The sequence below is a fragment of the Hippoglossus hippoglossus genome, chromosome 6 (genome assembly GCF_009819705.1).
Source record: "Hippoglossus hippoglossus isolate fHipHip1 chromosome 6, fHipHip1.pri, whole genome shotgun sequence".
NCBI lineage: Eukaryota > Metazoa > Chordata > Actinopteri > Pleuronectiformes > Pleuronectidae > Hippoglossus > Hippoglossus hippoglossus.
The window spans coordinates 23,887,810-24,133,464 of record NC_047156.1 but is presented as its reverse complement, the minus strand read 5'-3'; the positions used below and the strand labels follow the sequence as shown (position 1 = coordinate 24,133,464).

General features: G+C 40.6%; 5 protein-coding genes, 1 long non-coding RNA gene and 2 other non-coding genes across 12 annotated transcripts; 3 read left to right on the top strand and 5 right to left on the bottom strand.

Annotated features, from left to right (window-relative positions):
- Positions 1-10,212: 10,212 nt before the first annotated feature.
- Positions 10,213-24,566, top strand: LOC117763445 (peroxisomal succinyl-coenzyme A thioesterase-like). Of its 4 annotated transcripts, none has more exons than XM_034588566.1 (11): positions 10,213-10,288; positions 12,382-12,592; positions 12,732-12,831; positions 12,914-13,104; positions 14,194-14,363; positions 16,176-16,295; positions 17,397-17,479; positions 21,235-21,328; positions 22,948-23,028; positions 23,726-23,867; positions 23,950-24,566. In XM_034588566.1, the coding sequence occupies exons 2-11, from the start codon at positions 12,397-12,399 to the stop codon at positions 24,084-24,086; spliced, it is 1,314 nt and encodes a 437-aa protein (XP_034444457.1). In that variant the 5' UTR covers positions 10,213-10,288; positions 12,382-12,396; the 3' UTR covers positions 24,087-24,566. The 4 variants fall into 4 exon arrangements, with proteins under 4 accessions (XP_034444457.1, XP_034444459.1, XP_034444460.1 ...); XM_034588568.1 differs by having other exon boundaries at positions 10,214-10,259; positions 12,378-12,592; XM_034588569.1 differs by having other exon boundaries at positions 10,271-10,472.
- A 7,506-nt stretch (positions 24,567-32,072) lies between these two features.
- LOC117763236 (peroxisomal succinyl-coenzyme A thioesterase-like) lies at positions 32,073-45,938 on the bottom strand. Its single transcript, XM_034588196.1, has 11 exons — positions 45,846-45,938; positions 41,583-41,790; positions 41,381-41,480; positions 41,102-41,292; positions 39,849-40,018; positions 38,220-38,339; positions 37,021-37,103; positions 34,542-34,635; positions 33,549-33,629; positions 32,792-32,933; positions 32,073-32,709 (listed from the first exon to the last, which is right to left on the bottom strand). The coding sequence occupies exons 1-11, from the start codon at positions 45,936-45,938 to the stop codon at positions 32,558-32,560; spliced, it is 1,434 nt and encodes a 477-aa protein (XP_034444087.1). The 3' UTR covers positions 32,073-32,557.
- Positions 45,939-53,553: 7,615 nt separating this feature from the next.
- On the bottom strand, positions 53,554-63,094 carry LOC117763235 (peroxisomal succinyl-coenzyme A thioesterase-like). The gene is made up of 10 exons (XM_034588195.1): positions 62,902-63,094; positions 62,701-62,800; positions 62,422-62,612; positions 60,978-61,156; positions 58,809-58,928; positions 57,767-57,849; positions 57,368-57,461; positions 56,775-56,855; positions 53,776-53,917; positions 53,554-53,690 (listed from the first exon to the last, which is right to left on the bottom strand). The coding sequence occupies exons 1-10, from the start codon at positions 63,092-63,094 to the stop codon at positions 53,554-53,556; spliced, it is 1,320 nt and encodes a 439-aa protein (XP_034444086.1).
- A 9,418-nt stretch (positions 63,095-72,512) lies between these two features.
- LOC117763446 lies at positions 72,513-73,371 on the bottom strand. The gene is made up of 4 exons (XR_004614166.1): positions 73,178-73,371; positions 72,977-73,006; positions 72,698-72,751; positions 72,513-72,600 (listed from the first exon to the last, which is right to left on the bottom strand). It is a non-coding gene; the product is annotated as an uncharacterized LOC117763446 (long non-coding RNA).
- On the bottom strand, positions 72,821-72,893 carry LOC117763918. Its single transcript, XR_004614272.1, has one exon. It is a non-coding gene; the product is annotated as a small nucleolar RNA SNORD47 (small nucleolar RNA).
- On the bottom strand, positions 73,075-73,141 carry LOC117763926. The gene has a single exon (XR_004614279.1). It is a non-coding gene; the product is annotated as a small nucleolar RNA SNORD78 (small nucleolar RNA).
- A 13,778-nt stretch (positions 73,372-87,149) lies between the features above and the next one.
- LOC117763072 (peroxisomal succinyl-coenzyme A thioesterase-like) lies at positions 87,150-101,603 on the top strand. The gene is made up of 10 exons (XM_034587938.1): positions 87,150-87,345; positions 88,065-88,164; positions 88,256-88,446; positions 90,775-90,938; positions 92,670-92,789; positions 93,140-93,222; positions 93,606-93,699; positions 98,461-98,541; positions 100,055-100,196; positions 101,467-101,603. Exons 1-10 carry the CDS (start codon positions 87,150-87,152, stop codon positions 101,601-101,603), a joined length of 1,308 nt encoding a protein of 435 aa, XP_034443829.1.
- Positions 101,604-104,438: 2,835 nt separating this feature from the next.
- Positions 104,439-242,127, top strand: grm8b (glutamate receptor, metabotropic 8b). 2 transcript variants are annotated; one of them, XM_034588738.1, is made up of 12 exons: positions 104,439-105,125; positions 110,513-110,556; positions 110,742-111,329; positions 150,194-150,410; positions 180,972-181,107; positions 183,474-183,628; positions 183,738-183,875; positions 204,525-204,725; positions 218,841-218,980; positions 220,214-221,149; positions 239,109-239,355; positions 241,583-242,127. In XM_034588738.1, exons 3-12 carry the CDS (start codon positions 110,796-110,798, stop codon positions 241,630-241,632), a joined length of 2,754 nt encoding a protein of 917 aa, XP_034444629.1. In that variant the 5' UTR covers positions 104,439-105,125; positions 110,513-110,556; positions 110,742-110,795; the 3' UTR covers positions 241,633-242,127. The 2 variants fall into 2 exon arrangements, with proteins under 2 accessions (XP_034444629.1, XP_034444628.1); XM_034588737.1 differs by having other exon boundaries at positions 104,440-105,200; positions 110,513-111,329.
- Positions 242,128-245,655: the final 3,528 nt, after the last annotated feature.

Here is a 245,655-nt window from a genome sequence, read left to right as displayed (position 1 = left end):
ACAGGGACAATGATGGTCTCCTTGAAACATGCGGGGACTACAGACTGGAGCAGTGACAGGTTGAAAATGTCTGTGAAAACATCTGCCAGCTGATCTGCACACACCTGAGGACTTTGAGCTGACACTCAGATGTTTGCAGAGATTCAGATACTTTATATATTGGAAGGCTAAGCTGTTTGCCTACATTAGAATCAGTTCATATGACTCTTGTTGTTGTTCCTCAATGACCAACACCCACAATTAACATGTATTAGGTTGTTTTCAAGTTTAACACATGAACAGTTGTGGATAATATTATTATTGTAAATGTCAATGTAATAACAGACCCCAACCTTGCACATACATTTGATATATTCAAACTTTCATTTGACAAATTAAAGTTTCATTTGATATATACAAAGTTTATTCCAGATATATATTTATACATATATATTATATATATAAAGATTTTTTGCTGCTGCCACCATTGTTGATGTTGTTATGGTTATTTAAGTTATTGATGGTAATACCCTTATGTCACAGTTATTGCTGTTATTGGTGCTATTGTTGCCCTTACCACTTGTGGGTGTCCGCCATCTTGGATGTTGAAATTATTATTATTTAGATTATCATGATTAATATAGAAGTGGGCGAAAGTGGTTAACCTGAGTTCTATTTGATGTTGTGGTGATTGACTGAGACTTGTTTTTGCTGCTTAACTGCAGTACAGCACAGTGAGGTCGTCTGGGCTTATTTGAAGATGGCTGTGATGTGAGTGTGTTATGTTTGTATAGGTTGTCTACAACCTGTCTTTATTCGAGAGCTTGGTCTTTCAGTTTGAGAGCAGGACTTGTTGACGTTGTTACGCTTATTCCACGCTCTTGAATAAAGATAGGTACAAAAATCGTATGTTTATGTTGTATGTATGTATAAAAATAAATAAAAGAAAGATCTCTTTCTAGTGTTCTCTTTTTCACACATTGATCCTATCGCACTCTAGTGGCTGCAGGTAAACCTTTCATCAGTGACATGTGTAGGAAATTACTGGTACAACTCATAAATATAAATCAAACCTCCTATATATTTCACGATTATTGCTTGTTGTTAAGCTTTTAAATGGGTTTGCGTCACTTTGCTGTTGGATGGTCCAAGATCCAGGCACAAATATACACAGAGCATTTGCAGTGGCTGTTTTTCTGGAACAGAACAGTTTAGACACTAGAAATGTTACCACCTGATGACTCATCTCTTCTCACTGGACTTAATCTTAGTGAGAAGGCGCCGCATTGGCCTTATCTTTAATTGTGCTGAAATGCTTTTATTCTTATCATGTTTATAGTTTTATGGTATTTTTGACCAGTTTGAGTGCACTTTGATCAACTTGTTTTTTTATAATGAGCTATATCAATAAAAGTTGACTTGACCTGACTTTGGTGAACTGTATTTTCTTTTTTTTAATATTGTCCTATTATTGTTGTTCATCTGTTCAGTCAGATAGATTTAGTTATACTTTAGTTATACGCATGGTTTGATGTATTTATCTATGATTATTTTATCAGTCTGCTCAGTTCACGATGGACAGGAAACAATGTTGCGTGAGTCTGTCGGTCCAGCCGTCCAGAGGACAAATGGATGAGAAGTTCATTGTCCTCATCCAGAATGCCCCACCTGGTTTCAAGCTGACTGTCCACGCCTTCCACCAGTGTGAAGATAGAATCAAATCGGAGGCGTTTGGTCACTACACTGTGAAGAGTACGTTCTTCAAGACATAGACATAAAAATTATTTACAAATATTTGATGAAACAGAAACGTTACTAAATTGAGGGAATTGCATAAAGAGAATGAACATAAAAATAAATGTTTTTGTCACAATTTTTCCTTCCAGTTTCAGAGGATCTCAGTCTGGGTGGGACTTATTCTGGGGTTGAACCAATGGGTCTATTGTGGAGCCTCAGACCAGTTCAAGGCAGTAAAACTTGACTCAGGTACGCAACCAGGCCAGAACTACTTACATAATGCAAATCACAATCAGTTTTTGGTATCAAAGACTCTCCCATCATCTTTCAGGATGAGGAAGTTGAACGTCCAGACTCCCATGGAGGTCACAATCTCAGTGTACCAGGGTCACCAGACTGAGGGGTTTGTGGATCTAGTGTCGCTGGCCTCTGTGTTGGTGGAGCGCTGGTACATGGCGCCTGGCATCCGCAGGATCCCAATCACAGAGGGTGGACTCACTGCAACTCTTTTTCTGCCCCCAGGTAGTAACAGAGTAATATCTAGAGGGAGGGGTCCATGTAACTCAGAACAGCACCAAAGTCCAACTTCACACCAGCTGGTGATAAAATGTATTGGGTGGGCGCAGTGTTGGGGGGGGGGGATTATTCGGGATAAACGGGGTTTCGCTTCCTTGCAACAATGATGTTAAAACACCGCGGTAAATCGTAATCTGCGAGTGTGTATGTGTGTGTGTTTGTGTGTGCTCGTCTCTGTCCCTCCACATAAATGAGGCCCATTGGTCCTGGCTGTTCACACCGCTTGTTGTAACCCGTTCAATGTAGGGGTTCGGGGGTAAATGATGGTCTTCATCGCTTACCCCTCTCTTTCTCTCTCTGTCTGTCTGTTTGTGTGCTTGTAGTGGATGGGCAGATGGGGAAATCTCATCATGTGGGTGAAAAAAATCGTGGAAATTGAAACTCCAGGAGAAAAGCAGGGAAATTCAAAGTATGGGCTGCATATTTGATCATTTATATCGTATATTATATGTCATTTATATCGTTTATAATCGATTTTCAGTGTGTTTTCTGGCGCGATACGCTGGCGGCGAGCGAAAAAAATAGACCAGACGCCCAAACCACCGGTGCAGAGCGCGAGCCGCCCTCGGCGCTGCGCGGCGCATTGCAGCCGATGTGAACAGCACAATTGCGTAACATGGGGGGCGGAAAGGAGGCGCCCGGCTTTTCTTGGCGCTGCGCAGCGTGTAAAGTAAAGTAAAAGAACAGCGCCCGTTTTGTTGCCGCAATGCTTTACATTTAGTTGAATTACAGAGATTTTATTTTGAATTGTGTTGGGTCTGAAGATTGCATTGATTCCTCAACAGACCTCTTAAATAGCTGAAATGCTAATAAATGATTCAAACTTATATATAAAACCACACACATGAACAGTAATGAAGCAAATTCAGTTTCAACTAGGGCTACGTTGTAGCACTAACGGCCCGAGCACAGGCATTTTGAAGCCTGTTGCGGTTAGTGGAGAGAGCGATCAATAGGGCCTATTGATGTGTAAACTTGAACTAGAAAACTGGTAAACTGGGATCTGTCTCAGGCCAACCAGGAAGACAGGGTGTCTATTTGTTTGTGAGCTTTATCAGACACTTTCCTGAACTGCACACTGCCAAGAACATTAAAGATGATGATGTCAGTTTTATAAATCTCTTTATACCTCATGCACAGTTTCTGAATTGTTTCATTGTCTGCAATAGACTTACAACCTCAAAGACAAAAGAATAAAATGTATATATGATGTTAATCTTCCTGTTTATAATTCACATTTACTATATAGATAGAAACTCCAGAACCAACCATGATATACTGTGAGTATACTGAATCTATTACCACCAAACTAGAATAACCCACATGATAGTCTGACCAGGAAATATTCAATAGTCTTTCAAATGTAAACTTCAAATACTACATCTACTGAGTTATTTTAAATACAGCAGGTATATGGAGCCAACATATCCAGGTCAGCTTGGGCCTCACAGATCTTTGTCTTGTGGGTCTGTGTTGTGTTTGTGTGTTTGTGTTGAGGTGTTGCAGGATAAACAGCTGTGTCGGACAGGCAAACCAACGCAGTTTCCTGCTGACCCTCTTGGTGTTCGTGCTGACCTCTCTGTATGGGATCAGTTTGGTGCTTTGCAGCATCTGTCCTCGGCAGTATGTCATGACGGCTCTCTTCTACTGCCCCAGTGTCTACAGCCAGTCCAGGTACAGCACTCTATATATCATAAATACATGTTTATGTATCATATCTTCTGTCTCATCTCAACAACTACATCAGAAGTCCACATTGAAAAAGTTCACCAAAGTAATATAAACACAAAAATTTGCTTTACTTGTTGCTATTAGATAATAGGTATGATATGATGATATTAGTAGAATTTTGATACATTGATGTATTAGAGTCATCAGTATTTGATTGTGGGAAACAGTTAAAAGATTCTATTTGGACATTTTTGACTACTTATTTAAATGTAAACGTAAAGTAACGTAACTAACGCAAAGTTACGTAAGTTACGTAAAGTTACGTGATTTGCGTAAAGTTACGTAATTTGCGTAAAGTTAATGGAGCAGTGTGAGGGGAGAATGATGGATGGAGGAGAAAGGGAAAGAGGGAAGAGGGAAGTTGGGTGAGAGGTCGGAGTGAAGATGGTGATGAATGAAGAGAAGTGAGTAAAACATCTCAGCTCAGTCGGAGGCAGCGATCTGATTCTTGGTGAAGCAGTTTGCGTAACGTTCATCACTTATTCATTTGGATTTAATGGGTTTCAAATGAAGATTATATCCACTACAGTATGTTGGGAAAGCTGAGTCTGTGTGCTCCCTTAATGAGATTCCTTTTATCGATCCCTCAAACTAACAAAATGCTATAAATTCTATCAGTTAAACGTATGATTCTAATTGAATGAATGATATAGTTTCTTCAATAGTAAAATTAAATGTTAAAGGAAAAGAGTGATATTATAACTAATATTTTCCCTTTAATGTCAAACTGGCAAATGAAGATTTCACCCTCAGATACACGCACATGGCCACACCCAATTAATTCACATCACCGTAAGGGAATTGGAGAATGTGCTGAAGAAAATGGGAAATGTTGCGTGTAAAGAAAAGATTGAATGAGCTACAAACAAAGAAAAACATCAGGAAAACGAGGATGACGTTCAGTAGAATGCACCAAGGACAAATAGTCCTTTTCATTTTAATCAAACTGCACCAAATTAAAAACACTCACAGATATCACTCCCCTAAATATGAAAATTGAATGGGTTCTTCCCTGACGCATAACAAGTCCTTTCACCAAGAATCGTGGAAATCTGTCCTGTATTTTTTGTGTATTTTTGTTCATAAACAGACAAACCATCAGACACGGGTGACCACATACCTTTCTTGGCAGAGGTAAACATCAGGAAAACTAGAATGTACATTAGTAAATGCTTCAAGGCCAAACTGTTCTTTTAATATCTTCGAGGTTTACCAAATTGGTCACTTTCATGTATCAGTTCCCTGAATATCCCTGATTATTTTTCATCAAACCCATGAATTATTCACTGGGAAATTGGAGAAAATAATAAAAGAACAAACACCTTATGTGACAACGTTATAGAAAGTAACAAAATAATTCCTGGATCCACCCCAAAATTCAATAGGTTCTTTCTTGGCTTATGTCCCATTCCTTCCATGACCTTTGTCAAACAAACAACGAACATGGGCGGAAACATTACCTCCTTCGTTCAGTTAAGTAAAGAGTTTGTAAATAATCAATAGAATAAATAATAAATCAAGTAAATTGATTAGAAATGTGAAGAAAATCCTTGTCAGGGACCATATTGTCTACATCTCTATAATTTGATTAAGTTCAGTCAAATGAGTGTGTGTCTATAGCCACCTGGTGCCAAGAGCTCAGTCTGGATCATTCCTGCGATCACAGCAGCCTCGACGCATGTATATATATTATCAGTATATATACTGTATATTCATGTATATATGTAAATCAGTCAGTGATGTAAACCTCGATAGCAAGTGCATCCCTCAGCCTCTGAAACCTGGTGTCCAAGGTTACCGTTTCCCTGGTAACCAAGAAGCGGGATGCTGCTGTGAGAGTGCTGGGTGTAAAAGGAAAAAAGTTCGACTGGGGGAAGGAGGAGATGTGAGGGAGTTGACACAGACAAGTTTGGGTGAAAGAAGAATTTGACGGTGAAGATAGAAAAGAAAGACAGAGGCGGTGGGAAGACGCTGAGAGAGAAAGAACTGACGGGGGCGAGCTTAGGAAAAGAGAAATGAAGGAAGTGTAGTGATGGGATACGAGTCTGATATCAGTCAATAGGTCAGACGCAGTAACACAGAGTTGACGGGGGTCAGAGCCGCTTGACATCTTTCTCATGGCTGACATTACAGTCAGGAATTACTGATTACATGGTTTCATTTCATCATCCTGCTCCTGCCGACTCAGGGCTCCAGACTAATGTTTTTTACAAGCAGCCCATATACTCTTACTTAAAATATTAGGGGCACAAGCAGAAAATGTAGGGACACACCTTAAATCGACCTACAATGCAGTTATTAACATATTAACATTCCCCCCCCCCCCCATAAATAGACAACTAAAGTTTTTTCTACATTGGAATTTCTTTGTCAGTTTACACGGTGGAGATGATAGTGATTGCAGCAGCATTACAGCAGGTAGAAGAGTTACAAATCAGGAAGGCCGTGGTCAGATTCATGCTCAGTAATCATGTCGTTAAAGTTATTTTCATCAAAAGTAGGCAAGATTTAGTTAATGAGATATCTGAGACTCTGTACAGATTTCAAAATATGAATATTGTGGCTACTTTTATGAAGTTACCGGCACACAGAGGAATAAAGCGGAATGAAGGGGTGGATTTATTGGCTAAGCACTAAATCATGAAGAAGTCATGGACATTTAACTTGGCAAATCAGAAGGAAAAACAATAACCAAAGGAAACATTATTATACAATGGCAGCTTGGATGTAGCTCACACAGGGAGACATCTTTATGCAGTACAGCAGGAAGTGAGCACAGTGTGGACAGCTATGGGAGCAACAATGAGGAGAACATCTTGACCGGGCCGATAGGACAAACTGAACTCAGTAACACACTGCACGTAATAAACTGACATCCTACAGGATTATGTGATTACTGCCAAATCATCAGTTGGCATTTGTCTAGATCGTTGGGACTGGGAGGCTGCAGCAGTTGCTCGGGCGCGACCGCTCGCTCTCCCATGCCTGAGCTGGAATTTGTGTCAGCGCCACACAGCCAGCAGTGTGGAAGACTTCCGCAGTGTTCAGCTCTACTGTACCAGTGGCACAAACACACAGTTACGCCGGGTTACAGTAGTTACGCCGGGTTAACACCGGACGCGGAAGCGCCGCTGCGAGGCAGCGCAGCGGCGTTCTCAAGCGCGCAGCCGCCTGGCTGTTCACACGGGACGTGCATTTCTCCGCTGGTCAGCCCCATAGACTGTATATATAAGGTCAGCCCGCGATTCTGCTTTCTCCGCTTGTTGTTGTACCCGTTGAATGTCGGGGTTCGGGGGTAAATGATGGTCTTCATAGCCCCCCCCACCCCTCTCTTTCTCTCTCTGTCTGTCTGCTTGTGTGCTTGTAGTGGATGGGCAGAGGGGGACATTTAATTATGTGATTGGGAAAATTAAAACTCCAGGACAACAGAAGGGGAATACAAAGTATGGGATGCATATTTGATAATTTATATCATATAAAATATGTAATTTATATCGTTTAAAATCATGGGGGGAGAGGGGGGAGGGGGGAGCTGGCTCATTAGCATTTAAAGGAACAGGCACTCAAAACAGGTCACTCTGTGGAGGGCTGTTTTAGACAGGGTAAAAAGGGTGCTGTTTTATATGATCCTTGTGGTATTTTGACCAAAGTATGTTACAGACATTTCATTAAGACCCCAAGGAACCATATCAACTTGTGGTAAAATGGGCATGCTATGTCCACTTTAAAACAAAATACTTTTTTATCTTGGACTCATCATTTCTTTGTTTTCACAGCTCAGCACTTTGCTTCACGTGTGCGTGGTACAGCAGCATTGTAACAGGTGGACTGCTTTACCTCTTAGTGGTGCAAGTTAGAAATATCAGCTTCAACGTGACGGAGCGGGAGGCTCAGCTGGCTCTGAGGAACAAAACGGGCCAGAGCCGCCTGTGGGGACTCGTCATCGACACAGGAGAGTATTCTCATGGCTTCTGTCAGAACTGAGTTCCTCACCGTGACAGATGCTTCAGTCTCTCCTCACTCCAGCCTCACTGACTTGGTCTAGTTTCACTTTATACTTTATCCTGATCACAGACTGTTAATGCAGCATGTCTGAAGAACTTCATCTCTAGTATTTCCTTGGATTTATCAGCTGATGACTTCCAATGCTCACTGCATTCCACCCTCTTTAATATCAAACATCACAAACTGTCTTTAACTCGGAAATAAGTTGCAGGGGAATTATCAAGTGTTGGTAAGTGTTAACTGTTTCAAAAAGTACACACTACATGTTTGTTGAATTGTCTCTTTATGAAATGAAGCTGCAGGCACTGCCATGTTATTTTACATATGTCTGTACCTGCACAAATTTAACATATCATCTGCTGTCTGACTGATTTCTATTTTGACAACTCTGTTTGAAAATGAAATAGGAAAATAATAAAAAAACGTCTGTGTAGATGTCATCAGGCCGGGACTCTTGTCTTACATGTCTAGTTTGGACTCGATTGGACCAAATATGTCCGAGATACAGAACCTCGTGTTTTGATGGCGTGTAATCAAACTTTGACGCCACGGTCACACCGTGTGACAAAAAATCAATCTTTGAGGTAGTTTTCATCTCCATCTTGTTGTGATGACACGCATCTCCATATGAAGTTGATCTGATGAAAGCCCTGGGACAAGTACATCAAAGTAAAAATGTGGAAAATGGCCAATATGGCCACTAAAGTCAAAATGGCGGGCTTCCTGTTGCTTTTTTCCAATTGCACCTCTGACCTTTTTTGTTTGTCTGGTCATGATACACCTGGGCTACGATTTTTGTGAAGATCGGTGAAAGCTAACTGAGGGGCTTTTCCTTAGATGGCGCTGTTGAGCCATTTTTCCACGCCCATTTCAAATTACTCCAGAATACAATTACTTTTTGGGGTTTTGAATTCCCTGCAAACTTTGGTAACAATTTGAGCATGTCTAGGCCCCGAAAAAGCCCCAAAAGGGAAATACAAATCCTTCGAAATACAATAGGGCCTCCCACCGGAGGTGCTCGGGCCCTAATTAATGAAAAACATTGACTATAATATTGTTTATTGCAGATAAAGCAGGTAAGATGAACACCTGTCAGTTTTCTAACTTCACTCTTCACAATAGACTGCATCCAACAACATCCAGAATGCAAACTTTAAAAAGTGACAGTATAATGTAGTTTGCTGTTTTAGGAGGATTCACTAATGACAAGTAATAAATCTGAAGTAGGCTCAGTTCAGCTCTAAAGGACTTCATGCTGTTGTCTTCACTGTCAATCATGTCCATCTTTTGTAGAGAAAGCACAAAATCCTGGTCTTGTTTAACATAGTAGCCACAACATTTGGTTACATTTTTGAGGTGGCGCAGTTCGAGCAAACTCATCCACAGAAGAACGGCAAGTATGCATACTGGTTTTAATCATATATTTTGAGTGTGAGATGGATAGTCACACACTCGATTAATATTGCTATGTAGGTCAAAAATCTTCTGTGTGTGTGTGTGTGTGTGTGTGTGTGTGTGTGTGTGTGTGTGTGTGTGTGTGTGTGTGTGTGTGTGTCAATAAACCAACAAAAACTGGTTCAAAGGTTCCATTAACCTTTACTGAGTCACTCATTCACTCAGACTAGAGACTGCTCAGGTGTTGCATTTAATGCCGGGTCCCACTGGGTGGAACGGCTTACTTTTCATTTTGGCGTCCATGTTATCAGATTAGAGCGTCCACACTGCCTGCGTGAGCAGCGGGATTCAGCTGCTGTCAAGCAGCATGAGCTGTGCCTCTTCAAGGTCTCGCCTATTTTCCCAGGGTAACGTGCGCAGTTCACAGCAGAATAGACAGTGAAGTGTTAAATATCTCACAACATAAATATTTGCAACACTTCCTACAATCCTCTCCCCATTTTTATCCACTCACCCCAACCGGGGTGACCCACAATCTGAGTCTGGTTCTGTTAGAGGTTTCTTCCAGTTAATGAGGGAGTTTTTTCCCAAGTGCTGCTCATTGTGGGAACTGTTGGGTTTCTCTATACATTTTAATTGAATTGGATACATTTTATATTCATTCCTTCGTTGCCATGTATGTTGTGAAGAACTTTGTAACCTTGTTAAGACAAGTGCTATACAAACAATTAGTATTATTGTTATTATTACACCTTATTTTGAAAACCGGATGTTGTTGAGCGTGTTACCTCACGCTACAGTCCCAAAGTCCTCCGCAGTTTGAGGATCGCTGAGGTTCGAGTAAGACTCCGCCGCCTCTCTAGAGGTAAGACTTCACCGCAACTGTCGTCTTCTAATGGGGAACTAAGAAGAAGCACAGAATAAGGTTGCTGAGCTTCCTCTGCGCTGTTCCAGCGTATTTACCATTAATGTCGGGGCGGCTGGTCTGACCACGGGAAAGCGAATCACGGAGGAGCCACAGTCAACAACCATAGCAGCTGAAAGTACTGGTCTGTGTGCGTCTGGGCGGTGTTTGAAGACGTTTAGTTCGGACATCTACATCTGTGTGTGGCAACACTGGCAGCAGCACCCACTGAAGGAAGTGGGGACCAGTGTGTTGTCACTCTTCTCAACTACTACTTACGCAGTAGTAGTTTATGCATGTGACTCATTTTGAGGACTTTGAGCTCAGACACTCAGATGTGTGCAGTGATTCAGATACTTTATACATGAAGCCTATAAGCTGCTTGGCCACATTAGAATCCGTTTATATGACTCTACTGACCCACAGCACACAGCCAGTGGCAGATTTAGCAATTTGTTTGCATCCGTTGTTCGCCACCTTTTTTAATCCTTATTTATCTAAGAAAGACCTACTTGTAACTTCTTCCCCAAACAACAAAACATATTAATAGTTTAACAAATGCACTCACTTATTTTCATAAACAATATGATCTCTGTAAAATAAGAATGTACCATATTGTCCATTCACATGGAAGATCTGTCATCTATTACCTTGGTTTTCAGCAGGCTCTCTGATTGATGTTACCATTTCTCTTTGTCCCTGTTTTCTGTTTTTTTATTTTCATGACTTTCGCTAGTTCATTGTCATCTGTATGAACTGAACTTTGAACTTGTTCTTTTTAAGTGTGAACTGGCTCAATACTGCTTGTCAGTTTGTGTTTACCCCCCGGAATAGTCCATTGTAGTGGGGACTGAGGGGGGAGGGGGTTGCTGAGACACAAGTTACTCATAAGTTATAGGCATTCTGATGCCGTTTTGGCATATGGATTTTTAGAATGAAATGATTAATTAACAAAAGTCAAAATAATTATTTTAACCAAAAGTTTATTAGGTGTTTTATGGGGCCCCTGGTAGTTCGGGACCCAAAGCAATTGCTGACCTTTGCCAAATGGTTAAGTCCTTCTCTGCACACAGCTGAGGAAGGAGAGTTGCTGCTGTTGTTGTTGTTGTTTCTCGATGACCAACACCCACAATTAACATGTATTAGGTTGTTTTCAAGTTTAACACATGAACAGAAGGGGATAATGAATATTACTACAAATGTCAATGTAATAATGGACCATTTCCATGCACACTAACTCTAATTAAATCATGTCACGAACTAAACATGACACACACACAGAAACAATTATGTCATTGACCAACTTGATACATACACACTTGCATGCATAGAAGAAATGATGTTAACAACTTAAAGGACCAGTGTTTAAGATTTAGGTGAAAGGGATCTATTGGCACACTAGTGTGTGATGATCTAAATTATACAAATTGTTGTTTTTTTCACATTAGAATGGGCCCTTTATATTTAAATACCTTGCATTACACTGGGAGCGGGTCCCCTCTACAGAAGCCGCCATGTTTTTTACAGTCGTTCAAACTGCACAAACTAAACAGTTTGGAGTTTTTATAACAACTGAAGGCTACCACTGGTTCTCTTTCATGTTTAGAAGGGGAGGGTGAGGTGAGGGGTATTCACCTGCAACATGCAACTTCATCACTAGATGTCACTAAATTCTACACACTGAACCTTTAACTTGACACATTCACACACACACACACACACACACACACACACTTTTAAAGCTGGTGAAAATCAGGCGCAGACAAATTACAAGGACCTTGCAATGGCATCAGTGATCAATTCCCTGGTGAAATACTTTATTATTTTATTATTATTACTTTTAGTCAGAACATGCCACGTTGGCTTTATCTTTAATGTGCTGTAATTCTTTTATTATTTTCATGTTCATAGTTTTATTGAATTTTATACCTGTTTCTGCATTTGCTCAACTGTTTGTTGTACTGATTATATAAAAATTCTTTGACTTTGGGGAACAGACATATAGTTATACTTTACTCGTGTTTTGACGTATTTATCTGTGATTATTTTATCAGTCTGCTCAGTTCACGATGGAAAGGAAACAATGTTGCGTGAGTCTGTCGGTTCAGCCGTCCAGAGGACAAATGGATGAGAAGTTCATTGTCCTCATCCAGAATGCCCCACCTGGTTTCAAGCTGACTGTCCACGCCTTCCACCAGTGTGAAGATAGAATCAAATGGGAGGCGTTTGGTCACTACACTGCTGATGCCACTGGGACTGTGAACGGTACATGCTTCAAGACATAGACATAGAAAATGAGGGAAAATTATTTGAACGTGTCTGATGAAACATTTAATAAAATGCTGGAATTGCAAATAACGAATAAACATGAAAATTATAGTTTTTTCACACTCTTTACTTCCAGTTTCAGAGGATCTCAGTCTGGGTGGGACATATTCAGGGGTTGAACCAATGGGTCTATTGTGGAGCCTCATACCAGTTCCAGGCAGCAAACCTGGACTCAGGTACGCAAGCAGGCCAGAACTACTTACATAATGCCAATCACAATCAGTTATTGGTATCAAAGACTCTCCCATCTTCTTTCAGGATGAGGAAGTTGAACGTCCAGACTCCCATGGAGGTCACAATCTCAGTGTACCAGGGTCACCAGACTGAGGGGTTTGTGGATCTAGTGTCGCTGGCCTCTGTGTTGGTGGAGCGCTGGCACATGGCGCCTGGCATCCGCAGGATCCCAATCACAGAGGGTGGACTCACTGCAACTCTTTTTCTGCCCCCAGGTAGGATAAGATTATAGTCTGGTGGTGTGAGGGAGGTGTCTATGTAGCTAAGACTAGCATCACTTGCTGCAGTAGGGAACCAGTGTAGTGAAAGGAGAAGAGGAGATTCAGCTAAAGGAGCTGGCAGCTGCAGTGATGATCGAGGAGAATTACAGTTCATCATCCAGGGTCACGACTCAATTGTGCACTGTCTGATTTGACACCACCACAGCTGTCAATGGCAATAGACAGGTCCTACTTTCCCGCTTTTCCCCTTAAGTATTGTGAGTTCAGTTTAACTAGGATGTTTGCCTCCACCTGAGTGTCAGAGGAAGTCCTCAGCATAAGAGCACCTGTATTGAAGGAGAAGAGGAAGAGACCTAGGGCTGAGCATTATGGAACTGCTGTTATCCGGATGCATGGTTCAGACAGGTTCAAGTTAAGGTTCATAGTCAGGTTAAACAGAATGTTTTTCATCGCAGACCTCAGTGCAACAAAGAACAGACCTTCACTGTTTTCAGACATGAACTCCGGAGGATGTCCACTAAATGGGGTCCGGACATTAAAGCACTCGTACCCTTAAAGCAGCTTTAGGGTAAGAGTGAGCTTGCATACCCTAACTAAATCCAAAAAGCCCTTTTATGGTTGTATCCACTGACTAACATCCATATTACATTGTGTGCTCCTGCTGAAATAAGGTGTTGTGATGTATGGTGGGTGTAGATGTGTCTGATATTTACATAAATTATATCGTCGCTGATTTTGCAGACAATATTTTTCATCCTTAAATATGTCTTTGTTAATGTCTTATATGGTTTGTTTATGTTTGTAGGATATTTGTAGTTGTGACACATGGCAGTAATGACACAATGTTTAACCATTCATACTGAAAGATGCAGACAAACAAAATGTTTGTCCAATGCCTAACGGGGAGCATCAAAGTTCAGCTTCAATAAGTTGTGACTTACTTGCTGGTACTATTGCTCTAATCATATCAAAAGCCCTCAAAATACATACATCAAATATAGGCCAGAGAAGTAAGAACCTCATAAATGTATAAAGTCATTTTAATGTAAATTGACTCTTTTGGGTGTTTTGAATCATCTGAAGGACCTGGACCTTTCCCTGGTATCTTGGACCTGTGGGGGGGTGGAGGGAAGTTGGTGGAGTACCGCTCAGCGCTGTTGGCCTGCCATGGCTTTGCGTCCCTTGCTCTTGACTACCTGACAAATAAAGTCACCATTGAAACTGGGAATTTCGTGGACAACAAGTACTTTGAGGTAAACCTGAGTGTGTGAGTGTCCAAAAATAACGTTTACCCACTAATTGCACAAATGTCTCTGTCATTCTCTCTGTCTGCCTCTGTATGTGGAACACATATCTTCTAAATCATTCATCCAACCAGCTTCACACTTGGTATGTGTATTGTTAATGGCCCAGGGAAGAGCAGTGTCGAATTTGTTGTGCGATTTGGACACATGATATCTTCAGTATTAATAAAAATTGAATAAACATGTGACTTGCGCTCTGTAGCAGTATGTGGGGGCAGGGCAGTGTGTCTTCAGTCTGCGGACTGAGTTGAACATGTCTTCTTCTACGTCCTTGGACTTCTTTGCTATTCTCCTAAGGTGATTAGAACACCTTAGGCCAACGTTCTGTGATCGAATTTGTGGTCGTATCATCAGATCTGAGGCTGTGTGTTCTGGACACTCGGGTGAAGAGAGGAGCAAAGCTATTAAGAAATCACTAACTGCTGGTGAGTTGGATCAGATGACAGGGAAGGCTGCAAGACAGACCTGGAAAACTTAAAGGAATAGTTCACCAAAAATGAAAATTCACTCATTATCTACTCACCCCTACGCCGATGGAGGGGTGGGTGAAGTGTTTGAATCCACAAAACACTGCTGGAGTTTCAGGGGTAAACAGTGTAGCAGTGTAGAATCCAATACAACTGAAGATATTAAGGACTTATCTTCCACTTACACCGGGTTTTAAAACTTAAATGTCCGTTGATGTCCGTTCAAACACTTCACCCACCCCTCCATCGGCATAGGGGTGAGTAGATAATCAGTAAATTATCCTTTTTGATCCCTTGAAACATGTTATTTGGGTGCATCAGGAACAGCTGACAAAGGCCACTGTCAGTCAGGTCCTCAACTCCCACCTCCGGAAGACTTTTTTATGCATCCCAAAGGAGGTATCCTAGTGGGCATGCTCAGGGCCTCCATCCAGATCATTGGTGTTGTCAAGAAGGCTACCCAAGAACCTGCTAGTGGACACCAGCGGTGAAGGCCCTCCTGTATCAGCCAAGACCACAGAAGCAGCGGCTTGGGTGGGGGATGAGTGGGAGGAGTTCAGAGAGGCCATGGAGAAGGAATTTTGGTTGGCCTCAAGGAAATTCTGGCAAACCAGCTCAGGAGGGGAAAGCAGTGCTTGGCCCAGACCTTGTCAGGGAGGAGAACTGCTGACCCAGACCGGGGACATTGTGGGACATGAAACCCACATGTCCTTTCGGGATGAGGCAGATGTCAAGTAGTGCCCCGAAAAAAAGTTTTCAAAAACTCTTTTTCAGGGCACTACTTGAAAAGGTTTACAGGCTCCAATGTTCAATGTATGCATTAGTTTCTTTATTCTATTCATTGCTGCTGCAGCAAGGACTCGCAGCAGTGAACCATGCACTCTGTATACATTCACAAAAAACATAACCCACTAGAGGACAGAGAAAGACTGAAAAAGGAGGTCCAATTTCTCAATCCTAGGTTCCTCCCATATTAGGGCCCTGTTAACTTAGGGCCCCACCTTTCCTTTCATTATGATGGTACTGAAAAGGTCAAAATAACGAAAATGTAGCATGGTGCTCCAGCCTCTATTGCTTTTATTCTGATCATTAAAATCTGAGAATGATTGCTTAATGTCAGTGCATAAAGTATTGCATAAAGTCTTAACTGTTAACTATGTTAGCGGCCTGGCTTCATCAGCAGTTCATATTTTTGATTTTAATTTGTTCATCCATCATAAATTCTGTGATATGAGAATGTGATATGAGTTATAAGAAGCCATGCAAATTTTACAACTATGTTTCACTGCTGCAGACGGCCTACAATGTCCTGCAGCAGCATCCTCAGGTCCTTGGCAGCAGGATCGCCATGGTGGGACTTTCCTTAGGCTGCGCTATCACCTTCAAAATGGCTGTTTATTCTGACGTTTTTAAGGTAAGACAAGCAGTGTTTCATACAGAAGTAGATTTTATCTTTGACAGTAGACTGGTCAAGTGTTTTGCCGAGGTCTGCCTGCTTGCATGCTAGGATGGAGGATGGTTAAAAACTGGTCAAATACATGTTTGACAGTTGACCATCAGCAGCCTCAGAATATCCCCGACTATGACAGACAGGTCAATTTGTTTGTGTGAGAGAGAGAGAGAGCAGCAGTGTGGCAAAGAGTTCTACTTGACAATGAAGCAACGATGCAAATCACTTAGAGATCTTCATGGTATTATGAGAACATTCAGATCACTGTGAAACTAAGGCAAGATAAATTAGACTATGGTGTACAAATACTTTTGGGTCATTGTGAAACTGTCGTGTGTTAGTGCAGCAATGTACATGTACTTGCCTCATTATAACACTCTTAACATGTATGACCAGCGAACATTTCCCATTGGGCTAATGGTAAAAGACTGGATTTTTGGTATTAGCATAATAGTGTAGATACAAATGTCCGTGGAATTTTGATTGAGCCATGCTGAACATTTATAGCTAGTATGTGTTAACCTGTCCCATTAAATATTGGAACAGATCTGGAAGACTGGGTGTGGCAGTTGACCACGCCACGGGGCTGTCATCACAGCAGCCAGAGACAAACTATTCAGGTTTTCGCATCTTTTATTAAAACCAAAACACACACGTGAACAAACACAAATAAACTGACCTAAAGGGACTAGCTTTGCAGCTCAGTGTCTCTGAGTCTCTGAGTGTTCTCTGAGTGTTCCCCAGTTCTCCATGAGGCAGCTCAGTTGCTGCCTTTTAAGTGTGAGGATCGATCATTTAACAGCTCTCACCTGTGCTGATTGACCCTTGGGTGCCGGTGAAGGGGCTCTCCCAGCCCCCTCACCTCCACATTGGGCGAACTCAGAAATGTTTTTTTTTTTTCTTTCTTTAGCATGGCAAGATAAGGCTCTTTAGTGTCACTTATTGAAACTTGTTCTCAAAAGACTTCTGCCAAGGTTTTCTTTCTTAGCTGATCCTATGTAAATATTTACAAACACATATTTATATACCTATATAAATAATATGAATTATGTCTGTGTCTCCCAGCTCAGGTGTGCGGTGTGTATCAGTGGGAGTCATGTGCAGCCAGTTGGTGGATCTTTGGAACAAATTATGGATTTTTTTAAGGAGTAAGTTGTTGTCTGTGACTCAAAGGTTTCTGTTCAAGAATTCAACAATTACAGCCTCCCCAAACAAACAATGCTCCATCAGGAGACTGGCATTATATTAGGAAGAATGGCAAGGCCTTAGAAGAGTCATCTACTGCAATTAGTTTTTATTTTCTTACCAAATACTAACCATATTCAAAAAGAGATCAAGAATTAAAAAGGGTTGGTGATCCCAGCCAAAGGAAACAAAAGTTTGAGAAGTTACTGAGCCAGCCACGCAACTGGCCATCGCACCAAGCTCATCCCCTTAAATTAACAAAGGAAAAGGAAAACCGATTACTGAAGACCTCCACCAATTGTGTCCTTTTCTATTTAATACAATTCAATCCAATGTTATTTGTATGGAACCAAATCACAGTATCTCAAGAAACTTGTAAGTAAGGCTGAAGCTTTAGAATAATAGAGAGAAACCAGCCAGTTCCCACAATGAGCAAACACTTGAGACTGTGGGGAGAAAAAAATCCAGTTTACAAACCAGAGTCCAAACTATCTCAAAACACTCATTCTCCCAGTATTTAAGAACATAGGCTTGATCTACTAAAACTCTCTTAACATTTTAGCCCCCTGTCTTCAAAATCAACACCCCAGGCAAACTAAGCTTCTCCTCCAGTATCCCTCCAACACTGAGAGCTATACTTTTGTCTCAGTTGACTTTGGCTGAAGATATCGAGCCGAACTGGACAAAGGATGAGCAAATCATCTGCATATGCTGAAGAGTCAGTCCCCGAAGGTCAGATCTAAGTTTGTCTAATAAGATTCAAGATTAGGGCTGCACGATATTAGGAAAACATGCGATATTCAATATCATTGTTGAATATCGCGATGATTACATGATGCAATAAATAAACAAATGCTGAGGTATACAGTGTTAAAGTCTGTCTGCTTTGGTTTCACTGCTAACATAGACCTCATACAATAGGTGGTCTATGCAAACACTGAAAAAAAGAGAAGCATTATTTCCATTCCAAATTTCACCTGCTATGGATGCAGGGAGAGGTTTTTAGCTCTATTAGTAATTCACTGCTCCTCTGTGTCTCTATCATTCGCGCTGCGCCAACCGCATCAAGCCAAACCGAGCGCGCCCCGACATCTCCTCCTGCTTTCTGTGTGTGTGTGTGTGTGTGTGTGTGTGTGTGTGTGTGTGTGTGTGTGTGTGTGTGTGTGTGTGTGTGTGTGTGTGTGTGTGTGAGAGAGAGACGGCTGATGGATGCGTGCTCGCTGAAGAAAGATTTAACTCTATCACTCTTGTGTCTTCATCAAATTTAAGGATTTTAACAGAGTCACAATGTGAAATGCAGTCATTTGTGTACAGTGAATACAGGAGCGGTGATTGAACGCAACCCTGAGGGGACTGCCTGTGTTGTATACTGTAGAAATTCTAAGATCCAATGACATAAGGAATGATTAACACCTTACCTTAATTTATCAAAAGGTTTTGTAGGTAAAATGGTATTAAAAGCAGAGCTGTAGTCCACAAAGAGAACCTGTGCGTATGCGGGAGAGGCTTCTAAGTTCTGCAGGATGGAATGGAGAAAAAGTAAAGGATCTATTGGCAGAAATTGAATATAAGATAATCCTTGTGATTTTTTCACGAGTGTGTTTTATCTAAATTGTATGAATTGTTGTTTTTTACACAATTTTATATTTAAATACTTTATATTTACATCGGTAGCGGGTCCTCTCTACGGAGGCCACCATGTTTTTTTTACGGTAGCCCAGACTGGACAAACTAAACAGCCTTTGAGTTTTTATGACAACTGAAGGTTTCCGCAGGTTCTCTCTCATGTTTGAAAGTGGGATTCTGCTACAAAATGCAACTTTACCACTAGATGTCACTAAATTCTACACAGTCAACCGTTAAGAGACCTGTTGAAGAAATCAGTGAAGACTGTAGTGAGTTCATCTGCACAACATTTTAGTGTGACAGGATACAAAGTCAGAGCAGCAGGCTCCCTACCTTCATACTCGTCTATGACAAAGGGGGGAGTTAGGGAGCTGGCCATTAAGCTGGCCATTATGGGCTGTATCTTATTTGGCTGTTGTTGTTAATTTTTAAGCGACAATAGAATTCGTTGCGGCTGTCAGGCAGCTTGGGTTCATCATGACTGAGACTGTTTTTATAATTTGTGATCTGAAAACTGTCATTGGCCTTGAGTTTGTTTTCCAATTTGCACTTGTAGTCAGCTTTAGCTTTCCTGACAGCTCTCTCGAAATCATATTTGGACGATAATATTAAGGCTAGAAGGCTTCAAAAGAAAAAAACTGTACAACAATCCAGACACGGAGCCGCCTTTTGAATCTGAAAGGGAGCGTTCAAACTATCGCTAATCTTTAGCTGCTAAAGATTAGGGTAACCCTAACCCGGTTTTATATTGAGACCTATATAATGTGCTAAAGTTTAGCACATTATATAGGTCTCCATATAAAACCGTAATTTTAGCAATAAAACCAGAGCAACAACTAAATGCATCTAATGTGAGCCATAAAAACTCATGCTCAAACTCAATGCAATTTTAGGCCCAACAGTTTACTGATTTCTAAAAAGTCACAAAATGACAGCCAGTGCCTCCTCCTCTATATCCTGAGATTTAAAAAGGTCACTGTAAAACCTGACTTTTTGCTCACAGACTCCAGTCTGCTCAATCAGCTCCTGCCCAGAGTCAGACTTTGGATGTGAGTGATCCTCTTCTGTCCATTCTTAAGTTCCAGACCAAAGAAAAATTGTGAGGATAAAGGAATAAAGCAATCTACATTTAGCTGTCCAACAACAAAATAAATGCAAACCAAAGTATAATCCAAGTAAATTTTTGGAGGAATATCAAAACATGGTGTAAATTCAATAATAATAAATAAATAAATAAAACACCTTTTGAAAAAGGTATCTTAAAATAATGTGCTTAATTTGAGAAAAAAAAAAATTAAGTTTCCCCTTTCCTTCTTTTTTCTTAATATATAACTACATATATAAACAATCTTAACAAATATGAACAACTAAGCAGCTTTAACTTTCCTCTTTGTTCCTAATTTCTCTTGTTCAGTGAGAGAAGTGAACTCTACCTGGTGCTGCCAGGATTTACCACCGTAAAGGCGCAAAAAGCTGCCCAGGTTAAATTAACACTACCGTAATCGTGAGTAAAGGTGCACAAGTTCAAATAGAAATGCTCCGTAAAAATCTAATAACAGTTCTGGGTCTGTATAGAACGGCTTCTGGGTCCGGTCCGGACTGTGGGCTACCTATAGGTGACCTATGCTAGATGATAGTGGGCGTTTTTTTCAGCTTGCAATTATCAAAAATCGGATTACCTGTTTTGATATTTCTCCAAGTTTTTTTCCTTCAACAGAACCTTATTAAAATGTCAATAAGCACTGCAAGGTTTTAAGTTTTATAAAACCAGAACCTGCGACAAGTGAGTGATCAGAAAGAGGAATTATGTTTAAAACAGTTAAAACAATCACGTCTGGCAATAGACAGTCATTTATCTTTAGCATGTGTCCAAGTGTATTGTCTGTTTCTTATGGAAACCTCTCCACACGTCACACAACTCCTGAGCCTCCATTAGGTGCAGCAGGTGAGTGGCAGAGGTGTGAGTTTCTGCATGGCTCCTGTCTGACCTGCTGTTCTCTGTACAGTTAAAATTCCCACCATTTAATATATATTTGTCAATTGTTTCATTTAAAACATCTAAAAAACAAATCTCTCTTTTGGGTCCAATCAGAAACGCTTGGAAGACTCGTGTCACTGAGGAGAACCAGACGATCTTGCGAGACCTGCTGCTGCCCATTCCTGCCGACACCTCATTTAAAGCAGACGTGAGTTCCACCGGTGTCTCTGTCTGATTCCCTTGTTGTTGAGTTTTTTAATAGTTTTTTTTCATGTCAAAAATAATAAAAATAAATGTTCATTGGCAGTTGCAGTCAGCTGTAGTTGTAGTTCACAAGTTTGCATTATGTGCTTTCCCTCATGGAGTCATTTGTTTCGACCATACTCTGAAGAAGCAAAGTACTTTTGGTTAAATTTACATAGAAGATTACAAGATAAAGGGGGGGGGGGGGGACAGAAGCCTCTATCTTATTAATGTTTAGATTTCACAAATTTAGAAAATAAAACATTGACATGGAGAAAATAACATGACTGCCAATGAGGTTCAATAGACTAATAACATTTGTGTGATAAAAACAATAATAATGATTTTACCATCAAGATGTGTGTATGTGTTCACATGTGTGTGGGTGTGGTGTAAGGGGTGTATAGTTTTATACATCTATAATGGTTCTTAAATCAATAGTTAAAACAAAACATATCTCCATGATAAGAACGCAGGAAAAAATGGTCAAATGATATTTTAAGTAATTTTGTAACATTTGATTGGAGAACAGTTCTTTGCCACCTGTGAAAAGCTATTTTATGATTTGGCTCCCTTAAGTCTTTAAAAAACTAATCTCTTCAAGTAGGGGTGTGCGATATATATCGTCTAAGATAATATCTTAATTGTTGTTTTAACGATGTGCGAGCTCATGTTATGGAGATAATGATGATCTATGCGCCACGCAAATATATTTGGCTGATCAGATGGAGCCCTGCTGCTAAATGAACGACATTCAAATCATTGACGGGTCTCTGACTCGCCACAGTTGAAAAGTTGATTTGTTTGTCGCCACAATATCAACACTGATCATCACATAATGATCGATTCTTTTATCAATAAGAATAAGAGTTCTCTCTCTCTCTCTCACACACACACACATGCAGACACACATACTCATACTCACAAACAAACAGTGTGATCAGACACATCTGTAAACTCAGTCTGGGTAAAAACAACACACTTATTAACTTAGTAAAAGTATGGAGCTGGAGGAGGGGGCGGGGAGCGTCTCCATTTGGTTTGACGCAGTCGGAGCAGCGCACAGCGCGAATGATTGAGACACAGCGGAGCAGTAAATTACTGATAGCGCTGCTAAAGACTGTAAAAAAATTAAATTTCACGGTCCAAACATGTAAGAAAAGACCCACATTAACTCTGTAACTGGACTTAGTGGAGCTGTGTATGGCTCCCTGGTGTCTGCCCCGGACTTGGTGGCGCTGTGACCGGGCTGTGCGCCTTCTCCTGGCTGTGGAGCTGTCTGTGGTTTATAGCCAGGGACTGTTTATGTTTATTTATCGCAAGTTATATCGTCATCGCGATATTAAACAACGTTTTCGATACCGCATGTTTTCTTAATATCGCACACCAAATTCTGCAAGTGAGAAATCGAGGAGAAGACCTGAAGATCAATGAGTTTCATAAATGCTAACCCATTAATTTGCTTTATGTAAATTTTGAAGTTCTCAGGATTATTCCCTACAATTGCTGGTATCTTGAAAATACAAAACACATTTTAAAATGATGTCTCAAATTCAATACTTGCTACTGTTTGTCTCTGAGCAGGTGGGACGACTCCAGTGTCCTCTGTTGCTGGTTGTAGGTGAGGATGATCAGAACTGGCCAGCCTACGAGTCTGCCATGGACGTGAGTTTACTACGTTAACATTATGTCCTGTGTGAAGAAATGATGTAAGATTAAAGGACTGTAGTCAGGTTAGAAAGCAGGATGGAAGAAATTGGATAAATATTTTCAGGGATATACATATGGACGATATTCCAGCACGGTACAAACCAACCTGTGCTTTTGTCCTGATCCTGAAGCAGCAGCGTTGCTGACACATTTAACCTACCAAAATCCAACCTATTTCGCTACTTTCAGAGAAGAAATTTCTTACAAAATCAATTTCCAGAATTTACAGTCTCTAAGTGGCCTGGGAGCAGATTTGTGGTTGGAACTGTCAGACAAGAAGTGGTAGACTGTGCCAGCCTTATACAATGTAAGATCTTCCTGTTTTACAAATATATTTCCAGGCACATGTGATATGAAAACCATTGTGGACAATCACCTGCAAGCTTGCGCCATATGTTTTGGACTTATCACCATCTATCAGATCATTTAATAATGCTCTATTGCCTTTTTATTTTTCAATATATATATATATTTTTTTTTATTCAGCGGGAGGGTTAGGGTGTACACAAACAATGCAATGTTGCAAAACTCAAAAAAACATTTTCTAAAAAAGAAACCACTAATTTATCAATTACATTCAAGGATTCCCATTGATAAATGAAATCAAATGCATCCTGAAACCATCTGACAAATGTGAGATTTGTACTTCCAGATCCAGGAGATGATGGAGGGAGCAGGGAACAGCCACCTGCTGACTGTCCTGTCATACCCAAACACTGGTCACCTTATTGAACCTCCATTCACGCCGCACACCAGAGCCAGCAACTTTAAATCAGTCTCCTCACGTCATAAGTGTGGGTACACCTTCAGACTGAGAAACTGTGGATGATAAAAGATATCAACTGGTGTTTTAAGAGTTGCCTTTTGTCTTTACAGTAACAGCTTTGTGGGGCGGAGAGAAGGTGGCACACTCTCATGCTCAGGAAGACGCCTGGAGGAAGATGCTGCTCTTTCTGAGGGAGAATCTGTATGCTGGCAGAAACCCTGTTCTAACCTCTTTTTCCCACCTGTGATGAAGTTGATAACTAAAAGAAATGGAGTTGCTAAGTGAGATAAATTATTTCAGCCTGAGGTTATGGATGTAAAAATCCCTTTAATTGTTACCCAAAAACAATTTTATATGTCTCACAGCTGAAGCACATTTATGGCATGAAACCTTCTTGACTGAATCATCAGTACAAAAGATGAATAACCTTTAGAAAACACACTCATCAAGCGCTTTGTCAGGAATACTGATACACCTGCTTAATCATGCAGTTATCTCATCAGCCAGACAGCAGCCTGATGCGTAAAATCATTCACCCAGAGGTCAGAAGCTTTACTTAATGTTCACATCGTCACATTGTTCATTTATATGTGTTAAAACCAAGATTTGCATAGCACACTCAGACATAATCAAGTGAAACATATGCTCATTGATAACATGAGCGCCCTGTCGTGTGAAAGATGCACCACAACACTGGTAGCTGCAATTTTCCCATCCTGACATAACATCTGAGGAAGTAACAGCAGTTGGCTGCTTGCCAAAAACTTTGTTTAGTTGGACGTCTGAACACATCCACATCTCATTGTCAAGATGGCTGGCCAAGGGGGAGTAATGGGCTTAAAGCCTCATTTGTCTGTTATGATTTACCAATGTATGTTTTTTCTGAGAATTTTATTCAAGAAGTTTCACACTTTTTGGTTGATAAATAACTACAGAATACATTTGCTGTGGAGATCTGATTATGAAACTGTCATCCATCCTCTTTTAAATGTTATCTGACTGACATACTAATAAGTCATTACATTAATTCAATAATTAAATAACCGCTGCAAGTCTCATCAGCATCTTACTTACATTAACCTGCATTAACTATTTGTTCTTCACCTGCCAGAACCCTCATCTCCCCAATAAATATTTGCTTTATTATTCTTACTTTTGTCATCATTGCTGTACAATTTGTGTCAGTTTATTTTTCTTCTCAAAAATAAGAGCAAAAAAGATGTGACTTTCATTTTAGTTAATCAAAACTCTACTAAATACTCAGAGATGACAAGGGACTCTACATGCTAGTCCATGATGCACACAAGTAGATGTGCTGGGTCAACAGGTAGGTCACACATTAACAAACCCTTCCAGGGAAAGAAATCTTTAAAACAAATGTCTGCCCTCCGTTGGCTTCTTTCTCGTTTATTTTTTCTTTTCTTTCCTTATTGTCTGACTTTACGTTTGTTTTCCTGACGTATTGAATATCACTTCTCCAGCAGTCAGTCACTCACTTCGATTGCGTGCGGCCAGGACTAAACCATTCATTTGTGGTTGAGACAGGTAGGAAGCCTCCACTATTTGGATAAGAATTTCAGTCAATCTATTGATGCTTTCAGCAATTTTCATTAAGTACTTACAAATTAAATTAATACTATAAATTATTATTCTTTTTTCGTGTCTTCGAGGTGGTAGCTCCGCCTTTGTGGAACGCTCTTCCTGTTTCATTCAGATCATGTATATACTGTGTGTATATATATATATATATATATATATATATGTATATATATATATATATACATATATATATAGTTTATGCTAATACTGATAAGGTTATCGAGTATTTAGCTGCAAGTAATTATGGCTTTTTTTGCAATAGTCTCTTGATAGCTTTTTGTTGCATGTATATCTAACAATCATTTCCAAGTTACGTGCAGCTATTAACACAACACTTGAATGGTGTATTTGTACGTTGTAGCCAGTATATACATATGTTTATGTATATACTGTGTTGTTTAAATGGCATTCAGTAACTGTTATTATCTTTTGTATAATTTCAGTTTTACAGAAATCAAATTCATGAGAATGATGACCAAAGGTTTGGCCTCTTAGAGCCTGGTCATTTCTTTGTGTTTCAGTTGTATGAGTTTGTTTTCTGCTGCAGACGGCCTACAGAGTCCTGCAGCAGCATCCTCAGGTCCAAGGCAGCAGTATCGCCATGCTTGGCTTCTGCGTAGGCAACAGTGTCGTCTTGAGATTGGCTGCGTACTCCCAAATTGTGAAGGTAAGACAAGTGGAGATGAAACATATTTTCATCATGTTTTGATCTAGCTCAGCACCTTTGGGTGTGTCTCATCCATGGCAAGTCAGTCTGCTTTGCATGTACAAGGAAATCTATTAACATGTAAATATTGGAAAGAGGCATAAAGGAAAACGTGTGTCTTCATGTTGTGACAGCTTAATGTTACACTGTATGTATTCTTGGTCCTGGGGTGCCAGCCAGGGAGAACCCTGACAATAATTGATCTAAATTAAACTAAACTAAGCCAACACAAAGGAGGTATGAACAATAACCCACGTTACTCTCACACAACCTAAAAAGACCTATCAATAGAAAAGTTCCAACAACAAAAATAGCTGTCTTTCGGTCCCTAGCCATGACAAAACACCACAGGAGATGCACAGTTCTTGTCGATGAGTCAAGAAAAGAGAGGGAAAAAACGAGGTCAATGAGAGAAAAAACAGAAAAGAAACTTCAGGATATGTCCAAGGAAAACTAAAATATGGAAGAAACACAGATAATCCACAACAAAAAAAGGGAAATAATGATCGCACCAGTCAGTCAGTCAGTCAGTCAGTCAGTGTGTGAGTCAGCTCTACCTCCAACGATACCGGCAGTCAGCTGACTGTCAAGCGCTTACTTTTCTGCGGTTGGTATATGTCTCTCCGAGGTCCGGTTGCAGCGTCCCTTTAGCTGTAGTAGTCCCGAGGGATTCACTACCTCCACTTCACTACGTAAACCTCCCACCGATCAGGAGAACTGTTTCGCCAAACTTTTTTTCCCTCTCCTTCTCCGTACTTCCGCCTCTTCCCCTAGCGACTCATCCTCACCGAATCAAAAAGGCTTGATCTCCTACGTCACTATCAGGCGACCGCTAATAAACAAACAATTTCTGATTTCTGCTTGGTGATGATCACAATGTAATTGTTTAGTGTGTGTGTGTCTGTATGTCTTTGTCACAGCTCAGGTGTGTGGTGTGTATCAACGGGACTCATGTGCAACAAGTGGATGAATCATTGGACACATATTTGAGATTGTTGGAGATGTAAGTGGAAAACCTCTGAATAATTTTAATTAATATAATAATAAATGTATGTATATTACACTTTTCATCGCATCAAATGCAGCTCAAGGTCTTTATATGGAAAAGGTACTTAAAGTAGAACAACAGGGGCTTTAGAACTGAAAGTTATCAAAATAATAAAGGCTGCTAAAACATATAGAATAAGAGAGATCAGGAGATGGACAGACATGAATCAACCAGTAACTGAAGTGAGATGAGACCTTGTATGTTTATTGTTGTTTGTTTTTTTTCCTGTCAGAGATTTTAAGAAGACAACATTCAATGAGGACAAGAAGATGATAATGCGAACTATGTTACTGCCCATCCCCACTGACCCCTCACTCAAGGTGGACGTGAGTACCATCTATTCTTATCCTCTTTGTTTTACAGTTGCATAAATGTGTTTTTGGTGTCAAAAGCAAGTGTCTTTCTTTTCCCATTTTAGTGCCTCCAACAGCTGTGGCTGGAGGCATCATGTGTTTGGGTTAGGTTGTCCAATTCATTTTCTGTAGGGATAATTTAGCGATGTGATCCAGTTATTTCACTTGCAAGCTTTATCAAGATTGTAATCATTTATTTATTCAGACAAACATTTGTGTGATTGTATTTGAGTCACAACAATTCTCGGTTATTTGTCCTCACAGGTGGGTTGTGTAATGTGCTTCTGTGCTCACATTTCTTCAAAGACTGCGTAGAGGCATTAATTAATTTGATTCATAAATGTATTTCTAGTTCTTCTACAACAAAGTGAAGTATTTGTGGATAAATTCTCCCTGTAACGGTTATGGTGATTCAGAGGCTGCAGCAGGTGAAGCTGAAACGTTGCTGTGGTTTGTCTCCGGGCAGGTGGGACGACTCCAGTGTCCTCTGTTGCTAGTTGTAGGTGAAGACGATCAGGTTTGCACCGCCCAGGAGTCTGCAATGGACGTGAGTATCATGAAATGACAGCACCCAGTGTAAATCAACAGCTAGCAGGCTGAAAACTTTATTGATCACAGAGAGGAAACAGAATAGTTCATTGGATGTATGTAGTTAGCCAAGACAAATAATGTCACTTCGTCAGTCAGATGTGTGCTGCTCCTAAGGATGTGGTTCAGTGTGTTCAAGTTGTGTATTTTGTGTAATGACACCACTGTATGAAAGTCCTGAAGTACCCAAACACCGGTCACATGATCACCATTCCATATTTACCTCACACTCCATTCACTCTATTCCTTTCTTTTGCAGCAAGAGCCAAAGGTTGTACATGACTGAGAGTTATCTGACCTTATCAGGACATCAGACATTTTGCTTGAACGCTTTCTGTTGCGTCCTGTCTTTGCAGAATTGGCTCTGATGGGTGGAGAGATGGTGGCACATTGTCACGCTCAGGAAGACGCCTGGAGAAAGATACTGTTATTTCTGAGGAAGAATCTGTATGGTGACACTCACCCAGGTCCAACCCTATTGTCAGGCCTATAACCAAAGGTAACCAAATAAAAATGACCAACTACTATACTGTAGAGCTGAAAAATGGGAATTGGGAGTTTTGTCAGGACACCACTTGCGGTACATTCACACCAGATGCGAAGCCAAATTTTTTGCATAATGAGGTTATATAAAAGTCAATGCGAAGACTGGACTGAAATTTGTTTCAATTGTTCCAAGCAACACAAATGACATTAAGACGTCAAAGTTGCATCATTTGCTTCACCTGCTAGAGATGAAACATTTGAACCCAAGCAAAAGATTCACTTGATCGATTCCCGACGTCACTGACCTTCGGACTTTTCAGAAAGTGAGCAAGGAAGTTGGACTACCTGGTAAATCCTGAAAATATGTATTTGTTACTTGATTTAAGCTATTGGTTACATTCAAGAGTTCATGTTTAAATGTTTGTGTTTAGACGCGGCTGGAAGGGTCTCAGGGACATGTATCTGAAGGAGATGGAGAGAGAGAGTGACTCCTGTTCTCATGTGTTTCACCTGTGTCCCATTGCCCCTGCCTTCAGAGGTCGGATTGTTCTGTCAGAGTTTTGTGAGGCAGATGGACCCAGATGCAGAGTTTGAACTAAAGTCTTTTTAATAAACAGTCTTTAACAGAAAAATAAGAATAAACACAGGACTCTCAAAGTGTAAAACTGAAGAAACAAAAGCACAAAGAAAACACAGGAGGCTTACACAGGTGAGCAGGACTGGAGCTCAGGAGACATGGGATACAGAAACACAGGAGGACAAGACATAACGGCACTTAGACAACGACGATAGACAACAATCCGACAAGGACAAAGGAAAGCACAGAGGTTTAAATACAGACACAGGGAAGGCAGGGGCAATGGGACACAGGTGTAACACATGAGGACTGGTGCAGACAATCACAGACAGGAAGTAAAACTAGACACGAGACACAAGAACCCAGACTACAAAATAAAACAGGAAACAGAACCCGGAGTGTGAAACAAGAACCACAGGGATGTAAACAGAAAACACCTCTTCCAAAAGAGGTGGAACCCAAACCCTTACATTTCCTTGTGTTTAGGTTCGTGTTCAGTTGTTCCCTTTTTGGTTTCTTGCATGTGAGTTTTTGATTTTAGTTTCTTGTAGAATCCTGTTTTGCGTTTGTATTTCGTTCTTTTGTAGTGTTATTTTTTGCGTTACTTAAAGGACACTTTTTGTTATTTTACTGGCTTCTGCATTTTTGGGTCCATCTGCACACCTCTACCTGATACCAGTGTAATTGACCTAACTCCTGAAAAACTGAAATTGTAAACATAAAATATTGATCCAAAATGTAGAACACAAACACTACTTCATCTCAATTTGAAGTATAAACGCATTAAGACATTTAGAAAGGTTCTCCCTGATGCTGCGCTGTGCGGGTTGGCGAGAGGCCCTGGTTTATTGTCTAGACCGTCATTGGCCACCACTCCCTGGACTCCTCTGCTGTTCTGGCTCTCTTGATTCCGATGATGAACCTTTAAAGGATACTCACTGTTTTTAAATGGGGTTAGCTGTATTAATTTGCCTTCAATTCAATTTTTCTCCTTCATTCATGTAAATTGAAATGATCTTGCTTTGATATGTGTAGCTAATTTTGTTTGCATTTTGTTTTGTAATCTAGTTAGTTTTTTTTGCATTTTGGGAATTGGTTTCTTTTGTTATCTCATTTTCAATATTGATTTTCTTCAGCACCAGTTATGTCTAGCACTTTGGCCAGTTTCTAACTCTCTCTTCTCCTTGTCGGTCAGGTGCTCCGGGCCTAAGGAGGCAACCCAATCCCTGGTGGTGGTGTTTTCCTCCTGATCTCTTTTTTTGGAGGGCAGTGTCACAGGTGGTTAGTTTATGGACCCTTCCCTTTTGGGTTCCCTGCCACCATGGTAAGCCCCGGGCCTGTCCTCATTACCCTGCCAAAGTGCTACTTTGATGTCATTAGTGTAATTGATCCTAGTGTTTGACATTTTTAGTTTCTGTTGAATTGGTAATTATTGTTGTTAAATAGTTATTTCCCCCCCCCCCCCCCCCACACACACACACACACACACACACACACACACTACAATTGCTTTTATCAACAATGTTGGTGGGAAGATGTTTCGTCTTTTGGAAAAGATGATGTTGAAAATCAGGTATTTATGACACAAAAAACTTTGAATTACTACAATGTCGTCTTACTTTATTATTTCATGTAACACTGTGAATAAATGTGGTTAAAGTTAGTGTTAAGTTATCCCTTATGTTCGTTGTTGATGCTCATTTCAGAGACTAGGAGCAGTTGTGTAACCATCATGATTCAGCTGTCAGACTGGTTGTTATAATGGTATAATAATATAACAAGTGTGATAATTATGATGTAAAGAAGAAATTACGATAGCAGCACCAGTTAATATAATAACTTTTAACTTTGTTGAATGACCATCTTTAAATGTAAACAAATAAACTTGCTTGCTGCAGTTTGTGCTGTGATGCTCTGCTGTGCTCGTATTTACATTCATACAACAGGTGGGACTGTTTCTGCTGCCCTTTCTCCCCTCGCCTCTTCGAAGCAAGCGCAATGCATGATGGTTTATATTGCTGTCAGTGACCATCAGTTGTGCACTTCTTCTCAGGATGCATTGTGGGAAACAATGAGTGCACCATATAGGGTATGAAGTGTTTCAATAAACATTCGGACAGCACTATATAATGGCAAACTCACTATAGTGGACTATATATCGATGAATGAGGGATTTCGGACACAGCCTCTCTGTTTCTATCTCGGAAGATCATCTCGCCTAGTAAAGTCACCATAATTTGAATTTTCTTATTTTGTAGTGTGTAGTTTATTTTAAATGGCAAACATGTAATACAAAATACTTGGTAGGATTTAAATGTCGATTTTCATAAAAGTAGTAACTCAAGCACAACCCATCTAGGGCCCACATACACACGGTGACTGGGTAACCCCGGCACAGAAGAAAAATAAACTGACACAAATTGTACAGCAATGATGACAAAAGTAAGAATAATAAAGCAAATATTTATTGGGGAGATGAGGGTTCTGGCAGGTGAAGAACAAATAGTTAATGCAGGTTTACAGGAATAAGTAAGATGCTGATGAGACTTGCAGCGGTTATTTAATTATTGAATTAATGTAATGACTTATTAGTATGTCAGTCAGATAACATTTAAAAGAGGATGGATGACAGTTTCATAATCAGATCTCCACAGCAAATGTATTCTGTAGTTATTTATCAACCAAAAAGTGTGAAAATTCTTGAATAAAATTCTCAGAAAAATCCGAAGCAGGAAAAACATACATTGGTAAATCATAACAGACAAATGAGGCTTTAAGCCCATTACTCCCCCTTGGCCAGCCATCTTGACAATGAGATGTGGATGTGTTCAGACGTCCAACTAAACAAGGTTTTTGGCAAGCAGCCAACTGCTGTTACTTTCTCAGATGTTATGTCAGGATGGGAAAATTGCAGCTACCAGTGTTGTGGTGCATCTTTCACACGACAGGGCGCTCATGTTATCAATGAGCATATGTTTCACTTGATTATGTCTGAGTGTGCTATGCAAATCAACATGTGTTTTGGTTTTAACACATATAAATGAACAATGTGACGATGTGAACATTAAGTAAAGCTTCTGACCTCTGGGTGAATGATTTTACGCATCAGGCTGCTGTCTGGCTGATGAGATAACTGCATGATTAAGCAGGTGTATCAGTATTCCTGACAAAGTGCTTGATGAGTGTGTTTTCTAAAGGTTATTCATCTTTTGTACTGATGATTCAGTCAAGAAGGTTTCATGCCATAAATGTGCTTCAGCTGTGAGACATATAAAATTGTTTTTGGGTAACAATTAAAGGGATTTTTACATCCATAACCTCAGGCTGAAATAATTGTTCTCACTTAGCAACTCCATTTCTTTTAGTTAGCAACTTCATCACAGGTGGGAAAAGGGGTTAGAACCGGGTTTCTGCCAGCATACAGATTCTCCCTCAGAAAGAGCAGCATCTTCCTCCAGGCGTCTTCCTGAGCATGAGAGTGTGCCACCTTCTCTCCGCCCCACAAAGCTGTTACTGTAAAGACAAAAGGCAACTCTTAAAACACCAGTTGATATCTTTTATCATCCACAGTTTCTCAGTTTGAAGGTGTACCCACACTTATGACGTGAGGAGACTGATTTAAAGTTGCTGGCTCTGGTGTGCGGCGTGAATGGAGGTTCAATAAGGTGACCAGTGTTTGGGTATGACAGGACAGTCAGCAGGTGGCTGTTCCCTGCTCCCTCCATCATCTCCTGGATCTGGAAGTACAAATCTCACATTTGTAAGATGGTTTCAGGATGCATTTGATTTCATTTATCAATGGGAATCCTTGAATGTAATTGATAAATTAGTTTCTTTTTTTAGAAAATGTTTTTTTGAGTTTTGCAACATTGCATTGTTTGTGTACACCCTAACCCTCCCGCTGAATAACAAAATAACAAAATAACAAAATAACAAAACATATATAGAAAAATAAAAAGGCAATAAAGCATTATTAAATGAACTGACCTGGAAATATATTTGTAAAACAGTCAGATCTTACAGTAAGATCTTACATTGTATAAGGCTGGCACAGTCTACCACTTCTTGTCTGACAGTTCCAACCACAAATCTGCTCCCAGGCCACTTAGAGACTGTAAATTCTGGAAATTGATTTTGTAAGAAATTTCTTCTCTGAAAGTAGCGAAATAGCTGCTGCTTCAGGATCAGGACAAAAGCACAGGTTGGTTTGTACCGTGCTGGAATATCGTCCATATGTATATCCCTGAAAATATTTATCCAATTTCTTCCATCCTGCTTTCTAACCTGACTACAGTCCTTTAATCTTACATCATTTCTTCACACAGGACATAATGTTAACGTAGTAAACTCACGTCCATGGCAGACTCGTAGGCTGGCCAGTTCTGATCATCCTCACCTACAACCAGCAACAGAGGACACTGGAGTCGTCCCACCTGCTCAGAGACAAACAGTAGCAAGTATTGAATTTGAGACATCATTTTAAAATGTGTTTTGTATTTTCAAGATACCAGCAATTGTAGGGAATAATCCTGAGAACTTCAAAATTTACATAAAGCAAATTAATGGGTTAGCATTTATGAAACTCATTGATCTTCAGGTCTTCTCCTCGATTTCTCACTTGCAGAATTTGGTGTGCGATATTAAGAAAACATGCGGTATCGAAAACGTTGTTTAATCTTAGACGATATATATCGCACACCCCTACTTGAAGAGATTAGTTTTTTAAAGACTTAAGGGAGCCAAATCATAAAATACCTTTTCACAGGTGGCAAAGAACTGTTCTCCAATCAAATGTTACAAAATTACTTAAAATATCATTTGACCATTTTTTCCTGCGTTCTTATCATGGAGATATGTTTTGTTTTAACTATTGATTTAAGAACCATTATAGATGTATAAAACTATACACCCCTTACACCACACCCACACACATGTGAACACATACACACATCTTGATGGTAAAATCATTATTATTGTTTTTATCACACAAATGTTATTAGTCTATTGAACCTCATTGGCAGTCATGTTATTTTCTCCATGTCAATGTTTTATTTTCTAAATTTGTGAAATCTAAACATTAATAAGATAGAGGCTTCTGTCTCCCCCCCCCCTTTATCTTGTAATCTTCTATGTAAATTTAACCAAAAGTACTTTGCTTCTTTAGAGTATGGTCGAAACAAATGACTCCATGAGGGAAAGCACATAATGCAAACTTGTGAACTACAACTACAGCTGACTGCAACTGCCAATGAACATTTATTTTTGGTTTATTATTTTTGACATGAAAAAAACTATTAAAAAACTCAACAACAAGGGAATCAGACAGAGACACCGGTGGAACTCACGTCTGCTTTAAATGAGGTGTCGGCAGGAATGGGCAGCAGCAGGTCTCGGTAGATCGTCTGGTTCTCCTCAGTGACACGAGTCTTCCAAGCGTTTCTGATTGGACCCAAAAGAGAGATTTGTTTTTTAGATGTTTTAAATGAAACAATTGACAAATATATATTAAATGGTGGGAATTTTAACTGTACAGAGAACAGCAGGTCAGACAGGAGCCATGCAGAAACTCACACCTCTGCCACTCACCTGCTGCACCTAATGGAGGCTCAGGAGTTGTGTGACGTGTGGAGAGGTTTCCATAAGAAACAGACAATACACTTGGACACATGCTAAAGATAAATGACTGTCTATTGCCAGACGTGATTGTTTTAACTGTTTTAAACATAATTCCTCTTTCTGATCACTCACTTGTCGCAGGTTCTGGTTTTATAAAACTTAAAACCTAGCAGTGCTTATTGACATTTTAATAAGGCTCTGTTGAAGGAAAAAAACTTGGAGAAATATCAAAACAGGTAATCCGATTTTTGATAATTGCTCACTACAGTCTTCACTGATTTCTTCAACAGGTCTCTTTACGGTTGACTGTGTAGAATTTAGTGACATCTAGTGGTAAAGTTGCATTTTGTAGCAGAATCCCACTTTCAAACATGAGAGAGAACCTGCGGAAACCTTCAGTTGTCATAAAAACTCAAAGGCTGTTTAGTTTGTCCAGTCTGGGCTACCGTAAAAAAAACATGGTGGCCTCCGTAGAGAGGACCCGCTACCGATGTAAATATAAAGTATTTAAATATAAAATTGTGTAAAAAACAACAATTCATACAATTTAGATAAAACACACTCGTGAAAAAATCACAAGGATTATCTTATATTCAATTTCTGCCAATAGATCCTTTACTTTTTCTCCATTCCATCCTGCAGAACTTAGAAGCCTCTCCCGCATACGCACAGGTTCTCTTTGTGGACTACAGCTCTGCTTTTAATACCATTTTACCTACAAAACCTTTTGATAAATTAAGGTAAGGTGTTAATCATTCCTTATGTCATTGGATCTTAGAATTTCTACAGTATACAACACAGGCAGTCCCCTCAGGGTTGCGTTCAATCACCGCTCCTGTATTCACTGTACACAAATGACTGCATTTCACATTGTGACTCTGTTAAAATCCTTAAATTTGATGAAGACACAAGAGTGATAGAGTTAAATCTTTCTTCAGCAAGCACGCATCCATCAGCCGTCTCTCACACACACACACACACACACACACACACACACACACACACACACACACACACACACACACACACACACACACACACACAGAAAGCAGGAGGAGATGTCGGGGCGCGCTCGGTTTGGCTTGATGCGGTTGGCGCAGCGCGAATGATAGAGACACAGAGGAGCAGTGAATTACTAATAGAGCTAAAAACCTCTCCCTGCATCCATAGCAGGTGAAATTTGGAATGGAAATAATGCTTCTCTTTTTTTCAGTGTTTGCATAGACCACCTATTGTATGAGGTCTATGTTAGCAGTGAAACCAAAGCAGACAGACTTTAACACTGTATACCTCAGCATTTGTTTATTTATTGCATCATGTAATCATCGCGATATTCAACAATGATATTGAATATCGCATGTTTTCCTAATATCGTGCAGCCCTAATCTTGAATCTTATTAGACAAACTTAGATCTGACCTTCGGGGACTGACTCTTCAGCATATGCAGATGATTTGCTCATCCTTTGTCCAGTTCGGCTCGATATCTTCAGCCAAAGTCAACTGAGACAAAAGTATAGCTCTCAGTGTTGGAGGGATACTGGAGGAGAAGCTTAGTTTGCCTGGGGTGTTGATTTTGAAGACAGGGGGCTAAAATATTAAGAGAGTTTTAGTAGATCAAGCCTATGTTCTTAAATACTGGGAGAATGAGTGTTTTGAGATAGTTTGGACTCTGGTTTGTAAACTGGATTTTTTTTCTCCCCACAGTCTCAAGTGTTTGCTCATTGTGGGAACTGGCTGGTTTCTCTCTAATATTCTAAAGCCTCAGCCTTACGTTTCTTGAGATACTGTGATTTGGTTCCATACAAATAACATTGGATTGAATTGTATTAAATAGAAAAGGACACAATTGGTGGAGGTCTTCAGTAATCCAGTTATCGGTTTTCCTTTTCCTAACAGTTTGGCTTTTCCTTTGGTAATTTAAGGGGATGAGCTTGGTGCGATGGCCAGTTGCGTGGCTGGCTCAGTAACTTCTCAAACTTTTGTTTCCTTTGGCTGGGATCACCAACCCTTTTTAATTCTTGATCTCTTTTTGAATATGGTTAGTATTTGGTAAGAAAATAAAAACTAATTGCAGTAGATGACTCTTCTAAGGCCTTGCCATTCTTCCTAATATAATGCCAGTCTCCTGATGGAGCATTGTTTGTTTGGGGAGGCTGTAATTGTTGAATTCTTGAACAGAAACCTTTGAGTCACAGACAACAACTTACTCCTTAAAAAAATCCATAATTTGTTCCAAAGATCCACCAACTGGCTGCACATGACTCCCACTGATACACACCGCACACCTGAGCTGGGAGACACACAGACACAATTCATATTATTTATATATGTATATAAATATGTGTTTGTAAATATTTACATAGGATCAGCTAAGAAAGAAAACCTTGGCAGAAGTCTTTTGAGAACAAGTTTCAATAAGTGACCCTAAAGAGCCTTATCTTGCCATGCTAAAGAAAGAAAAAAAAAAAAACATTTCTGAGTTCGCCCAATGTGGAGGTGAGGGGGCTGGGAGAGCCCCTTCACCGGCACCCAAGGGTCAATCAGCACAGGTGAGAGCTGTTAAATGATCGATCCTCACACTTAAAAGGCAGCAACTGAGCTGCCTCATGGAGAACTGGGGAACACTCAGAGAACACTCAGAGACTCAGAGACACTGAGCTGCAAAGCTGCAAAGCTGCAAAGCTAGTCCCTTTAGGTCACTTTATTTGTGTTTGTTCACGTGTGTGTTTTGGTTTTAATAAAAGATGCGAAAACCTGGATAGTTTGTCTCTGGCTGCTGTGATGACAGCCCCATGGCGTGGCCAACTGCCACACCCAGTCTTCCAGATCTGTTCCAATATTTAATGGGACAGGTTAACACATACTAGCTATAAATGTTCAGCATGGCTCAATCAAAATTCCACGGACATTTGTATCTACACTATTATGCTAATACCAAAAATCCAGTCTTTTACCATTAGCCCAATGGGAAATGTTCGCTGGTCATACATGTTAAGAGTGTTATAATGAGGCAAGTACATGTACATTGCTGCACTAACACACGACAGTTTCACAATGACCCAAAAGTATTTGTACACCATAGTCTAATTTATCTTGCCTTAGTTTCACAGTGATCTGAATGTTCTCATAATACCATGAAGATCTCTAAGTGATTTGCATCGTTGCTTCATTGTCAAGTAGAACTCTTTTCCACACTGTTGCTCTCTCTCTCACACAAACAAATTGACCTGTCTGTCATAGTCGGGGATATTCTGAGGCTGCTGATGGTCAACTGTCAAACATGTATTTGACCAGTTTTTAACCATCCTCCATCCTAGCATGCAAGCAGGCAGACCTCGGCAAAACACTTGACCAGTCTACTGTCAAAGATAAAATCTACTTCTGTATGAAACACTGCTTGTCTTACCTTAAAAACGTCAGAATAAACAGCCATTTTGAAGGTGATAGTGCAGCCTAAGGAAAGTCCCACCATGGCGATCCTGCTGCCAAGGACCTGAGGATGCTGCTGCAGGACATTGTAGGCCGTCTGCAGCAGTAAAACATAGTTGTAAAATTTGCATGGCTTCTTATAACTCATATCACAATCTCATATCACAGAATTTATGATGGATGAACAAATTAAAATCAAAAATATGAACTGCTGATGAAGCCAGGCCGCTAACATAGTTAACAGTTAAGACTTTATGCAATACTTTATGCACTGACATTAAGCAATCATTCTCAGATTTTAATGATCAGAATAAAAGCAATAGAGGCTGGAGCACCATGCTACATTTTCGTTATTTTGACCTTTTCAGTACCATCATAATGAAAGGAAAGGTGGGGCCCTAAGTTAACAGGGCCCTAATATGGGAGGAACCTAGGATTGAGAAATTGAACCTCCTTTTTCAGTCTTTCTCTGTCCTCTAGTGCAGGGGTCCCCAACCCCCGGGCCGCGGACCGGTACCGGGCCGTGGGGCATTTGGTACCGGGCCGCACAGAAAGAATAAACAACTTACATTATTTCTGTTTTATTTATTATCTGATTCTGAACGGTGTTTTATTTTGAAAAATGACCAGATCCTCTCCGTTATGACTCATGCTTTACGCATGTCAAGACGCTTGTCTCGGTCACGTGACTTTTTCGCTAAACACAAACCCACACGGTAGCAAAAATGAGCAAAAAACAAACGTCTCTGGGAAGTTTTTTTGCGATGGGGAAAAGGCAAAGTGAGGAGACAGAGGAAGAGCCTAAGACATCCAAGGAAAAAAAAAGGTTCATTTAACAGACAATATCAAGGAGTCCTACTTGAAACATAGATTTATCGCCACAAGCGTCTTTACGCAGACGAATTATTCTAAACCGCTGCAGTTTATAACATTCATTGAGCTAATATGTACATTTCACAATCTGGGCTGTTTTACAGTGCATTCCATTATTGTTTACACCTGATTTTCGTGGTTGAATTTCATGATTTAAACTCCCTCATTCTCCGTCTGGTGACATTTACGCACCGAGCCTGCACACACTGTACATGCCAATGTGCATAATTCGTTTTGTTCATCTTTGGAGTCTGCAGTTATTATTTTATTATATCGTGATGCTGTTGTTAAGAAAGCTTTATATATTACTAATAATATATTGATAATATATTAATAAACTAATAATATATTAATATGCGTAAAGACGCTTCCTAAACCTCTCCAAAGCTCACAGAGGTGCAGCGTGTGCGTAATGGAGCTTTGGTATCCGTCCGTCTCCGTCTTGCTGGTAAGACGTGCACGGGCGTCATCTCGTTAATTCGTTTAATAATTATATTGTGATTCGTTCGAAATATTAATTATTATTAGTAGTAGTAGTAATTCGTGTCCACGCATTGTTAATACGTGGCCACGCAATAATTAATTTGAGGCCGCGTATTAGTGTGAAGCTGGTTGGATGAATGATTTAGAAGATATGTGTTCCACATACAGAGGCAGACAGAGAGAATGACAGAGACATTTGTGCAATTAGTGGGTAAACGTTATTTTTGGACACTCAGACACTCAGGTTTACCTCAAAGTACTTGTTGTCCACGAAATTCCCAGTTTCAATGGTGACTTTATTTGTCAGGTAGTCAAGAGCAAGGGACGCAAAGCCATGGCAGGCCAACAGCGCTGAGCGGTACTCCACCAACTTCCCTCCACCCCCCCACAGGTCCAAGATACCAGGGAAAGGTCCAGGTCCTTCAGATGATTCAAAACACCCAAAAGAGTCAATTTACATTAAAATGACTTTATACATTTATGAGGTTCTTACTTCTCTGGCCTATATTTGATGTATGTAATTTGAGGGCTTTTGATATGATTAGAGCAATAGTACCAGCAAGTAAGTCACAACTTATTGAAGCTGAACTTTGATGCTCCCCGTTAGGCATTGGACAAACATTTTGTTTGTCTGCATCTTTCAGTATGAATGGTTAAACATTGTGTCATTACTGCCATGTGTCACAACTACAAATATCCTACAAACATAAACAAACCATATAAGACATTAACAAAGACATATTTAAGGATGAAAAATATTGTCTGCAAAATCAGCGACGATATAATTTACGTAAATATCAGACACATCTACACCCACCATACATCACAACACCTTATTTCAGCAGGAGCACACAATGTAATATGGATGTTAGGCAGTGGATACAACCATAAAAGGGCTTTTGGGATTTAGTTAGGGTATGCAAGCTCACTCTTACCCTAAAGCTGCTTTAAGGGTACGAGTGCTTTAATGTCCGGACCCCATTTAGTGGACATCCTCCGGAGTTCATGTCTGAAAACAGTGAAGGTCTGTTCTTTGTTGCACTGAGGTCTGCGATGAAAAACATTCTGTTTAACCTGACTATGAACCTTAACTTGAACCTGTCTGAACCATGCATCCGGATAACAGCAGTTCCATAATGCTCAGCCCTAGGTCTCTTCCTCTTCTCCTTCAATACAGGTGCCCTTATGCTGAGGACTTCCTCTGACACTCAGGTGGAGGCAAACATCCTAGTAAAACTGAACTCACAATACTTAAGGGGAAAAGCGGGAAAGTAGGACCTGTCTATTGACAGCTGTGGTGGTGTCAAATCAGACAGTGCACAATTGAGTCGTGACCCTGGATGATGAACTGTAATTCTCCTCGATCATCACTGCAGCTGCCAGCTCCTTTAGCTGAATCTCCTCTTCTCCTTTCACTACACTGGTTCCCTACTGCAGCAAGTGATGCTAGTCTTAGCTACATAGACACCTCCCTCACACCACCAGACTATAATCTTATCCTACCTGGGGGCAGAAAAAGAGTTGCAGTGAGTCCACCCTCTGTGATTGGGATCCTGCGGATGCCAGGCGCCATGTGCCAGCGCTCCACCAACACAGAGGCCAGCGACACTAGATCCACAAACCCCTCAGTCTGGTGACCCTGGTACACTGAGATTGTGACCTCCATGGGAGTCTGGACATTCAACCTCCTGATCCTGAAAGAAGATGGGAGAGTCTTTGATACCAATAACAGATTCAGTACTGATTGGTATCATGTAAGTACTGCTGGCCAGGTTGGTGTACATTTGTCCAGGTTTGCTGCCTGGAACTGGTATGAGGCTCCACAATAGACCCATCGGTTCAACCCCTGAATATGTCCCACCCAGACTGAGATCCTCTGAAACTGGAAAGAAAAAAGTAGCAATTATTTCTCATATTTCCCATTTTAATTAAAAATGTGTTCTATATTCCTGAATTATCTTCATCTAGGTATTGAAATGTGTACCGTTCACAGTCCCAGTGGCATCAGCAGTGTAGTGACCGTACGCCTCCCACTTGTTTCCTTGTTCACACTGGTGAAAGGCGTGGACAGTCAACTTGAAACCAGGTAAGAGATTCTGGACCAGGACAATGAACTTCTGATCTATTAGTCCTCTGGACGGCTGGACCGACAGACTCACACATTGTTTTCTGTCCATCGTTAAGTGAGCAGACTGATAAAAAACAACAACATAAACATAAAGTATAAAAAGTAAAAGCATTAAATACAGATAGCTGCCTGCTGTGAATGTTTTAATGGGACACGTCCTATTAATTAAATCCTATGAATTATAACCTTGATTAATGTCAGAGCCCAGCAGGTCAATTGAAAATGTAAACATGTGAAATTTGTCTGCAAGCAAACATACAGTTGTTTTTATATAAGGAGAAAACACAGAGAGAGAACACACCTCGGAGCTGTTGTCTTCAGGTTTGTCTTCTGTCAGCTGATAAACTCGTCAAGGAGTCTGGAAACAAAAGTGAGACAGGACTCTACAACAGCTACATTTAAACCATCTGAGCTTCTGCCTCCTCCCACATAAACATTCCTCTGTTTGCAGAGCTGGCCCTTGCCTTCATGGAGCCCCTCACCGCCTTGTTGCAGCCAATATAACCAATGTGCTTCAATCAATCCAGGACTCTGCCCTCGAAAATAATAATAATAATAATGGTGGTGTAACCTAGGGTATTTTCTGTAGTTTATCCAGTTACAGACGTTCCTTTTGAAGCTATTCTTGGTTACGTAGCCTCCTAAGGTCCCTTAAATACATCACATGCAAACTATGGACAGGTGCTGCTAAGCTGCTGCTCACAGTTACACACATTAACACACTGCCACCAGCAGAGCGTATGGCTCAAACGTACACTACACTCACTGAGACATTTGCTTTGATACCAAAGGGAGGCAGGGAATTGCTTAATTTGCCCCTAATGAACATACAGGGAGGTGTGTCTCTGTCTGTTTGAGCCACTGAACCTCGAAAAAAATCGAGGGGGCATTGCACTCTGCAAACGCGGCTAATGCTTTGCCAACCAAAGCATGAAGATGGCGAAACAAAAGTCGAGAATGAAAGTCTGAAGGCAGTATAAACAAGGAGAGCTTCATATGGCAGTAACAGAGACAATTCGGCAGAGACCATAATAACGACACTGAAACGACAGGAAGTCTTTGTGTGGTATGTACAAACTATTATGACACCAAAGTAAAGGTTTATTTTTCGTCTTGTTTGCTGGTTTTCACTTCAATGTGATGCTTCATCATTTTTACCAGTATTAACATTAACATCAGAGCAACGCCTTATACTGTGTGAATGACAAATTCATTTACCGTGTTACATTCAAGAATAATGTGGACAATGTTGAAGTATTTTGTTGTATCATTTATTTTTTACGACTTCCCCCCTCTGAACTAGTAGCAGCAGGGGGTGTATTGTAAAGCCCGAGGCTGGCCAGTATGGTCATTAAGCATATTTACCAATGGTGCAAAATTATGTTTTTTCAGTTGCAGTCCCTGAGGGTGGAGTGTGTGTAGGTGGTGTGTGCGTGTTTGTCACCATCCACAAACCCTGAGGGTGGAGTGTGTGTAGGTGGTGTGTGCGTGTTTGTCACCATCCTTGATGTGTGTTGCACTCCTGCATGTGTGTGTTATGTGCATTCCACCGTCTCAGAAGGTATGTTTGGGCAGGGAGCGATGTGATGGAGATCATAGCTCTAGGTATGAAACGGTTCCTCGGTGTGTGGGTTGAGGATGTTAATGTCCTGATCACAATTTGTTTGTTTTTTTATTTCACCCTATCAGAGTGACGCAGATATTCACGAGTGCGCAGGGTGCTATTCACCACCATTGCAACAGCATTCACAGAATCACTCCCTCTTTGGAAATTTGTCTCCACAGTAATAGCACAGCGTTCGTTTAATTGTTGCTGCAATGCTTTATAAGGAGCTGAATTAGAGAGCATTTATTTTGCAAAGTTGGGAAGTTGGGTCTGAAGATTGTTTCCATTGTTTATCAGAGCTCTGAAATGACTGGCATTCAATACATGAAAAAATAACACTCGATCACTAAATCATTTAAACGTGTATACAACAAACAACACGTTTCGTGAAAAGCATCGACTATAAAATCTCCGTTCAGGATAAACCAAGTAGGATGAACACAAAGTTTTTCTAACTTCACTCTGGTCCATAGACTCCACACAACGTCCAGCACAAAAATAATAAAAAGTGAGGACTCACTAATGACAAGGAATAATTCTAAGCTCCAGAGCATCAACACAAGCCAAGAGAACAGAACATTCCAAACAAGCAAGTTTAGAATGGGCACTTTATAGTGTCATAAGACTTCCTCTAAACCCTTTAATTACTTTTGTTGCTGTTCATTTTAATGGGCTAAATGTGGAGTTTCACTGGCAGCAATATTGTTATCAAGGAGTATAAGAGCTGTATGTTACGTTTCGTTGTAGAACTGGACCTGAAAGCAGACACAGGAAGGGATTGGTTAGTGAGTGAAACAAGGGTCTCTTTAATGATGATGAGTGTCCAAAAGTAAGTCAAGCATTTTGTAGATTCCTTAATATTCTGGTCGAATAGAAGTGTCAGAACTCAACAACTCTGCACATTTCTGCAAAGGCAAATATTTTCACAACTTCATGAACTCCTGAGGCAGAGTACGACTGAGCAGACACTTGTTTGACGATAAAACACAAAAAGTTGCAACAGTCGGTGAAACATTATGTTTATCTACAAATCAATAGACTAAAACTATTATATATAAGATCTACATAAATTGGTCAGACATTTAAATCTTTATTTATGTTGTTTTTAACAACAGTTGTGGTTGGAGGCATTCATATTTGACAAAAACATTCAAATGGACACAAGGATGAACTGATTAGAGGTTAGATTAGTCATCATTAATGTGTTTGGAGAAGGCTATGGAGTTTTACGGCTGCATATAATGATTACTTATATATCAATTAACCTGCTTATCAATTAATCATGCCAGTGTTTGGTCTTAAAAATTGCAGACAGCAGTGAAGAATTACATTCATTCCAAAGCCCAAGGTAACGTCTTCAAATGTCTTGTTTTGTGAACAACCGTCCAAAAATGTATTTAATGTCTGTTGACTTTTAGTTGACTAATCATTTTACCTATAAAAGTGTTTAATAATTATTGTTGTCTTCACTATCAACCGTCTCACACGCACCACTCACGCAGCCAATGTTGCCTGGGCAGAAGTATACAAAATTGTTTTCACAGGAGGCCCAATGTTTTAACTCCAGGGTTTGAGAGGGTTCCCCAATGCTGAACTTAGATTAGGTTTGTTAGTTTTATTTTTTATTTGTACATAATTGTTCATCCATCAGAAGTTCTTTGATGTGTAACACAAAATATAATCAATTAGAACAACTGCTGCTTTAATGGTATGAGTTATGAGAATACATGCAAATTACAACTGTGTTTTACTGCTGCAGACGGCCTACAATGTCCTACAGCAGCATCCCCAGGTCCTTGGCAGCAGGATCGCTGTGGGAGGACTTTCCTGAGGCTTTGCTATCACCTTCAAAATGGCGGCTTATTCTGATGTGTTTAAGGTAAGACAAGCAGTGTTTCATACAGAAGTAGATTCTATCTGTGGCAGTAGCTGTGACACCCAAGTTGCAGGTAGACAGAGTGGTCAGGTGTGATGCCAAGGTCTGCCTGCTTGCATGGATGGTACAAATTTAAATGCATGTTTTGACAGTTGACCCAGGACCGGCCCTGGCAATGTTGGAGCCCTAGGCGAGATTTTACTGCATTGGTTAACGTATGTATCACGTCATGATAAATCAGCCTCTTGTGGCGCCCTCTCGGCATTTTGCGCCCTAGGCAACCGCCTATGTCGCCTATGCCAGGAGCAGCCCCTGAGTTGACCATCAGCAGGCCCAGGATTTCCCTGACTTGGAAATACAAGTTAATTACTTTGTGAGAGACAGAGATGGACAGGGAGAGAGAATAAAACAGTGGGGAAAAGAAGAAACTGGGCTTAAATTTAGTTAGACCTCTTTTATGTTATAAGAAAAGTAAAACAAAAATGATTAAGATCACTGTCAAACTGAGGCGTGACAAATTAGACTATGGTGTAAAAATACGTTTGGTACATTGTGAAACTGTCATGGGTCAGAGGACAGTAGGTCTCCTTTATGTGCTGCTGTTATTACAAACATTTATCTATAACCCTTGACTCACCCATGTGCTCACCTCATTCTGCTGAGCCTGATTTGTCACCAGCAACAAGACTGTTGCTGGTGACAAATGATGGTTGCCTGGTGTTTTAGGCATTAGTACGGTGGCCCTGAGAGCTCAAGGCAGTGCAACTGAAGAAAACACATGCAAATGGACAAAACACAAGCAAAGTAAGAAAACATCTTCATCAATTTCACAACACAAAACATTACAGAAACGCGCTGCAAATACAGAAACGCGCAGCAAACACAGAAAACAACAACGGAAGTGTTTCCAGAGGACAGCTAAAAGTGATGGACACTGCTGCCACAGGAGACACAAAAACGTCCAATACATCAAACAATTTCAGTTCCACACAGGGGTCGGCAACTCGCGGCTTTGGAGCCGCATGCATATTTTTCGCGAACGGTGAACGAATCAGTTTTCATATGATTAACGTGAACGTAACGATGAACGTGAGTTAACGTCACGTTCATTTTTTAAATCATCGTCGTATCAGGCCATCATGAAATACCAGGAGCGGGCGTATGTGTGTGTGTGTGTGTGTGTGTGCTCCCAAATAGCGCACACACACACTGGCCCCGGGGCTCCGCCCCCACTCACTCGCTCCGAGAGACGCACAGTGAGATCTGAGCTCGGAAGAGGGGGCAAAATTGCTCTTTTGATAGTAAAGGTTACCTACCCCTGCACAATATGGACAATACATTGCCTCACGAACAGGGGCTTACTTGTTAGCGCTGTTTATTCAGTTTAACAGGAAAAAAACGGCATGTCGGTAGCTCAGACCGTTGAGGAGTCATGATGCTCTAAAGACATGATATTTGAGATCGTATACGGCCCAGTGGGTCTCAGAGGGTTAACAGGATACATCTGCAGTAATAAAGTTTATTATTTATTAAAATAAACCAAAAACGTTTACAGTTTAGCAAATTTTCCAAGATCACTGACGGACACCGACTTTAACTACTCCAAACTGCGGCAGCAACAACAATCGGACGTGTCCATCACTTTTAGGAGTCCTCTGGAAACACTTCCGTTGTCGTTTTCTGTATTTGCAGCAGGTTTCTGTATTTGCTGCGCATTTCTGTAATGTGTTGTAAAATTGATGAAAATGTTTTCTTACTTTGCTTGTGTTTTGTCCACTTGCATGTGTTTTCTTAAGTTGCAGTGCGTTGAGCTCTCAGGGCCACTGTACATTAGTGTAACAGTGTATCTACAAATGTCATTGGGATATTGAAGGAGCCGTGCTGAACATTTTTACCTGGTTGGTGTTTCAATGTGAATCTGAGTGTAACCTGACCCAAGTACGAACTCATTACACTTTGAAGCGGATTAGTATAAATACATTTTTTTTTAAAGTTCTTTAACATGTCGAGATTAGGCTCTTATTGTCATGTATTGGGACTTGTTTTTTCATATCAAAATTCTGCCAAGGGTTTCATGTAAACTTGTATATATATATAATTATTATGTGTGTGTGCGTGTGTGTCCCAGCTCAGGTGTGTGGTGTGTATCAGTGGGAGTCATGTGCAGCCAGTTGATGGATCTTTGGAGCAAATAATAGATTTCTTTAATGAGTAAGTTGATCTGTTGTCTGTGACTTGTAGGTTACAGCCAAACAAACAATAGTTCAACTGGAGACTGGAACATATTAGGAAGGACGCCAAGTGCTATCACCAGCAATGATTTATCTATTTTCTTAACCAAATATTAACCTTTTTCAAAATGATATCAAGAATTTTGAAAGGGTTGCCTAAACTATCAAAGGTTTCGGAAGTTACTGAGAAAGCCACACAATGGGCCATTGCACGCAGCTAATCCCCCTAAATTACATAAAAGATATATTAAAATATACAGGAAACTGATAACTGGATTACTGAAGACCACCGACTCAAAATAAAAAAACAAACTAAAATACCAAACGCAAAACAATAAAACCAGAGAAAACTGCTGTTGGGCAATTGTGCCATTTTCTGTTCAATCCAAAGCAATTTTACTTATAACAAATATCTCAAGGAACTTCACATAGTAAGGTTAAGACCTTAGAATATTATCGGGCCACTTCCCACAATGAGCAAACACTTAGAGACTGTGAAGAGAAAAAATCCCTTTGAACAGGAAGACACCTCTAGAACTGGTTCAGGCTTGTCTTAGACCTGCTCTTAGCTATGCTGCTATAGGTCTAGAACGTCGGGGAACACATGACACACAGATCTTCTCTTCCCAGCTTCTCCTTCCTCTTCTCCCTCCTTATCACATCAAAGAAATTAATATCTCATCAATACATGTTACTGACTTGACTTCTTCCCCGGAGTCCCTTTGCCTTATCGTCTGCAGATCCAGGGTCGCGGCTGCAGCCACATCGTGGATTACGATGGTGGGCGGCCAGCTCTAGGAAGAGTCCTGGTGGTTCCAAACTTCTTCCATTGACGGATGATGGAGGCCACGGTGCTCATTGGGACCTTCAATGCTGCAGAAAGTTTTCTGTACCCTTCCCCAGATCTGTGCCTTGACACAATCCTGTCTCGGAGGTCTACAGACAATTCCTTGGACTTCATGGCTTGGTTTGTGCTCTGACATGCACTGTCAACTGTGGGACCTTATATAGACGGTGTGTGCCTTTACAAATCATGTCCATTCAACTGAATTTACCACAGGTGGAGTCCAATCAAGTTGTAGAAACATCTCAAGGATGATCAGTGGATACAGGATGCACCGGAGCTCAATTTTGAGTGTCATGGCAAAGGCTGTGAATACTTATGTACATGTGATTTTGTCGTTTTTTATTTTTAATAAATTAGCAAAAAATTCAAAAAAACTTTTTTCACTTTGTCATTATGGTTTATTGTGTGTCGGATTTTTAGGAAAAAGATGAATTTAATCCATTTTGGAATAAGGCTGTAACATAACAAAAGTGAAGCGCTGTGAATACTTTGCGGATGCACTGTATGTCTGTCCTTTAATTCAGTTCAGTTACAATAACAGCATTGAGAAAATACTAATTTATTCAAGGATTGCACATAAAAAATAAAATCAAACACATCATGGAATCATTTTTATTTTTCTATATATGTTTTGTTATTTTGTTATTTTGTTATTTTGTTATTCAGCGGGAGGGTTAGGGTGTACACAAACAATGCAATGTTGCAAAACTCAAAAAAAACATTTTCTAAAAAAAGAAACTAATTTATCAATTACATTCAAGGATTCCCATTGATAAATGAAATCAAATGCATCCTGAAACCATCTTACAAATATGAGATTTGTACTTCCAGATCCAGGAGATGATGGAGGGAGCAGGGAACAGCCACCTGCTGACTGTCCTGTCATACCCAAACACTGGTCACCTTATTGAACCTCCATTCACGCCGCACACCAGAGCCAGCAACTTTAAATCAGTCTCCTCACGTCATAAGTGTGGGTACACCTTCAAACTGAGAAACTGTGGATGATAAAAGATATCAACTGGTGTTTTAAGAGTTGCCTTTTGTCTTTACAGTAACAGCTTTGTGGGGCGGAGAGAAGGTGGCACACTCTCATGCTCAGGAAGACGCCTGGAGGAAGATGCTGCTCTTTCTGAGGGAGAATCTGTATGCTGGCAGAAACCCTGTTCTAACCCCTTTTCCCACCTGTGATGAAGTTGATAACTAAAAGAAATGGAGTTGCTAAGTGAGAAAAATTATTTCAGCCTGAGGTTATGGATGTAAAAATCCCTTTAATTGTTACCCAAAAACTATTTTATATGTCTCACAGCTGAAGCACATTCATGGCATGAAACCTTCTTGACTGAATCATCAGTACAAAAGATGAATAACCTTTAGAAAACACACTCATCAAGCACTTTGTCAGGAATACTGATACACCTGCTTAATCATGCAGTTATCTCATCAGCCAGACAGCAGCCTGATGCGTAAAATCATTCACCCAGAGGTCAGAAGCTTTACTTAATGTTCACATCGTCACATTGTTCATTTATGTGTTAAAACCAAAACACATGTTGATTTGCATAGCACACTCAGACATAATCAAGTGAAACATATGCTCATTGATAACATGAGCGCCCTGTCGTGTGAAAGATGCACCACAACACTGGTAGCTGCAATTTTCCCATCCTGACATAACATCTGAGAAAGTAACAGCAGTTGGCTGCTTGCCAAAAACTTTGTTTAGTTGGACGTCTGAACACATCCACATCTCATTGTCAAGATGGCTGGCCAAGGGGGAGTAATGGGCTTAAAGCCTCATTTGTCTGTTATGATTTACCAATGTATGTTTTTCCTGCTTCAGATTTTTTTGAGAATTTTATTCAAGAATTTTCACACTTTTTGGTTGATAAATAACTACAGAATACATTTGCTGTGGAGATCTGATTATGAAACTGTCATCCATCCTCTTTTAAATGTTATCTGACTGACATACTAATAAGTCATTACATTAATTCAATAATTAAATAACCGCTGCAAGTCTCATCAGCATCTTACTTATTCCTGTAAACCTGCATTAACTATTTGTTCTTCACCTGCCAGAACCCTCATCTCCCCAATAAATCTTTGCTTTATTATTCTTACTTTTGTCATCATTGCTGTACAATTTGTGTCAGTTTATTTTTCTTCTCAAAAATAAGAGCAAAAAAGATGTGACTTTCATTTTAGTTAATCAAAACTCTACTAAATACTCAGAGATGACAAGGGACTCTACATGCTAGTCCATGATGCACACAAGTAGATGTGCTGGAAGCAACATTTTTGATTTGGGACCCGTGAAAAGTGTGTAGTGTGTTAATTTATGTCCCTGTGCCGGGGTTACCCAGTCACCGTGTGTATGTGGGCCCTAGATGGGTTGTGCTTGAGTTACTACTTTTATGAAAATCAACATTTAAATCCTACCAAGTATTTTGTATTACATGTTTGCCATTTATAATAAACTACACACTACAAAATAAGAAAATTCAAATTATGGTGACTTTACTAGGCGAGATGATCTTCCGAGATAGAAACAGAGAGGCTGTGTCCGAAATCCCTCATTCATCGATATATAGTCCACTATAGTGAGTTTGCCATTATATAGTGCTGTCCGAATGTTTATTGAAACACTTTATACCCTATATGGTGCACTCATTGTTTCCCACAATGCATCTTGAGAAGAAGTGCACAACTGATGGTCACTGACAGCAATATAAACCATCATGCATTGCGCTTGCTTCGAAGAGGCGAGGGGAGAAAGGGCAGCAGAAACAGTCCCACCTGTTGTATGAATGTAAATACGAGCACAGCAGAGCATCACAGCACAAACTGCAGCAAGCAAGTTTATTTGTTTACATTTAAAGATGGTCATTCAACAAAGTTAAAAGTTATTATATTAACTGGTGCTGCTATCGTAATTTCTTCTTTACATCATAATTATCACACTTGTTATATTATTATCCCATTATAACAACCAGTCTGACAGCTGAATCATGATGGTTACACAACTGCTCCTAGTCTCTGAAATGAGCATCAACAACGAACATAAGGGATAACTTAACACTAACTTTAACCACATTTATTCACAGTGTTACATGAAATAATAAAGTAAGACTACATTGTAGTAATTCAAAGTTTTTTGTGTCATATATACCTGATTTTCAACATCATCTTTTCCAAAAGACGAAACATCTTCCCACCAACATTGTTGATAAAAGCAATTGTAGTGTGAGTGTGTGTGTGTGCTTGTGTGTGTGTGGGGGGGGACCTAGGTCACACAGGTTAGTCAACTACCACAGGTTTCAGGTTAAAAGGAAAATAACTATTTAACAACAATAATTACCAATTCAACAGAAACTAAAAATGTCAAACAATTATACTGGTATCAGGTAGAGGTGTGCAGATGGACCCAAAAATGCAGAAGCCAGTAAAATAACAAAAAGTGTCCTTTAAGTAACGCAAAAAATAACACTACAAAAGAACGAAATACAAATGCAAAACAGGATTCTACAAGAAACTAAAATCAAAAACTCACATGCAAGAAACCAAAAGGGGAACAACTGAACACGAACCTAAACACAAGGAAATGTAAGGGTTTGGGTTCCACCTCTTTTGGAAGAGGTGTTTTCTGTTTACATCCCTGTGTTTCTTGTTTCACACTCCGGGTTCTGTTTCCTGTTTTATTTTGTAGTCTGGGTTCTTGTGTCTCGTGTCTAGTTTTACTTCCTGTCTGTGATTGTCTGCACCAGTCCTCATGTGTTACACCTGTGTCCCATTGCCCCTGCCTTCCCTGTGTCTGTATTTAAGCCTCTGTGCTTTCCTTTGTCCTTGTCGGATTGTTGTCTATCGTCGTTGTCTAAGTGCCGTTATGTCTTGTCCTCCTGTGTTTCTGTATCCCATGTCTCCTGAGCTCCAGTCCTGTTCACCTGTGTAAGCCTCCTGTGTTTTCTTTGTGCTTTTGTTTCTTCAGTTTTACACTTTGAGAGTCCTGTGTTTATTCTTATTTTTCTGTTAAAGACTGTTTATTAAAAAGACTTTAGTTCAAACTCTGCATCTGGGTCCATCTGCCTCACAAAACTCTGACAGAACAATCCGACCTCTGAAGGCAGGGGCAATGGGACACAGGTGTAACACATGAGGACTGGTGCAGACAATCACAGACAGGAAGTAAAACTAGACACGAGACACAAGAACCCAGACTACAAAATAAAACAGGAAACAGAACCCGGAGTGTGAAACAAGAAAGACAGGGATGTAAACAGAAAACACCTCTTCCAAAAGAGGTGGAACCCAAACCCTTACAGGAAACACAGGTAAAAGTCAATAAACCAAAAACAATCAAAAATGTCCAACAAAACTACCAAAACTCTTCATCTCAGAGTTTAGAGTCATGACAACTGGATCATTTGGAATCTACTATTATTAATGTTTTTTATGGCCTGATAACAAGCCTGTTTCCATCCCTGCTTTGTAAAGTGCATCAAGATTCTCTATCCAGGCCATTCTTTTATCATTGAAGGATTCTGTATGTGCCCATAGCAATTTCCTATAATTGATTATTATATCACTTTCTTAATGCAGAGTACTGACATGACCAAATTCTCCAGTAAATTTGACTACTGTATATAAAAAAGTATTAATCTCCATGAAGATCTTAGGCCAGAGCCTGAATCCTTCTTTATGTCCCGCCCACAGTATAATTACTAAGTATAGTGAAACACAACCCACGAATATTTGCCTGTTCTCTTTCTGAAAAAGAGAACAGGAGTCACTCTCTCTCTCCATCTCCTTCAGATACATGTCCCTGAGACCCTTCCAGCCGCGTCTAAATACAAACATTTAAATATGAACTCTTGAATGTAACCAATAGCTTAAATCAAGTAACAAATACATATTTTCAGGATTTACCAGGTAGTCCAACTTCCTTGCTCACTTTCTGAAAAGTCCGAAGGTCAGTGACGTCGGGAATCGATCAAGTGAATCTTTTGCTTGGGTTCAAATGTTTCATCTCTAGCAGGTGAAGCAAATGATGCAACTTTGACGTCTTAATGTCATTTGTGTTGCTTGGAACAATTGAAACAAATTTCAGTCCAGTCTTCGCATTGACTTTTATATAACCTCATTATGCAAAAAATTAGGCTTTGCATCTGGTGTGAATGTACCGCAAGTGGTGTCCTGACAAAACTCCCAATTCCCATTTTTCAGCTCTACAGTATAGTAGTTGGTCATTTTTATTTGGTTACCTTTGGTTATAGGCCTGACAATAGGGTTGGACCTGGGTGAGTGTCACCATACAGATTCTTCCTCAGAAATAACAGTATCTTTCTCCAGGCGTCTTCCTGAGCGTGACAATGTGCCACCATCTCTCCACCCATCAGAGCCAATTCTGCAAAGACAGGACGCAACAGAAAGCGTTCAAGCAAAATGTCTGATGTCCTGATAAGGTCAGATAACTCTCAGTCATGTACAACCTTTGGCTCTTGCTGCAAAAGAAAGGAATAGAGTGAATGGAGTGTGAGGTAAATATGGAATGGTGATCATGTGACCGGTGTTTGGGTACTTCAGGACTTTCAGCAGGTGACTGTTACCCGCTCGCTCCATCATCTCCTTCATCTGGAAAACAGGCAGAAAAAATACACTGATGTCCTACTTGTCACTTGGTGTCATGGTGTTTTAAATTTATTTGAATGTGTTTTTTTAGTGCTGTTTTTGCTGCAGTCATTTCCCATCACGACATTTTTGGAAAAAAGTAAATAAGAATTCAGAAGCAAGTGATGTGAGCTGTCTCTTATTGTGGGAAGTTGAAAGTGTTGTATGAGGAGCATATAAACGTAGACACTAAAAAACTATAAAGGACAGAGTGAAACTTGATCTTAAAGGGGATTGAATGATGATGCAAGCAGCATTGAAGGGCCCTCACAACTTTGTGCCCGTTTGGAGGCGGTGCAGATGCAGTGCCATTATTGCGAAGGATGAAAGTTGGCCACTCTGCCATGGCACTATTTGGTAAAGACTCACATTTTTTAATTCTTAAACTTAAAAATGCGTTATGTTGCATCTCTAAATAGTGGTTTTAGTAGAGTTTATTATACTATATATATACATATATATATATATATATATATATACACACAGTATATACAATATACGCTTCCTGGTTAGAGAGAACATGTGTAAGTGAAAGCAAAAGGGATTCAACCAGCTGAGTAGAGAGTAGATGTAAGAATACAAGTTGGTTTTAAGGTTCTGCTGAATGAAATCTGTCCCAAGAGGATAAGGAGTGAGAAGTTGCAGCTCTGCCGATGATTTAATGTTGGCGTGCTTTATTCTGGTGAGTGTCTGATGAGTATTTGCCACGTGCTGCACTAGCTAACATAACTGGAGTCAATGTACTTTGAGTCTTGGAAATTTATGACTTTGCTTTGCGGTTATCTGAGTATGTGTTTTACACTGTGGTAAATTCTTGAAAAGATTTTTACCAAGGGAAAAAAAACAATGGGAGTACAACTTTACTCGCACAAACTAAAGCATAATTAAAGGAATTAAAGGAAAATGCTACTGATGCTGTGGCAGATCAGCATGCTAGGGCCAGAGTTTTATGTGTGTAGCAGCACGAGATAATTTAATCTATATTTCTCGTGGAGATACTGCTAATTCATTCATTTGGATCTTTTGAATATTTGATCCGGATCTGGTATTTTAATTTAGAAGAGTATAATCAAATATTCCCCTTCTTAATACAGTTTGGTTATATTTTGCACCTGATGACAATGTGAGTCAAAAGGACTGTTGGACAAATGGCTCATGGCCCTGAAACAGACTTGTGGAGATCGCCCAGCGGATGTGCAGAGGAGTGTTTCATCAACCTAGGGGACTGATCTACTTGACCTGTTCAACCCATCAGATAGATCTCACCATACTAAATCTAAGGGGGGGGGCATGTACCTGAGTAGATGTAAATTTGTTTTATTTTATTTGATCTTGATGAGCTACTTTCCAGGTGACATCACTTCACTCATGATGTAACTTGACTCTATGACTAAAGGCAGTCTGCAGGGCTGCTGACTATTACTACTGTAAAAAATTCAGTTATCAAGATAACATATTGATACATTTTGTACTTCATCTAGACCAGTGGTTCTCAACCTTTTTTCAGTGATGTACCCCCTGTGAAATATTTTTTCAGCCAAGTACCCCCTAACCAGCGCAAAGTATTTTTGGTTGAAAAAAAGATGGAATACACGGCGCTGTGCCATCAGTGTCGGATTTATTAAACACTTATATTTTATTGAATATTTATTAAATAACTATTTTTAAAGGATTTTTGAATGGATGCTAATTTTAAATATATATTTTTTAAATCTCACGTACCCCCTGGAGTACCTTCACGTACCCCCAGGGGTACTAGTACCCCCATTTGAGAACCACTGATCTAGACAGTATAGGGATGCCTGTAATTATTTTCATTCAAAGATGATGTATTTCCATTGACTGCAATAGGTGACATGATGATAAATTTCAAAACATTTTCCAAAATTCAGTTTTTGAGATAAAATTTTGAAATATTTCCCATGAGAGTTTTTTCTTTGATTTTTGTCAACATTGGGAATCTATTTAACAATAATGTCTGTCTATCTGTTTGCAGTAAAACATTTTGATGCACCATGGGCTCAAATTTTGATGAATAACAAATCGGGCGGGATCACATGTGGAGGACAGTCCGAGGACTGCAACAGAGAATTGGATTTTATAATTGTTGCTAACTCAGAAGAGGGTTTTTGCTCAGGGGCCTATGTTTTGGTAAAAATTGCAAAGTTCTAGCACTTGATTTGCTATGTATTTTCAAACCTTTAAACTTTTAAACCAGTTAAGGTCTTTTGGCATAGGACTGGACCTATGTGCTAAGTTTCTTCCTCTGAATAATAAGAAAAGACATCTTAAAAGAATAAGACAAAGAAAAAACTGAATGAATTTGCAAATTGATTACCATATATCTCAAGCTGTTGGTTTAAGGATGGTGTAGTGGTAACTATGCCCTGTGTTAAATAAATACCAGCTATATGTTCTACATAGTATGAGCAGATGTCATTGTGTTTTCATTTCTCTACTCCTTGAAAAGTACCTGAGATAAGTGCTTGTGCATACATCACCGCATAGTGTGCTGAAGAAGTGCTAACAACTGCTAATCCTGAGTATAACATGTGTGAGCTTATTTCTGAATAAGCATCTGAACCACAGAGGTAAATTAAGAAAACTAACATAGAGTGGTGTCATTACACAAAATACACAACTTGAACACACTGAACCACATCCTTAGGAGCAGCACACATCTGACTGACGAAGTGACATTATTTGTCTTGGCTAACTACATACATCCAATGAACTATTCTGTTTCCTCTCTGTGATCAATAAAGTTTTCAGCCTGCTAGCTGTTGATTTACACTGGGTGCTGTCATTTCATGATACTCACGTCCATTGCAGACTCCTGGGCGGGGCAAACCTGATCGTCTTCACCTACAACTAGCAACAGAGGACACTGGAGTCGTCCCACCTGCCCGGAGACAAACCACAGCAACGTTTCAGCTTCACCTGCTGCAGCCTCTGAATCACCATAACCGTTACAAGGAGAATTTATCCACAAATACTTCACTTTGTTGTAGAAGAACTAGAAATACATTTATGAATCAAATTAATTAATGCCTCTACGCAGTCTTTGAAGAAATGTGAGCACAGAAGCACATTACACAACCCACCTGTGAGGACAAATAACCGAGAATTGTTGTGACTCAAATACAAATCACACAAATGTTTGTCTGAATAAATAAATGATTACAATCTTGATAAAGCTTGCAAGTGAAATAACTGGATCACATCGCTAAATTATCCCTACAGAAAATGATTTATTAAATTAACGAGAATTGGACAACCTAACCCAAACACATGATGCCTCCAGCCACAGCTGTTGGAGGCACTAAAATGGGAAAAGAAAGACACTTGCTTTTGACACCAAAAACACATTTATGCAACTGTAAAACAAAGAGGATAAGAATAGATGGTACTCACGTCCACCTTGAGTGAGGGGTCAGTGGGGATGGGCAGTAACATAGTTCGCATTATCATCTTCTTGTCCTCATTGAATGTTGTCTTCTTAAAATCTCTGACAGGAAAAAAACAAAAAACAATAAACATACAAGGTCTCATCTCACTTCAGTTACTGGTTGATTCATGTCTGTCCATCTCCTGATCTCTCTTATTCTATATTCATTATTCTATATGTTTTAGATTGTATTGTTTTAGCAGCCTTTATTATTTTGATAACTTTCAGTTCTAAAGCCCCTGTTGTTCTACTTTAAGTACCTTTTCCATATAAAGACCTTGAGCTGCATTTGATGCGATGAAAAGTGTAATATACATACATTTATTATTATATTAATTAAAATTATTCAGAGGTTTTCCACTTACATCTCCAACAATCTCAAATATGTGTCCAATGATTCATCCACTTGTTGCACATGAGTCCCGTTGATACACACCACACACCTGAGCTGTGACAAAGACATACAGACACACACACACTAAACAATTACATTGTGATCATCACCAAGCAGAAATCAGAAATTGTTTGTTTATTAGCGGTCGCCTGATAGTGACGTAGGAGATCAAGCCTTTTTGATTCGGTGAGGATGAGTCGCTAGGGGAAGAGGCGGAAGTACGGAGAAGGAGAGGGAAAAAAAGTTTGGCGAAACAGTTCTCCTGATCGGTGGGAGGTTTACGTAGTGAAGTGGAGGTAGTGAATCCCTCGGGACTACTACGGCTAAAGGGACGCTGCAACCGGACCTCAGAGAGACATATACCAACCGCAGAAAAGTAAGCGCTTGACAGTCAGCTGACTGCCGGTATCGTTGGAGGTAGAGCTGACTCACACACTGACTGACTGACTGACTGACTGACTGGTGCGATCATTATTTCCCTTTTTTTGTTGTGGATTATCTGTGTTTCTTCCATATTTTAGTTTTCCTTGGACATATCCTGAAGTTTCTTTTCTGTTTTTTCTCTCATTGACCTAGTTTTTTTCCTCTCTTTTCTTGACTCATCGACAAGAACTGTGCATCTCCTGTGGTGTTTTGTCATGGCTAGGGACCGAAAGACAGCTATTTTTGTTGTTGGAACTTTTCTATTGATAGGTCTTTTTAGGTTGTGTGAGAGTAACGTGGGTTATTGTTCATACCTCCTTTGTGTTGGCTTAGTTTAGTTTAATTTAGATCAATTATTGTCAGGGTTCTCCCTGGCTGGCACCCCAGGACCAAGAATACATACAGTGTAACATTAAGCTGTCACAACATGAAGACACACGTTTTCCTTTATGCCTCTTTCCAATATTTACATGTTAATAGATTTCCTTGTACATGCAAAGCAGACTGACTTGCCATGGATGAGACACACCCAAAGGTGCTGAGCTAGATCAAAACATGATGAAAATATGTTTCATCTCCACTTGTCTTACCTTCACAATTTGGGAGTACGCAGCCAATCTCAAGACGACACTGTTGCCTATGCAGAAGCCAAGCATGGCGATACTGCTGCCTTGGACCTGAGGATGCTGCTGCAGGACTCTGTAGGCCGTCTGCAGCAGAAAACAAACTCATACAACTGAAACACAAAGAAATGACCAGGCTCTAAGAGGCCAAACCTTTGGTCATCATTCTCATGAATTTGATTTCTGTAAAACTGAAATTATACAAAAGATAATAACAGTTACTGAATGCCATTTAAACAACACAGTATATACATAAACATATGTAAATAATGGCTACAACATACAAATACACCATTCAAGTGTTGTGTTAATAGCTGCACGTAACTTGGAAATGATTGTTAGATATACATGCAACAAAAAGCTATCAAGAGACTATTGCAAAAAAAGCCATAATTACTTGCAGCTAAATACTATGCTAATACTCAGTATTAGCATAAACTATATATATATATATATATATATATATATATATATATATATATATATATATATATATATATACACACAGTATATACATGATCTGAATGAACCACAAAAAAATACTCCACATGACACTTGTGTGCTATCATAATTGTAAATGAGCGTAAAAACAATGCTTTGCGTTGCATGCACCTGTAAGACATGTCAATGTGCACATAGTGGAGAAAAATAAACTTTAGCCTCCGGACAATATCAACTATTATATAGGTGCAACTGCAATGGTTACTTTAAATGTTGCTGCAACAAGCAATTGTCAGATGGCTTTATCTACTTTTCTTGCATAAAGTTCCAGTGCCACACAGACAAGATTTCAGTATTTGAAGAAATCAGCCAGCTCAACACTTGCAGGTCATTTCAACCAGTTTGGAGCATTCCTGTGTGTGTGTGTGTGTGTGTGTGTGTGTGTGTGTGTGTGTGTGTGTGTGTGTGTGTGTGTGTGTGTGTGTGTGTGTGTGAGAAAGGGGACGAGTAGATGCTGAGTGGATATATGTACATGTCATGAATCAATATTGAGGTGGTGGCCACAAATAAATCAATGTATGTGAAACACTGAGAAGTGTAAAAATACAAGAATATGATCACATGAGTTTGAATGCATGAATGTGGTCTTTGTGATCGGATCACAAATGTGTCCCCAATGTATCTTTGATGCTGCATTTAAGACTATTTGGATGAGAGGTGAAGGCCAGTTGGCCTCAATTCAACTTTTGCTACATCATATATTGTTGGGACCTAGTATTTGTGAACTATAGTTGGGCCTATATGTGTAGCCAAAGCCTTCAACCACATGTTTCCTTTATTCTGAAGACAAAGGAGAGTTTCCAGAGCTCAGTCTCCCAGGGTGATTCAACTTCACACCTAGGTGTCAAAACTGCCTCTGGACACAACTGTCTACCACTATTGGTTACTGTGTGCCCCATGACCCACAAGGTTACCAGGCCAATATAAGCCCAGTTCCCTCTCTCTTCTCTGTGTGAAGTGTGTTTTGCCAACCTCTACACTGTTAATAACTCCATATCCTTCAACTAACTGGAAGGACAACCAGTTAATTTTCCTTTTTTCGACGTACCTTCTACTATCCATAAAATTATATTATGGCAAGACGCAGAAATCTCACAAAACTTTTCATATAACTAAGATGAAATACAAGGGGACACTACAGCACTGAATCATTTGTTATTACAAAACAGGTAAGATAAGACCCATGTAAGTCTTTTAAAGGTCTTGTACACATTATGGTCCCAGAACTGATATAATATCCATAGACTGTGGTATCACAGTTTGTCCCACCACTGCCTTTTGCAGCTGGCATACCACACAGCAGTTTTTTTATCATGGTATATTTCCGAATTTTTCTCCACTTACATATAAGTGTATATTACATATATTTCTTGAAAAGAACTCACAATTTCATCATACCTGCATCCTGCACATAGAGATTGTGAGCCATCAATTTTCATTCTTAATCCCAGAAAATAAGGCACATTTTCTACAGTTGACCACTTACCTTTGTAACATTAAAACAATTTTCACTGGACATGATCTTCATACATTTCAATAAAAACTATGAGTTGGAATGTCCTATATTCAAATATTCACACATACAAAAATATACTTGCATTTTCAAATTACATTTAGGATGCTCATCGGGTTTACCTCAAAGTGATCAAAATCAATGTCCACGATCTTCCCAGATTCCTTGATTAATAGAGGCGGCAGGTATTCAACAGTCATAGAGGCGAAGCCATGAGAAGCCAACATCGCTGAACGGAACTCTAGTCGCAACCCAGCTGTAAACCCCCACACGTCCAGGATGCCAGGAAAAGGTCCAGGTCCTGAGGAGTCAAAACACCAACCAGAAAATCTACATAAGCATGATTTGTCCTGTTTCCTGCTAATGTTTTTTAATCATGTATTCCCTCAGTACCAGCAGGTTGGGCCCACTAGTTAAAGTTACCAAACATCCTTGATTTTTCATCCACATCTTTAAGTGTGAGCAGTTGAACAAGTTGATTAATTACCTAAGACAACAACCTAACCAAAATAATAAAAAATAAATCCTTCTCAGACTACAACTTGAAACAGTGTCATTTACACCAGGTTTTTAGCCTGTAACTGCAGCTATCGCCAGTATTTGGGCGAGAGCATGGAGGCGCGAGCTTGGGCGGAGTGAACACTCAAACTTGAATGTGGCTCCGGGCTTCGGATATCAGAGGACATTTGGACTAAGAAGATGGTGTAAATGAAGCAGTTTCGAGTCAAATTGGAATGTCAGAGCTTTCGGACACTTGGATGACACCACACGAGCAGTATGGAGGCATGTTATGTTTTACGTTATGTGGAAGTGGTCCACATCAATTTCAACTGTATTGGATTTGGCTGCAATGCTGTTTACCCCTGAAACACTCAATCACTTCACCCACCCCTCCCACACTTTCCCTTCCATTCACCTTTCTACTTCATCCCTACCTTTATCCATCCTTACCCAGATTTCTTCATTCTTCTTCCGTCATCCCTTCACCCACATTCCTTCATTATCTTTCCCTCATTCCTAACCATATTCCTTCATCCTCCTACCATCCTCCCTTCATCGTCGTTGCATCATCCATATCCTCATCCCTGCATCCTTTTCCTCATCCATTTCCACATCAGTTCATCCACCTTCCCTCATCCCTTTATCATATTTCCCTCATCTCTGCCCACATCATCATGAGGCCTTCCTTTCTCCCTCATCCATTCTTATTGAGTTTGGAGCCTCTTGCATGTCTTGTTCGAGTTACTGTCTAGAGGGGCCCGTAGTAAGCTTGGCTGGAATGATGCCTGAGATACAACCCCGTCACCGAGTCTCCCCCTGCCGGTCCTCAGAGCAGCCTAAGAGATGCATCTTCACTTCAACCCCTTCCCTCACTGTCCTTTCATTTTTCCTCAACTTCTAATTGGTACTATCGTTTTCATGTCAAACCTTTGAATCACATGTTATAATGTAGTTCTTGCTAGTTGACACATGCTAATGTTATTGGTTACTGTTGCTCAGAATGTTCAATCTGACATAAATCCACAGGACACCTCCCTCCAGACTTTGACTTTCCGTTGGTCCTACCTGGGGGCAGGAAAAGAGTTGCAGTGAGTCCACCCTCTGTGATTGGGATCCTGCGGATGCCAGGCGCCATGTACCAGCGCTCCACCAACACAGAGGCCAGCAACACTTGATCCCCAAACCCCTCAGTCTGGTGACCCTGGTACACTGAGATTGTGACCTCCATGGGAGTCTGGACATTCAACCTCCTGATCCTGAAAGATGATGGGAGAGTCTTTGATACCAATAACTGATTCAGTACTGATTGGTATCATGTAAGTACTGCTGGCCAGGTTGGTGTACATTTGTCCAGGTTTGCTGCCTGGAACTGGTATGAGGCTCCACAATAGACCCATCGGTTCAACCCCTGAATATGTCCCACCCAGACAGGGATCCTCTGAAACTGGAAAGAAACAATTAGCAGCTATTTCTCATCTTTCCCATTTTAATTAAACATTTTTCTATATTCCTGAATTATCTTCATCTAGGTATTGAAATGTGTACCGTTCACAGTCCCAGTGGCATCAGCAGTGTAGTGACCGTACGCCTCCCACTTGTTTCCTTGTTCACACTGGTGAAAGGCGTGGACAGTCAACTTGAAACCAGGTAAGAGATTCTGGACCAGGACAATGAACTTCTGATCTATTAGTCCTCTGGACGGCTGGACCGACAGACTCACACATTGTTTTCTGTCCATCGTGAAGTGAGCAGACTGATAAAAAACAACATAAACATAAAGTATAAAAAGTAAAAGCATTAAATACAGATAGCTGCCTGCTGTGAATGTTTTAATGGGACACGTCCTATTAATTAAATCCTATGAATTATAACCTTGATTAATGTCAGAGCCCAGCAGGTCAATTGAAAATGTAAACATGTGAAACTTGTCTGCAAGCAAACATACAGTTGTTTTTATATAAGGAGAAAACACAGAGAGAGAACACACCTCGGAGCTGTTGTCTTCAGGTTTGTCTTCTGTCAGCTGATAAACTCGTCAAGGAGTCTGGAAACAAAAGTGAGACAGGACTCTACAACAGCTACATTTAAACCATCTGAGCTTCTGCCTCCTCCCACATAAACATTCCTCTGTTTGCAGAGCTGGCCCTTGCCTTCATGGAGCCCCTCACCGCCTTGTTGCAGCCAATATAACCAATGTGCTTCAATCAATCCAGGACTCTGCCCTCGAAAATAATAATAATAATAATGGTGGTGTAACCTAGGGTATTTTCTGTAGTTTATCCAGTTACAGACGTTCCTTTTGAAGCTATTCTTGGTTACGTAGCCTCCTAAGGTCCCTTAAATGCATCACATGCAAACTATGGACAGGTGCTGCTAAGCTGCTGCTCACAGTTACACACATTAACACACTGCCACCGCAGAGCGTATGGCTCAAACGTACACTACACTCACTGAGACATTTGCTTTGATACCAAAGGGAGGCAGGGAATTGCTTAATTTGCCCCTAATGAACATACAGGGAGGTGTGTCTCTGTCTGTTTGAGCCACTGAACCTCGAAAAAAATCGAGGGGGCATTGCACTCTGCAAACGCGGCTAATGCTTTGCCAACCAAAGCATGAAGATGGCGAAACAAAAGTCGAGAATGAAAGTCTGAAGGCAGTATAAACAAGGAGAGCTTCATATGGCAGTAACAGAGACAATTCGGCAGAGACCATAATAACGACACTGAAACGACAGGAAGTCTTTGTGTGGTATGTACAAACTATTATGACACCAAAGTAAAGGTTTATTTTTCGTCTTGTTTGCTGGTTTTCACTTCAATGTGATGCTTCATCATTTTTACCAGTATTAACATTAACATCAGAGCAACGCCTTATACTGTGTGAATGACAAATTCATTTACCGTGTTACATTCAAGAATAATGTGGACAATGTTGAAGTATTTTGTTGTATCATTTATTTTTTACGACTTCCCCCCTCTGAACTAGTAGCAGCAGGGGGTGTATTGTAAAGCCCGAGGCTGGCCAGTATGGTCATTAAGCATATTTACCAATGGTGCAAAATTATGTTTTTTCAGTTGCAGTCCCTGAGGGTGGAGTGTGTGTAGGTGGTGTGTGAATTAGAGAGCATTTATTTTGCAAAGTTGTGAAGTTGGGTCTGAAGATTGTTTCCATTGTTTATCAGAGCTCTGAAATGACTGGCATTCAATACATAAAAAAATAACACTTGATCACTAAATCATTTAAACGTGTATACAACAAACAACACGTTTCGTGAAAAGCATTGACTATAAAATCTCCGTTCAGGATAAACCAGGTAGGATGAACACAAAGTTTTTCTAACTTCACTCTGGTCCATAGACTCCACACAACGTCCAGCACAAAAATAATAAAAAGTGAGGACTCACTAATGACAAGGAATAATTCTAAGCTCCAGAGCATCAACACAAGCCAAGAGAACAGAACATTCCAAACAAGCAAGTTTAGAATGGGCACTTTATAGTGTCATAAGACTTCCTCTAAACCCTTTAATTACTTTTGTTGCTGTTCATTTTAATGGGCTAAATGTGGAGTTTCACTGGCAGCAATATTGTTATCAAGGAGTATAAGAGCTGTATGTTACGTTTCGTTGTAGAACTGGACCTGAAAGCAGACACAGGAAGGGATTGGTTAGTGAGTGAAACAAGGGTCATTTTAATCAAGCGCTGAGGCAGGCAATTTACAAGCTGGTGGCTGGTTGATGACTGAGCAGGTGATCCTGTGAGCGCAGATAGGCAGGCAGGTTGGCCAAGTGTGTGTACCACAGAAGTGACGGAACAACGATGAGTGGAGAGAAGACCGGGGTTCTTGTAGGGCTGCTGATGAGGTGATTGCGACCAGGTGTGGGACTCGCACCAGGTGCCAGGACTACCGAACTCACACACACACTCACACACACACACTCACACACACACACACTCACACAGGGGAGGAGGTGAAGAGAAGGGGAGCAGAGAGAAAAGGGAAAAGAGAGGAACGGCCTGAGCCCTGACACTGCAATCCTTTCTGGAATAAACTGACCCTTCCACTGCAATTCTGCCTCTGTGTATTCTTCATGAGAAATCTTCTTCAACACCTGCTGGGCCCTGACATTAATCAACGTTATTATTATATTATATTATTATAATTCATAATTCATAGGATTTAATTAATGGGACGTGTACCATTAAAACATTCGCAGCACACATCTATTTGTATTTAATGCTTTTTACCTTTTATACTTTATGTTTATTTTGTTGGATATAATTTGCTCATGTTGTATTTATCTCTGATTATTTTATCAGTCTGCTCAGTTCACGATGGACAGAAAGCAATGTGTGAGTCTGTCGGTCCAGCCGTCCAGAGGACTAAAGTACACGTGAGTACTACCAGTGTAAATTTTCATTAATCAACAGTTTGCTGTCAGTTCCAATCTGTTCTGTCAGTTGTAGCTGCAGGTAACAAGTTGTTTGCATGATGTCCTTTCACTCAGGGACTCTTATTTGTTTAGAGAATAAACACTGAAGAAGCAAAGTGTTCAGTATACATTTACATAGAAAATTACAAGATAAACTAGGGCTACGTTGTAGCACTGACGGGCCCGAGCACACGCACGTTGAAGCCTGTTGCGGTCGGTGGAGAGAGCGATCATTGAACAAGCGCACGTCTCCGCATTGCACGCGTTTTGCGCACTGCGGCAAGGACAAACGCTGCACTTCCTGCGTCCGTCAAGCGATGTCGATCCTTGCCTGCTAATTGCTCATTACGATCCACGCTATCAATTGCATATCACACTGTGAAAATTTTATGTAAATCGAATGATATTTGTAAAACAAAGCTTACTTCCTGTTGCCAGTAGGTGGCGCCATCACTATTATTACCTACAGACTAATATATCTCTTCAAGTAGGGGCTCTGATGTAGGGTGAGCAATTTTGTGTCAATTGGACAATGTTACAACAACTTAATTATCACACTGATCAGTAGGTGGCGCTATGACCCTGAACTAATATTAATATATGGATGTGTTCAGGTCAGGATTGTGATCATAGGTCAGTAGTTCGGAGCCGGTTGGATAATGCAGAGTGGATTTACAAAGTACTTCCTGTTTCATGGCGAATCAGTAGGTGGCGCTATGACACTGAGGAAATATTGACACAGAGCTGTTCAGGCTTGGACTATAATCATGTGACAGATGTTTGGTAGTGATAGGACAATGCACACTGGAGTTATGACAACATCGTGTCCTTTGGCGAAAGATGATCCTTCGCCGCACCTCAATGTTTACACGGTTTGAGGAAATGTCACAATTCTGACCATGGTCCAATGACTTCTCTCAGCTCATTTGAGCTGTATATTGTTAAGCAGCCAGGCGCAGTGCATCAAAGTATAAAACATGTCACTTCCTGTAGCCAGCAGGTGGCGCTGTGTTTTTAAGCCATGATTTCTATGTAGATGTCGTCAGGCCGGGACTCTTGTCTTACATGTCTAGTTTTGACTCGATTGGACCAAATATATCTGAGATACAGAACCTCGTGTTTTGATGGCGTGTAATCAAACTTTGAGGCAACGCCACGGTCACACCGTGTGACGAAAAATCGATCTTTGAGTTAGTTTTTATCTCCATCTTGTTTAGATGACACTCATCTCAATTTGAAGTTGATCTGATGAAAGCCCTGGGACAAGTACTTCGAAGTAAAAATGTGGAAAATGTGGAAAATGGCCACTAAAGTCAAAATGGCGGGCTTCCTGTTTGGTCTAGCATATCTATCTAAGAGACTTATTTGTTTGTTATGAAAAGACACATGTCCCCATCGATTTTTGTACATGTCGGCCAATCGTGGTGCCGGGGCTGCCGTTTAGGGGGCGCTAGTCAGTTATTTTGCCACGCCCATTCCTTAAGGTGGCGCAAGGTTTTGGTCATCGATTAAAAAGAGCAGATAAAACACAAATTAATATCTTGACAGTCCAGTTCGGTCTCCTTATTCAAGATTCAAGATTCAAGATTCAAGAGTTTATTGTCATATGCACAACGATAACATTAAGCAGTCGCTTGCAATGAAATGCTTGGGTCACAGGCTCTCTTATAACAATTCTCAATCAAAATTTAAAATTTAAAATAAAATATACATATCTAAAATATATATATACACCTAAAGAAAAAAAGAAAAACAATAGTGCAAGTGTGTGCAATAGTGCAAATATGCAATAGTGCAAATATGCTAAGGTGCAGAGTTATGACAGATTGGAGGAGTTTAAAAGTCTCATGGCCTGGGGGATGAAACTGTCTCTGAGCCTGGTGGTGCGGGCCCGGATGCTGCGGTACCGTCGGCCAGACGGCAGCAGGCAGAACAGTTTATGGCTGGGGTGATAGGGATCTTTAATGATCCGGTTGGCCTTCTTCCTACTGCTCATGTTTGTCTTCTTTGTCGAGGGGTTCCCATCCCTGTGGGATTGTGCCTCTTTCTCATCCTCATCCTGATTGGGCCCGTTTGCCCACTCGTGCCTTTTTGAATGGCTGCCAGTCGCTCACTCCTTCTGACCTGTGCTTGGGAGACTTCTGGTCTGTGATGTGGATAAGAAAATAATTTAATTCTTGATCTTAAAGCAGTGATTTGACATTTCTAAAAATGCACATTCTAAACTGCACTTGGCTGCAGATCCATAGTTAATGAGAGTTTTATCATTCTTCCCATTAAACTCTGAGCAAAAAACAAGAATATTTACCAAAATGTTGAACTGTTCTTCTACAATATAAAATGATCAAGACAGGAAGATATTTCAAACACTCACCTGTTGCCACGCTTTGCATTCATTTTTGAATGCTTCTCATTTGTCATCCCAGCAGGGCTGCGCTCCTTGGCTGGGCTGGCAGGGCTGCGCTCCTTGGCTGGGCTGGCAGGGCTGCGCTCCTTGGCTGGGCTGGCAGTGCTGCTGGAGGCGTCCTCCTTCAGGGACATTTGAAGGATCACCTGGTCTCCATGTCCTCCATCGTCAGAGCTTGGATCCTGACAGATGTCCATCAGATCCTTAGATGACTTCACACTGGAAGACAAATGAAACTGCTGAGCCAAACACCTTAATCACCTTATATCTCAGATATTTTTTACCCATGTCTATCAGCACAGACTTACACAGACCATCTAAGCACAAACTTACTAGAGGCTGTTTCTGAATGAACCCTGAAGGTGGCTCATCGTGATAAATGGATGCTGGAGCATTCTGCTGGGGGTAATTCTTCTGAACTGACTCATCATCAGCATCTGAGTCATTAGGTCCAAAAAGCACTGCAGGTCACAGTATTCTGCTTGGACGTCTTCTCCCCCGAGCGGATGAGTCCCCTTTAACAAGATGAGGAAAACCAACATTGTTACATGTCCTCGTGTTTGGATTATGAAAAGGTTGTGCTGTTATAAATTCATCCAGGCTGTTGATCACAAACGAGAATTTAAACTATTGACTGAAATGAAGAATTGTTTCATTGAGATAGTTTGCAGTGGATGGCACAGGGGAAAGAAACACAGACTGAAGGAAAGACACCATAATTAGTGAGCTAGTGGAGCCAGCTAAGTGGTTGTAAACTACTTTCTTACCATAAATCTGGCTTCCATCCAGCGTCTTGGCCAGAACGCATGAGGTAGGAAGTTTCCTTCATGCTCTGGATCTCTAATGGCAAACGCAACTTGCCTCAGCTGTGGAGAAAACACAACATTGTGAGAGTTAGTTAACTTCAAGTTTACATTGTTGATCATGTACATCAGGTGCACTTCTATTACTGAGACATATGGATGAAGTGTCTCTGATTTGTCTCATTAGTAAAATAGTAGAAATCAGTGAACTTCTACTGGAAACCCTCTCACTATAATAATCAAGTGTGTGGATTTAAAAATACACAAACATCACGGCAGAACTGTACGTGTTTGTTGTGATTTAAGTGCAGATACTGACCAATTCATTCTCATTAGAGCCTGGGAACAGTGGGCTGCCCATAGCCAGCTCAGCAGCAATACAGCCGAGAGACCATACATCGATGGCCCCGCTGAAAGGTTCTCTATACAGAACCTCAGGAGATCTTAGGATAAGAAACACAAACATATTACTGAGGTTTTAAAATGTACTAAACTCCTTGTTACTGTCAATATGTTACTGTCCGTTTCTGAGACATAAACCTGACATGCCAGCGTACAGGACTTGTCTAATTAATTACAGCAAACACAGCTGTCCCAGGTATACAGATGTGCTGTCAGTTACCTACCTGTACCCCACAGGCTGGATGACATCACCGATCTGTTCCTCAGGATCATCGAAGGCTAAACCAAAGTCAATGACTTTAACTTTGAGTGGCTTCCTGACATGATCCACCAACATGATGTTATCTGGCTTCAAATCGGCATGAATGATCCCTGCGCTGTTCAGAAATTCCAAGGATGTAGCCAGCTGAAATCATGAAAAACATAATAATAATCATGAGCTACAGAGTTATTTCCTCAACAACAACTATAACAGACACATTTTAGCGACCAAGTTTACCCTTCACCCTACAAAGCAGTCAGTGTAAGAGCTTGAGTTTAAAAAACAAACCTGCTGTAGAATGGGGCGGATCTGCTTCAGCTGAAGGTGTTGACCCGGGCTGATCTGCTTGAATTTCTGCAGATCCATATCCAGGTGCTCAAACACATGACAGTAATGTCCCTTGTAGGTGAATGACTCGTCGAATCTGACAATGTTGAACCTCTCTGAGTGGAGCGCCTTCATGGTTTGAAGGGTGACCTCCTCTTGCATGGCGCTGTCAATGTCTTCCATGCGTTTGATCATTTTTAATGCCACCGTTTCATCGGTGGTCACATTCCTGCATTGGATGACCACTCCATAGTAGCCACTGCCCAGGATTTTCTGTGCCTGATACTGTGTAGTGGGGGAGGGGATCAGGTCTCCTACAGTGATTTCTAACTCACTGTTTTGAGACATGGTGACAGAATAGTTCTCCTGTTGATTTTTCAGACTTGTCAGGAGAATAGAAAAGAAGGAAGTTAGACACAAAGCCACGTATGCTCTCACACAAACAGACAGTTCCCATGTATGTAGCAGAAATGTTTACAGCCAGTTCATCAACCTCAGTCGTTTTAATCTTGAAAATCAGCCAATACTAAAAGTACTGCTTCAATCAAAGATTCATTACAGGCCGATAAATATTTATCTCTTCTATTACTGTACTCCTAACACTATATCTACATATTTATTGTTCACGATTCAAAATCATGCCCACATTGTACACTAAGTAAGATATATAGAAGATAAAACTACTAATGACACATGAAAATATCTTTTCTCAACGTTTTACTCCCATCAAGCTCAAATTGTAACAACATTGTAATAACATACTTAATCTGCTTAATTCAACAAGTGTCAGCTGGAAAAAATTCAACTTACTCAACTAGGTTTGATCCAGGGAAGCTGATGTCCATTTCGGCAAAATGTTAAAATCTTTATAAACAAAGTGTTAATCTCTGTAATCACGCAAAGATTTTAGCCAAGTGCTCCTCACAATAGGTTAATGTGACTGAAGTGATGAAGCTGTGTGCCTATATACCTCTCACACGGCCTATATACCTCTCACACGGCCTATATACCTCTGACACGGCTTTGATGTCTAATTCGAATAAAGCCACACAATCAACGTCATGCCTTTGTAGTGATTTCTTTTCTTTTATGTGAATTTTCTTTTTCTTTTCTTTTAATCTTTGTCAACCATCGTGATTTAAACACTAGATGGCGCTAATGCACCTTGATGTCGGTTGCCACCCGCAAATAGACCACAAGGGTGGGCGAAGTGAAACACTGCTCAGCGAAATGACACATAAACACCTGCTGAAATACTAAAACTGCCTTAATGGTAGTTCTCACTCCTGTATGTTTTTTACTGGAACATATTTTTTAAGCTAATACACCCACACACATACAATCTTATCTCAGAAAATGTCTGTTAATCAATATGTGATTTTGTGTGTGTACAAATGTTTAGGTCTTTTCCAGTATAAACATTGACCTTGTCAGGACCAGTAGACCTGACGGGACCAAAGCTCAGTCCTGATGAGGCCAAACTTCATTTCTGTGTTCCTGGTTAAGGTTAAAGATCAGATGTGGATTGTTGTCAGGTTAAGGTAGAAGGATTACGTTAGGCTGTCCATTATGAATGGAAGTCAAGGTAAAGTCTGAAGCATAGCTCTGTATGTGTGTGCATGTCTATCTAGTTATAATGGCCCATCTTGGTTCAATTCATCATTGTGGGGTGGTTTTGCCTGGTCCTCACAGTCATTGGGTTGTTTGAGGGTTAAGACTTGATTTTAGAGTTAGAGGTAGATTTGGGCTATAAGTAGATTCAGGTTAGGTATTTAGTTGCAATGGTAAAGGTTAGAGAATGAATCATGTCAATGCGTGTCCTCAGAAGTCTAGAGACGAGCACGTGCTCAAGAAATGTAATTAAAAAAATTTAAAAAAGGGATCAGTTTGCCTACTGTCTTTATTTGACCTTGATTTAATGTTGGGTTCATTATGAGTAGCTGTTAGCTTGAAGAGTTTAAGAATCACGCATTTGTTCATGCTGTTGATTTCTTGCCATGTCAATTTTTATAATTGAAAGCTGGAACCTGAAAGTGCACATGAAAATTAAACAGAAAAACAAGGCCCATTCAATAGATGAGTTTAAGGCTTAGGTTGTAACTGATTAAAAACTAAGCACATTCAATATAAAAAAATAATCTCATTTCCCACACATCAGACAAATTACCCCATAGCCAAATTCTTTTGAGATCAGTAAGAGGCAAAAAAACTTCCTAACGTTATATCAAATACCCCAGATCCACACAAATGTAACGGGTTCTTTGAGACATGCCTGACCCCACACTATTTCATGGCTATCAATTGAGGTTTTGCATAATCCCTACAAACTGACTTAAGTAACCTACTTAAGTTAAAATGAGTCTTGTTTACATTTTTGCAATCACATTGCATTTTATCATTGATTTCTGGCACAATGAAGACTTCCAATCACTGACCAGCTCTGTAGTTGAGTCAATTATACTTTAAAACACAATTTCCATATTTTTCCAAAAAAACAACATCAATATTTCATTTTGAGTATTTTATTGCAACAATGTTGAAAACACATTTGCCAAGAGATATTAAATTGTCTGCAGGTCAAACTCCGGTCGCCATAATACCACAGAATCTGAAAAAGAGGCAGCTTTGTTTTAATATCCAGAACAATAAAGTATATTTGATATCATCACGACTCAGATATTGTACTCTAGCAGGCTTGTACTTACCTTTAGAGTAAAACATCAGGCTGTCTGAGGGCCAGAGGACATTACATCTGCTTTCTGTGGAAAGAAACAAGTCTTTTAAAATAAAACCAGGCATCAAGTAACAAAACATTTGTTTTAGACCACAACCTCAGAGAAATATGGAACGGTAAGGTATAATCAAGAAATATCATTTGGCAGAATCTTGTCATCACAGGTAGTGGTCCATTTAAGCAGATTTTCATGTTAATATTTTCTATCAAACCAACATTGGCACTTTGTCATAGACTTTGAAATACTTACCAAGGTCAGCCCAAGAGATGCAGCCTTTTCCTGGAGAAGAGACAGAAATACCCTTATTACAAGTCAGTGATTAGTCTATTAAGCTTCAAGTTTGCAGGTTACTCAGCAACAATGTTGTCCACATTACAAGTTCAGGTCAGACATTTGTTAAAGACATCACTGAACCAGCAAAAGCCATTTTGCAATTCTCTGAATTCTCACCTCAGTCAACCTCGTCTTGGCCGTTCAGTCGGATCTCAGAGAGCGATCAGAACCTGCAGACGACAGAACAGCATAAGATGAGTATGCACAACATACATGGGGTGAAGCTTTCTACGTTGACCAAATCAGATAGAGCTAATATAACAAGACTCCATGGTTTCAAGTCAGTCGTCATCTAGTCATCACAAGGTCAGACTACAGGGATCATGAGGTTTACTAAAACCAACCAAGTTGTTGTTGCCAGCAGGTGGCACTGTGATTTTAAGTCATGATTTCTGTGTAGATGTCATCAGGCCGGGACTCTTGTCTTACATGTCTAGTTTGGACTCGATTGGACAATGTATGTCCGAGATACAGAACCTTGTGTTTTGATGGCGTGTAATCAAAGTTTGACGCTACGCCACGGTCACACCGTGTGACGAAAAATCGATCTTTGGGTTATTTTTTATCTGCGTCTTGTTGTGATGACACTCATCTCAATTTGAAGTTGATCAGATAAAAGCCCTGGGACAAGTACATCAAAGTAAAAATGTGGAATATGGCCAAAATGGCCACTAAAGTCAAAATGGCGGGCTTCCTGTTTGGTCTAGCATATCTAGCCAGGAGACTTATTTGTTTGTTATGAAAAGACGCATGTCCCTGTCGATTTTTGTACATGTCGGCCAATCGTAGTGCCGGGGCTGCACTTTAGGGGGCGCTAGTCAGTTATTTTGCCACGCCCATTTCTTAAAACCATCTGAATGTCTGCAGGGGGGGCTGTTGCTACACAAATGTAGTTTGAGGGAGGTTGAACCTCCAACAAGGAAGTTATAGTAATTTCGTGTGTCACGGCGAGTTGATGAAGTTTGACGCCACGCCACTAATATGGCGTTTGACGAAAGGTCACAGTAATGTTATGCCTACAGTATCAATGTCTTGAGAACCATTTGACACAGGTTTGACGTGGCTGCGGGCAGTGGGTGAGGAGGAATACCTCCACGTGTAAGACGTTCCAAAAACAAGACATTTCCTGTTGCCACCAGGGGGCGCTGTGATTTTAAGTCAAGATTTCTGTGTAGATGTCATCAGGCCGGGACTTTTGTTTTACATGTCTAGTTTGGACTCGATTGGACCTTGTATGTCCGAGATACAGAACCTCGTGTTTTGATGGCGTGTAATCAAACTTTGATGCCACGCCACGGTCACACGGTGTGATGAAAAATCGATCTTTGAGTTAGTTTTTATCTCCATCTTGTTGTGATGACACTCATCTCAATTTGAAGTTGATCAGATGAAAGCCCTGGGACAAGTTCGTCAAAGTAAAAATGCATTTACAAAGCAGAAGTTTTGTAGATTAGAAGTAGAATCCATTGTTTCACCTACATGTGCTGATCTATCCAAGGAGCGAGGGCCCTTTAATACTCCTCGCACCTTTAACTTTACATTGAAGTTCTTAAACCATCATCAGAAATACAACTTTTCATCACTGTGTTGGGATAGAGTCGTGATTGCCATTTTGTCTGTGATTCAAAGTTTGGTCTGTTCATGTTTGTTTACACCCTACATGTCTTTTCCTCGTGTGTTTTTTTTTTTTTATGTGCCTTTTACCAAATAGAATTTTCCTTAATCTTGTTGATAATTTGCAACAAGAATTTGATCAAGTGCCTTTCTGAAAAAGATCTAAAACTTATAAAATGTTATGTTTCCATGTAAATAAACGATGTATTTCATTGGCTCTTTTTGTGAATGTAAATCAACGAAATAACCAGTGTCTGCCTGTGGAATTACAGGATTTAATCTGAATTTGTTTGTTCTCTAAAGCTAATGTCTGATTTTTCCTCTTCACATTTGCAGTATGTTGTCCAACATCAGAGTTTAAAGGTTAACACTGCATCAAATGATAACATGAAGTCAGCTTAGAATCATGTTGAAAACTAAAGAATGTTAAAAGTTAAATTTGTTCAGTGTGATATCTTTTATTTCAGACTGTCAATTGTTGTATGGTCTACGGTTGTAAAATAATCAGATCATTTAAGTCAGATCAGTTTCACTCGAGTCATTTTGTGTCATGAATGGATTCATATAGAGACAACTAACTAACATTATTACGCTAGGGTCAGGCACATCCTCACTGGTTGTAAAATAAGTATCTCCTAAGGTAGGTATACGTTGATACACAACCAGATAATGCCTTGCAGCAACACTAGAAACTAAGTGAACTGCTACCAATGCCTTGCCATCCAAAACATCGAATGCAGTTTAAAGGACAACATTTATCCGCGAGAGGGAACAGGGAAAGAGAGGGCCTCCTCCACTGGCCAGTAGTGGTCAGTTGGAGCAAGTCCGAGACTGGGAGATGCTGGTGGATGTGGGCCAGCGACTTACAGTCCCATCACATATTGTCACTACCACCCTAAGACCTGACCTGATAATCTGGTCTAATACCATGTGCATCATCTACTTTTTAGAATTGACAGTACCCTAGGTGGATAATGTTGATGAAGCAAATGAGAGGAAAAGGCTGTGGTATGCAGACCTTGCATTTGAGGCACAGCAATGTGGCTGGAAAGCAATAGCTTGCCCTGTGGAGGTTGGCTGCACCATTAGGTTGCACAAAGATCTGGAGATCCATCGACAAGCCCTGCGCCGGACCATAAAAGAAACATCACACACTGCAGAACGCTGCAGCCAATGGCTCTGGATCAGGAGGAAAGATCCCAACTGGGCCCCAAAGGCTAGGGACATGCACCCAGGTCTGATCAACCTGTGGTGGGCCTGCCTTAAAAGAGGATGTCTTGTGATTAAAAGGCCTAAACACCTGATGACGCTAAGGTACACAACTGAAGATATGTCCCTAACATCCGCTGGTGGTCACTAACATCCGCTTACATCAACTGGCAATAGGCATTAATTGCTGCGGTCGAACGTACAAGGAATATTCTCCATCTTGTCCTATGTTCTAAAATGGTACAGAGTTTAGTTTAAAAAGGCTAAAGAGGTAATGATGTCTGATCTACTGAGCAGCCACATGGCTTTTATAGTACTGCCATAATACCCAGCAGCCAGTCAGATTTACCTTTATCCTCAGCGTACCCTCAAGTTCGGCCTGTATCATTGATCAGAAGGTCAAAACACTTGATGACGCTAAGGTGCACAACTGAAGTTATGTCCCTAACATCCGCTGGTGGCCCCTAACACCTGCTAACATCTAATGTTTTTTTTGTGGTAATTTGTGCAGAAGACCTTCAGACGTACAAGGGATATTCTACATCTTATCCTATATATTAAATCATATAAACTCTTGTTGCTTTTTACATAAGTGAGATATAAAAAATATGTTGCAGTTGTAATATTTCCATCTTCCTGGAGAAATCTAACTCCAAAATTGAATTAGTTGAGATCTCAAATTTCCTTCAAAATTAAGACAAACACAATCAAGTAACACTGTATCGATTTACGGTGATAGTCAGCAGCAACTGTGTCTTATTCTGAAAATATCTGACAGTTAGATGCTTACTATCGCTATTTGATCACCAGCCATAATGAGGTCACTCTACTCTGCCTTATACAGCTTGTTGGAGCTAAGTTCAGGTGAAGGTGCTGATGGCTGATGAATTAAAGGAAGAAACTAAACTTGCACCTGTGAAACAGTGAATTTTCAGCTTGTAAAACAGCAAAACTTTAGTCTCAGTGGAATAAATCCTGAGAACAAATTATTCGATTTTGAATCTTTTAATAATTGTTTTAAATATGGGAGGGAACCGGAGCACCTGGAGAAAAGCCACAACAAGACTGAGTGGAATAAATACTGAGAGCAAATAATTCCATTTTATACATTTTATTCATTCTTATAAATGTGGGGATAACAGGAGCACCTGGAGAAAACATATTTAAATTTGAAAGTGAAGCTATCGGAATAACATCATCCACCTTTTATCTCCGGAAGAAGGAAGAGAACCTTGCTCTGAAAGAGGAGAAGAAGCCAGGCTTTTTGCACAGGCGTCTTTTCAAAGAGGAGCAAATTGATATCTCAAGTTCTGGATCTCTTAAAAGAAAGGAAACCAATAGCATCTCTGGACAAGGCCACTTCTTACACAACTCCTTGAAAATGACCTCGTCAAGGATTGTGTTGGGGTTCAAAGTTGAGTCAATGTCTTTGACCTCGGCCCATATTCTCTCCAGCAGATGATGACTTGTGTCTGTTATGTCGACATCAGTCCGGGTCACCTTTGCCTTATTATAGCTTCGTGTGATGAGCTGGTCCAAGAGAACACTGACATACATTTTATATCTGTCTGCTGCCAGCATCTTTGCAATCTTCTCCCTGGAGTTGCTGTCTGATGATGCTGAGTTCTCCTTTTCTTTGCTGACCTCTGATGATGTTGTCTGCTTCGATGTTTTCTCCTCAATGCTGTTGAACTCTGATGATGTTGACTGCTTAGATCTTTTCTTCCCTCCGCTGCTGACCTCTGATGATGACGTCTGCTTCGTTCCTTTCTCCTCAATTCCGTTGAACACTGCTGGTGTTGACCGCTTCGATCTTTTATTCTCACTGCTGCTGACCTCTGATGATGAAGTCTGCTTCGATCCTTTCTCCTCAATTCCGTTGAACACTGCTGGTGTTGACTTCTTCGGTCTTTCATTCCCTCCGCTGCTGACCTCTGATGATGATGACTGCTTGTTTGTTTCCAGTGAGTCGATGGCCATAAAAGCCTCTGACACCCTTTTTGTGTGGCAGTTAACTTGGTTGTTCAGCCACCAGCTTATCAAGGACAGAAAACAAAACACCCTGGTCTGAATGTCTGCATATATGCCCCTGTGTGCCTTAGGAACAGCCACCTTTTTCACTGGTCCTGAACTAATGTCTGGATTCCTCCCAGGTGCGATGTGCGCATAGATGAGATCTGAAAGCTGTTTTGTGAATACAAGAACCTTTTCAGATGGAAGCTTTTTCAGTGTTTGGAATGCAGAACTTTCATTTCCACCTCCCGGCTTCTCCTTCTCCAGAAGCACAGCGTCAATATTAGCCATCAATGACTGTATCGTCAGCCTCCTATTGACTTTGGTCTCCTCCTTGAATTTTTTCGCGACCCCTGTCAGTATTTGAAGCGTCCCTGCTGTGGCAAAAGTCTTTATGAAAAGACTATTGATCGTCCTCATTCCTTTACTGATTGAGAGGTTTGGCTGTGGAGATTCCTTTCCATTTTTGCTTTCCTTATTGATTGACTCAATAATTTCATCTAAAGCCATATCAATCTCTGGAGAAAACGATGAATTGAGAAAGAGGCTGTCATTGAACTCATTAAAGAAGTCTGTGATGTCAGTCAAACTATTGTTGATTGTTTCCTGGACAAGCATCTTCCCACTGTCCATACTGCTTGTTGTTGAACCTCCCTCTGAGGAACTACCTGACTTGGAGCTGACTCCTGAAGAGTGGGAGCTTGAAGAGGTCCTACACATCCGAATGGGATCATCTGAAGCATCCTGTTCCTCTGAGGAAATGGCCCGACTTCGCCTGCGCGATTGACACTCGAGCAAGAGTTGGATTTTTGCATCTGCCTTTAACGTCTCGCAGGCATAACAGATCATCTTCTGGACTTTAGCGGGGTTAATGAGGCGGGTTGGTATAGGCTTCTCAGAGCTCACACAGGTGGAGCTTGCAGACAAGGTGGAGTTGACAGTCTTCGTCACCTCCTCTACAACCAAGTCTGTGAGCTTATCCAAACTCTTGGACTTTGTTGTGCCTGGTGAAAGACTGTCGTTGAGAGTGTCGCCCAGAATGGACCGAACTTCTTCCTCAGACAAGGCTGCATCGGGACACCGCTTTGCAATGGCATCTGAAACGGTCGTCATTAACTTCAGCAGAAGATCTGCCAACATAAATGTTGTAGCTTCATCCGGTTTGCATGACTTCAACAGCTCCCACTGCTCTGCAGTGATCTTCGTAAAAAAGGACTCGAAGTACGGGCGGACAGTCTCTACCTTTATATCCATTTGTTTCACTCTCCGAGTGATCTCCATTGCGACTGTTGTTTGTTTCAATGTGTGTTACGAATTGTTATTTTCGCTGTTCAAGATGTGTTTTCCAAATTCTCATGAAAAATCTCTTATCTTCTTTGTTCTACCAATTCGCTGGTTAGTGCAGACTGATTCTTCACTTCTTATTTTTCTGAGATAAAGAGCATCTTTAAAGAATAGAAAGGGAATTGAAGCAAAGGAGTTTAAAGGAATTGAAGCAAAGGGGGTTAAAGGAATTGAAGCAAAGGAGGTTTAAGAAATTCAAACAAAGGGGGTTAAAGGACTATGTGACTAATAGATCAAAGGAAACCATAAACTGTTTTGCCTGCTGCCGTCTGGCCGACGGTACCGCAGCATCCGGGCCCGCACCACCAGGCTCAGAGACAGTTTCATCCCCCAGACCATAAGACTTTTAAACTCCTCCAATCTGCAATAACTCCACTAAACCAGCACCTTAGCATATTTGCACTATTGCACATAATTGCACTATTGTTTTTTTTCTTTAGGTGTATATATATATTTAGATATATATATTTTATTTTCTATTTTAAAATGTTTATATTCTATTTTATATTATTTTATTCAATATTTTATTGCTTGTAATATGCAGAGCATTGCTATAAGAGAGCCTGTGACTCAAGCATTTCATTGCCAGCGACTGCTTAATGTAATTGTTGTGCATTTGACAATAAACTCTTGAATCTTGAATCTTGAATCCACTTGGATCGACCTTGTATTGCAGTACCTCTAGGAACGGTGCACCAACTCAGTAGATGGCGGTAATCAGTCCAAAATACTCTGTTTAATCTATGACAATACCATGACACAAAGAACTTTTTTTACAGTTATCTTCTGGGATCACATGATGAAAGTCCCTTTCCCAACATATTTTAAGGCCCTCCAACTTTGGAAATGTATATAAATATAATCATAGAATTTTGATGCTCCCTTATTTTTGTGCTCCATCTTAGGTGAGAGATCTTCAATTCCAGTTGTACCTTGAAAATGTGTTTATTTGAAATACAGCAATGCCTAATTTAATAACCAATGCCTAGGTACACTGAGTGGAACTAATGCAGTCCCATACAAAATGCCATATACTATATAAATATTGTACATTTCATGAAGGTAGGACATGTTTTAGGGCTGTTGGTGTTGGATTGTATTAGTTTTAGCTTGGTGTACCTAATAAACTGCTTCACTTAGTTCCTTATGCAATACGTTACCCTTCATGTCCATTGTATAATACTTTGTGCATTGTCAGGGATTTGTTCTGCAGTTGAAAAACAAATGACTTAAGATAAATTGTGAATAAAATTCACATATTTTTCATTTGGAGAAGTGATGAATGTCACTGTCTGATCTGTGTCAGCACCAAAGTTGGGATCTGCGATTTTGTTTTATGGTTTGTATTAAGCATATATTTAACAAAGCACTTTGTCAACTCCAAATACAAATGACTTCTGAGTCCTGTTTTCTATTGCTTTTTTCAAAATGTCAGTTTTTACTATGTATGACTGATCTGTGGAGAAAGGCATTTTCTTCTTCATCATTCCTGTTTATGCTGAGTGAATATTATAGAAGTGACACTAAATCTGATTCTGATTGTGTTGCAAGTTGATTTAGCGCAGCATCACACAAGCCAAGAAGTTAAAACCTGAACAATACGAGCTCTTCACAGAAATATCAGTAGTGGCATATGTACCAACCAGTAACTAACTAAAAGCTGAAGAGCAGGTTCACACTGAACACATGGGGAACATTATGCTGCCTGTACATTCTACACACTAAACCTTTAAGGTTTCTACATTCTATTGGCCAGGTATTCAGTATCCTAAGCATCCACATTTAGATTTAAAGATGGAAAAATAATTACATTACCAGAGTTTAAATTGATAAAAAATAAGAGTCGGGTTCACAACTGCTGAGACAAGCTATTTGAGAAAATAGGTTTAAGAATAGAGAGGATGACTGTGGTTTTTCCGAGCATGGGAAGTCTGAGTTTAAATCAGTTATAGCAACTCAAAACTAAACTGCAATGTGCCGGATTGGGGAGCGTATGAATGTTGTTAAACTGAAGTGAATATCAGGGACTGAACTAATCTCCAAGTCTCAGTGTCTCCGACTACACCCTGATCTGGACTCAGCTCCACCAAGAGAACAACCACAGCCAGCAGTGGTGCAGCCTGATGACCAGTCGGACACTCAGCTGCTACCGCTGCAGAGGGCGCAGGCAGCAGCTCCAGCCATCCCTAACCTCTATCCAGACTCCGACCTTGTTGCAGCGGAGGATGTGGACAGGCTTCCAGCATACACCACTCCATATGTGGCAGCCCATATTCCACGGCAAAATGGAAAAAGGACAATTCATGGCCTAAATGCAACCTCGCAAGCACCGAGGGGGTGCTAGTCAGTTATTTTGCCACGCCCATTCCTTAAAACCATCTGAATGTCTGCAGGGGGGGGGCTGTTGTTACACAAATGTAGTTTGAGGGAGGTTGAACCTCCAACACCGAAGTTATAGTAATTTCGTGTGTCACGGCGAGTTGATGAACTTTGACGCCACGCCACTATTATGGTGTTTGAGGAAAAGTCACAGTTATGTTATGCCTACATTATCAATGTCTTGAGACCCATTTGATACAGTTTGATATGGCTGCGAGCAGTGGGTGAGGAGGAATACCTCCACGTGTAAGACGTTCCAAAAACAAGACATTTCTTGTTTCCACCAGAGGGCGCTGTGATTTTAAGTCAAGATTTCTGTGTAGATGTCATCAGGCCGGGACTTTTGTTTTACATGTCTAGTTTGGAGTCGATTGGACCTTGTATGTCCGAGATACAGAACCTCATGTTTTGATGGCGTGTAATCAAACTTTGATGCCACGCTACGGTCACACGGTGTGATGAAAAATCGATCTTTGAGTTAGTTTTTATCTCCATCTTGTTGTGATGACACTCATCTCAATTTGAAGTTGATCAGATGAAAGCCCTGGGACAAGTGCGTCAAAGTAAACGTGTGGAATATGGCCAAAATGGCCACTAAATGCAAAATGGCGATTGGTCGAGGGGGAAACCTAGGGGCTGCGTTCCAGGTGGCGCTGTTGAGCCATTTTGCCACACCCATTTCCAAATACTCCAGAATATGTAAATTTTCACCACTTTCTAGTTTACTGCAAACTTTAGAATATTTTTGAGCATGATGAAGCCCTCAAAAAGCCCCTTCTTTTGTCGGAAAAAAAAGAATAATAATAATCCTTTCAATTTCAATAGGGCCTCTCACCTTCGGTGCTCGGGCCCTAATAATATACTGTGAAGGGCGAGGCAGAAATCCTAATGTGCTTATTTAAAGCCTCTATCTAGTTAGGTTCCTCAAACTTACAGGCCTATTGGAATTGCTCTGATGAATAATGTTTGAATTTCACAAATTTAGAAAATTCAAAATTCAAAAGGAGAAAATGATTTGGCTACAACTGAGGGTCAATTAACTAATAATTACATCTGTATGATTAAAACAATAATAATGGTATGTCGGTGAAGACCAGTCATCCAGGTAATGGTATATCCAAGTGCTAAAATAAACAGGTCAACTGGACTTGGTTGAGTTTCTGAAGACATTTCACGTCTTCAAGAAACTCAACCAAGTCCAGTTGACCTGTTTTTTTAAGCTCTTGGAAATAATAATAATAGTAATATTTTACATAGCTTTTAAGCTATGTAAAATATAGCAATAGTAATCAATAGTAAGAAAAAAAACATATCTTCATAAAAAGAACAGAATTCTTGAATACTTTATTAAGTGTAAGCAGACAGTTTGATGTGACAAGATAAATCACCCTATATTTATTTTTCTGTGGACACATTCAAATTTGCTTTGCTCCAACTCAAAATCTCATGAACAAAAATCCTCAGGAATCTTGACATTCGAAGCATCTCAACCTTTTCAATGGTAAATTTAGAATGTAGTATCTCCACAGTACAGTTAAATGATTCCCCACATGATGCCACGTGTTGCACAAAGATTTCAAATTCTAAAGTTACCCCTGTTTGTCTCTGAGCAGGTGGGACGACTCCAGTGTCCTCTGTTGCTGGTTTTAGGTGAAGATGATCAGAATTGGCCAGCCTATGAGTCTGCAATGGACGTGAGTTTACTGACATGACAATTTCCTGTGTGAATGAATTATTTAAGCCTAAAAGAAAGTAGTCAGGTTAGAAAACAGGATGGCAGAAATCTGTGTGAGCAGAACACATGCTGCGGTGCTTAAGGTAATGGCAAACGTTTGTCTGTAGTCTGAGTGATGATGTCAGTTTGTCATGAATCTGTTTAATTTCTTATAAACTTATACTGTCTGAGACAAACCAGCCCCTCTCCCTCTCTAACAGTGGAACCTGCAAACAGGGTCACAGCAGCAGAGGAGGAGAGAAGCAATATGTCAGTTGTCAGATTTCACCATTTGATGTAATAAAGCTTCCTGCACTAACATGTATCTGATTGTCTCTCAACATCATATTTGTGGTTCTTCTTGTTACTGAATTAGTTTCTCCTGCTTTGTGTGAAACAAAGTTCATTTTAAATTTTCGTAAATTCTTAATTCCTGAAATACTTCTCTTGGCGAGATGTTACCAATCAGGTAGAAAATATCAGTGTATATGAACAAACAGTGGCCATAGAACATCCATCATTATTGTCTCTCTCATACCTCTCGGAATTTTCTGGCCTTGAGAATAACAAACACAAGCAATTTTAGAGGATAGTTTCCTGTATTTGGTTTGAATTAATTTCTTTGATGTGAAGGTTGTTAAAATCCCAGAGGAACTGAGACCTTATCCCTTGAAATATGTCTGTCCTTCAATTCAGTTCAGTTACAATAACAGCATTGAGAAAATACTAATTTATTCAAGGATTGCACATAAAAAATAAAATCAAACACATCATGGAACCATCTGACAAATATGAGATTTGTACTTCCAGATCCAGGAGATGATGGAGGGAGCAGGGAACAGCCACCTGCTGACTGTCCTGTCATACCCAAACACTGGTCACCTTATTGAACCTCCATTCACTCCGCACACCAGAGCCAGCAACTTTAAATCAGTCTCCTCACGTCATAAGTGTGGGTACACCTTCAGACTGAGAAACTGTGGACAGTGAAAGACAGTTAACTGTTTGTGTTGCCTTTGTCTTTATTTGCTTAGTGGGGCGGAGAGATGATGACCAGGCGTCCTGGAGGAAGATGCTGCTCTTTCTGAGGGAGAATCTGTATGCTGGCAGAAACCCTGTTCTAACCTCTTTTTTTCTCACCTGTGATTAAGGTGATAAGTAAAAGAAAAAGAGTTGAGTGAGAGGAATTCTTTTGGTCCTTGGTTCTGGATGTAATGTGTGCCTCACAGCTGAAGCAGGTTTATGGCTTAGATTGAAACTTTCCTGACTGAATCATCAGTACAAAAGATGAATAACCTTTAGAAAATAAACTCATCTAGCACTTTGTCAGGAATACTGATACACCTGCTTAATCATGCAGTTATCTCATCAGCCAGACAGCAGCCTGATGCGTAAAATCATTCACCCAGAGGTCAGAAGCTTTACTTAATGTTCACATCGTCACATTGTTCATTTATATGTGTAAAAACAAAGCACACTCAGACATCATAAGAGGAAAAGTGAAACACTGATAACATGAGCCCCATTTTGTTAAGTCACGTGAAAGATGCACCACAAAACTGGTGAAACAAGACTCTTTTGAATGGACATGAATGCGATTTCCCCATCCTCACATAGTCATCTTACATTGTGACAGTGTTTGGCTGTTTACCAAACATTTTGACGAGTTGAATTTCTGCAGGCACCCAGATGTCATTGCCAAAATGACTGGCCAAGCGAGAGTAATGGGGTTAAAGCTTCATGCATCCATGGGAAAAGGTATGCATGTATTATTGATTGATTTGAACCCAGCACTATAATTAACCTACTAATCCGTGCCCTAGTCTGTGCCCTCTGAAGGACTTCATTAGATAAACTGAGGGAACGGTTTGTTAAACTGAGGGAACAGATTTTCTTTTTCTTCACCTGATACCAGGAGGGCTCCGTATTAACCCATACTGCAACACCGTAAATAGAATGAAAAACAATTTACTGTCATGGTTCTCGTCTGTGAACATTGAAAGATTATTTGGATTTTCTGTTATATGGACTTTTTTTAGGTCATGGATACTACCTTGTTTTCCTTAAGTTTAGATTTGTGTTCTGTTTGGTTGTTCAAATCTTAGTTCTCCATTTCCTCTTTTATTTTGAATTTTCTCATTTTGTGTCTCTGTCTTTACTTCCTGTCTTAGTTCTGTTTCCCACCCTTGAGATTGTCTGCACTTGTCCTAATGTTCTAATGTCTAATCTTCTCCATCGATTTGACCACTGCGGTTTCCTTTGCTTGGAGCAGCAGGGAAGTGGGCAAGGCAGTTTGGATTTCTTCTTTGATCTCAGCAAACAGACATTGAACATCTGACAAGATGGCATCATCACCTTCTATCTGGGCAATAGCTGCTGCTATTGGTTTGAGGATTCTCAGGCTGCTAGTCACTCTTTCCCAAACACATCATCCAGCAGGATTCTCTGCACATGGAAGAATGCACTGCGCATGTGATGGAGGAATGCACAGTGCATGGTTGAAATTCAACGTGCAGCGTGTGCTGCATTCCATACATCTTTAAAATAGAGTTTTGAATGACGTTTTTATTGCTCAGCGTTTAATTTGCGGTTAAAAAAAAATCCAAATTCAAAATTCCCAAAATTCCCGAGTTTAACTTCCCATGGAAAGTTTCCTGAAAGTTTCCGGAAATTTACCTGAAATGTTCCGCCCCTTTGCAACCCTATAAACAATTACACTGAATGATTGAATCAACGCTCAACCAAGTTTCAAGGCATTTAATACTGGTCAAGAAGCAAAATTACACAGAGTATATTGAACACAAACAAAGTTACAGTGTTACTATTTGGCCAAATAGGGACATAGTTCTTAAAGCCAGAGGCAGGCTCAAGAATCTGACAAATGTCTCTTATGATCAGCTGGCTTTTTTCCACAACGTTGGGAACACCCAGCTGTCCTCTGTCACATCTCTATTGATCCGTCAGAACGCGTCCTGCTCCCTGCCAGATGGTGAAAAGGGTTGTCCCCCCCTTTCCTAAGTGTACAGACACTGCGTATTTGATCAAACATTTCACCGTTTCATCCAGTTCATAGTACACAAACATTTCCTTGGTATGACACTTACACAAGCATTCTCATAATGCTGATTCAGGCTACTTTAACTGAACTCACTGAGCATATTCAGGTCAAACAGTCAGATCTATAAAATGTCCATTACAGTCACTAGTATCCTAAAGAAGGAGAGACAGTGCCAACCACATAGGAAATCAACACCTTAAACCAAGTATGTGAGTGTAGGAGAAAAGCCATGAACTAGTGCAACAAGATACATCTCCCACAAAAGGCTGAGTCATTGGATATGAGAGTAGACTTGTAGGATTCCCCTGGAATACAACATTTTGACACTTAATGGTTGTAACAATCCTCCTTCCTGTGTTGGTTTTCATGTCAACCTATTTCCATCACAATACCACATCAAATATTTTAACTGAAACCAAGGTAAGCAGCTTGGGAACACCTCCTGGAAATGCTCTCTTGATGATCTCACTAAGCTACAGGGACGCATAGCTCTACTCCAGGACCTTTTGGAATTACTTTTTGGGCATGGACCCAGGAACAACAAAGAACACCTCAAACCACAACCATTCAACCATGAAACAGGTTTGAATCATTTTGGCCTGTAGTTCAGTTACTCTTTAATCTGGAGGGTGCATAAAGCTCATTGGACAGGGTGCTTTTGGGCAATGGTCTTGGACTTTCTGCTCCTTAGTCTGCTCTATATTCCTGTAACTGGCAGCTGATCAGGCTGTTGTTAAGTCAGTTGAGTAAAGTGAAGGATGGAACAGAGACAGTGTTGTGTGAACGTGTCAGTCCAGCCGTCCAGAGGGCTCATGGATGAGAAATTCCTCATTCTGGTCAAGGATGTCCTCCCTGCTTCACAGCTAACAGTACATGCCCTCCACAAGAGTGAAGATGGAAACATCTGGGAGGCGTTTGCTCACTACACAGCAAATGCCACCGGGACTGTGAACGGTTTGTATAAAAATGACTTCAAATGTCCATGATTTTGTAAAATGTATCTTTTTTTGAAAGTCAATTTTAATAATAATTTATAATTTTAATGATTTATATAATCACATTGTATCCTTCGCCAAGTAGGTTATATTTTCACTCCTGTTTGTTTTTTGGTTTGTATGTTAGTTTGTTTGATTGTAAGCAAGATTGCACAAAAACAATTGAATGGATTTCCATGAAACTAATTGGAAGGATGGGATATGTACCAGTGAAAAAGGATTTTTTTCCTCTACTATCATCATTTTCTTCACTATTTTACTTCCACGTTGTGAGATGGGACATTTTTCAATATTTTAATTTTCCCGGGGAATGATCTTGATGAAAAAATCTGGCACATTTAGGTAACTGATATCTATGAATGTGTGAAATTTGTTAAAACCTGATCAATCTTTGACAAGGTTAGTCTCTAGTGCCAATGTGAACATATAACAAAGTAGTGTAAATTAGAATAGTTAAAACCATGAAATTATGTGAAATTGATATTTTAAAATGTCCAACAATTTCATTTCAAAGAATATTTAGCACCAGTTGTAGTTTTGTTATTCAACAGTTTTTAACTTATTGTATGTCGCTTTGGATAAAAGCATCAGCTAAATGAAATTCCCAACAACCTTGATTAAAACCTTGTATTTAATTCTACAAAAATATAATATTTGTTTAAAGTATTTGATTCACAGTTTCAGAGGATCCCAGTCTTGGTGGGACATATTCTGGGGTTGAACCTATGGGTCTACTGTGGAGTCTCCAACCAGATCCAGGCAGCAAACCTGGACTCAGGTAGGTGAAGGCTGGCTTTTCAAAATGAACAGCCCTGATCTATTTGATCAGTAATTAGTATCTGAGTTAACTGTTTCCAATTAACCATCAGACTGAGAAAGATGAACGTCCAGACTCCCATGGAGGTTGTCATCTCAGTGTACCAGGGGCAGCAGACTGAAGGGTTCAAGGATCAGGTACCATTGGGCATTGTGTTGGTGGAGCGCTGGTACATGGCACCTGGTGTCCGCCGGATCCCAGTTACAGATCGTGGACTCACTGGAACCATTTTCTTGCCCCCAGGTAGTTTTAAGATGATTTACAGAAATTAAATAAAATGTCTAAGCTATAATAGATAAATGATAAATAAATAACAGTTAAATATAAAATAAAAGTGACAATTTTCATCAACTTGCTGTTCTTCTTTGTCCCCATGTGTGCCCTAAGCTGAGAGAATAGGCAAGCATCATCATCTGTTGCAGGTCAATGTTGTGCCATAATGCATCAAACGTGATACCATAAAATGGTGTGCCTTTCGGCATTCAATAAATTTGGTTATCAAAATAAAATATTAAATATTAATATTTTATTATTAATATTAAATAATAACTTTAATTGATTAAAGTTACCTCGGGGGCACCACCCTTCAAAGGAAGTGAAAAGATAGCCAATTTATTGATTAAGTCTCATAAAGGTTCTAACTACAAATTTGGAACTCTGATTAACAATTAAATTAATAACTATAACCAAAATTACCATATAGATAGTTAGCTAAGTTGAAAGATATGGGGTTCTTGACAGTGTAGAGGTTGGCGAAATTCACTTATGCAACATTAATGGAAAAAACATTTGTGAAAGAAAAACATTTATTATGAATATAATAAAGTATAAAAACACAAATTACTAACGGTCTAATTGCTAAACAAAGATAGGTATGTGTGTATACATGTGTGTGTGTCTGTGTGAGTCAGCGTGCTTTCAAGATGGTGGCTGGCCAAAGAGATAACACCCTCCCCCCACCTATTGGAATGTTTACGACCTGTAGAGATAATGAGGTGAAGAGTTATGCGTGTGTCTGTGTGTGTGCCAAATTAGAGGAAGTTACTAGATTGGATGCAACGAAAGACTGTGAAGAGCATAACAGACTAACATTACTTTCTCAATAACTTGTACCCAAAATATCACAACACCACAAATCAAACTTATAAACCTCACACAGAATCGAATAAACAGTCTTGCTTAGCCTAGTATAATTATTAAGCCCAGATGTGTTACCAGTCCGTGGAAAGGGGAAAAAGGAAGTTGCTGTGCAGTTCGCAGTTTTGTGTCGTCTTGCTGGTTTCGGTTGAGTTCAGTTGCTGTTTGAAGTTCTTACAGCAGGACATCGAGTCGCTGCTTGAAGGGTTGGCAGAGCTTGGAGTGCGAAGAGGTTTCCTTGGTAAGATGAGCTGGAAGCTGCACCTTTGTGCTCCTCTCGAAGAGTTGGATGGGAAGAGAAGATGTGAGCTGGAGAAGAGGCTCGACAGCCTTCCCTCCTGTGGAAGGATCGTAGGAAGAGGCAGGAAGAGGCTTGACACCCTTCTCCCCGTTGAGGGAGTTTAGAAAGAGAGCTCCTGGCTCAACAGCCTTCTCTCCTTGGAGGGAGTTTAGAGAGAGTCTGAAGAAGCTGGAGAACCTAGCTTATATTGGCCCGGTGACCTCACAGGTCATGGGGTCCAGAGTGACCAATGGGAGTTGAAACCTGTGTCCCTGGGGGGGGTTTCCACCCCTCTGTGTGAAGTTGATGCCCTCTGGGACATTGAGTTCCTTGCTCTGGTTTTTAATGGCCCCTGGGAGACGGAGTCCTGGAGGGACATGCTGCTTCCGGCTTTGATGGCACATGTAGGCCGAAGTGTGGTTTCACACAAAACCATGGCCCAACATCAATTTACAACACCACTGGAGACATTGTAACACGCACATGAGGATGATTTTGCTGTATTCTAGTGAAATCAGAAGTCTTTGTATGCTTCAACCAACTCCGGGGGCCACAAGCCTCTGCCAATTTTTTATTTTTTGGGGTCGGGGGCTGAAAAGTTTGGCAAAACCTTTGACAGTGTGAGGATCATTGAAGGTACCTGGGGTGTGGTGGTTGAGGTGGTGGATGGGTATAAAATTATAGTCTTAACTTCATTAACCTCTTTACTATTCAGCCATAACAACATATTTGGTTGGAAGACCTTGTCCTACCTCAAACTCAAATTCTCCCACTGAAAACTGCTAAACCCAACAATCTGTAACCTACAGAAATTTGACAAACCATGATTGTTTCTACAAACATCAGATTCTTAACTCAGGAAGGAGTACAAACCTGACAAATGAGTCAATGCAGTAGTCAAGGTAGACAACCCAGCAACCCACATGAAAGCCAACTACGCAAAAGCAAAAATGGAAGCCAACTGCAACTTGCTAATATGCAGTGACTTTTGCTTTGAAAAGGAAAAAAGCTCCATATGCTCTGGAGGTAAAAGGGCCCATATTTTACACCTTTCTGGGATTAACGGATAGTAAAAGCCCAGGAAATGTATTTTACACAATATTGGCCCTTTGGAGAGCATAGTATTGACAGTTGGTGTTTTAATTACTCTGAAGGACCTGGACCTTTTCCTGGCATCATTGACCTGTGGGGTGCTGGAGGGTTGTTGGTAGAGTGCCGCGCAGCTCTGATGGCCTCCCATGGCTTCGCCTGCCTGGCCCTTGACTACCTGAACATCCCCCAGGAAACAGGAAAGATGGTGGACAACGAGTATTTTGAGGTAAATCCAATCAGCATCCCAAAAATATGTATTGTAATGTATACTGAACATATCCGTATTATGTGTGAAGTTTCTCATTGATCCAGGTAATGGTTTTTGAAGAAGGTTTGAATCAAGAGAACCTGGATTTGTTTTAGACACTTGAAGACGTTTGACCTCTCACTTCTATAGTTCTGAGGTTTTTCATAAACCCCCTACAGTCTGAGGTGGTTCATCCCAAAATGCTCTGTAAGATGTCTGAATTGCAGTCAATCCACGTCATGGTTATCCAAGAAGTGTTTAAAAAAACTAGTATCCATACTTGCACTTCCAGCAGACATAGAGCAATAGTTTCATTCCCCAAGTATTTGGTTCTGTAACTGCAAGTTGTTTTATTTTTTTCCACAGCTAGCTCCTGACTTAAGTTTTCTTTTCACCCTGGAATATTAAATTGGGAAAGGGTCTCAAGGAATGATTAGAAGTTCTGAGTAGTGGGGTGCCTTGTGGCTGAGGTGTTTTCCGCATGGCTGCAACACCCAATGGCTCAATTCCTTCCTCATTCCGTGTTTGCTAAGCTAGTGGTTGTCAACATTAAAACATTCAAATTAACTACAAGAGGTTTCTTTTTGTATTTGAACCTTTTTTTTCATATATAAATTATTTTTCTGGCAAAGATCTCACCCAAGATTAAGCAGCTTTCAATACATGGGAATTTTCTGAAGTTTGCATCCAACTAAAGACTTTTGATTGGTTTTTAAGCCGATGGTAGGTACGTGATATTTACCACTGGCTAGAACAATTCTACTGACTGTTATTAAACATTTACAGTGCATCAAAAATAATGAGAACACTCAGAGTAAATGTGTGAAAAGATGTGAAACATGTGTGTTAATGGAAGTTGTCTGCAAGCTGGTGAAAGGAGAACGTAGGCAGCAGCTGATGTCTTATGCAGAAGATTTTAATGTAGACTTGATGCATTGAGGAGACCAGAAGGTGAAACAAACGCTAACAGAGTAACATGAGCAAGTGTCACCCCTAAGTCTGAAGATGTCTCCCTCAGCATCCCCATATATCTCCCTTTACTTGTGTCACCCGTTCTAACAGCACATCCATGAATGGTTAGAATTGCTGTCACTCTCTATGTTAGATGTAGGTGTTTGCATCCTATTGGATAGTTAAGCCTAAAGTATGCATTCCTAAATCACATTGTGTCCTTACGTCTTGTCACTGGTGAAATACGCAGAAAAGCGTTAAAGTCTGCGAGAGTTGAAGTTGGTGTCTCTCTGTCTGGAGCATCTGAGTTAGATATGAAAGTCCCTCAACGTAGACACTACAATGTACTGTTGGTTGGTCCTTTATCTATAACCTGACCTTGGGTACTGCAGAGAGAGAGAGAAGAGAGTATCTGTGGAATTAGACAGGCTCTATTCTCCTGTACAGATATAGTGTAATATACAATAATATATAGTGGCATATACAGTAATGTGTGAGGATAGTGGAAAATTCCTCAACAATGTGGATGTCTTTCTTTCCTCTGTCACTACATGTCCAGACCTGAGCATGGTGTTTGTTTTACAACTGTAGTTTGTTCTTATTGATTTTTAATCATTTTTATTTCATTAGTCATTTTGGTGGGGAGTGTAACTGTGTTGGTGAAATTCCAGAACAGAGGTGAAGGGGAAAACATGCCACATTGCCAGATCCAACCCTAAGATGTGCCATTGAACAGTTTGATGTGTTTTTCTGCTGTAGACGGCCTACAGAGTCCTGCAGCAGGATCCTCACGTGCTTGGCAGCAGGATCGCCATGTTGGGTTTTTCCCTGGGCACCAGTGTTACCCTTAAAATGGCAGTTTATTCCAAAGTTGTAAAGGTAAGACAACTATTCAACTGAAATTGAAGAAGTTGGATATTTTTAATTCCATTTTTGTTGGTGCGTTGTCATAAAACATTAAAATGTTTTCTTTATGAACTCAAATAATGCTGGTTTAAACAAGATCTCTGATTGACTCTTCTCAACTTTATCTCTAACGATTATCCAGTTATTTACATTTATGAACTTTTTCGTATTCAGTGTTTCCAGATTTTCAGTGGTAGATATTTAGGTCTGCTAATGTGGCTGAGCTGTCGAGATAATGTGTGTGTGTGTGTGTGTGTGTGTGTGTGTGTGTGTGTGTGTGTGCGCGTGCGTGTGCGCGTGCGCGTGCGTGCGTGATCTATTAGCTCAGTTGTGCAGTGTGTATTAGTGGGAGTCATGTGCAGCCGGCAGATGGAACCATGGCAGACATCTTTGGTTACTGGAGCAAGTATGTTATTCTGTTATACACACACACACACACACACACACACACACACACACACACGCACACGCACACACACCATCCACCCATCATTTTGTTCGATGCTGATTTGAGTTTTTTTAGTATATAGAACTGTACATTTTGTGAACAATAGCCAGACATTTATTCTTTGTGAGATATACCAGGGCTTTTTAACTTGAGAAATAGTATCATCTTCTACAGTGTTGTTGATTGAGTCTTGATTGTTAACAAGAAAAAAAAACCTGGAGAACATTCTTAATATGTCTTGCTTTGAGTATTAACCAACAAGAACAGTATTACTATGCTTATTTACTCCCTCACAGACAATATTAGATCAAACATTGTCTTTGGTTTGTTTTTCCGATCAGAAATGCTTCAAACATTCGCTTCAACAAGGAGAACCAGATGATTTCCCGTGATCTGCTATTGCCCATCCCGACTGACCCCTCACTCAAAGTGGATGTAAGTGGAAATTATGATAATGCTTTTAAATTCATCGTGTTCCATTTCATCTCAAATACATTAATATTAGTTTTGCACTAATTAAGTTAACTGTCTGTCAGACTAATATAAAAGTCACTTTTACATTATCTTACAAGTAAATAATTAATTATGAAGCACTATTAATCAATTACTTGAGCTGCATTTCTTGTATGAAGGTGCTTAACAAAGTTTGAATTTATAATTATTGTTATTATTATTATTATTATTATTATTATTAATAATAAAAAATGGACTCGATAAACTGTGGAATCACAACCTTTTTTGACTAGACAGAAGTTTTACATACCCTAACCTACATTATCTCCACAACACTGTGGTAACCATGCAAAATGGTGTCAGGGCAGAAATTGTTTGGTACATTTCCATCTGGGGAGGCAATCATTATCATTCAAATGCTTCATACCCTCAAAAAAAAAATGCCACAAAAACAATAAAAGACCTGTGTCAACTGAACTGCACGAACAAAATCTTCATCAAAAGTAAGCATTTTCAGTGTAGGCAAAGGGGGCTTTAAAAAAGGTAAGAGGCCGGAAGAGGAAGGCAGTGAGAATGCCATGGGATAAGGAAAACCTCATAACTGCAGCGTACATCAAATTAATTAATCCTTTTTTTTATTTTTACTAATTTTTTATTTAGTTTTCAACAACATAAACAACATGCATTTTGAGACAGTTACTTTCTTTGACCATTTTTCAACTGTATACAGTATTGGTATACATGATATTCAGGTATCATGCACAGAAAGAACAACAAACATCAAATAGTGCTCACTCCAAGAGAAAACGAGGGGATAAGAATAAGAATAAATGATTGATTACATACATAAATAATTAAATTAAATTAAAACAAAAAAACAAAAAAAAACAAGGGATGAAGAAATTATAATTGTCCACTCCTGAATGTAGTATCATAGGTGCTATATATGCTTTTCAGAGATGATGGTGTATAATGTGTGTGTATAGAGAGAGTTAACAGATAACAGTTCAACCAGAGGGCCGAGCAACATGTATTAGTAACCCTCATTGTATTAATAACGCTGCGACAGGACCCCATCGTTTAGTACTTTTTGGGTCCATGTATTGTATGTGGGGGGATCTGGTTTTAGCCATTTGATGGTTATACACTTCAATGCTGCTGTGAGTAGTATGTTTAGCAGGTATGTTCTGGTCCTCCTGTCCAGGCCTTCAGGCATCGCTCCCAATAGTGCTACTGTGGGGTCTTGTGGGATGTCCTGTTGGAATATCTCTTTGAGGGCATCAAAGACTTCTCTCCAGTATGCATTTAACTTAGGGCAGAGCCGGAATATATGTGTGTGATTGGCAGCACGTGTTCCACAGTTCCACCAACACAAGTTGGAATGTGCCGGGCCCATCTTGGCTACTATTTCTGGTGTTCTGAAGAATCTGGTAATTATTTTCCATTTAAATTCCCTCCAGGTCTTTGAATTTGTAACTAGGTGTGCCTCTGTGCAGATCCCCTCCCAGGTATTCTGTGGTATGACCTTGTTCATTTCCGCTTCCCATCTCTGCTTTATCTGCAGGGAATTATGTAGATTCATAGATAGAAATACGTTATATAGTTTACTTAATGTTTTCTTATCTTCGTTCCCATCTGTATTTCTATTAAGAACCCCTCTAAAGGGATACGTTTTAAAAGCTTTCCCCACTCTTTGTGTGTTGTTAGAAAAGTTCTCAATTGTAGATATCTGAAGAAATCTGTTTTGGGGAGATCAAAATCCTTTTTCAGCTGCTCGAATGTCTCGAGCTTGTCCTCATTAAATAGCTTGTGCAGGTAAACCAATCCCATACCTGACCACTTTCTAAAGCCCGTGTCTAGATTGTTAGGTGTGAAGGTCTTCATGGATCCAATGCTTGTTCGTGATGAAATTAACTTCGGAAGCCCAAAAGCTGTCTGTATTTTGTTCCAGATTTTAAGAGTGATCTTAGTCCACTCTGCCAGTTCTTTTATGGGCGCATCTAAAAAAGGCAAGTTTTGTAAGGGCTCTGGGCATAGGTTTTTCTCAATATTAAGCCAGCGAGTGTATGTGCTATTCTGAATCCTCACCATCAAAGGTTTCATTTGTGCAGCCCAGAAGTAATATTTTAAGTTTGGAAGTTTAAGGCCTCCGTTTAGCTTAGATAGTTGTAAGGTTTTAAGTCTAATTCTAGGACGCTTTTTTTGCCAGATAGATTTGGAAATTATTTTATCCAGGTTATCAAAAACTGATTTTGGTATTTCTATAGGTAGCATCTGAAATAAGTAGAGAAGTCTGGGCAGAACATTCATGTGAATACTTTCAACACGACCGAGCAGGGACAGAGGGAGCGTAGACCATCGTTCCAGGTCACTATCAATGCACCGAATTATTTTACTATAATTGGCCTCATATTATTGTATATTACACTATATCTGTAGAGGAGAATAGTGCCTGTCTCATTCCACAGATACTCTCTTCTCTCTCAGCAGAACCCAAGGTCAGGTTATAGATAAAGGACCAACCAACAGTACATTGTAGTGTCTACGTTGAGGGACTTTCATATCTAACTCAGAGGCTCCAGACAGAGAAGCACCAACTTCAACTCTTTTCTGCATTACATCAGTAGCAAGACATGAGGACACAATGTGATTTAGGAATGCATACTTTAGGCTTAACTATCCAATAGGATGTGAACACCTACATGTAACATAGAGAGTGACAGCAATTCTAACCATTCATGGATGTGCTGTTGGAATGGGTGACACAAGTAGAGGGAGATATAATGGGATGCTGTGGGAGACATCTTCAGACTTGGGGGTGAAAATTGCTCATGTTACTCTGTTAGCGTTTGTATATTGTTTCATCTTCTGGTCTCCTCGATGCATCAAGTCTACATTAAAATCTTCTGCATAAGACATCAGCTGCTGCCTGAGTTCTCCTTTCACCAGCTTCCAGAAAACTTCCATAACACACAATTCAGAAAAAATGCTTACGAGAATTTTTTTGTTCTTAGTTGCGTTGTTTGTATTCATGAATTGTCAAATTATCTCACCGGCCAACAGTTCCCTACCACTAAAGATACACTGATCATAAAAATGTTCTGTTTGTTGCCTATTTACACAAATAATTTATAAATTAAAACACTGGAGAATGGCACTATGTTGTGCCATAATGCATCAAACGTGATACCATAAAATGGTGTGCCTTTCTGCATTCAATAAATTTGGTTATCAAAATAAAATATTAAATATTAATATTTTATTATTAATATTAAATAATAACTTTAATTGATTAAAGTTACCTCGGGGCACCACCCTTCAAAGGAAGGGAAAAGATAGCCAATTTATTGATTAAGTCTCATAAAGGTTCTAACTATAAATTTGGAACTCTGATTAACAATTAAATTAATAACTATAACCAAAATTACCATAGAGATAGTTAGCTAAGTTGAAGGATATGGGGTTCTTGACAGTGTAGAGGTTGGCGAAATTCACTTATGCAACATTAATGAAAAAACCTTTGTGAAAGAAAAACATTTATTATGAATATAATAAAGTATAAAAACACAAATTACTAACGGTCTAATTGCTAAACAAAGATAGGTATGTGAGTATGTGTGTGTGTCTGTGTGAGTCAGCGTGCTTTCAAGATGGTCGCTGGCCAAAGAGATAACACCCTCCCCCCACCTATTGGAATGTTTACGACCTGTAGAGCTAATGAGGTGAAGAGTTATGCGTGTGTCTGTGTGTGTGCCAAATTAGAGGAAGTTACTAGATTGGATGCAACGAAAGACTGTGAAGAGCATAACAGACTAACATTACTTTCTCAATAACTTGTACCCAAAATATCACAACACCACAAATCAAACTTATAAACCTCACACAGAATCGAATAAACAGTCTTGCTTAGCCTAGTATAATTATTAAGCCCAGTTGTGTTACCAGTCCGTGGAAAGGGGAAAAAGGAAGTTGCTGTGCAGTTCGCAGTTTTGTGTCGTCTTGCTGGTTCCTGTTGAGTTGTGTAGCTCAGTTGCTGGCGGAAGTTTTCCTGCAGGACATCGCTTCGCTGCTAGGACGTTGGTAGAGCTTGGAGGGCGAGGAGGTTTCCTTGGTGAGATGAGCTGGAAGCTGCACCTTTGTGCTCCTCTCGAAGAGTTGGATGGGAAGAGAAGATGTGAGCTGGAGAAGAGGCTCCACAGCCTTCCCTCCGGTAGAAGGATTGTAGGAAGAGGGAGAACTGGCTCGACAGCCTTCTCTCCTTGGAGGGAGTATAGAAAGAGAGGACAGAGGAGGGGGAAACCTGGCTTATATTGGCCCAGTGACCTCACAGGTCATGGGGCCAGAGTGACCAATGGGAGTTGAAACCTGTGTCCCTGGGGGGGGTTTCACACCTTTGATGCCCCCTGGGAGACTGAGTTCCTTGCTCTGACCTCTGATGGCCCCTGGGAGACTGAGTCTTGGAGGAACATGCGGCTTCAGGCTTTGATGGCACATGTAGGCCGAAGTGTGGTTTCACACAAAGAACCATGGCCCAACAACTATTTTTTTGTTCTTTACTTCTAGAATCTTAACAACACATGCAGATCACTGTGCACCTTATTGCACATGCAATAATATGAAACTACAATGCTAAATAATAATAATAGTCGCTACAAGGTACATAAATATTCCCTGGATGATGGCAGCTGATGTTTAAGAGAGAGATAGAAATCTGAATTGTTGCTGGTGTTTGTCTCTGAGCAGGTTGGACGACTCCAGTGTCCTCTGTTGTTGGTTGTTGGTGAGGATGATCAGAACTGGCCAGCCTACGAGTCTGCCATGGACGTGAGTTTACTGACATGACAGTGAATTGTAATTGTTTGCTGAGAGGATACAGAGTAACAGCAAATATAAACAGTGATTAAAGGTGGAAATAGCCATGGTTGTTTGGGGTGTTTCCTGCAACTACATTTCCATCCACTAGTTATATGTACATTTTCAATTATTTTTTCTTTTTAATAAAAACAGAGGTGAACATGAAAATCTGCTTTTAAAAGTAACCACAGTTGGGGCATCTAAAAAGATCCTCTGTAAATATTTTCCAGCTGAGGGTTAATAGTGTGGGAGCAAGTCAAGGATGCACACATATTGTAGGCCCCAAACCATAAGTGATAAGACACTGTTAGCCAATGCAGAGATCTGCGAACTGAAGCAATATGTCCAGTTTTCCCTGTCATTGATTTGGCTGCATCTTTTCGGCAAAAGAAAAGTGTGGATAAGTTGGAGTCCTTTGATTCTTGCTTTATTTTTATGAGAATGATAAGTAGGTGATTATGTAATTAAAGGCTTCAAAGATGCAAATGGTAATTCAGATCAAATGTAGTTACATTTGGGTGGAAACATGGCTAATGTTCTGCCAACTAACGCATGACGATAGCAAATCATTTCTCCACAAGGTCCAAGGTCTATAGCAGATAGGAGCCAGAGTCACACAATGTTCCTCAGCAGATGGGGTTGTCCTATTGTGGAATTTTAATTGCTTGAATATCCTTTTTTTTTTCAGGAAACTAACCTCTTATATGTTTTGGATGACTGCTGAAGAAACACCCATCCACTCAGATATTGTTTTCTTATTTTGTTATATAATTATGATGTTATATATACCATAATACAATTGAACAGTTCATGCATTTCTAAACTATGACATCATTTTCAACATTAGTTTACCATGTGATCATAAATCCTTTTTCAATATTTATAATCCTAAAGTTGTGTTTATAGTCCTGTAAAAACGTGAAGTTCTCTGCACGGACGCATTCACAACAGCAACAAATGAAAAGTGACGTATTAACTCCGCTGCAGTAATCACGTGATTTTGTTTGATACGTTGATCTGTGTCTGGTGTGTGTGTCACCGCTTTTCCACCCAGAGATATTTGTTTTCTTTTTGTATTTTTTTCATTTTGGGATCTATCTCGTATTAGAAGCACCGGGGTGAATCCAGCGGGGGAACTCCTGCTGAGCACTCACATTGGATTCTACTGACTTTACACTAAGGGGCCAGGTGGAGAAAGTCTGCAGATAATCTGGAGGCTGTCACTCACACATTTGCCCTTCACACATGCACCTCTTCTGGAGAAAGTGCAGAGAATCTCCAAAGATCATTGCATGTCTGAGAGCAGCTGCACACACATGTTAATAGAACACCACATTCATTCCCCTGGAATGAAGTGTGCTTTAAAAAGGTGATGTTTTGCACGACTGCTTTTTGCCTAACTTGAAGGAAAGTGAGGGTTGAGGGTTAGAATGATTCAGTGTTGAAAACATTAACACATGTTTTGCTTTGAACTTTTTCCCAGATTAAGGAGATGATGGAGCGGGCGGGGAACAACCACCTGTTGACCACCCTGTTGTACCCCAACACCGGTCACCTGATCGAACCTCCATACACACCACACACCCGAACCAGCGTTTTCAGACTGCTTGTCACAAGGGAGATGTGTAAGTCCATCTTTAAACTGGGAAGGCTTAAACACTGCCAAAGTCAGGATTGATTCATGGATAACAAGCTCAAAATCAGGACTTCAGCCTGAGTTAACTGTGTGACTTCATGCTGCAAAGGCAAAATGTGATGGTGGAAAAACATCAGCAATACTTATTGCTGATATTTACATTAATTAGGAACATACAAATTTGTATTTATTTATTCAGTAATGCTATGGAGGTCACATGATGATACCATCAGAACCACATCATGATGTGGTTCTGATGTTCCCAAACTGTGAGGACACTCTCCTCACCACGGCACCATACAAAGAAAATGTGTTTGAATTTGTGCCGAGGATCTTGACACCTCTCGCTTGAGGAGGCTGAGCAGTGTGATCTCAGGCAAATCTCATCCACATGTGGTGAGGTTTCCCCATAGTCTTCAGACTTTGCCTCATCCACAGAGTACAGGACAGGTTCAGGAACTCCTACAAGTACTCTTTCATCTGCCCCACAATGGCTAGGTCAGCATCTAATTGACTAAACACGACCCCTGCTTTCCTGAGTTGCGGAACAGCTTGCCATCATCACAACCAGCTCACCATCAGGTGGCGATCACTTGACAGTTCATCTCCTCTCCTAGACATACGACTGGAGACCTCCCCTCGTAGAACTTCTCCCCATTACCTACCGCCTGGCCTACTCAACATACAATCCACATGCCTTTGCCACATGGTCCCACATGATGGTGATTCCACGTTGAGCTTTCAGACAGAGCCCGACCAGGTCCCTTTGTGACCCGGACACCAGGTGGTTGCTCTGGCTAGATCCCACAGAACCCACTAACTGTTTCTGACTGACTGTTTCATCTAGGTTACTTTGAATCACTCTTAGCCTGGCCCCTCAAATTGGACTAATTTGCCCTCTTATAACAGTTCCCTGGAGACATCCAAACACTTCCACCATGGTCACGCTTGGTGAACAGGAGTGAATATTTCCTAAATCTGTAATAATTAAAGAGGTAATAAACCCAAAGCAATCTGGTCTTTATGAAAGCGATGCCAATATTAATAACATTGAAAAACATTAGTGAGTCCTCCTCAAACAGTTCTATAATATCCTGTCACTTTTTATTGTTTGCGTGCAGATGTGGTGTGCAGAGTGTTTTATACAGTCTATGATGCAGAGTGAAGTTAGAAAAAATTGTGTTTATATAAACACAATATTTTTTGTCTGTGAATGATTTCTACCAGATGACTGTGTCTGTTGCTTGCTGTATTTGCAGCAATGATCTTATGGGGTGGAGAGATGGTGTCTCATTCTCATGCTCAGGAAGATGCCTGGAGGAAGACACTGGGCTTCCTGCGGGAGAATCTGTACGGCAACAGAAACCCTGCTGCAACCTTATCATCACACTTGTAACAGAGATCTACTGAAAAACTGGATTTCTGTACAAAGGTGTAACCTATTACAATCACATACACATTTAATCAATATTTCTGCTTAATATTGGTTTCACTTCATTTCAATTAAAATCAACTTGTACAACATTTTGACACTTGCTGCAGAGAGGTAATCCATAATGGTCAATAGCGTTCTTTTTTAAAATTTTTATGTTTTGTTATTGTCATGCGGTAGAGCTGATTACTTTCAAAGACTACTTTTAGAACTCTGACAACTGAGATTTCAGATGGAGCCACTAAAAAGGAGCTTTTATTCTTACAAAAAATTTTTTTTCTATGAACAAAGTTGATAACTGAAGTAATGTCTCAATATATCAAAACAGAATGTAAGGTCCTGCTGTAAAAATAACTCTTCTGAAATTATTTGAATTGTTTCAATACAATGTTGCTGTGCGAATATAAATGAATAAATAAATAACTGACTGTCCTTTTTCCTTGGTCAAGGAATGTCGCAGCGAGCCAGTGTGGTAACCCAGATGAAATGTTAAAGCCCGTTGAGAAGGAAGTGCGGTTCTTAGTTGTATATCTTTTACAGATCAACATAAACAAATTGTGCTTTAGAACATTACAGCACATTATTAAGACTTTTAATATGGCATAATATATAACCTGGTTTCATGCTGTTAAGTAACATGAATAACCACAAACATATTTGCAACATAGATCATCATAATTAAATCTTGAGATGTATGTACCTATATGTACAAAGACATTTGTAAGAAATTTCTAAATTCTGAGATGCAACGTGCTGCGACTCTGTATCGAGGCAGTGACAGAACATATTCCGAAAAACAGTTCACTACAGGGGTCTGCAAGTAAGATTGGCTGCGAGCTAATATTTTTTCCTAAGCCAGTAGATGGCGAGCCAGAACATAATCAAAGACTAAATCAAGAAATTAATTTTAAAAAATGCACCTGGAATTTGTGATTCTATATTAATAAAAGGTAATTAGGCGACCAGCGCACATTAGCAGTCAGTGGCGGCAGGGCAGTGTGTTTTTCTACATCCTCTGAAAAACGACATCAGTTCAATCAGGAGAGACTTGATTCACGATTTAACAATGTTTATTTTGACAGATGCACAGAAGTAATGTGAATGTTAGTCTTTGGCTTTTTAGACCCCTTTGTGATGTCATCTCGATTAGAAGGGGGTGGAGCAGAGCGTAGAACATGAATAACCCCCGGGGTCTGGACACTGGTGGTGGTTCATCAGTCAATCAATTGTTTGGGTGGCCCATATTCATGAGCATTGTCCCATTGGACTTCGCTAAGTGCGACATCTTCTGCCCTTAACCCTCAACAAGAGTAAGGAAAAACTACAAAAACCTTTTGACAGGGCAAAACGTAGAAATGTGAGGGATCCCTCTTCCAGGACGGAGAGAAGTGCAATAGATGCCGCGTGTAATAGGTATATTGTCAGGCAATCTTGTAGATTTTAGGTCTGCCACCATGATCGGGTGCCGCCATAATCCACAATCCATCGTCATGATCCACTGACACTATTGGGATCCATCATCGTGGTCCATGATCGCTGCCAACACGATGCAGGATTATATATACAATCAGTTGAGGTCGGGGATCCGGAAGAGGTGATAATGATTCTGCTGAAGACTGGAGGAGATCGGGGTGGAGGTGGGTTATGCGCATCACTGAATGACGGCTGACTGCCGAAGAGAGGAGAAGGGATTTAAAGTTGGACAGCTGCTGAATGATTGGCTGAAAGAGACCGCGGCAGATCTGACTGGACATTTAAGAACACCCACAATCAGCTGATCAATATACAGAAGGTCCAATACAAGCTCTGAGCAATGATTGTGATGCATACTATAATTTGATGACATTTTCTCCAGTTTTCAGTGACAGAGAACAATTAAAAGTCTGCGATCAACTTTAGTCGGTAAAAGTTAAAATCTACAAACCAAGCCAGGAATCTTGTAGCAGTCATGGACTCACACCCTCATTTGAACAGTGACTGTCTGTGTGTTTACCTTCAGTCAACCAATGGTGTGATTACAGGTGGATCAGAAAAAAACGAGAATGAAAGTCTTTTACATTGACTTCCTGTCTGTCAAAGACTTGACATTACTGCTGTTGTTCAAAAAGAACTATATGGTTTAATACAAATTAATACATTTCCAATTGACTGCTCTAGGCTGTGGGAAACAATTCAAAAATTAATCTTTAAAATTATATTTAAATGTAATTAACATGTACAAGGACATAAAACATCTCTAGGACAGCCTTCTTCATCCTGAGCAATATCATGACAATTAGAAACATCCTGTCTCGAGAGGATGCTGAGAAAATAGTCCAAGCATTACCTCTAGACTTGATCATTTGAATTCTTTATAATCAGCAGACAGTAAGGAGAGTGTGCAGGGACCGTCTACAAAGTGCAATGACGAAAACATAAATTGCAAAAACTTTCAATATGCGTAGGATCACCATAAGAAATTATCACATAAATGGCCTCCTCTGCGTCACTCTACAATCTTTTTGGGAAAAAGGTGCTCTAGCATGATTTACTTTTAATAGTTAGTATAAAATAATTAATTCTTCAACTCTGTGTCACCAAGGTCATATCATATGTAACCGAGTTTTCAAAAATGTTTGATTCATTTTAATTTATTTAAATCTGAATCTCTTTACAGCTGAAACAATGTCACGTTACTTTTTCCACTACTGAATGGCATGGAGGTATTTGATGAAGCAGCCTGTAATACCTTTGTTTGTCCGCTGGGAGGCATCCAGCCTCCATCTCTGCTGTCTGACCCCAGCAGCTCCTCTCTCCATCGGGCTGCACGATGACGCTCATTAACTTCATGTTAGTGCACGAGTCGCACACGCGTTCATCTTGTCTGCAGATGGAACGCACTTTCTTACCCTCTCCATCAGCACCAGCACCACGTGCAGTCTCTGCTCAGACCTGAGACCACTTCTGTGACTGGGGAGTTGGATGAGACCCTCAGAGTGGGAACTTAGCTGGTGCAAAGGAACCTGGGAGCCTCCCGTGTTTCCTGTGACGCACTCCGGAGACCTGCGACAGGCGCGTCCGTGACTCCAGTCCTCCAGACCCAAGCGACCCTGGTGTTTGTCTGTTCCAGCAGAGTGATCTGAGTTGGCTGCTGTCTGTGGGCGGGGGGTGGGGGGAAGAGGGACCCGGGTTCGGAACCGTTAGTCGAACCAAAACCCGACAGGTGATCCGGAGCGTCAGAAACCTGCCGTTCACAGGAATGTATAACTTCTCTGTGATGACCAGAGGCTGCGCTGCTCTGTAACTGCAGGGGCAGAGAAATAAAGTGGATTCTATGAATTAATGACTGAAATTTGGTGCAAGGATGCTGATGCGGAGCCAGATCGAATCCCCGCGGACACATTTGGTGGAGACGCTGTGGTGATGTGACAAACAGCTGGAGTCAGACAACATCTGTGTGACCTGTGACACTGAGAGTGAACAGCTGCTCCTGCTGCGGAGAGAAAGGTACCTGGACACATCACAATCTGTGCAACTGGGAACGTGTCAAGTGTTAAGTTTCATTTGAAGCTCTGAGTGCAGGTATGGACCATTTAAAGTAAACAGTCTGTTAGATCATTATTCTCTATCATCACCCAGATTCTCATGTCGTCAATCAGTGAAATCAATCAACGAATCAATCAATTTGAAACCCGTCGATCACAAACTGCTGGATGGATCTCGGCTTGTGTGTTTCAGCCAATTCAAGTGTGTTTGCGAATCCAATTTCCATGCTATCATGCGTACCCGCGCACCAGTGAGTGTCGGCATGTGTGTGCGTAACTGAGGAAGTTGGTCTTTGTGGTCGTGCGTGTATGAGCTTCAGTGCGTTTGTGCGACGCGCGCATGTTTATTATCGTAATCGTTGGCGCGCCTTTGAGTTTGCGTTGTGTAAACAGACGCGATTGATACGTGTGTTTGATGATGGGGAGATGCGTGTGCGCGAACGGGGTTTACTGTGCGCGATGAGCGTAAATGTGCCTATGTGTGTGTGTGTGCGTAGGTGAAACCGAATATCCACGTGCACGCGCGTTTAAGGACGTCAGAGAGTTTGGATGTGGTTGGCGCCTGCAAAGATGCGTGTGTTTTATGTTTGCCTGAGGGTGAATGTGCGTATTTGACAAATGATATTGAAGATTTGAAAAGGAGAGCGAGGGGCTGCACACGTGCAATGAAAATGTTACATAATGGAGAACAAGAAGAGAAAGAGAAGAGGAGAGGAAGACAAATGTAATCCTGCATCATCCAATAAGAGCCGAGTGCCTATTTACTTTCTGCCATCAGGTCATCCTCCAGTCAGACCTCGACATTTACCGAAGAATCATCGGAATGAAGGAAACCCACAGTTTGCAGATACATCTCTCTTTCTGTCAGTCCTTCAATTCGTTCAAGTAACACTCACGTCACCGACTTCAAACTTAGCATCTCTATTTCTGAGGAACTTGGGAAGCGTGGTGTTGACTTTGAAGTTGTTTGAATGCGTTTTTCTCGAGACCCTAATCCGAACCCTCCCAGTCACTTGAAACGGTACACTTCCCTTGCTGTGATGTCACTGATAGGTGCGTTCAGACATGCGCTGAATTTCATATAATCTCCTGACATTCTCCGATGGGGCTGAGTACGGAAGTGTGAGTACTCAAATGTCCAAGTTCCTCAGTTCAGCCCTGTAGCAATAACTCACTGCAAGTGAGTGGGGGTGTTGATGAAAAAACAGAAAACAGATATCACTGGATTAAAAAAGCGGAGCCACGAAGAGGACACTGATGAAGATGTTTAAAGAGCGTCGGTGATAAGGCCAGACCGGATTTGATGGGCAGTGGAATTAATAGATTTCGTTCTGCCTCTGCTCCACTCCTCACCTGAACGCTCCAGAGAGTTCTGAGCGGAGAATCTCCTGCTGTGGTGTTCATTAGAGAGTCCAGACCCAATCTTGCAGACATTCTCTGGAGTTCATGTCTGAATGATAATGTGCCTTAATTAATGATGGTCACCTACTATTTCTGGTCAAAATGGCTGCTGCCAAAAGGCTCAATTTGACAGTATGAACCCGTTTGACTAAGGTTCTTTTTTTCTGTCATAAAAATAAGTAAAGAGCCAAGTGCCATAATAATCATCTTAGAGTTTCAAATTAGTAGCAGCCATATTCCTTCATAATCTACCACTACACACTTTGTTGTTATATTTCTGTCTGACAGAGTTTCTTGCACTTATTCTCTTAATAGTACTTTCCGTGTTTTCTCTTTAAAACACAAATAACAAAAGAGAAAACAACAACAAATAGTTTGCATGTTCTTCTTGTCTGGGGATTATCTCTGGGACTCCCAGAGTCCGAACATGCAGATTGGGGTTACGTTAATTTGAGACTAAATTGTCGGCAAGTGTGAATGTGAGAGTGAATGGTTGTTTGTCTCTGTATGTTGGCTCTGTAATAGGGTGGTGACCTGTCCAGGTTGTACCCGCCTCTTGCCTAATGTCAGCTGGGATCGGCTCCAGCTCCCCCTGCGACTTTCAAAAGAAGAAGCAGTTATAGATAATGGATCAAGAATACTGTGTGGAGTTTTCCTCTGTCACTTAATAATTAGGACTTATTACTTCTCAGTTTTGTTTTTGCCAAGATCAAGTTTAGTATCTGTTTATATGTATGTCCTCTTAGGGGACAACAATTAAAGGGTTATGTCAGTGTGTGAAATACCCAGCGTTAATCGGGGGTCCCCCCTACCTAGTGCTCCAGTGTTATGCTGTACCCCGTACCCCCCCCCCCCTTTTTAAACACCCGCTGAATTCATAATTATGTTCAATGATAAACAGGGTGTCGCTTCTTCTGCAACATTGAAGTTAAAACACTGCGTTGCATCATTAACTGTGGAAATAACTTTTCTCCTGTATGCAGGTGTGTGTGTGTGTGTGTGTGTGTGTGTGTGTGTGTGTGTGTGTGTGTGTGTGTGTGTGTGTGTTTGTGTGTGCTTGTCTCTGTCGCCCCTCACCCAAACTGACCATCACGTGTATTTAGTTATAATCGATGATGACAGATCGTGAATCTGGATCATTCTCGTCTCGTGTTGTGCGTGGCAGATGAACTGCATGTGCGCAAAATGCTGGACTTTTTTTGGTCAATGTGCGAATACGTGTCACATAAACTCTAGAGCGAATCAAACAAACACAAAGTAAACTTCAAGCACTGTACGTGTCCTAGTAACTTCTGATTAGTGTTGGTGTTTATTGTTAACATGTAAAGTGAGCACAGGTCAGTGAGTGGGGGAGTGAGGAGGCAGGACATGTGGCAGGGTAACACAACATGGTACAAAGATACCAATGTGTGTCTGCCCCCATCCTGAAGGAGCGATGGGCCGCTGCTGCAAAATAAATGTAGCAGAAACCCTGCCTGCCTAATACTGGACATAGTTCACTTTTAAAATACATTTTGATGACAATTATAAGTGACAAATATTTTTTGAAATTTGAAAATTTGCTGTTGAGGACTTCAGGGGGTCTTTAGTGTCACTCAAGGGGTCTCGGACCTCCTGAGAACCCTTGTGTATTGCACCCAGGGTTATGTAGGACCAGGATCTGAAAAACGGGCTTGCTCCTTTCACTCTATACATTGAGTCAGCATTGCAGTGATAATTTGCCTTGTGAAAAAAAAACGAGTTCTTAAGCCAAGGTCTAAGTAAATCACTTAATTTCTCACAGATTTATAGAATAGACATGTTGGCAAACTATGACTCACTGATGAGTTTTAATCAATTCAGAGGAAATTGGTTAATCTGTTCCCTCATCTTCAGGAGCAGGTTTATTCTGGCTAAATTATAGTGTTTCCTGCGTAGTGAGCTATAGCCTGAATAATGTATCTAAGTATCACTTTCCTTCATAAAACACGTACAACTCTGATGAGTTCTCAAAAATACAAACCCACATGATGGTATGTAAATCTTAGTGTAAATCTTAGTGAAAAATTACATCAAGTAGCTTTGAAGTCAACTTGTTAATTAATCGATTTGTCAATAAGTTAATTAATCAGCAACTATTTGGAAATCAGTTATAAATATGTTATTATTTGTTTTCTTGCAAAATGTCAAACATTCCTTTCTTTTTGTTTCTCATTATTGAAACCTGAATATCTTTCTTAGTCTGCAAAGCTAGATATGTGAAGACCCTCACCTTAGGCTTTAGGCAGTTATAAAAGGTTCACTGTTTTACAGACCAGACAATGAAGTGACAATACTTGAAAAATAAGCCCTATTGTAATGCAACAAAACCACGATCTTCTCTGACAAACAAAGGTCTTTGCTTGAATACAAATTATACATAACCAGGAATCTGCTAAACCTCCTCTGAGAACATGTAGAAATGAAACAGGGCCACCGCTCCCACCACCGCAGGAGGGGGCACCACAATTATGATCATCATCATAATCGTAATAATCATTCATAATGATGAACTGTTAAGTAATTGAAAAAACGTCAGAGACACTGTTATCGCAAGATGCACGGCTCCAGGGCAGCTGTGGCTGAGCAGGTAGAGCAGTTCGATCCCAGTCTTCACCATCCGCATGCCGAAGTGTCCTTGGGCAAGTTAACCGAACCCTGAATTGACCGTCAGTGCTGCCCATAAAAGCACTGTTTGAATGTGAATAACCTTTGTAAAGTGCTTTGAGTGGTCATCAACCGCTATATAAATACAGACCATTTACCATTCATTTTCAGTTCTGGCATTTAGTTGAGTACATAACACAACTTTTATTCAAGGAAATACAGTAGTTATACCAAAACCTCACGAAGCAGCTCCACTACAGAACCGCAGCCGACACGCCCCCAGTGTGAACAACCGCGACACACAGCAGAACCTTGCCTGTGGCACTGTGCTTGGGCCTGGAGAGCTGTGCAGGTGGGCTTGGTGATTCCCTCCACGCTTGGTGGCTCTGTGGCCGGGCTGAGCTGACTCTGGCTGGGGCAGTGGAGCTGTGCATGGCTCCCTGGGTCTATGCCCCATAATGTAATGCAAACGTGTGCGTCTGTAGAGCTTCCTGTATCTTCTGAAAATGCCTGTTCTGTCGTGCAATGTATACTATCTTCTGCAGAGTTCGTTAAGTTTATAAAGTAAAGTAACTTTTCTTCTGTTTTGTGTGACTAATTGTATAGTTCTTTTTATCTTATTTGTATTTATATTTGTTTAATTTAACAACAGTTACAACATTGATAATTCAAATGTATTCTTTGGTTTATTTTATTGAAGAAGGTTGCACTTTCAAATGCTTGTGTGTGTGTGTGTGTGTGTGTGTGTGTGTGTGTGTGTGTGTGTGTGTGTGTGTGTGTGTGTGTGTGTGCGTGTTGCTGTTTTGCGTGTTCTCTAGTGCAATATACACTGTCTCTGCAAGGTTTTGTGACATTTCTTCAGTTATGTGTGTGTGACTTTTTCTTACAAATACAAATATCTATACAAATAAATATTGTTGTTTTATTTTATTTTGTTTATATATTCATTTATAAAAAAAAATTGGGGGGGGCCCCACAAAGCAATTAAGCCTAGGACACCTAAGTGGCTACCTGCGGCCCTTAGTCCAATCCCTTAACAGATGCACCATCATTGGTTACTGACCTACAATGAATCATCACCTCTTTGCTTTTGCAAATATTATGAGAGGTTGTTTTCAACTCCCTTACATCGTCTATATCTGTCTAACCTCTGTGGTGTAATCTCTGAATTTAATAAAGTTGTTTGGCATTTTAGTTTTTTGCTGTGCCCGTGTTAGCAACTCTGGTGCACATTTATTGCCCCTTGAACGATCTCTGTTATAGAGGAGGTTTGATTATCGATCATGTATTCATTGCTTCTTCCTATGTCTGGATCTCCAACAGGTTCCAGGAAGAATGTGAAACTGCTACTGTGGTGACCTCAAAGCTGCCCTGCCTCAGACAGGTATGTCCAACACAGGAACTTGTACCTCAGGAAAACCTTGGAGTTGGTGTTTGTAGGTGGGAGTGCCCCCACCGCGGTCACAAGGCCTTTGTAACAGGGTGAATCCATGGTCTGGCTTGGCCTGTTCTCGCCACACAGCCTGCACAACTGCTATATCCACCTGTCTGTTGACTGTTTGATCATATCACTGCTCCCTTTCCCTGCTGCTCGACTTACTACAACATGGCGAGGGGTTTGAATCCCCCAATCAGCTTCGGCCACTGCTTGCTCTCTCTGCTGATGCTTAAGAGCTGCTGGCTGCTAGGCTCCACATCTCAGAAGCCCGCCGACTCCCAGCCGCCCCAGCAGGAGTATGCCCACTCCATCCGGCTGGATGGCGACATCATCCTGGGTGGCTTGTTCCCTGTGCATGCTCGCGGTGAGAGGGGCGTGCCTTGTGGCGAGCTGAAGAAAGAAAAGGGTATCCACAGGCTGGAGGCAATGCTGTTCGCCATCGACCTCATCAACAAGGATCCAGAGCTGCTACCCAACGTTACGCTGGGGGCACGAATTCTGGACACATGTTCACGTGACACCTATGCTCTGGAGCAGTCACTCACCTTTGTCCAGGCACTCATTGAGAGGGATGGATCTGACGTACGCTGCTCTAACGATGTCCTGCCCATCTTTGCCAAACCAGATAAGGTGGTGGGCGTCATTGGGGCGTCAGCCAGCTCTGTGTCGATCATGGTGGCCAACATCCTGCGACTGTTCAAGGTAAGAGAACACTGTTGGGTGACTTTTCTGTTATTTGTTGTTCCTTTTTTTTGTTAGTGTGGTTTGCTTGTTGCTGTACTGCAGCTCTTGTGACTCATCCTAGGTCAGCAGCTGTACTGTATGGTTTAAAGCCATTGTCATGTTGTGTTTCTGTCACTCTTCGAGCCAGTGACTTAATTACATTTGTTGGACTAGATGAGTCTGAAGGCTCATATTTCTCTCACTTAATTGTCAGTGTTGAGTCTGAAAGCTGTTTAAGACAGTAGAACAGGGTTCATTGCTGTCAACGTAATTGGCATATGACGATGTATGCAGTGAAACATTGGGGGTAGGAAGCGCTAGTTCAGTGGTGCTAGCTCCACTCCTAGTCACCTTTGATCAGCGGATATTGGTTCTACTACCTCCAAACGTGCCGACCACTGCCTGAAAAAGTTCACAAATAACTTTGGGAGTTGTTTTTTTCTTTACAGGTCAACAGAAAAGGCAAATGACATATAGCACATTGATTTTGGTGATGCCTTCAGGTGCTGTCGAAAAACCAAATCACCAAAGTGGTACACAAAGTACATCCAAGCTAAAGTCTCCCAGTGTACACAGTTTGTCCATTTACTAAAGTATAGCAGCTATTTTTATTTTCATATTTTGAATTTATTACACCTGCAACATTAAAAATATTTGTCAGTGTTTTGTTTGATTGCAGCGTTGTCCGTTTACAACTTCCTCTTAGTCTCTGTCAGTCATCATCGATGGACGATGGCGTCACCCATCAGCCCAACACTACATTAGTAAAAATATAAAGAAAGACTTTTTTCACAAGCAGAGTGAACATTGTAAGTAAAAAGCATTCAAGTAGTGGTGGGATGATGGTGTCATTGATGATGGATTGATGTGTTGGGTACTGCAGTGAAATTTGTGTTTTGTGTAATCCTCAGCAGTTTGGCCGTCGTTGAAATTTTCTGCATGACTGTGTCTCTGAGGCTGTTGCTTCAGTTTCCACACACCTATGCTGAACAGAAGGATAATTTAGTTTAAGAGCTTTTCAGGATCTGCACTCTGGGTTTGTAATTTACATACCTCAGGGGTATTTTTACTGCGCTCTAATCTCGCCACATCCTCATCGTCATGACAACTTCCTTTATTTCGCCTTTGGTAAACAGCAGCTTTATTCCAAACAAACAGACAGATGTGATCTACAGATGACAGCTGTAAATACTGAAGTGCTTCATGATGCAAGTGTTAGTGTGACACTGGTTGTTTTCTCAGCCTGGATAAATGTGTTTAGCAGGCAATCTGCAGGTTAACTCTAACTGTATAAAAGGTTTTCGATAGATGTGGAAATTCTGAATGTGCTGCAAAGATCAACCAGATGACAGGTGAACAGGTTTTCCTTTGAGCTGATACTCATCTATTTACCAATCCCAGAATTCTCTATGTGTCTGTCTGTATACGACTTGCATATCGCAAGAACAGTTAATAGCAGCTTCACACTTGGCATGTGTACTGATAAGGGCCCAAGGAAGTGCAGTTTTGATTTCTGTGCGATGTGGATACATGATACTTTCAATATTAGTAAACTTTGAATAAGCAGGGAAACAGTGCCTTTGTATATTCAAAAATAAACTTTGAATATACAGATGACCAGCACTCTGTAGCAGTGGTGGCTGGGACCAGTATTACCTCAGGCCAAGCCAACAGCCCATTACAAACAGAATGGGCACTGGACTAGTACTGGCAACACAAGTAAATATAAACCATCCATCATTATTATTAGAAAAGCTGTGTGGCATTTAACAGTTAACTTGCAGAAAAGAAAATGTAGAAGCCGGGCCCTAAAAAAAGTTCTCATTCTCTGCACATAAGAACATAACATTATGCAAATGTTCCCGCTGTGAGACTAATAAAGGATTATCTCAATTCTGGGGTCCTGGTCTCAACCTTATATTTGTTTTACTTAAGTGCAAGTCAATGTGCGGAACTGAAATGATGTGATGATATAGGCATTGGAGAGCGGGGTGTGTATGTGTGGACATCCCATAAGGATATGGAGTAGCAAGCCAGTGGGAAAAAGTAGACACATATTGGGTGTGGTGGTATGCACGAGTATGAATTATTTTGTATGAAACTATATCAGACAAAAGTTATTAGTCAAAGCTCAAAAATTCTATGACTTTAAACCTGAAACAAAGGCATCTTTTTAACAGTTTTTGGGTGACTTCAATAAACAAGCGGATCTCCCCTGCCTTGTTATTGATCAGAGGTTTGTGTCACCAAACTTGCAACAAGCAATCTGCCTGAAGTATCATTTCATTTTAGAGGGACCTAAGCAGAAAGCAGGTATAGTGCAAATGGCAGAATTGACACAATTACAGTGGTTTGCCTAAATTCTTCGGCTTTTTGAACACAGACCATTTTTCTTATTGTCTGTTTTTCACATTTGATCATATTTCATTGAGATACCTCCATGTTTGATTCTGCCCTCATTTTAATTTGCAGATGTAAACAACACCTTCTGCTTTTTTACACTTTTAAAATAAATTCACTACAAGTTCCACAGCACTAACATCATCAGTACATCAGTCACACTCATGTCTCTGCTGCTCTTTACAGCATGTAACACTACCAGGGCTGTGTGATAGCTGATGATGATACATGATGATATACAGCATTTTATCATTTATTCTGTCTTGCCACAACTTGCACTCTTAATAGATTTACATTCTTCCACACAACGCAGATAGGAAAATGCATAAAATAAAGCAACATAATATGTGACACAGAAAAGGAGAAGGAGTCTGACCAACCTACACACGATGCATGAAAAGTTTGATACGTACCAGCAAACCTAACACACTCGAAACAACACTAACCTCTTTCACCACCTACACAAGAATCAGGTCAAACAGTGCGGAGCGGGTCAAGGGATGAGCGCCTCTAAAGTACAGTTGAGTGCTGAAAACAAACCTCAGACTCAAATGTTGCAAGAGGCTTTTTTTTTTCCACTGCACAACATATGGCAAAGAGTCATTAAAAGAAAACAGCCGCTGTTACATCTTGCAGCCCTGAATGTCAGCCCCGAAATGTAGAGACAAACTGGGAGACTGTCACTTTGTGGTGGAGGAAGCATGCTCTGTCTTCATCTGCAGCATAGATAACATGTTCAGACAGATGTTTCTCGTGGTGCGTTGAAATGAAGTTGATCCCAGCTGTTGCCTCGTCTTCTTCGATGGGTGCACAGCCAATAGACAAACTGTATCTGGAGGCGGTGCGTTGCTTGTGCACAGTAGCAACCAAATTCCACTGCCCTAAATTAGTGATGAGCTGTATGATTCATGTGCATGTGTTAGAGCCCGGCCAGCTTAATGAGGACAGAACGGCCCCACAACATCACTTATCTAAAATTAGCTGGAGATGCCTTCGGGGGGTGAGGAAAAGGAGGAAAGGAGGGGGGGGGGGGGGGGGTAACCAGATTGTGCTGACACAGAGGTTTCCGCACCCTGCTCCTCCTCACCTCCACTCACCACCACTGTCAAAACCTCCAGCTGCTTTCAGGACTCTAACAGAAAGCAGGAACTGACTGTGTCTGGTTTTAAGTTGATCACATAGTCTCAGTTAAGGTGACACACAGGCATGGATTCAGATTGCAGAAGCCCCATGGCAGCCTATGATCACAACCTGAAGGAAAATATCAACACCTTCACATATCTTCCACAGCATTTATACCAAACTAGTGCAGTGCCCGTTCTAAACCTGTCTGTTGGACTAGGCTGTTCTCTTGACCTGTGGTAATTATTCCTTGTCATTAGTGAATCCTCCTCAAAAAGAGCTTTTCATAAACAGACCAGTGACCAGTGTGAATCCGATAAGGTGAATGGTTGGTGAGATATGCGTTCCACATACAGAGAGACAGCGAGACAGACAGACGCTTGTGGAATTAGTAGGTAGATTTATTTTATTAAAAAAGAAAGATGAGTTGAAGGCCCCTGGGCACCACCCAATCAGCCCAGTGGATAATCTGTGATTGGTAACACAACTCACTGAGGGAACTATTTAAATTACTTAAAGTTTAGAATCTTGTTTTTATGATCCACCGTTTTCTCAATATATATATTGTAGATAGAGATGTGCAAACTCAAGTGGGATGAAAATGACAACGGTGTTAAGAAGTGTGCCTTTTTGCATCTGTAGCCAGTGATGTAACAGTGATGTCGTGCAGTCATGGAGTTGCACCCACACAAACAAGATTTTACGCCATGCTTTAAATGAAAGTAGCAATACTGCAATAAAAACATTCCATTAAGTTAAAGATTGTCCCGAGGATAAGCTCCTCCATTTTACTGATCCCATGATCTTTCCCCTAGCGCCACCCTAAGGACAGACTTTACATCTTTAGCTCTGCTCTATACTGTAAGAAAAGACAAATCAGTCCTGTCTAGAGTTGTTCTGTTAATAAAACCCTCTTGTGCATCTTCTGAAGATTCACAGAGGGTACCAGAGGTGAGATCCTCCCTCTGAAATTGTGATATGCTCCCAGTGCATTTGCATGATATTTGCACATCCATTTCACATAGTATCACACAGTCTGAGCCCAGCCTGGTCGTCAGGAGGACACTCAGCTGCGACAGTCGCTCCTGCTGTCGCATTATATTTTCCATCTCTGCGTGGGAGAGGTGGAACCGCTGAGGCTCTCTTTATGAGCTTGCTGCAGTTCCATCCAAAAAGTAACTAAATAAATAAATAAAAGAGGTGATAAAATAACAGAAGGAGGAATGAAAACACATTGTTCCATATAAACTGTCAGAGGGAGGAGGAACGCTAAGCATGCAGCAGCACGACAGCCTCAACCGATAGAAGAAGGAAAAAAGTCAAGAATCACATTGTAGATGTGAGTGTATAACATGCAGTCAGCTGAGCAGAGGCATGTTCGAACTGTGCTTCCCACCCTCTTATCTTCTCTTACATCATTTAGAATATAAGACTAGATGGTGAATGTCCCTTGTACGTTTGAAGGTCTTCTGCACAATTTAAGTTTAACTACCAGTAGATGTTTGTGGCCAACAGCGGATGTTAGGGACATAACTTCAGTTGTGCACCTTAGCATCATCAAGTGTTGTGGCCTTGTAATCAATGCTACATGCCGGACTTGAGGGTACGCTGAGGCTGAAGGTAAATCTGACTGGCTACTGGTTTTTATGTGGCTGTACTATGAAAGCCATGTGGGCCGCAGTAGATCAGTCATCATTACCTTTTTAAACTAATCGTTTTCTTTTTTTTAAAAATAGGACAATATGGAGAATATCCCTTGTACGTTCTACCGCACTAATTAATGCCAACCGCTAGTTCAGTGGTCGCCAACCCGTCGATCGCGATCTGCCGGTCGATCTCGCAGTCTTCACTGTCGATCCCCGAACTCTCTGAACTCACTGGCTGTCGTCGCGCCGCAGATCAGCTGTGTGTCGGTTACTGGCGGCGGAGCTGCTGGTTTATCTCCTGCATTTCCTTCAAGAACAAGTTGGTTCATGTACTAAAGTAAATGTCAGGACTCTACGGTATGAAGATGCGCATCTTTCGGTCTGTCGATAACAAACAAAGCCCCGTTGGAACAAATGAGTGGATTCAGAAGGTGAAACGCTGGAGTGCTTTTACTTTGAAACGGGTTCGGGAATTGATGTAAATACGTTTGTGTCATAGAAAGATTAACATTGTGGTTCACAGCAGAATAAACAAAGAAGATGATCTTTCAACTGATTTTTAATATTTATCTGATGAATTTATGTCACAAACAAATGGTTGCAACACTTTCTGTATGCCTTTTCAAAAATAAAAGCACTCGAGCGTTTCTGTTGATGGAATCCATTCCCTTGTTTAAAAAAGGTTTTTTATTGTGAAATATTTGCTGGAGCAGAAGATGCACGGCTTCATACTGTGTAGTACTGGTATTTATTTGATGAAAAGGGACTTCTTTCATACAAGGAAATAATCATATTTGTGGCCATATTCAAATCAAAGCCTATAATGTGCTGCAGTGCAGAACATGTTGTGGAACTGAGAAGCTACATATTTTGCATTGTAAATATGAATGGATATTAATTTGAATATTGTGCATTGAATAGAAAAATGTGCACAACTGGTTTGTACTCAATTAAAGAAGTCCATTGTCCATGGTTGGGTTGATTTGTTTTCCAGTTTAAAGCAAAAACAAACATGTGCTTCTCCTGCTGCTTCTCTTCATGCGCTGTTAAAAAAACATGTCCCTTCCCTGGTGCTTGCCCTGCTTAACAAAGCTGCTACACATTGTGAATCCTACCTGGTCTGGTTCTTAGTACCCCCGGGTGTCTACAAATATAAATGCAGAAATAACAAATAATAATAATCATAATATATCAAACTAATGAAATAGCTCCTACACAAGGTTAGTGAGGTTATTGTGCATTAGAAAATGAATGGGAAGATAATTTGTTTTAAGGCTTGATGTCGGGGTAAATTTTAATTTCCTGTTGCAAAGTCACTTAATTTCGCTGTGCCTTGAAATTCCCCATATTTTGGTCTTTATCATTAACATCAGTCAGTTAGAGGAACCATTAAAAAAGCAGGACAGGGATTTTGAACTGCAGCGTATGAATCTGAAAGGCTTCAAAGGTCTACAATATTTCACTCAATTTTCAGGCAACAGAGCTTCGCACAGTCTGAGGATGTGTGAACACTGAGACTTGTTTTCACTCTTTGTAAAAGTGTTACCTGCTAATATCACACCGATCTGTGCTAACTCCTGGCACAACACAGCAGCAGATGGTTCGTGTGGGGGAGCAAATCCTTCATCAATGGGACAAAAGGAAATAAGGATTCATCGTCTGGAGACCATGAGTATCTAGAAACACACCGTTGAAGTAGACACACGTCTTAATGTACACATTTGAAAATGCTGTTTGTAGTCCATTACTGTTTTTAGAAGCTTTAATATCAAAGCACAACACAGTGTAAAGTTGGACCTGGTGTAGCTTCACAAGTTTATGTAGCTTTTGTTTTCCTTTAGGAGGCATTTTCCTAAGGCAACATCACTTCCCGTCATGTCATGTCTGACTTGTGATGATCCAAGACTTGTCGCTGACTAGTCTCAGATTGCATTACACTTGTCTTGAGACCTGAGTTGTTATACATGACAAGAAGACTTGACTGAGACATTTCTCATACTTGACTCTTCTTTCCAACAAATTGAGACTCAATGCAGATTCGAGGAGTCCTCGACTTGGACTTGTTTTACTTGAGACTCAAAATAATTGAAACTTTAATTAGGATTGAACTTGAGCTGGACTGGTCTGAAATGACTGAAATCAAACGTTTTCCCAATGACTTGAGGCATGACTCAGACTTGGTCTCATGCCTTAGACTGGACACTGGTCTCTTGAGTCTTAAGTTACATTTGACTCATTAATTGAAACCATGATGCTTGAACTGAACTGATAGACTGAATCATTTTCTCCAGTGATTTAAGACTTGGTTGAAACTTGTCTCAAATGACTGGACACTACGTTCCTCAGACATGACTCAGACTTCTCTCTGAGTCTCTCTAAAGTTGAGACTTTACTTCATCACTTTTTGAATTAGACTTGTTTCCAATGAATTAAGACAAGTGTCTGACATGTCTCAGCTTATTTGAGACATATCATTGTTAGAAAATGCTCCCCCGTGCTCATCCTGACCTATACCTACACCTGGTAACCTGCGGTCAGTGTTGCCACTGCAGGTCTGTATTCGGCCTCCCGCAGTCAGTCACAGGCAGATTATCAGATCTGCTTCTCATTAACTGACAGTGTGACCTCAACATCTCAGTCTGAGTAGCATAACATCCAATCAGCAGTTTAATAGCATGTTAATGTCCTGAATGAATGTGAGGGTGAAACCACTGCACCTTGTTTAAGAATTAATGGGAGCTAGAGGCGTCCGGCAGCTGATCTGTCTCGATTAGCTGATTGCTTTGTTGTTGGGTACAAATGTAATTTCTCTCTGAGAGAAGAAAAAAAAACGATGGAGGAGAGGATGGATAGTGGAATTTAATTGAGGGGAATTTGCTCATTGTAGCGGCAATTCATTAGCGTGGCTGTTAATAACGACCTCATTAAGCTGTCCGAGGCCATCGTCCTCGTTGTTTTATTGTCAGTATTGATGAAGCTTTTCCGTGCGTCATGGTCATTTTCACGGCCCACATTTGTAATCCACCCACTTTTCAATAATCTATTCTCTTATTGAAAAGACTCAGACTATAACCAACAGACATTCGTGTCAAGAAAGATAATAAATACAAACTGTCTCATGAATTATGACCAACAGTCGCTCGCTTGTCAAGTTGGAGGGGGACGGGGCTGATGCTCTGCAGTCCACAGCCTATCGCTCATCTTCTAACTCCCTTCCTCGTCATTTTTCTGTAGCAATTGTAAACTTTGTAATGACTTTGACACAAATAGTCTGTGTTGCATATTGTTTATTCAATATTTACTTCTGTCAAGGGTAATCTAGAAGTGCCTGGCTCAATGTACCTATTTCTTTCCTTCAACTCCGACATTTCTACGACACATTCTACACACAAGATTCCTCTGCCAAGAAGGGGGTTGGACCAATTGAAATAGAAGAGCATCAGCCTCAGTCCCAGAAAACCTTAACTAATGACAAATATTGTCATTGCTTTACAAAAACGTCACAGTGTCTGTTGTTGCAACTTTTTCCACTGTGGTTAACTGTTGCCTATCTGTGTTGTATTATTGTTTTGGACAGGTAGCTGTAATTTATTTAGACCTTTACTTTCTGTTTGGAGTCGGTTCATTCTGTGCCATGGATAAAATAGGTTATTCTCAGAGAGGAGCTCAGATAATATTCTGACTGCTCAGGGAGTCAGTGTGAACTCCATAGGTCACCATCAGTTGAGTGGTGATGAGGGTCAGAGGTCAGCTGCTTTGAGTACAAACACACTCCATTCATCACCAAAGAAAACAGGGACTCGTATTCACACATGCTCATATCATTTTATTATCATCATACTATCAATTTACTACACACAGAAGAAATGATTCCATCTTTTATTCAGTACCATGTGTTTGGGGGTTTGTGAATAACAGTGATGGGATTTCTTGAGAAACTGTGCGTGCGGACTGATTACAGATGAGAGCAAACGACCGAGATCTGCATGCATGATGTTAAACAGCAACTGTTTGAACAGGATCTGTTTTTGTGTTCACTGCTTCTTTTCAAAGATATTCCTCCATTGTATCTTCATCGGGTGGAAAAAATAATTAGAAACTCCAATAAAAAAAGTTTTTACTTTTTTTCTGAACTCAGCATGCAAAGTCTAAGAGAGGACAAATTAGATGACTGGCCTAAAAAAATTGAATAAAAACCTTCATACCACAGACACGACAAACATACATTTTGGATTGGCTTGCAGATTCTGGATCATACTGTACCCTGATTGAAGCCAAACACATGAGAAATGATTCATATAGGACTGTTAAAAGATTTGTCTCCGGTAAGGTTAAGGTCTGTCAGGTTTCAGCTTCATACCTCAGGACTCAGGAGTTAACACTGAGAGGGAAGATGTTGGATTCTTGGTCGTACAAATCAAGACATTTAAAGATGTTACCATGGGCCTCAAGTGATAGGAATCTTACACCATTTTAAAGAGCACATGAGTAATTGAGAAGCTAATCTGCAAATGATTTATTAATGAAAATAATCACTGGATGCAGTCCTCTGTGTCTCAGATCAGACAAAGAGGTGGGAAGCTCCATGAGATGTATCCTCTGAGGAAAGATTTCCCTTTTTTTTTACAGACCCCATTTAAACACAGTGGCTTGAGTTGTTGTGGAAACATAGTGTCTTAGTGAGTGCTTCAAATAAGGTCAATAATGTGTTGTTGCACAGAGCAAGCACAATCAATTTTGTCCCATATCACTGAACAGTTAAAGCTATAGAGTTGGTAATCCTGGAAAAACTTGCAAGAACAGGCCACAAAAAAATGCAACCGATAAATCCCACACTAACTTTGGTTTCTCCTTGTTGTTTACCCAAAGGGTTGTTTAACCACATTAAGCCAACAGTCTGAATTAGACACGGCCATGTAAACAGCATATTCTGATTACCTTAACATGAATAAAGTCACGGAATAAGTAATAATGGAATTAAGACATGTGATCTATTATGACTTTAGTCACATTATGTAGACATGTACGTTTTGATAGCATTACAATGAGTTTTCCCAGCATTTTGTGACATTGACATATGACACCCATCTGCTTGACGATATGCTCTGGGCATAATCAAAATGGCAAAATACATCGATTGTAGCTTTTGCAAAATTAGGAAGAAAACACCCAAAATGGTAAAAAGGTAGCATTGTACCTTACACTATTTCAGGTTGGGGTTTTAAATCTGGCAGAATAACATTGGATGTAATGAGTCCTAATCAGACAATGCTCTGTAACGTGTAAACGGGAATATGAATGGAATTGAAACAATGTCCTATTCTTTATGAAGACAAAAGTCAGGATATTGGTGTCCATGTCAACACAGTCACAGTTTCAGACAAATTAACCCCGCCAGTTTAGGTAAATAGTATTATTGATTTTGAATTTGAGGTACAGTGACTAGCTGACGTTGTCTAAGGATGCCAAGCAAACATTCAACAGTGCATGATATGGGTCCAACATACAGTCACTAACAGAACAGCGCTACATCCTGTACGCCATGACATCATTATCTCTCTAGAAGACATCCCCTCACTCACCCTAACAAGCCAGTGCAAGAATTCAATCAGTAAATCTGCTCTCTACAGTCCCTGACATGACATTGATAGACACCTGCCAACCAAACAGAATAATAATTCTCACTGGTCAGTAGCGATTTGTCTTTGGCATCTAAAGAAACTTTCAACCACATTTTATTCAAGATATACCTTTGGGCATCTTTTTAGTTCTACAACGCCAAAACTGTCATATCTCCTTTCTTCATCCTAATCCTCCGATTTCACAGGAGAATGTCAATGCACTTGACTCCCCCTCCTCTCCTGCAGGAGTCGATTTGTCTCTTGTCCTTGTGAATGTCGGATGTCGGATCTCATTCATCAGCACCAACCGATTCATCTCCCATTGTCTCCCTATTCACAGATCTGCTGTGCCTGTGTGTTTAACGCCGGTGGAGATGTTCCTACAGTGGATTGTGTCAGTCACCGAGTGTCTGTGCTGCAGGATTAAGAGATGATAACACAAATGCAGCTTTGTCTCTTTGATTTATTAGAGGACAGTTCTAAAGGTGTTTCGGATCATGTCTTTTCTCCATCACTCTGTTTTTCCGTTTATAGCCATGGCTAAGGAATGATGATGCTTGTCGGACGTCTGTTAACCACTTTAGTCCAGACTGAAATATCTCAACAAATATTAGATGATTGATGAATTTCGTTACTGTGGTGATCCACTGACCTTTCACCAGGAGGTTGACATATGTGCGCTTGAGTCACATGTCTAAGCAACCTTTGGATTGATTGAAGGAATCTATGGTCACCTCAGGATGAAAGTTAATAACTTTGGTGACCCCTTTATATTTTGATTTAGGATCAAGAATATATTATAATATCATTTGTTCACTGACTTTCTTTATGACCACTGCCCTCAGCTGTGCTTAAAGCTAATTAGCAAATGTTTGAATGCTAAAATCATAGACTGTTTATAAAGATTGAGGACATGACTGTGTCCCAAAAGCCAAATTGTCTCGATCACTGTCTGTTGGCTTGCTGTAGTAAAGGTCTTGTAAGTGGTCAAGTCTTTATTTTTCCTGAAGGTTTGGTTTTAGTAACTCCCACCAAGGAGGATTTGTGTTTCGTAAGTAAACAGGATTACACAAAAACTACTCCAATACTACCAATTTCCATGAAATTTTGTAGAGCAGTGGATAAGACCCACGGACGAACCCATTACATTTTGGTGCGGCTCCAGATAAGGCGGTGGATTATTTTCACTTTCTTTGTGACATTGGGACATTTTGCAACAATTGGGTTGATTTCTCAAATCGGCATATTTAGAGGACTGATAATTATGAGTGTGTTCACTTTGGTGGAGATCCAAGTCTGGTTTAGTCAATTTAAATGTGATTTCATAAAGGGTCTGTGGGGTCTTGGGGGAGGTATTCACCCTAGCCTACTGAATGTCATTCTAGTTCGTTATTTGATGTTATAAAAAGGGTTCGCAACGTTATGATTGACAGCTGAGACTGACTCGCGATTGGTTGAGCGCATGTATTGACTCGCTAGCAGCTCACAGTGTGAAGTGACGTTACAAGTGCAGATGGTAACCAGACATTTATTGGGCTTCCAGATGATTTTTCTTTCCTGAATGAGTCGGTCAGAGGAGGAGGAGGAGCTGTCGTCTCAAGAGGCTTCCTTCCTAAGTGGAGGAGCCATCTTCTTCTTCGGTCTCTGTACACACTTCATGTTTCTTTAGTGTTTCCTCCACACTCCCACTCATCTCTTCCTGTCCGCTGCTGGGTTGTCACGTCTCAGCGTGGCAGCAGCTCAAACTGCTGTGAGAGAGGCCTTTTCTTCTGTAATCAGTGCTGCTAGTTGTAGCAGCTTGACAGGGCAGGGCCTAGATTAGTGGGGGTTGATTATTTCTGATTAATCGTGTTGTCAGAAAGTGCTATATATTGAGCTTCGTTTCCTAGAGTCTGAGACGATATTTTTCTCATGTGTTTTGTTTATTCTGTAAATTTAAGTCTCATACATATTCAGTGCTTGGTGATGTAAAATAGGATGAAGCAGCAAATCCTCACTTTGCAGCCTGTTTAGTGTTTTTGACTTGTAAATGACTTCATTCTATGTCAACTAATCATTTCAGCAGTGCTAAAGTGCTAAAAATATACACAAAGAGCGTTAAAGTGCTCATTGTGCAGATTCACCCAGCCTTTATAGAAACAAGCATAATGATGATTTTGCCTTCTTTAGCAATTTACCAGTAGCGTAGCCAACACTGTGAAGTTTGTCCTGAGGGGGGCGTTAGAGGAAAAGTCACTGGGCCATTAAAATCTAAAGGAGCAGAGCTGAGATCGGGGAATTTAATGATAATCTGACATATGCGTGTGAGATGTAAACTAAAAATGATATGTAGATATTTTCAGGGATTCTGTCAATAACAATAAGATGGAAATGTGTCAAAGTCTTATATTCTATTAACTTATGCTTGTTAACAGAATATTAATTGTGGCTCCTTGTGCCAAAGTTTGGTGGTATGAACAATTTAATTTAGGCACAGCTTTCTAGCTGGAAATAATGTATCTATCATGGGTCTAAATATTCAAAGTTTTGTTGCTTTTCTTTCGTAAGGCTGAATGATTCTGCTTATTTCTGATTATGCTATGACATATCTAACCTGCTATTAAAACCAGTAAAATCTGTGATCCTTTCAGTTCAAGCCTAATATTATTGAAATCACATCTGTGTCTAGCAGATACACAGAAAAAACACTGAATGCTTTTCAATTACATCAAATGCACTGCTCCAAAAAATGCAGGGAACACTTGATCTTCACAGTATAACACCAAGCTAGTTAGACTTCAGGGATATCAATCTGTCCATTTAGGAAGCACAAGTGATTGGTGTGGTTTTGAATCCACCCCCAATGGATTGATGAACGTTGATGATGGTTTCCATTGACTGCTGTTATAACTTGAATAATTAGTTCATCAAGATCTGATGTGTGATTTAAGTGTTCCCTTAATACTTTTGAGCAGTGTATTATACGGTGGCTGGCTGGACATAAACATTGTCTCCTCAGTGTCAGTGTATGGGACATGGACTAAATTATAAAGTCAAATTACATGTCAAGTGAATTTTGCTCAAAGAAGATGTTTGTCATTCTAGTCTCTTCTATCAATTTAGGTAGTGTGTGTAAAGTGTCTTTTCCTGATAAGTTTGGTGTTCATTAGTTATTTGACGCTATAAAAAATGACTTGATACCTCGACAGCGCAGACTGAGTTGGTCGAGCGTGTGTATCGGTGGGACCGTGCTACCTCCGCTCTTTGGCCCAAGTGGGCAGTGCTCTTTTCTGGGATAGTTTGGTTTCATTACTGAATAGTGGGAGTAAGTGGAGATGCATCGTCCATTGATAGGTCGGCTAGTCTTTGCTTCTGACACTCAGTGACAACACAGAAATGTGTGCTTCCTGCAGAAGGAATTCACACATGTTCATTCAACCTCGCAGACTCACTCCAGAACAGAAAGAGATTTTGGATTTCATGACACTTGACCCACTAGGATTCTGACAACCATCTTCAAACTACAAGTTATATCTCAAGTCTGCTGTTTCTGTCTCACCTACAGTTTCAACAATTAGATGTTTTGTTTTTTATGTTCAATCTTTACTGAAGTAAAGAAGACGTTTTATGTGGATTTCCTCAAACTTGATAGCAGCACCAGTTGCACTGGACTGAGACGTTGCACACATGCAGCCTGTTTCCTGCTGCAGGCTGCAGATGGTTGCAGGATGCCAGGTCAAACTGAAAACGTGCCGTGTTGTTTCTCTCTCAGCCTCGGGAAGATGATGTCACAGCATGTTGTCGCCAGCGTTGTTCTTCCAGATTATCATCAACCAGCTCTTCAGATCGTTTCTTCACGTCTCTCTGCAGCAGGCGAATGTTGCTGTGACGTTTTGGGGTTAAGCTGTGGGATGGCGGTGCTTCTTGGCTGCCGCAGGAAGTAATGCTTGCTGGCAGGCGTCTGCCGACACTCAGTCGGCGTCCAACTCGCTGCGTTCGAACCACCACTGCCTTTTGCTTTAGTGTAAAGGAACTAAAAATCAAAGTCAGACTGGGAGATAACATCTCTGCAAAAGTATTGTATTCAACCCTTAAATCTACAGAGCTGTAATTATTCAGTAACGCCTGGAAATAACTCTAAAGCAAATAAGCACCAAATTCATTAAGGAGGCAATGAAACCGACTAGGGCTTATCAACAGAAAGAGAAACGTTTTGATTACTGATTAATCCTTGAGATGCCAAATTCTTCAGGTCATCTCCTCAGCTGTGAGGATTTAGTGCTGGACTCTGTTGTCTGTGATGGGAAACTGCTTTTGGAGAAAAACAGGACTAGTCATTTCTCACAATGCCTATCAATGGCATGATTGAATCTTTGACTGCGTGCTTCCACTGAACTGAAACATGCCGTGTGTATTTCTCATGATCCACGGCTGTCGCTCTAACAAGTATTTAACTCTGTTTAGAATCATTGCTGTTTTTTAACTGAGCCACAGTTCTACATTACTCTTCAACCTGCTGAGCCTGATTCTTACCCACTGATTCTCACTCACTCAGACATTTCTCATGGTGGATTGTGCCTGCAAATTCACATAGTTCAAGAACTGCCATTTGGGGCGATATTCTCACTTTTACAAGTCAGTATAATAGTGTACCATCAAAATCTTTGATGTGGTGTGGTGGTTCACGGTTGCCTCACAACAAGAAGTTTCCCGGTTTCGAATACTGCTTCAATCCCAGTTAAGCCAGTGTCTTTCTGTGTGGAGTTTGCATGTTCTCCCTGTGTCTGTGTGGGTTTTCTCTACTCCAGCTTTCTCCCACAGTCCAAAGACATGCAGATTGATGTTAGGTTGATTGGAATCTCTAAATTGACTGTGGGTGTGAATGTGACAGTCATTTGTTATTTGTCTTATATGATGACCCTGTGATGGACTGGTGACCTTTCCAGGGCCTTTTACACAATGTCATCTGGGATTGGCTCCAGCTTCCCATGTGACCCTGCAAAAGTGCTTTGAGATTTTGGAAAGGCCTTAGGCCAGAAAAATATGAAGATTTTGGTTTTAAATATTTCAATATTTTAACTCAAACCGAGTTCTCCTCTGTTGGTGGAGAAGGTTCCAAAAGGTTTACTTTACAAACTTAATGCCACGCTTAAAATGTAAGGAATTAATTATCTGTTTGAGCTTCAGAACATCTGATATCAAATTTATCGTCAATGAGTTTTCTACTCTTAGCTCAGGGGGCTATCATGTCTTGGATTGGAGCAGTGACGTCTCACTGTGTGCTGCGTTGATTTTTAGAAATGTCTCGCTGATGAGGACTCACTGCGGATCTCACGTCAGATGTGTTCTCTGTCCCATCACCCTCTGCAGCTCTCCCTGAGCGCTGATGCTCACTGGTCCTGACAGCTTCCCGCTGCTGATGCACTGCTAACCCTGACTCCCCTTCTCCCCCATCCTCCCCCCTCTTTGGGGCAATCCTCGCGCCTGACTGCAGATCAGCTGAAAACCTGCTGCCTGTCATCACACTGTCATTGTCACACAGAGAGAATAAAAACGTACCAACAGCTCACATTCACATATAGGCAGTGTTACTTGTTTTCAGAAACAAATGAAACACAAAAAATGACGAGAAATGTTGAGTCAGCAGTAGATCCTCATTTATCTGTTTTATCTATGAAGTTTAAATCCTCCTTAGTTTAAAGATGAGATGAGAAGCTGGATCAATCTCATGTCTTGTGTTAATGTGAGTATATACGGAAGCGTATTGCATTCACTTGAAAAAAAACAAACGCTCTGTTTTTCTGAGATAACTATCTCGGAAATTCCGAGATAAGTTCTGTTTTTCTGAAAAAAAACAAAAAAACAACCTCTGTTTTTCCGAGATAATTATCTCGGAAAAACAGGAAAAAAATTAATTAGAAAAACAGAGCTTTTTTTACATGCTTTTATTTTGAAAGTGAAGTTCCTGAATAGACGCTATACGTCATGGCGCTAATATACAGAAGCGTATTGCATTCACTTGAAAAAATTTTGCATGGACGTTTCGCATAGAGCCCTTGTTCAGCGGGCTGCATGTAACTGTTGCACTCTTAGACAGTCTTTTGTTTGGCACGATTTCTTGTATTAGCGCCATGACGTATAGCGTTGCTTCAAACTGTCAGACTCTCCTTCTGTATAAATAACAGTGAACCACATAAGACTAATGTAGCCGAGCGTGTTGTTCTCTTATACTGTCACAGGCCTCAGCCGAAGAAGGACACGAGAGATGGTTATTGACTCGGGACATCACATCCGTTTACTTTCCTTCACACTTCAAAACTTCTCTATCGACAGAACCCTCCTCCGTTAGAACCCCTTTCAAAACAGGAGTCCCAACCAACACCCTGCTTATAACAGGAACTACACATCAATCTTCCATAATAAAGCCACTAAATAAAATAGCTTACACTAACAAACGAAATATTTGAATTATGGACAAAAATGAAAACTGTACAGTAAGTCCGCGTCTATACAGGAACTTCACTTTCAAAATAAAAGCATGTAAAAAAAAGCTCTGTTTTTCTAATTAAGGTTGTTTTTTTGTTTTTTCAGAAAAACAGAACTTATCTCGGAATTTCCGAGATAGTTATCTCAGAAAAACAGAACTTTTTTTTTTTTCAAGTGAATGCAATACGCTTCCGTAAGTATATTATCTAGCCTAGCTTAGAATCAAGACTCGAAGCAACTAGCCTTGATTTCTCAGGGTGGAAAAATACAGTTATTCTTCCCAGCTTCAATAGGATGTTACTATTTTTTTAAATTTTTATAAACCTGCAAAAACAGATATTTTTGGCCACTTGGGGAAGAGGAAACAAGTTGTGGAAACAATATCAACATATCATGACCATATACTGTATATAAAGATGGACATTGCTATTTTGATGTCTTCTATTTGACTTTTGCTTTGAATTTTTTTGGTTGGTCCATATTAGAATTGAAATGGTGTGAAAATGTTTTTCAAGATCACAATGACTAAAATTATCACGTTTATCAGTATTATCGAGGTATTGTTAAAATGCTGTAAATGTTCCAAAATTACTGATACACAAACTATGGTCATTTCACCAAGTTTTATATTGACAAAACATATATTATCAACAAAAATGATGGTAGTATTTTCATTATTTATTGAAGGTCGACAACTTGTAACGTCAAGTGCAGGTGTCAAACCCAAATGTCGGAGTTGGGACAAAATAACAGCGTTTGTTAATTGGGCGAGAGTGGATGTTAGCATTTGTTCGGTATGGCTGCTGTTACAGCCCTCACCTGCCGGCCGCTCCTTCCGCCATGTTTTTACAACATATGCTGGGCTTGCTGCGCCTGCATCTTGGAGACATAACCGCATAAATAACCGTTATAGAAATTTGACCATGGTCTACCGAGAAACTGGTAATAGTTCATCCTGAGTCCATGTCCCCTCTGCTAACATGGTAGAGGCAGGGACCAGGGGGTGAGTAACATGATTTGGCTTCGGTTTTGTGAGCTTTCATAGTGTCCATCTTCATATACAGTTCCATTACTCCCTGGATGTGTGTGCATGTTTGAGTCTTGGAACAACTTCTTCACAGAGTCCTGGAACTAAGTTTAGTACATAGTCCTACTTTTATTAGAGGAAATACAGTAGTCATGCAAAAACCTTGCAGGCACGCTAGATACAGCAGATCAGCTATGTAGCTGTTGCGTGCTACATCCAGTGTGGCCCTGGCTTCAATTACGGAGCCACAATATCATTCATGTGGAGTCGTGTCTGTCCATCTGAAAAGTCGTCTGTCAAGATTCTATTTTAGCTCAGTTTTTAGTCTCCATCAACTTCTGAGGGAAATATTGTGTCTGTTAAGCCACTAGTTGTTTAAAATAAAGTGTGTCTGTCATTTCCTGCTGAGCCGGACGATGACAGTGTGTTTTTACAATGATATTACAAGATATCAGTTGAGTACGTTTCTTCAACTGAAAACAGAAACATGTGAAACTCTGAGGTCCATTTACCTAAAGCTCTGATCAGTGACAACATTATGTTGTTAAAGAGCCTTTGAATGATACATGGCGTCATGCCCTCCATCAGCTCCTCCCTCATTGAATGGGAATCCAGTCTGCAGGGAAGTTAGTTTTTGTGGTCTATTCCTTTGAAACTGACCCCTGACCTGAACTTTTGGAACGACGGGTGGGTGTTGGGGAGGGGGCTTGTTGCTGGGCCAATGCCAGCTGACATTGGCCAAGAGGCAGGGTACACCCTGGACAGGTCACCAGCGTGTCACAGAACTATGATTCACCCTCATATTCACATCTATGGCTCATTTACAGTCTCCAGTTCACCACAATTTCTCGTTGTTCAACCCTAACCCTATGAGTGATATGAATGAATGAACTTTCACTATACAGCACCTTTCATGCACATAATTCAGCTTTACAGTGAACTGTACAGCTATTTATATAAAATAAAAAGCATTTACAAAGTTTCTTCAGAAAGATTAAGATAGAAAGCATCCCCAAAGGTTTTCGTGGCAACTTTGGGAAGAGTTAAGTGCAGCTGTGGAGGAACATAGACCATTTGGGAGGCTGTAATATAAAGGGGGTGAGGCCATTAAGTGCTGTAAAGCTAAGAGAATAATTTAAAATTAGTTCCAAACGACACAGAGAGCTAGGTAACATAAAACAGGAGTTAAATTATCTCTCAATTTAGTTTGAATTCTTTAGAAGCTCTCGCAGCAGTGTTCTAGCTGACTGTTTGTTTTTTTGGATCTCCCTGCATCAGTCAAGGTCTTACTTTCACAATGTTTTTTGTTCATGTACTTGTGGCCATGTCTGTGTTACGGTGCCAGAGACATGTTGGACTTCTAACTGTTATCACCAGATAATCTGCTTCATGTAGTGACAATAGTCCTTCTACTGTCAAGTTTGAAAATGAGCAGGAAAGCTGTGCAGTGTTGATTTAACACGTTTACTATGCAAGGAACTCACTAAGCTGTGAAGTATTCTGGCCGTAGAGGATGAAGGTATTCAATAGCATTAGCACAGAAGCGTGTTTGGTCGGAGTTGTTTTTTACGAGTCACAGAAAACCTTTGCAGCCATTTAGCAGCTTCCTCCTATAAAATGTTCCACTTCAGCTGTGTTGTGTTTGTTGTATAGGAGGTGTGAAGCTGTGAGTCGTGTTTCACTCCAACATCTTTTTAAACCAGTCCAGTGAGGTCACTGACTCAGTGGGAATATAAAACAATGCTGTTGAAAAATGTAAGTGCTTGTTAGACATTAAATAAAACACCAGAAGAACATTTAAGGTGTAGAAAGAAATCCTCGGCAGAAACTAAATAGCTCATAAACAATCTGACTATCAGACCTCAGTCAAATATTAAAGAAATTAAGTTTTTAAAACACAATTCACCAACACAGAAACTGGGTCTAATCCAGGGTGACAGTGGGTGAGAGGACTGGTTGAGTATGTAACTACCAATTAGTGAACAATGGTTAGGGTTAGCCAAACAGGTGAAATGTTGAATCTCAACTAATGAAATGTTGAGCTGTTACAGTTACTCTGTAAACTGTGCAGGTGGGCTATCCAAATGATTGGTGCTACTTTGGTTACTGAGGATGACACTGACTTCCACACCAGTTTCTGCACTGCTGCCTCTTTTCCTAAACAAGAATCGGCCTCATCCAAACATCTTTCTATCTACTAATGTATCTACTGTATGTACATGGAACATACTGTATCTTATTGGCGTCACACTTGGCATGTGTATTGTTCAGGGCCCGAGGAAGTGCACTGTCGAATTTGCTATGATTTGGACACGTGATACGATCAATATTAATACAACTTTAATAAACAGGCAACAGCGCCTTGCATTCGGTGGGGGTGTCAGCAACATGGCCCAGATCATTCCGATGATTTGAGATTTTTAATTTGACCACATCGGACCTTCACAGACATTCATGGCAACAACATTCATAGAATCACTTCCTCTTTAGCAATTTGTCTACAAAGTAGAAGTATAATGTTCATTTTGTTGAGCAGAATTGCAGTGCTTTTGATTAGAAAAGTAGTGAACTTTGGTCTGAAGATCATGCAGGTTGCTTAAACAGATCTCTGAAATAGCTGACATGCAATGCATGAAAAAAATTACAGCAGTTCAGTAAATCATTCAAACTCATATATTAATCACACACGGAAACCATTATAAGGAAAATTCCATTTCATTTCATGAAAAACATAGATAATAGATAATAAAGCCACGCATGAAATTAACCTGCCAACACTATGACAACTGTATTTGTTCTGTCTACTTGTGTTTACACCAGGGATCAGAGAGAAACGGCAACTGTGATAGTGTAGCTCACTGCTCCACATAGACAGACCCCAGCTGAACTAGAGGGGTGATTTATTATCTATGTCATAATTAGAAGATGAAAAGAAATAAAATTAAAGAAATATAATGAATGCAGATAACAAATGAGGCCTCTGGCCACCTATGCCTAAGGTTATGCATAACACCCTTTACTCCCTCTATGTCGATTGGCGAAGACATTTCCGTTCATGTTCCCAGAGCAGTAATCCCAACCTAAAGTCTGGATGCATGAAACTCCAGTCCCTTTAGTTTGTCAGTTGATGTTTGTTCTCTGAGCATCTCTGACTCCTAATGATGAATTTATTTTTGACTTCAAAGGCCAAACTGACACTTCTATAGATCACCATCCATCTGTACCAATGACAAGACGGACCTGTTTCCCTTTGAATCCTCTCCACTCTCCATCGTCTGTCTGCTTCCATCCAGCTTGATTTACTGCAGGCCAGCATCACTTGCTGTTTGGCCTCAAAAGCCTCCCTGATAACTGCAAAGTGATGGAGGCTAGAGATCCCACTTCAAAGAACCCCTGTGGAGAAGAAGCCCAACTTTAGAACACCATCAAACTGGCCAAAAGATATCAGCAGAGAGTATCACATGCATCTGTTAAACTGCTTCCCAGGAGGCTGGGGAGGCTGCGGGAAAGATGGAGGCTTATCTGACAGAGCCTCAGTGTGTTGAATGTGACTGGAGTCAGAGAGGAAGAAACTACGATTTTAAAATCTCTACACCATAATGTCACACTGAGGCGTGAAGATGATAAAGCCAAAGTTATTATTACCTTGTCATGTGAACTTACACTCCTCAAAACGTCAAACTGTGGTGAGTCGTTAGTCGTAAAATCACCAAGCTCCACCATCCAAACGTCTGATGAGATTTAAGTTATAACCAAACAGCATCATGACATCACTTAGTCAAACATTGCATCAGAAGGACAAAACGTGGCTTCCAAAATAAAATAGAGCTGAGAGCAATTCAAAGAAAGCTTTTCATCTGAAAAATCTTTGAACTTTTCCGTTCAAACCAAATCACTAACCTGCACACCGGCCAAAGAGACATGAATGAACCATAATGAATGAACCAGGGAAAGCAAACCAACTCAACAAACTAAACATCCTAAAGGGAATGACTATTGTCAAACGAATTCTATTTGACATTTTATCCAACACGTATGCCTGCCCTTCATCTGAAAACATTTACTGATGAGCTGACCACATGCAGCCTGGAGCCCTCTGATCCAGCACTTCCTGCAAATGTTAAAAAGCTGTCATCACAACTGTTCCTAAAAAGGAATTTTAGACCAGTAAAATACTGACATTAATACTGATGACATCATTTGAGTGCATTTTGTTATGGAACTAAAATTAGGTACATCATTAAACCCCTAACTCTCTGCTTATCTTTATGAAAGAGGCACACTTCAAAACACTATGCTAAACTACTAATGATCAACTAAGAGGTTAATCTTATACTCCCTCAGTTAAATACGCTGATGACCATCATCATGGATCATCACATTGTACTATGTGTTATTATTAGTATTATACATTAACATTTCCTGTTAAATTTTTCTTCTCCTGTCCCTCTGCTCTTTGGCTGCTCCTTGGCTCTCCCTCCTTGACAATGCTATTATGTTGTTGTGTATTTGCTGCCAATACATTCCCTCACACAACAATGGAAATTCTTCTTCCCCTGGCAATCCCTAAATCGGCATCAGAGCATTAACACCTGATATATTGACCATCCCTTACTCGCACTGCCTCCATGCAGGTATTCAATAGCATTAGCAGAGAAGCGTGTTTGGTCGGAGTTGTTTTTGAGTCACAGAAAACCTTTGCAGCCATTTAGCAGCTTCCTCCTATGAAATGTTCCACTTCAGCTCTGTTTTTGTTATATAGGAGGTGTGAAGCTGTGAGTCGTGTTCAACTCCAACATCTATTTAAACCAGTCCAGTGAGGTCACTGACTCAGTGGGAAAATAAAACAGTGCTGCTGAAGAATTAAAGTGCTTGTTAGACATTAAATAAAACACCAGAAGAACATTAAAGCTGCAGAAGGAAATCCTCTGCCGATTATAATTTCTCCCAATTCTACTCAAGCGTTTTTTTCCAACCTAATTGCTCATGATCACATCCTGATGTGTCATGTTCCTCTGGACCTACTTATTCTAACTGCTGATTTTTGGATTTAGAATAGAATGGACGGCTTGTGGACCGTGATTCACTGAGTCTGACAAAAAAAAGTGTTTTGGATAAGCATTGCTTACCTCACTTTTCATTCAAAAAGATTCACAATGACAAGTGATTCCCTCCCAGAGTGGAATTGTTTTCTTTGCTGCTGAATTTACACCATGCATTTTAATGCTCCACAACAAAAACATCTTTTACAGTCAGTTATGAGACGGAAGTCCATAGTACAAATACTAATTTGGCATGAAATGTCCCAAATCTGAGTCAATAAATGGGCCAACATGATATCATATGACAGCATCATGTTTTATCCATGGCAGGATGTAGAGCAAATACTTGACACTGACTGAAATGAAAAAAATATTCAGTTTTCATCGAAATGTAAAAAAGCTTTTACTTTAAAATGCTAAACAGCTACAGCTACCCCCTTGTCTCTCTTTAAAAAGTGATAATTGTCTACTTCTTCCCAGGTCTTTAAATCCCCCAGTCCAGCGCTCACCCACACATAATGAGACACTGCTTTTGCCTCAGCAGTCACTCCAAAAACCCAACAATTAATTGTGCCACCGGTTGGAGCCTATTGTTATCTGAAGAATGGTCAGTAATTAGCCACATTGAGCCGATCTCTCCGAGTAAGTGTATGGTTGCTTTGGAGAGCGAGGCGTACCACGCTGCTGAAGATATCGAGCTGAACACGGTGCAGTGGATGTGGAGGTAGAGCGCAGGTCTGACATCTCTCAGTAGAATGCAGCAAACACGCGGCTGCAAATACACCACACTGAAACTAACAATCGTTCCAATGTGTTCCAAAGCAGGGGCCAAAAACTCTGGGTTGTCCAACAAAAGTAAAGGTGATTTGGCATAATTCAGTGTCATCTGGCATGTTGCTGCACAGGCCATTTAAATTCATTTTGGGTCCCGTTCTTGGTAGACACAGTAACTGTTATTAAAACATTCATATTATAGCTTACATTCAGAAGTCAATAAGTTGATCAACAGAAAGAAAGGCTGTGTCGAAAATCACTCACTAATCACTATATAGTGCACTATATAGTGAGTTCGCCATTTTGTAGTGGTGTGCTAATGTTACGTTTTTTATACCCGATCAAGTGCACTCATTCTTTCCCACAATGCATCAGGAAAAGTAGTGCACAACCACGCAATATGTACAATCATGCATTGCACTCGCAGCGGATAGACGAGAGGAGTGAGAGCAGCAGGAACAGTCTGCTAAATAGGAGAAGTTTGGAAACGCTGCCGGCCTCGTTTTAGTTTGATAACTGCAGGACAGTGTTTTAGCCTGGTTCATTCATTTAGAGTCAGAAATGGAGATGTTAATGATGACATAGACATTAGCATGACCTTCTTCATAGAATAAACCAACCAGCGTTAGACTCGGCTTCTAGTGTATTTGAAATGATACAACTGCTGTCATGTGTGTACACTACATCAACGCGTGTCATTGCTGTGTGAAGACACATGAATTAGTTACGACTGTGAGGAAGCATCATCTTCGACACAGATTGCAATAATCGGTGCTAAGTGTTTAAAATAGTTAATTGTCTCCATTAGCTGTGGCTCATAGCCTCCGCTACAACTACTGACTGTGTTGGAAAGTGGGCCGAACACAAACTGGAGGGGTCTGCAGACCGAGAGACTCCCTAAGCACTCTCCTCATAAATTAAAAAGATCTGTTGACCTGAAGATCATGAACATTATTAACAAATGAATCAATAATAAATGATCATTTGTGGCAGCTCAAGTCTTTAATATAAGACCCTTTCAAGTAAAAGCTTTCTCAACTTTGTAGCAAAGAATCTTAAACATGCAAAACTCAAGTAACGTGCTTGGAATAGCAAACATTATGGTGGAAGACATTTTCTAAACTAAACTCAGTTCCAAAACGTGGAAAAGTCCAGACTTTGTTAAATGATGTCCTGCAGCTCCAGACAGTCATTAGAGCAGAGAAACGATCTGTCCTGACAGACTGAGGTTTCCCTCGGCGGGATGGATGGATTTCAGGAGGAGAGAGGGAGAGATAGTGAGAAGAAGAGAGAGAGAAGGCAGGCAGCTGCTTCTCACACTCATAAATTTAAATTGACGCTAACGCTGGAGCTAATGAGTGCAAACAATGAAGATGAATGTTGTAAACATTCCTGGCTCATGTCAAGGTGAACTGATAAAAAAAACGACAGCATGTCATTTAGGCTGCCTCAAAATCACATATGAGTTTAGTGATGTATGTGAATTCCTCCTGCCTGTTGCATCAGTATGACAAAGATCGCCCCGAGACAAAGTCAAAACCAAGAATATGCCAGGGGTGTGTGCAGTTAGTGTGTGAAATTGAGTTGAAAACTAGTGTGGAACTAATTATTTCAATGGAGTTCAGCTAAATTCAGCTTCAACAGTCACAGATGATGCTGCATCAAGTTCTATACTTATTTGGAATACTCATGTCATCATTATGTCATTCTGCCTCTTATTAGCTATAGTTTTAGCTCTTTGTCTTGTTTTGCCTCTCTCCTTCACTGTGTGCTCACAATACATTATTTGAATGCAGTTAAATTCTCAATGAAGCTTTTCTTTCCACATTTTTCTGTTTCTGTTCAATAATCTTGTGTGACAAATCATGTGACTAGACTTATAAGTTAAACTCAAAAGCTGTGTATTGATTTTGGCTCTTTATGTGCAAAATGATCAGTCAGATAGAAAGTTTGGAGCAACAGAACATCTTTCTTATGTTGAATGTAAATATGAGTTTCCACTTCCTCCCACTACTAGTGTGCGCAGTCGCGACCTGAGGAATGAGCTGCGATAATATGGCCCCACCAATTTGTGCAACTAACCAATCGTGAGTCAGTCTCAGGTGTTAATCATAAAGTTTCACCCTGTATTTGGCCCATATGTCCCATCTGCCTACATGGAGAAGGAAGGATTTATGGCCTATACTGCAGCCAGCCAAGTGGCGATCGAGAAGCATTGATATCACTTAGGGGAGCAGTCATGACGTCCATCTTTATATATAGACCATGGTTAAATGGTGTTTACCTTTGTCTTTGTAACAAAATATAGAAAGGTGTGCGTCTCACTCTGTATACAGAGTCTGCAAGTGTCCTGGTCAATAAACTGTCTTTCCCTCTGTTAAACTGTCTCAACTTTCGTGAGACAGCTGTCGGGCTGCTTGTCCTCACAGACTGAGAGGAGCTAATTACTCTCTGGAGAACGTCAGTGTTTGTTTCATCACTATGAATTGTGTTTCTCCATTTATTCCCTATGCTGAGTCAGCATGGGGAATAATCCTTCCTCTCAGGAGGACAGATACTTTATTACCAGACAGGAACTTTTAGAATAGTTTAAAATACATGGCACAGCACACACCTCCACCAAGAATCAACAGTCCCTTTGTTCCATCTTTCCACCAAGTTTCGTGGAAATCCGTTCTGTGATTATCGCGTTATTGTGCTGACGGACAAACAAACAGATAGGGGTGAAAATGTATCTACAATCCTGTTAATGAAACAAGTGCTTTGGTTTCTCAACCAATATAGGTGCCTTTGCTTTGAATGAAATATTTTACTTTATTTTACGTTTTATTGAAATTTGGTACAGGCCTTGATCTTACCCTTAGAATGAGTTGTAATTACTTTTTGATCCCCTGACTTTCTATCTCGCGCCATCATCAGATTATTCAGATCATTGTCCAATTTTTTACAAGTTCCTACAAATCAATGCCTTTCCTTAACACATCAGTTGTTTATTGCTAATTAGTAATTGTTAGCATGAAACAAATGCTAACTGAAGATGCTAATGATGATGTGTTAGCATTGGGGATAGCTCAGAGGTTTAATGCCACAGAACACTTGTTGGTCTGATCAAAAGCTCTGAATCAGAAAAACATTTTCAGGCTTCACAGCAGCAAGCGGGTCAGTCAGTGTTTGAGGCCTGTTTGCGTTTAAGTGAGACGGCCCAAATAATTGTGTAAAAATGTATTTACAATGCAGAAAAGACTACTAAAGTTTATTTTTGCTGTCAGCTGCTGACAGAGAGAGACGACTCTCTTGGTTATTCCCCATCGACTCAACCCACTGTGAAAGAAAACTGAATAAAAGAGCAAAGCAATCTATACTAACCATTAAATAAATTTACAGTTAGCAAAAGTCAGATAATAAGTACTCATACAAGTGGTAATACTTTCAGTTGTTTTAGTTACTCTAATGAAGAACTTGCAAGACTTTTTACAATAAAAAAAACAAAAACAAGATCAGCATGATAAGACAAGAGAAAACCATAGCGGAGGTAAAACAGCTTTAACAACGGGAGTGCATGAAAAAGAGGGCTGCACGATATATCAAAAATATATTGTCATCGCGATATCAACATGCGCAATATACTTATCGCAAAAGACTGCTTGAACTGCGATGAATGGTGTTCCACGTGCACTTAATTTATGCTCTGTATCTCAATATATTTGGCCAATCAGATGGAGCCCTGCTTCCCAAGATAATAAACTAAAGAAGAAGAGAATAGAGAGAGAAAAGAATTGTGAGGAGGCCCAGTCTAATCTCGTGACGCCTCCTCCTGATTAAATTCTATGTGGAAATTTCTATTGATCACATTTGTCATATTCATCATTATGAGCTGTTGATTATATAAATGAATTGCATAGCTTATTTATGATAGTCCCAGAACCTTAGGGAAAAGTAACCGCCCACACACACTGACTCCGCTGCTGTCTTTTTCTCTCTCTCTCTCAGAGTCAGCTGTAATCTCTGACTCGCTACATATTAAATGTTAGTTTGTTTAAAATGACGTTAACTCTTTCTTTAGAGCAGTGCATCTATCAGCTGTCCCACTCGCTCTTGTCCTCTCTCTCTCTCTCTCTCTCTCTCTCTCTCTCTCTCTCTCTCTCTCTCTCACTCACACACACACACACACACACACACACACACACACACACACACACACACACACACACACACACACTGTGATCGGACACATGTGTACAACAACAGAATTTGTAAACTTAATCAATGAATGATGAGCTTGAGGAGATGTCGGCGTGGTTGACGCGTTATACGCAGTGTGCAGTGCGAATAATAGAGACACAGAGAGGAGCTGTTAAAAACTGTGACTTTTCACGATCCACACATGTATGAAAAGAGTCCAAATTAATACTTTAGTGGACTTATTGGAGCTGTGCATGGCTCCCTCGGTGTCTGCCCCAGACTTGGTGGCACTGTGGCCGGGCTGTGCGCCTTCTCCCTCAGGGTCTGGAGCTGTCCGTGCTCCCTGGTTCCATAGCCAGGTGGAGTTTTTTTCAACAAAACCATGTTGTTGGAATGGAAATAATGCATTAAACTTTTTTTCAACTTCTGCATAGACCACTTACTGTATGGGGTCTATTTTAGCAGTGAAACCAAAGCAGAAAGACTTTAACACTGCATACTTAAGCATTTGTTTATATATCGCAAGTCATATCCTCATCGCAATATTCAACAACGTTATTCGCATGTCGCATGTTTTCCTAATATCATGGAGCCCTTCTCTGCACTCAGCAGCCCAGTTGTAGGACATTTGGTGAAATTCTGGAATGTGGGTATCATTCCAGTTAGTGTGGTCTCCGTCTCCTGGTCTTAACACACTCAAACCTAAATAAGCTACCTTGACCTGAAGTGTTACTATTCTGGTCAAGTTCAGTAATACATTATTTGGCTCTCAACCAAGTGCACTGTAATAACTGTTATGGATTTACTCTGTGCAGGTCACCAATTAATTATTGTTACAGTTTTACCAAACAAGATTATATTCACTTCAACATTATTTCACTAGACTGATCATCAGGCTGTGTCAAATGAATAAGCGCAGAAATCCTAAAGTGACCAAAGCTTTTTCAGGTACTTGGCTGGTAGGTTGCTCAGAATGTCTTGGAGAACCTTTCACAGTTTGTCTGTGGTCTTCTGTCGCTTCATATGATCCCAGACTGACTCCATGTTGAGACCAGTGGTCTGTGAGGGCTAGATCATCTGTTGCAGGACTCCTCGTTCTTCTTTTCTCTGAAGATAGTTCTTTATGACTCTAAATGTGTTGTTCTATACAGCACAATGTATTTGAGACTGATTAGAAGCCTCCTGAAGGGTTTATCTGATGGATACAAATCTAAACATATCACTGATCAATGCAATTCATCCACTTGTTTTATAGTTGTTCACTTAAAAGTGGGGTAAACAATTCTTGGGAACATATTTATATTTGAAGATGTAGGCAACTCACAGTGATTTCTCCTCCAACATTGAACCTGCTCATAGATGTTCATGCAGGTATCCGCCCCTTGTTATTTTGTTGTCTTCTTTGTGTGTGCTGTAGTCTGTGGTGTTTCAGCACTTTGGATTTGGAGCGCTACTGGGAGAATGATAGTGACGTCCTGTGAGAAAGCTGTGTTAGCATTTCCAGTGGCTAACAGTAGTTGTTATGTTCTGAAACAGTTGTGGCGGTGTATGTTATCAAAGGGTTCCTTTTCAGGTTGTCCTCCTATCTCACGATAGTAGAAGACAGATGAATGATAACATTATCTCGTTTGAGAGGTAACAGGTCATGTTTCCACGTGTTTTATTAAAAATTGCTCCAAGAAAGAGGATTAGCGTACCCATGGCTATACTGTTTATGACCGTTCCCCTTGAAATCTCTTCTGGTTCAGAGACCCCTCTCTTGCTCCCACTAGATTTGAGTTGAGCTGCTGCTCTTTCACATCAAAAGTTAAAAAGTTGAAGTGGTTCAGGCATCTGCTCAAGGTAGCTCTGGGGAATCTTCCTCTGGAGGTTTTCCTGACAGGTCCGGCTGGTTGGAGAGCTTGGGCTGGACCAAGAACCCACTGGGGAGCGTCAACTGATCATCTCATTTGGCACGTCAATGCCTCTGGATCCCCTAAGAGGATCTGGGTGGGAGACATCTGTGTAATACCAACTCCAGAAATTCACCAGAAAATGGATTGATGTTTTATTTTAGCTCAAATATCTTGAATCCCAAACATGTGTTTTTCTAATAATTCAAACAAACTGAAGGTGTGATCCTAACAGTGTAACAGCCGTTCACAAGTGACATACACTCAGTCTGTTCAAACATCACTTCATCCCACACTGTCTGAGGGTGAGACACACTCACATACATATACTTCCATATGTGACTGTGTAACCATAATGCAGCAGCTCATCTCCACAGTCCACTGAGCAGAATTGTGGAGAAAATGTTTCTGAACTGAAGGACCATTAGTGCTGAGCACTTTACATCATCCCCTCAGGGCAGAGATGACTTCAACACGTTGACCAGAATCTAAACAGTGGAGTTAAAGCCATTAAAGATGTTCAGAGGACAGTTTGGCATCAGGCCCCTCTTCTTTGTTTACTCAGTGGGCGGGCTGGCTCCTGACTGGCTGGTCGAAACATGTACTGCCTCAAAATGTGTGTTTGTTCTTTGTGGCGGCTCCAGCGCTTCACCGCTGACACCAGGTGAAAGCTGGCATCAGCTGTTTTTTTGAGGCCAAAAAGTCAGCTGCCCACGCCAGGACCAGCTGGCTGTGACACAGAGCAGCAGCAGGGTGGACACATCGGTGTCCTCGGGCTCAGACAGGTCTGAGACAGGACTGGACAGGGTGTCAGCAGAAGGACAGTGGAGTTCATCGATTTTTGGCCGCCGGCAGGTTTCTGTTACTCTGATGAATAATGTGGCCCATGAACAGAATCTGAGTGGGGATGGGTCAGAATTATTTTTAGGAAAAAACAATACGGATGAATCTGTTCTGATATTTATTTCAGACTCTGCAAATTGAAGAAAGGAGATGAGGGGTAAAAACAAAACATCTTAATCAGGTGTAGAGCAGCAGTAAAGGAAGCATGAATCATCTTTTACAAATTCATATTTCTCATCCAAAGTTTCTTTAAACCAATTTTTTTTAAACATCAAGAACATTATAATTTGATGGAATGATACAGCCAATCAAAGTATGGAGACTTGACTATATTACTCATTGATGATACTTGAACTGTTGTAAAGTGCGGTTCCATTTCTCTGTGTGTGTGTGTGTGTGTGTGTGTGTGTGTGTGTGTGTGTGTGTGTGTGTGTGTGTGTGTGTGTCACCGCTGAGTTAACAGACTTATATGATCTCCCTCAGTTCATCGTGAGTCGCTTCAGAAGAAAAATAAAACAAACAGGCGTTCGTTTTTCTTCTCTGATGCTGAAGGAGGATCAGCTTCTTTCTCATCACACACTGAACTTCAGTTCACCTTGTTCTCTCCTCTGAACATCAACAGACACTGTCAGAGACATGTGACCCGGGTTACCATCAGGAGTGTGTTGTTCTCTCCAATGAGTTTCGTATCAGGCTCCTGAGGAATTGATTTATATTTCCATCAGACTTTCCTGTCTCAATCAGGCCAGTTTCCACTGTTTGATTTGAAAAACCTCCTAACGTCCTGATCACATGAAGCATATGTTGTAATTTAATTCAAGTTAGAGCAGGCGAATTGTATGTGACTGCAGTGTTCCAATACATAAATGATTAATGGACCCCCGCTTCTTTTGCCTTGCATGTAATTTTCATGAGCGTTTAACAGTAAAGTTATTTGTTTTAAATGCTTTAGTTTTGTTTTCATTAGTAACATATCTTCTGCTGTTTTACAGGAAAGTCTATGGATTTGTACTGGAAACTGTTGAAAATGGTTGTAATGCTGGGAATCTTATAGTCTTTCAAGAATCAAATTAAATTAAATCTAAACTGGATCAGAAAGAACGGAAGCAGGACTCATTAAGTCAAGATCATTAAATCAATATATTCCTCCTCTGGTTGAACTAATTATGTTTTAATTATGGTAAATTCCTCATTTAGAAACAGTGCTGCTGACTAAGTTGATGTGTGCATGTAATTTGAGTTAGTATTAAAATAGCATAAAAAGTTATTTATTCCTGAAGTATTATGGCTTTGTGTTCTTAATCGATATAAGTTACACAGTAGATGTAAAAATATGATGCCAAAACTCATAAATTACTTTAATCTTATTATAATAATTCCACTTATAGTGGCTGTTAATGAACAATCGTGAGCCACCTCTGTTTCTTAATTTAATATTGCTAATTAGATCGTTTGACTCACTTGTGTCATCTAGCACACTTATAGCTTAGAGGTCTGTGAAATGACAGAAAGGTATGAACATGTTTTTCCTCACAGAGGTTTTCATGACAGATTGAGAGAAATTGAGACTGAGAACCTGCATTTTTTATTGCTACAACTTATTTCAATAATTCATTGTTGTAAAGTTTCTGCAAACCACTTGTCTGTCAAACGACTTTGATCTATTCACTAATTGTTGCACTTTTTTAATCAGGGTCAACTACTCATTGTCGATCACATAATCTTGCAGCTTTATTTGATGTGCCTCTGTGGCTCAGGTTGTCCACTACTCGGGAGGTCCGTGTGAATGGGATGTGTGCATGGGTGGATGAGAGCTGTAACACTTTGAGTGGTTGTGAAAACTAGAAATGCTGCATTCATACATACATGCCATTTAATCCAACAGCTGATTATAGAGCTATACTGTATGTCTTGCACACAGCCATAATGTTGCATCTTGAGTCTTTTCCACTTGTCAGTGGGCTAGGTTGCATTCACTTGGCATAATGAAGTTAAAACTTATTGCAAAATGAAATGAATAATGCGGCAGGTGAGGGCGCATGTATGGGGGGTGGGGGGTATCCTTGCAAAAAGGCATATTTTAAGCTTACATGTACGAGAGCATGTCTTTATTATTCAGTTTTCCACAATGAATAATTTACAAGATATATTCATACTGCTCAGAGCGGTAGGGTGGCGGGGGTCGAGGCCTCAACAACTTTTCCAAGTGTCCAATGTGAATCATGTTTTAAGAATAACCTTTTTTAAAGAAAATCATTGGGACATTAAAAGCGTAAATGTCATATCGAATAATTTGAGGTATAATTAATTAAACAGCAAACTGCCTGTATGTTGAGTAATTGTACTTCTGTTTGGTCCATTTTGAGCAGAGCAGTGAGTCATTGTGACTTCATCCTGATTTCAGGATCGCTGCAAGAGAGAAAGATTAAGAGAAACGGAGCAGCAACAACAGGAATCATGTAGGATTTTTGCCCCAAGGCCGAAGCTGTTTGTTGTCCCGGAAAGAGCGCGATGACAGTAAATAGAGCCTTTACTTTAAATAAGAAAATCTGAGCACTGAGTGAAGGACGATGGACGTTTGCTGTCGCCTCAGATGGATTTCTTCTTTCATCGTTTAGTCAGGCAGAAAGCTTGAGGCTGTCGCGTGATGACGAGCATCAATCACTTGCCAAAGAAAACACCAGAGATGACAAAAAGCGAACGTGTCCTCGAATGTAAAGATACACACACACACACACACACACACACACACACACACACAGAGAGACAGGTGGGGCAAATGGTAGCTGCTACTCAGTTAGAGGGAGCAAAGTGTTTCCATCCCAATTATTGTCTTAATAGAAATACACGGCCATCACACAGTCTCTATCAGGTGCTTATGATAATTTTGCTGTTTTCAGCAACTGAGGAAATCTGTGTAAAGATAACACATTTTTGGAACTTTGAGTTTGTTTAGTCCAACCTGTCGACAGGCTGGAGAAGACAGACAGACAGACAGACAGACAGGTCAGTTATAGACAGGGAGACGGATAAACAGACAGACAGAGAGAGAAGTTCTCGACAGGAAGACAGATAAACAGACAGACAGACAGGTCAGTAAAAGACAGAGATGCAGACAGGTCAGTTATAGACAGGGAGAAAGACAGGTCAGTATTTTCAGACAGAGAAATAGGTCAGTTGGAGACAGACAGACAGAGAGACAGAATGGTCAGTAATATACAGACAGAAATAGGTCATTTGGAGACAGACACACAGACAGAGACCGACAGACAGAGAGGAGCTGACCTTTACGGTGCCAATGTCTGAGTCAACAGTCAAACTTTTTACAGTGTTAAACCGTTTTCAGACATGACCTGTGGGTAAAATCAGAAGAATTGGCTACAGAGTTTAACCAGTTTGCCTTTGACACATTTGCAACTAATCCTCCACATTATTAATGCGAGAGGTGGAGATCACGTGGTTTTTTTGACAACACATAGACGGCTTTTATCATCACAAACTCTTCAGACATCTTCGTCGGTGTCTACTACGTGTGTGACACTGCTTTTTCACCAGGAGATATTTGTTTTCTTTTCCTTTTTCCTTTTTTTGCGTATGTAGCGTGTTTGAAGTGTCATCAACCCCCCCCCACTCATTCGTGTGATCCCCTGCTGTGTTCTCACATCGACTTCTCCTAGAGCTCTACCGACTTTATACTAGGAGGCCAGGCAGAGAAAGTCTGCAGAGACTGCGGAGAGTCTCACTCGGACATTTCACACATGTAACTCCTCCAGAGAAAATACAGTTCCGTGCACGCCTGAAAGCAGCTTTAGTGACTTATTTATGGAAACCAAAGCTCTTTGAATTTCCTTGTTGTTTAATGGGGATATACAAATACCCTATTTAAACTTGCATTAACACTCATCTTCAACAAAGTGCAAGGTCTCATCAGGTAGAACTAATTTTTTTTTTTGTGTCCAAAAATAAAAAAAGGCCACAGTCCATTGGAACGTCCTATTAGACAATATTTCCTATTACTTTTCCAAGCTCCTCCCAAAAGGATCTTATTTAACAGAATTTAACTCTGTACATGTTGTGCATAAATCTGAGATATTGTTATCACATTGATTTCATTTAACTGGAGTGATGTATGTTCTCATAAGCATTTACCATTTTTTTGTAGGTTTGCTTGTAAAGCAAGAGGATCGTCTCATTGATGATGCCTTTGAGTAATCATTGATTTTGATGTTGTTTTCAACCGTGATGGAGGTTAAAATTAAATCCTTGAATACAACGAGACAGTAGATTGATTATAGATTATAGATCCGTTCAGATGTTCTGAGCATCTACCCTTGTTCAAAATAAACACATGAGCGGTAATAAATAATGAAATCAACCACCACATGCCCTCACCACTACCTCCGTGTTTTCTTTTTTGAGCTGGTGATTGCACCGCTGTGAGGCTGGAGATATGAGTGTGTGGCGAGCTGATCAGCAGGGTTTCCAATTAGGCTGCTAATTAAAATTGCTGCTCATCCAGTGGTGGCGGCGACTCCTTCAGAAGCCACCAGCAGGGCTCAATTTAGATCTGTCTCTGAGAGTATCGCAATTTATCCAAAAGCACATTTGAAACTCTGTGAGACTACAGCGAGACGCTCATTTCACAAACCACATCAGTTATTATTGTGATTATTATCATTACCGTTGTAATTTCATGTCGCTTTTCTTCCCCACAAATCTCGCTTGTTAAAGGACTGTAGCGGCGTTTTTCATGTTTTACTCAATTTACTTAATAAGAATCACTGATTGTAATTCACATCCTCGTTGACCACTTTCCAAATCATACCAATCATCTAATTTTCAGACTGAAGAGAAAATTATGCTCATATAGTCTTAGCTACTTGACATTCTCACCCTCACAAAACCCCTCAGATATTTGAACCCCTGAACTTTGCTCAGTAGCTCAACGTGAAGGGCACCTCCACCTCCGACTCAGGGCGGCCAGCTCTCTGGCCACAGCCTGGAGGTCAGCCATCCAAAACCAAATCATCTGCAAAGAAAACAACATGTCTGTCCTGCATGTTGCGTCTAAAAGCTCCTGAGGTCTGGTTAACAACAGGAAAAGTTCAACTGTGGACGTAAACAGGTGAAATGAGTTTCATCCAAAATAACTGCAAATTGTAACCAAATGTCCAGAACATATAAAAAGGAAAATGCTATGTATTGAGCCTTTCCATTCATTGCTGTGAATATAAGGAGATGGGGCATCACTTGTAGACAGTTGGTGCTAATCTATAGTTGGAGGCCATTAAACTAGGAGCACAGAGATGAAGATGATGATCATTTTAATCTCTATATTTCTTTTCATTTGTTTCTTTTTCATTATTTGTACATTTTCCATACATTTTTCCATGTGTTGTGTATGTAGTACTGAAAGAACATGGAAGGGATGGGCCAAATTGACATGACACAAAAGATATATGCATGTTTGTGTCATGTGGTTCTTTTGAAGAAAAGAATGAGTTTAAATATGAACTTGATAACTATTGCAATCCCTGAACTTAACTTTCATCAGTCACTGAAGTTAATCAGCAGAATGTAGTGATGGAGGACATGGTCAAAAATTAAGTTGGTAACGATAATTAGCGCAATAATTGTCACATTATTATTTCTCTTAAGTTTAAAGAATGAATTTAGCTCCCAATTGAAGTTATTAAACTCCTCTTTATGAGCAGAGTAACTATGACATTTATGTTGTAGTTATTGTATTATTGCCCAGGTTTATCAGTTCAGCACCAGATCTTATTTCGCTGCACTTTATATGTTAGTCAGATGAACTGCAGCTCATTTACATCTGCGTCTGACGTTAACATGTGCGACAGATATGATCAGACCATGTGACTAACTTTGTGTGAAGCAGCTCAGAGTTTGATCATATTGACTAAAGTTGGAGGTTCTGTGGGGGTTCTGCAGGCATGTCCGATTGGGTGCAGCCCCTGGTAAAAGGCTGGATTAGTTATGAGAATGTGCGGGTTCACTCCACATGCTCTGATCACACGTACACAACCCTGTGATCTGCTTCTGAAACGCCATTACTGCAACACGACTGCCATTAAATCAGATAAAACATGGTGAAAACATTGGTATGGTCCTTTAAATACTGAAACACGGTGTGTAAATATGAGGAGCTGATGTGTCCTTAATGGAGCAGCAGCTGCTTGAGCATCAATAAGTGATGCTGCTGTTTATTCAGCTCACAATGCATCATTAATGCTAATGGAGGGTCCTCGTCATATTCTCATGCATCTGCAGCTAGTTCTGCCTTTACGGTACTCTAACTGTGTGTGTGTGTGTGTGTGTGTGTGTGTGTGTGTGTGTGTGTGACTCACACCTCCATTAATCACATCCATTGTCACATCAAAACCTCATATCTGACTCAAGGTGCAGGGTTTGGATTAAGAGCAGTAGAGTTATGCACCTATGTTTTTTCTTTTTTTTTCTTTTCCACACAGTCTATTGTTGTCATCACTTCTCTGAAAATAGGATCTTTGACTTTTGTTTCCTCTCAACATGTTTAAAGTCTGTTGTAAACTGTAAAGTTGGTCTCAGAGTTTCCTAAAGGGAGTTTTCCTCCTCCCTCCAGGTTTGAAGCATAACGTGTGTGGAATTCTTCTTAAAATGTAAAGTGGGTAATGTCTTCAGAGTTTTTGAAAAGTTAACATTTTGGACAGCCCCATCCCCCAATTTTCCATAAGTCTCCTCAACTCACAGAAAACATTCAAATTGTCTTCAGTTTAAAAAGTCAGTAAAGCGTTAGAAGCTCAGGTGTGTTTGTGTTCAGCTCTGGTGAAAATAAACTTCAGCCCCTGTGTGATGTGTTAAACCTGCAGCGCTCTGATAGTGTCGGCTCTCAGACAGGTTTGTATTTACAGTACAGGCCTTTAATTTGCTGCCTGTCGCTGAGCAAGCCAGGCCGAGTGACATTTGTATTGCTGTCAGGCCCGATGCCATCCGTCTTCCTCCCTCCTCATCCTCCTCTGTGAATCCTGATGAGGCATTCGGCGGCACACGGCCCAACACCTCAGCCTCTGACTGAAGTGAAATCAATCAGCCCTTCAATCCTTCTATAAAGGACCATTATCCATCCCCACCGGGCCTGTCGGCCCTTCTGCTGCAGGATCTATGCCCTGATCCGCCTCCTAAACTCACACAGCACAGCTCGCTAACTCGACTCTGACAAGAAACTGAACAACAGGAAGCAGAGTAAGGTCAGGATTTAAGGTTCACACTTGATGGGTTTAAATCTCAACAGATATACTGTGAGACCAGCTGTTTTCTATCGTCCGTTCCCTACTTAGTCTCCTGTCTAAGACTTTATAGAATTAGAAAAGAGTAAGATAAGATAGAAACCCATCCTCCTGGGACAAGCGTAGCATCGCTGCAACATAAGCACATGTTCAACAAAACAACTTTTGAAACATTTATAATGGTGCTGTAAATGGTGAATCGTGTGATTCTCCGCGTTCCAAAGGCAACTTAGAAAGTGGCTTCATGAAACCAAGAGCAGATTTACCATGTGTGCAAATGTGATAAAAGAACAGAAGCCTGCTGGTTCACTGAAGTGGAAATTTCCCAGCACTTAGCCCCATGTTGGTATTCATGTGTGGGTGTATTCCTAGGCCTGTTGAGGTGGAACTGCAACTGTCGGTGGTATAACCCAAAGTCTCTATGTCAAGGTTTTTCTTTGTCTCTGTAGGCTTCTTAGGGTTAAAGAAGGCTACACACTGTGCCAATATTTATACTATTCCAATAGTTTGAAACTAACATTTACCCCCTGTGTGTCTCCACAGATTCCTCAGATTAGCTACGCTTCAACAGCTCCAGAGCTCAGCGACAACACCCGCTACGACTTCTTCGTCCGCGTGGTCCCTCCAGACTCCTACCAGGCTCAGGCCATGCTGGACATCGTGACGGCGATGGGCTGGAACTACGTGTCCACGCTCGCCTCCGAGGGAAACTATGGCGAGAGCGGCGTAGAGGCCTTCGTCCAGATCTCCAGGGATTCAGGTAGGAAACCTTGAGGTATTTTTGACTGGAGCCTATAGTTTGCTTGACTGCTGGGCTTTTCACGCTGCTGGTTGTTAAACTAGTGGTACGATTCTGCTCGGTGCGTTTTGAGCAGGATGAGAAGGCGTTTCACTGACCCAAGATGTAATTACTCAAGAAGCTGATTCTTCACCTCAGCTGGTCACTGTGAAGTAATCACACCAACGTTCGCTCTTAGACAAGCTCCTACAATAATTATAATATAATTATATATAATTATAATAATTCGATTTTGAGAGACATGTTGAAATTCATTACTTTCTACATATGTTGGAGGTCACTGTGTGTGTGTGTTAGTGCTTGTATGTGCGTGTGTTGTGTGTTTTGTGGATGAATCAGAGGTTGTGATTGGCAGCTGCAGACCCTCCCATTTTCTCTCAGACTACTTGCATGATGATGCATGAAGAAATGATGACAAAAAACAAACAAACTGTAAAACTCATTGAAGTTGAGAATGCAGGCTGTCACTTCCCATATTTCCTGAACAACATCCAGTGGTTTTGGTACAAATAACTATCAAAGCGCAGGATGAGGGGAACAAATTGATGAGGAGAAAAATGTCACATGAAGTGAATAATCTCTTTCATTTCACAACACTTGCTACATTCCCTCTACAACTGTGGCATATTGGGCAGTGACGTGTCAATTGTTGATGTGGATACAACTGTGGCTGATTCTCCGTCTGCAGCTGTTGGCATAGGAGATGTACTGTAGACAAGTGGGAGGGGTGTGGGCGGCACCGGCTGAGGTAGCGATACATGCTAACATGTGTTCTGTGTAATCAGTTGTGTTTGTGGCATTACTTGTGAGCTGCACACTGACCTCTCACAAATCAAGTAATCCCTTTTTTATGTGGGTTTTGTCAGTTGCACTCTGAAAACATATTTTTGGGAAATCTAGATATACAAATAATACACAACTTTTTGCTGAATCTTATTTGTTTCTGTACTGTTTTTGAATATCTTCAGATTAGTTAAAGGTTTGTTCTGTAATTTAATGGTGTTTGGCAACTTTTGGTGCCAGACATTTTACAGTTTTTTACTTTTCTTTTACCATAAATACTTTAAATTCAGTGCAAATTTAGATGCATATCAAAACTAAAAGTGCTCTTATTTCATATTTCTTTCGTTAAAAACCTATAATTGTCAACAGCAACCATAACTTCAGACAGACTGGGATCTACCTGTAATTTGCTTTCACAATGATGAGTTGTTTCCTATAGAGACAAAATAATACCATAGACTGTATATGAAGATAGACGACAGCTGTCCACTTCCTCCCACTATCCAGAAATGAGCTATCACAGCTACAGCAGCAGTTTCTTAACCCACAGTGGAGCCAACTAACTAGCTCCTGCTAATTATCTCAGTATGTACTAACCATGACCATTACATACAGGAGTGGGACACAGTAACAGCTCCGTGGTCACACCCAAGTGGTACAGAAAAAAAAGTCTCAGGGACCCTCCTGGTTACACTCCTGTGGAGAACGTGTCTTTATGAACTCAACATTTGCTGTTTAAAAAGAAACGGTGATATTTGATCAACGAGAAGAAACTGTGAATTGTTGTTTTCTGGGTAAGCAAAAATCCTTGCATATTTTATTGTTGTCCATTTAGAGAGCAGAATATTTGAATTTCAGATTACTTTCAGTAACACAGATTGTAGCCGGATGTATCACTGTATTGATTATAGAGCTAATGAGAATCGTGTTGCAGCTCATGTTTATCCTTCCAAACAACTCTCCTTAATTACTTTATTATAACAGACACCAGGGGGGAGTAGGTAAGGCTAGATGGCTCCCTTGCCTGAATTTGGTGATGGGGGTATGCGGAGGTGAGGGGACTGGGAGAGCACCTTCACCTGTACCAGAGGATCAATTAGCGCAGGTAAGAGCTGTTGGCTGATTGATCCTCAGGTTTACAAGGCAGCGGCTGAGCTGCCTCAGAGGAACAGTCACGGAGAGAATCACGCGGAGAGAAACAAGCAGGCCTGAGAATGCTGAGAGACACTCAAGACAAAGACACACACGGGAGGACAGACAGGACAGAAACCAGAAAGGACTGAGCTGCAAAGCTAGACCCCTTAAGTTAGATAATTTATGTCTGCTGACGTGTGTGTGAAAGGAACAATAAAAGTATGCTGAAAAGCAACACCTTGTCTCTGGCGTGTGGAGGAGCCCTGTGGAATGGTCAACTAGCACAATACATAATATAAATATAACATGTTAAAGGTTTAGTGTGTAGGATTAATTGACATCAAGTGGTGAAAGTGCATGAATTTGACTTAGTTAATATCTCAGTTGAATAAATTGTAAGCTGCACTTACATATATACATATATATAGTTCACATGCTGGGTTGTTCTATTTAATGGCTTACATTTATATACCATGCTGCTAATTATATAACGTATTTATATTAAAGAAGGGAAAACAGCTCAGCTTGCTGACTAGTCTACATATGTAGCAGCGATGCGTGTAAATCTACTGTAATCCAGCAAACAAGTAAACAGCGATGGAGGCAAATAAAAGAAGCAGATAAACCAAGCAGACGGATGACCAGTGTTTACTGTTAGGAAGCAGGTGTGAGAGAAAACTGCAGCAGATGAACACCTCATTCCTTCTGGTTGTGTGTAGAGTGGTTCTGTGTGCTGTTGTCCAACTGCAGCACATAAACAGTTTCTTCATGCACAGGTGACACTAACTCAAAGTTCATCCTGGTCCTTCACTCATCTTTTCTCATCACACTATGAAGTCCTCCTCCTGACAGTTGGTCACCTCTTAAGGGCTGAGATGCTTCGACAATTTTATTTTCACCTGGGTCGTAAATGTAAGAAGTTCTTAGATAGACCATACTTCTAAGAATTCTCTTAGACTTGCGTCACCAGGAGCAGTGCTTTGTACCAGGAAGCTGTAACACAGACAGATTTAGCTGGGCGTGTGACACTGGTGTAATCGGTTTGAAAACGGCGGCAGCGATAATCGTGAAGAATGGCTGCGATCGCGGAGTTTAAAAGATTCAGATTAATAACGAGACGCTGTGCAGAAAGCAGCTGTGGTTCCTGTGGGATCAGTGAGTCTTCATGACTGATGCTGCTCCACGCGTCTCTGCAAACGCACACACACACACACACACACACACGCACACGCACACGCACACACACACACACACAAACTTCATTAGCAGATTGGATTTCATATTTATATCAATGGGAGTTGCATGTGAAGCTGCTGCAGGATTCCCAACACATGGAACAGACATGATAAAGGAAGATGTGTTGATTAGAGCTGATAACTAATTAGCTTCCATATTTCATTCTGGTGTGAAAAGCCCCATTGTGTATAATTAGCTGTAAATCTATTTCCTGTCACGGCTATTTAAGTGGTTTAGGGAAAGAAGGGAATAGAAGACAGGAGAGATGGAAGGATTAGTTGAAAGGAGATCAGGAGGAAAATCTACAAGGAGAATGTAGAGGAGAAAAAGACGTGCAGAAAAACAGATAAGGCAGGAGAGGAAAAGATGAGGTAGATGGAGCTGGAAGAGTGAGATGTAGAGTAGGACGCTTAAGTGTAAGATAGGAGGCATAAAAGACAGTGAAGGAAAACAAGGCCGAGTGGTAAAGGGAGGAAATGAGGCAATGATGATACTGGATTTGGTATTGAGGAAAGAAGGAGGTGAAGAAAGAAAGGAGGAGGTGAAGAGGGAAGGAGGAGAGGGAGAAGGGAATAAGGTAAAGACAGGGGGTGGAGAATAGCTGTTGGAAGAGGAAAGAAGGGGGTAGTGAAAGATGAAGAGGAGGAGATGGGAATGAGCTATAGGAGGAAAGGAGATGGAGAAGGAAGTAAGAGTAGAGTTGAAAAGGGAAGGACAGGGTAGAAGGGGAGGAAGAGGGCTGAAGGAGAGATGGACAGACATGCTGGAGAAAGCATTGAAAAGAAAAGGAGAAGGTGGTGGAGGGTGAAAGAAGGATCTCCTCCCCGACCTGATGATCCAGCTGCTGAGACGTGAACAGATGTTACTGATGTGTGTAACCCGAGGTCTACTGAGACCTGCACTAATGGCTGCAGCATAACACCAGATCACTGCCGCCGATGCCCCGTGAATCCTCTCCATGGCAACGGCTGCTGCGGCGAGCGGCTTCATAGACGAATGGTTCGAAACACTGTGATCTCTCTGCCATGCGGCGGGTCGAGGCTTGAGTTAAGCTGAGGAAGGGGCAGAGCTCTATAGGACAGGTGGAGGTCACCTCTTCCCAATCTGTGATGTCATAGTTGGTTCTCTGGGCTGCTGGGAAGTAGCTCCACTCAAAGCTGCAGCAGTGTGTGTGTGTGTGTGTGTGTGTGTGTGTGTGTGTGTGTGTGTGTGTGTGTGTGTAAGGACGCTGTTGTCCAGTGTTGCCACATGTTCGATAATTATCGTATTTGCCCTCTGTACTATCAATAATGCAAAAATTTCCATTATGTATAATAATTTGATAATTTTTGTACACTTAGTATTATCAGTTGTAATCTGGGTGGTAAAATATGGATCACGTCTGTGTTTACGCATCTCTTCTCAGGTGACGTGTTTCCAGACAATCATGTTGATGAACGTGACTTGCGAGCACGACGACAGCGCTCAGCTCAGTTTGTTCCTGCAGTGGGGGACAGCACATTTTGGAGCAGGGTTTCCAAACAAGTGCTTTTCTGAATCTCGACACAGATAATTTTCCTCAAAATACGATAATTTTACGCTTCTGGTACGACGCTTCAACATTTCCCATCTGGCAACGCTGCTGTTGACTTAGAATTCTTTTTAAGGGACATTCTGCACACAACGTCCAGCACACAAACACAAAAAGTGACAGTATATTGTAGAACTGTTTAGGACTGAGTAGGACTCACCAATGACAAGGAATAATTCTGAAGTAGCTCCAGAGCATTAACAGAGGACAAGAGAATACAACGTTACAAACAGGCAGATTTAGAACAGGCACTAAAGTGTCTTCAAAGTCTCTTGTCTTATCCTCACTTATTAGTTCCTCCCATGTAGAGGTAAGGAAGAGAAAAATGATGACCGTTCTTATGATCAGTCATCGAAGCAATGTCCGTTTCTGATGACACAGCTAATGTGTTGTCCTGTCCAAACTATAACTGCTGCAAGAGCAGTGCAGTGGCCTGTGTCCGAGTCAGGATGTTCAGAGTCAGCACTTCTGGTTTGGCCATAATACATCAGGAGCTTGTAGTTGTTTGGTCAATGCTTTTAAAAAAAAAAACCTATTTGTTATTTGTAGCCCACAACTCCTTGAGGAATCTTTCTCTCCCCTGCACATGTAGTTTCAGTGCACATGTCTTTCTTTTTACCTAAAACTTTTGTTTTCATGTCTTTGTCTGGAATTGGACAACAGTCAGAGGAAGTAAACGTTTGTGTCTTGATTATGGCTCCTGCCTCACCGCAGAGTGCCTCCCTGCTGTCAGCCAGACACAACAGCTATCAGAGCAGCCAATAAAAACAAGCCATGCTGCCCTCTGATTCCATCACCCATCTCTACTTCCATCAGCTAGGTTTTTAAGACAACACGAGTTTTGTCAAGTTACAGCCCACCACACTTTTACTCCTGCACTGCTCTGTGAGTGAAACGTTACATGACAAAAGTGAATCATGTCATATCCAGGCTATTATAAGAATGAAATTTAATTTGCATTGATTATTTAAGAGCTTATACGTTCTAAGGGCTCTGGATAGACAATCTATAATATTCATCTATTTATATAATATGCAATTTAGCTACAATTCTTATTAATATACACAATAGATATAGATTCAACTGTGTCTGATCCTGACAGTGTGAGTTACTGTTATTGTGCCTCAACTCCCCCTGTCCAACAATGTAACCTGCAGGTATAGAAAGATGGTGTACTGAAATATCAAAGATAACACAACGTTTTTTATAACTTATTTTTCACACATATCTGCAAAACTGCATCAAATCAAAGAAGCTCATATGGAATTTTAAGTAGAACCTGTTTTTTAATTAGTTTCTGAGTAGTTGCTGATCCACCCAGCTCATAATCAGTTAGCGACACCTGGAATGCAACTGTGTGGCAGAGTCCCAGACCTACAGTCAGCTTTCCTTGTGGTTTTCACCATGATGGGCCAGGTGGGCTGCCTTGGTGCCTCTCTCCACCAGGCTGAGCTGTCCTGGGTTGTTCTGTGCTGGCTCACCGGGCCGACGACAGCACAGTTTCCCAGGGAGGAGAGTGTGAGCTCACTAGCAGGGCGAAGCAGCAATACATTTAAGGAGCATTTACATCATATCACTGGAAAATGAGTCATTTTTTTCCTGGAAGCTCCTCGTCTGAGCTGTCCCCCCCTTTCACGTTTAACTAACATTCTGCCGTAAAAATCCAAATGCCTCAATGATCAGTTCCTCAGCTTGATAATCCTTTGAATCATGGATTAAATGTGTTTTCTTGCCCATTCGCCTTTGAAGTGTTTGAACTCGACCTGAACTCCAGAGAGCCTTGACCTCCTGCGTGCTCAGCTGAGTCACTGTCACCGCCTCACAGACCACTAACACAGTCGTCTGGTTTTCAATGTTTATTCAGAGTTATTTCCAGTAAATAGACAGGATTCAGATGAAGATGACCTGCGGCTCCATCACTGTATATATTCTCCACTCCAGCATGTGTGATGGCCTTCGTTTGAGTCCATGTGAGCTCTCATCCTCGGGCCCTGCATGGGCCCCTTTTTGTGTCCATAAGGCCTGAACTGTGCCAAACGGGTCCGCGGCTTTGAGCCTCACGGGTGAAAGTGGTGAAACTCTTGCTGTGGACAAATATATATTTTTGGAATCAGTTAATCTGCTGGTAATTTATCCTGATTCAGAGAAAATTAACACATGAGAACTCTAGACTAGATAGGTTTTTAGAAAAGGAATTCAGTACCAAGTTAATTTATTTTCCAAAGGAACAGAAATAATAATTACTTACATTTTCTAGAATGGAAGGTGAAACTTTTGTCATAAACGCTCGAACACCACTGTGTCAGCCAGTCTGTCTTTGGACTGCTATTGCATCACAATACAGGTTTTGTAGTTAAGATCAGAATTTGAGGGCTTGTTTGGAGTTGAGTGTGCACACATGAGTTCTGATTACTTCTGTAATAAAATACTAATTACTATTGAGTACTCATGAGTTGGAATGCTGACATACTGACGAGCATCGCAGCTTCAACAAAACTGGTGGAAGTTCACTTTATTTATTTATTGAGCTGAAATGTAGCTTTGTGTAATCATCACAGTCAGAGCGGCATCACTGCACGCTATTTTCATAGAAAACATGCATTTTATACTGACAGAAACTTAAACACATAAACAGTATAATAATAAAACCTGATCGAACTTTCTCTACCCTTCCTGTGACTTTCAATCCCAAGGTCACTTGTTCCTATAAAGATACAAAAATAACTCATTTGGACAAAAAGGGGCTCCGGGAGAACATTCAGCTTTCACAAACAGTGGCACAGTGAGTACTTGGGGCAGAAAGACAGAGGGGTTGAGTCAAAGTAAACTACTTATATTTGAGTTTAGAAAAAATGACGTCCATTGTTTTAACCTGTTGAGATGTAAGCATAGGTGGTCGCAAAGGTGACAACCCAGAGAACACAGAACCTCTCCCAATGAATTCTGGTCGGGCAGTCTGACTGGAGTATTGAGCCTTACAAAAGTAATAACCCAAAAAATGATAATGACAATTGAAAATAATAACAGTGGTCCGACAAGCTGTAATTCTCAGTAATCAGACTGGTACAATAAGCCCAGAGTGAAAAGTCATTTATCCAACACATCCCTCTCTGTGTCTGTGTTGTTAACTTCTTTTTTCCTCCATATCGTTTGTTCACTTCAGCAACTTTCTCCAGCCCCTGATAGTTCAGAGCTGGAACCTGCGTGTTGAGTCTGGCTGAAAGACTTCAGTGAACACAGTGTTCCCCGCTAACAGCGACTTCCTGAGTGTGTCCTGAGGCCATGAGTCCTGCGGTTCTCTTCTGTTTTTTGACTTCACAAATTGAGAAGGTGAAAATAAAAACGAAATAAAAACTTCTTGAGCTGAATATAAATGACACACTTTTATGTTAGATTTCCCCAACGTCTAGTTTGATGCTCAGGGCCTTGTTTCAGTGATTTAAGAGGATGGTATGTGGCAGCATCAGGTTTAACAAAGGATCGGTGCCTGCAAACTGCAGATAAATGAGTCTTATAGATTCAGGCCGCTGTTTTTTTTCATGCCAGCAGCTTTACTCTGTGGTAGCCACTGCCTGTTGTTCCACCACTGACACTATAACTATTGGATGCTGACATTTTGTGCAGATATTCATGGTGCCCAAAGGATAAACAAAGTTTTGATGAGCCCCTGACTTTTCCTCACGTGCCAACAGGAGGTTGACATTTGTGGATTAGTTTCTATGGCAACTGTAACGCTTTCTGTGGGCACTTTACCGGGTACTTTTTAGTTATTGAGATAATTCCTGAATAGTGACCAGGGGCCTTTATTTACCACAAGTGCAGAAAGTAACAGTTTATTGGGGGGCTTGATGTGTTTTTAAATCTAATTCCCCGTATTTTCTCATATTCTACCACAATCCCTCTTTTTGATCCATAGCCCTGATTCTCTGTCCTCACACAAACACACAAACACACACACACATTGGTGAACCGGGATATTTCAGCTCGTAGCGGGAAACTTTTGGCCAACAGCAGGCTGACTCCTGTTTGAACTCATTATCCGACGTCACCTACCAGGCTGAATTCATCTCAGCAGCTGTTAGGTACAGGCTCATCTTCAAAACCTGCATGCACGGGTGATAGTTTGAAAAGCTGTGGCAGCGTATGTTGATATCACGGCTTGTCTCAGGTTTCCAGAGAGCTGCTTTTTGTTTGTTTCTCTTTGAGTGTCATTTGTTGTCGTCTTGAGGCGGAACGGTCCCTAATAATCGCAGCAGCTTTATGACAGCAGGAGCTCTGGGAGACGTTTAAGTCCTGGAAAGGAAAAACCCTCTGAACAATGTTGGAATTACAATGAACATGTCAGCGGTTGCACAACCTACATGAAAAATCACAAACATTGTCAAAATCTGAAGAATGTTTTAATTTCTAACAGTGATTCCAAAGAAAACTGAATTTTGGTAAATGTGTCAGATTCATTAGTGGGTTGTCACTATCCAGTGAGTTGTCACTATCCAGTGAAAATACTTAAAATACTTCAGTTCTCAGCAGCATTTATGCCACCGGATAGAATTTTCATAAAATATAAACCAAACCAAGGAAGTTTCACATCCATGTAAGCTGTGGAAATCAAGGGGGAAATCATGGGACCTTTGTTTGCAGAACCAGAGGCACCCAAAGCAACCTCACAACTCTGTGCACAGCTTCAATAAGGATTAACAGCAAAATATTGACTTACAAAGAAAACAAGAATGTTTCTGCATTTTATATGTTGGAAGCTTGACTCAATGAGTGAAATCAATGAAGATTTAATTGTAATTTTTACACGACAGTGGTTTTCAATTTTGAATTTCAGTTTTCCCCCTCTGCTGCTCAATGAATACACCAAACATGATTTAAAAATACATATATACAGTATATTTATGTATATATATATATATATATACATATATATACTGTATATGTGTGTGTGTGTGTGTGTGTGTGCCTGCATCATATTTTATTACATTTTCCTTTTATATTTGTGTATAGATACTGATATAGATTATTGAATTCCTTTAAGCGTCTGTTTCACAGATTAGATTTGTGTTAAACTGAGTGTATAGAAAATTGTCATATAATAATTACAATAATCTCGACTTGTGTGCCCAGCTCTCATTGGATAATTGAAAAGCATTCAGCTTATGTCCCCAAAAACAGCTCTATATTATAACTATGTTGTATAACATGTTGACTGAATGAATGGCAAGACATTCTCTAGGGACTGGATTTTGTCCATATCATTCCTCCAATAGTTATAGTGAATGAATGCTTAGAAATAAAAACAGTATAAAACTGTCATGAATTGACAGCAGCAGTCAACAGAAAACTGAGACCCTCTGTCACGAAATCAGCTGATTTACCTACATGACTCAAATTTAACCTTTTATTGCTTCAGTAAAGCAGGTCTATTCTGTTTCTAAAGCCGGCAGAAGATATTTCTCTTACTCCAACGGTTCCTTTGTGTATGTGTGTGTGCTTGTGTGTGTATGCATGTGTGTGCGCACACAGCAGATTAAGTGATGGTAAAAATGATGGTGTTGTATTTTCCCTGTCATTCTGTCGCAGCAAACACCTCCCATTTTTTTACTGGAGAAGTGTGAAAGCCAGCAGGAGATAATCTGCTTTTCTTTCTCCTCTTCCTCACAGCTCCTCATTCTCTTCCATCTTCCCTTCTCTACTTCTTTATCCCTTTCTCCTTATCACATAAGACGTAAATACTTTCTGTCCCATCTCACAGTTTGTTTTCTATAATTGGAGAAGAAAATGCAATTTTTGTTAAATCAAACTTTTTTAAAATTTGCCTGGTATCTTTTACTTACTTCTCTTTATGTTTCCTGGAGAGCAGCATCTTCCCCTCTGCATGCAGAATGAGGAGTAGATGAATATTTCATGTTCAGGGATTCCTTCAGCTTTCTTCCCTCAATAACAAGTTAGCAGAGCAAAATGATTCATCTGTAGTCAGCAGCTCACCTTTCCTCAAACAAATAGATTACTTGCTGTCCATTAGCGGCAGCCAATCGAACTTGGTGTGGAAAGGAGCAGGTGAGAGAATGCACTCAGAGGAGATCTAAAACCATCAGGACTGACTGAGTGAAAGGAAAGTAAAACAACAGAAACAGGAACACCTATTTAAGTGACCTAGAAAACCCCAAACTGGTTGCTGACAAAGTCCAGTAAACAAACCACAACAAATTATTTAGGGACAGGATAAAAAAAGATTAAAAAATGTAAAAAAGAGTACCGACTGAGTTTGAGGAACTGGAAGGTTATTTTCAGTCAACCAAAAATCCCTTGGCTATCATGAGGTCATGGTGGGTTTTGTTTTGGGATGTATTCAATCTTTAGTTAGGTCCCTTTAAAAGCTGCCTCCTGTATTTTCTACTGCTAGGTTTGTGAATTGTTCAACCTAAGAAGTAAAGAAAATGTTAATAAGTTAATAATATAATGATACTGATGAAATATGTTATATTAAATAGGAGGAACATGTAAATGGTAAATGTCTATATTTATATGGCACTCTTCTAGTCTTGATAACCACCATTCACAAACATATGGTGTCACACTTTCTGCATCACATATCAATCACACACTAGCAGCCCAATCGTAAGGGGAAATTTGGGGTTTAGTATATTGCCCAAGGACACTTTGGCCCATGGAGTGGGAGAGACGACCTGCTCCTCCCCCTGAGCCATCAGTGTTCTAGAGTTTTTGAGTTTAATCAAATAATTGATTTTCTGTCTCTTCTTCAGCGTCTTCGTGGTGTGCATTTAAAAGACAATTGTGAATGAGGATCCCATCATGAAGCCATGTCTTTCTTTCTGTATCAGAGTCCTCAGTGCGAGGGAGCAGGTTTGAGATGAGCTACTTTCACTGAATACATCATCACTTGCAGGAAGCTGTGAGTGCTGCAACAATGCAGAGCTTGTTAACAACGACACACTGAAAAAGAAACCGGGACAAAGGTTTCTTAAATCACTGCCTCTGTCAGCAGCTCTGTTCAGACAGAAATGTGTCACCTGTAATTTCCATGCCCTCCTTGCTTATATCTAGTTCCTGTCTCTGGGTCTCTCTGGCCTGTGGTGAAAAAACAGACATAACAAACACAGACCAACTAGATCACTGCCAAGTTTGATGCGCTGAAGAAATTACTATAGTTGCAAGCCATACATGGCTCTGTGAAGTGAAGTGAAGTGAGGGTTTGCTTAAGAGATGGCTTAAACCAGCTGTGAGTGGCTTAATCATCATCACTACCGTCTGACATCAGATGCCAAAGAGAAGCTTTTCATGCCATCACATTAGAATTTAGAGTGATATATGTGTACAATAATTAACAATGAACCATGAAAGATGTTATAAAAATTGGAATGGCCCTTGAAGTGGCCCTTCCCGAACCTGTGTTAGACTAATGCCCTGTAACCCCTTAGTCCTACCACTTGGCCCTACCCCCTTCGGTCCCATTTCTCTATGTGATGTAGTGGCCATCCAGCCCTTTAAACACCCCTTCAACAAAAAAGACTGCAAGACTGTTTTGGTTCTGGTTTTGGACTCCTTAGTTCATGGACATTTACCTGGGTTTTCCTTGTGTTTAGGTCCGTGTTCATGCTGAGTTCTGTTTCCTGTTTTATTTTGAAATCATGCACAAGGAGTTTGTCTCCAACTTAATTCCCTGCCTGAGTCCTGTTTCCCTGCCCTTGTAATTGTCTTCACCTGTTCCTAATGTGTTTCACCTGTGTTCAATCAGCTCTGCCTCCCTTTTGTCTCTCTGTGCTTCCCTTTGTCCTCTTGTTTCTCTCGTCCCATGTCGGTTGTGTGTGCCAGAGCCTTTCCTAATTTGTCTCTGTATAATGATTACTTCGAATTAGATTTTGTGGCTGCGCTTTTTTTCTGCAAGAGCCTTTGCTTGATTTGTCCATCTTATTGTTTTTTCACTCCAATTTGTCTCCTGTAGTTGGGTCCACCTGCTCACCACAATATAACAGTTTTAATCCAGTAGCAAGTGAAAATCTAATTAAATCGCTGTGAGAAGCGCTTTAGGAAAAACCCTATTCAAACAACAGAGTGAGAGTAACGAGTAACGTCCGTTGATCCCGTGTCCTGTATATGAAGTTTAAAATAAAACCGTCCTCGCCAGGTTTTCGGTGCAGGGCAGAAGTATCTATGGACAGGACTTACATTACATTGAAATAACCGATATAAACACGCTGACTGACTCTGTATTGATCAATAGATCAATCTGTCCCATCTGTCCTGCAGTTGTCAGATATGTCACTATTATAATGTTGGATAATAACAGTTGTTAATATAATAATGTTAGTTGATATCGTTTGTCACTATAATAACGTTGGTAGGCTGCTGATGACGTAGCGAGTAGTGTCCCAATTCCGAGTGGAAGGTTTTCTAGCCCTCTCCCTTGGGGCTCTGCTTGGGGGGGGACACTCCCAGCTAAGGGCACTTCATATCTAAGGGTAGGGCCAAGGGAGAGGAATTGGGACAGGGCCTGTACGTTATCTGAAAACACTCCCATCTCTTGATAGTGGAGAGTAAATGAATGATAACACAATTTCGTTTGAGATATAATACGTGATGTTTCTACATGTTTTATTAAAAATCACTCCAAGAAAGAGGATTAGCATACTATTCACGTACATCTTTTCATATGGAAATCACTGTTTCTAGTTCAGAGACCTATGTCTTGCTCCCACTTTCCCTTCACCCAGTGCATCAAAACCTATTTCAATTGATAGTATGTGAGCTCTCACCATTGCGATGCCGGATGTTAACCTTGACTGCCTTTCTTTCCATGTCTGCTTTAGGTTCCAATTCAGTATAATGCCATTAGTATTATATACTTGAATTGAATTTGTCTAATAAAAAGTCTTTAAAGGTATGATATGTGTTGGATGACTCTTATTTCAAGGTCATCTGAATCGAAAGGAATTATTGAGCTCGATCTACACTTTGTCTGTGTGTTCCTATAGAACAGGGCATACATTATTTTTTCTTCCTGTCATGGAACAACCTTGACAAGTATCACACAGGTCCTGACTGAGTCATAGTGATGAGCTGTTGCTGTGAATTTCATCACCCACTCCCATTGTGTGAGGGACAGACCTGCCCCATGCAGAGGTGGCAGGATGTGTATTGCAGACAAAGAGTAGCAAGTGAAAAAGATGTCATGCTCGCAGGCTTTAAACACGAGGAAAAGCAGAAACATCAATCAGAGTCATGTCCGGTTTCATCTCGCAATGAGGAGGATTCTGGAGGAATTACATGACCCTAACTCTGCCATTAACACAGGTTTTACTCAGTTAAACACAAATGATGTTTACTCTACATCACCACTGAGCATGACACATCTGCCATCACTTTTCAGTTCCTTCCTCCATGTAGCCATTGGTTTCACAACATTTCTCTTACTATCAGCTTGCATAGTCTTGACAGTTGCCGCAAAGACAATTCATTGCATATTTTTTAAATAAAATATTTGTGTGCAATTAACATACCTTTAGAGTATTATTGAGATTTCAATGGGCTTGGGTATCATTTGGGTTTTTTCTTATAACAGGGCTGAATCGATACAGAGCTGTCAGTGCCTAAATGTTGCCGAAACCCAAACTTTTTTCTTTAAAAAGTTTTTAAAAACTCTTAAACACATAATATATACAACCTAACCCATCTATAATTATTTAACATTGAATAACAGTTTCAGTGCTTAAAGGAATAGTTCACCCAGAAATGAAAACTCACTCATTATCTACTCAGCCCTGTGCCGATGGAGGGGTGGGGGAAGTGTTTGAGTCCACAGAACACTTTTGGAGTTTCAGGGGTAAACAGTGTCTGCTGATATCTTCGGACGAGGTGCATTCAGGGACCATCAGAAATGCTGAAGTCGGGAGATATCAGCAGACATCTAGGGTTTAAAACTTGGTGCAAATGACCTTGTTTAGAGTCGAATATAAATGCCGGGGGTTGTGGACACTTGGATTACACCACTGGAGCAGTATGGAGGCATGTTAGTTTTTTTACGTCTGAAGATAATTCACTTATACCTTCAATTGCTGCTACCTGGCAGCTACACTGTTTACCCCTGAAACTTCAGAACTGTTTTGTAGACTCAAACACTTCACCCACCCCTCCATCGGCATAGGGGTGAATAGATAATGAGCGAAATTATCATTTTTGGGTGAACTATTCTTTTAATACAGCAAAATACAAAATACTACGTCATCAACTGTCTCCACTCCGCAGAGGCCAGGGATGCCCACACTGCCAGCTCATGTGCTTGGCATGGGGTCACACAAGCGGTCAAACAAGAAGCATCCCTCTGTTTTCAAATGTATCCTGTAAACCACCAGGCGCTTCATTCAATTTGTTGTGTTCCTCCCTTCCTTCTCTTGGAATTCACAAGGGGCATTTTGCCGTCAACTCTAGGTACTGCGCTCCCCCAGGCACTAAACTCCCTGCTGTTGGCTATTGCTCAGACATGAGCAGCATGTCAGAGTCATTTCACTTGGGGCGGCTGTGGCTGAGGGGGTAGAGCGGTCGTCCTCTAGCCAGAAGGTTAGATAGGGCAAGATACTGAATCCAAAATTGCCCCTCATGGAAAAAGTGCTGCCCATTGATGCACTGTATGAATGTGTGTGAATGGGTGAATGGCAATAAACTACTCTAAAGAACTTTGAGTGGTCAGGTTGACTGGACAAGTGCTATATAAATACAGACCATTTCCCGTTTACTTGAAATACAGCCACACTCGGGGTAATGGCTGTGTAGCAAACGGTACCAACTCTAGATTTCAACCAGCAAATATATAGATATCTCTGTTTAGGTAAATACATTTATCAGACAATTGAAAATCTGACTGAGCAGCTTGTATTCAACTGTTCATTATTATGGAGAGAGATGTGTAGATATAAGGTCTGTACCAGACTATTCATTTTTTCAGTCAAATCGTAAAATATCGTAATATTATGAGAATTAATTCGCAATTTTATGACAAAAAATCCTCCAAATATTATGAGAATAAAGGGTAAAAAAACAGTATTTTGCAAATAAGCAGCAAGGAGAACCTATGCTTGCATTAGTTACACTCTCTTCTCATTGTTTCTCATTGTTTCTTGAGAAATTGTAAATATCACACAGATTGCAGTTGACCACTACCAAACATCCCCCCCCCCCCCCCACCAAATAGGCAATTTCTTCCAAGTCTGTGTACTTATCGCTTCAAAAATGACACTTTCTTTTCCTGTCCTGATACTTATGATATAGTGCTGATGTGGCAAAATATTAAGTATTTTGTTATTTGGGAAACTCTCAATAAAGTATAATTTATAGGGATTAACGAATAGCCTTACTCTGCGGTGGCATTTATAGGCTATATGCCACAATGTAGTTTTGGATCTTTTTCTTCCTGTTTATTAGCGTTAATAGACATATGTTGAGGCAGGTTGTGAGACAGAACCAGAGCCAGCAGACATATGGACCAGCTCCGTCCTCCTCACCTCCTCATTTGCTCCACTAGTCATATAATGATGCTCTAAATTAGCTAATTAAAATGTTTTGGTAAAAGTGATACTATAGGGGGATGGAAACCTTCCTGTCTGACCTTCTCTGATGTGTTTTGGACGGATACAACGTTTGTGAGATATTAAGATAACACTGTAATCTTTGGAATTCATATATTACTGTAGAGAGAACTTCGGTCCCTCATATCTCCTATTCTGTCCAAACTCAGCATTTTTCTGCAGTAGCTCAAAACAAAAGATTTTTTCTTTAAAAACTTGCAGGAATGTAACTGACTGATTCTTTTTTGTATCGATTAGATGGGAATTAATTAGGCTTTAGTACAGCGCTCCTACAAAAAGATATTTCCTTTTTATAAGGTATGTTAACTTATAAAGTCTCTCTCTCTCTCTCTCTCTCTCTCTCTCTCTCTCTCTCTCTCTCTCTCACACACAGTCAATCTCATTTATTATCTGATCTATGACTGCAGGATGCAGGATGCAGTAAGGTAACTATAGTATATCATTACAAGTAATCATATTTTTGAACATCAGGGACTGATACCAAAGTCTGAATGTGGATGTGGAGGTGAGGGGGCTGGGAGAGCACCCTCACCTGCTATAGTGGATCAATCAGCACAGGTGAGAGCTGTTAGCTGATTGGTCCTCATGCTTAAAAGGCAGCGTCGGCGCTGCCTCAGGACTCAAAACGGAGAGAGGAACTCAGAGAGACTGAGGCTTCAGAGACTCCCAGACACTGAGTGAGGACTGAGCTGCAAAGCCAGTCCGCTTTAAGTTTGTAGTGTGAATTTATGTTTATTTGATTAAAGAATGTTAAAAAGGAACACTTCCGTCTATGGCTGTATGTGGGAGAGCCCCGTGGCAAGGTCCATTGCCACAGTGGATATTTTGGATCACTGAAGCAGTTGTCATACACCTAACTGAGCTTTTGGAAAAAGCTGAAAGAAAAATCATATATTTGACTTACTCTAAGTCTTGGTCAGCAGCTGTGTGTGTGTGTGTGTGTGTGTGTCTTGATAACCTCAATCATTTTGTTTCTTCATGCTTTAAGTTTTTTTATCAGCCTCAATAATGCCAGTGAACTGTGCAAGATGCAGTCACAAAACTTTTAAGGCGGGTAGGTGAGGTCATTTAATAATAGTAATGACTACGTACCCAGGAGCTGATTTCAGACATGAACTGAACTCTGGAGACTCTCTGCACTTTCTCTGAGGAGGTGCATGTGTTAACGCAACTGCAGACTCAGTGAGGGATCCCACACTGGATTTCTATGAGCGAGTGAGATGGTTGATGATGCTTCTAACATGCGACAGACTCAAAAATGGAAAAAACAAAAAGAAAACAAATATCTCAGAATGAAAAAGCGGAGCCACACAAGAGCCAACGGTGGTGTAATGCCATTGATCCTGATTCTGAAATTCCACACTGATTAGCTAAAATACTCGTTAATTCGATGTGAAGGTTTAAGGGTTGGAAGATTCTGGTCCCTGAAAATTGACTTGAGGCAACGTTCCTGACGAATGTCGAGGAAGCCAGGGAAACACTTTGAAGTTTGAGGGAGATCTTTGCTCTACGGGGTACTGGGAGCTTTGTGGACACACTGCTTCGCTTGTTTTGTCTGCTTTCAAGTCAAGGCCGTGCATGTGTTACCCAGGAAACCTTTCATGATCCAGCGTTCAGGGCCTCAAAGGCGAGGAATGAAAGGGGCGAGTGGGCACACGCCTCGAGTTTGTATCCGTCACTCTCACTTAGGATTTAGGGGAATGGTGGGTGGGCGCTTTACACAGCTGCCATGGTGAACTGTTAATTGAAAGGTCAGAATAAAGGCGTTGCCAGAGGCTAGCTTTAATGATATCTGTTATTATGGATAATTCCATGAGACAGTGTGCCTTTGAATGTTCCCAGCCATGTTTATTTAGTCCACCTTTGTGTTCAGTGGCTCCTGCTGAGACCTTCCTTGGTTGAGTTGAAAAGCAAATTAAATGATGTTATTCCTTCACTTTGGTCCCATGTTCTCTCTGATACGCTTCATTTTATTCCACATAATTAAAACGCTGCTGCATTAGAGCGCTGTGAAATCCAAAGCTTCCACTTTTCTTGCTGACATTTACAGTTGAAACTAATTGCTAATATTTGACTTTCTGCCCAGCTGCAGTGATTCAATAAAGACAATTCTCTGATGTAAATCATACATTCATGAGTTTGCTCATTGCCAATTTTGGAAAACTATGGTACATTTTTTTAATTAGCAGTTACAGAGGAAATCCAGCCTTTATTTGGAGACTTTCTTAGAGACAGATCCATCTTATGTGATTATATTTTAATTAGAAGCCTTTGTTCTCTCATGTCTTTCCTAATTTGCTGCATAATAGAAGCTTTAGCTTTACACCTCGTTTTCACACAGTTTGTGTTGTGTCCATTTTTCTGTATAAGCAATGCACTCCAAGGGTTTAACAAAAGGAAATGTATTTATTAACAGATATAAATAAATGCCACAGCACCCATGGGAGAACAACTACAGTGTTGTTGTACTTTCAGAGTATGCCTTGACTTTGGGTTAAACTCCAGTTCCATAGCAGCACACCAGAAAGTTTGCCTTAACTGAATTTTTTATGAATCTAAATTGTGCTCTTTTATTTGCACAGACAGGAATGAATGAAGTATGCTTCTTTATTTACCTTTACCACGCATTTTATGTTTCTATCTTAACAAACCTGTCAAACCTCAATGAACAGATTTCACCAGCATTTGGTGGAAAGTTAGATAATGGAATGCTCCTATACACTAACTACTTTCATATGGACACCAATATCCATGCGATATTCAGAATAGACATTTTGATTATGTGTTTACATGAGTGGCCAATAGATCATTCCATTCATATTCCCATTTATATCTTTCAGAGCATAGCCCGATTATGTCAACTGTTCCATTAAGTCCGATCTTACTCTGCCAGTTTTAAAACCCCAACCTGAAATAGTTTCAGTTACAATGCTATCGTTTGTATCTGGGGTGTTTTCTTTTAAATGGTTCCATCTAGTGGGGTGGCTGGGGCTGCGGGGGGTAAAGCGGTCGTCTTCCAACCAAAGGTTGGGCGGTTCGGTCCCGGCCTTCCCCATCTGTATACCGAATTTTTCCCTCATAGAAAAAAGTGCTGCTTTGAGTGGTCATCAGGACTAGAAAAGCAGTTTATAAAACTCCTATAGGGCATTATAATGTGATTAAGATGTAAACAGTAGGGTTACTCCATGTCTTAATTTATCATGGCTTACTCTGAGTATGATCTTATTCAGTAAATTCAGTAAATGTTCATCACAGTTACTTATTCAGACTTTAGTCTTAAACAGGTTAAAAAAAAAGAATTCTTGCAAAATATAGTATTTTGTAATTTTTTTATATTTTTCTCATGAACTGCAGCATTTACTAAAATGAAAGCAAAGAAGAAGAAAAAAATGAAATAATTAAATACAATTAAAAATCATTGCCAACAAATCTTACCTCCTTTATTTTTCTTGTGTGAGTCAAATAAAAAATCTGCCTCTGGAAAGTAAAAGCGTTTTATTATTCCGCAGTTTTCATTCATTCCCAACTTCAGTATAAATGACAGACATTCAATCTAGTTCAACTTCTCTTTCTGTTCATTTTTTAAGACATTGTAAATGACAGTGCCGATTTTCCAATTTCCTCTTTCAAAAAAAGTACGTCTGTAGTGAATCAACTCCTAAAGTTCAGTCCAGCATCTCACAGCTGAGACGTTCCCTGTGGAGCTTAAAGTCAATCTTCAGCCCGTTAGAGAATGCAGGGATTTCCTCTTCTGTTTCCCGGGAAACGGGAGCATATTCCTACATTATCTCTCTGTGTGTGTGTGTGTGTGTGTGTGTGTGTGTGTGTGTGTGTGTGTGTGTGTGTGTGGACTGGAAATTCCATGCAGAGTCTTATAACTGATCATGTCCCACTTTGTCACCCAAAGTGAATTTAGTGGGTGTAAGCGCAGCAGGAAAAGCTGATTTAGCACTTTCCTTATCTTCTATTGGAACCTCAGCAGAACCTTATTTAAGTCATGTTGTGGGTGTCCGTCGTTATTATGTCCACATTTGTCTGCAGTAGTTACTTCAGGAGGCTCTGAAATGCTTCTAGTTTTCACTGACTTTTTGGCTTCCTACAGATAAATGCAATTATTATCATACACAGCGAAACTATGAATGTGATAAGAAAACACCTCATAGTACAGTAAAAAAAATAGATTACTGAAAAAAGAAAAGAAAACCTCCTCAGGTGATATTTGAAGTGCCTCCATTAGTGGGGACATGCTAAACTTACAAATATTGTTCTCTTTATGAAAATGTTTTAATTTACACTCCACAGTGTTCTCTGGGATAATACTCTGCTATTATTTTCTAAACTGCACAAAACTGCATTATATTTAGTACAACAAATGTAAAAGGACAAAAGTGTTTGATGGTTGAGTGGTTTATAAGCGATTAAAGTACTAGCTGTGTACTCTAATCATTTTATGAATCTTACTCGGAACGTTCACAAGCTGTTTTCAGACATTAACATTATTATATTAACTGGTGTTGCTATCATTAATTACATAATTTCCTCTATAAATATCACTCTCATTATTTTCATTATCAAGTCTTACAGAGCTTAAATATGATGGTTACACTGTTCCTGGTCTCTCTCTCTCTCTCTCTCTCTCTCTCTCTCTCTCTCTCCTATCTCCATCCCCTCCCTCTTTCTCTTCTCTCCCCTCTTTTCCAACCATCTCTCATCTCCTAACCATTTTTCCCTGCTCAGCCCAACCGGTCGAGGCAGATGGTCGCCCACATTGAGTCTGGTTCTGCTAGAGGTTTCTTTCTTATAATTCTTAAGGTCTTGACCTTTCACTTTAAAGTGCCTTGAGATAATGTATATTATGATTTTGCACTATACAAATTTAATTGAATTGAGAATGTCCACACAATTGGGTCTGGACTTGAGTTTGTCTTTCACACAGGAAATTCTCTGGAGAATTCAAAAAGATGCTGGTGCCTGGGTCAAGCATTAAGGAAGCAGAGCATGACGTACTTTTCTCTGCAGAAGCCACAGTGTTTTGTTTATTGTACATTGAAGATGATAGGAAGTTCCTGACTCAGTCAGAATATATATTTTTGCTTCTAGTGGAGTGTGGATCAGGAACCTGTTGACAGGTCAACCGTTGTCTCTCAGTATTTTTAAAAGGTTGCATACAGAAAACTACATTTTACCATTAACCTGCCATGGGTTCTACTTTAAACTAGCTTCAGGTGTAAAGAGGACAGGATTTAAGTGAGCTGATATGGCTGCTGTCCCTCTCTCAGCAGCCTGACCTTCAAACCTTCAAATATATCATCTCAAACCACGGCTAAAAGAAAGAGCCTGTTCAAGAAAGATGCTGCAGCTTCAATCTGCTGCCCTGATGGACCTGTGTAAAGCAAGAATGAGTTTGGAATGGAATCAATTTTACTCTGAAAGCCGCTGATTGAAGCCGCGTGTTAAAGCAGTGACTCTACACGGCCTCTCCGCTCTGCTGTGGATGACGTGGTGATGATTATGGCTATGGGGTCTTAAATGTTTCTAGTTCCATTCTTCATCCTGCAGCCCCTGAGATCAGTCTGTGCAGACAGCCGTCTTTCTTTCACAGAGATAAACCTTAAACTCTGTGACATTTCTGTAATATTATTCACAGTTTTTACTACAGCACCACTTCAGCAGGGATGTGATGGGAACATTTAATTTCCCAGGTCCATGATCTCTTGATAATTACCCCTGAGGGTAAATTGAGTAAATATTAATTCATCATTCATTTATTATTGCAAACTTTACTCTCTATTAATCAAGCGGAAGTATAGTCACTCTACATAGTTTGTTTACACAAACTTTAGTGTAGATTCCTAAACTGTAATGTCTGTCTAACTGTCCATTTCATCAACTAATAGATGCATTGCACTGCATTGTGGTACAGACATACCCGTTACCCATCGGATGGATATTACTGACTGGGTTCATTTTTCCTCTATCACCACCATGGGGTTGACACTTTTGATCGGAAGTGAAATGTCCTAACAGCTATTTGATGGATTTCCGTCCAAATATTTTAGCATTCATTTTCTCCAGGGGATAAATTGTAATAACTTTATTGTCACTTTTTTTTATTTGAAACTAATATCCGATCAAAAATTGAATTGGTTTAACATTTGGTTTTATTTTAAAATACCAGCAAAACTAACAGCATTCCAACCAGCCTCATCCAAACTTTAAGTTAACTGCTGATTATGCAGTAATACGTTTAGCACCGCTGTGTCAAAGTGCAGTCTCACAGAGTTAGCTTGGTCATAGACAATTAAGGCTCCAATTTATGTTCAACCTTAGATTTGTATAGAGACAGACTGAGCTTTCTGTTCAAACTCCATATTTGTGCCCATATTATGAAAGGGGGGGGGGGCTGTAGCTTCTAGTTTAAGTGAGACTAGCATAGGACCTGAATAAGAAGTTTCAACAATAGTGGAATTTGAAGGGAGACTTTGCGAGTTGATCAGAAACTACAGACATCTATAGGATGTTACTTCACCTGGTCACAGGAACAAAGAGTTGCTCTCTCTTAACATTATCACAACCTCATCCACCATTGCCATGTTTGTTGTTTGTTGACTCTGTGCTGCTGTCTTGTGGATGTACTGCTTAACAGCCACGCCAACAGAAAGGACACATGGACGTATGTGGGCAGTGCCAGTTACATTGTTTGACATCTCTGTAATGTAAAGGAAGCATAAATTAGCCTTTAAGGCTCTATCTCACACTCAGCACATGCAGAGCAATTCATATATGGATTGTGATCGTGGTGGCAGCTGATTGAAGATTATGATCACAACTACATTGCTTAGATATACAATATGCTACTACTCACATATACTACCGTTATTGGCATTACCTCCATCATTGCAATTATCATTGCTGCTCCCTTCATCTCTGTCAGACATTTTCTTATGTATAAATACTTTAAACATTGATTCATCTCTCAATTTATGTTAAACACTGTCTTTTCTAATGAATGTTGTATTTTTTGTTGATGTGCTCTGCTACACGCAGCATCTCGTGCACTTCTGTCCATCCTGCAAGAGGAATCCCTCACATGTGGCTCTCTGAGGTTTAAAAAATATGTTTGGGTCATGTTTGTTACTCTTGTTGAAGTTTAACGACAGAGAATGTCACACCTTGTCAAGCCCTATGATTTGTGAATATGGGCTATACACTTGAAATTTAATTGATTTGAAGTTTTAGAAACACAGTTTTACTTTTCCTGTCCAGTGCCCACTTTGTTTTAAAGTGGCAGTGTGTAGAATTTAGTGACATAAAACTGTACACCCCTCACCTCATCCTCCCCTTCCAAATATGATAGAGAACCTGTGGTAGCCTTCAGTTTTCATAAAAACTCAAAGGCTTCTACAAAAAACATGGCAGCCTCCATAGAGACGACCCCCCCTGATGTAAATATAAAGTATTTCAATATAAAGGGCCCATTCTAGGGTAAATAAAACAACAATTTGTATAATTTAGATGAAACTCACTTGTGAAAACATCACTAGGATTATTTTATATTAAATTTCTGTCAATAGATCCCTTTCACCTAAATCTTACAAACTGGACCTTTAATAGCGAATCCCAGTGTCCATGTTGGTATGTGTTGGTCTTATTATGACGTGTGGAGAAGCCCATTTGTGTTTTGATATCTTAAGGCACCAGAATCAAGACAGAAATACGCGCCTACATAGGAGCGTGCACAATGTGCCTACACTCTGCTTGTTCTACACACAGATGGTCTGCTCACACACTTATACTTTGCACATGAGCAGATCCATTTCATCTGCAGAGACGTGTTTTATCTTACCACCTTTTGATAGTAATCAACAACGGTGCAAATGTACCTGTCTTTTATTGGTAAACATACCAATGATTAAATAGGAAACCAGGAACAAAACTTCTGAAGTGTGAGCCTGCCGCTTAGCCCCTTTCTCTGCTGTTAAACTAGCAAGAGTGGATTTGGACATGTCCTAAATGCTCATGGTTTATAGACATTATACGACTATGAGCCAAGACTGTTAAGATATAGCCCTTCTGGTCTTATCATCTGTTTCTGAAGGACATGTCTTAAAACTGCTGCACACAGAGTCTGACATGATAAGTAAATAACAGTATATTATGATATTTTCACTTTGATGCTCAGCAATGGTAAGAGCAGCTCTAGCATTGATGATAATATTTTACCTAAGAAAGAAAAAGATAAGGTACAATCAGTCTTTCCTGAGGAGACCAGAGGATGGAGTGACTTTCAGTGTGTTTGAGTTTGGATTATGAAAATCTATATTATATAAAAGTAAAGTATATTATGATCACCTTTATCTGAGGGATATTGTTACTACGGTAACCACGGTTTGTGCTGATGACCCAGCTCCCTAAATAACGTAAATTTGTTTAGGTTGAGAAATGATGACAAACTCATGCTGCCGCTTTACCCATGACTTAAACATTTCATCAGATACAGATTTCATTGGTCGTTTGTGTCAGAGAGATAGAGAAATAGGTGATAAATTGATAAGACCTTCCCTGAAGTGCCCCTATTTAGCATTCAAGAGAAAACATATTGAATAACACAAGCTATATAAAAGCTATAAGTAATGTAAAAAATGAAACTCCTGTGTGTGTAGACATACCTTCAGTATTGTTAAAAGAAAATATTTTGTATCTTTATATCTCTCTGCTGCAGTTATATTAAACTCTCTAACTCCAGTTCTACCTTGTTAAAAAACTTCTGTGATGCTCCGCTGTTCAAACAATCGAGGTCAGACCAACCAGACATGATTATTTTCAGCTGTGACACTCTTTCTCTTCCCCTCGAGACTTCCTGCGAGAGTCAGCCAGCGAGCTGCTCCGTCTTTCTGGCCAAACGGAAAAATAAAAAACCTCTCCAGAGCCAATTAAGCTGGAATAGCATAAATTCTGAGGGTTGGTTCTCCTGCAGCCGCTACTGTACTTGATGTCATCTGATGTTGTCAGAGGCTCAAAGTTCATCTTAGAATCTCCACCACTGCTCCCCCAGAGGTAGAAGTCTTGTTTTTAGAGGCAATCATTAATTCTGTTTTAACTACTTAAAGGGGACATAGCATGCAAATTCCACTTTGTTAGTGCTTCTACAGGTTAATGTGGGTATCTGGCATGTCTACCAACCCAAAAACTCTGGGGAAAAAACACTCGCGCGTTTTGTTATAGTTCCTCTAAGTCAGAAACGTCATGCTTGAGCGACTCGATTGCGCTTCCTGCGTTTTGTGTCGTAACAAGGAACTGGAAGTCTCCCTACATGGTCTTGGCCCACCCCCCCCCCCCCCCCCGTCACTTGCTACGCCGGGTTTACACCGGAGGCAGCGAGGCTGCGAGGCAGCGCAGCGCCGTTCCCAAGCACGCAGCCGGGCTATTCACACGGGACGAGCATTTCTCCGCTGGTCAGCCCGCGATTCACTCACATGTGGCATTTGTCTGGATCGTTGGGACTGGGAGGCTGCAGCAGCTGCTCGGGAGCGACCGCTCGCTCTCCCGTGCGTGAGCTGGAATTTGTGTCAGCGCCACACAGCCAGCAGTGTGGAGGACTTCCGCAGTGTTCAGCGCTACTGTAACCCCCGAACCCCGACATTCAACGGGTACAACAACAAGCGGAGAAAGCAGAATCGCGGGCTGACCTTATATATACAGTCTATGGGGCTGACCAGCGGAGAAATGCTCGTCCCGTGTGAACAGCCAGGCGGCTGCGCGCTTGAGAACGGCGCTGCGCTGCCTCGCAGCGGTCTTCCACACTGCCAGCTGTGTGACTTCCGCAGTGTTCAGCTCTACTGTACGCCGGGTTACAGTAGTTACGCCGGGTTACAGTAGTTACGCCGGGTTACAGTAGTTACGCCGGGGTACACCGGACGCAGAAGCGCCGCTGCGAGGCAGCACAGCGCCGTTCTCAAGCGCGCAGCCGCCTGGCTGTTCACACGGGACGAGCATTTCTCCGCTGGTCAGCCCCATAGACTGTATATATAAGGTCAGCCCGCGATTCTGCTTTCTCCGCTTGTTGTTGTACCCGTTGAATGTCGGGGTTCGGGGGTAAATGATGGTCTTCATAGCCCCCCCCCCCCCCCACCCCTCTCTTTCTCTCTCTGTCTGTCTGCTTGTGTGCTTGTAGTGGATGGGCAGAGGGGGACATTTAATTATGTGATTGGGAAAATTAAAACTCCAGGACAACAGAAGGGGAATACAAAGTATGGGATGCATATTTGATAATTTATATCATATAAAATATGTAATTTATATCGTTTAAAATCATGGGGGGAGAGGGGGGAGGGGGGAGCTGGCTCATTAGCATTTAAAGGAACAGGCACTCAAAACAGGTCACTGTGGAGGGCTGTTTTATACAGGGTAAAAAGGGTGCTGTTTTAAATGATCCTTGTGGTATTTTGACCAAAGTATGTTACAGACATTTCATTAAGACCCCAAGGAACCATATCAACTTGTGGTAAAATGGGCATGCTATGTCCCCTTTAAAACTTTTCCACATCTGTAATTACATAGTAAGTTTTAAAAAACTTTTGTTATTGATGTGTCTGTGATTTCCCATTATAGATATATACAATTCAGTTGAAAAATTGTTATAATATATTATATTATAATCTTTAATTATTGTTCAAGATGTCTTTAATTCTCCTCAATTTAATATGTATTTAATAAGAATTTGTCAGAATGGTGTTGAAGATATCATGAACTTTAATTATGAATAGTTAGAATAAAATAGTAGATATCTGAAACCGGAATCATCATCATAATTAAGTCGCAGATGAAGTTGCTTTTTGAATAAAGTTTGGATTTCTGCCCAAAAACACTTGGAGAATCTTTGCTGGTGCTCTGAGTCCTTTAAATACAGTTTGAATGTGTCAAGCTGTCATATGTCTGTTACTTTAAAGGTACTGATTCTGGGGAACAACTGTTGATGTTTGAAAACAAATACACCCCCCCTTCACTGCTCCTTCAGAAGCTCCACCCCCCACATTGCCAAGGTGCACCACTGATCGAAAACAAATTGGAATTAGCCACCCAAAAAATTATCCTGAGACAAAATACACTCTCTGTATTTACAGAAAGGACACGTTAAAAGACCAGATTCAGCCGCAACAGTGATTAGTGATTGTCTGTCTGAATACAGTCAGACACTGTTTGCGACTGGCTGCTGCTCGTTCAAAGGACGTTGTGTATTAGTGTGTGGTCGCCAACTCCAGCAGTGGGATCTCTTTAACATTGAAATGGCTCACCGATGTTCACGCCGGCCATCTCCCCTTCCTTACCTTCTTTGGGTTAGCTCTAGTCTGCTGTGATTTAGCACTAAGCATTTAGATTGCTGCTGTGAAATGATTGTGGGTCTTTTTCATTTTTTCGGGTTGTCCTCCCATCCCTCCATAGTAGAGGGCAGAGGAACGATCACAACATCTTGTTTGAGATGCAAGATTTTGTTTCCTTGTGCTCTCAGACTCCTTTAAATATAGTTTGAATGTGTAGAGCTGGCTGCCACATGTCTCTGACTTTAACCAGTAGGCTTCTGTGTGGCTGCTCTACTTTTCTAATTAAGACCAAATTGATACTTGATGCCACTGAGGTTGTCATCCTTTCAGGAGTTTCTCCATCTTGTATTCTTGATCACACTGACCAAATTCCTTCAGTTTGACTTAATGAACCAACTGAGTTTTGGTAGTTGCAAACTTCCATTTTACAGTCATTGAGGCCACTGTTCTCCAGGGAACACTGAAGCTTTAGAAATGTTTTTATACCTTTGCTCTGATCTATGCAGCTCTATAATATTATTGCAGAGTTCCACATAGATTTCTCTTAATTGTTCCTGCTCTCACACATTTCCAATCAAGTGAATGGCCTTTAATTCACCTCTTTCTCCTCATCTTTCTCATCCTCATCTTCCTCATCATGTGCCTGTATGTCTGACATGACAGAATAAAGCAGATTGAAAAGACATGTCTTTGGGAAGAAGAAGTAAGCTGAACCTAAAGTCGATTTCTTTCGACATCTTTTCAAGGAAAAGAAATCATTAGTATGTGGTTAAACTGATTCATGCAGCATGAAGGAATCCCACTGGTACACCCCTCTGATTTAGTATTTAGTCTCTGGCAGCATCAATAAACCCCCTGACCTTTGTTTCAGAGACTGCAGATGAAAGTTTAATGACATCTGTGGTGAAACGTCACAGCAGCAAAGCGAAGTTGAAAACAAGACAAACAGTGAAGTTAATTCAAACATTAAAGCAGAGACACACAGAGAAAATAATACCACCGTCAAGGAATAAACAGGAGTGAGGATGGGGTGTGATCATTAACAGATAGAAGCAGATGTGTTAACATGTTTATTGCCAGATGTTTACACTGCTGAACACACATACGAGCAGGAGAGATTGGTATGAAGGACGACTGTCGGCAGTAGAGGAAAATCAGTGTGAACATTTTGTATTAAGATTACAGTAAATACAATTATCTTGGTTATCAAAATTATTGCGGTATTGTTAAAATGTGCTATTAATGTTCAAAAATGAAGGTTGACAACTTGTTACTTAAGTGCAAAAGTTGACTTCAAATGTCAGGGACAGAATATCATAATTTGTTAGCTATGGCCAGAGATTACTAACAGTTCTCCTGGTTTATTCATCATATATATATATATATATATATATATATATATATATATATATATATATATATATATATATATATATATATATATATATATACTGCAACAATGAAGTTAAAACAATGCGTTGCGTCATAACTTGCAGGAAGAACTTCTGTCTGCAGGAGTTTGTGTGTGTGTGTGTGTGAGTGAGTGTCTGCTCGTCTCTGTCGCTCTTCACATGCTGACGATCACATTCATTTAGTTATTAATCAAATGTCGCGTCATTAAATCCCGATCGTTCCGGTCACTTTAACGCTGTTCTCCTGGCTGTGTGAGTCATGTCTCGTCTCGTGTTGTGTGAGGTGAACTGCGTTCGCGCAAAATGTTTGACTTTTTTAAATATGTCTCAAACTCCTTGAGTGAATCAAACAAACTAAGTAAACTTCACACATGCACTTAACAAACCCACGTTGCATGCTGCACCAGCGCCCCTGTGTGTGGGACACTGTTGATCACTGTGGTTGATGCTGGACACTTTTTATTTAACATGGCAATACTAACCGTCGGGATTTGTACTGTGGTTAATCTTGAAACCAGTAACCATTTCATCCCTAGTCGGCAGAAATGCGAAACAAAGTTTGTTGTGTGTAGCAGGAGTCATGTATTTTATTCACTGGATATTTTCAGCATCACTAGCTGTGATCTAGGGGATTTAGTTCAGACTAAATTATTTCAACTCTAATATTGATTTTCATGAACACACAAGAGGTCCCCAACAATTATTATATAATAATTTATGAATGGATTTTAATTCAGACCTTCATGCTCTTTACAGGATGAACTTTAATAACTTTTGTGATGATTCCACTTCAACATGATCGCCAAATGACTCAGTTTGGTCCTCAACTTTTGTCCATTATATTATTTTGGTTTTCTTTATAACGACCTTCACAGTCTAAGCGTCTGATTCCATATTAAAGGGATTGTTCATCCAAAAATGAAAATTCACTCATTATCTACTCAGCACTATGCCGATGGAGGGGTCGGTGAAGTGTTTGAGTCCACAAGACACTTTTGCAGTCTCAGGGGTAAACAGCGTTGCAGCAAAATGCATATACAATTGAAGTAAATGGGACTCCTTCTTCAGATGTAAAAAAAAACAACAGAAATAAACCCATAAAAAGCCTCCATACTGCTCGTGTCATGTCATCTAATTGTCCGTAAGCCCTGTCATTCATATATCGACTCGAAACAGCGTCATTTACACCTCTGATATGGAGGAAAACCTTACACACTCTCGCCCAAGTGCATGTGTGGAGAGTGCGTTTGCATCGCTATGTGCGCTACCTTCACTACTTCCGGTAGTGGACTTTTAGGGTTAAAACACAGAGTAAATGACGCCGTTTCAAGTTGAATATGAATGTCGGGGCTTGAGGACACTTGGATGACACCTCACGGCTGAAACATCCTGCAGGTTGATCCTGGCACATGGTGTAGAGATGTTTAGCATCCCACTCTTTCTTTCTGTTCCTCTCTCAGGTGGGGTCTGCATCGCCCAGTCTCTGAAGATTCCTCGGGAGCCGAGACCCGGCGAGTTCGACAAGATCGTCCTGCGTCTGATGGAGACACCCAACGCCCGTGCTGTCATTTTGTTTGCCAATGAGGACGACATCCGGTAGGAACACATGCAAATTACAAAAATTTGATTCTGAATATGATCCTACCAAAGGCTCTTTACTTTTCAGCCCTCATTTGTTGTCAAAAGCTTTGGGTAATGATGAGCAAGATAACAGTTGATGGAAGATGGATGGATGGAAATTCATGGTCATTTCATTCATTCCGACTGTCCCTGGAGATTTGTCCTGAGGTCACTACGATCCTAAGATTTTCAATTTCGTATCTATTTTCACTAAAATAAAGAAAAATATGATTTTGTTTAACCTAAAAAAACAGATCAGTTTAGACTGATTTTCACCTGCATTTTAAGTCCTATGACCCTATTAGTAAGAATTAGTTTACGTTAATCCATTACTAAGCCCGGCTCTCTCTTTAATATCCTAGTTATGATTTTATGAACCATTGTCTTTGTCAAGTAAGAAACAAGAATTTGTCAAGTCAGTCTGATTATTTTAACTTCCTTGTGTCAATTTTTTTATTTCACTTTGCTCAATTTGATTAATTTTATGATCGTTTTAAAAGCACTGAATAATCAGTTGATCCATTCAGGGGTACAACTGCTTCCCACAAGTGCATCTGTATCAGTGTAGCAGCTGATGATAATCTGTAGCTCTGAATCACACAGACAGATAAATCACTCACCCTGAGACCTCACAGCGGCAAGAGGAGACAGATGAGCCCTAAAGGACCACACTGATTATCGCTCATGTCTCTAAAAATAATATGCACCATATGAAAAACACAGTGGACGAGATTGACAGTTGTGGTTCTGAGTCTGTCCCAACAAAGACACACATCCACGTCCGCCTCAGGAAGAACTGAAATAACTTTGATGATAAAAGGATAAAAAGCCCTGCATTCATAACGTAAGTGATATACAAAGGTTTTAGCATCAGAACTTGAACTCGTAGTGTCAAAAGTAAAAGAAGGAATTGTGATGAATGGTTTATTTCAGAATAATGCACTCTACATGTTTCTATCATTATGATTGCTGCTTTAAAGTGTAAATGACATGTTGCAGCTGATAGAGGTGGGTCACTAAAATCAAAGGCTACTACTGCTGGATAGTTTGTGAAATTTCTCGCTTGACCAATTAAGTCTTATCTGTAACTATGTTGCAATCCTGAAAAGGGGGAGACATAATAATAAGTAGGATGTGATGGGTTTCCACTGTGGGAACTTTGACTCCAATAAAAGTTGTACAACATACATGTCATGTTTGCTCTCATTAATTCTGAAAAGGTGAATGCAATATGCTTCCTTAGTAGTTAGGATTGTTAATCTTAATGTGTTGGCAGTCTTACAAAAAGTGGTCCTATGTTACACATGTATTGAAATATTTGTACAAAGCAAAAGAAACAAAATAATAGTTCCCTCAGCTTAACTGAACAAAACTCAGAATAAAACAACTTAAATTAACATAAAATGCACCTGGCCAACTGCAACCATACCATCCTGCTAGCCACGCCTCGTTATCACGATGTTTTTAAGTCACATGACAGGGTGACAGGTTCTATATCACTGGAGAAAGTATGACGACATTTCTAACTAGCATGCATCATGTGGAACACACCTAACTACAAAACCTACTACACCTCCCCTCACACATGGTTGCTCCCAGCGATGTCACCAAGGGTTTAAATACAGGAAGTACATAGAACTTCTTCCTTTTGTTTCTTCAAAACAAGGTCGGAAAGGAAAGTACCAAAGAAATGGAGAAAAACTGAACTGAATCTGTTTTATTTGATTATGATGGTATGCGAACTGTAACTTAATGCGAAACAAACAAACCAAGGATAGTGCGTGTCTGGCAGCTGCAATTTAAAGGCGAATGAAAAAAGCATGGTCAAATGAAGGTTCATGGGACACACGGGGTGTTCTCACCTACTTTGTCACAATCCTAATCAGCAATGTAGACAAAAGTATTTGATTCAAGGCTCAGTAGAGCACATACCTGTGGCTAGGCCCAACAGTGCCCTTAAATAAAATCACGCTGCATCATCAGTTCCCTAAATGTGCCTGATTTTCGATTAATTATTCCTTGAGAAGTACAAATGTCAAAATATGACAACAATCTAGTTTTTACATAATCTTGCTTACAAACCAACCAACAGACAAGTGTGAAAACATAACCTCCTCTGTGGATGTTTCACACAGTGGAAATGCTTAAGTAAAGAGTAAATACCTCAGCATTGTACTCAAGTACAGTATTTGAGTAAAAGTACTTTACAGTGCAATTGTGAAAGTGTGTGAATGAGCTCGGGAAGCGTAAAGGATGCTAGATGGCTTTGGTTTTGGAGCACTGTTAGAAAGTCTAGACTGATTCTCTGGTCTCTGACTTTCCTCCCCCTATGACCCTGACAGGCGAATCCTGGATGCGGCGAAACGCAACAACCTGACGGGCCACTTCCTGTGGGTGGGCTCTGACAGCTGGGGCTCTAAGATCTCTCCAGTGGTCCAGCAGGAGCGGGTGGCCGAGGGCGCCATCACCATCCTCCCCAAGAGGGCGTCAGTGGATGGTGAGACAGGAAGGGCGACGGAACAGCCCCTCGTGTGAAAAACCTGAGCACATCTCTGACATCGAGGAGCAGATCATAACCGTAATTACATTTTTCTTTCTGTCTGCAGCGTTCGACCGCTACTTCAAGAGCCGCTCGCTTTCCAACAACCGAAGGAACGTCTGGTTTGCCGAGTTCTGGGAGGAGAATTTCGGCTGTAAGCTGGGGATGCACGGCAAGAGACTAGGCAGCCCCAAGAAATGTACAGGTATGCATTGGATTTCATCATCGAAGAGATCCCACATAAACTAGTTTAGCTGTTTCTCTTTTCACTTCCCTGTCCTTTCCTTTATTGCCTTCATCAATCCATCCTCATCTCTACTTTTCCTGTTCCTTTTTCTTCTTTACATTTCTTCACTACCTGCACCTTTCGTCTCCTTCTTTCCTTCGCTCCCCTCCATTTGGTGCTCTACCTCCATGTTTCTAATTTTGCCTCCTTCTTACCTTCTCTACCCCTGTTATTTCTAACTCCTTTATGTATTTGTCTTTCCTTCTCCCACTATTAATTTCCTTATATACATCTTCCTCTTTCCCCCCCACCATCTGCCATTCAATAACAACTTGTCCCCTACTTCTTTCCATCCTAACTCCTCCTTTAGCTTACCTCCTCCCATCGTCTTTTGCCTCCTTGCTTCCTTAACAACAGATTTTATTTCAAATTCCTTCCCTTCTTGACCTCATTCTTTCCTTCAATACCACCTCTGTCCTTTTTTCTCCTATGTTCTTCACCTCCTTCCCTGCACTGCCTCCTCCTCCTTATCTTAACTCCTCTTATCTTATCCTTCCTGCTGTGGTCCAGCTGTGGGTAAAAAGAGACAGTCTCAGTTTCTCTGGCATTTAAAACTCTTTGATGCTGATTTGTGATTTCGGGCTACAAAATAAACCGACTTTACTTGACTGAGAGCATTTATCATTTACTCCTCAGACACGCACACAAACAAACAAACACCCCGTTGCATTAAACAAAATCACATCATGGAAATCTCTGCTCTCTCCCTGAAGTCAAAAGCCCCAAAACTACAAAACCCTGATTAGGTTAAGGTCTTAGTTCCAGACTCCGCTGTTGTGAGAAGGCTCAGGGTGATGTCAGGCAGCAGAAACAAGCTCTGTGTCTGCACTGCTAAGTGTCATGATCCGGTGGGACTTCTATGGTGAGGACTATATTGGCAAAATAATAAAAAAGCTTTTATTTGGAGCACTTTCTCTGCGTTGGGACGTCATTGACGCAGGATGGTGACGAACAACCACAATCCCAAAATACATTTTATAACGTTTTTTTACACTTAGTTTTAATACTTTTAGGTAAAAAGCATGTTGAAGGACCATCTTTAAATGTATAGTAAACTTGTTGGCAGCAGTTTTTGCTGTGATGTTCTGCTCAGCTCCTATTTCATGTTTTACTACCACAACTCACAGATTTGTCTCGTGCCAGACAAACACACGCCATCAGAAATATTAGGGACCTATACAGTAAAATAAATGTTTTACAACCGGTCTGTGAAAATGTTGTCAAATATAAACCTGTCTGTCTTTATCCTCACGATAATTCGGCTTTTTGATGACAATAAAAAGTAGAATCACCATGACAAATTGAGACATGCTGTACTCTCTCTCCTCTCGTCTCTCCAAAGTTTTCTTTCTGTCATTGTTTGGTTAGTGACCATCAGTTTTACACTACTTTTCAAGATGCACTGTGGGATGTAATAGTTCACTTTATGGGGACACTGTGGCTCAGGAGCGGATTGTCCAATAAGCAGAATGTCGGAGGTTCCATCCCTGTCCCCTCTCGTTTTGCAGTATTTCTCAGGTGGATAAAAGAATTACAGGTTAATAATTTGATGATGGTCAAACAGCATGGACTGGACGGAGATGTCTAAGATTAGTCTGAATGGCAGAAGAGAGTGAACCATAACACTGATGAAATTTGAGAGCTATCGGGAGCAATAATGATGACTTTAGTCTTGTACTATACTGTGGATGAAAATAATAATGCAGAATAAAATTGCAACATTGTTTCTGAGAACTGTAGAAAAAAAAACTTTTAAACGATTAAATTGGAAACACTTGGTACAAGTACCCCTGATTCCAGGAAGAGCTGGAAAGTGTGGCTAGGAAGAGGGACGCGACACCATATGTCACTGATGCAGAAGACAATGGATGGAAGTACCTGAAATATTTATCAAGTACAATATAAGCAGCAGTACTACAGTGTAATTTGCAAACTCTGAATAGAATCACACAACTGAAACATCACTTAATATAATGGCCTTTAAACCAGAATGGTTGGGAATGACTCATTTAATATTAAATTCTATGTTTTATTTTATAAGCTCAACACATCTCTTAGTACAGTAAGTGTCGGGTAAAAAATGAAATCCAGTTTTTCTGTCTAAAATCATAGTAGAAGTTTAAAGTACAGAACTGACAGGAATATTGCTTTTCATTGCCGAGTAGCTTTTTAATACATTGGTTTTTATTCCTATCAGCTGGATGTTAGTACATGTCTGAAAGGGGACCCTGATCACCTCTGTTTAATCGGATTAAAATCAAGAGAACCCGAGGGACCGTTTGTATGTATATTGTATTTTATCACAGTTGTGCAGAATCCTCCCCATGTTGCTGGGCTGAAAGTTGTTTCTTTGGCCCACTGCAGCACTTATATTCATGAGCCTGATTTCGGACCGGCGCTGATGGACACTTAACACGTTGGAAAATCATTCTGGTGCCCGAGCTCTCGACCCCGCAACACAAAGCACCTGACAGTCTCATGAGTATATAATCCAGTATTCATTCAATCATGTTGAGTGTAGCAATGAATATATTAGTGTTTTTAATCACCGTAAAATACACAAGATAATTCATCAGTGTCAAGTGAGAGCAGTGAGTTAAACCAAGTAGGCAGTGCATCGAAGCAAACTGTTCACATCTGTAGTCCGGCTGAGTGTCAAATAAAAAAACAGAACCTAGCTCAACTTTTGTCAGCTCGAAATGAAGCGTCATCCAGTGTCGCGTATGGAATCCGCAATGTCGCACTGCAATGGTTTTACAGTGGCCCAGAACAAACCAAACACTGGGTCTAGAGAGGGTATTTTGTGTTTCTAAGATACCTGAGGGAGGTGCGAAAGGTGTGGTGTGCAATCTACAACCTAACCACTAGATGTCACTAAATCCTACACACTGAGACTGTACGAAAAACATTCAAAAACATCACAGTTGAAAGAAAGTTAGAAAATATGTAACTTACAATGAAAAATGGCTGACAATTATAATTTGTCACGATGTCATGTCTTGTTTATCCATTTTTTGTTTACTACTGCTGTGTTTAAAAATAACACCCATTATTTTCTTTGTTTTGATTCACTGTTATGTGGGTAAAGCTGGGCTTATTAAGGGTTAAGGGGAGGACAAATAAGCTAAGACCTCAGGCTACACCGTATACTACAGTGCATTTCATTTATGATGTACTGCTATGTTATTACTTTGTGTTATTACTGTATTATTTTCAGTCAGCAGAGCGGAAAATCTGTTGAAAATAATGCTTATAATATTATGGCTGACCATCAAAATCTTTATGTGATTCCTATTTCAAAGCATGTGTTGGAAGTTGGAATAAAAACTGACAGCAGCACACATACTTAGGGTGCATTCAGGATGAGAAAGTTACACACATCAAGATTATAAAACTTAGAAAATAACAATGTTTCATCCTTGAGCAAACAGATGAGCCCTTGAGAATGTTCAGTGCAAACTTTTTATTTTTTAAATACATGTTTTTAAAAAGAAAATTAGGCTTAATTTCACGATTCAACTTCAATAAGAATAGACAATACCTGATTAGGGAAAATAAGAAAAAATGTCAGCTGGTCTGATTCTTGTTGTTTCTAAATGAAAGTGATCTTTTTTAATGTTGCAGTGGTTTCAGGCCTTAGTTGATAGAAGATGTAAAAGCTGAAGTAAAGTCTTCCTCGGCTCTCTGATCACGTCCGGCCTTCATCTGCTGAGTCTCCCAGTGCTGACTGCACAGTCCCTGTGCCAGCATGTTGTAATCCTGCCTGATTCAGGAGGACTTTCTCTGTAGAACAGAGGGCCACCGAGGTCCAAATCCTTTACAAACATGTCCGACACGCGAAATGGGATTTGTGCAAGGTGTTGGGTTGATGTGGGCGAGCGTCAGCCTCCCGCCGGCAGCAGACAGAAGTGAAACAGCAGAACAACAGTGTCAGCGCTCCGAGAATAGCTGCCATGTCCCAGCTGCTGCTCTGATAACGCTGCAAGTCTTTACCTGAGCTCAGTGGACAGCTTTGATCAGTCTGCTGCTGTCAGGACGCAACTCTCAAATGATTGTGTTAGAGGCTCCAGATTGAGTTTTGGAGCTGCGGCAGAGTCATCACACAAAGTGACAAACAACTTAGTCAGCAGGTCGGCATCCCCCCTCTGCATGGGTGTGTGTGTGTGTTTGCAGATTTTTTTTCAGAGTTGAGCTGTGAGCTCGGAGTGCTGACAGGCTGCAGGTGTGTGTATGAAAGTGTGTCTGCATCATGTTTTGTGGTGTAAATGATCACACATTGTTGCTGTAATGGGTGAGGTTCTGTTAAATTCTGTTTTCATGGGTCACAATTGTTTTCATTCAAGTGTGTGTGTGTGTGTGTGTGCGTGTGTGTGTGTTATATCTTACCTGGCCAGAGCGCAGAACATGTACAACAAACCTCAGAAATATGTAAAAGGACCATGCAGGAACTTTTCAAGGGACTTTGGGGGCCCCAGACAAAAGGGACCTGTAAGGCCACATTGAATGCAGACTAAAACAGGGCCAGCAGCATTTACCGAATGTTTTGTTTTTGTGGCTCTAAAACTCTGGAGTAGTGTGGACAGCAGGCGTATCTGTAGCAGAGTTGATGCATTTTCGAAAACGTAGTAGAATGGATAAAACCTGAGTTTTTGAACAATTGATGTGTGTAGGGTTTGGAGTCGTAGCCTAAACTGAGGATGTGATGCCAAGAAAATCTGGAGGTTCTTTCCTCTCTTTCATGTTGAAAGCATTATTTCCCTAATTTAATGTGCAGATTCTGAAATTCCTGATCCTGCCTCCTCTATCCAACAGACCCCGCTTGTGCTCCAATCGCCCGTAGTCTACGTTTTATCTAGCATTCTATTGGTTGTGGAATTTGAACAGGATTATGTCAAACAAATCCAAAAGTGACAGCAGGAGTCGGAGAGCAGAGGTTTAACGAGCAAAGAGACCCAATCTGAAAGCAATGAGAAGAACTCGGACTAAAACACAGGATGTCTGTTGCAAGTTTGGGCAGTAACATTTTTTTTTTTTGTGCTGACAAACTGAGCAAATTTGAGAGATGGAAAACATTACAGAATCTAAAGGTGAAATGAAAATGAGTGCTATCAAAAAGAAACACACTTTTTGGTCTCAGTCTGAACATATTTGTTAGAGCAAATAAGTCCTTCAGTGTCGCTCAAAATCAGGAGCTTAATGACCCCTGTGGACGTCTTGATTCACTTCAAATGACAGAAATAAAAATACACAACCTCATCAAAGCAATCTGCAGTTTGAGTAAACTGATCCTGTTCACAGCCAATCAGATTGATTTCTGTCTGACAGCTGGCTCACTCACTCCTACAAGTTGAGAGATGCACCTCCATCAATGTGTGGTCATTTTGACTTGTCCATGAAACACAGTCACACTTTTTTGTTTTCTGCTGCAGCAGGAACCAAGTGGACCATTTTCATGTAAGAGAGAGATGTTAGTGGAGTCAAGTCTTCCACCTCAGTGTGTAGTGTGTCCACAAAGCTCCAAACCTGGAGCAGAGAACCTGCAGGAGCTGACAGAGGTTAGAGAACGCTCAGCTGGATCCCTCCAGAGAAGACCGACAAAGGCACGCTCATTAATTATATCTAATAAGGATAAAATAAATATCGATGAGACATGGTGGCCTGAGGTCTGAGGGTGACGTTCCATCGCTCCCCGCTCGTGGATGAAGTCGCCACACCGCAGTGCTTACAGACGCTGCCTCGTAGCACCTAATTTCCTGCCAGATTAAGTGTGTTGCTTTTGTGATTTCAAAATTGTAATTACAAAAAAAAACTCACCCCCTTCAAGCCCCTGTAACCCCCACCTCCAGCACCTCCCCACTCCCTAACAATTATACATTAGAAGATTTTAAAGGCTTGTCCCTTAATTTACACGTTATCTTAAATATATCTAACGTATCAAAACTTTGCTCATAGTTTGGACAAAGTGAAAGAAACATCAATGGACTGGAAAATATTAAGAGATTTCCAGCATGGATTCAAAAAACATAAATTCAAGGGTCTATAACCTTGTGCTTTTGATTCAGGCGGCAGCTCTGGTTAATGAGCAGCTAATTTCACAGGTAAACAAACTGTAGAGGGATGCCTCAAACAAGGTGAATGGAATTCAATTTTAAAAAACCGCAAGAGAAACAGTGGAACTCAAGAGTTCAGAGAAATTTCATCTGCAAATGCAAATCAGCTGCATCAGTCCAGAGTCTCAGATTCTTTTTAGCAGTCAAGCCCTTCTTCCTCTCTGAAGGTGGACGTCAACTGTGACCTCTGCAGCCCCCACTCGATGGATTCCCTGTCAGCCGTTCACCGACTGTGATCTATAACTAGCGTTCTGTTTGTTTGGGTGCGAGCAGCAGCTGCTGACAGAGGCGTGTTTGGACAATGGAGACAGCTCGTTGCAACCACTCAGTACAAAAGTTCCACTCACAACACCCTGTTCATTGAAATGGTGTTTAGAAAACATATCGCCATGATTCATTTTTTCACTTTTTTCCTTTCATATTTACAGTTTATTTTTTAGATGTTTTGTAAGTTTTTATGGGGGAAAAAAAGCAGTTTATCTTATTTAAAGGAGACATGTTATTCTTGTTTAGTGTTTCTTTCCTCCAACAGTCCACATTAAAGGGAGCTCCTCTTCCTCACAGAAAATACTGAAGCTCCTGAAACACCTCCCCAGTAGTCCGGCTGAAAATTGTGCATCATCGGGATGTCACATTACATTGTGATCGGCTGTTTTTTTTTTATTGCGATTGTTGAACTATAAGAGACGTTTGGGATGTTTTTATTTGAGTGAAACTAGCAGCAGTGCTTGTGTGTTTGGTTTTCTCATAAATAAGATGACAATATATGGTCTGGGAGTTTAAAGGTTCATCAGACACCAAAATACTGTTCGGACATCTATGACACTTCAACGTATTTGCTGGATGATCCTGTGTCTTTTTTAGAGCAGCCTCTGGATCCCCACAGCGATCTCTGAATTATCAGCTGTGAAATATTGTCAGAGTGAATCAAGACAATAAAGTCTCTACAGATGAGAGTGATTTGAAACTGTGGAAAAAATGTTAATGAGGAGTTTTTTTATATTCAGGGGAAACCTTGTTTTTTTCACCCTCCACCTGAAGACCCCATAAACAGTTTCACCAGAGGACATGAATATTTGATTCCGTTCTTCTGCTTTGTTGAACAATGTGTTAAGAGCCTCATTGTTTTCTCACCTTTTAACAACATTGTTCCCCTCTGCTGCAGACGTAATGCACTGAATGGATATGGAAGCCTCATTTGCATTTGAGCATCTCTTTGTCTTTTTTGTTCATTTTTTTGTTTTGTTGGGAGTATCAGCAGATGAAGGAGTGTGGGTTGAGAGTGGCCAGGCATCTCTCTTTTCCTCACTTTGAATACAGCGATGATCTCTTATGGGGGGAAGTTGCCTCTGAACCAGAGATTGAGCAGCTGTTTAGTGTTCAGCAGCACTTTTCTTTTTTGTCAACTCTCTGAACAGCAGAAAAAGGAGAAAAATGACAGGGAGCAGCTTTCAGTTCGCCCCCACTGATGGCATTAGTTTGACTGGCTCAGATGTGGAGCCACATTGTAAAGAAATGCTGGTTGTTTTATTTTATCACTGTCCAATTTGATTGTTCAGTCACAATCAGCTGGAACACTTGACCTTATAAGGCTTCAATGACTTCAGACTTGTTGCTCTAGCCTCTTGGACGAGGAGCTCTGCTTGGGATTTGCCTGTCTTGAATCGTTGGTCCTCACGGGGGACTTGACTCAGGACCTAATTTGGAAATTCTGTCTTGTTGTGGGACGTTACTTTGGACTGCTGGGAGTTAACCTGACTTAACTTGTTGGTGTTGATTGACTCTTCATTCCAGTCGTGTTGGTTTCAACAAGTAACTTGTCTCACAGGGGAATTACAGTATTTTTTAACCTGGACCATTTGTTTATTAACGTGGTTGTGTAAATGAATGGAACTTAGAAAAACGTTTGGAATCGGTCCAGCCAACGGGTTGCACCTACAACCGTGGCAACAATGTAATCTTATGCGGCAACTGCAACAGTCCACTAAAGTTTGTTTTTTTCATCAACAAAAGGCTCAAATTGTTATTCTGGTTTGCTAAGAGTCAGATCTCACTCAGAACTGTGCGGCAACTCGTTGTCCCTCCTCTGCTTGTTTGCTCTTCAATTTGTAGGGGCTCTTCGTCTGTATACTCCAGTTTAAACAAATAATCGAAGTCAAATGCTTCACGACATTGTCCACATCAGAAAAAGATTGAGTCGTAATAATTGCTCTCAGTAAAATCCAAACTCCTCTCTCTCTCTCTCTCTCTCTCTCTCTCTCTCTCTCTCTCTCTCTCTCTCACTCACATTTCCACCTCTGTCTTCCTGCAACAACAACAGCGAGACATGTGCAATGCGGCCAGCCTTTTGGCAAAGACCCAGAATTACAACTTCAGTCTTTTGGAAAAAACATTTTGTGGCCTGTCACAGTTGCCCCATAAGATTATATTGTATCCACTGCTGCCTGCAAAGGAAATCTATTGGACTGATTCCAAAAGTTTTGGTAAGTAGCATTCATTTACACACCCATATTTACTCATAGCCCGCAGGTTGAAAAAGACCAGAATTTCACTGTAAGACTAAATTCTAATGACTTTGAGGTCATGAACTGGGAGTTAAATCAGAACTTTGCTTGAAAGGATTGAAACACCGACACTACCGTCAGAATAATAAACCCAACATGTCACTGGTGCTTGTTGACATTTGATAGACTTTCTTCTTATGTGCTGCTTGTTTTCTTTGTATGCAAATCCTTTGCTAAAGATAAAGATGGGCAGTAAATGAAAAGTAGTCTTCAGTTCTTCCATGGACACAGGATGAATTTATGAATATCTGAGCAGCACTGAGACGTCTCTGTCCTTGTTTTATGTTCCTGTTTTTATGTTCTCCCAGTCGGAATCAGATGAAACATCATTATTAATCCTCTCCTGATGTATGTGACACAGACTGATGCAACTGATAAACAACAGAGCCAAGAAAAAGACTATTAATGTAAATATATTCAGGCGTTTGAGACACCGCAGCAAGGCAGGTTTCCCCGAACTCATCCCATCACCACTAACCTCTGTAATTAGTTTGCTGTTTATCTAATTTCCGAATCTAATTGAAACAGAAGGATGCCTCAGAGAGAGAGACAGTAAAACCGAAACGCAGCCGCCCTGTCGAGAAGGAATTAAATTTTCCCTGCAAGTGATGTATAATTGAAATGCCAGCAGCTGTCATGAAGCTGTTTGTCATACGCGCTGCCTCAACTCCAATGTTGAATTTATTTCTTCATCATCATTGGGCATCAAGGCTCGTTAGCAAACAGGAGGCCAAGTGAAGTTGTGTCCAGTCGGTGCCCGGCCAAACCCACCGCTCATTTCCCCTCCAAAACTATGTTTCACTCGTGAAGTTTCCACTTGGGAAATTACTGACGCATTTGTTCCAGTAAAGAACATCTTCAGAGCGAGAGGCAGCTGTTAAATAAACACTGGGATTTTGTGCAAATCAAGCAGTCGGTTGACACGGTTTGTGCTTTTTGTGAAAAGAAAAGTCAGCTACAGTTTTTGTTCCAGAGTAAAAATAGCTCAACAGCCAAAGGCCAGATTAGAATAAAACCTGTAAGAAATATTCATGTTGATTATCATAACGCCATGACCTCTACTCCAGCACCACCCTCAGGACAAAGTGATAGAGCTGGAAAGATGGACCTGTTATTCCTTACCTCCACCGAGGAGGTTGTGTTTTCACCACTGTCCCTCTGTTTGTTGGATCGTTGGATTTGAACAGGATTATGCAAAAAAACACTGGATGGATTACCATGAAACATGGAAGGATGCTAAAACTCGAAGCTAAAACTCAATACAAAGCCCAATGAAGCAGAGGGAAGCATGTGGACTCAGGTGATATTGTCACACTGTCCATTAACATGCTCTTATTTTGAAATTATTGATTAGAATTGCTGGACGGAAATGGTGAAAGGCATATTATTTTCTTCTTTTTTAACCCCTGTTATCCAGCATCTTCAATAGTTTCTGGAAAATCTGACAACTCTGTGTTCCCTGCAAATTCAAAACGCTTAATTTTGGCAGCATTGAATTCCCAGGATTTAATACATGTACTATTCTTTAAATTTTGAAGTGCCTCTTATCATCTGCAGTGAGCAGCGATCCTCTGCAGCGTGGCCGTACGTCTCCTCCCTGCCTCTGCTATTTGACATCCTCTGCTCTCCACTCGCCGTTCTAGTCTCATTCATTACCAACGACGAGTAATCAGTCTTTACTGCCGGAGCAAATGACTCCCCCCGGACAGATCCCCCGTCGCCCGCCTACTATTGAAATGAAATTGGATTTCATTACTAAGCTCCTATTAATTCAGAGAAGTCTTGTCTGCTGATGGAGGGTCCACTCCAGCAGTTGGTTTCCTCGTCCTCTCTTTCTCCTCTCTGTGATCACAGAGCACCACGACTCCAATAACAGTCCTTTTTGGAAGGACTTAAGAGTTTTCAAATAAAAGTTGATGATGCATTTTCCACTCTGTTATTCAACCACAACTAATGAGATGGAGGCAGATGTATTTTTCTGATGATGGGTAACATCCTGTTCGTCCTGTTGGCAAGGACAAACTCCACGAGCTTTGGGTTGAAAAATAAAGGTAAACACACAGAGGCAGAGGGAGCTCCACTTAAATGGAAATGAGTTTGTAAACACTCTGCTGTTGTTTCTGCTTCACCCTCATGTTTCATGTTTTATATCATTTATTATTACTCTGTGGATAATTATTAATTATGATTATTTTAATCGCACCAGCGGTCTATTCCCCACAGACTGGATCTCTAGAAGCCCACTGTATGAAAGCTCAATGCATTCATGAAGAAAAACACTTTCAAATTTATCTTCGCAACAGTGATTAAAACTGGGGTTGGTAATCAATTCACGTAAAATCACACATGTCCGATCACACAGTTTTTAGGGGGGGGGGGGGTCAGTGCGAGAGACGAGCTGAATTATGAATTAATGCGAAGCTATGAAGAAAGATTTGACTCATTGAAGAAAGGTATTGAACATTATGTGGTGATCAGTGTTGATATTGTGGCATTTCAAACCAATTGACGTTTAAACTGTAGCGGGTCAAACTCGTCAGCTGAGAGGGAGAGATTTGATTTTCAAACCACTTATTTGCTCTAAAGAAAATTCAATAAAAAAAATCTTGTACATAAAATAAATCCAATTAAACTGTATTTATATACTTAGTTAAATCAACTAACTCAGAATAGGACCAAAAACCAATGCATCATTCTCCACAGAACACAACTTTCATTTGAGGCACCACATCTCCTTAAACGCTGAAATTGGTTTTCAGTCTTGCTTTTATCATACTAACAAAAGTTAACATTTTTCACTTGACCTAACAGAAAATTGAAAAGTTGACATTTCATTTTCCTATTGCTGTTGTACCTGTAACCCAGAATGAACATTTGTTGAGAAAAAACCTCACCAAACAAGACAAACATCTGAATCAAATCTCCAGCCCTCAACGGTGGTTCTTCTGATTTAACACTTTTACCAATAAATAATGCATTGTCTTACCTACCATAGTGCTCAGTGAGTAATCAGCAACATTATTCACTTTCAACAAGAAACCAACATCACATTTGAAGACAGGAGCAATTTTTGCATCAGGAAAAGAATCCGTAGCAACAGGCTGAATCCGTCCATTACAATGAGCAGCAGTCAGTAACAGTTCATTCTTGAGGCTGATCACCCTGACTGACCTGTTCCTCAAACCTGAGGCCAGACCAGCCGCATCGTCCAGGTGAGGACCACACACCTCAACCACACGGCTCAGTCTCTTGGCGTCGAGCAGTCCTGAAGCAGGGACGGCCCTGCTTCACTATGGTGACGGGTCCGTAACCACGGGCTCTTTAAGAAGCCAGAACAGAGAGTCACAGTTCTTTGGTCTTTCTTTTTGGAACAGCCCCCACACTTTAAACAGTGCTTTATAGAAAGTGGGAAAATAGTCCAGTTTAAAACCACATAAATCCATTGAAAACAGCGAATTAGCTAGACCCAGCCCATCACACTAGCTACAGGTCTCCAGACCAGATCTGCAGGTCCAGTCAGGAGTGTTTGAATAAACTGAAGAATGAAAGCAGAACCCCTGCTTGCCAAGTGGACAAGTCCATGTAAAATCCAAAACGACCTTCAACTTTTTCTAAAAGATTGTCCCAGTTTTTAGAAGAGAGGGTCTCGTCTCCAAGATGACCTCCAAGATATTTAATCCCTCCCGCCTTCCACACCAACCTTGGCTGTAAAACAAACCTTCAGTCTGTCACCAACTGCTAATGCTTCACTTTTTCTCCAGTTAACTTAAGCAGAGGAGAGTTTACCAAAGTTAATTACATTTTCATTAAGAACATTAATAGCATGTTGAGTTTTGACAAGAACAATTACCACATCAGCATATGAAGACAATTTTAAACCATTTTCACACTCAGGAAAAGAGAAACCAGACGAATTAATCCTTTGTTTGTGCAGAAAGGGCAATGAGAGAGTATAACATAGAGGGCAACCCTGTCTGACTCCCCTCTGAACCTTAAACAGAGCTCTCAAACCACAGTTAATCTTAAGTATACTCTCAATGTCATTGTACAAGACCTTGATCTTCTCTAGGGGATCAGAGCTAAACCCAAAAGCTTACAGCCTCGGCCACAAGTACTCGTGTTCAACACACAGCTGAACCAGAGAGGTCCAAATGTCCCACATCTAAGTAATGATGTCAGAATATGTTTGGTCTACATGAATGACCTGCTCCATCACTTTTCATTTTATAGTCTGTACAGAGTAAAGACACAGGGCGCCAGTCCTTAATATCCAGGTCGCCTTTTGTGAAGGAGGGTGAGGACAGCTCTCCTGCAGCTCAGAGGCAGAACTCCCTTAGAACATACAACAAACCTTCGCCGATAACAGGCCAGAAAGTCTTGTGAAAATCTGCAGGGAGACCATCTATCCCAGGAGCCTTCCTACTGCGCCTCCAGCTCTGCGTTGTCCTCCTCAGAGACCATAGGAAGGCCTTCATAGAGAGCGCCACCTCTGGTTCCTGCTTGAACTCCGTCTTGTAAACTCCTGATGAAAACCAACAACACACTGACGAATCTCAGCAGACTCCTGTGGCCATTTTTACGTTCCACAACGAAGAAAAAGTGACAGGGAGCATTTCTGCAATGTTCTGAAAGCAAGATCGAACCGGAGCGCCATGAGCATAAATACCCAGCAGGTCAGACAGAGCTAATTCTTTGCTTTTGAGAACTTGAATGTGTTCTCGTTCTCCTGCAGAGTCTGCTAAACCCTGCAGCTCCACCACTTCTCTCTCCAGAGCTGTCATGGACCTGGCCATGTCCTTTGTGACATTGGCTGAAGGCAAAGCTGTTTGATTTGAACTTTACACACATTCCACCACTGCTGTGAGGAAATGTTCTCAGATTTAGCTTTTGTGTGGATATGCCAAAAACACCTGAATACATTTTTAAAAACCTTTATCCGACAAAAGAGTGGTTTTGAACTTTTACATTATACATCTAAAAATCAAACACTGTACGAGGAAATGATCATAAAATACCAACCGGACTTATAGAACAAGTCAAGTCAAGCCCAAGTCTGGCCAGGGATAACAGATTATCCTTGGAGTGAACCCAGGTGTACTGCCGCTGTCTCCAAACATCACACAGTTCAAAGGTTTGTACGAGCTTCATGAGACAGCTCTTAGAAGCAGAGTGAGGTTCCTGATGGTTCCTGTCTACCACAGAGTTTTCCGTGCAGTGAAAGTCACCACCCAGAAACAGATACTCGTCACTGCAACAATTATGAAGAGCCTTTTTTTAACACATCCAGAAAAACAAGTCTGTATAAAACCTACAGTTGGAACATTAACATTCATAAATACTATTTTTATTTTCTTAAATTCAGCATGTATTTATAACAACCGACCTGGAATGATTTAATCAACCGTGCAGGACAAATTTAAGAAATCTATAGACAGGAGAATAAATCAGGGAAATACTCTCAGCAAGGAATAACTCATTTTAATCAGAGACACTAACAGTCAGTGTCGGGCCAGCTCCCTCTCCAACAACTCATTCCTCAGAAACGGCAGCACATTAGAAATGATCTCTTTCTTTGCAGCGTTAACACGAGATAACACCGGAGTCAGTGGTACACACCAGAACACTGTTGCGTCAAAGAGAACACACACATCCAAGATAACTAAGCAGCTAGTCTGACATCATAGCACCAGGCTTTCCAACAAGCCACGCCCCCAAATATTGACTGTTGCTATAGCAGCGGTAGCTACCTTGGGAAGCCATGGGTTCTTTTGACTTCATGTGACTCTGCACCGCACTGATTTAACGTGATGCATGCTGGTTAGAAATTTTGTCTGACTTTTACCAGCGCTGCAAAACATCACCATGTCACATGACCTTAAAATATTGTGGGAGCGAGTCAGCTGCAATCAGACCGTGCAGTTGTTCTCCTTCAGCTGCAGCACCTGGGTGCATAAAAAAGTACATAAAATGACGGAAACTATCGTTGTTAAACTTTATTCAACATTCAACGGCCGCAGTAAACACCAGAACATGTGCAAACTGCATCATCATTATAACATCTGTCAAAACCACGCATGTTCACAGTAAGACAAGCTGGAGGGTTTTACTTTACATTTCTTCTTCACCCCTTTAAAAGTCCTCTCATAATTTGTCATTAGGGTACAGATTTTATTGCTGCAGCCGGAGGAACTGTACTGTGATCACTCTGCAAGGACTCGGCAAGGAGCTGCCTTTGGGCAATCAAAAACACACATTCATTTTTTAACATCTGCTGTGGAGAAAGAGTCACTTTGCTGAAAATCTTTGTTCAAAAGCCTTCAAATGTCGCAGGCAACGACAATTAAAATGGAAATGGGAATCTGTGGGGGACTAAAGACTAAAACTTATCCAAGTTACACACTTTCATTCTGGTAATCTGGTAACAAGATTCTTGATTAAAAAGGTTTGGAGAAGGCGTTGCACAGTCTGGAGAAGAACCTGCTGATGGCGCTGGATCTTGATGGTGGTGTCACAAGCAGATCTTTGACGACAGAGACAATATATTTGTCCAGTGTTGGGTCTTCCATTTCCAATTCTGACAGCACACTTACAACCCCGTGCCACTTTTTGCAGATTTTTTTGAAAACGGCTTTGTCAAGTTGTTTCATCATTTTTGGGGTGATCTCAAAATCTTCATCCTTGATTTCGACCCATATGTTTTCGAGTAGACGCTTGATGATGGTGTTTGGTGATCTGAGAGTGTTCGACAACTTTGCTTTAGCAAAGATCCTCGAAACCAGCTTCAGAACAATTATCCTGATGGGTAATTTCCTTCCTTCCACTGTTGGTTCTTGCTCTTCTCTGTATTCTTCACTGAATTCAGGAGTGGTCACCTTGCTTTCTGAGCCAGACCCGTTACCAGGTGCCGAAGGCAGACTGGCCCCACCGATCGGGCCCTCTGACACAGCTTTTTCTAAACTATGTGTTATCACCGTGGAAGTGAGAGTTTCTGACTGTGTGTGAAGCCACCACCTCATTACTCCAAGGAAACACCACACAATGGCAAGGATGTCAGCTGATATTATAGCACGTGGCGGACAAACCGTTATGCTTGTGCACCGTGGTTGTGAGGCTTTTGGTCGTGAGGTCATCTTAAATCTCATCCTATCTATGTGATTGTTTAGGATATTATTCAGCTTGTTGGTTAACTCGAGGGTTTCACCACTGAAAATATCATCCATCCATTGAGACCCATTCTGCCCCTGCTGTATCTCACCAACTGCTGTTGGAAGCAGAGCGTCAATATCACTCGTAACAGATTGCATTGACTGCCTACCCAAAACCTTGTCAAAGGCCGGGTTGTAAAGGCTGTCAAAGTACTTGTTATTCAGTCTGCCCACAATACGACAAATGGATGCTTGGGCAAACTGCTTTGCAGCGATTGTCCTAATCCTTTCAGACACTTTCTTCAGAGAGGGTGTGCTCTGGGCTGTTTCTGGATCATCTTTGTTTTGCGACATGATTTCATCCACAATCACCTCAGCAACGTCATCTGCAACATTCTTAATCTCCAGAGTGGAGCCAGATTCCAACTGATCATAATCATAGTCGGATATTTCATCGTTAGTAGATTCTGTGTATTGAGAGACCTCCTCCTTAATGATCTCCTGGACAGTTGTGGATGTTGCAGACAGAAGACTTTCCCTGTCTTCTGAGATTGTCTTCTGGGATGAGGATGATGACTGACTGTCATCTTCATTGACCAGTTGGTAGACCTTCTTTTTGCTCTTAGAAGGTGCACACATACTTTTCAGATTCCTCATGAGTCCCTTGATCATTTTGCCGGCCTGTTGAATCATACCTTGTAGTCTTTTTGGAGGTGTGACACGAGGAGTAGTTGCCTTCACACTGTCCACGCCCATGGAAAGGACAGAGTTGACACACTCTGCAATCTCTTTAGCAATCAACTGGGTCAAATTCTCTGAACTTACAAGATTGATTTCATCTGGAACGTCAAGAGCCTGAGCAAAAACCTGAGGAAGTGTGTTGCCCAAAGAGCAAATCACACTCTTCTCAGACACAGGCACAGCTGTGCTCTCAAGATCCTTTAGGATGGATTGTGTCATCAAAATGACAATTTCCAGCAGTTTCTCTCCGAGTATGGTCATTGTGGCCACATCAGGTTTGCCTTTTTTCGAAAGATTCCATTGTTCTGATGTCATGCCTTGGAAAAAGGACGTCACAATGGGCAGAATGCTGTCGATGTCCATCTTCATGTTTCTGATATTGTTTTTCAATACTCCTCTTATTGGCTTAGTTTTTAAAAATCGTACTATTCCTGTCGGAAGTGCTCTCTCTGTTCTCCGTGTACTACCCCTACCATACACTGATCAACTAGGACAAAGGAGATATCAGAGATGAGATTATAGCACACACCAAAGAGAACACACACATCAAAGAGAACTCGGTGCTAAAGCCTGGTGCTATGATGTCAGACTAGCTGCTTAGTTCTCTTTGGTGTGTGTGTACACACCATAGACTGTATATATAATGGACGTAGGGTCCGTGACGTCACCCGTTGGTTTCTGAAGAGTGAAAATTAGGCTAGTAGTAGGCGTTCACCCGGCGCCATCTTGCCGGTGCTGACTCCTCCTAGTTCCTGGCTAACCAATAAATGGGCAAAGAGGAGGAGCGCGAGTGAAGACTGACAGCTGAGCCACGCCCGCAGAGCTCAACGTTACCTGGTTAGCTCAGGCTAAGGAGCTAGGCTACATGCTACCTGCGGCTGCTAACCGGCTAGCGCTGCGGTGTTGTTGCTTCAGGATGGTCGCGATGTTTACAACGAACTCACTAGAGGTAAGTAACCTTGAAACTACACAACAACAAAACCGATTGCTTTATCTATTATCATAATCATTTGCTTACATGCCTCAAGTGGTTTTTAATATGTAATTGTTATAAAAGTTACCGTTTATTTAACACGTAATGAACAGATTGAAGCAAATTAACTACACTACTACAGAGTCGTGTGTTTGGTTGTGACTTGATTTTAATAAGTTAATATGAATACACTACATGTGTAAGTTGCATGTGATAGTAACTATATGTTTCACAAATGTTGTGATACATGCTGGTATAACCACCATTACTATTGCCACCTTGTTTATTTAGCCTGTTATGGAATTTACAGTGAATTAGACAGTTTAGATAAGATTATAATCTCCACACACCACTGTTGGTTCTCATATTTATTATATAATTATGTTTTCACACTGAGAGAAGTGGAGAGACTTGATGTGGACTGTTATCAACAGCTCTGTGAGAGATTATCACCTTGAATATTACAGATGAGGTAGAAAGACATTTTATCTATCTGTACAATGTTTTATTTCTTTCAGTACATTACATTTCATTTAGCTGATACTTTTATCCAAAGCGACTTACAATATGTGCATTTAACCATGAGGGTACAAACCCAGAGCCCAGTACATTGGTTCTGTCTGAAATCTGTGGTGCTTCCACCTGCTGAACACAGAATACACTGTAAGAACCAGTCTTTGCTGGAACATACACAACATAAAACAGCCTTTTATAGTGAGTTTCTTCTTTTCATTAGATGAAGCACAGCAGCACCTGATGTCCTCAGCATCCACTGTGGCAGCAGCAACATGGTGGAGATCGGCAGCTTCAGGCTGGTCAACATGAGGACGACCTGCACCAGCTTCATCTGCACAACACTTCATGTTTTCCTCCCTTAACTAAAGATGGCCTGCAACTGTTTAGAGTTGGCAGTCATTGCTAAGTGTCATGGATAATAGAGTTAATTTCTATATTCATTATGGTTGGTTAAAAAAATGAACACTTATCAGAACAATGTTTATCTTTTACGTTCTGATTTGATACACTTTAGATAAAAACCCAGTGTTTTATTTTTCTTCTTTGCCATAAGAGACAGAACACGGTCAGCACAGCTGTGTCCTTCAGGCTCGTCCGTCACTAATAAAATGACAGGAAACATAAAAGTATGGCATTATTGTAGAGGAAGTGTTACTTATGAACAAAGTTTGTATCCTTATTTTCTGTGGATATTCAACTATGTATTTGAATATGGTTTTGGATTAAACAGTGCACTACCAAGACAATGAATGTACAGTATGGAGTTCTTCCACATTAATAGTATTGCATTTATAATTTAATGCATTATGTATTATGTGCAATACTTTGCTTTGATTGTAAGTTATGAAAACAGGTCTGTACCTGGAGTCATTGTTGAAGTGATGACTCTCAGTGTTCAGTCTGGTTGGATTCCAGTTGTGTCTCATGTTGGACATCCACAGGTGCAGGCTGTCTGAGTCACCTAGAGGAACATTCAACACAAATACGTAAAGTCATACATGTGCCAGGTTAACTCCTTAACAGACTTTTACATGGTAAAAATAAAAGTTTATTACTTCAAAGTTCATCAGATCATAATCATTTCAGCTTAGGAAATATGTGGTGGACATCAGCCTCTTCTCTATGTGAATGTCTATTCTAGTAAAGTTACACTTCCTATAATTTATTTATGTGACAAAAAAATACATTATTCTGCATGTCCACTTATTTAACACAATAATTCAGTAAAGTCTGCCTAAGATTAACGATGTAAAAACTGAATGTAGCCGACAGGTTTAGTTTTCACTAACACGTTACAACACATCAACACCAATACTCTGAATAAAGAGCTTTAGGAGACGTAATGCTACTTTAAACAGCTGCTCTTAAAATGCAGATGTGACTTTAAATACTCACGTTTCAGTTGATCACAGTAAATCTGTTTCTGCAGAATAATAATCTGTGTAACGTAGTCAAGTCAAATGGGTTGGCGAGTGAAACAACTTTACATAACATTAGATATCTTACGTGGTGGAGCTTATTCTCCAAACACACACGGCTAGCGGAGCTAAGCTAACAAGCCAGGTACAGAGACACCGATACCTGCTCATCACTACTAACACTAACACATACATAAAATAAACTTTACTTACCACAGAAACGAGAGCGCAGACGTCTTTAAGTTCTCCGTCCGGGGAACAAGCCGAACATCAAACCGTATTATTCATCCGATATGTGAGTGAAACCTCTCCACAGACTCAGGTCCTGTTCGGTGACGGGGGTTAGCCTGTTAGCCTGTTAGCTCAGGTGAAGCCGAGCAGGCAACAGGCTAGGAGCTGGAGTCGCGAGCTCCTGTCCATCAAGTGATAATTATTCATAATATCAAACCTCTATATAATTTAAACGAGTGAGTTAGAAAAAAATTCGTCCCCCTCAGAGTTGTCATGAAGGAAGAACTAAGTGATTGAGACTAAACCCGTTTTTTGAACCAGGCTGTAAACAGGTTTAATTCTGCTCTAAAGTCGGGCTTTTTAACATGGGAGTCAGTGGGAATTGACTCCTTCTTGGAGCCAGCCTCAAGTGGCCACCCAGTGAACTGCAGCTTTTTGCACTTCCGTATTGGCCTCATCGCTCAGCCCGGGATGTTGCCCCTTGTGTTCCCTGCATCACACCTCCGCTTTCAACCAGCTGATTCACTGTATCTGTGCTGTCCAGGAAAATGACGTCAGCACTGTTCATTCTGGAGGCAGACTTCACACTGCCATAACCCACAACTGCACCAATAGCAAGGCTGCACTGCTCCACTGAGACACTGACAGCGGGAGAAAGTTTGATGGCATGTCCGGGAGTGAGTTTCTCCCACCAGGAGACGTGTCACCATTGTACCCTCCACAAACGCTCTCTGAAGCTCTCGAGCCTATCAAACAACAGAGTTTGGTGTTTGAGTGAACGGATGGACTTTAAATCTCATTCCATCAGACTTTTATGTGTTTGATCATTTCATTGATCATTAACCTGGCAGTACTTTGTCTCTGTTCCAGGGTTGGAGAAAGTCGGCCGTGACTCCACCTACGAGCAGGAGGGGAAGGTGCAGTTTGTGATGGACGCCGTGTATGCCATGGCCCACGCTCTGCACCACATGCACCGCGAGCTCTGCGCCGGATCCCCCGGGCTGTGTCCGCGTATGGCCAACATCGATGGCAAAGAACTGCTGGCTCACATCTGCACCGTTAACTTCAATGGTAAGAGCAGCGGTGGCCTCATCACTCACTTCATCATTCTCCATCACATTTATTTTGTGTTTTTCAGCTCATTAATATAAACTTCCTTTGCATGCCAATGTTGCTCCCAGGTCTTCGACTTCATGTTTTCATTTCAAATGAGTTAAGGAAGTCAGAATTAGTAGGAAAGGTGCTGATCCAAAGTTACAGAGGTACAAATGTGAGGATATTTGATTTCTTTATTTTTGGCATAAAAAATTTAATGTTTTTTATTTGAAAAATAAATATGTGGATAAAGCCCTTGAGATGCAACATCAAATTTTCAAGGTGGTATTAAAACACAGAAAATGAGTTAGTCTAAATAGTCATAAATAAATAAAGCAAAAATGAAACGGGTGAATAAACCAAATACAATGTGGTATATAAAATATATATAAAATATGAGTCTACATCTAAGCTAAAACAGAAGCCACATATAATTAAAAAACAAGAGCAACAAGTGGTAGATGTAAGATGGACCATTGTGTACTTAATCAGCAGCTTTTTCAGTGATTTCCCTCAAACTCTTTTCACAGATAGAATTTAGGAGACTTGTTTTGTCAGGTTTATTGAGAGGTTGGGTCTATATGGAGCACAACATATCTTAAGATGCTCTACCACAGTGGTCACCAACCTTTTCGAGCCCAAGATCACTTTTTAATTCCAAACGTAAGCTGAGATCTACCACCCTGATATCTTCCAAGAAACCCACTTTCTTGGAAGGGTCATATTTATTAGTTTTTGCAATTTCTGTAAAGGCTGAATGTACGAGCATTAATATACACAAAGAAAGGCAGTTGTTTAACTTTATCTATTCAATGCACAATATTCACATTAATGTCATGAATATGGCCGTAAATATGACTATTTCCTTGTATGAAAGAAGTCCCTTGTACTCAAATGAATACCAGTACTATACAGTATGAAGATGTGCATCTTCTGCTCCTGTAAATATTTCACAATAAAATCTCCTTTTTAAACAAAAGAATGGATTCCGTCAACAGAAACGCTGGAGTGTTTTTATTTTGAAACGCATACAGAAAATGGTTTTAACATTTTAAAATGCACGTTTGTGACATAATTTCAACAGATAAACATTAAACTCATGTGAAATATCATTTTCTCTGTTTATTCTGCTGTGAACCACAATGTTTATCTTTCTATGACAAATATAGTTACAACACTTTCCGAACCCGTTTCAAAGTAAAAGCACTCCAGCGTTTCACTTTCTGAATCCATTCATTTGATCTCACGGGGCTTTGATTGGCTTTGATTGTTATCGACAGACCGGGAGGTGCGCGTCTTCATACCGTAGAGTCCTGGTGTTTAGTTTAGTATATGAATGGACTTGTTTCGAAGGCAAAGCCGGAGATAAACCAGCAGCTCCGCCGCCAGTAGAGGACACGCTGCCGTGTGAACAACAGACAACCGACACACAGCTGATCTGTGGCGTGACGCAGACAGTGAGTTCAGAGAGTTCGGAGATCGACAGTGAAGACTGCGAGATTGACCGGTAGATCGCGATGGACGGGTTGGCGACCACTGCTCTACCAAGTCCAAATGTCTGGCAGGTTAAAGGTTCTACACCCCCCCCCCCCCCCCCCCCCCCCCCCATCACATATCAGCCAACTGTCGAATCAGAGACAACTTGAAGCATTTTTGATGTCGTACAATTCTAAATGGAGCCGTTTGTTTGCCTGTGAGTTTGAATAAACCCGACCGGCACAGTCGCAACCTCGGCCTGTTTTCTGGCTAAGTGTTCACACTCATCTGTTTGTTGGTTGGTTTATTTATTTGTCAGCAGGATTATGTAAAACACACAGAGCTGATTCGCACCTGATTTGAAGAGAGGGGGCATGAGTCAGAGAAAAAAACATTTAATTTTAATGTGGTTGATCCAGAATAGTTTTTATTGCTTTTACTGAACATTGTAAGATCAGAAATATTCGTGATGTTAAGAGAAGAGTTTGTCTAATGTGCTGCAGATTATCAGACATCTTCCTTTGTCCTTTATTTTTCTGTTAGGAAAGATAAATAATCCTTTACATGTCTGTCTGACCTTGACTGAGGTTTGTGCCCTACTGAGTGCTATTCTAGTTGCTATTGAATATCCCCACATTTGTCCAAGTGCTAAAAACAGGTCAACCGGACTTGGTGGAGTTGACCTGTTTTTAGCACTTGGATATAACATGATCTGGATGACTGAGAATCTCCACATTTGCATGCACACCAGATTTCAACAATTTATTCAACCACATAACTAAGAAGTGATTGGCTGGTGTTTCTGTATCCTTCACTGATATAAACAGTGTGACGCTGCAGCATGAGGAGGAAACACAAAAAAGAATATGATAAAATACAATATTAGTCATCCTGACCTTTTATCAGTGTCTTCTTTTGTGACAATTCATTCACCCTCCCTTCATTCATCCCTCTTTCTCCTCTTCATCTTATTCTCTTCCTCGCCGTCATGGTCTGAGCTCCCCTCAACGTGGCTGGTCCGTCGGCAGCATGGAGAGTGAATGCTGACATCATCATAGGGAAAATATTTCACCTTATTACTAAACTCCCAATATGGTCGCCCGGTTTAATTTCCTCTGATTTCCACATTCGTTATTCTCTGCTCAGTGGGACCGGCTGCAGTCTGATGATCCATCTGCTGTTACACAAGTTAAATAATCACAACACTTTACAGTCTCAGCTGTGGGATATTCTGTCTCACGCTATGTGCTGAGATTTTATGTGACTGTGTAACATGCCTCATATAATAATAAGTCCTGCCCATATCATAGAACACTGGATCATGGCTCCTGTCGCTTTGCTCGTGCCGGATTGGCTGCAGGATCAGGGCAACGTCACACGTAGGCCAACATGAAGTGAATATCACGGTTCAAGGTTCACCAAAGTTGAACTCCACACAAAGCCACGCTGCGATTTGCTTCGCCGTAGGAAGCGAATACTTTTCTCTCACCACCTGCGAACATCCACCTGTTCTCATCCAGGAACGATGAGAGGAGGAATACTGGCTGAAGGGACTACAGTTGCTGTTTTATAAATGTGAACGCCGGAGAAGCCAGCGCCTCCGTGTGTGGGTTCCACAAGATCATCCGGAGACGCACACAGCTCGGGTAATTTCACCCTCTTAACCAGGAGCTGTTTCTGGATAACTGCGCTACCTACGCTTTTTTGCTGGAGTTCAAATACTTCAAATCAAGCGAGTAAAGCGACAGACTTGAATTTCCTCTCCTCGCATTTTATGAGTTTGCACCATTTGTGTCGCCCAGTGTGAATAAAGTGAGTTTTTTTTCTTTGCTCGCCCACACGATAATATTGCAATGCCAATCTCTCCACTATAATAATACTCATATTAAAACACATTTTGAACAGTCATAAGTTCTATTATCATATTGTTCTAAACTTATAAAAAAACACATGCTGTCCAGTCACAAGGATGATTACTACAATGCATGATCAGCTAACCTGGGTGCTATTTAAGAAAAAAAAAAACTATTAATAATCAGTATTGTAAATGATGTAAAAGTTTCACTGGTGTGAATAACTGTTGTCAGTTCTTACCACTGTAGTGCTCAGATATTGCTAAAATGCAGGAAGCATAGGAGGTCACAAAGAAGCAAGTAAGGAGGGAAGAAGCACTTCCTCGTTGCATAAGAATAATATATAGTCAATTATGATTTCTTTGGTTTACTTCTGTCCTGTTTGTATCATGTCCTCGTGCTTTCAAACAGTCTCTGGTTGAGTCACGGCCATCCGTGGGTTTCACAGGAGCTTTAATGAAGCCCACTTTCCCTCTCACTTCTAAGCGCTGGCATTTATCGCCAAGGCCGGTTTCTCTTTCACCACCCAGCAAGGAAATATTCTCTATAGTTTAAATGAAAAAAAAAATACACGTTCCACACACATTCTTCAGTTTCTCCGCTCCTGCTGAAGGCTGAAGCTGAATGTGACTTCTCAAGGTGAACATGTTTGAAGAACTTCTCAGGAACCCTTTAAATACACATCACAGAATAAAAACCCGACAGCCCCATAGATCGACTCATAAAATTAAACTGACTTTTTTTGTTACAATGTGTCTCATTGCAAAACTGTTCTCGACTCTTCTTACTTCAAACAGGAAAACTGTGTAAAACGATTGTAAGATTGACAAATAGGTTATTTGTATTGTTTTTTTTCCCCCTTTCAAACAAACAGTCACTGAGTAACCATAGCTTATAAAATATTTGGTGGGCTCTATATGTCAGTAGTTAATTCATATCTTATATATATAAAAATATATACATACATATATGGGTTTTCTCCGGGATGATTTGATTTCTTTCCACATTCCCGAAATACAAAAAGCAGAATTTTCAGTAGTGGTGGAGGAATATTGCTGTTTTTTTTGGCGGCCAATGTCAAAATTAGGGACACATTGCCAATCAAACATTCTGTATCTGTGTTGTTGTTGTTTTTTTACATTTAATAAAATTATCAATTAAATGGTAATATCAAATGAGACACAAAAGTTGCTGAACTGAAACATTTTTATGACACTTCAACACAGACATTTCACACAGATATTTAACATACACGATTTTGTCATATTGATTTACTTTAGAGAGAATTTGCACAGTAAGAAATCTCTATCCCCTATTATCAACCATCAGCTAGATATGCATGGATGTGTTGCGACAAACAAATTTCAAAATATCAATACGAAGTGATTTTTATTTCTGGAACCACGATGTTTCTCTCTATGGGTATAAAATATCAACATAATTACTGAGTGGTGCTGCACTTTGGTGTGAAAGTTCTATCCACCAGGTGAGGGAGACTGGAGCAGGTGCATTGAATCACATGTTCTTTTTTTCAGTTTAATTAACATAATTTATTTAATCAGGGACATTTCCCCGAGAGCATTGCTCTCTTGAGAAGAAAGGTCTTGTATCTTGTCTTGTGTCTGGCAGCTGGCAGGTGCACACAGTGGGGTTCAAAAGTGAGCCCAAGTGCTCTCAGATGTTTGGACTCTATAACCTTTATCTTACTGTATAACCTTAATCTAACAGTAACGGGTTGCAGCTTCTGTGCAATAGCACACGTGCATCAATCCTGGCTCAGTGGTGTGTAGCTCATGTGTGGTTTTTGCCTGATTGAGCTTTTGAAGGCAGACACACACACACACACACACATGTCATGCTGTATTTGGGGCTTTCCTGTGTGAATCTGTGAACAGCATGCTCAGTTGAACCTTCACATACATCAAACGTTGACATAAATCAAACTCGAGCTGCTCCTCTGTATTTTACGCTTCACTTCACTGAGCACGGGGCAGCGGGGTTACCCATAATTCCATGTATGAAATGCAGCAAATCCAGGACGACAAAGCGGTGCTGTGTGGCGGTGGTGGCCGGGGGGCTAATCGCTAAGTCAGCCGTGTGCTCCTTGCTCGCGTGCTTATTTTTAGAGGAGCGTTGGGAGGCTAATCGAGACACTTTTGCTAATGTTAGCGCTCGCTGTGCTAAAGCCATCTGCATGAGGCCTTCGTTGTAATATCCCGTTTGAACGCGATCAGCGGAGCAGCGTGGGAGGGAGGCGGGAGAATGAGGCGGGGGCAGGACATCAGGGATATTCCCCCCTGATTCCTTTGGACAGCACATGCTTACTAAGAGGCGATAAAAGCTTGTTTTTTTTATGGGGATGCAACATGGCTGACCTTGTGGAGCTGCAGGAGGAGAAACCCTTTAGAGCCAGACCAGTGGTGGAGGGAAGGATGGGGAGTGGGTAATGTAGCTATCTGAAATGATGAATATGTGAAGAGCTCCTGCTGTTCAGAAGTTCAAATATGCACATCCAGAGAGAAGTTTGTCATTGTACTCTGCGAACCAGTAAGTTAAAAACTGGAATTATGTGTTTGGAATTATGTTGAACCATCAATGCTGTGGCCAGTGATTGTTGCCCTGACCACTCGGCCACCAGGGCACTCTTAACTAACAGCAGCAGCTTTTCAGCCATCAAGCAGAAAGTAATGTGAACAAGTTGTGATCTGCATATTAACAGTCAGTCAGTGACTCCTCCCTTCTTTGCGATCAATGATATAAATAAGAACACACTGTTTTTGATCAAACTAATCTAGGATTTAATATTCATACAGTTGTCTAATTTTTTGAACTGTTTTTGTTTATGAAAAAATGCAAGTTCATAGCCTCTTCAGTTTTTCTCTGCCCACATTAAAAACATCAGAACAGGCTAAACTCTGTCTGTCGTTCTTGTTTAATTTGGTAAACACAAAACTGTGCATCACAGCCAAAAGACTTTAGAGTGGGACAGACGGACTGCTCAGTCTTCTGAGTCTCAGATGATAAAATCTGTGTTCATGTGATCACAGCTCATACATGCTGGGCCACTAGTCATTCTCTAACTGCTATAAAGCAGATTAAATCATTGCTTTATTATTGTGATATCTGATATTATTGAAACCATCGTTTTAGCTACATCCACTAGCATCGTAGAGGACATTTAGGCTTAAAACTTGGTGTAAATGACACTGTTCACCCCTGAGACTCCTAAAGTGTGTTGTGGACTCACACACTTCACCAACTCCCTCCATCGGCATAGTGGTGAGGAGATAATTGAAGTAGATTTAAATTTGTCGGTGAATTATCCCTTTAAGGTGAATATACAGATTGGGGAGACACATCAGAAGGGAGGCAGTGCATGAGCTCCACTGAAACCGTCTGTGTGTTCAGTTTACCTCACAGACCCCAGCACATGAGCTGAGAGGACAGTGACTCAACAAACACCAGAGTTTCACTGGATACATGTGGTTTTTAAGTAGGCTCCATGAGGAGCATACAAGATGAAAACAGTATTTCTCCCTGCCTCCGTAGCCTCTGTTTCTACTAAGAAATGCTTCGTAGAGACACAAAGCTCATAGTAAAACTAAGGGAGTGATCGTTCTTTACAGATCCTCTCAGTATGTTAACAACATCTAAACAACTGGAGAGTTGTGTGATGATTTAAACAGCTGTTAGTGAAGATCATGCTTCACTATGACAAAGATCCAGAGCATAAACAACCAGGGCTTCTGTGGCGTGGATTGATATATTTGATCAAATGGAAGCAAATCTGTCCCATGAGGGCAACGACTGACATCAAAACACTGAAAGGTTTATAATCCTCTAAACTTTTAATTACATCCAGTATGCACACGCATATCATTACACAAGCTTTTGCAAAATCTTTTGAGTGTATGAAGACAATTAGTGACTTTTGGTGACTTTCGAGGACCCTATAGCAACCATCCAATTAAAATGGTCAGAAACACCACTCAGTGGTTTTCTTACTGTGTAACTTTCTTACAAACAAGCTGTCTCAGTTTTCTGGCTGCATTCTTCTGGGGCTGTATTTAAAGACCAATTGCGACACAGCGGTGCGACTGGGCTGTCCCGTACTGAAGGCTCCTCCAAATGCATCAGACAGATGCATCCTTTCATCACAGATAAACAAAGTCGGATCCTTCCCAGTCCAACCTATCCCAGAATTCATTTCACTTTGGTGACGAACCATTTTTCAAAGAGGTAATGGCATCTGCAAGTGATAAGTTATCAGATGCTTGAGTATTAGGCTTCAACACAACTAAACAGATAATGGTATACAGTACGTGTTAAAAAAACAATGGGCATTAAAACTTTCTCCTTGGATCCAACTGCAACAAGGGCAGTACGAGCTGGTGACACCGATCACATAAATCCACTGCTGCGGTGTGTGTGGGCCGGGTAGATCACGTCGTCTGAAGGATGCAGATGTCACAGCTCAAGTACAGGCACAACAGAATCCAAATGCACAACAAAGGAGGCAGGTGAAAGTTCAAAAGTCTTTACGTGAAAAAAGTACAAGGATACAAACATCCAGGCTGGCAAACTTCAACAAAGGGCTCGGCTTAAGGCAGAATCTGGGTTTAACAGGATGGGTTAAAAACAGGATCAATATAACAAGACTTAAGCAAGGATACAACGCTGGAAAGCTAAGGCACATGGCACAAGGACAATCAGACTGAATGAATGAAATAAACTAAGACACTCAAACCATGACAGCAGCCCCTGAATTGAAGCGACAGTGTTGAAATGTGCAGGTAATTCAGGTCCAGCGACAAGGAAACAAGATTTTATTGTAAACATGTAATTCTATAAATATAAATATGTAAATGAGGATATATAGGATATCATTTCCTCTGCAGCGCATGTTCAGTTCAATGATTCTCACTGTGTCTTAAAGCGCTGTGGTTTAATGATGGAATGTCTGGGTCTTAAAGAATGAGAACCGCTTGGTTTTCTTATGAACGGTGTCTTAGTTGCTTTTCTGAAAAGCTGAACATTTATTTCAGGGTATCTATCACAAAAGCTTCTGCAAACCTGAATCACTTACTGTAATCTAACCTGAATAAACACATTTTATTCGCAAATTTGCATTTGTCAACTTTTCCTCCGCTCTTTGGAGCTTGAATGGAATAAAAGCTGTCACTAGGACCAAATCTTTGAGGATATTATGCATGAAGTCAAAAATGATGAAAGCTCAGAAGTTGACATTGGCTGAAAAACTTCCCAACTCAACAAGGACGGAATGTAACTAAATCTCTCTTTGGAATGAGAATGCAGAGAAACGTGTGTGAATGTGAAATCTATGTTTAGAGGCATGATCCCACGGATGAATCGCTGAGCTGCCGGGCTGCAGCTCTAACTGTCCACTCTGTCCGCCAAGGTCCACGTATACAATCGATACTGGAAACTGGTTCAATAAAACTCTGAGACCGCCCAGTGCTGTGTTTCAGAGCAACACATGCTTCCTGTCAGGGCAGCGGAGAAACCCGCTGCTGTCGGATCCATTCAGGTCAAAAGGTTAGACTAATGGAGGATCACATCTCCTCCTGCTCGGACTTTCTGACAAACTGCAGCTAAGAGGAGGCACAGTATCAACAACCTGGAAGCAGAGTCTACAAATATTGTCGGAACATTTAAACACCCTGACTTGGTATTCATGGTTTAACTCTCAGGAGAAGGGCTTAGTGGAAACAAGGTAGACAGTGTGAATAAAGAAAATGTCATGTGGTTCCTGGTGTTTCTGAAGATGAACCACTGCCAGACCTTGATCAGCAGTCTCACACTTAACACCTGGTGCAGAATATCTGTGTCCCATTAGAGACGTGGCTTAAAAACACAGCCATGTCCATCCAACTGACCAACTACAGGACAAATCTTTTCAATCTCGTCTGCCTCTCTTTACTATGAACCTGAAGCCTTCCTTGCAGAAAAGCCCAGACAACATCTGACTCACATCAGCCACTTGTTCTGACTTCCACGTCATTTATGTAATTTTATTATTTTCTATTTTCGTGTCTGCTTCCCATGCTGTGATCAAAGAGTCAAACGAATCATTTCAGTATGAATGGAACAGGCCCCTCTTATCACATTTGGGTTTATTTCCTGTAAATGCACTTGAAAGGTTTGTGTTGAAGGCTTCCATGTTAAAGCCTCAGGTGTTATGCCCCTGAGTGGCTGTGCCAATTGGGCCCAAATGTTCACTTAGACTCCCTGATTACCTGAAAAAACATGTTTTTGGCTTCTTGAACAGGATATCTCAAATATGCCTTTGGAAATGGAAATTTCCTCAATTATTCACCAGTTGTCCCCTGGACTCAAAAAGGAGTTGATTAGATTTCAGTGGTCAAAGGTAAAGGTCAGAGTGACCTGATATGAGTCTGGACAAATAAATGTATGTAGATTGAAACTGCACTGGTTGATGGAGGCATACAACCACAATGGTGTGTCTAGTCAGCAAAATGTAGGTTTCAGCTTCAAACCTGTACCTTCAGTTACGAAAGTACCTAGATTTAAAAAAACAAAAATTATACAGTACACATTATTTATCAGTTAGGTGGGGTTCTGACAAAAAATCCTGGGGTTACAGGTATGGTCAAATTTAAATTATATATAAATAAAGCTAGATTATATAGGTTTTCGGAGTGAAAGAAGCATTTATGACAGAACTGGAGTTGTAGAGAGGTGCTCAGGATGGATTGTGGGTGTGAAAAGTTCAGCATTGACTCCTCTCTATAGATTTAGGCAATACACGCCTGTTGGTTAATGTCAAGGAAAGATGGTGGATTTGACTAGATAAAAACAAAATGAATACATTGTCCATTAACATTTTACTGTCACCTTTGTTATGGAAGTTTCCTGGAAGCTGGTGAAAGGAGAACTCAGGCAGCAGCTGATGTCTTATGCAGAAGATTTTAATGTAGTCTTGATGCATCAAGGAGACCAGAAGGTGAAACAAATGCTAATAGAGTAACATGAGCAAGTGTCACCCCCAAGTCTGAAGATGTCTCCTCCAGCATCCCATTATATCTCCCTCTACTTGCATCCCCCGTTCTAACAGCACATCCGTGAATGGTTAGAATTGCTGTCACTCTCTATGTTACATGTAGATGTTTGCATCCTATTGGATAGTTAAGCCTAAAGTATGCATTCCTAAATCACATTGTGTCCTCATGTCTTGCTACTGATGTAATGCAGAAAAGAGTTGAAGTTGGTGCATCTGAGTTAGATATGAAAGTCCCTCAACGTAGACACTACAATGTACTGTTGGTTGGCTCTTTATCTATAACCTGACCTTGGGTTCTGCTTAGAGAGAGAAGGGAGTATCTGTGGAATGAGACAGGCACTCTTCTCCTGTACAGATGTAGTGTAATATACAATAATATATAGTGGCATATACAGTAATGTGTGAGGATGGTAAAAATTCCTCAACAACATCTAGTGTCAACATTCTTGTGACTGAATACCTTGACCTCCAAGATGGTGCTTGACTTCAAAAATCTTTGTGGTTAATTAGCAACATTTAGTCATTCTGTGAGATGAAAACAACCCATTCAAACTGAACTGGAATTAACGAAACTGTCTTCAGACTAAATTAAATGAATGAATGAAATGAAGGCTACTTGTGTAAATGGTCTGCAGTTATATAAAATGTGTTGTTTAAATCTCAATAAATAAATCATGTGTAGCAGTGTGGTCCATTTGAGTAGCTCTTCACTCTGGACTCCACTGTGACATCTGCAGAGAAGATTGTTTGTTTTTGGGTCGTCTCATTGTGTTTAATGACAATGCTGCAGCGCGTGTCACTGCAGAGTGATCATGATCCCCACGTTTGGAAATAACGTGGAGCGAAGATGTTGAGTCCATAACAGCACAGATTCTCTGAAGTGAATCGAAGTGAAGTGAGGGATGCAGAGGATGAGGTGGTGATGGCGGTGGGGGGTGTTTCCACATCCTGAGGCGCACTGTGGTGATTCATCTCCACGCTGATGTGATTTGTGATGCTTGTATTCATGTTGAGGAAGGAAATCAGGGCAGGATAGAATCAAACCGGCGCCCACTCACTTCATTATAAATCAGTTTTCTTTTTGTTAGTGCTGTTGTTCTGCTCTTTAGCTCCAATCTGCTGCTCTCCCTCTCGGCTTCAGCCGCTCCAAACTAATCCACTTCAAGTTCAGGCCTGTTGTCCTCCTGTGTTAAATTTTCCCTGTGGCAGGAAACAGCACCACTGTAAGATAATAATACTGCATGGTGAATACAGTTGCTGAAGATTAAAAAACAGAGATCCAGAGACTGAATGTGAAAACAAAGCATCAAGTTTAGGAGGATTAACTGAATCTCTGAGTTTTCATTCAAATTTTGACAAAATCTAACAAAACTCTGTCAGTCTATAAAGAGAGATGTTAAGAGCAAAAGGTACTATATGAATAAGGCCTGCTGCTGCACACTAGAGGATGATCTGATTAGGCAATCGCTGTTGCGTTACTGTGAGATCCAAAGTCCCTGGAATTGCCTTTGTGAAATTGGTTTCTACAACCGCAAGTGTGTGGTCTTGCGTTCTGGCCAAGTTGTCTAGTATGTCTATTATTATATAAAAAATCAGTTGAATCTTTCCGTTTTTAAAATCGGTTAAGGGTTGAAAGGAGTGCGCCAGGCCCAAAGTTATTTATTTAATTTGTTTCTTTGCCTATAAATCAAGATAGCCTTGGACAAGGTTACATGAAAGTACTGCCCAGACTGTCTCCCATGTCTTTTTTTTAATTACAATTTAAATAATGAGATTCCCATCAAGATAGGTGAATAGTGATGATATAAAAACATCCACACCAAAAATTTGGAAATCCTGAAAAAGTAGCAAAACACTGATTTTATCATCTGTCAGAATGGCTGCGTTTTTGTTCTTGCCCCGCCTCACAAAAAGCCCAGTCTGCTCTGATTACAATAACAGTGGTGTTGATTTGTTGCATGTTACATGTTAATCTGTGACTTTAACATGAACAAGGTGTTTCAGGCTCCTTCAGTGGGAGGGAAGGACTTGCAGCCCCACACTACTACAGCTGTTAGCCAAGGCCTTTATAGTAATACCTAAAATATTTAACTAATGTTAGGTATATGGTTCAAAAGGTTGTAAATATACTTCCTGAGTGCGATACCAAAACTCAATGTAGTGTATTATGATACTGAAAGTGAATACACACCAAATAAATCATCTGCTCGCAGAGAAAACTCATTTGACACTGAAAACTCTATCCTAACCTGACTGTGTTCACTTCAACTCAGCTCTATACTGATCCACATCACCCCTCAAGGTTGTTGTCACAGCAACTAGGGAAATAGACACATGTTTAAGTTTTCTGATGATTCTGTTACTGTCGGCCTACGTGTAGAGGCAGAATGGGACCATGGTTCAGTGGTGGAGGTCTTTGTGTCTTGGTGTGACTGGAGTCTTTCTTCCATTTAACTGTGTCAACGAGTCTTAGCCCTCTGCCAACTCTTAGGATTATTGTTTAGACATCAGCCTGTAGTGGAGCGCTATGGTGGGAGCACATGGGTGTTTTTGATAACAAACTGTATGTTAATGTTGCCTTTAAACAGGTCTCACAATTCCTTTTTGTTACCTGAGGGCTATTAGCTCTTATATCATTTCTGCAAAGGTAATAACTCTTTTTTTTTTATTGAGGTTTCATTGGATCTGTGGTGATACTGCTTGGTTTAGAAACTTTTGCAAGTCTTATTAAATTAGCCAGTAAGAGCTCAGGGAGAAGTCAGACTAAGCATGTGGCCATTAATAACAGACCGTTCCTTCAGAGGATTTTAATGTGATATTAGATGTTATCTCTAACAAAAGGCACACACATTACATACCTTGCATGAGACATCACATACAGATAAATGATTGCTCTTAAGGGTGTTGGATACACTGTATTGCACTGTTCAAAAACAGTTTTTAATATAAACTGTAAACATTGCAGTATTGTGTTTGAGAGAGGGCCAAGGTCAGTGGTAGTGTTCAGTACACAAATGGCAGTGTGGTAGAAACAATTGTTAAGTCTTTAGTAGGGATGTAACAGGGATGTGTTCATCCAGGAAGTGCAGAGGACTAATGTTGAATAATTAATCCCTGTCAATAGAGCAGCAGGGTATCCTGATAAACTGATGCTGCTGGTGTGTGTTGCCCTCTACATTGAACCTATCTGCATTTAAAATATAGGCTAATCACACAAGCATCCAGTCAAGTCATTTGAATTTTATTTCAATCAGGAACTGTGAAATCACAGAATAAATTACAATAAACATTTGATGCCAACTTTCAGAACTAGACATTTTAGCAGTGAGATTTGATAACACAATTTAATTTTATGAGTCAAACACTTAAATCCTTTAGATTACATGGGGCTGAAAAGTGTTTATACCTGGCCACAGTAAGTCGTGAATGAATCATTAAGTTTTCACATTTTCTTGCTGTAAAAGAAGGAGCCACTGTGAGTGGCATGACCAGGAAAACATGAAAATATACAATTCAGAGAGACAAGCCAAATGCAGTTTGTCATAAGTACAATGAAACGTCTAGAAAAGGGAAGTTCTGACCAGTGGAGGAGAAGGAGACAAACAGTCTTACCTCATCAAACTCCTGTAAAACACGAGCTTGGTCCTGATTTCACCCCCCTCTCCCAGGTCCCAACAATATGTGATCTCAGGGTCTGTTCTCTGCTTTGTGATTTCACAGGAAGTGCAGGGACTCCTGTCATCTTTAACAAGAATGGCGATGCTCCTGGACGCTACGACATCTTCCAGTATCAGATCAACGACGGCTCGACAGCAGAGTACAAGGTCATCGGACACTGGACCAATCAGCTGCATCTATATGTGAGGACCACTGACTTGTAACATCTTTTAACTGGAAATAATTTGATTCTGTTTTTGTTCTGAAGCTGTTAGGCCTGATAATAAAGATGGCATAGTGATAATTAAATTGGTTCATTAACCCATCATCCTCTTAATGAATAAACCCAAAAGAGTGGGATGTGAAACATGGCAAGTTTAAAAGTTTACTCTTGATCTTTGAAACAGCGGTGTGACAAAACAATCTCATCTCAAGGTCCACTTGTTTAATCTGGATGTTTTAACCGCATCCCATGGTCTTCAAAGACACTTTGGAGTTTGAATGGAGAATAGAGTCGGCAACTTTCTGAAAACTTTCAAATTCTCACTACTGACCTTGCAAGCAGCATTTGACAAAACTGTTTCAATCAACTACTTATCAAGCTTGGAAAGAAACTAGTTTGTGCTCTGTGACAAAAGCATATTTCATAATTCTCCATTAAGAATAAAAACAATTTCGACCATTTAATGTTTTTTATACAGAACCTTCTTGTTTTCAACCTGGGCCCTCTTTATAAATCGGTCCACCTTTTCTGGCAGCTGAGACATGGCAGCAGTGGCAACTGGGACAGGCCACTGAAGTAATTTTTTTCACCAATAAAAGGCTCACATTGTTTTTCTTTTCTACACCATTACCCATGTCTTGCTCATGTCTCGCTGAGACAATCTACTGGACCAGTTCCAAATGTTTCATGAATACCGTTCATTTACACACCCACGTTTATAAACATAGGACCCAAGTTGAAAAATACACAAACTCCCCTTTAGAATACAGATTTGATTCCATTGTATAGATGTTAAAATGCTGAATGTGGAGGAGAGGCCCAGAGTTACAATGAACTTCATTCATTCAACTCTACAATATAACTGTTGCTTTTCTAAAGACTAAGAAAACATCCTGTGGCATAACTGTCTATATTTGTCTTTCTATTGTTTTTGCATGGGAGTTCATTGTTGTCTTTACCTTTCCTGTATACTGCTGACCAGACAAACGAAAACTGTTTCAATCCTCAATGTTTTAAAGGGAGTTTGAAGGCAGTTTAAACATAGGCTTAAGTTAACAGAGCTTGAAGCATCAGTACTGTTACTATGATGAACTGAGTTCTGATTTAGACCTATGGTAAAATAAGTATGTTTTTATTTAATCATAGAGATATTGTTGAACTACTTGTTTTGTTTATCATTTGAAGATGAATGTTTCCCCCTCTCTTTCCCCAGATGGAAGCCCTGCAGTGGACCACCGGCGAATCCTCTCTTCCCACCTCTGTGTGCAGTCAGCCCTGCCGTACTGGCGAGAGGAAGAAGGTGGTGAAGGGCGTCCCATGCTGCTGGCACTGTGAGCGCTGTGAGGGATACCACTTCCAGGCCAGCGAGTTCACCTGCGAGCTCTGCCCCTACGAAAAGAGACCAGACCAGAATCGCACCGGCTGCCAGTCCATTCCCATCATCAAACTGGAGTGGCACTCGCCCTGGGCGCTTGTGCCCGTCTTCATCTCCGTGCTGGGGATCATTGCCACTACCTTCGCCATCATCACCTTTGTCCGCTACAACGACACCCCCATCGTGCGTGCCTCTGGGCGGGAGATGAGCTATGTACTTCTGACAGGTATCTTCCTGTGCTACATTATCACCTTCCCCATGATCGCTGCGCCTGATGTCGCCGTCTGCTCTTTCCGGCGCATCTTCCTTGGCCTCGGCATGTGCTTCAGCAATGCTGCGCTGCTCACCAAGACTAACCGCATCCACCGCATCTTTGAGCAGGGCAAGACGGCAGTGACAGCACCACGCTTCATCTCACCTGCCTCCCAGCTTGTCATCACCTTCTCACTCATCTCAGTCCAGCTGCTGGGCGTCCTATTGTGGTTCACTGTCGACCCACCGCACACTTTTGTGGATTATGGAGAGCAGCGGACTCAGGATCCTGAGAATGCACGTGGCGTGCTCAAGTGTGACATATCTGACCTGTCGCTCATCTGCTCTCTGGGATACAGCATCCTCTTGATGGTCACGTGCACCGTATACGCCATCAAGACACGTGGCGTGCCAGAGACCTTCAACGAGGCCAAACCCATTGGATTTACTATGTACACAACCTGCATCATCTGGCTTGCATTCATCCCCATCTTCTTTGGCACAGCACAGTCAGAAGAGCGGGTGAGTGCACCTCACTGATAATAAATAATGTAATGTTTTATGTGATGCTGAGCCCTCCAGCAGAGTTTATATATGGAAACACGCACTGTAAGCGGCATCATTTATTCATACCAATAATGTATGTTTTTGTCTAACAAACATCACTTGATCACATTTGTCACATGGCACTTCCATTGTTTACAAATGCAGATTTAACTAAACTCATAGTTGTTTTTCAATGGGTTCTTGGTTTCTGACAGAAGTAAACATGAACTGCTTCTCATTTATAGCCAAGGTTATAAAGCGGGCATCGTGTTCTGTGTAGCAGGGCAGATCTCTACCCCAAGAATGGTACCTTTGGTCAGGAAAATAAGTTGATGCTAACTCCAGAAAAATATACTAGGCTGGCATCAAGGATTTAACCTGCTGGAAATCTAGTCAGAGTTGGAGACAACTCGACCCAACTCCAGCCAATCAGAGCACAGGACAGGGTGAAGGTGGTGAAGGTGCATGTCCTGATGAGGTGCCCCTGACTTTTTACACTGCACATGTCTGTAATCAGGAAAACAATAAACATGCGTGTGAGGGACAGGGTAACACAAACTTAGACTCAAGTCGGGTTCAGGCTGAAAATCAGAAAGCTTGTCGATTGTGGTTAGTTTTCTCTCAGGTCGGGTTCGGACAGAAAGATGCTGCTTGAGTCGCTCTCTGCTCTTCACAACTGTAAAATGGAGTGAAACTTTTCACGTCCTCCAGCTTGATGTAGCAAGATGGCACAGAAGAGCAGGACGATCAGTCCGATTTACACATACTCGCATGTGTTTTCATGATTACATGTAGTTTAGGGACCAATCAGGGTTTCACCTGGCGAAAGATTGTGTGGCGTAAGGATGAGACTTCTAGAGTTCTTCAAGCAATCCCAGAGGCTAACTGCTAATATCCAAACTGAAGGCTGCGTACACTTCAAACAATAATCTAATTTTCTGCCTCTATACATGTTAAACATAAATGTCATGATCATTAGTTTTTTTTGGAGGCAGGACTTTTACAAACCACACTGTTCTGAGTGAATGATTGACGACTGATGGTTTTTGATCACCACAGGCTCGACTCAGCTTGCTCTGCAGCCTCGCGACACAAAACTAATTAGAGCAGAATTAAATTTAGCACATTCAGACAACAGTTTTTTTGGGGTTGGGCTGGCTGTAAGCGAGCTGCCAGATGGAGGATTTTGCTCATTACCATGTCTGTGGGGAGGTCTGGCAGACAGGTGGAGCGATTCCCTGAGATTTCCTCTCGATGTAGTTTATCGGTCTATTTCTGCTGCTACTGTTCAGACACTGAGGATGTTGTATCTGAGTTGTTTTACTTTGATAGAGGAAGATTTAATTAGGAACACTCTGACATGACATCTGATTTTCAAGATTTTGTGAAGCTTTTACTGAACTAACTTTGGTGATCCCCAGGATGTTCCCATGGTGCCACCAAGTCTTCTGTCTTGGTGAAATGTCCCAACGGTTTAATGGATTGATCAAATTGTGTATGAAGTCTGCTCTGTTGAGTGGGAAACATAGATATTCAAAGTTTTTATGCAGGAACTCTTTTTTGAAGTTAACTTTACAGTTTCTTGTTGACCTTGGACAAAGAAGTTAACTAATCAATCTCAATTCGTTCACTTTGAGCAAACATGCTGTTGAGGACTGTGTAGGTGTATTCACACAGAAAGCAACAGCACTTTCACAATTTGCGTCATTGGTGCGGACTCGACAACTGTATTGTCCATCTTTATTCATGCCAGATTGCCAAGTATCGCTGACAGTACTGTTCAAAACCACAAGTAATGTAGGAATGCTTCCAAAAGTAATACCGTTCAAAATTTGTATTCATTAATTCAATATATACAAAGAGCAAATATATCAATTTGCTGCAGTTCTTGTGTGGATGCATTGGAGTCAGTGTCTTCCATGGATCACATGAAGAAACAAGTGGGGACCTGATCATCTGCAGTCTCTAAACATTATTCTTTACAGCTCTATATGTGTGTTTTGACTTGATTTCATGTTGCATAATGAATTTGGGACTGATCACATGCCTTTCTGTTGGTACTAAAATATTTGCGCAGTACTGTATACTGTATGTTAGCTGGAAGCAAGTAGCAACAGTCCTCAGAAACTCTTGGATCTTCCTCTCCAGTCTGTCTCCTTTTCCCCGTCATCACTGTAAATTGATGAAGCAGATTCTTAATGCCACAGGATTCACGTTCATTTTTACTAAAATTTGAATATTTTTGGAGCGAGTTGCATCTTTGTGTCTGTTTGCATCTCTCATGGGCAAATTCATGTTTAGATCAAGGACAACATCCACATCTCATGTCAGAAACCATCTTTTAACACAGACCTGTGACACCATCTGCATGTGCCAGGTCAATTTACTGGTAAATGGTGTGAGGTGCAGTTGAAAGGCGCAGTGAGCATGTGAAGCTGAGGGTATGTTTGTCACGCAATCTTTCTACTCATACTTAACACAGACTAGAAAAAGCCAGAAAATTCAGTTGTATCTTTTACCAAGTCTGCAGAAAGAAGCCACTTATTCTGCAACACATCTCAAGATTTGACTAAAGAACTTCAGCCAAACCAAACAGAATACATTTCACTGAGAAGAACATTTCCCAGTTCAGAGGAAATGCAGCAAACAGACTGTTGGTTTTAAAGCCTCAGGGCAGCTACATTTTTAATTGAAGATAGAAATTCAACAAACACCTCATTACTCAATAAACATCTACGTGTCTTCTATTCCTGTTTCCTGCAAGATGCAAATAATGCAATGTGTTTGGTAACATCAGACTAGGTAAATCAATAACACCTGTACATCAAATAAAAATTAGACATTTAAATTTGAGTCTACTTTTCACTTATGTCTGAGATGATTTATTCAGTGAAATCACAGTTACAGAAATCATTGAGTTTCTCCATTCAGGACCATTTATATCTTAAAATATCTGAAAATTACTGTAAGAACACATTGGAAAATTATATGAAGTGACTAGTAGAGAAACCAGTCGAAAAACTGTCACTTTAAGTATAATAACTGAACTAATTTGAAGTATCAGTTGAAATGAAATGTTACTTGAAGAGCCAATTTTTTAAAGTGGTTGCAATAAAAGTGTAAAAGATAATTTTAACTGAAGCTAAATCACTGAAAGAGGTTGTTGTGGTACAAGAGACAGATGTATGCCTTATCTCCACTAATGCAGATATATATATTATTAACAGATATTTTCCAATCCATTAAAAAGAAAATTCCACACGAGAAAACAAAATAAACTACAAATGTGTATGCCGGGCCAGTAGATGTTGATTAAGCTCATATCAACGATTCTTGTACCCGATACCAGAGAAGAACATTGTGAGCATGCTCAGTGAGTTTATTTTCCTGTCAACAGGTTTATAGCTGCCACTCCTTATTACACAAAACAAGATCACTGCTCTCACTGCTCTCAAATACTCTGTTTGTCATGTTCAAACAGATACACAGACAAGTGTGAAAGCAGCTAGCAAAAGTGACAACACGAATGCAAAAGTGACAACATGAATGCAAAAGTAACAACATGAATACAAAAGTGAACAAACAGATACAAAAGTGACAACATGAATGAAAAGTGACAACTCAAATTTGAATGTGATAACACAACAAAAGCCACTGGTGGAAATTTGTGACAATGGATGTTGACAATGGATGTCTAGGAGAGTCACTGTGAAGTGAGCTGTAGTTTGTGAAAAGCCGGTCAATTTAGTTGCTGCTTAAAATGTGCTGCTTGTCTATTTGAAGTGTTACAGTACATGTGCTTGGAGCGCCCAACAGAAGAAAGCTCCTGTACCGTAACACCTCAAATAGACAAATGTCACAAAACAAAACAAAACTCGCTGGAGAGTAACTGCTAACTTAACAGAAGATAAGGAAACTAAACAGCAACAGCTTACCTCCCTTACTAACTTACAGTAAGCAGGAAAAATGGACGCCCACCCCTACTAATCAACTGGGTTACAAACTTAAAATCCATATTTCAAATCTGTCCTGAACTCTATGAGCTATATGTTTTTGGACCAGATTTTCATTTGTAGGGTCTTTTCAATTTATTTGCATTTACCTTGTGTTTGTGTTGTTTTGGGTGGTTCACCCTGAGTTCTCCATTTTTTTGACATTTTTTTAATTTTGCTCCTTGTGCGTTTCAGACTTTATTTCCTGTTTTTTCCCAGTTTCTGCCCTCTTGATTGTCTGCATCTGTTCCTAATGTGTTTCACCGACGTTCAGTCTTCCCTGCCTCCCTTTTGAATATAGCCTCTGTGTTTCCTTTTGCCTATGTTGGTTTGTCTTGTTTCACATTGGTTGACACTTGTTATCCTGGTGTTTCACTTTCATTTCATTTAAGGATTCACCTTTTGTTTCTGAGCTTATTACCGCCACCAAAGGCTTTGTTTGGTTTCTTAAAAGAATGTTTCATTTTGTTTGATTCTAATTAATTATCATTCACCTACCAAGCTGCAGTACCTGCGTGTGGGTCCTCTATTGAAACTCCGGAAACAAAATCAAATCGATCACACTTGACACACAGACAACAAAAACGTACATGGTGGAAGATGTGGTGCTGCTGATAATAGGCTGGGAAAATCTCCTGTAAGAGTCCCAAACCATTACTGCTGCCTTCTCCGTCATACTGTATCTGCTATATCAGATGTCACAGCCACAAACGAGAGTGACTCACTGAGGGGCTCTATGGAGACGCCTTGTTAAACACTGCTCTGAAACATGCCATGTATTGATCTCTGCAGATCCTCATCTATACTTGAGGTTTTCAGGAGATGTAGCTGTGTGACGGCAGTCAATGAAGATGAGCGTTTCTGTCATCCTCTTCACTGTAATTAACTCATCATGCACTCGTCTGTCGCTTTGTCAGACTCACCAAGTCATTGATCAAGCTGGGCGTCTAAAACGTCATTGTGAATCCAGTTAAAGGAATTAACTCTACAGTCAAATCATTCTTTGACATCACATTTGTTTGATTGTTTCAGTTCCTGTTTTCTTATCCTCGAACTTTGCCCCTGCAGCTTCCTGACCAATGACAAACCTGTGTAAAACCTGCCTGCACTTACATAATAAGAAATAAGAAATCTGCAGTGAAAAGAGCCCAGGGATAAATGACCCTGAACTAACCAGCTGATCTTTTCGGTCATGCTGTGGATTTGGAGCAATACTCTCACTGGTTGACATTATTTACTGTAGCAGCAGCAGTCGGCTGTGTGCCGGCTATAGCTGTGGTGAACTGAGATAGAGAGAAGGAGCGAGGGAAGCTGAAAAATGAATTAGAAGCCTATCCGAGGGGCTGGGCTTTGAACGCTGCACCGGCTGCCTGAGGAGGCGTTTACATTCACAGGCAGGTAAACAGAGAGAAGTCAGGGCCGCTGGGAGAGAGTCACACTGCCTCCATACTTAATGAACCGGGCTTTGATATCCCAGAGAAGATTAACATGGAGCCTCCACCCACGGCAGCTCCCTGCGGGAATCCAGCTCCTCTGACCTCAACTGATGAGCTACTTTATCATATTAATACGCCAGCAGTGATATTATTAGTGTTGTTAACGGCGCCTTCAGCCACTTCACACCTTCAGGATTTATCTAGGAGTATAAAACTCACACACTCCCCTCTGATACATGTATTTTACAGCTCCAGATGCAACAAATCCAGATTTTACAAAACAAACAAGACAAATGTAAAGACCACAGAGATGTAAACCAAGCAGCTTTGTAGTTATAAGATGAGGCGAGGCTATGGCAGCTTCCCACTGCTTCCACTCATCTATGTGTGTGTGTGTGCACCTAAATGTTGGATTGTTCCTTTAAGATGATTCTCATGGTGAATGTAAACGTGGATCATAGTGCTGACTCAGCATCTCATCTCTAAACTTAGCATCTTCAGACCCTCCTGATCACCTTTGCCCCTTTTGGAGGGATCAGACGGACCGTTTGATGGACTGAATCATTGGGATATAGAGTCGGACTGTTTGACTCACAGCTGCTTACTCTGCTCTGGATTTGACAAATCTTTATGTTTGTAAGTTGTGATTATCACAGAATCAAAAAATATGAATTACATATTTTTGTGCAATGTTTCTTACTGAATTCACTTTTCATCAGCACTATATCATCTCCCTCCACATTTTAATGTCTAAATATGGGATGTCCTGCACACTCATGGACTAAGGTCTCCCTAGATAAGACAGTACTATGTCACAATGTTTCTCAGTGACATAAAGTCACACTGGATTATTTTCATGTGAATCCCTCATCTGAATGGAAGACTAAAGAGCCCAATACTGAGATATAATTGGTGTAATGTAGAAGATTAGATTTTATGAAAATCTTGAGGGTTATGACTTCAGAGTTATTTGAAATGAAGCAATTAAGAATTTTCAAACATTGAAATATAATTAGTACTTCAATAATTAGCATAGTATAATTACAGAATAATACGTTCTCTAGAAATGAATATGTATTTATGAAGGGATTTTCTCTCTCTCTCTCTCTCTCTCTCTCTCTCTCTCTCTCTCTCTCTTCCTCTCTCTCTCTCTCTCTCTGTGTATGTGTGGGTATGACACAGATGAAGCGAGAAGAAAATGAATAAGGATCTTCCAAAGTGTGCAAAAATATGATAATGTTAATAAATTAAATAGAAATTAGTAATAATCATAATACTCTTTTTTACTAGATATGAAAGTGTTAAAAACTATAATTTCCCAGATCTCATCTCTAACAAACTCCACCTTGACACCCATCAATTTTAGTGGATTTAAGTTTTTTAGGGGGTGAATCACCTAAAACATATTATTGCCTTTTTACTCCCGTCAATTTATTCTGCTTCTTAAAGAGAAAACTGTGTGAGCAGTGATTAGCTATGCTCTGCTGCTTATCTGCTCCTGGAGCCTCAGACCTGTTGAGAGAAAGTCAATACCAGCCACAGTGTTACTGCCTGCCAGAGCTACCATTTAAGCAGCGTTATATTTTTATTTTATATGAGAGGAAAGGTTGGTTAGAGCCAAATGAAGAGAAGATATTACTGTGGGAGAGAAAGCGGGAGACATGAGCAGGAATGTCAAAAAGGGAAACTTCTCTTATCAGAAATCTGACAGGAAATGTACATCGGACAACCTCAGCCAATAAGGTCTCATCACCATCACATTATTACATTTGCTGGTATTCTAAAGTGATTGATTAACCAGGTTCTCAGTGACCTCGTGGCACCTCTCAATGTTTACTCAATGGTCTTGAGTAAATCCTCATTCAGAAAAAAATTTAAACACATCAAATCCACAAAACAAATAAATATACAAAACCTGATACTGTAAACAAACCTAAAGTATATAAAATAAAATAGTACATAATATAACACAAAAAGTTGAATCTTACATCCAGGGGAATCACATCCATGAGTTCATGAATGTGCACGTACAGGTTGACGGGAGAGCAAAAGACGGTTAAGAAGGGACAATGAGAAAGAGAGAGGTTCACGAGATGATATGGCTCTTTGAAAGTCGGCCCAGGACAGGGACCAGGTTGTTTAAAAATATTGAGGTTATCCACGGGAGCAAAAAGTTCCTCCAGCTTAAGGCAGCCCAATAAGTCTACCTGCACCCAATGATTGTAGGGAAGCCAAGAAGTTGTCAGTGGTACAGATGTATATACAGAGTGGTGTATGCTTCTGTCCTGTCCTCATGAACGTTACTCAAAATGGATCGATCTCAAGTTGATTGTGGGTTTATTTAGTATATATATATATATATATATCAATGAGTTATCTGTGGGACATAATGCTGTGGTATGTGGTCTATTTATTAATTATTACATTTGAATAATAATAATAAATCTTGCATTTACTAAATGGTACATGGACGGTTAATTAAATAAGGTAAATAAGTGTATTGTACTGCCAGAGGGGGCAGTACAATACCTACAGATACTGTGGATACTTCAAGATGTAGAGCGGGTCATCCGGTAACCAGAAGGTCAGTGGTTCAAACTCTGGCTCCTTCTTTCCTACAGCATTCTTTTACAATTCAGAATGCAGTGTTAATCGTCACCCCATACAAACATTGTGGCTTTGCGTTACAAAAACAGAATACTGTGGCCAATGCTGCGAGTGATCCTTGTTGTGTCCATGCTGTATCAAGTCCACCCTCTGTGGACGCTGGGCTCCACCAGGGTTGTCCCTTGTCACTAGTTTTGTTAGTGATGTACGTGGACAGAATCTCAGGAGGCCACAGAGGATCGATGAGGATCGTACCTCTGCTTCGTGTAGATGATAAGACAAGATAGTTTGCAGTGTGGAGCAATCGTCGGCACCAGCAAGTCTCAGGGTCTTGTCTTTGAGAGCAGGTAAGATGGAGCTTGAGATAAGAAAGGCGGATAGATGCAGTTTCAGTGTAGGGAGAGATAAGGCTCATGCAGAGTTCTAGATCTACCTGACCATCACACAAACAAGCAGCTGAAGTCTGTGTCTGTATTAGCTGCACTCATCCTTAAGGGCACACACACAGCTGGCGTCCTGACACACGTCATCACAGGTTGATGGGTCAACTCACGCTGATGCTTGCAACTCTCCAGGAAAGCAGCACGCCCTAGCTGCATGACTGCTACCACCTACCCTCTGTATGTTCAGTACAAACAGTATACAGGCTTCACTTGGCCGGAGACTCTATAGCTTCTTTTCTACTGATCAAAGAACCCACTGATAACTATTTATATTTGGCTTTTGTCTGCAGTGCGAATCTATTAAATCTGTATTCACTCCCAGGTTTTTATCCCCTGAGGCTCTAACTGGTAACGATTGAAACGCGACACCCGAATGAACATGCTAATTTTTTATTGAGCAAGACAGCAAGTTGAGAGAGTGCCTAAATTTTCGGTGCATTCTTGACATTGAATATGATGCACCAGAGGTAAACTCCTGTAGTGGCAATGGGAAAGGAGTATATTGCCTTTTTTTTTACTGGGTTTATCTGTGTTTAAAAGAACCTGCGTTTACCCAAAAATGTTGGTGTAAAATTGTTATGAGACACACTCAAAAGGAAATTGGAGCATGTGGTTCATCTTTTAATTAGGATGCTGCTGGACGCCCCCACACACGCCAAAGGGATTCATATACAGTATACCATCAGGTCGATATCAACGAACCCAGACTTAACTGATACCAAAATTGTTATGCGAAACCTAAAGGATACATTCACCATTTTTTGTTGTAGTGCTCAGCAGAGTCACCAAAATCCCCAAACGTCCTTGTTCTGTAACTTAACACAGGAAACAGTTGATTCTAAAAATATCATCAGTGAGAGCTGCAGGGAGTGTTTCTTCACTTTATGAAAACACAGTGGATTTCATTTTAAGTAGAGCCATTCGTTAACATTAACACAGCCTGTGAGTTGGAAGCCAGTCAAGAATCCCATCATCGTGTAAGAGAAATACATCTGCACTAATTGACTTTGTAAATTTGAGTGATTACAGAGCTGAACAGGGAATATGGTGCTTAGTGTTTTCCTCTGATGTCTTTTTTCTCTGAGGTACTGCCGTCTAAGGCACTTCACTTCACTTCAGGCGTCACTCCAACAAATAACAGACGAGTGACGTGAAGCGCAGGGACATCCAGATTCTTCGCCTTATATCGCCAACATCAATATAAAAGGGATGAAAGTTGTTTCTGCTCCAGGTTAAGTGTGTACTTTTGTTGCAGGGACAGGGCCTAGTTTAAGAAAGTGAATAAACTACGTAGACATGGTGAGTCATGAGGCCTGATCGCAGCTGCAGATGATAGCAGCAGATGGAGAACCTGTGGGCTACAGTGCCCAACATTTGTGAATCTCCAAAAGTGTCAGTGCCATTATCCGTTTAAATCAGCATGCTGCAGTCCGTCTCTGTGATAGTAGTGGTTTATACGTTGATGAATAACTTCCAAACTGACGGAAAATGAGATAATTATGCTGAATACCCGTGTGTTTTATGATCCTATCAGCTGCATCCACCTGGGTCTCCTCTGTCCTGCAGCCTGCTGACGACATTCGGATTAAATATCTGCTGCTCCACTTTCACCCGGGCCTCAGCTGCTCTCAGATCAGACTTTCACAGTCCTGAGCTCTAAACCAGTTCTGCTAGATCAAACAGGGGGTGGCATCCAGGTCACAGACACACAGAGCCGTGCAGTCACAGGATTCAGCCGCCATTAACCTCCTCAACCTCCCTCTTCACCTTAAACTTCCCAGCTAAGGAGATTTAAAGTTGGATGATTCTTACACGGAGTGAAAATAATAGGTTTTTTTTAATAGCTGCACTTTTTGTGTGCATCATTATAGAAATAAATCCCAGAAATAATAAAAAAATAACCCATAATCCACCACTCTGCTCTCCATGTGTGCTCGCCTTGTTCCAAACAATCTTTCTGATTTGGAAGTGGTTATTAATGAGTCAGGACTGGTGTTGCCATGACGTCCTCCAACATGTCAGCTAAGGATATGTCAACACATGTCTACACTGAATGTCTAAATTCGCACTCCATACTTAATATAATTATTCCATACAGGTTTGTGCCCGAAAACATACCTCACACACAGAAACAAGTGCTAACACTGCAATTACTTGTGAACCCATGAGACCACATAGGAAACATTGCATCTGCTTGGCAATTATTTTATGCACTTTAACACTTTTAACAGCTGGGGCTGATGGGGAAGTCAGTAGATCCGCAGATATTTGTTCATTATTATCATTCCAGATGCTTGATTTTCTCAATATTTTGCCAGCATTATTGAAACTTGTGACACGTGGTCATGTGTCTTTGTCTGGTAGTGTTAGAGCCAGACAACTCACTAAACAGTGTGCTGGCGGACAGGCTGAGAACTGAGTTGAACATGTCTTTTTCTACTTCCTCTGATGAACTGCAAATGATCAGTAATAAAGCAAATTCATTCTATAAACAACATTGACTGCACAATCTCCATTGCAAATAAAGCAGGTAGGATGAACACAAAGTTTTCTAACTTCACTCTGCACCATAGAATGTTTGTAAAAAGCTCTGCACACAACGTCCAGCACACAAACAATAAAAAGTGACAGTTTATTGTAGAACTGTTTGAGGAGGACTCACTAATGACATGGAATAATTCTGTAGTAGCTCCGGAGCATTAACACCATTACCATTACAAACAGGCAGGTTTAGAATGGGCACTACACCAGTTGATAATAATTACTGCTGATGCATAATAATGTTAGACTATTTCTTGCATTATAAGTTGTTGGGATTTTAACAATAAAAAAACAGAACTTTAATCATGATTTGGAAGCCAATCACCATGGCAACATTTGTAGCTTTTAGGCATTCAGGTCAGGTCTAGACATTTCCTCTAACACAGTGCAGGTGAGAGCCAATCAGAAACGTCTTGATTGTGGCTGAAAGTAATGCACCGAGATGTTTTCTACTCCAACAAGTGAAAAAAAACGTAAAACCTAGTGAAGGAAAAGCTGATCATCGTCGTCTCCAGATATACAGGAGTGACAAGGACATAGAGAAAAAGAATGACAGGTAGATATGAATTGCCGCCACGTCCAGTGGAAGCAGAGCATGTACATTATGTGTCAAGACAACTCACGCTGAGAGCTGAAGATTCATGACAGGGAAGATCTTGCCAGCAACTTTGTATCTGTATGTAGGAACTAGGGCTGTCAAACGATTACAATTTTTAATCAGATTAATCACCATCTCTAAATGCCGGAAAATCTCCATTTTCTCTGTATATTGTTGTGGGAACAGAAAGATAAATGACAGAAGGCAGATATAGTTTTTTTATTGATGACAAGTCCAAATGATAGAGTTATTAAGATTCAAAAATAAAATAAAATCAAACTAAAACATACCACACCATACTTTGTTTTAATCAAACTCAAAGACAACCTTTATCCTAAACAATTGGGGCATCTTAGCCTTTGCTCTTTTTTTTATAGCAAATATAGGACGGTTGTATAAAACCTTTTTCTTTTCTTTTTTTAAATCAAACAAACAACCAAACCTTTACACAATTAAATGTGAAATCTAAATCTGAGCCCATCTGTAGAAGCAGTGTTGAGCCAGTTCACACTTAAAAAGAACGAGTTCCAAGTTCATTTCAAGCAGTTCACGTTCGTAGTTCATTTTTTATTGGGATGATTTAGGTGACAAACGTACGGTCATGTGTCTGGTTATGAATCGATGGTGTCGGATCATGTCTGCGTGTCGCTCCGCTCATTTTAACACTGAGTCCTGACTGTGAGCGTCACGTCTCGTGTTGTCCTGAGCACAACATGTTGACGAGTCATTTTCATGATGTTTAAATGCAGCCTCATAAACTCTGGAGCGAATCAAACAAACACTAAGTGACTTCATGTACTGATCAGGTCCTGATAACTAGTGAGGAGTGCTTATTAGTTCAAGTGAGAGCAGAGTGGAGGAGGACACAGAAACTCCAGCTCGGTACAAACCAACTGCAGCTTCTGCTCTGATCATGAAGCAGCGGCGCTGATCACTGATCAGCTGTGACCAGAGAAACTCTGTGTTTCACTGTTCTTCTACAAAGTCACTGACCGGCTGCTTAACGTGAACGAGCTCTGATCTCACTGCGTGTGTCGCTCTGAGCGAGTGAGTGGGGGCAGGTATGGGTACATGGGGCGGGTCATTCTGCGCATGCGTTAATTCCACAAACTAATCATCCCGCGTTAACGGATTCATTTTGACAGCCCTAGTAAGAACGCTTCACTAAGACTGAGCGGTTGTCCTCAAGTCTGTCTTCCAGCACTTCCTAACCTTTCTCCTTGAACTGCATCGTTAGATTCGTCGTCTGACTTTCACACCGGTTATTTCATTGGACTTTGTGATCACAGCTTGTGTCGGAGAGGCCACATAAATCACTTCCAAGCGTGTTTTTTCTCTCAGGCCCACAAATGACTTCATGCTTCACTGTCTGTCATACATTTTCATAATGATTCCTTGATGCGTTGCTGGAATCACCGCCGTCTTTGTTTTGGGCTGCTGGGCGTGGGGACTCACCATCTGTCAGAAAATCTCCTTCCTTCCTCTGGGCCCTGGTGGCGGTGCCTTGTCGAGGATTCCCCGCTGTCATTTTGACTCACAGTCAGAGGGCCATTAACCCAGGCTTCAACTTACATGAAAGGGTTGCCATGGCGACGCAGGAGATCGCGGCTGTGGTGGTGGTAGGCGGTCTTGTGTGTAGGGAGCATGAGCACAGGTGTGTTGTGACAGATGCTGCGGGGCGGGGAGAGGAAACAGAGGTTTGAGCTCTGCATGGTGCATATATGTGTGTGTGTGTGTGTGTGTTTGTGTGTGTTTGTGTGTTTGTGTGGTTGAGCGAGCTTGAATCAGACGGTGTCTCTTTCTCGCTCTCTGATAAATGAGCTGAGTCAATGTTTCTTCCTCCTGCAGCAGACGGTCGGTTTTCACAATAAAGCCAGTTTTATCAGCATCAACAGCGACAACAAGATAAAATACAAACACTGGGATGTTTCCTGTCACAACTGAGAGAACACGGGTGCTTTTACCCTAGGTGACCACTGTGGCTGCCTCTGGTCTCAGCTGTGTCGCAGCTAGTGGTGACAATCCACTGCTTCTGTCTGGTGATAGCGGATGTTGACCGGCTTTGAGCAGCTCTTTTACAATCTTCACTCCCCAGGTCTATATTAACTGCAGCAGGTCAAACCTCTGTCACCTGCAGTTTGTCTTAAAGTGTGACTTCACCCCTAACTTTGGAAATGTTTCTCCCTGGAAATTCAAAGAACTTTAGAACTCGGGGCTGGAAGGCGGGGCTAAGAAATGTCTACTCAGAAATCCCCATCACTGACATCGTAAACACACACACAACATACCATTTAGCTTGCTAAAGCTAAGTTATCTAGGTTGTTTAGCTATGTGCAATGAGCCTGGTAGCAGCACACACACTTTTGCAACAAAAATGTAGTATGAGTAGAGGCTTCTCGCCTCCAAAGTTTTCCAGACAACCAAGACCATGGTCGTCTCAAGCCGTTTGAATCTCTTCCAGCAGTTCAAACGGTTCAGGTATGAGAGAGACAGCCAAGAGGCAGGAGAGGATGGGGGATTGTTCTGATGTCGTGGTTTAGGGGTTTAGTTCCAGCATAGATTTGATAATGAAGTAGTCTTTCCAGATTCCCACTCATGGTGGCAGGCTGCCTTTGTTTAGAGGGTGTTAACCTTTTTAATTATATGTCATGATGTAGACACATCTCAAACAGTAGACTCTGCATAAGTACTGGCCCTTAAAGTCCAGGAAGGTTTTAAACACTAGGTAGCATCATGAGCGATGTTTCCCCAATAAATACATTAAAAAAAATTTATTTGGTAATATATGTGATATAAAAACCAGCATTAATGTGTTTCATAATGAACAGACAAACAATTTAATTGACAGCTCAAAAAAATGTTTACGTGTGCAGTTTTTATTTTCACAACCTTTGTTTAAGAAGGCAGGAGTTACAAAATACGCACCAACAGTAAACAGTTAAATCTCAACACTCTCACAATTGTGTGATATCACCAGAGCCCCTCGGAAGTTGGCCAATCAGAAGAAAGTGGGCTGTTAGGGGGCTATTTAAACTGTGAATTATGCAAAGCAACTCGAGTGGAGTCCCAGAATAAAAATGTAGAACTGGAAATGAGCAGAGCAGGTCTCCTTATCAGGAGCTAATGATCATCCAGCTGCTCCCGTAATGTTGTTGTAACAGTTAGTCCACTGCTGGAAACATGTGATTCACAGCTCACCGTTAACAAGGTGAGAGGAGGAAGCACTGTGCCTCTTAGTTTCTTCACTATTATCACCTCATTCACCTCTATGATATAAAAATAACTAATGCAGAGACTCACAGAGAGTGCAAGATGGCAGCACCCGTAACTTATCATATATTTTAGCTTTATTTTTGTACAACAGGAGGAAGTGTAGACGCAACATCCATCTTTATTAATGTCTGTGATCTTTCTCTCTCCCTCAGACCTGTAATGTGAAAAATCAGCAGGAAGTGTTGAGTTTCACCAACAGCAAAAACAGCAAAGGGGGAAACAATGTAACCTTTAAAAATGATGTGTGACACTTTGCCACAGCAAAGGAGACCCGAGGCCTAAATTCACCTGTCACTCGAAGAACAAGACTGTCAGTGAAGGCAGCTTCTGTAGCTGAGAAAACAAAACCTGTCGCCACAAACATGAGTCACTGATTGATTACAGTGAACTGAGCCGAGTCAGACATCCGACCATCAGGTTTATCTGCCTGTTCTGAGAATTGGTTACATTGTCAAAATACTGCCGATGACTCAGTTAGGCGATGACTGAAATGTGCTAAACAATTGTTTGAGCAAACAAATAGAGAATGTTTTTGGTTATTTGTGAAAGTAAAAAAAAGAAACAAAAATGTATATTTTTAGGGAATATTTGAATCTCTATTAATTTATGAGGAGCCAAGTAAGTGTGAGGTGTTTAGACACAGACTCAACTTGCAAACTTTCTCCAGTGTTAAATGTTTAGTGTGTAAGATTTGGGTGAAAGGGATCTATCATCAAAAATTTCATATAAAATAATCCCAGTGATGTTTCCCCTAGTGTGTTTCATCTAAATTGTACGAATTGTTGTTTTCTTTACCCTCGAATGGACACTTTTATTTAAATACTTTATATTTACATCAGGAGTGGGTCCTCTCTACGGAAGCTGCCATGTTTTTTACAGTAGCCCAGGCTGGACAAACTAAAGAGCTTTTGAGTTTTTATGACAACTGAAGGCAACCACAGATTCTTTCATGTTTGGAAGGGGAGGGTGAGGTGACGTGTATTCAGCTGTAACATGCAACTTCACCACTAGATACCTTTAAACTGAACCTTTAAACTGCTTATTTAATATAGTTTGTCTTTGAGCACTTTGGGCTGCACTTTGTAAGGTAGGAATGAGAATATCATTATTTTTATTGTTACTATTGCAGTGTCTGTTTGGAAAGAGCTGTTTGCTTGGCCTTTCGTAATGTTGGTTGCAGCTTTCTTTCTGAAACTGTTTAAAGTGATAGTTCACCAAAAAATGAAAATTCACACATTATCTACTCACCACTAATTGTATTGGATTTGGCTGCAACACTGTTTACCCCTGAAAATCCTAAAGTGTTTTGTGGAATCAAACACTTTACCCACCTCTCCATCGGCATAGTGGTGAGTAGATAATGACATAATTTTCATTTTTCTGTGAACTATTCCTGTAAGATCATGCCATTTCAAAATAAAAGCTTTGTAATTGAGCTCAATATAAAGCATTCCAGCAACAAAACAAACCTTGTGTGTGGTAGAGCGTTCCTCCTCCAACCAGAAGGTCAGCAGTTTGATGCCCAGTCTTCCCCATCTGCATGCCGAAGTGTCCTTGGGCAAGATGCTGAACCCCGAATTGCCCCTCATAGAAAAAAAGTGTTGCTAATAGATGCACTGTATGAATGTGTGTGTGAATGGCAAAACTGTCCTGTAAAGCGCTTTGAGTGGTCATCAAGACTAGAAAAGCTCTATATACATACAAACCATTTACTTTTAATTTGAAGACAACTTGATAAGGAGGAAGAGAGTTTATGAATGTTGTTGCCATGAGGGGGATCAGCTCCTGTGCTGCATGTCTGTGTTGGTCCTACATGGTGAAAAAAAAAAGATCTGGTGGGACAGATATTATTGGCCGCAGGCTGCCAGTAACCCAACTCTGCTGTAGTTTATCTGAGAATATAGAAGAATAAATATTCAACATGGTCCACAGACTGTTGGCACACTGCCCTGCACCCACTGACTGCTACAGAGCTTTAGTCGCCTGTTTATTACAAAAAATATTGAACGTATCAAGTGTCCAAATTGCACCAAACTTGGCACTGTACTTTTTATTTAAAAAAGACATGCTAAGTGATAAGCCAATATGACGATCGATTTGAGATATACGTTTCACATACATACCTACTTTTTGTGTAATTATTAAATAGATTATGGATTAACCTTATGTTGAGATTATTATTTCATTAGTTTTCCAAGGTGAATAATTAACTTTTGGTTTCTTTGTCCACACAAAATTGGACAGCACAAATTATTAACACAAGCCCATGAAATAATGATTAATTTGCAAGTGAGTAATTTGAGTATTTTGATAGAACACACACACACACACACACACACACACACACACACACACACACACACACACACTTATATACACTTACATTTTGAAATATTAGTTTAAGTAAACAAAGGTCCCAAATAAGGGAAGACATTGGTGAACAATCAAAAGAAATGAAAGTTGGATTTTATTTGAAAACAAAGTTTAACGTCCATTGTTTCACTATGTTTTATTAAAGTCTTACATAATATGTATTTTCTTCATCATAGAACACAAATATTTTGAGCTTTTTAAAAATGTCCATGCATGTGAGTTTAAATTCTTCTTCTTTCTTGTTATTATTGACAAAGAACATTTCTTCGCTGCTTACTGCCGCAAATTTTTGCTTTTTGGAATAGCATGAAACTTCATTGTGGCCAAAAACTTTGAGCAGTTTTAGAGCACAAAGCATTATTTACTTCACAGAATCAGTTAACATTATTTGTCAGTTATTTCCGGCACAAATCAGTATCTTGGTTAATGACAGTGTTTCTTGTAGTTTTTAGTAGAGTGTTATGATTTGTTGATTTCATACTTCCGTCTTTCAAGTGTGTTTATTCATAAAGTTGAAGTGAAAACATGAAAAGCAACAAAACTGGAGTTGCATGGTTGTTTTCAGTGACGGCCCACAGAGGATCGATCACTGAGAACCTGCAGACACTGTCTTGTGTGATGACATGATCATTGTCTATCCCCTAACCTCTCCCCGCCTTGTTGACTCCTCAGATGTACATCCAGACAGCTACGCTGACCATCTCCCTCAGCCTCAGCGCCTCCGTCTCTCTGGGCATGCTCTACATGCCGAAGGTCTACATCATCATCCTCCACCCTGAGCAGAACGTCCCGAAACGCAAGCGCAGCTTTAAGGCCATCGTCACCGCCGCCACCATGACCACCAAGCTGTCACAGCTGGCAGCTGAGCGGCCTAACGGTGAGGTGAAGACAGAGCTGTGTGAGGGCGTGGAGGCCAGCGGTGAGTGGAGGAGGGGTTTATTATGATGTCACAGGTGGAACCTCCGTTTTTTAAGGACTGTAATCACATAATATGATTGGTTGAATGCTGGCGTTATGGTTTAATGGATGACATTAAAATCCCATTGATATGTGGCGTGCCTCATATCAATAGACAAGGATAGTCGTTGATATCATATCGTATCTAATATCATTGTTTATTCAATATTTAGTGTGTTTTGGGCCTTTAATGAACACCATGAACCCATCATGGCTCAACAAAAAAGGAGCATCCATAAGTGAGTCATGGGGTTGTGCTTTCTTCAAACATGTCTGTACCTTTGACTGTATATAAAGATGGACGACATGACAGACCCCAAGTTAAGCCAAAGCTCCTTGATCGCCCCCTGTTTGCTAGCTACAGTATAGGTCATAAACCCCGCCTCATCTGTGTTGGCAAATAGGATGTTGACCAAACTTAAAAGTCAAAACACACATCAAATACATTTTTCTCAAAGATGGTTTCTGTCATTGATAGTTCTTATTACGCTGATGTAAGTTCAGTTGACACTTATTCCAGAAATGTTAAGATTGACAGCGGAGACTGACTTGATTGGTCAAGCGTGTGTCATTGCTCCATCACCCACGATCGGAGGAAGTGGTGACATGTCATCCATGGTCTGTACACAGCAGAGGTTACAACTTAAGAAGAGAGCATTGGTGATGTTTATGGACTCGTATGGAACCAAGTTTGTATAATGCAAGTGGTTTGTCTTAGAATATGTGCATCGAACCTGAAACCTGATGAAAGAAGTGCTGAATGAGAGATCACATTGCTTTACCCAAGCTCAGTGCAACAAAGGCCAGTCTGAACCTGACGTCATGACTGTGTCTCTCTGAGGCAACTGAACTAATTAGAATGGGCATCCACATACCTTTGGCTGTACAAATCTTTCTATTTGACTCTAGAGAACCGTAGGTTTAACCAACTGTGGCACTGCGTCTTCATAATTACATTAGAAGCATTTACAGTGAAATAGCTACAGTACAAAGACAAGCGTCAGTTTCTCTGTAACGTCTTTGGATATCTAATGGAGCTGAAGAGTGGAGCTTCTCGACAATAATGAGGATTTAACAGGAACTCGACATTTAGACGTCACCTGAGACCCGATGGGATGAAGCCAAACTGTTTACGGCTCAGAATAACACTTCAAAGCTGCTTCTCTGTCCATCAGCAGAAAAGTGTGAGACGTTGGATTGTTTACTCGTCAGAGATGTGCTGACTGAGGTGATGTGTTTATCTAACAAGCAGCAGCTCTCACATCAGCGTTACTTTCTCAGCCCTACACAAGGCTGAACTTCCTCTTTTCTCTCGCACAGTGTTCGCTTTGAAGGAGAGATTCACTTTTGGGAAAGTACACGAGGTGAAAATGCATTAGAGGATTATTTGATCCATAATAACTGCTGAATACATTACATTTGTATTTGAGATGTGGGAATAGTCATAGCCCCCAGAGGAAACACTTTTAGCTCCACTGCTTCATTAGCATATGTGTGACAGTGCCTATCCTATGGATGTAGTCCTCCTCTCCTCTTTTCCAAAGGAGAATTATAAATATTTGTGCCTGTTCACCAAAAGCAATGCGAAAATTTGCTTTGTGTTTGGCGTGAATACGGCATAAGAATGGCTCAAATGATGGAATTAAAACTGTGCAGGTCATAGGACACTAATAGGACTTCAGCCCACTTTACTTCCTGAGCTATAGACAATCATCTGGCTGGATGTCAGTGAAGGTGGCAGACTAAGGAGCAGGCAGGGTGTTAATTCAGGATCCGGCTCAGAGTACAACGGGGCGTTATTGGGGATGACCCAATCAATGTCTGATGGGGCGTCCGTCATGGCTGTTGGCAGGTGAGGCTTGGGGTCACTGGGCAGTTTAAGGGATTACCATCTTTGGGGACCACGCTTCCTTTTAGGAGCTCCGACCCCTGGATACTTGGAAACTGGTGAGCAGGTGCATGTAGAAGCAAGAAGAAAGTACAAGGAGATCTGGTGGTCAGGTGGAGTATGACAGGAGTCCTGACAAACAGTAGTTGCCTGTTCAATCAGCTCCTTGTGATTCGTTACCTGTGAACAGACAGACTTTCATTTTTTGACTTTTGAGTCATTCACTGACATTTGAAAATATGTTTAACCTGCAGGGCAGTGTTTCCCTTTACCAACCTGCTGTTTTCCTTTCCCTCCTCAGTGCCTCCAACAAAAACCACCTACGTCAGCTACACCAACCACGCCATGTGAGGGAACGACGCCTCGGACAAAAGGACCTCCTTCACAGGGAGTTTTCTGTCAGACAGAGGAGATGTCACCAGAGCCAGGACAGAGATGCTCTGCATAATGTGAAGGAACAGAGCAACAGACAAATTGAACCAACACTTGTGTGGTGTCTTTGTGTTTACAGACCGTGGGCTTGTAAGGCTTGTAAGGACGTGTGGAAGCAAGAGGATGGTAACCTGAAAAAAGAAGTCCTCAAAAAGAAATACAAAAAAAGAAATTATGGAGACCAACCATACTTGTTGTTATTCTAATTGTACGTAAAAATTTGTGGTTGTGAAAACTTCTGATTCTTGTCTCATGTCGTGCGTCCGTCGACCTGCATTATGAGATGAGTCCGTCGGTGTTCTCGGGTAACTGAACCGTAGCTTTTGGTTGTGAAATGTCTAAATGCCATGGTTGAACTGAAGCATGCTACTTTTTATACAAATGATTTATTTATAATAAAAGAATGTTTCAGTAGTCTGTGTCGTCTTTGGTTTACATCTGAGCTGAAACATAAAAACTAAACTCCAAACAATCTCCTGATATTCCCCTGGAGGGGCTGTATGTGAGAGTGCAAAGGTGCAAAGGAGTTTCCCATTTCAACCCCCTAATAAAAACTCTGGAGAATATTCAAACATTGCGCCCTGCGTTACCCCTCACCCGAATCATATGGAGATCTCTGTGTTGTGAACTTGTCTGAGCGGAGAATCTCCTGCTGCGATGTTCATTTGTGAAAGTCTCAATTGTGCCGACATTCTCCAGAGTTCATGTCTGAAAACAGCTACGGTATTTCTGCTCCAGAAATGCTACTGTTCTTTCTGTGTGAGTTTCTTGACTCTTGTGTTGTTTACACTCTTATCATATCCACAAACTGTGGCAGTTTAACATACACAACAGCATTGTTGGTGGATGGTTGATATTTTTAGGTTTTATAGTTAAATTCCACAAAGATTGTAGACTATATCCAAGTTGTTTTTACAGTAAGAGACTTTGAAAGTAGCTGATAAAGAAAATGTGATAAGAGACATGACCTACAGTATATATTCAAAAGATGAAAGGAAACTATACCCAACACTTCACGTCCCAGTATGGTAAAAGCTGCAGAGCAGGAAATGAACAGAAACTCCATCTGTGCTGGATTTGACCTTTAACATCATGCAAACCTGAGTCTGGCAGGAAACTCAGCACAGTGTGCGCCTCATTACAGACTTTTAAAAACACAGCTGATGTGATCGATACGTGCAGTGGAACAGGAGAGGCCGGATCAATACGAGCTGCCAGAGTGAACTCCTCATGCATGTAATGAATATTTCTGCATCTCCTGGAAGAGAAGTAGAGCAGGACAGGTACAGTCTGTGATGAAGGCTGCGGGCTTCCTGCTTTTATTTCCCCAGGCGCTGCTCTCATTTCTGCCGTTTGCAGTCAGCTGAAAGAAAAGAAGCTTTGTCTCTGCACTGCAATGAATACTGAAGATGAAACTGCTCATCTGAATTTCTACACAGGGTTTGATTTTAGGTTCCGTCTAATCCCAAGTTCACTGTCCTCAGGCGCAGCTGCAAATTTGAATTTCCTGCTCCGGGATCTCTGAACACTGTCTGGGAGGAACTCCAGGTGTCTCCCTGTTTCTTATTGTTCTGAGCACACGGTCTCATTAGGTGTGGGAAATTAATGAAAAGTAAGAAACAATCATCACATACTTGAGACAATGTCAAAATGTTAATAACCTTTGAACCTCAAACTGTGTCTGCTGTTTTTACTCTTGTTTTGCAGGATTATTTACAGAGTTACTACATGTTTCAGCTTAATGTGTCATATATGGTTTAGTTTGTGTACTCTCTCTCTCTCTCTCTCTCTCTCTCTCTCTCTCTCTCTCTCTCTCTCTCTCTCTCAGGATCCAGATCTGACACTGCTCAACTATTATTATAATTATTATTGTTGTTGTTGTTGTTGTTTTTGTTATTATTACTAACTGGTGCTGCTATCATTATTTACATCAACACCACGCCTCTCTTCCTCATTTTTCTCCGCTCACCCTATCAGTCAAGGCAGATGGCCCTCCACACTCATTCCAGCTCTAGAGATTTCTTCCTGTTAAAGGGAGTTTTTTGTCCATAGTCGTCAAAGTTTTTGCGGTGGGAACTGTTGTGTTTCCCTATAATTTTGTATGGTCTCAACCTTACTATGTAAAGTGCTTTGAGATAATGTATGTTGTGATTTGGCACCATACAAATAAAATTGAATTGAATTGAATTTTGCTCCTCAGAAATACCTCAGTACATTTAAGTACCATAACCATATACAATTTTAGTTACTTTCAGAGTGGAACATTGACATTTTTCATTTCTCTATTAGAATTGAAAATCGGTACAAAAGTGTTGGGACCTACTATTTGTGAACTATAGTTGGGCCTACATGTGTAGCCACAGCCTTGCAGCCACATGTTTCCTTTCTCATGAAGACAAAGGAGGGCTTCCAGAACTCGGTCTCCCAGGGTGCTAACTCCTCACACCTATTGAAGGATCACCTTGTAACTGTACAGCAGGATTTGTGCTGAATATATATATATATTTATTTTTTTATTTATTTTTTTATACCACCAGCTTATCAGTTGTATACCAAAGAACAGAAAAATGTTAAACAGTACATGTAATGTAGGTGACACTGCCTGGATTGTCTGTATTTGAAACACAAGATGGGGAGCCCAAACCAGATTTTTTTCAAAACCCTCATCACCATCAGCTTCTACGGTGGGGGACGTCCTGGCTTCATCTCTGGCCCAGACCCCTGGAGTGACCTCCGGGGTGAAATCCCAAAACCAGATGTCCGAGACACCATAAAGTTTCAGGCTTTCCGAGGCCATATTAGTAAAGTCCCTGTAGTGATAATCGTAAACCTAACATTAACTCACAGCTGACCTTTTAGATAAACACATCTGTTTATCCCATCCTATACATACATGTCTGTTCTTCTAGAATTAAACATTACCCAAATGCAGAAATTTCCATCACATTTTCAAAAAAGGTAGAGGGTTCAGATTTAGTTTGTTTAGTGAAGTGGAACTAATGTGGCAGTGACCTCTGAGGCCCACAGCTCAGAGACACAAGAGGTAATTATGTCTCAACAACGAAATTACAGATGGACAACAGAGAGAGGAAAAGAAAAGGATGCATCAGTAACTGTTTTGTTACTGAAACATTGAAACAGCTTGCCATGAAAATCTGTAGTACAGATCTCAGTCCTTGTGCTGTCAGTCTGTGGATGACAAGTATTCATCCTGTTACATTCAGTTGTTATTAATCTGTTGGAGTCAAAGAGTCTGGGTCTCAGTATTGTTGAATGCAAATTCAATAGTGTGACAGAGCCTTTGAGTAGAGTCAGACTTAACGGCCTTCACAAGAGAAGCCCATTCAAACAACCCTCTTCAGTCAAACCTTTCAATAGCATTTAATGATTTTGTTTAAAACGTCTGAGCCCATTGAAGTGACGTCTTTTTTCTCATTTATTTATGTTCCTGTCTACCCCGCTGTTTTTCCCAGCATGCCAGTAAAATGATTGCAAATGTGTGATTAATTAAATGGAATAGCTACTAACCTGGCTGCTTAAATCACTTCTAATAACAATCTTATAAATCATTTTGATGTTACACTGACTTGTTACAGTGAGAATGTTGCCTGTTTTTCCACTCACCCCACACAATAAAACAAATTATTAAAGAAAATAAAAATGGTTTCATGTTAGGCCTGCTAACTCACGATGTTACTGTAGAAAATTCAATAAAAATGTCTGAAATCTATTTTAAGTCATTAGTAGGGGGTGCTATGGTTTGAAGTCAGAATTTAGCTGTGTCTCAAATCGGGGGCTGGATCCTTTGAAGGGGGCGGCCTCCCCGTACACGATCTAAACGTAGACTGCTCAGGCCACACCGAATGAGACGGTCTGGTCTACAGAGGCTTTCTTGGTGACACCAACTCGTCCAGGCCTAATTGCTGTTGCCTAGCAACAGAG

Bases quoted from the DNA above. Each gene is read 5' to 3' on its own strand.
- LOC117763072 (XM_034587938.1), top strand. From the start codon at position 87,150: ATGGAACAGAGACAGTGTTGTGTGAACGTGTCAGTCCAGCCGTCCAGA. The intron at 87,346-88,064 runs GTTTGTATAAAA...TTTGATTCACAG, and splicing joins TGCCACCGGGACTGTGAACG to TTTCAGAGGATCCCAGTCTT. The intron at 98,542-100,054 runs GTGAGTTTACTG...ACTTTTTCCCAG, and splicing joins CCTACGAGTCTGCCATGGAC to ATTAAGGAGATGATGGAGCG.
- LOC117763236 (XM_034588196.1), bottom strand. From the start codon at position 45,938: ATGCCTAAAACACCAGGCAACCATCATTTGTCACCAGCAACAGTCTTG. The intron at 41,791-45,845 runs GTGAGTCAAGGG...GTTTTTTATCAG, and splicing joins AGAATGAGGTGAGCACATGG to TCTGCTCACTTAACGATGGA. The intron at 32,710-32,791 runs GTGGGTACACCT...TTGTCTTTACAG, and splicing joins AGTCTCCTCACGTCATAAGT to TAACAGCTTTGTGGGGCGGA.
- LOC117763235 (XM_034588195.1), bottom strand. From the start codon at position 63,094: ATGGACAGAAAACAATGTGTGAGTCTGTCGGTCCAGCCGTCCAGAGGA. The intron at 62,613-62,700 runs GTACACCAACCT...ATCATCTTTCAG, and splicing joins GGCAGCAAACCTGGACAAAT to GATCAGGAGGTTGAATGTCC. The intron at 57,462-57,766 runs GTAAGTGGAAAA...TTTTCCTGTCAG, and splicing joins TATTTGAGATTGTTGGAGAT to AGATTTTAAGAAGACAACAT.
- LOC117763445 (XM_034588565.1), top strand. From the start codon at position 11,511: ATGAATATTACTACAAATGTCAAT. The intron at 12,832-12,913 runs GTACGCAAGCAG...ATCTTCTTTCAG, and splicing joins GGCAGCAAACCTGGACTCAG to GATGAGGAAGTTGAACGTCC. The intron at 23,029-23,725 runs GTGAGTTTACTA...TTGTACTTCCAG, and splicing joins CCTACGAGTCTGCCATGGAC to ATCCAGGAGATGATGGAGGG.
- grm8b (XM_034588738.1), top strand. From the start codon at position 110,796: ATGGCGAGGGGTTTGAATCCCCCAATCAGCTTCGGCCACTGCTTGCTC. The intron at 111,330-150,193 runs GTAAGAGAACAC...GTGTCTCCACAG, and splicing joins ACATCCTGCGACTGTTCAAG to ATTCCTCAGATTAGCTACGC. The intron at 181,108-183,473 runs GTAGGAACACAT...TGACCCTGACAG, and splicing joins GCCAATGAGGACGACATCCG to GCGAATCCTGGATGCGGCGA.